General features: G+C 36.8%; 9 protein-coding genes and 1 pseudogene across 13 annotated transcripts; 5 read left to right on the top strand and 5 right to left on the bottom strand.

Moving 5' to 3' along the window:
- The first annotated feature begins 37,899 nt into the window (after nt 1-37,899).
- On the top strand, nt 37,900-44,965 carry exoc3l1 (exocyst complex component 3-like 1). Of its 3 annotated transcripts, none has more exons than XM_059536313.1 (13): nt 37,900-38,026; nt 39,584-39,744; nt 39,853-40,068; nt 40,498-40,910; nt 41,044-41,333; nt 41,411-41,528; nt 41,636-41,761; nt 41,845-41,945; nt 42,033-42,137; nt 42,278-42,548; nt 42,674-42,829; nt 44,090-44,223; nt 44,323-44,965. In XM_059536313.1, the coding sequence occupies exons 2-13, from the start codon at nt 39,642-39,644 to the stop codon at nt 44,507-44,509; spliced, it is 2,220 nt and encodes a 739-aa protein (XP_059392296.1). In that variant the 5' UTR covers nt 37,900-38,026; nt 39,584-39,641; the 3' UTR covers nt 44,510-44,965. The 3 variants fall into 3 exon arrangements, with proteins under 3 accessions (XP_059392296.1, XP_059392295.1, XP_059392294.1); XM_059536312.1 differs by having other exon boundaries at nt 39,849-40,068; XM_059536311.1 differs by lacking the exon at nt 37,900-38,026 and having other exon boundaries at nt 39,411-39,744.
- Nucleotides 44,966-45,821: 856 nt separating this feature from the next.
- Nucleotides 45,822-53,229, top strand: LOC132125244 (protein arginine N-methyltransferase 7-like; annotated as a pseudogene).
- Nucleotides 53,123-55,930, bottom strand: ciapin1 (cytokine induced apoptosis inhibitor 1). Of its 3 annotated transcripts, none has more exons than XM_059536548.1 (9): nt 55,799-55,930; nt 55,379-55,538; nt 55,135-55,278; nt 54,962-55,041; nt 54,390-54,558; nt 54,042-54,115; nt 53,838-53,956; nt 53,687-53,768; nt 53,123-53,589 (listed from the first exon to the last, which is right to left on the bottom strand). In XM_059536548.1, exons 2-9 carry the CDS (start codon nt 55,533-55,535, stop codon nt 53,479-53,481), a joined length of 936 nt encoding a protein of 311 aa, XP_059392531.1. In that variant the 5' UTR covers nt 55,536-55,538; nt 55,799-55,930; the 3' UTR covers nt 53,123-53,478. The 3 variants fall into 3 exon arrangements, with proteins under 3 accessions (XP_059392531.1, XP_059392529.1, XP_059392530.1); XM_059536546.1 differs by having other exon boundaries at nt 55,379-55,541; nt 55,799-55,924; XM_059536547.1 differs by lacking the exon at nt 55,799-55,930 and adding an exon at nt 55,619-55,749 and having other exon boundaries at nt 55,379-55,541.
- A 308-nt stretch (nt 55,931-56,238) lies between these two features.
- On the top strand, nt 56,239-62,776 carry coq9 (coenzyme Q9 homolog (S. cerevisiae)). Its single transcript, XM_059536545.1, has 9 exons — nt 56,239-56,485; nt 57,398-57,599; nt 58,274-58,409; nt 58,483-58,625; nt 61,427-61,511; nt 61,630-61,734; nt 61,821-61,976; nt 62,084-62,137; nt 62,383-62,776. Exons 1-9 carry the CDS (start codon nt 56,428-56,430, stop codon nt 62,416-62,418), a joined length of 975 nt encoding a protein of 324 aa, XP_059392528.1. The 5' UTR covers nt 56,239-56,427; the 3' UTR covers nt 62,419-62,776.
- Nucleotides 62,777-63,054: 278 nt separating this feature from the next.
- polr2c (RNA polymerase II subunit C) lies at nt 63,055-66,501 on the top strand. The gene is made up of 9 exons (XM_059536549.1): nt 63,055-63,285; nt 64,293-64,342; nt 64,417-64,485; nt 64,570-64,622; nt 64,732-64,860; nt 64,934-64,985; nt 65,063-65,231; nt 65,724-65,798; nt 66,230-66,501. The coding sequence occupies exons 1-9, from the start codon at nt 63,200-63,202 to the stop codon at nt 66,372-66,374; spliced, it is 828 nt and encodes a 275-aa protein (XP_059392532.1). The 5' UTR covers nt 63,055-63,199; the 3' UTR covers nt 66,375-66,501.
- A 2,800-nt stretch (nt 66,502-69,301) lies between these two features.
- Nucleotides 69,302-144,764, bottom strand: shank2b (SH3 and multiple ankyrin repeat domains 2b). The gene is made up of 23 exons (XM_059535677.1): nt 144,564-144,764; nt 141,960-142,163; nt 140,854-140,925; nt 138,241-138,349; nt 137,172-137,323; nt 135,581-135,748; nt 134,985-135,101; nt 131,999-132,076; nt 128,065-128,131; nt 117,811-118,162; nt 105,997-106,154; nt 105,418-105,531; nt 99,784-99,865; nt 94,551-94,633; nt 93,214-93,338; nt 80,168-80,303; nt 79,746-79,835; nt 78,703-78,723; nt 77,030-77,089; nt 76,632-76,756; nt 76,180-76,291; nt 73,552-75,904; nt 69,302-70,760 (listed from the first exon to the last, which is right to left on the bottom strand). Exons 1-23 carry the CDS (start codon nt 144,747-144,749, stop codon nt 70,223-70,225), a joined length of 5,502 nt encoding a protein of 1,833 aa, XP_059391660.1. The 5' UTR covers nt 144,750-144,764; the 3' UTR covers nt 69,302-70,222.
- A 17,197-nt stretch (nt 144,765-161,961) lies between these two features.
- acte1 (actin, epsilon 1) lies at nt 161,962-169,656 on the bottom strand. Its single transcript, XM_059535606.1, has 9 exons — nt 169,548-169,656; nt 168,777-168,919; nt 168,377-168,505; nt 166,715-166,825; nt 166,542-166,626; nt 166,297-166,458; nt 165,534-165,725; nt 163,736-163,917; nt 161,962-162,274 (listed from the first exon to the last, which is right to left on the bottom strand). Exons 2-9 carry the CDS (start codon nt 168,903-168,905, stop codon nt 162,131-162,133), a joined length of 1,134 nt encoding a protein of 377 aa, XP_059391589.1. The 5' UTR covers nt 168,906-168,919; nt 169,548-169,656; the 3' UTR covers nt 161,962-162,130.
- An 8,740-nt stretch (nt 169,657-178,396) lies between these two features.
- Nucleotides 178,397-180,675, bottom strand: LOC132125042 (guanylyl cyclase-activating protein 2-like). The gene is made up of 4 exons (XM_059536256.1): nt 180,406-180,675; nt 180,078-180,227; nt 179,911-180,001; nt 178,397-179,091 (listed from the first exon to the last, which is right to left on the bottom strand). The coding sequence occupies exons 1-4, from the start codon at nt 180,601-180,603 to the stop codon at nt 178,970-178,972; spliced, it is 561 nt and encodes a 186-aa protein (XP_059392239.1). The 5' UTR covers nt 180,604-180,675; the 3' UTR covers nt 178,397-178,969.
- Nucleotides 180,676-182,435: 1,760 nt separating this feature from the next.
- On the top strand, nt 182,436-210,950 carry zgc:101566 (Transmembrane protein 263-B-like). The gene is made up of 3 exons (XM_059536273.1): nt 182,436-182,643; nt 183,731-183,824; nt 209,560-210,950. Exons 1-3 carry the CDS (start codon nt 182,638-182,640, stop codon nt 209,838-209,840), a joined length of 381 nt encoding a protein of 126 aa, XP_059392256.1. The 5' UTR covers nt 182,436-182,637; the 3' UTR covers nt 209,841-210,950.
- A 5,375-nt stretch (nt 210,951-216,325) lies between these two features.
- LOC132125197 (carbohydrate sulfotransferase 1) lies at nt 216,326-219,569 on the bottom strand. Its single transcript, XM_059536481.1, has 2 exons — nt 218,883-219,569; nt 216,326-218,054 (listed from the first exon to the last, which is right to left on the bottom strand). The coding sequence occupies exon 2, from the start codon at nt 217,993-217,995 to the stop codon at nt 216,733-216,735; it is 1,263 nt and encodes a 420-aa protein (XP_059392464.1). The 5' UTR covers nt 217,996-218,054; nt 218,883-219,569; the 3' UTR covers nt 216,326-216,732.
- Between the last annotated feature and the right edge of the window lie 40,257 nt (nt 219,570-259,826).

Here is a 259,826-nt window from a genome sequence, read left to right as displayed (position 1 = left end):
TGAAACATAATAAATTAAAGTAAAACCAGTCTCTAAAAATAACCAATATAATGAAAAGGGCTGGTAAAATCATTTTAACTGCAAACTTAGAAGTAAAATAGTGCTGGGTTACAACCTGTAAGTTAATTACTAACGTTATTCAACCGCTTTAATTTCAATTATCCGAAAAAATCGTGTAGTAATGACAAAAAGGTTACAGATAAAGACATTTTATTTTACGGCTATATTGTCCATTGTTTGTAAAATAAATAAATTAAAATGCTAAAGCACGAAAGCTGGAAAATATTTTTTCGAAGTTTAAATAAAACAACGAATGTTGGACTACTTTATACAAGAAAATACTTCTAAATACTTTTTTTTCAGTGTAGTAGTTGCCAGCTTCTCTTTTCTGCATAGATAGATAGATAGATAGATAGATAGATAGATAGATAGATAGATAGATAGATAGATAGATAGATAGATAGATAGATAGATAGATAGATAGATAGATAGATATAGATAGATACAATGATCCGAAATAACAATTCTAGACAACATTTCTTTCCTCCATGGTTGACTGAATTGGGCTACACAGGTCACACACATTTTCTTCCATTGAGTTACAGAGAGTAAAAAAGAGGAATTTCATTGTGTGAGGAGCTGGGTCAGAGAACATGCTGCGCCACACGTGGATAAGGTTTAATGTGCTATGGCAAAGCACAACCTTTCAAGTTTTGCTGCTAAACCGCAGGGGGAAAATGACCAACGCCTACTGATAAAATATAATATAAAACGAGAAAAAGCGCGAACAAAAGGATTTCTCCTTGGAGGCTTTTATTGGGACAGACGCTCTATTCTGTCAGATGCACCAAAAGAGGTGAATCCCTAAGCCTGTGGGCTAAGACCTGTGACTAATGGCGTTTGACCGCCGCTCTGTCAGGATTTGTCCAACTATCCATTCATTTTCTTGCAGCTACCTTCACATTTATCTCCGCGGAGTCAACTCGTGCGCTTTGATTTGGACAGAAAAAAGACGAGGGGAAGACAGTCCGCGTGAGCCCTGAGCGATGACACGGCGAGTAAATCTCCATGAAATTATGCGCCAGGCGTTGCTCTTTCGCAGTGATACTGGCTCTTTAAACAATATTTCAGAAGTTTTTAAAAAAGGGATCAGCTCGACACCCGTATTAGTGCATCTTAAGAATTCTTAGCAACCATCTTAGTAAAAGCAGAAAAATCTTTGTTGGGGGCCTGCGCGCACGTAATTTCTGGACAGCTGTAATTCCCTCATCGCGGCCCAGTAGCTATCCCTAGCTTTTTTACTTTGGCCAACAAAACCAGAACTTAAAATAGTAGATGTAGCTTTATTATGAATGTAGTAATCAATCTATCTCAAATTTGTGATCATTTCTTCACTGAATGCAACATTTTTGTTGACAGCTTTTGCTGCAGCTTAAACAAGTATTAAAATCTATCAACACGCCAAAAACAGAACCGTAAGTGATTAGCATGTAGTTATTCCAATTGTTACCAAATAATACGACCGTTAGATTTGCATCAGTTGTTTTTAGCACCGCCCGGGGCAGCTGTATTAAGACACCTCATCACCTTCAGAAAACCCAAGAGGACTTCTGCACGTTCAAAGCACTTTATTCTTTCTCTTGCACTTGAAAATCCCTCTATTGTACCTATCAAGCAGATGGTTTGCAGGAAATATAGCTTAGCCTCGGTGACCGAAACTAATTTCTGCTTGCTTTTCAAGCCATGGCACGATTGTTTTCTCTTTACCAATTAGAGGGAGTGCAGCTGGTCGGGCGCTGAATTAAACCCATTAAAGACACATTTCTAAGATATTATATCCATATAAATGTGCCTTCCCTCCTCCGGACACACATTAACGCCCGCGCTTTTGCCTTACAGGTTGTGCTGAGGCCATTCTCCTTGGTAAGCTCAGCGGTATAAACCGATAATGATTTGGCTTCATTTTTTAATCCACATTCTGTAGTTTTGGTTTCTGTAAACAACTTAAGTGAAATGACAATGCAATGATTAAAGCACTTTAAAAAACATAGTAATTTTATCAGAAAACGAAAAACTTGGCAGTAAAACTTTTATAATAGGCCTGATATTGAAAATTATGGTATTATTATTATTATTATTTTTACACCAAGTACTCATAATGCATGGGGGAAGATAAAAAAAAATATAAAGTTCAAATATGTTGGTAGGCTATAATAATATTATATAACTAAATGACAGAGACAGGAACAGAAACATACTAAGCCAATGAAATGTAATAATGCCTGTATTGTAATTTATTTATTTTGCTAATTAATTTATTTCTGTAACATTTTACAGAGTAATAATAACCCAATGCAAATTATGATTAGATCTTTTAAATTTAATTAATATATTTAAGTAACATTTTAACACTGCATTTGAGTCATTGGATATGCATTAAACTGATATTAACTCTGCATTACACATAACGCCGGAGCAAACATAAGTCTGCAGAACAAAGCGTTTTGATTTGCGTCAGACAAAACACCTGTTCTTTTCAGACAGCTTTTGCGCGACACATCTCTGCAGCTTCACAAATCACCAAATACAGAAACATCTGACCGGTAACTTGAAGACCAGTATTAAGTTGTAATTTGGCTTTGAAGCGTGTTTTGGTGAAATGACTATTAATTGCATATTTTAATTACACTATAGCGATCAGAAACGATTAATGTTACAGAGGTAAAAAGGTGACAGAAAAAGAACTCTCGAAAACAGTTGTGAAAATTAGACTTGATCTATAGATAAGACAACCTATCGAAAGGCGGGCTTCCCCTTTTTACTCGTTAAACATAATTATGGCGTGTAGTCTGACTAATGTGTACAGGAAAAATATTATAAAAGGACAAAAACGGTTTCCCAACACAAAAAGTGATAGCAATAAAGAAAACAAAGGAACACATCAAAAATTAATGAATACATTTAGCTTTTGTAGGTTTGTGATATATACGTTTGGCTTTTAACATCCCATGATTAACCATTGTAAATTGAACAATTTTCATATGCACAATACATGATGTGTAGGCCTATTTAAAATTTAAATGTAATTTTTTTTTTCTATTTCCTTAAATTAAATCTTACATTTTAGAACATATCATAGTAGTCATTAAATGCTTTGATAGAAACACAAGCATGATTAAAATGTTTTTCAGTTTTTGTTGAGATTGTTAGATAATTAGGATTGCAAAATTTAAATCAATTTCCCATGGATAATATATTTCTCATCATCCTCTGTTCTTTTAAAGATAAGACTTCATTTAAATGCATTACAATACAATACAATACCCATCAATAGCTAATTCACCATACGCATTTAAAAGAAAACAACAAGCTTTTGAGATTTAAAAAAAATCTCACAGAATCTGTTCTTTGATTAGATTTGAATTGGTCATGGGAGCTCAGGCCACATAAATGTGGAAAATGAATTTTCTTCTCATTTTAATCTCATAAATGTTCACAGTTACGGCAAATCTCTTCAGACTCCTCAGCACCTGTCAGGTTGTTTTGAAATAAAGCTTGTAAATGGCTCTAGTTAAATTGTGTTTCTGGGGAAGCCCAAGCGTTGCTACGCAGCCTGAAAAAAGGAACAATCCTCGTGGTTGTCAAGACCACTTTAAATTAAGGGCTTGTTGCTAACAAGCAATCACTGCTGCAAACAAAATGACCCTTGGTCATGCTAACCTGTGCCATTTTTCTTGCTGACGCTCATAATAGAAAAAGCCACTCAATGAGCTTAAAATGTGACACAAACAACAAAAAAATTCAGTGCTTGGAGGGAGGACACCCTATTTAAAGCTAAATGCTTGCATGGGGCTGTAGGGTGGTGTTGAGAGTTTGAGCCCATCAGCACAATCTTTAGCTTTGTTTTAGACCTGAACTCGGAGAGCAGGGGAGAGAACCTTGTCGAAAGGCTCCTATTGAGTATGCCTGATAAGTTGAACATGGGGCAAAGCAGACGTAGCTGAGGCGCTTGTGTACTGAGGAGGAGCCGGGGTTGTTCACTGGCCACTTGAATGGGGGACGCTAGCACCCGTTGGCTGGCTGGTATTGATGTGGTTTAGCCGAGTAATCGGATTGAAAGTGAGCCACGGTATTTGTGTCAGTTCACATTTCGTCAAATGCATAATATGCATGGCCTTGGCGTGGGGATTCTGTATTGAGACTTTGGCTTGCAATTCAGCGTTATGAAAAGGGAAAGCCTCATTTAATTCAAATATAACTCTCACTCGACCATTTACAGATTGCTATATTTGCATAACGGCAAAGAACTTTTGCCTTTTCAAGGCCTGGCTGTGTGTGTGTGTGCGGGTCCTATTCCTGCACTTCTCCCTGGTCAGGCCTTAAAGGGGGAAAATATACGCAAATGTGCGAAATAAATGTGTACAATGTGAAGGAGTGGGTTTTCTCACAGGGATAAGCAAACGGGTAAGGGTGAGAAGACGTTAGACGCTGACATTTAGCTCTTTTTCCCACTACTGGAGCAATATGTTGAGTCGGACAACAAAGCTAAAGTGCTACGGTGGTGTAATTCTCCTTAAATGACGTGCACTCTCACACGGTGGTGGTTTTGAATGGGATTTTGTTGTGGACTCTGTTACGTTTCAGGTTTTTAATCTCTCTTTTGTTGAACGCTCATTTAAACTGTAAATATGTATTCTTTGGATTATAATTTACTTTGTGAAATGCAAAATTTTTATAATCATGGAAAAAAATTTCATGAACAACAAAAAAAAAGCTCCACTCTATTGCCAAAGGAGAACTAGTTCCACATAGACCACAAATGTTTTTCGGCTCTTGAAATAATCAATCTATAAAAATAATACTGTAACATTATTATAGTAAATAACAATTATTAAAGGATTACATCAAAAATTAATGAATACATTTAGCTTTTGTAGGTTTGTGATATATGTTTGGCTTTTAATATCCCATGATTAACCATTGTAAATTGAACAATTTTCATATGCACAATACATGATGTGTAGGCCTATTTAAAATTTAAATGTAATTTTTTTTTCCAATTTCCTTAAATTAAATCTTACATTTTAGAACATGCAAAAAAAAAAAAAAAGCTCCACTCTATTGCCAAAGGAGAACTAGTTCCACATAGACCACAAATGTTTTTAGGCTCTTGAAATAATCAATCTATAAAAATAATACTGTAACATTATTATAGTAAATAACAATTATAACCTCCGGAGTAACGGTGCTAGGATATGTTGAATAATATTAATTTGTTGCTTTGCCTGTTTTTGATGTGCACAATGCCTTCTGCTATTTAAAAGCAGTTTAGTAAAGTGAACTTTTGGTTAGTTCTCTTGTTTGAATTTGCAGAGTTCTACTGTAAGGTAAATGCTGCCTGGTTTAAACAATTGAAAATGAAAATGAAACAATTGAAAACATTTGTTAGAAATTTCGAAAAGTAATCAAAAATGTAATCAGTTACATTACTTTAATAAAATAATTGAAATAGTTACACTACTTATTAAATTTTGAATTGGGTAACGTATAATTTGTGATCTTGGCATACAGCCAACTCGGGAACTCTATACAAACATGCAGAAAATATTTATTCAAGAAGCTTTATTCTGTGTAGTACCTACGCATATCACAAAAAGAAAAAGACTCCTTATAAAAAGTGGCTGGCCAAGGACTAATGTAAATAAAAACTGATGTTTCAATCCTCAAACATGTTTCAAAATGAAACATCTCAGAGGAGATTGACCCAAAGAATCTCTTTTTGTCACCTGTTCGAGTAAGAAAACTTTTATTATATTCATATAATCTTAAATAAAAAAAGATGACAGCTAGAAGACATGCAGCCCTATATTAAAAAACCTTCAATTATATTAAAAACAACCTTAAACTTAAAAAATGCCAATATAATAACCTCCCCCGAATGACAATACATTTTTTATACAAGATGGTTATATATTTTTTATTTTAAAAGTGAACCAGAAAAATTGGATGTATTCTTCCTCAGTTCAGTTGAGCATTTTAATAAAAGGAGACCTGGATCCTTGTTGATGCATAACCTGGAGCTGCTCCTGCTGAAAGCAAAAAAACACATACATAATCAATATATAGAGTACCATTGAAGAAGACATTCATGGTACTGGATCACAGCACCTTAAAAACCAACTCAAGAGTTTTCACTATGAACTAGACACCACTTTGGCTGGAGTAAGAATGATTTCCCATCCTCATTCCTGGAAAAGGCCTTTGAACATGTCTCCATGTCTCCATTTTCTAGGACATGGCATAATCCATGTCCTAGACTTTCATGTGTTCACCACCTCAACTTCCAAAAACAGACGCGACAGTACCGTTTCTTCCGGTGGAGAGTGAAGGGTGGGAGAGGTGGTGTTAATATCAGCATGTCGGACCTGAGATTAATCCTAATCTCCTCTCTGTGTGCTGTAGGCCGTGGGGTTGAAAGGCATGGGGAAGTACCAGTGGGGGTGCTCTGGCCTGGGATCTCCTGCCCGGAGAGGATAATGCCAGCGGCAGAGCCTGCTGGTCCTGTGGAATCCAGCTGGAATCCCCACTGCTCCGTGCTTTCAGCGCACACTTCCTGAAGAGGTGTGTGATATTGGCCTCCCACCTCTCGGACCCAAAGAAAGCCTTGGCTAACAAGCTGTTTCTGTACCCCAAAAGCCGTGTGTCTGGCGCACATCAAAGTTACTTCTTCAGAAAGTGCAGAGATGTGTGCAGAACAGATGAATGTTAATCTCCACAAGAAATAATTCCTTATGGAGAGAGAATGTGTGCAGCAACAGGTGCATACTTGACTCGAATCACTCCCGTCACTGACATCCTAGTAGGTATACAAGAGGAAATCATATTACAGACACTACAGAGAACTGGTCTGTTATCAACAATCACTGTAAGATTACAGTAATTTGAGACAATAATTTACCTTCAATCTTTAAAGGAGCATGTTATAAATTGTGCATATTCTCAACTTTACTTTAATCTCTCCCTTCCAAATGTGGTTAATGTCAAAGTCTAGTTCTGCCTTAAAGAAAAAAGGTTTATTTCTAATAATTGTTACTTTGTATCCCACAACTTGAACTATGAAGTATGTTTAATTTAACGTGTTACCTTACATGTTTTGTTTGGTAATTTAAATTTACTAGCAATTTTTGAGTAAAACTTTTTTTTTTCAGTGCAGTTGTAATTTTATAACTAAAATTTTTCTTCATCTTTATATTGTATAAAATCTTTATATTCATCTTTATATTTTTTCTTATAACTGCAACTTCTTATTTCAAAATATGACTTTATATTTAGCAATTGCGATCTAATTTCTTTTGTCACTATATCTCCCAATTTTGACTTTTTATTTCCCAATAACAGTTTCTCATAAAATTAGCAATTTATCTTTTAATCTCCCAATTGTGACTTTATTTCTTGCGATTTATTGTAATTTTGACTATATTACACAACTTGACTTTAGTTCTTATTTTAAAATTTATCTCACAATTACCTTTTGTAACTGAGGCAGAAACATGTTTCCATAGGTGAAAGAAGACAGAAGCCAACAGGACACAATGCTTTAAAAGTTGAGGTATAGAGAAAGAAAAGAACAGGGAAAAAGGCCAAATAGGGACTTCAATTCTTCTTTTCTGAGGAGACTTCATAAAGTGAACAGCTACTCTAGCCTCAGTGTTATTTTCTGCTGTCCACTGATGGTCAAGACTGATGGCAGTAAGGATCTATACATTCCTGCGAGACCTTTGACCCCCTCTACATTCTAAAGACCCTCTTTTAAGACTGGCACGTATTCAATCCCCTGGCAGTGCATTTCCGAAAATGCAGATCAGATCAGCCCAGAAGCTCACAAAACTATCCAGGAAAAGCATAAAACTGTATATTGGCCACAGTGTAATGCTACATGGACGAACTGAGCAGTAGCAATGCTCACAAGATACATTTATTGTCTTTCTTTTCCTTAAAGAAGGAGCACTGGAGGCCTCTCCCAACGCTTCGCACAAAAACCCATCCATGAGTAAAGAGGCCGGCTGAACACTTGGCCTGCCCAGCTGCCTTGAAGTGAATGGGGTTTCTTTTTGAGGCCATTCAATGCTTTCTGTCTCTCTGCATACAATGTAGGTGTTACTGCTTAGAGAGAGAGTGAGAGAGAGAGTCAGGAAAATAGTCACTTGAGAACTGAGGCTGTTCTTCATTCTCAGTCAGTCATGAAATCATTCCTTCTTCAGATGAGGAGGGGTCCCACTCACAAAGGGCCAGGGGACTCTCAATAGCCATCCTAACATTTTTATGGGACCCTTTCTTATCCAGATAATAAATCTGATTTTGAATAAAACATGGATCCTCCTATATATTTTTATATGCTGAGGACAGCCATTAAGCCAATAACTTGTAATTTAGGAAATGTGTATTCATTAGCAAACTCATTGAAGCTGATAATCATACAGACCCTTTTTTGTGCCATCATATTTAAGGATATGTCATTTTGGCTTTAATTTTGGATTTTACTGACAATTTTTTTTTGCCTTTTTCCTTATTCTCAAAGCTAGGGACAAAAGGGACTCTTTCAGCAGTCTATAACCCTCACTAGGTCAAAGCAAAATCTAAAGACTATTAGGGCCACAGTGAGAACAAAAGGATCAGTGGGGGAGTTGTGAAAATGGAAGGCCACCATTCTCCCGCACTTAAACGGGATGCGGTTATCGAAAGTTTAGTTTCAGATTTTGCTGTTTTCATGGAGGTCGAGGGCTTGAATGGAAGTCCGCTGGACATCTACTGCTGCGCAGGGGACTTTTATTCTCTGCAGCATTTTGGGCTGCACTTTGACTTGCACTCAAAAGGGTGGCATGTTGGAGACCTCAACTGGAGGTGGCGAATGGTGCAAGCACGCGAGCGCGTCCTCTGGCAGGGGGTTACTTATCAACAGTTGGGTTGACTGTCGGGACCGACTTCAAGAGGCTGCCTCTAAGAGGCCAGAAAGTCTCTTCCCCTCCCCACTGTTGTTTTGAGTCAGTATGAAGAGACTTTTGGTGCAGCTGTCTGTGATGCTGGGCGCAGGCCTTTAGTAGAGACATTTTGTAACTTCAAAAGTGTTTGATTGTACAGTAATTTTTTATTTTTTTAATAGCATTATACTGTAGATATATTGACATGCTTTTTGTCATTACATTTCCAATGTCATTGTTGCCTTTAATAGGGAAAAAGGGGGTATTTAGACAATAGAGTCATAATTTGTTGTCTTAAATATGTTAAGACATTAAACATAAAACATTGGTTGAGCCATTCCACCTTATTTTTATACTATTATATTGAACAACAAATAAATTCTCAACAAAATAGCAATAACTGTAGATCAATGAGTAGTATTCATTTTTAAAACCTTTTGATTATTCTTGAATGTCCTATTCTTTCATGCGCCATGAAAAAATAAATAAAATAAAATAATATAAAATCTGGACGTTGAAAGTATGTTCAAAAAGCGATATACCTTTTTGATCACAGGTGTGGCATATCAAGATGCTGATTAGACAGCGTGATTATTGCAAAGGTGTGCCTTAGGCTAGCCACAATAAAACGCCACTCTAAAATTTGCAGTTTTACTGTATTGGGTGGTCCGGGGAGGTCCAAAAACCAGTCAGGTGTGACCACCCTTTGCCTCAGGCAGTGCAACACATCTCCTTCGCATAGAGTTGATCAGGTTGTTGATTGTGGCCTGTGGAATGTTGGTCCACTCCTCTTCAATGGCTGTGCAAAGTTGCTGGATATTGGCAGGAACTGGAACACGCTATCGTATACGCCGATCCAGAGCATTCCAAACATGCTCAATGGGTGACATGTCCGGTGAGTATGCTGACCATGCAAGAACTGGGATGTTTTTAGCTTCCAGGAATTGTCTACAGATCCTTGCAACATGGGGCCGTGCATTATCATGCTGCAACATGAGGAGATGGTCGTGGATGAATGGCACATCAATGGGCCTCAGGATTTCGTCACAGTATCTCTGTGCATTTAAAATGCCATCAATAAAATGCAGTTGTGTTCGTTGTCCATAACATACGCCTGGCCATACCATAACCCCAACGCCACCATTGGCCACTCGATCCACAACATTGACATCAGCAAACCGCTCACCCACACGACACCATACATGCGGTCTGCCATCTGCCCTGTACAATGAAAACTGGGATTCATCCGTCGGTTACGGCGACAAACTGCAGTCAGGTCGCGACCCCGATGATGATGATGAGCATGCAGATGAGCTCCCTTGAGATGGTTTCTGACAGTTTGTGCAGAAATTCTTTGGTTATGCAAACTTATTGTTGCAGCAGCTGTCTGGGTGGCTGGTCTCAGATGATCTTGGAGGTGAAGATGCTGGATGTGGAGGTCCTGGTCTGGTGTGGCTACATGTGGTCTGCAGTTGTGAGGCCAGTTGGATGTACGGCCAAATTTTCTAAAACGCCTTTGGAAGCAGCTTATAGTGGAGCAATGACCATTCAATTCATGGGCAACAGCTCTGGAGACATTCCTGCAGTCAGCATGCCAATTGCACACTCCCTCAAAACTTGTGACATCTGTGTCATTGTGCTGTGTGATAAAACTGCACATTTTAGAGTGGACTTTTATTGTGGCCAGTCTAATCAGCATCTTGTTATGCCACACGTGTGAGGTGGATGGACTATCTCGGCAAAGGAGAAGTGCTCACTAACACAGATTTAGACAGATTTGTGAACAATATTTGAGATAAATAGTCCTTTTGTGTACATATAAAAAGTCTTAGATCTCTAAATTCAGCTCATGAAAAATAAGGGCAAAAACTAAAGTGTTGGGTTTATAATTTTGTTCTGTGTATATTAGTGCTGTCAAACAATTAATCACCATTAATCGTATCCAAAATAAAAGTTTTTGTATACATAATATATGTGTGTATACGGTGTACACTTACTATGCATATATAAATACAAACGCATGCATACAATGCCATTAAAAGGTTTTTGCCCCTTCCTGTTTTTATTTTTTGCATATTTGTTACACTTAAAAGGTTCAGATCATTAAACAAATTTTAATATTACACAAAGATAACCCAAGTAAAAAGAAAATGCCGTTATGAAATAATGATTTCATTTATTAAGGTAAAAAAGCTGTCCAAACCTGACTGGCCCTAAGTGAAAATGTAATTGCCGCCTAAATCTAATAACTGGTTGTGTTCCCCTTGGCAGCAACAACTACAATCAAGCGTTTGCGATAACTGGCAATGAGTCTTTCACGTCACTGTGGATGAATTTTGGCCCACTCTTCTTTGCAGAATTGTTTTAATTCAGCCACGTTGGAGGGGTTTTTCGAGCATGAATGGACTGTTTAAGGTCATGCCTCAGCATCTCAATCAGATTTATGTCTGGACTTTTACTTTGTCCACTCCAAAACCTTAATTTTGTTTTCTTGAGCAATTTAGAGGTGGACTTGCTGGTGTGTTTGGGATCACTAACCCAATTGGGCTTGAACAAACTGACAGCACGGAAGGCCGGCCATATGGAAAGGTTTACCACTGTTTCTCCATTTGTTGATAATGGCTCTGACCGTGGTTTGCTGGCATCCCAATGCGTTAGAAATGCCTTTATAACCCTTTCCAGACTGATACATGTCAACAATTTTGTTTCTAATCTGTTCTTGAATTTCTTTAGATTGCGGCATAATATGTTGCTCTTTAAGCATGCTTCACTTTGTCATACAGGTTCTATTCTGATCTTTTATTCAACAGGTTTGGGTGTGGCTAGTGAAATTCAATTGCAGTTGTTAGTGAAAATTAATATTAAATTAAATATTGATGTTGTAATTAGGGTTGGGTATCGATTCGGTTTTATTCGATACCGGTGCCATTTCGATACTTTTAAAACGGTACTGGTGCCTAAACGGTGACTGAACCGATACTTCTATAAAAATAAATAAATAAAATTAAAAAAGCCTTAAAAAGGATAACATTAAAGATCATTAAAAAGATTTCAAATAAATCCATAGCATTCACACTCTCCTTGGATACTCTCATTTCCCAAGCTTCCCTCTCCACTCTAAGGCTAATAAATGTTTTTCATGATTTGGGTCATTATTTAATACAAAACCACACATAATGTTTTTACTGTATCTTAGTCAATCACTCTGATATTTATTTAAAATGAGTTCTGTCTGTCAATGTCCTTAATCAGTTCTGTGAATTACTGTATGCTCATTCTTTATAAAGTAGCAACAATGTCATTTGTAAAGTAGCCTACAGTCTTAGGCACAGTGGCGGTTCCAGACAATTTTGATTGGGGGGGGCAATGGGGGGTCCTGGTCATTTCAAGGGGGGTCTCATGAAAGCCAACAAAAAAACAGTGGACACGGCTGATAACTGTATATTACTGCTACTAAACAACAAAAACAACACAGCATATCAACTACTTTGTTTTTAATTAATCAATTGCAGTTTGCAAACATTATGATCAAACTTTAAAGGGTTGGTTCACCCAAAATTTTAAATTATGTAATTAATAACTCACCCTCATGTTGTTCCAAACCAGTAAGACCTCCGTTCATCTTCGGAACACAGTTTAAGATATTTTAGATTTAGTCCGAGAGCTCTCAGTCCCTCCATTGAAACTGTGTGTACGGTATACTGTCCATGTCCAGAAAGGTAAGAAAAACATCATCAAAATAGTCCATGTGACATCAGAGGGTCTTTTTTGAAGCATCGAAAATACATTTTGGTCCAAAAATACCAAAAACTACGACTTTATTCAGCATTGTCTTCTCTTCCGTGTCTGTTGTGTGAGATTTCAAAACACTGCAGTTTAGTGATATCCGGTTCGCGAACTAATCATTCGATGTAACCGGATCTTCTTGAACCAGTTCACCAAATCGAACTAAATCGTTTGAAACAGTTCGCGTCTCCATAAGCATTAATCCACAAATTACTTAAGCGGTTAACTTTTTTAACGTGGCTGACAGTCCCTCTGAGCAGGGCCGTGCAGAGACCTTTGGAGTGGCAGGTGCTCAAAGTATAAAAGGGGCACATGGAACAAGGCTTTAAATCGCGCTGTTCAAAATATCAATACAGCAATATATTGTGATGCATTCCTTGCTGATTCGCGTATCGATATGGATAATTATGTATTGATACAGCAGCAAATGCTTTGATGCGGTTTTGAAAAAGAAACAATAGAGAAGACAATTTTAAGTTTAAAATAATAATAGCTCTGGGATTAGAAACTGAAATGTCTTAAATTGTCCCAACCTGATGGCTTTTTCTTCTCTGTTCTACAGAATAATTAAGAACAGCGGTTATAGTAAAAACTATAGAAAACACTTGTGCCTCTACACTTTCCTCTTTCTCACCAGCCTCTGTCTCCTGGCTTGCTGTTCTCTGCTCTCTTTCTGTCGCTCGTGTCCCTCTTTTTCTTCCTCTATCTCCATCTCCTCATTTGATCTATTACTTTCCACTCTCTGTCCATCTAGGAACAAGGCTCAATTTACTATTTCAGCATTAATCTATTATTTTAACCATCAATACTACTCTTGCACCTAATCAATAAGTCCACCTTAAATATTGATACAAAACATTAAAAAACTGATACACTGGAATATAGTGATTAATATTATTATTACTGTTGTAGTTGTCTAAAATTGAACACCTTTGCAATGTAAACAAATGACAGGCTACATTTGTTAATCATATTCTTCACACTGCACTTTGATTTCAGGTATATTATTCCGTTTTTATTGACATTGATATTTTTACATTTATTTCCAGAGAGATACTATTGAGTTTACAGGCTAAAGTGGTCTTGCTGTTGTAAACACTGTTGCTATTGTAGAAAAAAAATATTTGTGTCACATTTAAAATATAATTATATTTAAATTCATTTCATGGATAATTCAGAGAATGAGAAAATCTGAATAAGCCTTACCAGTGTTGTGATAATTATTTTTAAGGCACTCTACGTGTTAAAAAATAAATAAGTACTGTAATATAATAAAAGTTTAGTCAAATAACATAAAAAAGACCAGACCCCTCGATGCCTGTGAAACTTTTCTCCCTCAAACAGCACGCTAGTGTTACTTCTACACTACAGGCTACACACAGCAATATAAACAACATATCTGAATGTTCTCACATCACATCGTTCTTGTAAAATAATAAGTAAATAAACATCAAAATCACTTCGCTGAGAATGAAACACCACTTACCAGCTGCCACGGTATCGAAAATATCCTCTAGCAATTAAAAAATGCGCAAGCGGTGTGAGGAATCGTTCCGGTCGGATGAGGTCGTTGTCGTCAGGTGAAAAGTCATCATGTTGGTCATTTTATTTACGGCTAAATTATTATTAATAAATTGTACTAATATTATGATTGGGCGTGGGCAGGCATTCACAAAAGGGAATGTTATTACAAAAAATATTCGAGGAAATTTTGCTTTGACAAAAGGGCACTTAAGGGTCAAAGGAGCATGTGCTCAAGTGAACCGGTTCTTTCGGACAGTTCGATCAAATAAACCAGTTGAAAAAATAACGGTTCACCGGTTCTCTTGCACTCGATTTAATGTCATTGGCGATGCCTGCTCTTCATTCAAGCCTTCGGTTTACCTGCGCTCATAAAATTAGCACAGAATCAGTTCAGAATCAATCACCATAAGAATCAGTTCGGTTCAGACGCTCTGTGTGTCAGTCTGCTTCACGCTGAATCACACATGCGCAGTATTATCAGCTCCTCGGTTCTCGAATCGGATGCGTCTGACAGAAACTGTTCTTGGTTCAGTGTACGAATAAATGTCAAAATAATTATTATTTATTATTGTTCTGCTAGTTTGAAGAGAAACATTTTTTTATCTTTAACCAGGATATATATATATTTTTTATAACATTTTATACATTTCGGAGAACCAAGACAAATATTTCAATTGATCGCTCAGGCATTTAACCACATCAACTCCGGGGACCCACCGGTGGGTCCAATATTGCATATGCCTAATTCTCAAAAAATCAAAATAACAGCTGAAGTGGTTAAGAGGCGCCGAAACGAGGCACCGAAATCTGCGTGCTGATCCGGTTCGGTGCATACCGGTTCCATAGGTAACCCTACAATGTGATCAAACAGTTAAAAATAGCTGGGCTTAGCTATATATATTAAATTTATGACTGCAGAAATATGTTAATTCAGTACTCACCTTATTACAGAGCGCCGCACAAAATATTAATCGTGTGCACGTTTTAGTACATTGAGTGAACGAATTAGTAAATCGTGACCACAATTTATTTATTTTTCTCCTGCATGTCATGTGCGGGGCTCTGTACCTTACTCCACCAACCATAAAACACAATTATTCACACACTTTCCCAAAAAATAATTACTGATTATTTCAGAGTTACTAATGACACGCCATTTGGATATTGTCATGTCTGGGAAAAATTTGAGATTAAACAGGTAAATATATCTTATCTTATCTTATATATATATATATATATATATATATATAGAGAGAGAGAGAGAGAGAGAGAGAGAGAGAAAACAAAATAGAGAAATACAAACAACAACAAAAAATATTATATATAATTTATATTCAATATCATTAAACCATTAAGACTGTATCAAATTCATTAAAAAAATTTTTTTTATATATATGACATATTCAATAAATAAGGACTTTTATGTCAAAACTAAAAGAAAACTTTTACACAAAGAAATATTTGAATAATTATGATACAAAAATGTATGGAAATTGTAAAGACAAAAAGTATTTTCAAAATGTTTCTGAAAATAATGATTGCATAAATGTATTTAAAGTGTAGTTTTTTTTTTAAAGTTTTTAGTTTTTTATAATTGTTTAGTTTTTTTTTTTATAATTATATCATTAATAAGATTAAATTTCAAAGATTATTTTTTTTTTTTTTAGTTTCATCATCTTGGGCAGCTGTATTTTGTGCTTGATATGTATTCAAAACTTTCCAAGCAACAAATCTGAGACAAATACAGTCCTCTTCAGAAAGCAAACACATGCATATTTTGCTCTCAGTTTGAGAGCCGTGTCATGTTCACCGTACCTTCTCTAAGATTATAACACACGCTCAACCTGCCTTCCTTTCAGTCAGGGCCCCAAATCAGATTTCTCAAGGGTTGTCGTCACACACACACCCACACTCACAGAGATAAAAAGCAAAGAGGAACTTGTGGCTTTTCCCAAGCAACGCCTGCTCTCCGCATATTAGCCCCTGTTGAAAAGGGGTCTCTGCAAATGAATGCGTTCACCGGTCATTCATCTCCCATTGGCTGCAACTGGTTTGCCAAAATGTGCCATATCTGTAACACTTGAAGAAGTCCAAAGGTTAGGCGAGAGTGAAAGCCGGCACTTGATGCGCTCAGTGTCTTGGTGGTTATGGTGTTTGCTCCCTCTTTGTGGTTTCCCAGCAGGACGCCTGTTGTCCGGTCAAATTCACGTGCCGTCGCCACACACTGGAGACCTTCACCTGTTAGAAAGCCACCACCAGACTTTTAACACCAGAATATCTGCCTTTGTGCTTCGCTTGCTCTGGCCTTTTCACCCGAACAGACTGTAATTTCATCCATTTCTCATGGCTTTAGTTCCCGTGAATGCCTTACATTTCCATGTCTAAACATCAACAATGAGGGAATTTCATGGACCATACGGATGAGATACCACTGCTTGCAGCTTTTAACACTTTGAAAAGTCAGATTTCATCAAATATGAACACAGTTTTTTGGTCTAAATGCAAACAGTGGTTATTATAAGTGTGAATACAAGTTAAACTCAGTCAAAAACATCTGTGGCGTAATGTTGACTACAACAAAGCTCTCATTTTCTTAAAAAAAACCCAAAACAAACAAAAAAACAAATCTGGGTTATTGTGAAGCATTTAAAAAAAAAAAAAAAGTAAGTCAATCCGTGAACACAAAAGATCTCTTTTTACATACTTTTACTGGCTCTGCACCCATTTACCTAAATTTGTTACTTCAGACTTATGTGCCCTCTAGAAGCTTGCGTTCTACAAGTGAACGTCGCTTGATTGTGCCATCCCAAAGAAGCACAAAGTCACTTTTACGGACCTTTAAATTAAATGTTCCCTCCTGGTGGAATGACCTCCCCAACTCAATCCGGACAGCTGAGTCCTTAGTCATCTTCAAGAATCGGCTTAAAACACATCTCTTCCATCTTTATTTGACCCTCTAACTTTAACACTCACTATTCTAATTCTATTCTTTAAAAAATCTAACTACCTTTTTAATCTTTTTGTATTCTACTTTCTTTTCATTTATTATGCAATTGTATGTGTGTGTGTGTGTGTGTGTGTGAAAGATCTCTAACACTAGCTTGCTCTATTCTTTTTTATTCTATCTGTTTTCTTTTTATTTATTATATTATTTAAAATCACATGCTACGTGTACTGTGTTAACCTAACTGAGACTTGTTATTGCACTTATATATCATTGCTCTTTTTGTTGTTTTTGATTGCTTCCACTGTCTTCATCTGTAAGTCGCTTTGGATAAAAGCGTCTGCTAAATGAATAAATGTAAATGTAATGTAAATGTACATAGTATAGCCACAAGACCTGAACAATATGCATTTTAACATGATGTGTGATAAAATCACATATTAACCCTTTCTTTGTAAAGTTATATCCAATAATGGTGATTTAAACTTCTTTACAGTTTAGAAAAAAATAATGTAGGTGCTTTTGTAAAACTGCAAGATTCATATTTCTGCTTCTAAATCTCCCATAAATTGGCCCCATTTTTTCCATTGTAACTGCATTACTGTACCCTTTATTTTTGTATTTTCTATTTAGGAAATCAGGGGGAGGAAAATTGGATTGTGGATAGTGCTAACTTTCATTATGCCACAAATGCAGGCAATCGAGCTTGTTGAAGCATGTTGAACATATATGTGGGAAGTCGTGGCCTAGTGGTTAGCGAATCATACTCACAATCGAAGGGTTGTGAGTTCGAGTCTCGGGTCGGCAGGAATTGTGGGTGGGGGGAGTGCATGTACAGTTCTCTCTCCACCCTCAATACCACGACTTAGGTGCCCTTGAGCAAGGCATCGAACCCCCAACTGCTCCCCGGGCGCCGCAGCATAAATGGCTGCCCACTGCTCTGGGTGTGTGTTCACAGTGTGTGTGTTCACTGCTCTGTGTGTGTGCACTTGGGATGGGTTAAATGCAGAGTACAAATTCTGAGTATGGGTCACCATACTTGGCTGAATGTCACGTCACTTTCATATATATATATATATATATACATATATAACCAGCAAAAACACACCATCTTCTTAATGTCGTTCCCACTCCAAATCAAACTGTTCCATGTCATGCATTCAACTTTTCGGATTACTTTGAAGAAAAAAAAATATGCTGTCTGTTTTAGTTTTCAGAAGGCTTCAGTCAAGCAGTACTTTTATCAGCTTCAAGATAATTACTTTTATCCTAAAGAGGCTGTCCGTCTTTGTTAACTACTTCTTCTCTGAGAGCAGATCGGGGCATCAAGTGGCCGAATCTGTTGGATGGGATGCCCTTCACAAAAGTGTATCGAGCGGTACAGACAGACGGCATTACCCCCTCCTAACGGTTTGCTTTTGCATTTGAATGCATCCGCGAGCTCCTTCTCTAGCAGAGGGCCGCGCCACTAACATCTCTAATCCTTAAAATATTGTCAGAGCCCATGAATGCTGGCAGTCCGGGCATATGTGTAATTATTCTGTAATTCCCCCACAAATGTGATTTCTCTTGCGTTCGTTACCCCCCACTCTTTTGTCATCCAAATAATTGTTTCTCTTTTTTGGGGGGGATAAATCTGGGAATGGAAAGAGTGGCTCAATGAGCAAGTCTCATATGAGCATGCAATTTACATACTGATGGTTTCTCTTGATTTGAACAAAAGGGGCAGTTTGAAAAGATGAGTGAAAATGAGGATGAATTCAGAGCCGTCTTCTCAAAGAGAACAGTATTCTTAACAGACATGGAGCCAAATCACGTCCGAAGTCTTGGCTACAAGAATATTGGACTGCTTCTAGACTGTTGTTTTGAGAGAAACTGTAAAATCTTAAAGTAGCAAGTAAGATTAAACAGGAGTCTGGTTGAAATTAGATCATCTAACAATGATTTAATATGCACTCTAATTAAAATGTATATACATTTTAAAGAGTTATAAATAATTATTATTGTTTAGAATGTATAAATATTTGAAAACCTCTCCAAGTCATATGTATTTAGACCTTATACTGGCAGCAGCAAACAAGCTGAACTTAAAGTGCAACTTCACACTTCTCTCCAGCTTCTTTCTTGCAGCGAGCAAGATTAAACAAGATTCTCGTTGAAATTTGTGGTTGTGAAATTATCTAAAAATTGCTATTTAATATGAACTATTTAATATGCACTATAATAAGAAAATATATATTATACAAATTATTAATGAATTAAAAATATTTGTATTTATAAAGTAAGTCATTTGAAGTGCTTCAACTAAAGTAGTTGTACAATGATATTAAAAATACAAAATAAACTTGCGCATGGTGTTTAAGATCTTTACAGCATGAAAGTCCCTCATAATATTAAATACAAATAGTTTCATCATAACATAAAATACCATTTTGCTTAGGTCTTTCAAGATTTTCTCTTGAGAAAAAGACCCTAGTCATTTCACATCCAGAGTTTTAGTACAGATCTCCAAGATCTGATTCACCGAGATATCAAACCCTAAACTACTCAAAAATTTCAATAATTTCTCATCAAGCTCTTTCAAGATTTCCAAATCATCTCCGCCATGCTATCTACAATAATTCTATAACAAAAATGATATTTTTTTGTCTCTTAATTTCTCCTAATGAGAATACATACTTAAATAAAACATAAGTGATGACTTCAAATCTCGTGAGATATGAAAGAGCAACCGAAGACCAAGAAGATTCTCTCCTAAGCTCATTCAGAGACAAAGTTGTCTGTCTTCCTGGGCTCTGCTCATTAATTCTGCAACAATCGACAAATTTCCAAAAATCCTGGAAAGCTTCCTTGAGAAATGAAGCAGAATTTAATTCACAGCGATTGAATTGAGGCTCAGACACCCAAAACCTTCCCCCTCGTCTGTCCACGACAAACTAAGACGATACCTATCCACACTGTTAATTACCAACAAGGGTTATTTGAAGGGGGACTTTGAAGATGCTGCATTCTTCTCCCTTTCAGGTCTTCATATTGGAAATAATGAGAGTGAATAGCATGGGCCGTGGAGGGGTCTTGCCAGTTTTAATTTGAAAACCTCTCCAAGTCATTGTATCTATTAAGACCTTGCACTGGCAGCGGCAAACAAGCTGAACTTAAAGTGCAACTTCACACTTCTCTCTGGCTTCTTTCGGCATGCAAGAAAGGAATCCCAAATAAGCTGAGCCTGCTTGCGATTCTCTGCCTTAATTAAGACACTTGTGCCCGAATAGGGCTTTCTTTCCCATAGTGCTGCTCACGAGTGTGTGTGTAAAACGAGCATGAAAGGAGAGATAAACCACAGAAGAAGTGTTTAGAGAGAAAAACATAGAGATTAATTAATGGACAACTTCACTTGAATGGGATGGGTTTCGGGAGGGTGTATGTGTGTTGGGGTTGGGGTGGGGGGCTCTGCTATCCAGTAAGCATTGCTCTAGATGGGACAGTAAAGAATCCCTTAAGAAACTTCTATTTTTTGCATTAAGGATTTACTTTCAGCATCAACAGAATAACATTTCTGTCAAAATTGAATCAGTGTCTCTTCTCACTTAAACAGGTTCCTGTATTAAAGGTAACAGCTTGCACTACATAAATCCCATTCCCAGAGGCCTACTGATTTTATGAATACATTTACTTCTTATTCCTTCTCTCTCCCTTTAATGTTTTCCTTGATCTAAGCTTATAGTTTCTCTCGACTGGGAAGACACATGGGGTCAAGGCCAGCAACAAAAGGCAAGAAAAGCTGCTCTCTCATATTTCTTTGAGCTTTTTTCTAATCTTCTGCGTCAACCCTGAGTGACTCAGTGTTAAGTCAGATTATAAACAGTGGCTTTAAAGCACACAGGTCCTGTGATCTCGAGGGGATTTGACCATTGCTTGGGGTGTCCAAGTTTATGATGTCACACTTCAGGCTGTCAGTCATTGTACACGGTGGGCTGGTGTGGCTATCAGTGTCATTTAGTTATGGATTGGGTTAGAAGTGCTTTCACAAGCAGATTTTGCATGCTGTGATGGAGCTATTTCATTAAGGTGTGAGTGTGCATGTGTCCAATTAAGGCAAATGTGTACAATTTAAGGCTATTATGATTATTATTACCATTATTATTATATTTATTTGTAAAGTACTGCTACTATGCACGAAGAAGAAAAAATGGTTGCAGGAGACAATAGACGTTTTTACAGTACACTAGTGATTATTTAAAGTGACTGACTGCACAATGTCATAAATGACCAAGTACAGTTATTAAACGTCTAGATAAGCTACGTCACTAGATATACCCTGTATGTTATGCTGCGTTCCAGGCAGGTTTTTGAGCCCGTAAGTCACGATTTCAAACCACGACTCACGACTTTATAGCGTTCCAGGCAAGTCACGCCAAACTTCCTGAGCGCAAGCAATTGTAGCTAGATTATTAATTTTATTGCAATGTTATATTGTCCTAAAATCGTTTTTTTTTTACGTGCACCACTTGCGTAAACACTGCATCCATAGGCAATATTATCCGTAGAGGCTGCCATTGTTGTTTCGCAGGCTATGTGACGTCAGAGTTCGTAACTCGGAGTACATCTATCTAGTACGAGTTCACGGGTGGGAAGTCACGGGTTTGACTGCTGTTCCAGTGCAGTTTCACGGGTAGAAGGTTGGAAAAAGGTTGGTTACGGGTTGCCTGGAACGCGGCATTATATAAAGTCAGTTCAGTTGATGTGTTAACAAATCTATTTTAATTTAGCATCATGCATTTTGTGTTAAACTTTGGCTCTGAGTGTATCCTGCATGAGAAAGAAGCTAGTGACCAAATAATGGCCAGATTAGCCTGAACAGATGGAGAGGTCACAGTCCAACAACTAAACACAGAGCACAAAAAGACAATGTTTAAGCAGAGTCTATTCCCTCCCAAAGAAAAATGTCAATCAAATCCACCTAAAATGTCTGATGGACATCTTTACAACTTTCCTTAAACAGGTGGAGAACATGCAAGCGTCACAAAGTGACACATCCTCCGTGGAGACATTAAAACTGTTCAAAAACATTAATTGTCATTTTATAAGTGATAAAAAATACTGCTTTTCAGTCTCTCAAACATCCAACATTCATTCTGGGACAAAGCTGCCATCAAAGCTCAATAACGATGGAAGTGCCAAGTCTAAATGCCAATAAGTTCTTTATTAAAAAAATAGAGGATTATTTTTTGTTTAATTATTATTCAATTTTTCAAGGGCCCAAAACTGCTATTATGCAAGTGCTGCTCTTTTTACACAAGATTTGATGTGATTTCTTTGTCTAACTCTTTGGCCTGACATGACTCGATCCTTTCATGTGATCTGTAAAAGCGCGTTTGTCGGCATCCGCATTGTTTTGTTAGCTTAAAACCCTTTGACGTTGGAGGTAATAGTTAACATGTCTTTAAAGTAGTCAAAGATCTGGTACCAAAGCCCAGCATGTTCCACTGTCAGTCTCTTCACATCAACAAGAGAAGAACAATCCACAGGAAGGAGACAAGACAGTCAAGACGGACTGATTTCAACCAACAATCCCTCATTGTACGGCTTCTTATATGTATAGGTCTATTCTGAGCTAATTGAATTTAAAATGAGATCTTCCCTCAAGGTTCATTCATTATCTGAGTCCCAACAGAAGCACAATGGTTAGCAAGAACCAATGGCAGCAATCCTGGAAGAAATGAGTCATGTTTAGAAACTTTTTCTTATGTCTACGAAAAAGTAATTTGGTTATGTGCTTTAACAGGCCGTACCTGCAGTGGTGCAAACAAGAAGTTTGCACTTCGGTGGGCAGGGTCTGATGCACCCTCGTCCTTTGTGTGTGTGCAGAGAGGGTGGACCCGATGGGCTTTGATTCTCAAACAGACTCCCTTTTCAGACGTTTCCCCTGAGCCAGGCCCTGAGCTTCTCTGCTCACATCCTCGGAAAATTCGGGAGGAGAAAAAGTTTATGGAAGCGAGCAGTAGTTTATTCACCAGGCCGCCAAGGCCTTTCAGAGCCTTGAGAGTGAGAATCTATAAGGAGGCAATCAAGCATGTGCTGGGAATAAGCTCAGTTGCCTTCCTACCTGTGATGGCCCCCCTCAAGTGCGGCTAAGAGACTCATTGAATGGAGGGGAAGAACAATGGGCGAGAGGAACAAACAATTCAGAGAAGTCTATCATTCTGTATGCTGTTATCTTAGGCACTGAATAAAAGCAGACTCCCCCCTTTTCGGCCCGACAGTCAGCACTATTTTCAGGGACCAGTAGCACTCCTCAGGTCCCTTTCAGAGGATCTCAACAGGCTCACGAGGGCAACTCACAAGGGCAACTGAGGTAGTAACTTCACTTGACTGGAGTCACGGAGAATCTGAAGTGAGCAGCAAGAGCTTTGTTTTGGATTTTTCCACATCAAACAAGCTGAAATGCTTGCTAGTATAAAATATTTCTATATAAAAAAATACATTTTTAAATTAAATTTAATTGCATTTATTATTATTTAAATAATTTACAAACTTTTTTGTTTTGTTTTGTAAAATTAAACACCATTGTGTTTTTGTGCTGCATGCTCTCTTCAATATATGGTAAATATATTGAAGGAACATGGGCTGTTTAGCTCCCAAAAAACAAAAAAGCACCATAAAAGCAGTTCATACAACTTGTGGACTATATTCCAAGTCTTATGAAGCTATACGATACCACTTGAATTTTTTTTTAAATCATTACTCACTGAAAATCTGGCTTGATGGCCTTTGCCACTGTTCAATTTTATTGCATTGAAAAGAGCTTTTGTTAAACTTTTAAATAACTCAGAAAATGATGATTTTCAAATTTGAATGAACTATGCCTTTAGGTAAAGGAATATTATAGGAATTACTACAATTCTCCTTTTTCAAAATTGAAAAAATGTAAAGAAAATCACATCTCAATCAATTTCCTTTACATCCTCATTTCTCTTGCTTTCTTCACCTTACTTAGGCAAAAACCCTCTCATGCCTAAGTAATGCCATCCAAGACCGTAAGCTCTTCTGTAAAGTCGTAAAGCAGAGTTTCCTGGCCACCAGTGCTTTTCCTCACAGATGCACTGGCCCCTGCCTGTGGGAAACGGGAAACCATGACTTATCTGAACATATGGTTTCCCAATTCAAGTCAAAATGTCTGAGCTCTGTTGCATCTGGTGCCATTTTAGTTGGTTAAAAATGCCACACAGGACTGTGACGAAAGGAGAAGAAATGGAGGAAAATACAGTTATTACACACCCATGGGCTCATTTTTTCAGCTCATTAGCCACTGGCCTCCGTGACCAATTAGGCTTTGTCACCATTGCCGGGGTCATTATGCTCACATCTTCTTGCATGCTCATTCAGCTGTCTTTAGGGAGAAAATAAAAGACAGAGAAAGAGAGCTCATTGACAGAGGCAGGAAAAGGCAAACCCTTATAAATTGATTGAAAATTAAAGAGAAAGTCACAATGAGATCATTTAGCGGCGGACGCTTGTGTCTTCATGAGCAGGAATGTGTGAGATTTACAGATGATGCCTTAATGACTCCTAGATGATGCTCGCCACAGTTGTTTGAGACATTTAAACTAGTGGAAACTTTTATCTAATACACTCGATCTTAAATTTTAAATGTTCCATTTTTATGCCCGTTTCGCTAATCCCGCAAACTGGCTGTGTAATTATGAGAAAATAATAAACATCTCACCTGAAGTCATAAATTAATCTCTTCTTAAAAACTCAGCAAGCGACCGAAGGCAAAAGCCAGTTGAGAGTTCAGTAAATGCGTTACCTCCCCTGTGCAGGTCAGTTACTGGCCAGTATGTGTAAATGGGGTCCATGGGGAGAGGGTAGAACCGATGTCAATCACAAAGTTAGCTCATACAAAAGACCATAATTGGCGTGGGTCCACCTCATCCCTGCATCCGAGAGCACTGTTGGCCCCGTGGGGCCTCATGAACCCCCCCCCCCAGACTGACCACAGTCCATTTATCAGAGATGGGGGGCAGCTTGGCAGGCCCTACACACACTCCCCTGCATTAGCATTGCACACACTCTCACACAAACACACACACACACGCAAACCAAACAAATATGCTGCGGGGACCGTGGCAGATACACCATGTAACAACAAATTTACAACAGGCGCACCATGGAAATGGCTGGGTCAATATGATGACTAATGGTGTAACACTGTGTGGATAACAGACGAGTGTGAAAGAACTAGAATACATGTTTATCTTTACTGATCAGAGAATCTAATATATAGAAATTTATATCACACAAGCACAATGATAGATAGATAATAGATAGATAGATAGATAGATAGATAGATAGATAGATAGATAGATAGATAGATAGATAGATAGATAAAACCAGTCGTAAGGTTCAATTTTGTTTCGAAATCTGCAATCTGATGGTACAAAAAAAATCTTAATATTGAGAAAACCACTTTTAAAGTTGTCCAAATTAATTAATTAGCAATGCATATTACTAATCAAAAATTAAGTTTTGATATATTTACAGCAGGAAATTTACAAATTATCTCATGGAACATGATCTTTACTTAAAGGGACAGTTCCCCCAAAAATATGATGTTCACCTGCTTATCCCCAGGACATCCAAGATGTAGGAGATCATTTCATGAACCATTCAGTGTATTGTTGGCCATTATAGCCGTACTACTTATGACTGCTTTTGTGGTACAGGGTGACACACACACACATATTATACTGTATGTAATGTAGGGCTGGGCAACTTTACGTGTTATTATTGTGTTAACGCATTAACTGATTAACGCCTGACAATTATCTTATCGTGCATCAACGCAGCTTTTTAATATTATGAAAGTCTGTTGCTTACTGGCTCTGAATACACATACAGACAAACCATTTGTCACAGGAGGGGTGGGATGTTGATCAGTACTAGCTTGGGATGGGCGTCATCACGTGTCTCAACCAATGAGAGCATTTGGGGAGGGGCTAAGACTGCAGCAGCGCTCAGGAATGAGCTCCCGATAAAATTAATTAGGCTAAGCATCAACATTCACAAACCACTGTCCACTGTTATTTTTAAACCGAGAAGAATGCAATGTGCTCATAATCATGACTTTGTTTGTGGGAAACAGTACGTTTCTGATAGCACGTGTAGACAGCAGAGAAGCGCTCTGGCCCACCTCTTCCAACCAAGCGAGGGAAGGCTAAAGAACCACCACCCAGGCACGGCACGGAGCAATCACACTAGTCAAATGATCCAGGATTTAGGGGTCAAACGCACTCATGAACGGTTAAGATTTCCTAGTGTGTGTGAGTACACCCTAACTATTCTCCCACATCCCGCAAACACGAGTCTCTACAGTCAATCACCCAATATATTTTGTACTCTTTTTGGTGATATTCCATTTTTTGTCCAATGCCAGCACTTCCCAGCAGGCCATATGTTCACTCTCTCTTTAAGTGAATAGGAAACCAGGCTGCTAACAGCAGGCTGAACAGTAGGCTAATTCCCTGTGTTTAATACAAAAGAAGCAATTATATGCTAATCAGCACATCAGCACTGCTTCGCATCCCCATCCTTCACCAACAGCACAAGATAACAGTTAGTCATGCTTCCTTTAAGAGCCGCTGACTTCTCCTCCAACAGGCTTACTATAGGCTAATCTGTCAGTTGAAGTCTGCTATAGAGGTGTCAAAAGAATGCATTGAGACTATGGTGCAAATTAGCAAAAATATTCAACATAAACGTTGGGTTTAAAAGTAGCATGAAGTGGCCCTGAAAGTATTTGTACATTTAAGTCACACCTAAAAAATATAGGCATGTCATTGGTTAACCAAAATGATAAACCAATATATTGCATTGTGAAAACAAAATACTAAAATGTATTTGAAATACATTTACAAAGTGTACTACCAATACATTTATGTACTTAATAAAAATACTCTGCTATTGTACTTTTAGTATACTAAACTGTTATACATAAAGTTTGCTAAATTGGAGCATCTAATTTTGTACTTAATGCACTTTAATTGTGCTAAAGTAGTGCTGACATCCAACTAAAGATATACTGAAGTATATTTGATTGTGCTAAAGTGCAACTCTTGCGAGTATACTTCAGGTACACTTGAAATATCTTGCATGCAAAGACTGCATATTATACAGACATCAAAAAATTCTTATTAATAGTGATATTAAAACACATTTTATGCTTAATATTAGGAAACATGCATTGTGCTATAAATACTCCACAAAAATTCATATCAGTAAGTCTTAAGAGATATGACAATATTTTATTGGATTTGAAGTATACTTAGCATGGAATAGGTATATTTTAAAACAAATTATGGCATTTATGTAATTAATTATTGTAATTGATGTCAGTATCATATTCTATGTATTTATTTGACCTATTTTTTATGATTAATATTGGTACAAACTCTGTTAATCTTTGCTTTGTGTCACTGATTATACTCTTTGTGTGTTTGAAAAAAAAAAGAACCTGGGAGGAAAAATAAATAAATTATAGCATAGTTTTTTTTTTTAACTAAGGTTTATTGCTCAAATATAAGACAATAAGTATTTGTACTTTTTTGGTTGCCAGATATAAGTGTAACATTTCCATAGATGTGATGAAGTACACCTGTGTTTACAGAACACCTGTAATGTATACATCCACAAACCCAATATCAGCTTGAGACCAGCTGCTGAAGTATTACAGATTATTTTATTTTTTTAAAAAGGACAAAATTATTGACATTTTGTTATCTAATGCTTAAAATTCTGAATTTTTTAAGTGTGATTTAAATGCCTTTTTTTGTCTTTTTTTACTAACCACAAAGAATTGTCTAAAAATTCAAATGCTAAACAAATTAAATGAATAAATAACAACCACATCTTTAAACCTCACATTCTTTCACATTTCACGACTCAAAACCAGCATCAGCACCAGAAAAGAGCTAAAAGGAAGTGAGTTGACCACGTCTTGGCGAATCATTAGCAGCGTTTTGTCTTTTCGCTAAATCAAACAGCATGCCTTACACTCTTTCATCAGCCCGGTTCAGTCAGCACCAATTGTTTTAATATGAACTTCCTCAAGTGTTTTCATTAAGTGGAGACTAGCCCCCTGCTATCCAAGCAGCCTCACCCCCTCAGAATATCTCCACCCCAAAGACCCGAAGAGTCTTTCTTAATCAAATGTACATTTACTAGTCGCTTGACTTGAGACATCTGCCCCAAGCAACCAGTCAATATTGTGGCCCCAGTTCAAAGCAGTCAGTTCATTAGCTGTGTCAGCTTTACAACCAGAAGGTAATGGGTTTGAAAGTGAGCAACGACAATGCGCCGCAATGCAGGCCTCATTTAATAGTGATTTATCACCAGCCAAAAGCCCTGTTTAACCTTTGGCCAGTGCAGACCTCCCTTCCTCCCTTCTCAAAGGATCTATTGTCAGCTCCCCAGGGTGTCTTACTGTGTGAATAAGGAAAAGATGATCTAGTTAAAAGTCACATCACTAGTCATATCATTAAAAGTGCAGCAGAACACTTAGTTGTGCAAATAGCATTTCAAATGATTCACTTTCTGTTATGTAACGGATAATATTTCAGCATAAGTGAAGAGATAAATGTCTGATCTATTCATTTGATATCATATTTTACATTTTGCTTGCTGGTACAACAATATTGATACAAAAACACTCTCTTCTATAACTATTCTACAATTAATTTTAAGAAAAAAGAAAAAAAAAACTATTTATCAAAATCCATTCCATAAACTACTATTAAAGAGATAGATTAAAAAGCTTCTGGGTGCTATTATGGCATTTTAGCGACAGAAGCATCAGGTTGAGAATGTGCTGTAATTTTCTAGTGATCTAATGCAGTTAGGGCCTGTTAAGTAGCTTAATGACAGGAGGACAATACAGATGCTTGGTGTGGTCCATATGGACCGCATAGGACTTTGACGGCACCCTCTGTACTTTATTAACCACATGTCTTACCAGCGCTTAATAAACTGTTTTGTTAACAAAGCTCTGGCAGGAAGAATAAAAAAGGGGGTCGGCGTTGAAAATGTGAACAGTTGGTGCGATGTAAAGACACTGTTTTCTGCAGAGAGCCTGATAGCGCCCCCCTCCCCATCCCCTGCCTTCACAGTCTATGCCACTCCGCCCCATCCTTACAAGCCATGGCTTAGTCACACCAGCTGCCTGCACTATTCTTCACTGGTTGAGCTGCTCCCTGTCAGGACCAGAAGCCCCAGTACTCCATCCCTATATCTAAAGAGAAAGAAGCAGACGGGATAAGTGGGTTTCGAGACGAAGTGAACAAAACAATGCACATATTGGGAGCATAAATCACAGAGAGCAGTACCAAAGCTCTCTCAAGATCAGTTTTGTTCATATTTTACGTTGTGGCTAACTCATATGAATTTGTACAGGTTTGGGGGCAGTATTAGGGGTGGCACTTTGAACGAATTTGCCACCTTGTAAAATACAGACTTTTCTTTTTACAAATTCGTATGACCACATTCAATAAGCCACCTCTAAAAATTTGTACGAATTGCTGTGAGATCAGGACTAGTTAGGAAGACTAGTTAACAGCTGCTTTTGGTTGTGAGCTATTCAACCTGATGACATTTGGAGAAATATTATGGAAAAGGCAAATTTAGACAAGATAAGCACCATGTTTTTACATTTTACAGTTTTTATGTATAAAACACTTTCACATTAGAACATTTAATGTATAATTACATATTATAGCTATATATTTTGTTATAATATTAAATTATTACATTCAGTTAGATTCAACATAAGCTAATACAATAAAATTAATATTAGATATAATTTCAGCACATACATATTTTAATATAAACACAAAATAAATATGTTTAATTTTTATTTAAATAATATATAATTTACTATGTATGTATGTACCTGTGCATGTTTATATATATATATATATATATATATATATATATTGGGGCTGTCAGTCGATTAATTTTTTTTAATCTAATTAATTACAAGGTGCTGCACTTAATTAATCTACGTAATCGCAAACTAAATATGGCTGTGTAAATACTCCCAAAAATACAATTTAAAGCTATTATTGTTTTAATTGTTTAGGCTACAATGGCCTAACATTAAGTATGGAACATAAAGAAGATAATTTGAAAAACATCTCAGTATTTTTGTTCATGCAATGAAAGTCACTAGTGACCCAAACAGCTTAGTTACCAACAGTATTCAAAATACCTTCTTTTATGTTGTGCAAAAGAAAGTAATTCATTCAGGTTTGAAACAACATGATGGCGAGTAAATGATGACTGAATTTATTTATCTATTTTTGGTGAACTATCCCTTTAATGTTTTTATTTATTTCTTTATAAATACAATGATACTCAAAGAAGAAACTAAAACTTCCAGCAGGTGTGGTAAATGTCTATATGAGTCGATTCGTTCAAACAGCTGGTTCATTCAGGAATGAAGTAAATGTCTCTCTTTATTAATGGGCTGCTGAATCATTGATTCACTTGATTCAATCAAACTATTTCCGTTGGCAAAATTGAACAAAAACACACAATAGTGTTTCAAATATAGCACAATCTTAACTTATTATTTACTGAAATGTTGTATAAAATCACATTTGCACTCGCAAGTTCTTCTTAACATAAACAACACTCCTGTGATATTGCTTTAGTTGCTGGTAAGATATGCTTATCCTATCATATAAATATGAGACAAAAACTAATACAGGGGCTTTTTAAATTAATTAATTGATTTAGGGAATAACTACATTTATAGATTTGTTGCCCTGCATTATATTTGTTAACAGTCATCTGCATGAAATGTAAGATGAGATACATGTTTGGGGGCGGGGTGTTATTTTTCATAAATAATTAATTACGTTAACGAGTTAAACTGACTGCCCTTGTATATACAGTACAGACCAAAAGTTTGGACACACCTTCTCATTCAAAGAGTTTTCTTTATGTTCATGACTATGAAAATTGTAGAGTCACACTGAAGGCATCAAGGGCTATTTGACCAAGAAGGAGAGTGATGGGGTGCTGCGCCAGATGACCTGGCCTCCACAGTCACCGGACCTGAACCCAATCGAGATGGTTTAGGGGTGAGCTGGACCGCAGACTGAAGGCAAAAGGGCCAACAAGTGCTAAGCATCTCTCGGGGAACTCCTTCAAGACTGTTGGAAGACCATTTCAGGTGACTACCTCTTGAAGCTCCTCAAGAGAATGCCAAGAGTGTGCAAAGCAGTAATCAAAGCAAAAGGTGGCTACTTTGAAGAACCTAGAATATGACATATTTTCAGTTGTTTAACACTTTTTTGTTATGTATATAATTCCATATATAATTCCACATGTGTTAATTCATAGTTTTGATGCCTTCAGTGTGAATCTACAATTTTCATAGTCATGAAAATAAAGAAAACTCTTTGAATGAGAAGGTGTGTCCAAACTTTTGGTCTGTTCTGTATATGTATTATTTCTCTGTCTAATTTAAATATGACTATTTAAATATGAATAAATAAAAATATATTTAGATAGGATACATTTTTTATATTTTGGATTGTTTGATAAATATATGTTAACACAATACAAAATATTAATTTATAAATATTTCATATATATTAAACATTTTACAAGTTTTGCTTTTAGAGTAAACATTATATAATATATAAACATTATATGAAATATAATACAACTATTTAAGATATTTTAATTGATTAATAAATTGTATTATATTATAATCACATTGCAATGTTAATCAGAATAATCACATTAGATCTAATCTGTGCTTATGCTGATCCGTGCTGATCGGAATTTCAGTAAAGATGTTCAGTCAGCAGTTTAAGAAAACTAACCGGCCAAAGCAAAAAGAAAGAATGAAAAAACACAATGCAGGCAAAATGAACTCCATTTAGAGCCTTACAATAATCAATTCCAGCCCTGACAGAATTAGTTACATTTCAATTTACTTTGAAGTAGTTTTCGGCAAATTTGATGGCGATCTTCGAAAGCACAGCATTATTGGCGCAAGAATGGGGCTTTTCAAGGTGTTTATGGATTTGAAAGATCCCTCTCTCTTGTAGAGCACAGATTGTGTGGTCTGATTGGGTCATTTTCAAGAGTCACTTGAAAAATCCACAGTATTTGGTCTAACTCCCGATACTATGTGCTAAGACTTCAAGGCATTTGCTTTGTAGCGGAATCTGCTTAGGTTTAGTAAGCATAAAGAAGTCCTCGTGCACACGTATGCAGCACCCTTTCCACAAAAACGTTCCCGAGTGGTAAAATTGAGGAACGGAGCGACCCATCCACTGAGCAAACAGAATGAACTAATGGATCAGCCATCTTCTCCTCCCATTCCAATTATCCAGAGCCATGTTAAGAATATGGCCACGCTGGTAAACGCTGATGCTAATACAGATAATCCCTTACATATACATATCACATTCAGACCGGTCACTTAGCCACCGAACCACCCAAGCAGTCAGAGTGCAGGAGTTGAGACCGCCAACAGAGAGAAAGTGCATCCTTCAGGTTTGAACAAGCTAATGGGGAATATGTAAATGACGTGGGGGCTTATGAGATTACCACTTGTTTGATAGTTATTACAGGTGTTAGTAAATCAGAATTAGGAGTCTATTTAATACTGGTCCATTCAGACTCTGATTGATCCCTTAATACATGCATTTGTGGTCATGTTTGCTTCCTTGAATCGTGCTGTGTTGGGTCCACACTGTTTACTCAATACTCAAAGTTTCACTTATTTTCGGACTTTACTTTCCATTTCTCTGGCCTCTAATCACAATGACACAACATACCTGGAAACCTTAAACGCAGTTGCATATATGTCATGTTTTTACATCTACAAGTCTGGATTCTACCTGATAAGAATAGTTTCTCTTTGAAAGTATCGGTCTTTAATTTCCCTGATTTCTTTCACTTTGGAAGCTGCGCTCGCAAGTTAAAGAAGTCATTAAGCTTATCTAGATGCCACAAAAGAAAGATTTTGCAACGGCAAACAGGAGTGTCAAATCAAACAGAGATTTGCCAAAGAGGCTTTGGCGAGTTGGTGAGGTCCATACCAATTTGGAGATTTCAATGCTCTCTTTTTACTCCTGGGAAAATCACTGGACTTGTTTGAAGAGGACAAAAGCACTAAATATGAAGAGAACAACTCGAGAATGTTATGTAAGATTCGGCAAAACATTCCACAGAGTGACACAAAGTGGAATGTTGAAACTTTTTGAAAACAGTTTTTAGCAAACCTCACTACAGAATTATGTGCCATTGTGAAGGCAGCCAGGTTTGCAAAAGAAAATCTTAACGAAACAAGTCTATCTAGAACTATTTGGCCAGAAAAAAAGGGAAACTAAACTGATTTATCATTTACACTTATAAAAAAAAAACATTAAAAAAAAACAAAAAAACAAAAACATTTTTTCATATGTCTGAATCCCCCAACCACATTCAAATGTCTCTGTCTGGATCTGCAATTGTCAGGACCAGCTGACTGTGAATATCCTGTGAGCTAGTCAGTTTAAGGCAATAAAACTCAAGTAAAATCACATTGCTAACTGCAATTTCATTCACCTGGACAGAACCATGATCCAACATATGTTTAAAAAGTTAAGGCAAATTACTGAGCAGATCGCCAACCAGATCACATCTTTCTTTAAGAGTATCTAAAATATCACTCTTAATTGTACCATAATAGATCATTACAAGCTAGGAAAGAACAAAAAACACATTTAATGTAGATGTGTGAGAATGAATTATTTATTATTCAGATCCATGTGATCGTAATTACTGTGAAAATGCATTGTGAATTCATGGGAAACCCATTTGAATAGTCTTAGAATAGATGGCTTAAGAATTATGAATTCAAAAGACTTTCTCTGCGGGATCCGCGGTGACATCGCCCTCTGCTGGAGACCAAACGACACTTGATATCATTCTAGACGTACCCTGGCTGCGCACGTTTTCATAGTAGCACTAAATAACTACAAGTAGAGTGGTATTATTTTAAGATTTGATGGGAATGGGAATTTTTCCACTCCTTGCAGGCTTATTTAGGGGGGAAACACTTTCGGTGGGATAACAATAATTTATAATTGGGTTTAATTGTTTATTTGTAATGTTCAGATAAGTTCAAATAGTTGCAAAAAAAGTGCAAAAAAACGTCAAGGAAAATGAGAAAAAGAGACAATTTAGTTCAGGTTAGACGTCATATATGCTAATCCTGATAAAAGTTCTTCATATTCATGATTAAATGTTTGTTGTTTAAAATAGACAGAGACAAACATGAATATAAAGCGAACATTTGTAGAAACTTGGTAGACATGCTTTAATTAGATCATAAATATTAAGATTTAAATTGCGTGGAGGCGCTATTTAGAGTGCTTGTAAGCGAATAATCTCTCTCGCGCGGCCAAAACAAAACTGTTCCCTTGAGAAAACTGCACCGTTTTAAAACCGATGGTGTTCCGCAACCTGAGGCGAATTAACGCTATGCGTTTAAACGTTTACAATGGTATGTCGGTTTCTTGTGTTCCTCTTGTTCCAATGTGGCCAACAACACAAGACTGGTCATTGTAACAAGGCGCTATTCCTTCCTAGAAAAGACCAGGAACGCTGGGAATTTAAGAAACGAGTATTATTTCGGAGGTGCCACCTATTTGCTGCTAATAAAAACAATATTTAGGTTGTGCTTGAGCGTTACCTCGCTGAATAGGCCCTATTCATGTGGGGTTAAGAGTGTAGCGTGGGTCCTGTGAGGAGGTAGCGTGGGTCCCTGTGTTTTGGGGAGGAGCTGTCAGGGCTTCGGAGGAGCGGGAGAATAGGGACCCGCCAGAGTCTCTTGCTTGGGTTCGAGCTCCGGTGATTTAACTGCATAATCGGATTGAAAGTGAGCTGCGGAATTTATGTCAGTTCACATTTCATCAAACGGCGAGTGTGAATTGAAGTCGACAGAACAGAGGGTTAATCCAGAACTAAAGCCAAAATAATTAGGGGCCCCCATCTAATCTCCTGCTCATTCTAACACCCTTGAATGACATTAAAATATGGCAATGCTTGCTGTTGGCAGTCGAATGAGTCCCCCAATTTTAAATGGGCCAATCAAAGCCCAGGATTTACTTGTTTACTGCAGATAAAAGCAGATGTTTGCTCATAGGAAACCTACATAGTTTTGGGTGTCAACCACAGGAGTGAATAATTCAAACAAGCTTATGTCATCTATGACAATCTAGAATAGTAAATGAAATATGTTTTAAGAATTATTCTGCTTTTATAGGCTTAGCCAACTAGATTTCCTTCTAAAATTAGTTAAATGCAAGCTCATCTTTTACATAACCCCAAACCCCAGTGTCCCGATATCTAATAGCACTTATCAAAAAATGTAATAAGATCTATTGCTTTTTACTTTAATGTAGATGTCTGCAAGTGTAAATAAGTACTTAGGATCATTAAAAAAAGTGTACTCCACATCAAGAACCAACTGTGTTAGGTCAAAAGCGGTGTTTAAGAAAATCTTTTACTTACACAATCTTTTATTCAGAGGGTAGCCAGATGGAGTAACTCTACAACATTTTGTCACTTGTTTGGAGTACTTTTCTTGGCCTATATATCAAAGATTTTCCCCTCAACATAATCTTATCTCTTCCATCCTTTTATTTGATTGCTTTTGAGTTGAGTTTTGAGTGCACATATGTGGATGGATTACAAGATGCAAACAAGTACTTGATGCAAACAAGTTTTATATCTTTAAAATGTTTTACCATATATTGAAACTTAAAAAAAAAACATTGTAAAAGGAAGAGCATAACAAAGTTTGTAATGCATTTTTAAGATTCACTTTTTTTCATAACATCTATACTATAATGGATAGATTAAGCCTTTGTTTGCCAAATCTTTAGACAAAATGTCATTACATCTGGAATATTCTAAAATGCTCCCCAAAAACTACTGTAACCTCATCTTTAGACAAAATCCTAACCATGGCCACCACCCAAACCCTGACCACAGCACAAATTTTAAAAAGCTGGAATGTGAAGCATTTGCTTGGAAGCACTTGGAATTGCATTGGACATTGTGAATTGTTCTTTAAAGATATGTTTTCACATGCACGAGATCCCTCATCAAGTTTAAAATATCTTAAACTTCCTTTCGACTTCGAAACAATTACATTTTATCCTTAATTAAACTCACAAAATGTCATTAAGTGTACATTTGTCCGTCCATGTCTGGGAGAGCTGAGGAGAAGCAGGAAGTCAGCCCAGGTCAGGAATGTCAGACAGGAAGTCCTCCTTGTGTTTGGATGACTACTTCTGAAATAGACTTCCTGTTCCCTTCGATCGGTTGGGTGGTGTTTCATTTAAGGTGGTGACAGGGAGGGTGGCCAAAAAACACTGTTGCATATCCCTCAAGTGATAAAACATCAATAAATAAAGGGGGTGGAAAAGTTATAGAGAAATTGGCGGAGATCACCCTTTTGTATTTCCTATATACATTTGCTCTGTAGTTATAAAGGATGCACATCCACCCTTCAACGAGAAAGCTACATCAACCAACATTTCAGTCCATAGGGAACTATTAGCCTAAGTGGAAAAGCACTGTTAGTCTGTCACGATCCTCTGGTTATTATGGTGCTCTGCAAAGAAAACAAAGTCTAGTCACAAGCTATTTTTAGCATATACTGCTGCTAAGGAAAAACACTAAAAGACAAAGCCTTCAAATTTTGCCATAGAAGTTTTGCAAACTGTAAATAACCACAGAAGCATCTGAATCAGCTAGATGAAAATTAAAGTAATGCATAATGTATAGTCAGCTTGTCATCATTGCAAAATAAACAATAAATATCTTTCTTCTTAAGGGGATTGTTTAGCAATATTGACCAACTAATTGTATGTTATTTACCAAATAAATGAATAAATGGACACTGAATATTTATCTGAATTACAATAAAAGAGAACGAGATGAAGGAGTGAAATGTGAGACATGATAAATGTGGGCTACTGCAACAGACCAATGAGAATAAAGCATTCCAGAGAGCTGAATGATAATAGTCTATTTATGTATAAACTTACATCAGAATCCATTTCAACACACAGTTGTGTGTACTACAAATTAATTTAGTCATGTTTGTAAGAGCATGTTTGGCAGAGACCAGAGACAGATGTAAACAGTCATGGGGTAGGTCACATGCCACGACACTTATACAAATAAACACATTCATTAAGGGGCCTCTGAACTTAGGTTCAGCTGTGAGCGATCACAGGACATTAGTAAGAACTTTTCTAGAACTTTTCTTTGACTCTGTCAAAGCCGCATAAAATCTTTGTTCGATTATCCCAAGCACTTCCTCTTAAACACTGAATTATAACTACCTCAGACACAGAGAGGCACTGTTGCACATGAAGGCCACCCCCACACTCACCGCTCACCATCTGGATCATTTAGAGGGCGGAGTGCCCGCTTTCCCTCCGTCCCTCTTGTGCTCTCTCCCTTCCTCCCTTCCCTTCCTGCCGGCCTCTGAGCAGAGGATGTGTCTGGGAGTGTGAGAGAGGAAGGCTGGCGGTGAAGTGGGTATGTACCCTCTCTCTTCGTCTCCCTCGTTACTCTCTCTGTCTCTGCTGATTGCTCTATCTGGCAACACTGAGCAGGCCCTCTGGGCAGGGCAGTCTCTTAGTGGCGGAACGGTGGACGGTGAAACAACAAGCCTAAATGTCAGACGGAGATAAGAATGGCCAAGACAATCATGAAGGTACACATCCTTTTTTGTTTGTTTTCAATGAGGAGAGGCATCTGGGAAACGTTTGTTTATAATTTCATAATATTGCACCGGTAGAGAAATCTATGTATATTTACGTAAGCTAAAAAGAATAGGCATTAAAGTTTCTGCCAGGGGATTGCTACATAAATGACCCCCTTCACCCATCTTGTGTATATATATATATATATATAACTACTACGGGTGGAAGGATTTTAAATTTGGTCAAACGCATGCATTTCAGCATGACAGGAAATTAACAGCAAGGCCTTGTTGTAATTGCATATGTATGTAACATATACAAAATCCAACACAGTGCTGTGCAAAAATGCCATCCAATAAGGGAATTATCCCAAACACAGGGTATCAAGAAGCTAATATCATGCAAAATTATATAAAAAGATATATACATTAGCAAGATCTGTAGGTACTGTAGGTACTGTAGGTAAGATCTAAAATACTTTAATTTATAAAACTTTTAGGACATACCTACAACAAGCAGTCTTTATTTGATGGTATATGGTTCTTCTGCAAGCCATAAATCGTTGTGGTTTTGGCTGGATGTAGTGAAGTACTACACTACCCACAATCCTGAAGAAAGAACCACCAATTAGAGAAATCACTGTTACTGTGGCAAATTTAATGACAGCACAGCAACACATCTTAATGACATAATTGAATCAGTCTCACAACAATGTTCATCAACTTTTGAGTCCCTCATTTTCGCAGATGCTAAGAATATTTTCTTTATATTAACGCTTGTAAAAATTTTTTTTATAAAAATCAAATATCATTTTTATATTTAGTCAATACTGCATCACCATGGATGATTAAATGACAATTTGAAGCACTTTATGGGTTGTTCATAAAAAAAAAAAAAACAATAAGTACAAAGTCCAATGTCCTATTTATCTTTAATTTTCGAAAACCTTTAAAATCACACTGTAATGTTGTGAATAAAAGATATTCAGGCAAGCACTTACACTTGGTTCTCTGCATTATGAACTCTGGGACTGTTTTGCATGATGCTCTCATTTATCAAGGAGGGGGTAAAACCATGCAGTTTCTGCCCTTAAGCTGTTTTCTGAGTAATTGTATTCTTACATACTTTCCCGTGGGTGTTTCAGTTCTTGAGCACCCAAGGGATTGGGGAATATGAAATGGAAATTTTGAAACTTCAGACTTCAGTACGGCCAGGACATCACTGAGTCATTATTTGGAGAAGAGATCAGTCTGCTGAGTTTAAGACTTTACTACTGTCAAACTTTTAAGAATTTGGCTTTTGCTGGTTTAAATAATCTCTGTCTCAGGAACACCAGGAAAAGTGAAGACTTTCACTGTTAAAGTCATTCATTGTGCAAGTCAGAGAAAACTCTCTCATTCTCAAAAAAGGAGGCATTATTTAACACATTCAGCAATAACTTAATTTAACATTGCCACTGAACAGTTGCACAATTCATTGGATTTTTCTATGCTGTTGGCTTATCTCATTTTGCTCAGTAGCATATGGGCTACATATTTTTTCTGCATTTTGACTGACAGATGTCCCAGTCGAGGTGTGGCCAGAACTGGAGAGAGCCGAGTGTTTGGCTCGGGGTGCTGCGCTGAAATGGGCCTCAGGTGTCTTTTGTCGTCCAGAGCATCTGGAGAGACTTGGACAATACAGGAAAAGGGAGAGTCAACGAACTGCATCGATTCATTCAAGGTTAAAGGTAAGTAGAGGTCATTATTTCACTTCAATTAAAATGTCTCTAAAAAGTATTTGCCCAGCAATGTCTGCAAGAAAAGTCATCTGCTCACTTGTATATTTCTTAAGTCAGTTGTACAGTCCTACCTGGAAGGTGTCGACTGGGGTCTTGGCCAATTGCGAGAGGCACGAGCTGAGCTGAGAGAAGTGTCTCATGACTTGCACAAGGCTGACTTGGAGTCCAGGAAAAATTCTGAAGAAGTAACTACACTGGAGACTCTTCGGGAGATTTCTGTCTCTCACCGCCAGCTCCTTGCTGCAGTTAGTAACCTACCACGTCTCTATAAAGGTTAGTGATTCCCTGTCCTTTTCAGTGCACATGGGTGTCCAGTCCTTGTCTTGGAGCCCAACATCCTTAGAAGTTTAGCTCCAACTTTAGTCTCAACATACATGCCTGAACATTTCTAGTTTTCCTGAAGACCTTGATTACCTTGAATCAGTTGTTTTTTTTAATTGATGATAGAGCTAAATTCTGTTGGACAGATATCTTGGACTCCAATTACATTATTTTCTTTTAAGTCTACTTGCAAGGCAGAGCAAGAACCTTGCTGAGTAACAAAAATTGCTATTAAGGTGGACATGTTTACAGCTAGCTAGCTAAACTGTTACACAGATCTATCAAACACTTATGTACTGAGGTTAGCCAAAGTGATGCAAGATTACACTCTATGTATGTACATTGGGGCTATCATTTGCTATGTCATCTCTTTCATGTCAGTGCGGAGTATGGTGCTAGAGACCGAGAGACTAGTGGAGTCTCGGAGACTATTGGAAGCTCATGCTCGACTAATGGAACTAGAACACTGGCAGGATGAGGTACTGCTACAGCTTCAGGGACCCAGGGGATCGCCTGGAACGGGGTTAAACTCTGACGATGAGGAGTTAGTGCGGAATTATTTCTCAGGCGTTGGACGCTTGGTGGATGCCCTTGGCAAGGAGCTCTGGGCAGTGGTGGGGAGTGGGTTGTCACTTGCCTGTCAGAACCCCACGCTTTTTGTGTCAGCTGTACGGATAGTGGAGCGTGAAGAAGCACTAGATCAGATGTTTCTGGAGGAGCGGAGGTCAACATCGGGACAGAACACACCCATGCCCCCTGGGAGACCACGTTGCTGGAGGGACCGCTTCTTCAAGGTTTGATGATAAGCAAGTTTCCTGTTGGTAGAAGTACTGGGAAAAAATTTTGTAAGATGACAAAACTACATTTTAAGTGTCAAAAGTCTTTTTTAAATTCACTTAATATGTACCTGTTCTACTATTTGGTCAGGTGATGGAGGAGGCAGTGTCAGCACGTTTCCGTAGTGTGTCGTACTTGCACACACGAGGACCAGGGCTTGCAAGTCACTTGTCTGCTCTACAGCACTGCATTAAGGGAGACCTTTCAACAGTGCGGAATTTTCTCGAACAATGTGTTCCATCTCACTACCGTCTAACAAGAACTTATCTGCGATTCTGCCACCAGTTCTTGCAGAACCATCTTGGACTGGTTAGTGGATGGGAGCTAGAGGGTGGGGAAATCTTCGCTGTTCTAAACTGGGTTCTGCACATATACAACAGGTAAGTAAAGATTATGCTTAAATTGAATTTGGTTTGTGGGTAATCAGAAAATCCTACACAAGAACTTGTTCTTTAAGCTCAGAGATGATGGGTGAGCCAGCCCTTGTAGCTGAGCTAGACATTGAGGACATGGGACCTCTCATATCTCAGGAAGGTCTCGAGCAGCTGCAGAACAAATATGTCCAAAAAGTTCGGGTAAGACCCAAGGAGGAGTTTTAGTAACATTTTTGTAACATTTACATTATCTTGTCAGAATTAACAGGCCACAAGTTCTTGAGTAATTTTACTGTGATTGTTTGTAGAAGAGTGTCTCAGAGTGGATGCACAAGGCTCTAGAGGTGGAGCTGACAGACTGGCAGAGGGATCAGGAACCAGACATTGATCATGAAGGCTGCTATCACACCAGCCTTCCCACCATCATTGCTCAGGTAATAAAGCAATGGCTAAACTACAATAAGCAAAGTTTTGGTGCTGATATACATATGAACTGCTCTGGTGTCTGTATTGTTAGATGCTAGAAGAAAATGCACGGGTGGCTTTGATGATAAGTGAAGCTCTGCGGGACCAGACAATCCAAATGGGGCTTTATGAGATGGAGAACCTCCTCAGCCGGTGTGTATGTTTAGCAATACCAGGAAATCAAAACTCTTATTGATTATATCCAACATTTTATACTTTCCTCTCACTACATCTAAACAGATTTCGAGATGCAATCATAGTATTTGGGAAGGAGCATCGCATAAACAGTAACAAGTTCTACCTACATTATCTCCTGGCCTGCATCAACAACTGCATCATCCTCAAGTGAGATGGTGTACACGTATCTTTTTACAGTATGTCTGTATTTATGTGATGTTTGTTTGAAAATGTGTGTGTTTTAAATTGTTTTGTGTGCATTGGAGGTACATCTAAGCAGTAATTCTCTGATTTAAATGGCCATCTAGAACCTCCACAGAAAGCCTGCAGCAGCAGTTGTGCTCCTTCCCTTCAAACCGGTATTCTCGCATTTCACTTGGACCTCTGGCTGCCCTGGACCGTGCTGTGAGAAAAGCATGTCGCTTAGTCATGGACCATCTCTTGTTTGAGTTGCAACCTCATCTACAGGAGCTCCTGTCTCGTACCTGGCTGGACCAGGGAGAAGTAACCCAAAATATGTGTGGGGTTTTAGAACGTCACTGTGAATTTTACAACAAGGTGCGGCAACCTTGTCGCCAGGTTAGTGTTTACACCAGGAATTAGAAATGATATAGACCAAACAATAAAATGAATTAATATATTTGCCAACAATGAAAAATTATACCCAAAATGCTTTTGCATCATGTGATCTCCATTATCTACAGAGGCTAAAGGAGGAATGTCAGTGGCTAACTGTTGTTGAGTATGTCCGTACACTGATGCAGAAGAGATTGGTTTGCAGAAATAGTGATGAGCGAAACCAATTGGCCCAGCGAATGACACAGGATACTCAGCAGCTGAGGGACCACCTTCAAAGCATGGTGAAAACACATTTTCTATAAAGGGGTATTTTGTGTATTTGGTGTAATGAAATGTGTTTATGTGGTTTAAGTTTCAAAAAACACATTATTTTCCACATGCTTTACATTATTGTTTCTCCTCTATGGCCTACCTTTCTGAAATGTGTCGTTTTTTTTTACAAAGCTCATCATCCTGAAAAGTGAGATGTGCTTTGATTGGGCAGCTTACATTGTGATTGGCTGAATACGTCAAGTGTGTGACGGAATTGTTATGCATGAACTGTTCTGGAACAGTGTTGTCAATACAACTTAACCACTGATTTCTAGTTGTGTCCTCTTTTGGAAATTCAAACAAAGTATTTTTGCTTTCACAATGAAAAAGCGTCTCCACAACATGGTGCCGTTGGCAACAGTGAGATTCAACATAACGCCTTCTTTCTTTGCGTATGCATTTGGGCGGCATTATGCAAATCTTCCCACATTGTGACGTAGACATGTGGGCATGTTTAACCGAGGCATTTTAGGTAGGCATGGAGGAGTCTTAACTTTTATAAAGAATATCTCTTTGTGTTTGAGACTTTAGTCTTTGCACCTCTGGGGATCTTATCTATTCGCGAACAGCTTGTAACATTCCAATGAGTAAGGAAAACTTGAAATCGTATCATACGACCCCTTTAATTTTGGGGAGATTTTTATGTGGTTAAGGAGCAAGTCTTCTGGCAACTACACCCAGATAGACAGATTCAGCTTTGACTAAATAAACAAATGCTTAGAATGAGTTAAATTAAAAACATTAACAAATAATAATAAAATTATTCATTAATTTCAAACCTGAACTAAAGTTATTCATGAGAAAGTGACTTGCACAAAAGCAGCATTTAATTGTATCTCCCAATCTCAATCTCAACCCAATCTCAATTGGAGTCTTAACTCATTTTCAAAAAACATCTAAAAACCTTGTCTATCATATTCTTATGTAAAAAAAAACCTGGCTATGTGTTCTGTACTAGACTAACTGAGACTTGTCATGACACTTGTATACTGTTGTTGTTCTCTTGTTGATCTGATTGCTTCTATTGTTCTTATTTGTAAGCCGCTTTGGATAAAAGCGTCCGCTAAATGATTAAATATAAATGTTAATGTAATGTATCTTATAAGGCTTGGGTCAGGACGTCAGGTAGCAAACCTCTAGGAACAACAAAAGAACAAGTCTATATACATTTGTGGAAATGAAATTACTCTCAGAATTTCACTCATGTAATGCCATTTTTACATTTAAAGGAGACTGATGGGACCATAGATGAGGTGAATCCCACAGCTTTGATAACTGCACTGGCTGACATAATCAATTTGAAAGACCCAAACATGCTAATACTGGAGATTTCTGTATTAGTAAACAAGTACCCTGATATAAGGTGAGATTTCAAACCAAGTATACACTGAATATCTTCAAAATGCATTAGTAATACAGAGTTTAATATATGTCAAGAGACTTATAAAGTGTGTCTTTTCAGTGAGGAGCATGTCTCTGTCCTGATGGATGTAAGAGGAGATGTACCCAAAGACGTGCGGAAGTCAGTACTAGATTTTCTGGAGCAGAGCACCCCACCTTTACCACAAGGATACCGCCCTATATTCACAGAAATCCTTGTGCCCTCTTCCCGCATACAATTTTGTCTGCCTACTGCAAAATGCACTTGAGAAGCACTCAGAGAAATAACCATACTGAATTGTATCCGGCCTAATAAACGGGAAATTCATTATTAATTCATCAGTATTCAATAAGACTAGTCTACTTGTTATCTGATCTGTCTTGTCTGAAATTATACTCTGCCCAAATAATATTTACATTTACGATTCTTTCTTACAAATGAAAGTGCATAAACAAAATGTACATTCAAGAAAAAAAAAAAATCTTGTTAGTTCTCCAACACGTAAGGTAGAAACAAGAGAAAGCAGTGCACATTTTGGCTCATTGTATTTTTAAATATTTGTGGGTGATCATTTTTTCAATGTAAATGTATAGAAAAGTTCATGTTACCAAACGTAGCATTCTCAAAGCCATTCAATCAATTGCTTTAAAACTTGTATATTGTGGTTCACTATGTATATTATGGTTGACTATTGGTCAATAAAGCAATGCATATTAAGAAAAAATATCTAAAACTGATTCATCAATTGATACAAGGGTATACCACTAACAAACAATAATGTAAATACATGTACATAAAACTGTACATTAATATACCATTGTACATCCACTGTACCATGACACATTATTTGACATATTATTTCAGCCATAGTAGTTTTATTAAGGCTAATATTGGACCTGTATACCTGTACATTGAATAAAACAGACTATAAAAATGAGGAATATTTAAAAAAGGTATTAATATAATAATATCAAGGTATTATTCTCTATGTTTAGAGGTATTCACCAATTTGGTTTCACTCAATCAATAGGCCATCAACAGCATCAACTAAAAAAATAATGAATCAAATATTCAGGCTATTATAAATAGGCTACATGTGATAAAAGGTACAATGAAATTTAATATACAAACAATTGCTCCACAATTTATAAAGAACAACTATGATCTGTTTTCCAATCTTTTCACAAGTCCACGAGGAGGGAACCACACATTATAATGTGAGAGCTAAATAATGTTCAACAACACAAACTATTGCCCAGCTACCTTCTAAAGTGGCCCAACATTTCAAAGACAAGTCAAGCACTTACCTTGGATTAACAGCGTAACTTGGATTTGTATGTGATCTGTTTTTGTGTTATTAACACAACGCATAACACGCATATGTGAAAAAGGTATTGTGTACAGTAGTATGTTATTTTGGCAACGGCTTCAGTGGTCACGTGATCTTAGGGGCGTGACTTCACGAAAAACATGGCCGCGCCCGTCGAAATTATGTTGGATAAATCTATTTGTGAACGATCTAGGCATTATTCTACAAAATACATTAATAAATAAGTGTATTCACGTATAACTATAAGTGACAATGAAACATTTTGCGGTCGTGCAAATCCAACAACCGGAGCGCTGGATTGGGTTGAAGAAAGCGAGGAGTATGATTACCATCAGGAGATTGCGAGGTATGTAAACCAGCTCATGTAACATCGCCATGCGTCGTCAACAGCTGATTTTTGCCAGTGTCTGTAGAAGGGATTAAATATATTGTTTAAAAAAAAAGAAACGTATCAAAAAGACGTGATGAACATACTTGACAGTGACTTGTTTGTTCCTAAACGTGGAAAGTGTGTTGTGGTAAAAGTGCTAGATAATCAATTACACTTACTCGAATTGTAGTCATGCGATATCCTATTACATTAAGTGGGTGAATTATCTGGACCTGTCCTGATAATAGTTGCTGTGTCTCTTTCCCAGGTCCTGCTATGCAGATATGCTCCATGATAGAGACAGAGTGAGTTTTGTTGTCATGTAATATGGTATAGACATACTGTAAACCAAAATTGTTCCAAAACAAGTCTAGCTTCTCTGATAAAATGGGAAACAGAAAATCAGAATGACATAACGGTGAATAAATGAGAGGACTGTCCCTTTATGATTAGCTTAATTTGTCATATTTTCCAAAGCAAGCATATAGACATAGAAAAGCTGAAATGTTGCTACTGATTTTTCTGCTTTGTGAACTTAAGAATGAGAAATACTACGAAGGCATTCGAGCAGCGGTGAGCAGAGTAAAGGCACGTGGTGAACGGGCGGTGGTCCTGGACATCGGCACTGGGACGGGTTTGCTCTCCATGATGGCTGTGACGGCTGGAGCCGATTACTGCTATGCTATAGAGGTGCTCTACTAATGCTCATGTATTGAATGTTGAGAAATAAGATGGAATTTGAATGAAGAGAAATATATGAATCCCATACAGGTGTTTAAACCCATTGCACAGGCTGCCACTTGCATCGTGGAGAGGAATGGCTTCTTGGGTAAAATCAAGGTCATCAACAAACACTACAGAGGTTACAGGTGGACCAGGTTAGACAACCATCAATATGCTTTTAATGCACGTAGATCAAATAGGTTCAGTGCATTGGTTTTATATAGTAGTAGTAATTATCCAACTGATAATTACAGTCCCAAATGTTGATTGATCATTACAACTTTCAAGCCATATTAAAATATATGATAATCTGAGAAATATGAGAAAATCAACTTGAATTTGTGTCATATAAATTATGTAATAAACATCTGGGATAAATCATCTATATCACCTTGCATTGCATTCTTGCAACTATAAATGTATTTGTATCTGTAGATGGAGACATGCAAGAAAGAGCTAACATCCTTGTCACAGAGCTGTTTGATACAGAGCTGATCGGTGAAGGAGCGTTGCCCAGCTATGAACATGCACACATGCACCTCGTCCAGGTAAATACAGTTGTAAATTGCAGTTTAACTTTTTGCTGCATCTTTGAAGTGGTTAATGGAGCTGCTCTCACCGGCACAGGCAGGTTGTGAAGCTGTGCCGCATCGTGCAACAATCTATGCCCAGCTGATGGAGTCGGACATGCTGTGGAAATGGTCACAGCTCCAACCCATAGAGGTGGATGGGAACAAACTGCTGCCCCCTCCTGCTGTGGTGAAGTGTGCAGGAGCGCCCTCTGTCTGTGACATCCAGCTTAGCCAGGTGCCACCAGAGTCTTTCACTCCCCTCGGGCCCATCTGCACCATGTTCAGGTACAAGTCTGGGTGTGATTTAGCTCTCTAGATTAAAACGGATTTTTCTTCTGTGTGACTCATCTTTCTTCCACTCTAGTGTGGATTTCAGCAAACCGGTTAGCAGCACTGCTCAATCCTACATGGCACAGTTCAAAGCCCAGACTAACGGGAGAGCACAGGTGGTCTTATCCTGGTGGGACATCGACATGGACCCTGATGGCAACATTGTGTGCACTATGGCCCCCGGCTGGAACTACTCAGATCCTCGTACTTACCCTGTAAGTACTGGTGCTTAGCCACTAATATTGATGCGTGAATATCAAAAATATGTCCAGGTAATTTTTCACCTGAAGATGAAAAAATTAAGAAATTATATTTTGTATAGAGAAGAAGCTTATACTTCCTCCCGTTATTTATTTTATTTTCATGGAAATAGACCTGGTAATTTTGTTTTTGAATTGTTTTGAAGTTTGATTGTAATTCCCATTATTGTCATTAATAATTCTTATGAGATCCATTACGGAAATGCACAAAGTTCTCTATGGTTTTCTCTGCATATGTAAAGAATAATGTTGAGATGTATAAATAATTGTAATATATTTTTGCATTACAATATTAAACATATTTTTGTATATTAATATATATATATATATATATATATATATATACAGAATAAATATTATTGTTTTTTCTTGACATTAGTTTTTTTTTTAAATTCTAGAAAAGGATCTAATTTTATGAATTCTAATGATTTATACAGTGACAATATTAAACAGTAATTAAAAAAATCTTGGGGTGAATGTCTTTGCTACAGGTCCCACTAATAGTAACTTTGTATGACTAAACTATCTTTGTCTTGGTATATTTTATTATTTTTCATCATGTGATGTGCAGTGGAGGGATCACTGGATGCAGAGTGTCTACTTCCTTCCTGCACAGGAGAATGTGTCAGAAGGAGAAGAGCTTAATTTAGTTGTCTCCCATGATGACTACAGTCTCTGGTACTTACGCAGAGGTAAGGTGGTTCTGAGCAGTGTTTGTTTAGGCATGATAACAAGATCTCAGCTTTAACTAAGGCGGGCATAAGCAGTTTCTGAGGAAGACTTATATTTTACTATATATTTTCTGTTTTATAGTGAACTAAAGGATGTCAAAGTGGCAATGTTTCGACCATGCTGCACCTGTCAGGCCCACTTGGTCTGGACAAGGCCTCATTTCGGGGAACTGAACGACAAGCAGAGGACAGAGAGTTACGTGAACGCATTACGTAGTGTAAGCTATCTAATGATTTACATGTGAGCTTGAAGTGCCTCTTTCTGTTGACTGGAAATGGCTCAAAATGTAGTGTGTTTCATGTATGCTTGCAGATTCTGAAACCAGACAGTGTGTGTTTGTCTGTCAGTGATGGGAGCCTGTTACCTATTTTTGCTCATCTGCTTGGATCTAAAAAGGTGAGTAGGTCTTTTTTTTTTTCTTTTTGCATGAGTCAGAAGGTTCTCAAATTTGCGAGCATCCTTTTAAGGTAGCATCCTAAGCTTTGTGGGAACTTTAAGTAAGTTATATGCAAGTTTATGCTCTCGATGACTGATTTCAGTTGCGTTTGATGATAGCATGTTGCTAAGCTAATAATGCAGTTTTGAGTAGATTAAATAATCTGTTTTGAGCTAAACTGAACTATTTTTTATTGAGTAAATTAGTCATTTTAAGTTAATTATAAGCCACTATGCACCACACAACTTTCATTTGACATAAGTAGAGTTTGAGGTTAGCATGTTGCTAAGCTAACAATGCAGTGTTGGGTTTTATAAGCAACCTGTGCACTACTTGAAATTGATTTCAATAGAATTTGATGTTCTCATATTACTGAACTAATATTGCTATATCGGGTAAATAATCAGTTTTGAATTAAACTAAACCATTTATATCAGTACTTCTAAGTATTGAATGAATGATTTACATTTTTATTGCCTCATCCATTGCCTTTTCTGTGAAGGATAAATGCTGTGTTACCTTAAAATTGAGCCAAAATTAGTTATGCTAGGAAGCAATACAATTAAGTAAAAAACTGTCTAGGTAGGCCGCTCACTAGGTTTTAGAAGAGAACATACTGTATGTCTTTCTGTCTCTGTCTTTTCAGGTGTTCAGCTTGGAAAACTCTGGAATGGCGAGGCAAGTGATCGAACAGGTGAGATTTTGAATCTAAACAAATATTAACCTAAATGAGTTCAGACAGGATTGATTGGTAATGAATGTTATTTCCTGCTCACAGGTGCTGCATGCTAACTCACTGAAGCATGGAGTACAGCTGCTGGGAATACGACTTGAGCAGCTGTCATTAGCTGACTTAGAAGGAAATCAGGTGCAAACTAAACCGAATGTGTATTGACTGTGATGCCATCTATATATGTACTCTAAAGAATTTGTAGAGTTTCAGAGACATTGCAGATTCAGAATTTATCACTACAACAAATACACTACCATTTTTATATGTAATATATGTGTGTGTACGGTGTATTTTTATGTATACATAAATAATTTTGAAAATATTTACACGTATATGTTTATATAATTTTTATTATTTAATATACCAATATAACATATTTTTCTTAAATATATACATGCATGTCTATTTATATATACATAATAAATGTTTTGTTTTATTCAGCAAAGGATTCATTAAGATGTTAAAAAGTATTTCTATTTCAAATAAATGCTGTTTCTTATAATCAAATCATTCTCAAAAATGTATCACAGTTTCCACAAGAATAATAAGCAGCACAACTGTTTTCAACGTTGATAATTAGAAATGTTATCAATAAGAAATGCAACTATTGAAAATTGTAAGTGTGATTGAGTATACCTTGTATTTTTCACTCTTCAGATTTCAGTGTTGATGGGAGAGCCATACTTCAGCACCAGTCTTCTGCCGTGGCACTCTCTGTTTTTCTGGTACTGCCGCACTGCCGTGGCACAGCTGCTCCATCCCATTGCCACCATCCTGCCCCGTGCTGCCACTCTTTACATAGTCGCTGTTGAATTTCAGGTTAATCTTTTTGTTTTTGTTACTTGTTGGATATACATTTTGTAGTATACAATTATAGACTGACTGTTAAATAGGGCTGGGTTTTGACACAAATTTCACATTTCAATTCTCATTCACGAGCTTTCAATTCGATTCAATATCGATTATTTTGGATTTATATCAGGTACAGTACTTACAAAAGATTTTCAAGGAAAAAATAATCTCTCAACTAATGCTGTAAAATATACATAGTCATTAGGTACTACATTACTTTATACTGAAGGTTAAAATTTACTGATTTGTAAGCTACAGCCTACAACTGCTTGAATTACACTTAAATTTTTTAAATAATAGTTACAATCACATAATATTTCTTCAGTTAGTTTTTTAATATAAATATTTAAATGGTGGTTGTCGTAAAACAAAATTGATGGATTTATTAAAATCATTTATATGAATTTAATTTTCTAAATTAAACAGTAAATATTTTAATGAATACGTTATATGGTGCATATATTTAGCAAAATTACAGTTATTTTTCTGGCTGACTAAGGAGTTTATGATCAACGAATATGTGCGATCTGTCACTCCACTTTAAACAACGCCAAAACAGCATTTATTGTTTTAATACTTAAATACAATGGGCATAAATTGAAATCAGAGACTTTTTTTTGTTTCATATTAAAGCACCAAAGCACAATGCTTATTGCGATTTATCGGATAGGAAATGCCCTTCAGCGTTTCATCCATTAACTTAAAACAGGCTACACTAATACACGATTCTTGGGATTTAAGTTCCGTGAAAAAAAAAGAGAATCGATTAATATCGAGATATTGATATTTTTTCCCCAGCCCTAGTATTAAACATGTATGAATTCTGAATCAGGATCTGTGGCGAATCCGTGCTCCTTGTGGTACTTGTGAAGGCTTTGATGTCAGTCCTATGGATGAAATGATTCAGGTAGGTACCGGTAACAGGTTTGGGTCTGAACACATGGTTTGAATAAGAAAACTGCGTGAAATTTGAATGCAGTTGATTAATATGCTTTTGTGATGAACTCCACCCACAGCAATCTTTGGATTATCGTGAATCCTGGGAGGCAGAGCCACATCCACTGTGGGAATACCCATGCTCTGACCAAACCACGGCCAGTTTTGACCTTTGACTTTACGCAGTGTGTTCCTGACCAACCAGTTAACAGTGATGGAACTGTGCCATTCACCGGGTAATATGAACATATTACAGTTAGCATATAGCATAAAACATTATCAAATTATTATATTCAATTGGAAAATTATTATAATTGTATGTATAATAGAACTATTATTTTATTACAACTATGTATGTATTAATTTATAACAGATCTCAAATTAATTTGTGTTTTAGCATGGTTTTTAAAATAGAATAGAAATAATATTCTATAGAATAGAATAAAATAGAAATTCATAATTTTAAATAACAAATATATTGGTATTAAAACAAACGTTCAAAAGTTTGGGGTCTCTTAGGCTCACCAGTACTGATATTATTTGATCAGTAAAAGCAGTAATATTTTGGATTTTTTTTATATTATGATGATCTCAAATATAACTGTTTTCTATTTTAATGGGTTTTTTTTCTGTGACATCAAAACTGACTTCAGAAATCATTCTAATATGCTAATTTGCTGCTCATGAAAAACTATTTTTTTTATATATAGTGTTATCAATATTGAAAACAGTGAAATTCAGACACATTTCTTTTAAGATCTTGTTATAAACAGCATTTATTTGAAATGGAAATCTTTTGTAAAATAAATGTCTTTTACTTTTACCTTTGCTCAAATTTTATGTCCTTGCTGAACAAAAATGAATTTCTTTCCAAAAAATCTTACCCAACCCCAAATATTTGTGTTATAAAAATACACACCTAATAGATATTATGTAGAGGATGCTAGGTTGCTCTTGAATGTACTCCTGAGGGCTGATGATATTTCAGGAGGGGACGCTGTCATGGTGTGGCTCTCTGGATGGAGTATCAGCTGACTGAGGACATCACTGTAAGCAGCGGCCTAACCAAACCAGTCAGTGAAGAGGTATTTGCCAAAATAACAAACAATATCTGCATTCAGATGAAACGTCAGGCTTCATAAATCTTCCTCAATGAAGCTGAAATTGAAATTCAGATTAGATTATAATAATCGTGTCCCTCTCTTGACCTCTTCACTTTAATTGCTTTTCTCATTTCACAGGGAGCTTGTGAATGGAACCCACACCGGAAACAAGGAGTGTTCTTCTTCAGATCCACAAGGGAAACTTCTGGGGATGGAAGGGAAGATCTTACCTACAATTTAACCTTTCAACCTCATACTGGTGACATTAAAATGGACTTCTCCATCACAGATCCTTGACAGCTGACCAAGACTCAAACTTTCTCTGAACGGTCAGATGAATTCTAACGCATTTAGCTATGAGCTATAACTTTGTGTTGTGTGCAGTGGTTCACTGTGATTACATACTATGAAAGATCCAACTGTATGGTGCTACACAATTCTCATGATGCTGTTTTAAGTAATGATATGAAATCTTGTAGTATAAAAATGAGGCGAAAGTCTATGTATTATTTAACAAATTTTATTAAGCATTTGATTTTAGCTTAAAATATCGCCTTATTCTATACATGAGCAGCTGCTTTGGATTTTCAAATAAAACAAATTACACTCAACGTGGATATTTCTTTCTTGTATATGACGATGAGAAAATATAATGCAGAGATGTATTCATATTTTTACCATTTTCGGTTTGAAAAGAGACAACCAAACAGAAATTTTCTGTTTTTTTCATGTATGGGTAACTTGAGTGCATTCCATTGTCAAGTGACGCACTGTGAACTGCATCCCTGCTGTTTACACAGATCTGGGCCTCAATGTTGCAGAATGGTAACGGAATGTAACAATATCTCAAAAGCGAGTGTTTATGCATCAGCTATATCAGTGTTGGCCAGCAGAACCTTCTCTCCAGGTTTGAAGGCAGGCATGCCCAAATATGGACAACTGGCACATCGGAAGGCATCGCCCAGATAACACTACAGAGGAAAGAATTGTTAGGTGTCAATTTATACAAAAATTCTAAGTCATAATTTGTACAAAGAAAGTAATAGATTTAATTCTAAAAATATGTACACTTCCGCAGGCTGATTTGGGCTGGATGGCTTTTTGAGTTGCTTTACTCTCCTCTTCCAATTCTTCAGCAAGACCACAAGTGCTACAGACCAAGAAGAGTCATATTAGTTCAATGGATACACTTTAATGTTTTTTGATTTAAGGTAATCACCAATTTTTGCAGGCTTTCTTTTTCTTTTTGGAGTCATCTCCACAGGAAGCCTTGAGAGAGGATGGGTCAGGCTTTTTCAGATCATCAGGATCCAAAAGTGCATCTGAATCTACCAAATCCTAAAGAATGAAGGAGTAGAACAATGTGGTGGGTGATGCACAAAAGGCACAAGATTGACAGATACCAAAACCGATCTTTACATACCACATCATCGTCATCCATATCATTGGCTGACAGGGTCCACTTTTGTGCGATGCTTGGATCAAGAGCTGGTTTCTCTGCAGAAAGCAAGTGTTGTGGATTTATTAAGTTGTACATTTTAAATTGATGTGAGCTTGTTTTTGCCACAAAATAAAAAAAAAACTTCTCACAATTAGAACTTTTTTGTAACTGGAAGTTATAAACTCACAACAGCATTTTTTAAAAGAGGAAAAGATTGAATTGTGTTGCAACTGAATAAATTTAGTTCTTTAGATATGTGAGGGAAAAGTTCAGAACTGGGAGATGTATTCTCATGAACATTTAAAATGTCAGTGCTTAAAACCCACAGACCTGCTGTAGTGGGTTTCTTGCCAAAGGAAAGTTTCAGTTGCGTTGAGGATCCGACCTCAAAGTTAGGTTTGGTTGCCGACATGCGCACCCTCAAAAGTGTGCTTCCCTGGAACTCGGTGCGTTCTTTCAGAGCAGTGGCTGCTTCTGGGCTCAGCGGCTCTGTCTTTACCTGGGAAAGATATTTGTGTCATCAGTCAAGTGTTCATGCGAGGTCTTTTGAAATCAGCAATATTGTTACAATTGTTAAATTTTTATTATTAAAAAAAAATTATATTATTATTATCGTTATTAGTTACCATTATAATATTTTATTGAAATCAACTAAACTATAATTATTCTATTTTATTATAAATACTACATTAATAATAATAATAATAATAATGTGGAATAATGATGACATTTTAAAAAAGAATTAAAATGATCAGTATTATTAACTGTTCTTACAATAATAAATAAACAATAAATATTAATAATAATAATTTCATAAGGCTAACAGAAATAAGTATATTTTTTTATCTATATAACCCAGTCCTACACTGAATCAACTTAAAAAAAAAAAACTGAATACTGACCTCAGTGACAGATACTAATCCAGACAGTTTAAGAGCTGACATCAGTTTCCCGGCGGTTCTCACACTATTGTCCTCAGAACCTAAGAAAAAAAAAATGTTATGAGGTGAACCACTAGCATTGATTCATTTCACTTGAAAATGTTGTACTGACTGCGCCGTTCTGAATCAGATACCTGTTACCGGCTCTTCTAGCACAAGTTTGCCACCAGGTTTCATTACTCTGGCCATCTCAGCCAACATTTCTGAACTGTGGATTGGTGAGCTGTCGGTCAGCACCCCTGAGAGAACCCAGTCATAACTAGAAGCTGTGTGAAAGGCTAAAACAGACAGATTTTGTGGGTGACCGATTCCTTAAATTCTTTAACTTAGATTAAGACTTGAAAGTAATAAACGTGTCGCATATGCCTTCGTACTTACAAAGTTGTAGTCTCTCCATGTTCTCCAAAGACACCAGGCTCTGGTTACCAACAGCAGAGCCAATGCTCTCAGCAAACTCCTTCAGTGCAGTGGGGGATGATGGCTGAGTCCATATCAGCAGCACCCTGTCCCCTTCCTTCAGTCCAAGGTCTGCCATCACCTACTAATATAAGTGTATATTAATATTAGTGGCTCAAATACGTGTTTTGAGCCTTGTCTACACTAAACATTACAAATAACCATTCAAGGTAATATCTGCTGCATCATAATGACGGTGCAGTTACAACACAACGTAAACACACACCAGTGCGTTTCAGAGATAGATATCAATAACAATGTAACAAAAAAGCTCTAAACACGCCACTCAGTTTAACAAAATACCATAAACATACTCAAATAAACAATACACAGCTGTCCAACTTGTTAAAGATTGTTTTTCCAACACCGGTCACAATGGACGTAGCAGTCACAATGTCGTCACGCAGAAATGACGACATTTGCTATTTCTAGAATAAAAGCATAGAACAGCCATCAACATTTTGCCGCGGAAGCTTTCTCTAATTGGTTAGTACATTGGAAAACTGAATGTTATAATTACAAATCGGTGTTCATATTTAAACACTTTCATGTGTATTATAAATTTAATAAAAAAATATTGTAATAATAATTCGTAGTGGCATTATGCAGCTGTCAATTGTTACTCGTGGCTGAGGCGTTGTCACGTTGTACGTGTTACTTTTCTCTGCGCTGTTACAGTGGGCCAATCACAACCGCTTGTGGTTACCTAACAAGGCGTTTTATGTAATACATTTATCAAAGACTGCTGAGTTGGATATCTATTTCATATCAGAATCTAAAGCATTTAAATAAATACATTTAAGTTATGGTGCTTTACATTATAGAAATGACGACAGCGCGAAATAAACGTAGTGAGATTTAAATGCAGCTCAACGAGCGCCTCCTAGAGTAACAATGTTTTTAAGCAACAGTTATCAGCTGACAACGCTTGCTCTGCTGTGTATCGCGACGCTAGCCCGCTGTGGTTGGATATGGCGGCGCTGATTAGAGGACTGAGAGCTGGAAGGGCCTTGCGGGGTCTCGGCGGCGGTAAGCGAGGAACGTGAGAGGCGTCTGGTGCTAGCTTTTCAGTCTTTGTTTTTTTTAAAAGTTCAGTAGTCACACGTGGCAGCTGCTGAGGGCTTTTGTATCTTGTAAATAGTTCTGCCAGCTTCCAAGTGTGGCCAAATGTAAGTCAGCTTGGCGACTAGAGAAGGTTACCATGAAGGGCAGGATTGCGCTTGCAAACAGAAAGTGCATATGACAGTCCATAACATTTGAATACTGTGTGATTCAGCCTGACTGTAAATGCATATTGAAATAATGGTTAACTTGATACGAGCTGGTTGAGTTGCTCTGCATAAAGTTCAGTTTAGTGCTTAAAGCAGATTCTATCCTTTGTAAAATAAGGAGTATAAATATATGCTACATTTCCTGATAACTCTTGTTTGATTGTTTCACTCCATTGAGTCTGACCCTTTATATGTGACCCTGGATGATTCACAAAACAATCATTAGGATAAATTTTTCGCTTTCCATTGATGTATGGTTTGTTAGGATCGGATAACATTCAGCCGAGGTATAACTATTTGAAAATCTGGAATCTGAGGGTGCAAAAAAAAATCAAAATATTAGGAAAATTGCCTTTAAAGTTTTCCAAATGACGTTCTTAGCAATGCATATTACTAATGAAAGATTAAGTTTTAATTAATATCCTAATGATTGTGGGCATAAAAGAAAAATCATTCATTTTGACCCATACAATGTATTGTTGGCTGTTGCTACAAATATACGTTAGCGACTTTAGACTGGGTTTGTGCTACAGGAGTAGAAAACTGAAGGCTCATTGTGCAAACTTTTAATTGTTACATTGCAATGCTTGTATTAATATAGAACAACATGCTCTATGATATAATTGTAGAGAAATTTGTTGCATGGTAATTGTTTAATGCACCTTTACAGTTGCAGTTCAAGGCACACTCAGTCTCCAGTGCAGCAATGTGAGACGTGGATTCCATCGTGCTGCTCTGTTACGATTGGCCAGTGACTCAAAAAGTGACACAACTGTGCCACCTCCATCCTACCATGAGGTTCACACAGCCGGAGAAAGCTCATCCTCTTCAGCACAGGGAGAATCTTCAGAAGACGCCCCGCCAAACACCAGGTTCAAGCCCCAATGAAATACAAGAGTTAAAGAGAGAGTTCACCCAAAAATGAAAAATACCCCTTGATTTAATAACCCTCAAGTTATCCTAAATGTATATGACTTTCTTCTTTCAGGCGAATGCAATTGTTATAATACATTTTTTAAATAAATTAATTAATAAAAGCTCTGCCTGTGAGAATATGCTAGTCTCGCAAGAACCAAGTTTTGTTTACAGCAAAGGAAAAGTAAACTTCTCTTGGCTTATCAAAAACTTTCAAGATTTTCTTCTACAAATCCTTGTTTTGCACTCTCGTTTGTGCTTCCGCATTCATCACTTCCCACCAGAGCTTATGTCATCTGCTGGAACACCACTCTCTTGTGAATGCTAGTACGACAGTAAGCGAAAGCTACATATTAAATATATTTTTAAATTAATCTTTTTATGATGCATAGATGCACTTTTTTGTGCTTCAAAATCTCAACAGCCATTGACAGCCATTATAAAGCATGGAAGAGCCAGAACCATTTTGAATACAACTTCCACTGTATTTGTCTGAAAGATGAAAGTCATATACTAGGATGGCTTGAGGGTGACCATTCATGGGGTAATTCTCATTTTTGGGTGAACTATCCCTTTAAATTAGTCAAACTTGCAGTCATTTAATCTAACTTTGTCCATTTTGCATATCAAGTTTTCAAGATCAGAGTGGAGAACACGGTGAAGACTATGAGACAGAAGAGCAGCTCCAAGCTCGCATCCTGACTGCGGCTCTAGAGTTCGTTCCGCAGCACAGCTGGACTGTGGAGGCCATCGCAGCTGGAGCAGAGGTTTGTTTCTTAAAGCTGTTATGTAAATATTGTATTAGACAATATAATTGTAATAATATGCTCTGTGATTTAGACTCTTGGCCTGTCATCAGCTTCAGCTGGGATGTTCAACAATGGAGCCGGAGACTTGGTCCTGCATTTCGTTGCGCAGTGTAACGCTCAACTTGCTGAGACACTTGCAGAGCAAAATAACCAGGTCCAGCTTGGCCAGGCAGAGTGAGTTTAATATTATTAATTATTTAACATACTAATTTACTTGAGAAACAAGTGCTAACGGTGGACCCTTTGTTAAAATTACATTATATATACATACAGTTGTGCTCAAAATTATTCATACCCTTGGTAAATATGATTAAAGGCAGCCGTGAAAATAAATCTTTATCATTAATCCCTTTGATCTTTTATTAAAAAAAATAAATGAACTTTTCATTGGTGAATAAGAATTCAAAATGGGAGAGAAATCTCATTATGATTTTTTTTCTTTAATACACATTGGCCACAATTAATCATACCATTTTATTCAATACTTTTTGCAACCTCCTTTTGCCAATAGTCTATTGTCTTTACCTATAATGCCTGATAAGTTTGGAGAACAACTGACAAGAGATCAGAGACCATTCCTTCATCCAGAATCTCTTCAGACCCTTCAAATTTCCAGGTGCATGTTGGTGCTTCTCCTCTTCAGTTCACACTCCACACTCATTTTCTGCAGGGTTCAGCTCAGGGAACTGGGTTAGCCATGGCAGAAGCTTGGTTTTGTTCTCAGTGACCCATTTTTGTTTTGGTTCTGATGTTTGTTTTTGGATCATTGTCCTGTTGGAAGATCCAACTACAGCCCATTATAAGATTTCTAGCATGGACAGTCCGTTTTGAAATTTTTTATATGTTGATACTTAATTGAATCCATGATTCCATGTATATAAATAAGGTGTCCAGGACATCCAGCAGAAAAATAGACCCACAACATTAAAGATCCAGCAGTGCATTTCATTGAACACATGGGATACTTTTTATCCGTTTGCACCAAACCCATCTTGAGTGCTTGCTGCTAAAAAGCTCCTTCTTTAGTTTCATCTCACCATAGAAGCCAGTCCTTTTTGAAGTTCCAGTCGTGTCTGATAACTGAATATGCTGGGGTTTGTTTTTGGATGAGCGAACCTTTGAGAGAACCTTTGGCCACTCAAACTCTCCTCCTCATGGTGCATTAGGACGATATACTGTAGACACATGTCATCTTCCAGGCAGATTTGTAACATCTTTAGTTGACTGGATGGTGGAAATGGGGATGTTTAATGTTTTAGCATTTTTCTTAGTCACTTTCTAAATTTGTGAAGTTCAACAATCTTTTACTGCAAATCAGATATATATTCTCTGATTTTACTCCTTGTGATCAGTGATTAAAGGGGTGGTTCGGGATTTTTGACATCGGACCTCATTTTTAAGTCAGCCTGGTTGTTATTCATCAGCGGAGACATTTTTTTTAATAAATTATCCAGTCTTTATATTTGGATAGATAGCCGATGCTAGGCAAGCGCGAGTCAATGGGTATATGTTAGCCAGCCATTAAAAACCGTTTTACCTGCTCCACAGTGCACCAAACGCAAATCAATTATAACACTAGACTATCGATGCAAATGTCCGTTGATAGAATAATGTTAGAAATCAAACTTACCTTTCATCTCAATGATCCTAAAGGAACTAGTTTCTCAGCCGCTGCGGAATTTTACTTTGCTCTGCTTATCTGATGTTAGTGATAATCAGTGTGCCAGCGGCAGGTAAATACACTTGCGTCATGTGTGGACCGGCTCACTCGGTTGCCTAGGTAATCAATATCACTCCGCTGCTGATGTCGACAAGGCTTATGATTACAGGGAACAAATTATAACTAATGTGATGAAAGGTAAGTTTGATTTCTAACATTATTCTATCAACGGACATTTGCATCGATAGTCTAGTGTTATAATTGATTTGCGTTTGGTGCACTGTGGAGCGGGTAAAATGGTTTTTAATGGCTGGCTAACATATACCCATTGACTCGCGCTAGCCTAGCATCGGCTATCTATCCAAATATAAAGACTGGATATTTTTTTTTTTTTAAATGTCTCCACTGATGAATAACAACCAGGCTGACTTAAAAATGAGGTCCGATGTCAAAAATCCCGAACCACCCCTTTAAGGGAATTTGGCCTTTGTGTTCCTCATATTTATATATATATATATATATATATGGATGTGAGATTTCATTGTGCAGCCGATACGACTCAGCGATGACTCTAAAATTGAAAACCTTGTGTTGATGTTTTTACAGCCATATTCATGTAAAAATTTTACAATTGTGTATTTATCTATCTTTTCATGTAAAATTGTCTCACATAATATAATAATATACAGACTTATGATTATTTTGAACAGATGACAGTATCACGTGTTTAAAACTAAGTTCACTTGTTTTGTTGTAATTAAAATTTATTTTAATTTATTATTATTATGATTATTATTGCTTGGATTAATATTATTATAATTGTATATACTATTATTATTGTGGATTTGTTTATTTATGTTTATTTTGAATACATGACAGTATCACTGGTTTGAAAACCCAGTTCAGTTTAACAAAAAAAAAAAAAAAAATATATATATATATATATATATAAAAATATATATATATATATATATATATATATATATATATATATATATATATATATATATATATATATATATATATATATATATATATATAAAAAAATATATATATATATATATATAAAATTTTTTTTTCTGTTATTGTATTTTTTTCTTGTGGATTATGACTATTTTGGATAAATGATAATATCACTGGTTTAAAAACTGAGTTCACTTGTTTTGTTGTTGTAATTAACATTAAAGGGATTAATATTGCTTATTTTATTATTTATTATAGTATATTATTGGGCAATGATGATAATGCATTAATATATTACCTTTTTTTGTTGTTGCTCTATTTAAAACCTACATTAATTTTTCTTATGTATTAGAGCAAAGAAAACAGCCGAGTTTCTGAAAGACGCTGTGGAGACGAGACTGCGAATGTTGATTCCTTATATTGACACATGGCCCCAGGTATCCTCTGCCTCATGCAAACTCCTCTCTCAGAACTCCAGATATTTCATTTTTAAAAAGCAATCATTTCTAAGAACTGATGGATGCCCTCAGTGTTATGTCTCTTCTGGCTTTGCAGGCCATGAGCATCCTACTACTGCCCCACAACATCCCCGACAGCCTGAAGCACCTGTCCACGATGGTGGATGACATCTGGTACTACGCAGGCGATCGCTCGACGGACGTGAGTGGCTTCTTTGATCCCACTCGCTACCTTCTTCCTTGCTTTGGTTTGCTCATCCACCGGTATTTCTTCTGCGTTTCTCTTAGGTCAACTGGTACACACGGCGGGCGGCACTGACAGGGATCTATAACACCACAGAGCTCGTGATGGTGCAGGACTCCTCTCCTGACTTTGAAGAGACATGGGCCTTCCTCGACAATCGCATAAAGGACGTAGTTAACATGGCAAACACGGCTAAACAGGTTAATGCAGTCTTGCTTTCCATAGCTATTTTTTTTTTCTTTTTTTTTGCTACTGGTATACATGCTCTTATAAATATTACTAATATACTGGATAATGTTTGTTGTAGGTGCAAGCCACAGGAGAAGCTGTGGTTCAAGGACTTATGGGAGCCGCAATTACGGTAACCAGTTTCCAGAAATAAATATATATAAATATGTTTAAGTCTAGCAAATGCTTTTTTTTTTCATTGCAAATATTAATAATTATAAATTAGCTATATTATAAAATATGAATGCAATTTATTAATGATACATATTTTTATTACTTTTCTATTTTAATAATTTATTCAGTGTTTATTACTTTAAATAAATAAAAAATGTTATTTCATTTGATTTAATTGTAAAATTAAGCTTTCCTTTCACTCAGCTGAAGAACCTAACGGGGATGAACCAGAGACGATGAGTTTCTTCTGATGCGCCTGCCTTCGTTTTGTCCTCGATTACGCAGCACAAATGTCTGATACTTCACTCACCCGCTCTAAACCCACTAAACGATTTCAAATGATTGCAAGGAAAGTGTTTATGATACAGGGTGGATTTTCACACCCTGAGCACTTTCAAATTGGTCAGCTGTGCCATACCTGTATCTCAACCTGAGCACAATGAGGAGGCCGTTTTCTTTTCAGACATTTTTCTGTATTTGTAAAAAGAAAAAAGGAAGAATATAAATGTAAATTGTATTTGAGAATCTTGTGTTCATACTGTTTTGGAAAACTCACTGGCGAATCCCTCATTAAAAGAAATAAAGGGTAACCTATTTACCCGAAAAGTGTCTTGATCTGTTATTTTTGTTGTTGCAGATTTAATTCTTCCAAAATGTTAAAAATGATTAATTTCCCGTATTAATAAATACTATGGTTTACAGTTGTAACCGTAACTGTAGTGAAGATGATATTTTGAGATAATATCATAATGGTTTGGTTAGTGAGCGGTTTTAATAGCGCAGTACACAAAAGACAGTTAACTTCTACGCGGCAAGATTTACGAGGACCTTTATTATGTTTAACCGGAAATGGTACTGTAGTGACCCGGATGCTAACGGAATGAGGGCAGCTAGTGACCAATGAGCTGCTGTCGTTTGTTTTTGTGCTGAAGGGGCGCTCGGTGCTGGAGCGACCGAACAACGGGACCGCGTATATCACTATTTTAATTATTGACGTCTTAATCTTGAGCCTAATTTCGCTATGCCGTATGCCAACCAGCCCACAGTGAAAATCACAGAGCTGACGGACGAGAATGTGAAGTTTGTGATCGAGAACACGGATCTCGCGTGAGTCAAAATGATCATTTAGCGTTTAATTAAAGCACGCGTGTTATATTAATAACATTGAAATGCGTGTTAATTGTGTTATCACTATCAAAAAAACAACTTTTGTTGGAGTAACGTGTAAATACTATTGTAACGTATGCGTCTGGGAAGAACCATGCTGCGTATGGTACTGTGGTATTAATACCATCATTTAACCATGGTATTGCCATAGTATTTTTTGGTTTTACTTTTTAACAAAAGTACAACAAATGTGTGTGTGTATATATATATATATATATTACACACACACACATGTATATGGGCCATTCTACCGTATCGGTGAAAACTGCTGTTCCACAACCAAAACACATAAAAACATTTCTTTATTAAAATCTTAGATGTTTACTAAGAACCTTCACAATAAAATATAAAATATAAGTAAGCTTAATATATATATATATAAAATCATCATTTATTGGGTACTTATAATTGGGAGGTGGCTGTCCCGAACCCTTACCCCTAAATTTCAACAAATAGAAATATTAAAATAATTATCGTAGTTTTTTTAATTGTTGTTTTAAAAGTGTCTTTTTAATTCTTAAAAAAAATGGAGTTCAACATTTTTTATATTTTCTTTGTAAATTCGGAAACTTTATGTGAAAAAAAAACTCCCATGTGTCCCATATTTTTCATGTCACTACTGAAACAGGCTGAGACACTTTGCTACACCCCTAATAAATTTATGATCGGGAAATATTCCTGTGTCCCCCTCTTTCATAGCTACAGGGTGTGAGTTGACGAGGTAAATTGAAGGAATGTCACTACCAAAAATTTGCAGTAACTACTGAAACATGAGATGTTATGTCAGAAATAAAGTATACGGAATTATCTAATAAAAAGTTATGATAGTTTTTGGTTCAGTGTATATTCAGACTAATGAATCCTTGACGTTGTGCATATTTTATATATATATATATATATATATATATATTATTTCCAAATAAAACTTGCACTATTATTTGTTTCAGCGTGGCAAACTCAATTCGACGTGTATTCATGTCAGAAGTCCCAACCATTGGTAAGAATCAATGATTTAATGATCCACTTTGTCTTATAAATCAGTTAATTTGATCTAATGTGCTTTATTGCCAGCTATTGATTGGGTTCAAATTGATGCCAACTCCTCTGTGCTCCATGATGAGTTTATTGCACACAGAGTGGGTACGTATGTGCAAAATCTTTCCAAATCTTTCATATCACTCTTCTTCTAGTGCTAAGTGCAGTTATCATGCTCCTCTTTCATAGGGCTAATTCCACTCACAAGTGATGACATTGTTGACAAGATGCAGTACTCACGAGTAAGTGTGTTAAACACGCCGCCAGCATTTCTGTTTTTATGAATGTGACTCGTCTCATTGAATGTAGAGAAGTAATATATGACATTTTGCTTTTTTGGTTTCCTTTTAGGACTGCACATGTGATGATTTCTGTCCGGAGTGTTCGGTTGAGCTCACACTGGATGTGAGATGCACAGAAGACCAGACGCGGCACGTGACCTCACGGGACCTCCTGTCCAATAACCCCCGAGTCATACCCGTATGTGGATTCTGCTCACAAACTCACATATAGACACTTTGCTTTTTCTCACGTGATGTATCTTGCTCTTCAGGTAACATCCAGAAGCCGAGACAACGATCCCAATGACTATGTGGAGCAGGATGGTGGGTCAGATTCCTTTCCAGTTGTCTGTATAATCACTCCGATGTAGTAGTATTGATCATTTGGGGATTTTGCACAGACATCCTGTTGGTGAAGCTGCGGAAGGGTCAGGAGCTGCGTCTCAGAGCATACGCTAAAAAGGGTTTCGGCAAGGAGCATGCCAAATGGAATCCCACTGCAGGGGTGTCGTTTGAGTATGACCCAGACAATGCGCTGAGACACACGGTGTACCCAATTCCACAGGAATGGTATGGTTCTTATGGCATGGTTTGATCGCATTAAATGAGGATTAGTTGTAATCAGGTACACAGAAGTATTGGTTTTAGATTTACTTTGAAACAAATTTCACAAAGAAATTCCTAGTAAATTTTATGAAGAAATTGACATTTTTAAGACTGAATTAGTATTGTCTTGTGAAGCGTACTCCATTAATGCAGTGTAATGTTTTTTTGTTTTTTTTACAGTGTACATGAACACCTGGTTCTCAGATTGCTATATATATATATATATATATATTTATTTCCTGTTTAATCAAAATTTATTGTATACTAACAAATTTACCATCCTTAAATCTGATTTTTTTTCCCCCCATTGTTTTAATTAATTATTAATTAATGTTTATATATGATTATTTTTTTCTTTAATGTATTTAGATAATCTTCATATATTTCGTTTTGCTTTTTACTTGTCAAAAGATTTAATGTATAATTATGTGCCTTTGCTCACCTTTTGCTTGTCAGGCCTAAAAGTGAATATTCAGAAATCGAAGAGGATGGAATTGAAGCTCCATATGATCCTAATGGCAAGCCAGAAAGGTAAGGAAATTGAAAACTATTCATACATAAGTATATTTGCTTGCGGAATTGTCTTAAATTACCCTCTGTTGTGCTTTTATTGAAAGTGTTAAATAATTGAATAATGTATAATACAAATAACAAAAATTCTAAACTACAAACACTTAACAGTGATATTCTGTGTTATTGTATTATGAGAAATTCGGTTGCTGAATTATGAGAAGCTTAATCACAACCACAATATTGCTTCTAGGCAACACTGACATTTAAGCAATTTCTCATAATATATGAACAATTTCTCTTTAAAAGGACTGCTTCAAAATGCATTTTATTTATTAAAAACTTATTTTTTATGGATAAAAAAAAAAACATTTCTGAAGGCATGCCTCAGTGGAGGGTTAATACAAAAACAAACAAAAAAACATCTAGGCTACATGTTTTTTTTCATCCAGATTCTATTACAACGTGGAGTCCTGCGGTTCACTTCGGCCAGAGACCATCGTCATGTCGGCTTTCGCTGTACTTAAGAAGAAACTGAGTGATCTGCAGACACAGCTCAGCCATGAAATTCAAAGCGATGTGCTCACCATTAACTGATGTTGAAATACTGCTTTTTTTGGATCACGCTTTTGGGAATATATTTTTTCAGCTGTTATGTTGCTTTGCATGAGACCATGTTATGGTGGATGAATAATAAACACATTAAAATCTAGTTGTTTCATTACAGTAGTTGCACAGTGTGTGAGGGGGGGGGGGGGGGGGTGCACTATGAACACCAGAGGGCAGGGTTAGTGAGAAAAATATATGATGAGGCCATTCTGTTGATTAATACTTGAGTGAAACATGAGATGTATGGTCATGACAGAGCATTGAACAGCATGCTGATAATGGGAACATTTTATTTCAAGCAAAATAAGTCCTGAATTAAATAGAACACATTTACAGAAAACCGCCCGAGACAAACTATGAAAACAGAACACATGGAAGGAACAAGAGCTACGTGAGTTCGACAGATTGTGCAATCATATTTATTTGTCCTGTAAATTGAGACTTAGGTCTCTGCAGAGCAAAAGTGGGCGTTTATCACCCTGTGGGTGTTTTCAAACTGCTGGGTTTTTCTAAATCATGCAATCTAAATGATCCCCCTTACCCAACCCCACCCCTAAATCTAACGTCACTATGACGTCAACCAATCGGGTATCATGGTGTAAAAACCCTGATCTGGTAACTCCTGCAGCGACGCGTTTCAAATACATTAGTATCGAGGGGTCTGGACTCAGTCTGGAGGAAAGTGGAGTTTCAAAAACTTCTCTCTCTGATTTTAATCATGAATTCTAGTCTAGCACAAAACTATAGCAACATAGATTAGGAAGTGTGTGTGAGAGAGACAACTATGAAGAAAAAAACAGAATTCGTAGTCCAACTCTAACCATACAAGGACCTAACTTACTGGAAACATCTGCGTGTCTTCATATAAAATGGGTTTTAAAACCCCGAAATCTGCGTAAACAACAATTCAGTGTACATTTGTCAGGAGTATAAAGTGTCATTTGCAGATATCGTGTAAAAGTGCGACCACATTAGCGAAATTGCGTATGCAAAAAAAAAAAAAAAAAAAACACTGTCAATTATCTAAAACACCTGCTCACAAGTCACTGAATGTTCACGCAGTAACAGAATAATGTTGACAGTACTGTGCTTTTATTCTTTTTTTTTAGTAACGTAGTTAATACGATTGAGTTCTCACACATTCTGGTAATTTCGAACATTTTCTGGTAATTGTCGTTCAACTGTCGTTGAAGCCCTGTGCTAACGACGTTCTTGACTTAATAGTTGTCTGTCCCGTCTTACAGTCCCAGAGATCATGTTTTCATGTTTGATTTCGGTAATTTACAGAGACGCAGATATGAGCTGTGTGTCATCCAATCATTGTCTTTCATCATTGCAGCTCCCGCCATTTATATATATATTTTTTTGGTATGCGCGCCAACTTCAAGTGATCCACTCTACTGAGGTAAAAACAATAATAAAAATGGCTGTCGTCGGTTAGCTGCCATTTTTACTGATAAAAAAAACTGAACTTTTTTCTTTTGTGTCAAATGTGATAAGACTTAGCCGGTCTGTACGTTGCCATCTTGTATATTAACTTAACAAATATTCACTTAAGTTAAACGTTCCTTGTAAGCTGATGTGTAATCGGAAAATATTTCGTGACTGTGAGTGCCTGACAGATGTTGAAATGATTGCATTTCGTCCTTGAAATTTGACGAGGCAAATGTGACCGCATCGTAAGTGACCTAAAATATGTGCTCGTTTTTTATAGTCAATTATACACACCACACAACTCTACATTTTAACTTCTCTTTAATTACATAGTCTAAAAGAAGCAGGTGACAGCCATTATCTCATTATTTTTCATATCTTCTAATTCACTGAGACCTATGTAAATTTAATTTCATAATATTATATACTGTAGTGTGGAATACTGGCAAAGAAAGACCAAACAGTGTTCTTTAAATTGGTGTATTGCTTCTTAACTGATACCACACAGATTTTTGGCACACCACATATTAGAGTTAAATGTCGTAAAAATTTCATAAATATTTCTATAAATCTTTAAAATACTGTGCTGTTTCCTAAAATAAGATATATAGACATGATAACTCTAACTCCTCTAAGGTCGAGAGATAAGCAAACATATATAATTTATTTCTGAATCTCTTCACTGCATATACTTTAAACGGTCATAACTTCATTTCATTCACAGCCATTCTCTAACTCATCTATTGCCTTTCCCTCAGTTCTGGCGTTACCCACAGTGCATGGAACTTAATACTAAAGGTGAAATGTATAATGCTGGCTGTTCTTTCGTGTCTCTGTGATGTTTTAATCACAAATTTTAATATTATCTGTAGTCCAATTCCATACCTGTGGGATTTTATGTCATTTACAGTCTGATGAAATTCATAAATCTCTGAGAGACGAGTGTCTTACAACGAGAACTAAATTTCAGATGACCTAAAGATGTTGTGGTGTGTCAAATTTTGACAAGGGTAGGCACACATTGCAGTTTAAATTAATAACGTAGTAACACAGCAAAATCATAACTTTTTCCAATTGAACATAAAATGAAAAGGACAAGTAAAAGCACAGATTTTCGATTAAACAGGAAAATGAAAGTTCACACCTTTTGATCTTTTGATCTGATTTTGCAGGTTTAGTTGCAAAAAAAAAAAAGTTAAATAATCCAAATAAAATTTAAATCAAAACAATTAAATACTTAACAATTTACAGATATAAACTCCTGTATCAGTTACAATTGACGACATTGATATGTATAAATTAAGGTTTCCTGTAGTTTTCTGGATGTTCCTTTTTACCACCCAACAATGGAATGATTAAGCGAACTATAATTACAGAAAATAAATACAGTACATAAAAATAAACTATTAAATGAAAAATTCATCAAATTTTTAAAGCAAAAGACAGGCAAATACTGGCCCTTTCAGAGAGATTGTTACTTCAATTCAATTATTTTCCATTCACCCATGAAACTAAACCTCAGTATTTCAGATCTTATGTGTTCCTGTGAAAACCCATAATTCCAAATCAAACCCGCTGGAAATTAATATTGACTAGCAACAATGCAGACTAGTATCGACTAAAGTTACAAATTAAAATGTTGGTGGGAATGCCGTAGACCTCCTTACCATATGGAAGACACCTAATAGTAAACCACAATTCAAAGACCCAAGAGAATTGTTGATCATTCAGACAAACATCCAAAGTTAGTGTATTACAAGACTCGAAGATTCAAGATGGTGGAGAGACCTGTTGCTTGCTACGGTTACGTTTGTTGGCATGTAGGGACATTTGACCTCTGTGTTTTCAAGTGACCATGGCCCTTCTAGGACTGTCAGCGAATGAACTGAGGGACATCAAATGCCCACGGATCACATCTTCTACATTCGTGTACCTCTTGGTCAAAGGTGTAGGAGGGGAAAAAAGCAAGATATTTATTTCATAGGCAGCTGATACATAGACAAAGGTTCCCTTTTTTCCTGAAGAAATATTCTCTGTAGAATTGTCTTAGCAAATATAGAAAATTGATCCCCAGCTCTGCTGGTTTCAGTGCATTCAAAGGAGGCCAAAGTCCTTAAAAGCCAAAGGACAGTCAGCTCATGTTTGTAGTTTCCATACAGTGTGTTGGCTTCAATGTCCTCTCTGGTGCCAGAGCTCTTGGAACAGAAACGCAGGGAACCGCTTGTGCTTATGCGGATATTTTGAATGCTTGAGTTTCTTCAGGATGTGAGAGTTCCTCAATTCCACCGAAAGCATGATAGGACAACAAACTGTTCAAATTAGTGAACTGAAATAAGGGAAGAGGGAAAAAGGAGCTTATGAACAAGATGCGCGGAGTCCTGGTTGAGGACGTCTGCCCAGTCTCATCTGTCCAAGAGGACTTTTAGCGCCCGCTCGATGTTCATTCTGTGACCCACACGAGTCACACCCAAGTCGATCAGATCCTCCTTTTGCAGGTTGGGCAAATGGCTGCCCTCGATATCATTGTCCATAAAGGCATCCCTGTGCTCACCCAGGTTCAGGCTCTCGAGCCAGTCAGCCACGTCCTGCTTGCTCCACATGAGGACGGGTTTGGTGGCAAAGGGCTTGTTTGATGTGGCCTGGATAAGGGTGAGCGGGGAAGGGGAACGGCTACGCCCCGTGCCCAGGCTGAGAGGCGGTGTGGGCAGACCAAATACGTCCGTCATGGTGGGGGAAGTAACCGAGGTCGGAAGAGAAGAGGCACAGCTTAGGCCAGAGTCCGGCGGGGACATGATGGGGCTTTGGGTGTGGTGGTGGGGAGGCAGGCTCTCGGCCTGTCGGCACGGTGACGGGGCAGGCACGTTCGGGCCAGGCTGGGCAGTGAAGGTAACGGTGTTGTTCTGCTGTGTACCTGAGATGAGGGATACACCATCCTGATTTCTACAAAGACAGAAAGATAAAAGTGAGGAATATGTATTAATGAGACTAAAGGGATAACGCAAAACTATATTCCTGCAAAAGATGCTAGGGTGTTATAAGAGTTTGGCAGAGCATTGCTATGTGGTTGCTAGGGTGTTTCGGATGCTTACTCGTCCAAGTTAAAGTCTGTACGATATGGCTGCAGGTCCTTCATTGATGTTTTGTGCTCTTTATTGTCCACAAGGTAAAAATCACAAGTGCAATGCTCTCCTCAACAAACTGCATTATATAACTAGAGTGATGATTTGAGTGATACATCTAAGTAATGAAGCCTGAAAAAAGCCTGCATAATTCATAATAACTGAACACCATTTTATTCTATAACCTTTAAAAGAATTTTTGTTTTTTTTTACACTTGCGCTGTCCTATTTTTCAAATTCTTATAGCTCAAGTGGGACTAAATCAATTCAATTCTTGACCTCCTCTGGAAAGGTGCCTTTAAGGATAGGAGAGTTGAGACCAGGTAATAAGAAAGAAATCCGAACAGAAGACATACCCACACAGCTCTTTATGGTGAATCTCTCAACCCATTTCTCACCCATAATATAGTATCTGAACATTATGAAAGTGTTTGTTGTAATTCATTTTATTTATGCTGATTTTATTGTATTGTACTGTATTACAGTAATGAGAAAACAGAATTAGAGTAAAATTTGTTTTAATTATCATTGAAGTAAAAACTAAGTCTAAAAAAAAAAAATATTGTTTCTGTTATTTTAGGGTAAAATATGATTTACATTTCTTTGTGAGATTGACCCTCACTTGTCATGTACACAATTTCTATTTATGTAAAGATCAAAGAGCATTGAAAGTATGAGTGTACTTTAGGTGGTTTAGCTTTAAGGAGGCTGTAAATGTGAGGCTCTTTAGAAATGCAATGTCCTTGCCCCAGGTTTGTCTTTATACCCAAGGTGTATTGGCCTAGATTTGTTAAAATAAACTTTTACATTTTCATCTGATGTAGTACATGTAAATAAAACCAATAATAGACTCATGTAAACAGTACTCAAACTATTCTTAATTGATCCAAAAAAACATAAAACATCAATAACAATATATAACACATAAGTTACATGCCCAGCCGTGGTATTAAGATAAAAAAATAGCACAGTATAATGATTCAAATAAGAAACATGGTAAACTTCCACACAAAAAATCTATTCATATTCATAGTGAAAAGAAAATACATCTTTGCTCAGTTTTGACTCTGCCTAGGCTACAAGTGCATTTTAGGGTCAGTTCTGTGGTCTGTAAATAACATCATTCAATAATGAATGAGACTTTGGACTCCATGTCAATGGCAAACCATTGCCTTTGCAATGTGGCAGCCATCAGCATACACAGCCCATGTTTTGCAAAAATAAATGACATGTATTATTTAATTCCTAATGAGCTTTCTCTGTAGGAATTATCAGTGAAAAAAAGGTTAGGAGGGGGACGACATGAAATATATAACAATTAAAAATACTCTGTATACAAGTATTGATGATAATACTTAAAGGGGTCCTATTATGCTTTTTCACTTTTTCAACTTTAGTTAGTCTGTAGTGTTGCTGTTTGAGAATAAAACAGATCTGCAAAGTTACAAAGCTCAAAGTCCAATTCAAATGGAGATATTTTATTTAACAGAAATAACTTTTCAAAAACTACAATGAACGACTCGTTTAGACTACAACGCATCTTTTCCAGGATTTGTGATATTACAAATATTGATGAATGGGACAAGACCTGGTTGAGCTGCACTAGAGAAGGCAATGAGTGTTATTACTATGTAACAGACATGCTAGTTTTCCAAAGGCAGACGAACTTGGAGTGGTTATAATCATCCAGGTTTAAATCACGCTCAAATTTATTTGATTTTTACGCAATATTTACACTGAAGCTCACATGCAACTATGGTAAGGGGCGTGACATTTCCCGACCAGGAGCTGAGTGGTGCCAATCACAACACACACTGGGTCAGCTAACCAATCACAGCACGTTTCGTATTTCAGAAGGCGGGACTTGATGCAGGAACTATTCGAGCCGTTCATGCCAGACTGGGGAGAGAGGTGTTGTAATAATGTGAAATATGTTAACAATAATGTGTTTTTTGAACAACCTAGTATGAGAGCCTGTTTTAGTATACCCCCAATACAAAATCAGGACTTTGTAAATGAGCATGTTAAAACAACATTGGAAGGTATTGATAAAAATCTTAAAAAAGGGGCAATTTTACCAAAAACTTTGGGATGCGAAGTATTTATGTGTGTGTGTGTTTATTAATGCTGTTGTTCTGTATTGAAATCAGTCAATTCTGTGCAACTATGCATAGCATTCCAAATCAGTTACTTATGAGGTTCCATCTGAGTTAAGATGCAGCCATAAAAAAGCTGCCGATGTTGGCAGAAGGCAGTATAGCAGCTCAATAAGTTTTCTGAAAATTGGAACTCCTTATAACCTTAAATGTTTTGTCAAAATGAAATATAAAATCCCTTTAAGATATTGCTTACAATAATCTAGGGATGTCTTGTGGGAGCAGTTTGGGTGATGTGACAACTAAGTAACAAATGTTGTAACAACACGCGCACACACACCTCCCCCCTCTGTGGTAGGGTCTGTGTTCATCATCACACTGACGTTGCTCATCTCGTCCTCAAGGCTGTTCTCATTATTGGGTTGCTAGGCAACTCTCTCGTTCTCCAGCAGAGCACACACACTAATCTGAGAGCCTAAATGTAAGCCTGTGATACAGGCAGGAAAGGGGGCATACCTCGTTCCGAAGTGAGTCCTGGATCCGGTTGGAGAGTCTAATGCTTCCCCTGGCTTTGGTGCTTTGTCCTTGTTCACATGCTGCAGAACTGAATTGGCTTCAGGGCCATGGGGTCCTTTCATCTCCGGAGGGTCCCCCCACAGCTTTGAGGTTCGTTGCGTTGGGGTTTTCAATGGTTCTGGTGGAATTGATACAGGGGGCAGAGGTGGGACAGAGGAGGGCATTCTGAAAGAGCTCACGTTCTCCTCAGGCAAAGCATCCTTGTAAAGTGCATTGCTCTTGATGGCAGGTTTGGGTTTTGGTTTGGAAAGGATCTGAGACCTGTCCACCAGAAAGGCTTGTCCATCTGCATAGACGGTGCATGTGTCCAGAGTCTCGCCTCCTTCAGAAGACAAGGTGGAGATGCTGGACACAGTAGAGATGGTGCTGGTAGTCTCCAGTTGGGGGTCACCACTGCTTCGGCTGTCTACCTCAATGCCAGAGTCAGTGATCTGTTCATAGGGCTCTAGGGGCCCTGGAGGGAAGCTGGGGGGTGTGCAGTTTGTGAGGACGGTTGGTCTCTTGATTTCGGAATTCCCACCACCTAACAGGGGAAAATAGGGAGCAAGAGAAGGCCCTTTTGTACCATTTGTTTTCTGTTTAAGTAGTTCAGCTAAAGTCCCTGCCTGGTCTTCAGGAATGTCAAAACTGTTGGCAAACTCCAGTGGGGGTGGTAGGGGTTCAGCAAACACAAACTCTTCATCGATGTCGATAGAAGCCAAGGGCGGCGGAGGGATACCGAAGGGCAACTTGACGGGCTCATCCACTGAGCTAACAGTTATGATGGTCTTGCCATGTGGAGCAGCTGATAGCGCCTTGGGAGCTGGGGGGTTGGTGGAAGCTGGCTGGTTGGGGTCGCGAAGCTCCCCAGGGGTGCTGTCGGGACTCACTGCCTCGTCCTTGTCGCCCTCTGACAAGCTGTTATCTTCCGATTTTGCCCCATCTGTGGTGTGTACCATCAGCAGACCAGCTGACTTCTGCTGAGAAGTGTCCACAATGTCAATCAGCATGTTCTTCTTCTCCTCAGGCCTCTTCTCAGGCTTGCCCAGATCGAGCTGATACTTGGATTCAGTCTCATATTTGGATTCCGTCATCTGCCTCCGCAGGCCCCCCCGGGGACGACCCATTGTAGCGGTACTTGAGAAGCCAACCTCCACATTTGGTCTAAGCTTGGTGTCGATAAAAAGCGGTTTATTGAGATCAAGTTTGGATGGGTCACTCTTTAGAGGAAGAGGCTGTGATTGCTCCCTCATGGCTCGGTCTCTGGCAGCTAATGCTAAAGCTAAGGGTGAATTCGGGTCTAGTGGCTTGCCTGTTACTGGGTGAACGTAATTCCCACTTCCTGAGCTGTAGGTCTTATGAGCAGGCAGACTGATCGGGCTGTGTCCTGTACGGGTGTTCAACAGTTCCCTTACCATGGTGGGCTCAGGGCTGTTGAAGTCCGTCACATTACCACCACCTCTAGGGATGCTAAGTAGTGATGAGGGAGGTGCCATGAGCCTACGCAGCCGCTCATCGCTGCTAAACATGCCCTCATCAATAGACTTGGAGTGTCGGAGACGTGGGGCTGGTCTAGGCACCACATCCTCATCACCTGCATCTGTTGACTTAAAAGATGGGGAGTTGCGATGAGCATCAAGCCTCTTCTCCCTGTCTCTAACTGCACCGGCAATGGCAGCTGCAAAGGGACTGCCTGAATTTAAGCCATCTTCAGGGCGTAGTTGTCCTGGGTGATCCGGTGTGTTCGTCTCAATTTCCATGCTGCTCCCTTGACTGCTCTTACCGCTGCTGCTGGTGGAGGGCTCTTTAATTATTATGGTCGGAATCGGGATGGAGCAGGTTTTCTCAGGACTGTCTTCTACGTTGGGCTGCTTGACAAGCATTCCCTTCCTTCTGGCAGGCTTGTTGGGCACAAACAGTCCAGCTTGACCCATCTTGCCCACATCCGAGTAAGGGTTTTCAGGAATTTGGGCACGGCGCATATGAAGACTCTGTTGGGCCGTTGGGCTGTGATTGTACCCCTCTGAATCGTGCTGTTCGGGATTGTCTCTGTAATACATGCCCTGATCTCTCCACCCAGTACCTTCACCTCTGTCTGGGGCTGTACTGTTTGCATTAGGACTCTGTGAAGTAAAGCCTGGTCTGATGGTGCCATATCCTCGACCAGCTGGGACAGGAGCATTATTATGAGGTGGAGATGGAGGGGAGATGGCTGGTGGTGGTGGAATATCCTCTGATGTGTCAGGCATTGAAAGGCTTCTTGTAAATTTTAACATTGGAGGAGTAAGGAACTGCTTCTCTTCTTCGGTTACTCCTTTAAAGGAATGATAAAAGAGAAATAAACAAATTAGCAAGCCTGGGGGTACAATCACCATTCGGAAACAATAAATATGACGCCACAAAGCAAATTATATATCTTGAAAATACGTCACATCAGTGAAAAAGCCTCCAGCTAGAGTGGGCTGACCACTGAGTGTAAGTAAGCCAAGTATTTGTATAATTTTACAAAGAGCTGAAATACTTTTGTGTGCAGTTCGTCAAAAAAAGGACTGTGTGAAGATGACAAAACAATATGAAACAACCACGCACCTATAGATGTTTGTCGCCTTATGGTTCCCTTTGGTAAACCCAGGAAGGGGCCTCTAGGACTCCCTGGCTGCTGTGGTGAGTCTACTGCTGTATCCTGACTATTGCAGAGAGACTGCGAAAGACAGAATAAGGCTTACATGATAATAAGAACAAGCAGAATGCAGCACTTTTGCAGAGCATCCATTCAAGGCAGGCGTCACATAATATGTTGAAATGATTTCATAAAAAGAGACTGAGATGAAGAAATAAAAATAATCTCAAGCAGTAAAGCATACTCACAAGCCTCTGCATAACTTTACTCTAATTTAAGCATCAAAAACCAATATAGCATGCATGGGCAATGGTTGTACCAGACTTGCGAAAAGCGATTATTGCAGTTAGGCTATAACACAATTTTCTACAATGCCACAGGAGACTAGAACTCTAGAGGGCAAGAGACAAGGCATGCTTACATTCATTTCAGGGCTGACAGCAAAACACTTGCTATTCGGACGTGGTTTGACTGCTGCCACCCTCACATCTGCATTTGAGTTGTCCCACATGGGTTTCTGGGGGGGCATGACCTCATCCACTTTATCTGTAAGACAACAGCATCTCAAATTAGAAAGCAGGAAGCTACATTTTAAATAAGCTCACTATCAAATATTGCTAATTTCCTCTAATAGTATCCTCAGAGCAAGGAACCAAACCGAGCAAGAGAGGCGACAGAAATAGGAACAACGACAATTGTCAAGTTCAAAGCCGTGCAAGCGCTTCCTGGTTCCATTGGAAAAATCTTAGCACTTCTTTCAACGGCCACTGCGCAACATGCTAGCATTTTTTAGACAGCTCCCATGCATGGGATGATTACTTAGTGTGACTTGAAATACAATCCTCTTCTTCAGACCCTCATTATCTGAAAGCTGATCATCTATACAGAAATGGAGGAAAGGGAAATTCAGAGTCTGATTTTCCTAGCATAAAAGTCATCAAGACTAAATCTGATAAGTCACACACACACAAACACACACACACACACACACACACATACACACAAAAAAACCCATCCATCTGGCATTAAAATGTGCTTCATGTCTTGATATTCTTCAGGTGGACTTAATTTATACTTTATTGTTCTTTGCGATCACACTTTCCTTACTTTCAAAAAATGTTCACAATATAATATGTTAATAGGGTTTAAAAGAGAAAATAAAGTTTAAAACTCATTAAATTGAGTGACCAAGTGCACAATCAGTATTTGTTGTGTTGAATAAGGATTGTAGTACTACCTTAGTTATGCATTTTTATGTAGACGCTCAAATTTGCTCTTTCATACCAAAAGTGGTCAGAATTTGTCTCTGGCCACCTTAGTACATGGTTTCAGTGATCAGATCACAATACGTTTAAGTAGTCAAGTACTAATCATCCGAATGTGATCTGGAAATGCATTATTAATGTCAGGACTAAAGGGGGCCACAGTTACACCTACATACATTCAGGCTTTAAATATAAAATCCCATCATACCCCTGAGGCAAAACTGAATATAAAAAGAAAATATACTGCCAAAATTGACCATTCAGGAGTCTAGATTATATTCAGAACTGAAAGCCTGTCTAAGACTGCAGAAGGAGTATGCATCTGTTTTATAATCTGGGTCTCCTTTATAATACCTAAATATGGATTTAAAATGACTCTCTTTAATGAACACATTAAAGAGATGTACAACGCTGTTTTAAGGATACAGCAGGAGTACTATGCAGCCAGCCACATTATGTAAACAAAACTAATGCTTACAATGGTTCAGAAAATATCTCCTTCAAGAAGACAAAAGGAGTCCATTCAGCAATCTAAAGATGTCGTATCATATCTGTGCAACAGTCACACGTCATCATATTCCTGTTCAATGCTAACAGCGGCAATAGCTTTACACTGAAAATATGGCATTACATTTTGCAGGTGGAATGTTTCTATATTAAACATGCAGCATTATTTACAAGGCAACACCTTGTTTCAGAGTGATTCAAAGCTGGAATGGTCCCTCGTATGATAATAGTTAAAACGTAGTTCTTTAAAGGGAGAAATTATCATTAAATGTCCAGCTTTAGGATTTTATCTGCTCTCTGAGGAGTGAAATGGTGGCTGGATGTATTATATCAGTAAGAATAAGGAGTATCTGAAGCCAGGTTTTTAGCATGGGAAATTCATGACTCTTGTTTTCTCAAGCATATCCTTTTTATAATAGAGGGCAGGCTGTTGAATAATATATTCTTACATTGCACTTTTGAAGATCTAGGGAGTCAATAAGTGAACCTAAAGGCTTATGGAGCATTTTGCAGTGTAAACACATTTGGTCTGTTTTCACAGTAGGCACTAGGCAGTCTTTCATTCAACTGGTAAATTTTGATTATCGGAGAGAATACAAATTATTTGCACATTTGTTTTACTGAATCATATCAAAAAAGTTAAATAGTGTGAGACAAATAATCATTACTGTTGCTAAGCTGAGGTGACAAATATTTAAAGAGTGCTTAGGGAAAACTCACCCTTCTTTTTCCTCAAAGTGGCTTTAACATAAAAGAACAATTCAGCTTTATTTAAGTATTCAAATTCAAAGATAAATTCCAGAAAACACGACGAGGAGAACCAACGTTTGGAATACGCTGTATTCCTCCACATGGCATTGACCTGTGCATAATGTAATGCCATTTTAGACGGAAAGCAACAACAAATTCATGCAGTTAACTTTCCAACACTACACAAGACAAGTAGGTTAGTATCCAATATAACAAAAAAGACAGTTAATTTCTTATTACACATTATAAACTAGAATTTGATACGCGTTTAATACGGCTTACCCTTTGTGCCATTGTTTAATTAGTAATAATTAAATCAGCATGAACCATCAAACCCTAGATTTAGCTGTGGTCACCACAATAAATCTTTCACAATCCCACAAGATGAAGAAGGTGAACTGAGTCATGCTTTAATAGTGAATGTGAAGGTAGTACTTTTGGATTTTTTTAGTGGAGACTACACAAAAACTGAGACACAAGAAAGGCCATATAATCACAAATCTCCATCTAAAAATAAATAAATATATGTATATATATATATATAACAAAGTCACATTCATGCCAGGGGAAACACAACATTACAATTTGTACATACATTTCATAAAATAATTTAGTAAATAACTGTATCGTACCTTTATCCACTTTTAGGTCAGCATGCAGGAAAACAAAACAACATCAAAGTTCATTTCATAATGAACGGTGGCTGTAGAATAACAACAAAAAGTGTCACAGGTTAAAAATGCATTTTTAGGGGCCGTTCACACAAGACATGTTTTTGCATTTAGAAATAAGTTGACACAGTTGAACGCGATGGATTTGTAAATTTTGTTTCATCTTGATGTCTCGAAAAAATGCAGCTCTCATGGCGCGAGACACCAAAAACCCACCAAAATACAAAGCAATTACTGCGAAGACAAAATGCAAGAACACAACCTATGTGAACTGTCCTTTATCTTGTAAAAATGTATTAAATAACACCAGACACTGGATGAGATGTTTCTGCTTGCCATGACTGTGCTTACCTAGGTCTTCAAGCTCTGAGGTCATAGATTTTGAACGCATGGACAAGGCTGTGGAGGGAGCCCTCCGTGGTGGTGGTGGCGCTATAGCAAAAAAAAAAAAACACACACAGCAGGTACAGTAGATGCTTAGCCATAGGCTGTAGCATCCCCATGGGGAGGCATTGTATACAACATTAACTCATGCCGAGGTTTGCCCATTCTCATTTTAAATAATAAATGAGAGAGGAGGACTTAAAAAAACTAAATGAGTAGTGTTAGTAATATAAAAAAAACTAGTACTATTAGCATTATGGGAAAGCAATGGTTAGAATAACATGAAAGGAGTTTTGTTTGCATAATTTTCAATCATACGATTAACATGTTCCATTATAGCCCAGATGGTCAAGAAATCCTGAATAAATCAAGACTTTTACCTTTCTTTCGAGCCGTGTCATCAGGATCTAGATTTCGACTGACCGTCACCACTTTGATAATTAAGTGGTTGCCACCGTGACGGATCATGTTGACCACTTGTTTGTGGCCCACTTTGACGACATTGTCCTGGTTCACCTATAGAAAAAGAGGAACAATTTAGCTTGTTTCAGGCATGCTCAGATGTTCACAAAGTAATAATTGGTCAAATGCACTTTGCACAAAATGGTACTGATGTGCATAAATAATTTCCTGCTTTTCGCTGTTTAAAAACACAATGAAACTGTTTGACGTACATTTTTTTGTGTGTTGATATGGCTGGACATTTAATTTGCTCAATTAAAAAAAGCCTTTTGTTTGTCACATAGCCAAACTACAGCTACTGTATGTTCAGAACTGTGAGCTCAATGCATTAACTTCTTTAACTTCTGTATACTACATCATAGTGGAGTAAAGAGATTTTGAGCATTTAGCTACAAAAGAGCTACCAAAGTTACAATAACCCCACTATGTTTGTTGAAGCCCAGCTATCACTACCTCATTCATTTCCCTACTTAAACTAACACAAAATCATTATTTTATCCACAGTATGTTTTAAATAACCTTTTGCCTATATATTTTCTTTATATACACTTAAATGGTCACAATCATTTTGACAGCTGTCATTGTAAAGCCATCAGACGGCAGTTAATCAAAATGGGCTATAAATGTTTAAGCGGGACATTCAATCTGCAACTGAGCCGTTACTGGTGAGCTAAATCGAATTCAGCTACAGCAGAAACAATTTTCAAGTGGTGATAACCATGGATATATATGTGCGACATTCATCACCAGCTATTTTTTCATCATCTTTTTTCAACAAAGGTGTAAAGTCTAATGACTCCAACCAGATTAAAAACATACTCTTGAGGAAGAAACAATCGGCATTCAACATTTTTTACTTGATGCATGAAAGTGGAAAACATACTCCCACAACTATTTGAAGAGGTTTTAAAAATGATTCTTGACACGAGTTACCAGCTCACAACTCACAAATGTTTGAAACAATATTGTATTTTTTAAAAGTGCCCCTATTATGGATTTTTGAAAATTACCTTTCTGCAGTGTGTAACACAGCCCTAAGTGAATTAAAACATGATGCAAAGTTTTAAATCTGAAATTGCACCGGGTATAAAGTAATTGTCTCTCAAAAGAAAGACTCGACTCAGAATCATTGAAATGAGTCGTTTTTTATAGCAAATCCCAAGCAGATTTACAATGATGTCAGCATGAAACATTAGCATATTGCCCACCCACTTGTTGGTCTTGTCACATTGGTGCACATTCACTAGATGCTGTTTTTGGAGTGGTAAAAATAGTGGTTTCCCCGGTAACGCTATACACAAAGCAGCAGTGCACTCACAAACACTGCTTTATCAGGCATTACATGCATGATGAAATAGAAATGAGACCAATCGGACCAATCACTGCAGATTAGCATCACGCAAAGGGGGTGTTTAGAAAAATTAATCATTGAGCGAATTATTTGGGAGTGTTGAGCAAGTAAGATAAAAATAAATGCATATTATAAGACAATTAAGTGTTTTTTTGACCTTGCATGCATGTCATCCTGTGTTGGGGACACCCAAAACCGAAATATAAACCAGTGCTGTCAAATGATTAATCGATTTGTGATTAATCGAATCCAAAATAAAAAGTTTTTGTTCACGTAATATATGTGTGTGTATATTTAATATGTATATATAAATGCAAACAAATGCATGTATATATTTAAGATTTGTTTTTAAATATAATACATATATTTATATATAATATAAATTATATGAATATAAATATATACAAGTAAATATTTTCAATATATATACTGTACATGTGTGCTTTCATATATACATAATAAATATACACAGTTTAGACACATACATTATGTAAACTAAAATTTTTACTATGGATGCAATTAATCACGGTTAATCGTGTTAAAGCACTAATATGAACCTTTCATTACCCATAATAGGGGCACTTTAATTGTCAGAAGAAAACCGAGCAGCACTTGTTGTGGGTGGATGCACAGTCATTGGTATGGTGTTCAGAATGGTTGCTAGGGTGTTTTGGGTGGTTGCTAGGTGGTAGATTACTGACCCAAGTCAAAAATCAGCTGAATGCATAGAAAAGTAGTATAACACCTAACAATAAAATGCCACACGATTTGACACTCACAATTGTCATTACCTATCAAACTTGTCCTAAATTATAAGAAACAGTAATAGTAATAGTTGCCTTAGCAAGCAGCGCTAATGACTACTATAAGATGTTGATATTCTTTGACACAAATCATCAAATAAAAGGCACTGCAGGCAAATTAGAGAGACACCCCTGCTCCAGTGGCATTTCTCAAGCAAAACGATAAACACAGGCACTACGAAACAGATCAGCAGAGAGAAAATGAGAGGGACAGGTTTGGAGAGATTTTAGAGTATGCCTTTTACCGAAGAAAAGGTTACGTGAATAAGCTTGGGTAACCTAGGAAACAGCCGAGGAGCCAAAGTCGTCTTCATGACGAAGAGAGCTGAGCTGCTCCTTTTATTCCTTCGTGTATGTTTGTGTGATTCATAAATGCTGGGAGTGTGATGGGAGCAAGGGACTACGTATGTGATTGGATGAGAGAGAGATTGCCATTCGTTTTAAATAAATAAAATTAACTGAAGTTAGAAAGCAAGCCGTTATCAATGTGGGACCGGGAGTGAAAGCCTCACATGGAAAGCCAGGTCAGTTGAAAAAAGTAACAGCCTTTAACATCAATTACCGTTACCTTTTCTACATCTCTCTCTATTGAGGATTTTCAAAGTGCGCATTCCAGAAGACAAAATAACTCTGCATTACATCTTCGAGCTTGACCTTATGACAGATGATGTAAATTTAGAGGGATTGAGAAGGAGAGAGAGAGAGAAAGCTCTGTGAATCATGAGCTGTAATCGCAACTCTTTGCAGTGCAGATTTTCGCAGCGCTCTAGTTTCTGGTGAGTGCTGGAGGAAGGGGTGGGCACAAATTTCCCAGAATTCTCACTGACCTCCAGTCTCTCGGCATGTCACACACTGGTAATGAGATTTGGGCTCATTTAGGAAGTGCTGGGACCAGATGTAGATAAAGCTCACAAAACAGCACAATCTCAACATGGCCACTTCATCTTGATAATCTCATTATGCTGGAACCAAGCCAAAGCCAACCAAACTGAGCCGTCAGCACAGGAACCCGATTTTGTGTTGTTTTAGATATCAGGACATGGAATAATCAGTCATTCATTACTCACCCTCACATTGTTTCCAAAAATATATGCTCATTTTTGCTTAAGATACAATAGGATAATTTCGAAGAAAAATCTTGTAGGTTTGTTAGCAGTGACCTGACCACAGACTAACAAAAAGGAGTCTATGATTTTTTTCTATGATACTTTAATGATTTTATAGCGTTTTTTGTCTTTGATAGCCTGTGGTCACTATGAGTTATCATTGCAGTTATACAGGTTGAGAGCAACATGAAGGTGAATAAATAATGCAAATTCTGTTATCATTTACTCCCCCTCATGTACACTGTTAAAATTAAGGTTCCAAAAGGAATGCTATAGAAGATCCATTTTAGGTTCCTCAAATAACTTTTGATGAAAAGAACCACTTTTTCAAAGTGAAATACATTATAATATTCTACAGAATGTTTTTCACTTTAAAGAACCTTTTGTGATTTTAGAATGTTTCCATGAATGTTAAATGTTTTCAGGGACTATAGATGCCAATCAAGAAAATGGTTCAACTGAACAGGAGAAGAAAGCTGAGCTACCTTAAAAAAAGAAAAAAAAAGATTTTTTTTTTTTTTTTTACTTGAGATGCATATATACTGTATAATGATTTGTTTTTAAACCATATGATTAAAGTGACAAATCAAAGTGGAACAAACAGAGGAACACAATTTGTACAAAAACACTTAACATGAAAAATTTATAAAGGATTAATGAATCATTATCAGCTGTAACCTTTCAGATCAATTTGGTTAAGTATCATAAGCATGCTTATGGATAACACAACAGGTGGAGTGAGATAAATATACATAAAACTGGAAAATTAGTAACAGATGGATAAAAACTTTGAAATGTCCAAATTGCTGAAGGAACTGAGTGAACTCATTGTCGCCAATTAAAGGAGCAGAGATATAGTAGACATTCATTTCTAAACTTAATTGTTTAAATTAGTCATAGTTACATGTATAAACATATTTATTCTATATATGCTTTTGAATGTGTATGAATGAACCTACGTGTGCATATTCTTTAAAATATATTTTTGCATTACATGGGGAGTCTCTGTGTGTCACAAAACCGAAATCAGGTTAAAGACAACTTTGGATGCAAAACTGGATTTTAGGAGGTTGTTTTTTTGTTTTGTTTTTTATACATACACATCTAAACACACCAAACAGCGATTTGCAATTGTAAAATTAGCATCGATTATAACCGTTTGTGATTTCACAGCACATAAATACACAACACACACACACAGATCTTGACTGATGGATGTGTGTGACATGTGGTGAGCAGCCCACACTTGATTAAAATCTGATGAAATTAGCAGGCGGTTATCCTCTGCACAGGAAATAAACCATAAAACGATAAGCCTTCCATTTGGCTAATCATATCAGTTCTGCTCAGGGTCGTTCTGGTCACACTGTCTTAATGCACACGCATGAAAAAAAAAAAGATAAAAAAAACTCATAAACCAAATAAATTTCATTGCTGTTCTGCAGTCCCCAGATGCATCACACAATTTATACTTGCTGTTCTATTTAAGGACCTTAGAGATTCTCTCTCTCTCTCTGTCTGTGTGTGTTTATATGTATGTCTGTGTGTGTGTGTGTGTGTGTGTGTGTGTGTGTGTGTGTGTGTGTGTGTTCACGTGCTGTTCATCCAACTTGAGAGTGTGTTTCTGTGTGACAGAGAATCTACAGGGACCTTCATATTTCATAAAGGATGATTTTGTGTCACATCTGGTCACTTCCAGAAGAATAAAGATGTGTACTGCACACACACACACACACACACACACACTCATATATATACTTGCTCACTAAGCGATTATGTAACAGTCTATCCATGTTCACCCTTGTGGTTACATAATGCCACTCTGTGAACTAAGAGACCCCCTCCAGGTATCTCCACATAGACTTAAGACTAACTAGTAGTAACAGAACAGTGAGGATGCATGGACAAGGGAAGACTTTTACTATTTTATTTAGATCATAAAAACAGGACCACTTACAGACCAGCGCAAAAACATTCAAACTAACGTTATATATTATACAAGCCTGGTGAACATTATTTATGAGGTTTTATGAAGTAAGCTTCAAAACTAAAGCAATTCGGCCAAACGTTAGCCTAAAGTGACCTGGGTTTGAGCTTGGCATATGTTTTGTCCCAATCCAAAACCTGTTTTGTCTACTTTCCTGTCTGCTGTATAAAAAGGCAAAAAAAAAAGAAAGAAAAAAGGGGGTGAAAACATGTACATATCATCCAGCTCTGGCAAGGTTTATTTATGTGTCTAATATCACCCCTTAATAATCCAGAAACATCAGCATATTTGAGACCCCTTGTGTCTTATGAGTGGAAAATTACATACATTTTTTTAATTAAAACATGCACTAATATATATAACATGCATATAAACAAAAGCAGAATAAAAAAAAGATTAGATATCTACATGATCATCTCTGATATATATATATATATATATATATATATATATATATATATATATATATATATATATAGACAATTTTTAATTAAATTAAAAAAATTATGTTATATGCTTCCAATAAAAAAAAGGCATCAGATCAGGCATCTGTACAGCTGAAAAATATGCATAAACATTTAATTATTTTGCAAGCTGCCATAAAAATAAATAAATAAATATAGGCCTATTGTTTGGATTGAACAAAAAAAAAACCTGGCATTATGTGCTCCAAAAATCGGCCCTACCAGGCTCATGCTGATAATAAATAAAGAAAAAAAAGGTCATACATTTTTTTTTTAAAAACCCATAAAACTCAATGAATTCACATGGCTCCCATCTCTTAATCCCCAAGTCAAATCCACTATCATTACCAAACATGACCCAACGTCAACATCACACTCTTTAATGCGGCCTAGAGAGCCTGCAATCACAGCACCTCTGGCCTGATTTAGAGATTTACAGAAGGTTGTCAGAGGGCAATCATCCAGCCCAGATAAAACTCTATCCCTTCAAATGAAATCTCCCTCTTCCTGATACTTTCCGGAAAGGAGGGTGCTCTTTTGTCTTGAGTGGGGATAATTATGAAGAGTACAGGGGATCTGTCCTCTTCACACTCACTCACACACGCACACACACTTAAGCCTCATCCATTTTCCCGTCTGCATTGCTCTACGATAGTAGCACAGCTATCGGCTTGGCCTGGCCTGTACTTAAAAAAGGTTATATGATAAGACCTCTGTGGTCAAGTCCTCTATAGAGGAGATTAAACACAAGATAGCGTGAAAGACTCACTGAGACTATAGAATTTCCATTAAAGATAAAGTGGATATCTAAACAGCATTTCTGGACACTGGCTATGTCCGGACACAGATGTCCGGACTTGTATTAAGTTGCATAACATAATTACTTAAAATGTAAAACTCCTGCAAATAACTGAGGGATATATAACTGAGTTATACTCCATAGAACTTTTCCACACAGGAAGTAGATGGATGCCTGCCTGATGTATTTAAGCATTTTTAATATCCCTACTGCAAGCCCTACAAAACAAATGCCAATTTTACCAGATACCATATTTATGGACACCATAATGATGTTAATGCCACACAGTATTTCTTAAATCAAATAATACAAATCATATTAAAATTCTTATTAAGGTTAGTTTGACTGTAGACACATTTGGCCACATTTGCTTTCACTAGTTCATTTTTACTGTTAAAAATGACAAATGGTCAGTGGCAGCATGCCGACATGAAGCATTGTTGAATCTCAGCTAAAGGACCTTTCCCGATCCCGGCCACTCTCTCTCCCCCACTTAATTTCCTGTCTCATCTACACTGTCCTTTAACAATAAAGGCAAAAAACAGACAAATTAAATCTTTAAAAAAAGACAAATGAATATTAAAAGTACAATCATTTACATAATTTATTAATTAATATGATATCATAACACCTGCATTCATAACCATTTTACAAGAATGAGATTTTTCATGTTTTTGAAAGAGGTTTCTTATGATCAACAATGTTGCATTTATATTATCAACTTTTTGATCAAACTCAATGATCAACTCAATTTTTTTTCATTGATCAATACAAGGTTAAAAAAACAGAATGTATTTTAGAAAATAATATTGTAATTACCTTGCTGTCACTACTGATTAACTTAATGCATCCTTGCTGAATAACAGTATTGATTTCTTAAAAGAAAAGGAACAATAGTGTAAAAGCACCATGGTATTACCATCCCATCGCAAAACTGAAACTGCCACATTCTTCAGGAACAACTGCATTGTCATTAGAAATCAGTCCTGTGAGCACACCACACCAAAAGATCATCTCACAGTGTAGAAACCCCTAAACCAGGCTTAGAGAGCCGGAATGGAGGAAGCCAGCCTCTCAGGAGGAAACCATCATATAGCATATTGCAGTTACATGCATGTCTAAACAACCATAAGAGCTAATTTCTACCATGTAATAGAGTCATTCACCCCTGAAATCCAAGCACTCAGGTATTGAAATCCATTATGGAGGTGTATTTTTATATCAATACAAACAGGAAAAGAAATGTTTACATGCGGCCCAGTGTTGCACTCCAATGAAGAAAAAAAAACAACCTCAAAACGCTACCTCACTTTCATCACTGCGCTCAGACACAATGCTGGTGCCGTTGCTAGGCGACCGTTGCTCTGTGTTACAACATGAGACCTGGACCATCACATAAACGCAAGAGGAAGGTCAGTATCATCACTGGATTCCGTTATTATGGAAATATTAAAAATAGGAAGATCTATTCTGTGATGCTTAAAAATGAAAATTGCCCAACGTTCCAGCCAGTAACTTTTTCATTTAGTGTGACAGAGCAAACGCTATGTTCTGCGCTATACTTGGTTCGCAGTGCGTGAGGAGCAGGTTTTGGTGACAGGTTGTATGGTTATAAGGCCATGAGGATGCTCGCAGGCATCTCCTACAGTCCACAGACTTCCTCCCTGCTGGTTCTCTCTGTGCACACAGAACATTCTAGAGAGAAAGCATTACAGGCGAGGAAAGATGTCCAGCCATCAACAAACACATCAACCAGCCATCACATTTAACGTTAGCAATTTTTTGAGCTACATAAACACAATTACATATTTCATGACTTTCGTAACGGTGCCAGATATTTACAAGAATCAAAAATACTTCAGTGCTGCTGCTTGTTTAAACCACTAAAATAGTTTTAAAGCAGCAGATGCTTTTTGTGTCAGCTAAGATGTTATGCAATGCACCTCCTAAATTCATGAAATAGCCTTATATATTTATGAAAAATGTACACTTAAAACATTTTACAATTATATTTTCGAACAGCATGCATAACTTTTTTTTTTTTCGATAAAAAAGTTTGATAAATATTCAATATAATGTTTATGGGCCAAAAGCAGAGCGAAACCGCACTACTCATTTGAACTGTGCCACATGGACTGTTAAACCACTCGGCTGAAAGTTCGAATGGCAGTGCAGCGTGAGCTCACTAGAGCAGATACGTTTACTTGCTGATGAGCGACACTAAACAGCGCTGTAAGATCCACTGTAAAGGGTTTGAATTTAGCGAAGAACTTTAAATAGTTTAAAGCTGGATGAAACAGCGCTGACAAACAGGAGAAACAATGTGCGCAATGATACAGTCAGAAGGTATTTCAATATACAAATCACATTATTTACCATGTATTTACTAACTGCACCATGCTATTGTGGCAGAAATTTGGGATATTCATATAGAATTGTATTATATTATTTATATAGTCATGTATTAAATGACTAATAGAATATAGCGTTTGTGCATTTATACTAAATGTATTCAGACAATTGTATTAAGACTCAAGCTACTACTACTGTTAACTCAAACTACTGTCAAATGTGCCTTTCTAAGAGACATAAAAATTAATATTATTAATATTGCAGCCTGCATTGCAAACTGTGCTGAATATTGAAACAATATCACTCATCAGAACATGCAGAAAAAAAGTGTAAGTGACTGGGAAAGCGTAAAGAACAAATGTGAAGTGTTTGTCACGTTCTGACCATAAAGAGTAGTTTAAAACTACAATTAACAGTCTGGTTTCTACAACGTTCACTTAGGAGCAAAAATCTGCCCTTAAACATGAAATAAATAAAAATGTGAAATTGATCATGATAATTATCAATATCGACTGATATGAAAACATTTTATCAAGATGGTAACATTTTTCATATCACCCAGCACTACTATTACCTCTTGTATACAGAAAAGGAAGGTAAGTAAGATGCAGGGAATGCGATCAGATGAGAGTAAAGAGAAAGAGAGATACTCGTGCCCACACACCAAGGGCAAGTGGGTGTAGATGTATTTTCAGTAAATACATCATTCTATTTTGTAGCTTCCTGGTTGATCACTAACACCCTTCATAAGCTGCACCATTTCTTAGAGTTTCTTATAGGCAATAAGATTAATTCATTGACTCTCAAAAGCTCCAGGAAATGTAGAAGTGGGAATCTGCAATTCAACCTCTGGTGCAGTTCACAGAATGCAAAACAAATATGCTTTTTAAAAAAGATAAATATTTACATCCCTACCAAATTTACTGCAAGCTTTCGTCATTAACGTAAAGCAAAACCAGGTCAAGTTCTCTGTGAGAGCTTCGCCTTGCTCTGTCCAGAAGGCTAGATTGTCCCTGGGACCTGACACATCCATACACCAAAGTGTGAGAGAGCAAAACGCCAGCGGCTCAACCTGATGTGTGTAGTGAAGCTTGCTCGGCTCCTGAGGGACTGACGGTCAATATCATCGACTGGACAATTAGAACGTGTTTATTGTTTCCGCGGTATTCTGGGAGAAGAGATGATGAATGAATTTATATACACAATTTATATACACGTTTTTATATATACAAATACATTGTGCCAGACTAATTGAAGTCACTTCTAAGAGTGTTTAGAGTTCAGTATTGCATTTTATATTTTATAAATTACCACATTGAGCGAAGCTTATAAAATTTTTAAATAAAGAATCTAGGTTAAAACTTACATAAGATTTCTATATTTTTATATTCATATTTTAGGTGCTGTAACTATTAAATACTATTTCTTTCTTTTTTTCTAAAATCACACTTTCTCCTTTACTAATTAGTTTTAAATTATATGGCACTGTGAAAAAAATAATTTATCTTAAATATAAATATTTCACATAGTACCTCAATTAATATCGCAATAAACTAAAAAAATAGCAAAATTGCATTGAAAATAGTTTTAACGTGTCGCACTGCAGTACGTCAGCAACCTATTAGATATGAAAACTGTCTTAGCATCTTAAAAATGTACATTACACTTCCTGCTAAATAACATAATCAAAATGCAGCTCCTGCTGCTCTATCATAAAAACATTTTGGCTTAGCTACATTTAGACTCTTGGATTACCGTAAGGAGCTAATAATTCATGAAATCTTCGCCACTCATGAGAGCCAATCATTTTCTTCTCTTCTCTACCTTTCCATGCGGTGCTGAGATCTTAGATCTGCTCTCTGTGCCTTAACACAAAGTGAGGGTTCTCTTGAATTTTGCATGCAAATGAACTTATTTTGCTGATGCAGAAAGGAGGACAACGTTCCCAATGCTTTTCGTGTCTCATGGTCAGTCATCGCTGAAGTGTCAGTTCAGCCAGAACTGAGGGGCCAAGACAGGAGTTTTGCAGATAAACTTCCATCATCATTATATATTTATAATAGGGATGAGCAAGAGGGTTTACTTAAGACATCTTTGTTAAGACATCTTACAAATCATGTTTCTCTATGAAAAAATGCATCATGGTTTTAACAAATAAGAAATAGTTCACCCAAAAATTAAAATTTGCTGTAAATTTACTCACCCTTAGACCATTCAACATGAAGATGAGACATTTTTTCCAAATCCTTCAGTGAAGAAACAATCAGACTGTTTCTTTTTGGAGAAATTTAACATTACATCACTTGCTCTCGAATGGATCCTCTGCAGTGAATGGTTGCCGTGAGAATGAAGTCTAAACAGCTGATAAAAACATCACAATAATACACAAGTTATCCACACCACTCCAGTCCATCAATTAATGTCTTAAAGTAAAAACCTGCATGTTGGTAAGAAACAGATTCACCAATACAGTTGTTTTAACTATAAATTGTCACTTCTGTTCAAAGATATGACTCCGTAATTCATATTAATGCTTCCTCCAGTGAAAATATCCATCCCCTGTTGTCCTCTCACATCAAAATTCACCAATATATTTGTGTAAAGCTGCTCTAGACTGTTTAAGCTTATAAATCTGTGCATGTTTCTTTCCTGTTTCTAGCTTTTTCTCTAAAGAAAGCAGTATTAAGGATAGGAGACTTGTATTCTAGCAGGAAACAACAATGTAAAGTTAAAAACGTCTTGATGAATTTGTTTCTTACAAACACGCAGCTTTTCACTTCATAAGCTGATAACTGATAGGCTAGAGTTGTGTGGAGTACTTTTCTAGATTTTTAACAGCTGTTGGGACTCTCATTCTGCAGCACCCATCCACTGCAGAAGATCCAAGTGAGTGAGTAATGTAATGATACATTTCTCCAAATCTGTTCCGATGAAGAAACAAACTATTCTACATCTTGGATGGCCTGAGAGTAAGTACATTTTCTGTTTCATTTTGGCTGAACGCAGCACCACTTTTTTTAACATTGATGATAAGAAATGTATTTTGAGCAGCAAATGAATGCTGAAATGCTGAAACTTCAGATTTGCATTACCTGACTATATAATCACATCAAGCCATCAAACAGCACTTTTGCAACAATTTCACTGCATTCAACAACACACATTTCTAGAAAATGACTATGAAGGATTTGTCCACACCACAAGACATTTTTTCACACTTCAGTCTTTCTATTTGTGATCACAAGAACATGTTCTGAGAATAAACCTAACCTGATTGATGTCTTGTGCTTGCTTATGACCAACAAGCCAACTGTTCAGATGAACTAAAGACAAGTCGATTCTGAAAATAGGTAGTCTTTAACCAAATCACTGCTTTAACCAAAATGGAATGTATAATCTAGTAATAAACACAAGGAGGTTAAAAACTGAAATGGTCAGAATGAGCCTTTATTATACTTCTTCGCTGTCTTTGCTTCTTTTTTGGACTTGACAGGTTACAGATTCAAAGTACCTCAGAGGCATTAAAAATTTATAACCTCCAATAAATGCAAGATCACTCTCAGACAACTATCAAATTCAATGCCCAACTTCTACAAAGAGTTATGATGGGTGATTACCGGCCTGACATTTTCAACTTTCAAATGAATTCAGAGTGTCGAGATTACACCCTCATTCATTAAAAGTGAGAATTAAAAAAAGATAAGCTAAATTGCCTATGCAAAGGTTAACCGTTTAAATGCAACCCAGACCAAAAAGCTCCAGAGACATCAGAAAACTGAGTTTCTGCACAAGGACGGACCTCTGTGCGTTCACAGCTTCTTCCAGGAGTGCTCGTCTCCTGCGTCTCTAAGCTCCTCTGTCTCATTAAAGATTTAACCATGACCTTTCCTCATATTCACAAGCTCAGACTGTGCATAAACATTCTCCTGATTGCACTAACGTGTGAATGATTCAGCAGCAACCTCAAGATGAAGACCCCTGCATGGGTCGGACACCAATCTTTCCAGCTGAGCAAGGACCTTTCCATCCCTTCAGCAAGCAATGGCTTCTGAGGCTTTCCAAAACAAACCGTAAACTTATGGAAACCCAATCGTGTTCTTACCTCAATGAGGAAATCTCCAGTCCTCAAGCCAGCTTTCCATGCCACCCCTCCCTCATCCACAGACTCCAGATACTGCAAAGCAGGGAACGCCGGGGTCGGAGTGAACTCCTCAATGGGAGTATCCGCTAAAATCCAGCCCGTGCCAGACAACACAGAACCAAAGGAAAGATATCGTAAAGATCAAGACAGTATGATAGTTTTATGGGCCCAGATTAAACATAATTCTGGCATACAAAGTATTAAATATATATATATATATATATATATATATATATATATATATATATATATACACACACACACCTATAAATAAATATATATATATATATATATATATATATATATATATATATATATATATATATATGTACTATTTAAATTAGATATTTATAATTCTATCTAGTTTATGTTTAAGCTTGCTATTACTCAAAAACATGCTGAAAATAACATGCTTTTACATGTATGGTATGAAAAATACAATTCCTATGAAAACGAGTGCCTGGTAGCACAATGGATAATGAGTGTGGCTAAACAAGAGCATCTGGTCTGGTGATACATGATGCAAGCTGCAATGCATCCATCCAACCAAATCAAAAATGAATGCAGGAGTTGGGATGTTTATATAACCAGAGAAAATGCATGCATGGATGTCACTGCTGACAGTGTGAGGAGAACTGGTCTGGAGCCTGACAGAACGAGGGGCATCACAAGAGCTGATGCAAAAAGCAGCCATAGTGCACCATCGCAACTTCATGGATCTGTAGTGCACTAAAAGCATTGCAGTTGTTGATGAGAAGGAGACTTTTAGGGTCTAGCTTAAGTGGCTAATACATTGCATTGTTAAAGGTTTGTTGACGATTTGTGAGTGAATTAAACGCTTCAGCCACAGAAAGAAACAGCTGGACTGTCAGACTCAGGAAGCCCTCGAGACAAAGTGCCAGCAGAGCCCTAATGCAGTCAAACACAAGACAAGCACATGGAGCAGGGAGTGGGTGGGGGTCTGTGTTTACACTTCACAGATTTGACAAGCCCACTCAAATGCATCGCAGTCAATTGATGGACACGCTGACACCAAGAGATGCATTAATTCAGAAGTTCTTGACATGGATGCAATTCATGCAGCTCAAGCCACGCAGACACATCAAATCAAGTGCGCGCGCGATGACGCGCTTTGAAATCAGCAGAAATGACGTTAAGTGAGGGGGTACAAAAAAGGGATAGGAAACAGTGTGAAATGAAGGAGCAACACGGTTTGATTCTCGAGGGTGTAAAGCATGAAGTGAGGTACAGTCATGATGAGGCGGCGGACACGACGAGGGGTCCGGCTTTTCCCCTACCTTTCGCCCCTCTCAACACGAACCCGAATCCCTCGTTATCCTTCTTCTGCAGCACGACCGTCTTTTCGTTGATAACGCAGTCGCTGTGGAGAAAATTCCGCGCAAAACGACCGTTATTACAGCCTATCATCCTCATCATCGCCACCGCCGCGCGTGCGGAGTGATGCTTCATCCTGACAGGCGTCGGCTGAGCGGAATTAATCATTTTTGCGACGAAGAGCGCGACGAGAGTTGCAGCCGTTGAAAAAAAGCTCACCGCCGGCTTTATCTGTCATAGAAGCTGTGACACCGGTTAAGAAAAGCAGGGCCCGGTCGCCGGCGAGATAGCGTGTCGTAAACTAGAGACATAACCCCCAGATGAAGGATGAAAATCACCAGAGGAAAACATGAGTGGTAATCTTGGAGAAATGGGTATGAGATAGAGATAGAGATAGAGAGAGGGAGAGGGAGGGAGAGAGAGAGAGAGAGAGAGAGAGAGAGAGAGAGAGAGAGAGTGATACAGAGAAAGCGAGAGAGAGACGGTTTACAGTGCCACTGAGTAAGAGCGAGCGCGCGAAAGAGAGAACAGAATGTATGCGTGTGTGCGCGCGACTAAAAATAATGTTGTGTGTCCATTACAGATTGGAATAGTAAAGATTTTAAAGATTATGAACGATTTAGGTTGCTTGCATTAACGATCATTTTAATACTTTGAGTAATTGAGTAATAATTATCTGGAAAAAAGAAATTAATCGCATTAAAGCCCCCTGCAATCTGTTACTAAATTATGTCAAATTCAACAGAACGGATACACATAAACAAATAATGAGAAATTATCAATTGTAATTACTTCAAAAAGTGTTTACACTGACTTCTTAATGACTTTAAATAGACTTTTTATGGGAAAGAAATGGCCCAACTATAATAGGAAAATATATATAGCCCTATTTTTAATTAATTCATTGACATTTATGCTTTTAGGTGAACTATTACTTTAACACTAGTCAAAACTAATTTTTGAGTCAAAGAAATTCAATCAAAAAGTTTTCAGAATGCAATATAGCTTATTAATTAAAAATTCTGTTAGAAGAGACACTATTTCTAGTATAGTTACACTATAGTCCTGAATGACACCGAGTGTGACACTGAGTGTTACTTCCTGCTTAGCACCATCAAAATCCTTCCCCAAAACATACACGCAAGCAAGCAGATCAATTACTGAAGGTGTTCAACCATAGAAGACACCGGAGATATCCAGAGATATGCTGTTTGAATATGATAGCACTGTCTCTCTTTCCCTGAAGGACAAGAGGGCTTACCATCTTTTAGATGGAGTATTAAATCCAGTCCTGGAAATCAAGCCAAGGTACTGAAATTGTAGAGAATTGCTCAAACTGCAGCTCTCACAAAGAGCTGGAGTCTCATTTGCACCCGGAACATTAACTTCATTCAGAAAATGGGATTGTGGCCTGTGCCATTTCATTTTAGTGGACTTTCTGTCCTTAGAATGAATCAGGCCTTAACATAATCACTGAAGGTCAAGAACTGCAGCTCTAGATTGATTAATTTAACGGCCTAAAATGCACCCGAAAAGATCTTGAAGTGTTTATAATCCCATAAAAACTTTAGCTGGCATATTGACAAAATAGGCTTAACCTGTGATTGTAAGACCTTACAGTCTTAACTATAAGATAAAGTCTTATTGAAAAATTGAAAGAGCTCTGAGGTCCAAAGGTATAGAGTGCTGACTCCTGAGGAATGATGCATGGTTGTCATGGCATCATAATCTGCTTTGAAGAGGACACTGTGACGATGGCACAGAGCAACAAGGTCATTAATATACCGGACTGAAATATTATTTGCTCATAATGCATTTATACCTCTGTGTGATCTCATTTCAAACAATGTTACTGCTGTCAATCACAGAGCGATGTTTATATATTGTTAGCTATTTAATACAAACTAAATAATGCATCTTAAATCCAGTAAAAATCCATTTGTATCTATCCTACAAAAAAGTTTACAGTGGAATCTGGTATAAATTTATTAATCATAATATACAGAGCATGTCTGCAAAAGATTGACATAACTAGCAGGTATCTTGCGTATATCTGTGACAAGTTCACCTAAAAGCACCCATGTCCTTCTGTACGGCTGTCACTCAAGCTCCCTGCAGCAGGAAGTAGCCTGCACTGCATTGCCTTGGATTCTCTGTCTCCATGACAACCAGCTCGGAGCGAGGGGTGTGTCAGCTGGGTAGAAGTATGGTAGCCGGATGCGAGAGGATCTTTCTCTTTTTTGGCTTTTAAACACCCTGTGACAAATGTGAAAAAAGTTCATAGTACAACAAAAACTACATTTCTAAGAACTAATATTACCCTTAAAGGGACAGTTCACCCCAAAATAAAAATTCTGTCATTAATTGCTCACCCTCATGTTGTTCCAAACCCATACTTCGTTTTTCTTCGGGACACAAATTAAGATATTTTTGATGAAATCCAAGAGCTTTCTGACCCTCCATAAACAGCAATGCAACTGACATGTTTAAGGCTCAGAAACATAGCAAGGGCATCATTAAAAAAAGTCAGACATGTTCACAAGTCTCTGAGGTCCAAGTCCAAGTCACATCTCAAGTCTTTGTTCTATTTATTAGCAACAGTTCTTTTAGCTAGTTATTGAGGCTAAATTGGTTTTCAAATACTGATTTCACAATATGATTTTCTCAACAAAAAAAAAAAAATTTAAGAAAATGTACAAATGGAAAGGTATTATTTTATTAATTTATTAATTAAACCCCAATCAATCCAATTAATAAAACAAATTAAATAAATCTCATATAAACAAACTAAGGCTTTGTCTGTGTTCTCATTCGATTTAAAATTAGAGGCAATCAAAGTATTTTAATCACAACACAATCCTAACAATCCATACATGCAGCATTAGTAGGCTTTAATCTACACTGGAGTGTATAATTTCGAAATCTGAAGCAAAGGCAAAATGGTCTGACTTTAGTTTTGTGAAAATATTCTACATAAAACATCTGCACATCTGCAAATAAAGCAGAGCTGCGGTTGGGAACACAGCTTTATATTCATTATACAGAGGCATGATAAAAAGAAAATACCACCTAAACGTTTCTAAAGTTTAGAAAGTTCCCCTCAGAGATACATTTATCAAAACTTTTTGCAGGTTTTTTTTTTTTTGACTTGGACTCGAGTTGCACTTAAGTCGCATAAATAAAGACTTATGCAACTTAAGTGCAACTCGAGTCCAAGTCACAGACTCGAGTTTCCATCTCTGAAAATAGTCCATGTGACATAAGTGGTTTAATTGTAACTTTCTATGCAGTGTCAGAAAGCTCTCGGATTTCATCAAAAATGTAAAATAATTTGTGTACTGAAGATGATAAAAGGTTTGTAGCAATATGAGGGTGAGCAATTAATGGCAAATTTATTTTTAGGAGAACTATCTCTTTAAATAACAGGGCTATTATAATTCAGTAGCTACAAATAATGTTATTGTTTAAAATAAGATTCCCAGACTGCATAGAAAACCAGTGATTTGTAGCTGAAATCACACTGCCAATTTATATCAAATTTGCAGACTGACAGCCACATATTATGACATCATAATGTCAAAGAGCTGATTGTTTTTTTTGTTTTTTATGCCATCAAAGTGTCTGCATCACGCAGTGACGACCCCAAGCTCGAGCATTGCTTACACAACCGGCCATTTAAAGACTTTTCACACTCTTCAAACCTTTTTTCCCCTGTGAATAACAATGTGCTTGTGCAGTGTTTTGTGTTAAATCATATTGGGGTGGCAAAGTTTTGGAAAATGATGGTTTGTATAAAAGGATGCGCAGGTAAATGTAAAATTTGTTCCGTACTTTGACACACTCTCAAGAATAGTTATTAATAATAGTAATTGATTAATCAATCGTTTCAATTTTTTGTTCTTTTCTTACACTTTATTAACCTAAGGACTTTTGTCTTTGGGGATAAATCAAATGCATATAAAATATAAATTTTTAGGATTTTAAAAACAACCTGGCCATTTTTACAGCTGAGGTAAATCAATCAATCTTTTAAACTACACTGTACATTTTTTTTAAAAGACGTAAATAAAACTAAGATCATTGAAGTACATTTTACAAGAAAGTATGGTAACGCTTTACTTAAAGCTTATATGTATAATGCATTATAAAGGGTTATTAAAGGGTATAATGCATTATAATTATTCATAATGTACGTTGTAATACATTATCTCCCGGTTTCACAGACAAGGCTTAAGGCTAGTCCCAGACTAAAATGTAAATCTGAGCCATGTCAACTGAAAGAAACTTGCGCTGACTTATCCTAAAAAATATCAGTGCCTTTGTTTAGGCTCAAGATGCACACCATTTATGTGTTTTCTAAGGCATGTATATGAAAAATTTATTAAATGTCCTAATTGAACTATGGCCTAATCTTGGCTAAATCTAAGCCATGTCTGTGAAATCAGGCCCATATCTTTTCATAAATAATTATAACTGAATTTAAAATGCAAAGTTTAACAATGAATTGAAAAGTGTTATCATTTATTAACTGTGGTTGCAAATATTCATGAGATTGTACAATGCATTACAAGGCATAATTCATGCATTGAAACTACTTTTAAAATGCATTATACATAAAGGCTTTAAGTAAAGTGTTACTGAAAATACATTTTCAGTCTTTCTACTTTGCTTGCTGTTTCTGTGTGATTATTTGTGAAATTTACTCTATTTTTAAATATTACTAAAAATTTCTTTCAGTGTATTAAAATGATCTCTAGGCCCAGACAGAATCTTTGTGATGATTTTGGTGAAAGATCTGGAAAATTCTATGAAATATGAAAAATTTGCTAAATGGGGAAGTAATTACAAATGATTTAATAAACAACTTTTTTACTTTGTGAGTGACATTCCTGTGGAATTCCGCAGGCGCAGATTCCGTGTAGACCTGATGATGACATTTGAGCTGTTATTCTGGTCCGTTTCTTGCCTTTCACCGTCATAGCTGACCTTGTTGAGGCAAAACATACTAAAATCTGAAACCGCAATGTCGTTTACAGAAAAACTCTGATTAAAAAAAATTTATAAAAAATATCTGTAACCTTTTTTGACCTGTAAATATGTACGCAAGAGAGAACCCATTTCAAACTACCATCATGTAGTGAACCCGACACACTTTAAAAAACACGGTCAGAAGGAAAGTAAAATATTTGCTCATACCTTGATGCATCAAAACTGTCATAAGATCCCACAGTGTAGTGTCGAAAGAGCTTCCTTCTCTCCGATCGGTCTGCCCGGGCATCTGTGAAGAAACATTCGCAGACATTTACTTTAGATCACCCCAATTATGTAATATTTCAACCTTGCATAGTGCTCAGAAAGTGTCATAAAATTATTTTTATTCATTATTTTCACACATAAACAAAAGTTACTTTCTACACTCTGATGTGTGTTCAAGCACTAACCCAGCAAACTTTGAACGCTTCAACATCATTATCATCACTTTCACACCGAATATAAAATGTGCAAAAAGACTAAAAATACTCCCCAGAATTTTTGAGAGGTACAGCAGATGTGATGAGGTGAGAATGTTGTAAAAGTTTGGTTGTTACATAATTGCATAAAAAAGCTGTCTAGTCACAATTTGGTCTTACTGTGTGCCATATGTCACAGTCTCAGGTGCCATTTTTTAAACATATTAAATCATTTAGCCAACTGTGCTCTAGAATTTTTTTTATATATGTTAAATAACAAAAGATGCTTACAGTTTCACCAAACAGTACCTTGACATGCAGATTGTCACTGACAATCAATACCAGCATGACACACACACAATCATATATATATATATATATATATATATATAAAAGAAATGAAATAAAATAAAATCACATTTCTTGAACACACGCCATGAGCTTAACTTAAATCCCCAATTTATAACAGTGAATTCAAAATCAGCACTAAACCAACTATACCACCTTTCACATTTAACTGCAACCAATAAAAAGCTCTTTGGAAGACAGGGACCATTTGGTCCATAATGGAGCCAAACTAGACTACTCCTCTGAGAGAGCTCAGGAAGGCCAAATATTGACTGCATTTTATGGAAGGAACCAGGATAAGAGCCAACAAAGCTAATAAAGAGACTTTTTTATGTTGCAGAGATTAATCGTCTACACGGCTCTGATTTCGCTCTTCCGAACTTCTCCGAGGGGAACATTTGTTCTAGGCCGCTCCTACGCCATGATGTTTGTAGAACAACAAACCAACTGTCCACAGAGGACTTGGACAAATGGATAAAACACTGGATTAATATCTGAATTTAATCGAATCACTTTAATGTTAAGCACATCCCCCAAAGCGTACTTATATAAGGAAGCACATTTTGTCTACGGAGGAAGGACAACCATTAACGGAAACACAACTGGTGATAATAAAGATCCTGAGCAACCGTGTACATATATTTATCCATTAATAAGATTCTTGAGGAGTTTGTTCTGCAGGCTGCAGCTTCTGAAAACTGCACCATTTGTATTGTCCTCTGTGGTTATGTTGATACACGATGATATCGGTAGTCAGGAGGCTGCGTGGGATTCAACACTTTCCCCTTCCAACCTACTCACTGGTTAGCTGTTAAAGTTACAGACGCGCAATTCTTTGTTGAGCTGAAACGTTTTGATGTTCAAACAAAAGGAGGTTTAGATTCAGTGCAATTCTACAGTGACATCTGTTCTATTCTGTGACTGTTAATGTAAGATGTCCTCCACATCTGTCAGTTGTTTCAAATACATAAAAGGCGGTTTAATGAATATTTTGGTTAATTAAACTGTTTTAGCAAAAGGTGGCAATCCATAGAGGTTCAAATTCAAAAACAGCATTCAAATCAGCTTTAAAATGTGAATCATGAGATTATCTGAAAAGTAAATCTTATATGGCTTATTTTTTGCCATTTATATGGAAACAAATCAAATAATATTGAGGTCAAACTGGACCTGTTATGATGCATCTCATCAACTGAATAAATCAAAACTGAATCGTTTGAGTGTGCAAGTGAATCATCCCACTCTGAGTCTTGACATTACCATTTATAGATGTGTTTTGGCATGTTGTGCATTATCCAGTTTTGAGCAATACCTGATTTCACTTGCATTAATCTGAACAGAGGAATTTAATATCAAGAGATATGGATGTTATAATTAATTGGATGAATAAAATGGCCACCACATCTCTTTTTAGTTCTCTTTCTCACATCTTAATGGAACACCCTCTCAGTTTTCTGTAGCAGCTATGTCGTCTTTCCAACAAAAAGTGTTCTGGCATGTACACACAGAGCCACACGTACTTGACACAAACGTTGTTCCTCTGTGGACAGTGTGAGGAAAAAAAGGCTATTTGACATGAGGGCGAGCAGCGATGACAGTTGCTACAACACCGAATTTCAAACCACTAGGGGTAACTAGCTGTGAAGCTCACTTGATAAAATTCATAAAGATAGTAAACGTGCAGCAAGCTCGAATTGAAGGATGCAAAACTTTCAAGGCAGAGTCAGAGCGCACCACTGGAAAAAAAGTAATAGCTATAATATTCTGACAGTCAAAAAAGTTTTACAACTCTACGACTGCAGTTTCTCACTCGATATAATATAACATTATCTGATTTGTCATCTTTGACAAAGCTTAAACATGACGGAGAACTGAATTAGATCGAAAAATGACCCCGAGACGATTTGGATATTTTACTACAATTTGTTTGCAACCACTGTTCAAGGTCTCTGAAACGGAAACAAAAAGTCATCAAGATGCACAAATACCTCAAACCCCAAGTGAAAAGACAACAACAACACATTTTTACTGCAAAAACTGCAACTGAAATTTTATCGACAATAGACTCCAACTCATCGTTCATATATTCTGTAACTGTCCACATCATAAAAAAGTGCACAGAGCAAAACATGCAATTATTGGTGGCACAAATCCGTAATTCATCACAAAACTCCTCAGTTTGCAGCTTCCTCAAATCAACATACCTCCAAAATGAACCTTCTTCCTAGATCTGCTAATCTCGTCCATTGGTCCCCTCTAGTTCACCCCCGAGTCAATCCGAGAAACACTCCTTGCCTGAGGGGCGATTGCCACTTTTCTCGGTCGCTCAGGCCCTGACGCCTAACTTCCCATCTCCTAAAACTCTTGTGTCTCCTCGAGCGCTCAGGTGAGAGCTGACCATCAGCACCACACACATGGAAAAGAGAACTGTGGCATTGCAAAAGATGATATGTAAGCTCTGTTCTCAGTACCGTGAGAGGGAGAGAGAGTGTGTGAGAGAGGAAAAAAAAAGATGCCACAAAAAGAGGAAAAAAATCTTACCAAGGCCCACTCCATAGCAACAGGGTTTGTACAGTGTAGAGTATGTTTCCATGGAAATATATCAATCAGGATTGTGCATGAGTGTTGCTCGGAAAGGTTCAAGAGACTTCAGCAGATTACTTGTGCTGTTGCTAACCAGCCGATGCTGGATTTAACTGTAGCTGATTTTGAACACTGTACTGGATCGTCAACTTTTAAGGCAGCAGCATATGTGATGTATCTTGGCTAGTTGTTGGATTAACTGCAAAATAAGACAGATTTGGACAACAATCTTCTAAAAAAAAATGTGATTAAAATAACCATGAAAGCATCACCCTGGGAACCAAATAACTATTTCATAAATCAATGAAAGAAATCAGCTGTCCTTGCAACTCTTCAAAAGTGCTTCGCTCGTAGAGTGCATTGTAGTAGCCATGGATTTCAAGGCTGCCAATGGCTCCCATCTCAACATAGCATTTCTCACCTTTTCACACTGCCGCCCTGCTTCTTTTGCAACACTAGCAAACATGGATGACATGGACACTTATACCAAACATAGCAAGCATTTTCACCTCAGATTACTGATAAAATGATTGATCAAATGTGTTGCGACAACTCAATTACTGGCCATAACATGACGAATAAAATAGTATAAGCAAAAGATCCAGTTTCAATAACGTATGTGGGTCAATGGTGTAACATGCATTTTATGTCCTGATTTATTCATTAATTCAAATATCTATTAAAAGTGCCATTTACACATTTGTATTTATTTAAAATGTTAAATTGTTAAAATAATTATCATAGTGAATTTCACTTCATGGATAATACCACATGAATTATTTTTTGATTGGAAATGTTATAAAAGTAAATAAATACTAAAAATCTTGACACATTACTTAAAACTAGATATAGAAGACACTGTTATTTTCTCAAAAACTATGCAAGAAGATGCAACATTTTATAATGTTAACTTAAAATACTTTCTCATTTAACAAAGAAAACTATGCAATGATTAACCAGAAAAGTATAAACACTCTGGTGCTTTCAAAACACTGCAATGTTTATTTGAGAATTCCAGCTTAGCATAGCAACACTGGCTTAACCAATAAACTAAGTTTGGGGCAGGGCTAGTTTTTTATCCAACCAATAGCAGGCAGGAAACCTGTTTGAAAACAATTTGTTTTTTTACAATTCAGCTCTGAAATTACACACTTCACCTTTAATAACAGCATTTAGGTTAGCCGTACAGATGCAAAAGCAATTACTGTGCTTCTGCAGCAAGACCTTAAGGCAAATGTCATGTTCCATCACATGACGGGTGAACTTAGATCTTACAGTCGGAGAGCTGAGTCAGCCAGATTCTCTCCCTAAGTCACATGGGCCAAAGCCTCTCGGCCAATGACAGCTGTCGTTCACCACACCTCCATTCTGCTCGCCACATGCTGTCGTGAACAGCTCTCCATTTGTTTCGTATAGCTGCCAATAGCTGTCTTACTGTACATGGGCATAAGCAACAATCTGGACCACAAGAGAGAATTGTGTTGGAAATTTTAGACTAAAGCATGATTCTAGATGAGCAATTACATTATGTCAAGTGTGTTGCAATGCAAAGCTTTTTACGGTTACTGTTATAAAGGTTCGGATGTGTTTCAATGTAGAAAAAATCTAAACGCCTCTATGACACCACACACACATACAGGGCTGAAAAACACACAGTAGCTGCACTGATGTGGAAGGCATTCATTTGGCCCAAAATAACAACTCTCAACAGAATGTTGCCCCTGGCCCCTTCTGCCAATTTGCACAGTGAACGTTGAGTGCACACACCAAAGCTACACAACAGCCAATGATTGTACTTATAACTAAAAAAAATAAATCAACACACATTTGGACTAGAGTAGAGCTATGATTGCCGTTAATGGCATTCCTGTGCTCTGTCCAATTTGGATATAATGCGCAAATCAAATTCTCAGGTGCTGATTCACACCAATGGTTGATGGATGAATGCGAGCATTTGATCTGAGAGGTGGACGCATGTACTTTGTGGCCTAGTTGCAAATGAACACTAACTGAATTAACAGCCTGTTATCGCCACAAGGCTCCTCACATATTCTGTGGGTTATCAGAGCACTGGAGAAGAATAGAGTGAGAGAACACATAATAAGAGGAGCGGGAAAAGTGTTTCTTCCCCTCACCTTGTAATATGTCGAACAATTGTGCAATCTGAAGTGCATTTAAGATTTATAAATTTACGGTCGAACCATTGATGTCACATGGACTATTTTAACAATGTCCTTACTACCTTTCTGGGCCTTGAATGTGTACGTTGCTGTCAGAAAGCTCTCAGATTTCATCAAATCAATAAAAAAATTGCGTATTTATGATAAACAAAGGTCTGGCAGGTTTGGAATGTCAGGAGGCTGAATAATTAATGACAGAATTGTCATTTTTGGTGCACTATACCTTTAAATTGGCATGACAGCATGTGTGTTTGTGTGTAGACACTCACAGGGCCTGTCCTCGTTGGGTTTGCTTGGGATCTCTTCCACGCATTCTGCTGGGAACCAGCCTACATTCCCTCGGGCACTGCCTTCCCAGAATCCTCCTTCTCCAATACTGAGAACTACGTATGAAAAAGACAGCAAAAATATAAATATTAAACATTCTTCTCATTATTTACATACTGCATGTGCAATACTATATATGACAATAGGAAAAATGCCCATTACACATACAGCTCTTTTAAGATCACTTTGGCATTAATAGGCATTCTGACCACTTCACTATGGATGTGTATACACTTACACATGACAATATAATATATCAGGCCTATGCTGATTTTATCCAATGAAGTCTTCATTCTACTGAAACCTCTCTTTCTGTTGTGAAGTGTTGCTAGCTCTGGCCAGGCTAATGCCGAAGGGCAGAAACAGTGAATTCTTGCTCTCCATATGGCAGGAGAAGCTGCACTGCCTGCTACAAACCAGCTTGTCCCTGCATTTGGTGCACATACTCTTAAAAATGTCCATATTTACTACCAATAACATATGGTGTAATTAAGGTAAGTAAAAGTGACACTTAGATGTACCTTTGACCCTGTCATTCTTATACAAAGCGATTTCTCCCTCGCCCTGCGGTTGGTAAGACTTGACCACCACATAGTGTCGTCCTGGCACAGCACTGTAAAGCTTGCGTTTGGACCCTGGAGTGTCCATGCCAGAGTACGCATCCCTGTTGGCACGGGGACTAGTGGGAATACATGAAGAAGAAAATGTTAATGAAATGATAAACAGAATTATAATATAATACAAGATGGTAATAAAATAAGGCAAGAACTCAGAGTTAAACTGTCAGAAAAACTGTTTATCTTGATAAGGTCAGATAACTTTGATAGAAAGGTACGTAATGGATTACAATCAAACAAATATTATTTGGCTGTTAAATTTAGGTACACAATTAGATAATTCCAATTTAGGTCAATCAATTACCAAGAAATGCTTAATTTAGTTCAGTCTGTGGTGTACAAGGGTCGCATTAGCAATAAAAAATTAAATAAAAAAATTAAAAACACTGAAGCAAAACATGGTCAGAAAGTGGCTGAATATTTTTTGATCCCAGATTTTACTGGTAGTCCACTGTTTAAAGAATTTTGTCACAGTTCACTTTATTTTGCTATCCTCATTCACATTAATGAACTACATTTATGAACTACTACTACGTTTGTTTTTGTGAAAAGTGGGGACATCCCACAGGCGTAATGGTTTTTATACTATACAAACTGTATATTCTATCGCCCTACTACACCAACCCTACACCTAAGCCTAACCCTCACAGGAAACTTTGTGCATTTTTACTTTCTCAAAAAAAACTCTGTATGGTTTATAAGCTTATGTCCTCATAAGTCACTCTCTCCTTGTAATACCTGTGTCATACCCATGTCATTATACAGAGTTGTGTTCTGATATGTCACAAAAACAAGCACACACACACATATAAAGCTAACAATGCTTATTAAGGTGAGGGTTCAGACAGAAATACTCAGATGCTTGTATGAAGAGAGTTCACTAACGTCTAAACTTATTTTTAAAGAGATGAAGGCTAAGGGAGGTTAAGGCCTGCTAAAATAGAGTCTAGCAATGTCTATGGTAAGCACTGAGACACACTAGTACTGTATACTAGACCACATCTATTACAAGTATAAGGGCTCCCTCTGCTGGATAGACACCATAAATATACATTAAAGCCAGATGTGCTCCTGGAGTTGTCTTACAAGCTGAAATTTTGAGTCTAGCTCAGGGCCAGGCTGAATCATTAATTTATCCAGTGACGGCTCACAGGAAACATCGCCTCTGAAAAGCAGCTGAGCCCTGTCCTGAAGTAACTCCGAATGTAACTTCAGCCACTCGGTGGGAGCAGACGGCTCACAACCCCCCACCACCCCCCCAAAAAAACTTCTCCAGAAAAATGCTGACAATAAAGACTCAACAAAAGAACAGTCCCGACGATGTTGTTAATGAAGGTGTTAATGAGGGCGCAATGGACCCAAAAATAACATCGAAACTTCAAAAGAACATCCAGTTTTCAGATGACATGCATAATCTCAGAGGCACATATCCTTATTTTCCCTGCTTTCAGTTTGACCTTTAAATGCAAGACTTGCTTCAAAAGGGGGCCAGGAGGATGGCCAAATGCAAAGCAATTTCAGATGGCTTTAAAAAATGTAAAGAAAAAAAATCCTTAGATTTTATATATATACACACACATATATATATATATATATATATATATATATATATATACACACACATATATATATATATATATATATATATATATATATATATATATATATATATATACACACACACACCCCCAAACCTGAATTCTGCAATTATGAAACACAGCTCTCCATGCTGTCAGTATAAACATTGTACAGCATCATATAAGTGACTTCCTGTTCATACTGTACATGACATGCCCTACCTCACCACCTCTCAAGGTCCTGTGGCATCTGGTGACTTCAGCCTATAGGAGCAGATGAAATTGGGACAAAGTACCTATATATGCCCTCTACGTGCCTCCAGCTTTTTTAAGCCTCCACTGAGAACCTCTCAATGTCATCATCCAAAGTCAACACACACAGATCAGCCTTCTTTAGTAATAAAGTTTGACGAAACGATACAGATGTGATGTGTTTTTTTGGAGTCAGAAAAGTGTTTATGCGCTAAATAGTCCTAAACAGATACACCTGGTTTATTACTTTAAAATCAAAAATGTGTGGAAATTGTGATGATGAATGGAGAATACCAAAAAAGTGGTAACAAAACCTCCAACAGCTGTGAGAAAATAATAGCACCGCTAAATTAACTCTCAGCTGCAAACTGGAAATCACAAAAAATGCCACAACACTATTTTAAGCATAAAAATACCATAATATCACTTACTCGCCACCTACTGTAGTTAAATGAATAAGCACAAAACAAAAACAATATCCTAATTTGCTTATATTGCTTGACGATATTTAATAATCGACTTTCAAATGGTCTCATGTACAGAATCTACACCAGCTGGAAGAAAAACAAACATATTTCAGCAAACCATAAATGAGTGGCTTACTCATTTAGAGCACCGCCTATGGCAGCCAACCGGTCTGCCAACGTAACTAGCTGTCAAAACCGAGCAGCGAAGCTTTCTTATCCAGCTTCATCCAAAGAAAATTACATAAACTGCGCTTCGCATCTTATTTTTGGTGAAAAAAAAATAAAAAAAGAGTTAATGTGGGCTGAGGTATTTATGCAAAACAGGGAGGAAGAAAACAAGGCCAGTAAGTGTTAGATATTGGTTCGAGTGCTGCATGTAAAGTCACATCCACAGGTCTATTTTTAATTAAGCTTGAAGGAAATAAGGTCTCAACATCTAGAAGATTTTGATGCAGCAATTAAAATATGACCACTGTGGCAGATTAGCTGCTACAGCAAACACTTGTCTAGCACGTAGCTGTACATTCATACAGTCATATTATGCTTATACTGACAACTATAGAGTTAAACTTAGCTCAATCTAAATCGGGCTTCATTTAACGCTGTAGGAGTTCACTAAACACTGGTCATTTTACCGGGGTCTGACTGTGCGTATTGTTTATTTGATTAGCATTTTTGAACCGCATTTTTACAGTTAAACTCCGCGCACGTGGAACAGCTGCGGGATCTCGGTCTGCTACGGAGGCCTTCATCATCACCGACCCCCACTACTGCATCTTGCCCACAGCGGAGGCGCCACAAGCGGTGTGAGAGGAAGCAGAAGAGGGGTAAGCGCGGAGGTATCTGGGCTAGGCTAACGGCTAACCCACACAAGCCATCTATCCCCACCATCATACTGGCTAACGTACGTTCGTTGGACAATAAACTGGACTACATTCGATTAGTACGCTCAACTTAGAGGACTGTAAGAGACTGTTGTGTTTTTGTGTTCACGGAAACAGACCACATCACTGTCATGCTAATGCCTGCATACAGTGCATACCACTTATTAAAGCCGCCAAACCAGTTTACAAACAGATTAAAGTGTGGCCAGAAGGATCATCAGAGGTTCTTCAGGACTGCTTCAACACAACTGACTGGGACATGTTTAAGCAGGCTGCCACATGCAATAACACCACTGACCTCCAGGAGTACTCAGAGACTGTCACTGCCTACAACAACAAGTGTATTGATGATGTAACGGTCACAAAAACCATCACTGTACGGGCCAACCAGAAGCCATGGATGACAGGGGAGGTCTACAGACTCCTGAAGATGCGGAACGCTGCCTTCAGAGCTGGAGATGAGGTGGGCCTGAGAACAGCTAGGGCCAACCTGTCCCGTGGCATTAGAGAGGCTAAGAGACATCACTCCAGGAGGATAGCTCATCAACTCAGCGACAGCAGAGACACTAGGAGCCTGTGGCAGGGGATACAGACCATTACGGACTACAAGCCCCGACCACGGACCTGTGACAACAACATCTCTCTGCTGAACGAGCTGATCACCTTCTTTGCTCGCTTTGAGCAACAAAACAGCACTACTGCACAGAACACTCCACCTCCTCCCGGCGACCAGGTGTTGACGCTGACCTCAGACAGCGTGAGGAGATCCTTCAGCAGGATCAATGCACGCAAAGCTCCGGGTCCTGACAACATCCCTGGGCTTGTACTGAAAGACTGTGCAGCAGAACTCACTGATGTCTTCACAGACATTTTCAACATCTCACTGAGTCAGGCTGTTGTTACCACATGTTTCAAAACTACCACCATCATTCCAGTTCCGAAGAAGCCATCTCCATCCTACTTCAATGACTACCGTCCTGTTGCACTTACCCCCATCCTCATGAAGTGCTTTGAACGGCTAGTCATGCACCACATCAAGTCTGCCCTCCCCCCCTACCTGGACCCCTTCCAGTTTGCATATCGGTCCAACAGGTCGACCGATGATGCCATCGCCACTACCGCCACTACCCTACACTCAGCACTCACACATCTGGACAAAAAGGACTCATATGTCAGAATGCTGTTCATAGACTTCAGTTCAGTATTCAACACAATCATCCCTCAACAGCTCATTTATAAACTGATTCAGCTGGGGCTCAACACTTCGTTGTACAACTGGCTGTTGGACTTTCTGACTGGAAGTCCTCAGGCAGTACGGGTCGGCAGCAACACATCCAGCACCATCACACTGAACACTGGGGCCCCCCAAGGATGTGTGTTCTGAGCCCCCTCCTCTTCACTCTGCTGACCCATGACTGCACACCATCACACAACTCCAACCTCTTTATTAAGTTTGCAGATGACACGACTGTGGTGGGTCTCATTAGCAACAAAGATGAGACAAACTACAGGAGTGAGGTGAGCCGCCTGGCCAAGTGGTGCTGTGACAACAATCTCTCTCTGAACGTGGAGAAGACAAAGGAGATTGTTGTAGACTTCAGGAGAGCACACACTCAGCAAGTTCCTCTGACCATCAATGGTGCGACTGTGGAGAGAGTGAGCAGCACCAAGTTCCTGGGTGTGCACATCACAGAGGACCTCTCCTGGACTGAAAACATCGCAGCACTGGCCAAGAAATCACAACAGTGTCTCTACTTCCTCCGCAAACTGAGGAGAGCCAGAGCCCCGGCCCCCATCATCTACACCTTCTACAGAGGCACCATCGAGAGCATCCTGACGAGCTGCATCACTGTGTGGTATGGCGCCTGCAACGCGTCCTGCCAAAAGACTCTGCAACGCATAGTGAGAGCAGCTGAGAAGATCATTGGTGTCTCTCTTCCCTCCCTCCAGGACATTTATGGAACACATCTCACCCGCAAAGCCCTCTGCATCACAGGTGATCCCACTCACCCATCACACAGCTTCTTCAGTCTGCTGCCATAAGGGAGGAGACTGCGGCGTCTCTAAGCCAGGACCAGCAGACTGAAGGACAGCTTCATCCACCAGGCTGTCAGGAAGCTGAACTCCCTCCCGAACTTGCCCCCCCTACCCTCTTCTTCCCCAGGCACCACTGAACTATGAACCCCCCCCACACACACTAATTATATGATGGCATGCACTAGTCACTTTGTGCAGCATTGGTCTGCTCACTTCCTCATTCAGCATGGAACTGATGTCATTCCACTACCTCATCAGTCAGTTAAATAAAATAACTGCTCTTGAGCCCTTTGTCACTTGTCACTTGTCACTTTAACCAGACTTAATAAGATATTTTTAATAAGGGATTTTTTTTGCACTAAAAATCTTTTATCTGCACTGTTGTTCACTTCATTGATTTGGACTATATCTGTCATTTGCCTTGCGCTGCTTTATTTAACTTTATTTTTAATTTTATTATATGCCTTTTTTTTACATTCCCTTATTGGATAGTTGTATCTACATTTTATATTTGATCTAGATTTTTTAGGCTTTAATGTTAATGTTATCTGTATGCACCGGGGTCTGAGAGTAACGCAATTTCGAGTCTCTGTATGTATGTACTGTACATGTGGAAATTGACAATAAAGCAGACTTGAACTTGAACTTGAGCATGCTGCAAGCTATAGGCTACTGTAGTGTTCAAGCTACAGGATGTATATCTAACTGCTTTTCAACTTATCCGAAGCATTACACTAAGATTTTATGAACAGAGTTTGTTTGTTTTAAATGACGAGGAAGTAAAATGAATAACTTCAAGAACAACTGTGAAATCCATAGTACTAATAATAATAATAATTCATTACATTTATATAGCGCTTTTCTAGGCACTCAAAGCGCTTTACATAGTCTGGGGGTATCTCCTCATCCACCACCAGTGTGCAGCATCCACCTGGATGATGCGACGGCAGCCATAGTGCGCCAGAAAGCCCACCACACACCAGCTTACTGGTGGAGAGGAGACAGAGTGATGAAGCCAATCAGCAGATATGGGGATTGTTAGGAGGCCAACAATTGGTCAGAGGCCAATGGGCGAATTTAGCCAGGATGCCGAGGTCACACCTCTACTCTTTTCGAAAGACATCCTGGGATTTTTAATGACCACAAAGAGTCAGGACCTCGGTTTAACGTCTCATCCGAAGGACGGTGCTTGTTGACAGTATAGTGTCCCCATCACTACACTGGGGCGCTAGGACCCACACAGACCACAGGGTGAGCACCCCCTGCTGGCCTCACTAGCACCTCTTCCAGCAGCAACCTAGTTTTCTCAGGAGATCTCCCATCCAGGTACTGACCAGGCTCAGCCCTGCTTAGCTTCAGTGGGAAACCGGTCTTGGGCTCCAGGGTGATATGGCTGCCGGCTTTAAGAAAGTACTAATTAAGAAAGTCAGTAAATATGGTGTCAGTGTGGTATAAATGTAGAAGGTGTTCTTCAAAGTATTCTTTATGAAAAGAAAGTAAAAAAATAAATAAAAAAAAAACTCTTTAATCCAAGGTTTTTGGCTGGGTTATTTTAACAACTTAACATAGCAGGTATAGGCTATATATAAAATATTAATATAGTAATATATATATATATATATATATATATATATATATATATATATATATATATATATATATATATATATATATATATATATATATATATATTAGTGGTGGGCATAGATTAATTTTTTTAATCTAGATTAAACCCATTCAGAATATACACACATTCAGAATATGTGTGTTACCCAAATAAAATTGACAAACAGTAAGTCTTTGAGAAGGGGTTTATCAAACTAGGTGGTGCATTAGAAAATGGGCTCATCTCTTGCTTGAAAGTGATTGAAAAAGCTGTAAACTAATTCCACATTGCACAAGGTGCAAACAACCTTACGCCTGTTTCACACATACTCCGTCTGCAGTGCGTATGCGTTGCATATTTTTTTATGCACCCATGTTAACGGATTCCAGTTGCGTTCCAGGAGCGTTGCGTCTGCAGCAGTGCAGCAAACGTTTACGTACCAAGTAGCGGACTGCAAACGCGTCCTGTGTGAAAGCACATCGAGTCCGTGCTGCACCACATACGTAAGGCACACGGACTGCATACGCACTGTAGATGGAGTATGTGTGAAACAGGCGTGAGCAGGGCTGTAGCTGGGGTCAGCGGGGACCCGGTGAAGGTTGTACCAGTGGGCCCTTTTTGAAATTGTTTAATTTGTATGTTCGTTTATTTTCATTTATTTGTGCTATTTACCAAATGTTTAAGTTTTTTTCAAGTTTGTAGGTGTCCAGGTACAGAAACCAAATAATTAAATGTAAAATAGCACTGGATAGTCTTCAATGTAAAAATGAAATATACAGTCAAACCTACATTTATTAAGACACCTTCAACATTTCTCACATTATTACAGTTTTGCTATATATATCAAACATTACATCTGGTGTCTGAATAATTTTTGGTTTGACTGTTAAAACTACAAAGTAATTCAGTCAAGAGCAGTGAGTGATTTTCATTTTCATTTTCTTGGATTAACATTACAGCAGCCAGTAGCTAAATTAGTTCAAGTGTTTTGAGACGACTTTCTCTGCGTGAGCCCTGAACACCAGAACACAGCGAGTACTGAATTGGGCTCTTTCACATCTTTTTGTTTGTTCAAACTGTGATTTGTATTTGTTCGTTCAGGTGCAGGAGGGACTTCGAGGAGAACTTCGCAGAAGAGAGCTCGGTTCAGTGTTACTGTCCGTGATACGTGTATACAGCGCGCGAGTAACCAGCTATTCTGTTCAGCTTTTCCGCGTCTTGTTTTTGGATGCTTTAATGTTTAAATCGACAAGCGGTAAAGCTTAAAAACACGTGAAAAAGATAAGCTTTCGTGATGATGCGCAGCAGTGGCCCGTCAACTGTCCTGAGCATCTTTTTAGGCTGGCCTCAGCCAGTCGGTTATATAAAATATCAAGGTGAAAGTCATCATAGCTTGCTTAGTATAGAGCCAGCTCCCAACCCAACTTTGAGAATAGATTAACGGCGATATTTTTTTATCGCCCAATAAGAGTCTCCCGTTAACACAGCATAACGTTAACGTAACTAATATTAATAATAAATAATAAACCACACACATGTTTGTTTTTCCCTATATAAAAATGTGTGATAAAATTTGAACATTATTTATTTGTATGTGTATATTATATATTATATACGTACAAACATACACACACATTCACAAATGTATATATTATTATTATTATTATTATTATTATTGTTGTTGTTGTTGTTGTTATAAATTATGTTATTGTCATAAATTTAAATGGACAGTTTTTTTCATATTCCCCTGCCTTCATTAGTCAAATCCTGCATGTTTTTCTTAATTTTTACATTAAAAGCACCACAAATTCCCATGGACAAAATACTGTGATACATTTTCTAGACCCTATTTATTGCAGTACTATAGTATTTTTAGGAAAAACCTTGAAAAACCTAAATGTAAATACCATAGCACTTGTTTTCATGGGGGTAGATCTTCAAAACAACTCTGAACAAGCGGCATGGTGTTTCTACAACATGACCTTTACTGGCACGAGGCGGAGCGTCTCGTATTTCCCTTGCTTATAGCGGTTGACAAATAGCAATATGATGCTACAACTGACTACATCTGCTTCGCTTCCATTCTGAGCCTCTGAAGAGCAGCCACATTATCTAATACACCACGGAGTAGAAGCCACATAGAAGACACATAGACATCGACTGAAAGTGACACACTCATACATGTACACACACCATACGGACACAGCCATAGCAACTGCTGCTGTAACTAAGGAATAGCGTTCCATTTGAGCCGCATATGCAGGCACGGAAGCCAATGATATTTGCATGGGTTCATCACTGGCACTAGCTGGAATCGAAGACCCTGCTTTTGGAGCCAAAAGACCAGATGTGTAGTCTTTGTTTTCATTTATTGTCCGTTTTTGTTTAGGCTGGCCCGCATCGGCAGCTGAAATGCCATCGTAAAACATGTCTAGAACAACAAACTAATCTAAATAGGCTGCAGCGTGAGAAATGAGAGGAGAACAGGGTCAAATACCAGAGGAGTTAATTCTTCCTTTTTAAAATGACATCTAATTAGAGTTTTTTGCAATGGAAGTGAGTAATTGGCCTGGCCCACTTACTGTACTGAGCCTGCTCTCGCGCTGGAACCCCTGTTGAGTGACAAGATTCGCACACCCACCGATACACATGCATGCGCGCAGACGCACACAAGCGCACACACTCATGCACACATGCACGCTGAACTTTCACTACATGACAAGCACCCACGCATGCATTCACTCACTGGGAAATATATATATGCATGGCCACACACAACAAGCTCTCCATCTTTCTGAGCAGATTCTTACCTCTCGCTGTGGCCTATTTGTGTGCCAAATCTCCATATCGCACATTTGTATTTTGCGCTTCTGCAGCCAAAGTCACAAAGCTCAAAAAACAACAGCCCAAACCCATGTCTGTCCAAACCCATCCTGGATCAGGTGCATGTCACATTGCAAATGCAACCAAACCCTGGCTGCTCAGTTTTTTTTTACAGACAGATGTCCAAATATTTGTCGCTGTTTCTTTTCAATGCAATAAGCAAACCGCATGGGTTTTATAGGTACCATTCAATGCTGAAGTCACATAGTTGTCTATATGCTGTATTAGAAATTCATCTATTCACCCTCATGTAGTTCCAAATCAGTATGACTGATTTCTTTTGTAAACCATTTTGACCAATGTCCTAACTGCTCTTTCATTATAATAACATTGAATGGGCATTGAGGGTTTTTTAGCATCAAAAAGGAAGCCAAGGCACTATAAAAGTAACATGACTATCCCATACCAAGTGTTTTAAGGCCATAAAATAGAGTTGTGTAAAAATGAAATATTCGGAATGACATGAGGGCGAGAAAACAAGAAGAGACTTTTCATTTTTGGATGATCTATTCCTTTACTTTTATAAAAACTTACTGGTGCATGGTAATCATTTCAATGTGTATTATTTCTAAAAATTACCCTTACAAGTCATACTTGCATAAAAGATGCTATAGGAGGATTCAAAATATTCTACAATGCACTTTAAAAATTAATAGTTTATTCATTATTCAGCAAGTCACCAAGGGAAGGACTGTTGAAACACTGAACAATGTTTACATATTAAATATTCACTCAATAGGACATTTTTTTCTTGCAATTACAGTGTCATCTGCCTCTTCAAATGCTCACGCTGTTTTTAAAGTTAGGTGGATTCTGATTTGCCGTCACTGTTTTCAAGCATTCATCAACTAGAAAAAAATATTCTGAAAGTGATTCAACTGATACTGTTCCTCTGTTTCGTTATCATTATAGTTGTGGTTTAAATAATTTTTACAATTTCATTAGAATGGTTATAGTGTGAACAGGCCTTAAAGGATTAGTTTCTTGATAATTTACTCACCCCCATGTCATCCAAGATGTTCATGTCTATTTTTCTTTAACTGCAAAGAAGTTAAGTTTTTTGAGGAAAACATTCCAGGATTTTGCCCCATATAGTGGACTTCAGTAGTTTCCAATAGGTTGAAGGTCCAAATTAGAGTTTCAGTGCAACTTCAAAGGGCTCTACATGATCCCAGCCAATGAATAAGTGTCTTATCTAACTAAACGAATTATCATTTTCTAAAAAAAAATCGAATATTTTTTTAACACAAATGTTTGTCTTGCACTAGCTCTACAATGCGCATGTGCGACTTCGAGCATTGCATAATCACATTGGAAAGGTCACACACGGTTAGTTCTTTGTCTTTGTACTTCAGTTCAAAAAGGAAGGTTACAGCAAAAAACTTGATCTCATTTTCTCCTCCGACTTCAAAATTGTCTGACATCGTTGTTTTATCTTATTTTTGTAAAGGCAGTTTAAGTGTCTTTGCACGTTCACTTTGAAAACACTGGGTCATTATTTCTGCCTATGTCACACGTGACCTCTCTAACATGACTACATAATGGACGCAGAGCAAGTGCAAGACGAGTGGTCATTTGTGGTTAAAAAGTATATATATTTTTTTTTTTTAGAAAATGACCAATCATTTCACTAGATAAGACCCTTATTCCTTGGCTGGGATTGTGTAGAGCCCTTGGAAGCTGCACTGAAACTGTAATTTGGACATTCAACCCATTGACCCCACTGAAGTCCACTATATGGAGTAACATTTTGGAAAAGCCATGCATCTCTGCAGTCTAGTCCTATTTGCATCCACACAAGACCTTTTAAAAATAACACAGATTTTCCATAAATACTGTAGGGCCTCTGGTGGCAATAGATAAAAACATCTTTGTCTTCAAAGAAAAGGGACACATTCCAGCCTGGACATGAGGGACCAGACAAAACTGGACGAAACTGGACACACGGTCAGACATGGACACAGAGGCAGTTGTCCCAAGTCCCATTGCTCCCTCCTGGGACAGCCACTGACCTGCTGTGGCGCTGAGGGGTCTGTCTCCGGGTTTCTCCCTCCCCCAGTCGGCCCAGGGAAGGGGAACGGCTTCGGGCGGAGCGTCCCCCCAGGGCCATGGTCTTCACCGTGCCATTGGGGCTGTTCTGCATCTGCTGGGGGTGGCGGGGCGAGAGGCTGCGCAGGGGGGAGGCGGTAGGAGAGGGCGAGCGAGAACGGTCCAGCGGTAGCTTGTTGACGTTCAGGTTGTTGTCGCTGTTGGAGCGGAGCAGCATGCGTGGGGCGGCAAGAGTGTTCCTACCCTGGTGCTGCGGCGGCGTTTGCTGCAGCAGCCTGCTCCGACCCGTGCCTGTCGGTGCCTCCCGAAAAGGCACTGCGAGAGTTACAGAAACAAAGAGAGTGGTTACAGAAAAAGAATAGGTAAGACTTTTAATTACTCAGTTTGCATCAAAGCAGTTCAGTTTTTTAGGTGTCCTTCGTTCCATTGAAAGTTGCAATAATTAGAGCACTATAACGTGTTTTCACATACAAGCTGCTAGACTGTGCTTCAGCTTCCTACAACACACAAAGAACTTTGTCAAAGTAAAGGACCGAACAGTTAAATAAGCTAAATAATTAGCTAAAATTTTACAATTATGCTTTAAATACTTTAAAATTAGTTCAATAGCTAATATGGATTTACAATTACATTGCGTTATTGGATTACATTATTTGATGTATTAAGAAAGAGAATGACTTTAAAAAAGCATAAATTGATATTCACCTAGATTAATAAATGCTGTACAAATTGGAAGCTTATGTGTTACCATTCATTTCAACTCGTCCAACACACACACAAAATAGGTATTCGCAAACTGAAAGCATTTAGGAACAGGATTCTATGAATTTCTAGGTCAATGGACTTTATCATTTACTAATGTAATTCCTCTGGGTAAAGTCTGATTTATATAAACAGAAGCTTAGTGGATAAATCACTTTGTGGTATCACACAAAAAGTTACCAGACTTACTAAATGTGTTGTGAAATAGTTTGCCTTTTTTTAATGTTAAATACACTACAGTTTAAACGTTTGAGGTTGTAAGTTTTTTTTTTAAGTCTCTTATGCTCACCATGGCTGCATTGATTTAATCATAAATACTGACATTTGGTGATTTCATATTGTCATACACTATTACAAACTGTTTTTTTTATATATATATTTAAAAATTACATTTAGTTATTCCTGTGTAGTCTTCAGTGTCACGTGATCCTTCAGAATTCATTTTAATATGCTGATTTGCTTCTCAAGAAACATTTCTTATTATTATCAATGATGAAAACACATGTGCTGCTTAATATTTTTATAGAAAGAAGTCATACTTCTGGATTTTTTGCATCATCTGGACTGATGAACAGAAAGTTAAGAAGAAATCTTGATAAATGTATTTTGTCACTTTTGATACATTTAACACGCCCTAGGGTGAATAACATCCTTAATTTCTACATAAGAACAACTCTTACAAACTCCAAGCTTTTGAACAATTGTGTACTGTCTTCTATCCCAGCGCAATAGATAACAGTATTTGTAAGTTGTTAACATTGTGTGTCTGTGGTGCTTTCAAAATACTGCTCTGTGTATTTTTTTTGTTTCTTATTCCAAACTAGAACAAGCAACACTGCCTCAGCCAAATGGGGTTTGGGGCGGGGCTATTTGTTTTGGCTGACCAATGGCAGACTGTTTGGAACACCTGTCTGAAAACAGACAGTTTGGTGTTACTAGTAGTGCTAAAAAAAAAAAAAAAAAAAAAAGGAAACCTTTTTTTATCTTTTAGATTTTTAGATTTATCTTTTACTTCAATGCCCAATAGACTTTGTAAAACTTTTTTTTTTTTTTTTTTTTTTTTCAAACTGAGAGATGAGTCAAATGCATTTCTTGCGGAAATCAACAAAGTTACATCTTAATACTCCTATAATACCGCAAACAAAGTTTTTTTTTTTTTCTTAAACAGCAAGACTATGCTGATCATTCTGGTCTCCAGAGACATACACCCACAGCAGCCAACTTCTGTGGTTCCTAGGTAATATGCACACATTTCAGGGCCAGATGAAGCCTATATCTCCACAACACCCCCCTTATTGGGCCTAGGGAAATCCCTGGAGTTCAATGTTCGCACTGTATATGCATGATGAGTGCCTATTATTATTTAACCACTGCCAAATTAAAGGTGGTTCAGGAAGATGTTTATCCAAAAGAGCTTGTTTCTCAGAAACACCAGGCCCACTTTTCACGCATGAACTAGATATCACTTGCTGGGTGAGACAAACGCTATAAATATATTCTGAAAAAAACCCAGGAGAAGCATAGAGGAGAATTACATTGCTAAACAAAGACCAGTCTCCACTGTTCATTAATGTGCTGACGTAATGGCAACCTGGAGCAGTTAGATCATCTTCAGTGTCACGGAAGGTTTTCATTGGATGACGGTTATTATGATAGTCTCAGAGGTACATATGCTCCTGTTCATTATTTAAAAGGCTACTGTAGAGTGATCATTACAGCAATAATGTACAAACCCAACCCCCACAAGCCGTGAAGAAATCCACCCATCCCCAAAGATGTGGCATGAAACCTGCCAATTAAAAGAAGCCGACATTGATAATGTCACAGTGGTGGGGGGGTGATCTACATGGTTCATGCAGCCCCATAAAGCACAACAAACAGGGTTTTTCTGTCACCAACTGAAGACGATGACATCACAAGCACATAGGCTGCCGGAACACGTTGGTTTAGGAACGCTGATGAACAGTCATTTCCTTCAAACAAGTGAAATCAAAGTGGCAACATTCCAACAGCAACATTCTTAACATAAAATGCACCAATTCCAATAAACGAAACTGTAAGAAAGGTAGAACACATATGTTGAGAAACTTACATATGTGTAAGTTTTAAAGGTTAAAAATTCACAGCATGAAGTTGATTGAATTCCTTGCAGACAGAAATGACTCTCTCAAAGTGATGTTCTCTCCGCCTCAGACTAATTCGCTCTTCACATTCAACTTTTGTTACAATCTGTCATAATTACATGATAGAACTCAAAGACTTTTCCACACCTAAGAAAGGTCAGAACACCCGTTAGCTCTAAGGCTGGAGTTCTGAGCACTAATCCTATGGAACAGAAGTCACCAAAGGTCAGGAGACCCCTGCTCTAGACCCTCAAAAACCCAAAAGATCACCTCTTACCTTCTTTCTTGAAGGCATTCAGTAAAGACTTCATATCTCCTCTGAGTTTACTGATCAATAACTCCCTTGGAATGTCCGTTTCGCCTTGAGGAACTTGGAAAGAGAAGGTCAGGTTCTTCTGGACTGAGGTTCCTCGGTCAGTGAAGCACAACGGAGAGGGTGACGGAGAAGGGAAGCACTGTGGTGACAGTGCCCGCTCCACATGATGCCGTCTGTGACTGCGAGAGGAAACGGCAGAGTGCATAAGCCTTGCATGTTTCTTCGCTCGCTCTCTCTCTCTTGATGACACACTTACGTACACACTAACTCTCTCGCTCAGTCTCAGTTTCTTTCAATTTCGCCCCGCCCCCTTTCCTCTCTCTATCTCTCTTCCTCTACATCACTCTCTCCCAGCCACCAAATCATTCACTGTACTATCAGTTCAAGCCTCCCCCTGCTTGGATTCCTCTAGGTAGACTGATTGGAGTGTGTTGTTGAATCAGCTGGGTGACAAGGCCATGCTGGGATAATTTGATTCAAAACACCACCATTATGACACAAAGTACTGAGATAAAAGCAGTTGCCCCAAAATTCTTCAAGTTCAGCCCATTAGTGGCTCGAGATGTTTTTAAAAATCGCTGATGACCGCCCACCGAACATGCAATCAAGATGCTCGAGTTAACTCGTGACAATGAGAAGGTGCTATTGATTAGTGATTCGAACCCTTGTTGGCTCACAGAAACAGCTGTATGGGAACCAAGCCCCCGAGTGTTGCTAAGCAACCCAGGGATGAATGCCTAAATTAGTCAGTGCAAGTTGCCGGGTTGTGAATTCTCCCGTTACCCATGTTTGTGGGCTGTCCTTTCACACTCGCAATTCACAATTGCCTCTCAAGCTCTCTTTCCATCTCTCTCTCTTTATCCCCTCCTCCCATTTTCTGGCATGAGATGAAAAAAATATATATTTGAAGAAACAAGGAGGAAGGAATTCTTGCATATTAAAATCTGTGTCAGGGTATGATGTCGTCAGCATATATATGGATACGGAGTTGATAAATACACAGAGGGTTCCCAAAGTCTGAGACCACTAGCACAAAAACCTCACATTTTGCTTCGTATTAAAAAATAATAATAATAATAAAAAAAATAAAAATAAAAAATTGTACCATAAAATGAGTTAAAAGTTGAATTCAAAAATGAACATGAACTTGAGAATTTGGTTTGTCCTTCTTTTGCTATTAAGCTAACAACTTAACAAGTTTCTGCAAACTGGTTGTCCATGGAAATTCATAAAAAAAAAAATTACAAAAAATCAGAAATCTATTTGCTAATACAATACTTGTAATTTGTTTAGATTTGTTTACAATTTTTTATATGTTTGCCAGCAGTGTTGTTATGGTTAGCTAAAACCAAAACTATTAAAGTAATTTTTGTTAATGAGAAATAAATCTGAAATTAAATGAAATAAAATATAAATATGGTACTAATATTAAAAAGCATGGTCAAAATGTACATTTGCATTTAGCAGATGTTTATATCCAAAAATCTAAATCAACAAAAGAGCAATAACATGTAAGTACTGTGACAAGCCTTGGTTAGTCAAACGCAATACATGTAACAAGGTTTTTAGTTAGTTTGTTTTATTATAAATAAAAATAAAAGTAGATAGAACAGAAAAGGAATAGAGAACACTAGTGTTAAAGGATCCTTTTTTTAAATGAAAAGAAAACAAGGAGCAGACTAGAAATAAAATAGATCATGAATTAATTTAATTTAATTAATTGTAATATTTAAAATGATAACTGAAAATATAAAAATAAAAGCTAATTCAAAATATTTATAAATACTATAATAGCACATAAATAATTCTAAAATAACACGGTTTGACAGATATATGTTACCAATATTCAAACTTATGTACAGTTCTTCATTGTTGGATGTGCTTGGATGTCATACAGTAAATTTCCAAGTAATATCACTGACACAAAAATTTCAGGGTTCACAGGAAAATAAATTTATTGTTTGCAAAAAAAAAAGAAATGAATAAAAAACAAATTAATAATTTAAATGATATGTATCACTATTATTGCATCAAAAAGTAATAAAATAAAATAAAACAATCATTCAATTAAATATGGTCTCATGGTTTTTGGAACCTACTGTAGGCCTCTCGATGCACACTGCTTATTTAACGTCTTTTACACAGCAGGAATGAACAGAGTGCAACAGTAAATCCAACATAAGTTGTGCATCATTAGAAATCTCAAATCCATCTCCGTGGTCTAATGAGCCAGCAAAATAACAAACCTGACGGCTTCTCACATCTAACTCAACTCACACACAAGCAATAACACCATAAGCGGCAAAATTGTTTGAAACTGGTTCCCAGTGGGAGCTGTGAATGTGTTTTCAGGGAGCGGTTATGATATGACCACGTTTCAAAATAAAACGAGCTTCACTTTAAAATAACCCAACACAAACCCTGTGAGTTAACTCTCTACGGATGGCCTCCTCTTCCCTTTTGCTTTCTTCTCGTTCTTTCTCTTCTCTCACGCCATTAACAACCCAACCTTACAGAAAAGTTCCTTGCATGGGTTGCTTTGATTAATCTTTCCTGATAAAGAAAACATCCTTTCATATGTGTCAGCAATTTCTAAATCCTTCGCCCATCCAGAGCGGAGCTGAAGATGAACAGACATTTTCACCCAATTAAGGACTCTTTTTACGTAACAAACAATTCCGCCGGGCCTCTGGAGAGCCGGCCACCGCAGCTGGTATCCACAGTCTCATTAAATCAATACTCATTAAATTGCACTTGAAACCGTATCTCGAACCAAAGAGCTCAACCTATTCGATCGAAGCTGGCGTAGGTTTGAACTTGGGTGGTGAGCTGAAATCCATCACTCTGTCATGCTTTAAATTTGGTCTAGTTTATAAACCATGATTAAAACTCAAGATGGTGTATTATATTTCCCAGCGGACCCAATATCTAATGTAGACTGGCGGAATGCAATATGAGCCTGCGTGTGAGTGTGCATTTGTGCACGCATACATGCATATCTTCCCATAACTCACACAATATTTTAGTGGTCTTTGAAATCGGCGCCATTTCATATGCTTTAACAAGTAAGTCGATAATAAGCCAGGCTCTGAGACCTCCGCTTCTCAACCGCGACAAGTGCACATAAGGCAAACTCACATCCCTTAAGCCAATTATTGTGTGGATCCAGAAACCATGGCAACCTCCGGGTGGCATTAAATGGGACGTCCACTGACATGCATAACTCCAGTGTTTGTTTTAAACATATAGGCATGCAGTACATAAGCAAAAAACCCCCGATGGAATTCGTTGGGAGTTTAAAAACGCAAACCATTGGAATTTGTGAAGAGCAAAGCTCTGACACTGTGCCCTCTGCTGTGGTCTAACACATAATTACCAGATCCCCTGCTACTAGTTAAGCTTTAAATGCTACAGTGCAGCTATTGAAGATTGTTCAATCAAAACCTTATGAAAACAATATCGGCGCACAGCTGGCCAACCGGATCGTTCCGTCAAAGGTTCCTTTCCCTGAGATTGAAACATCCGGAAGCCTGCTGATTCCCATATTCCGCTGATGGAATCTCATGATGTTTATGTCAGAGCTGTTACCCAGAGGTATAAGGAAAACCTGACAGCTGTAGCAAAGAAGATGCGTAATGCTAGGTCTTACATCTACACTTCAGGTCAGCTCTATTCTCCAGCTACACTATTAAAAATAAAGGTTCCAAAATTAGGTTTTTGCAGAAATGCCACAGAAGATGCATTTGAGGTTCCCCAAAGAACCTTGGAAGAGGACTTTTTTTAGTGTCAAGTACATTTTAATAATCTGGAGAATCAGGGTTCCTGCAGGTTTTGTTAAAGAAATTTTTTTTATGACCAAGTAAAGAAACAAAAAAGGAATAAATTGAATGGATCACAGTAAGCCAATATTGTCTCTAAATGTAAAGGTCAACTCTTAAAAGTTTGAAAATCCAACTTCCAACAGATCCCAATTACTTTTTAATTCATTGTACAAAATAACTGCCAATAACTTTTACTACCTTCTGATCCTGCTGCAGAAAAAGTAATGTTCATCCTCTGTATTTTTGTCTCTTTTCTTTCCAGTGCAAATGTTCATAGATTTTTAAATCCACCAATTACTTGAGAAGTAAAATATCATAAGTCTTGTTTTTATGAGATGCTGATCAAAATTAAGTGAGTTTGTGGTTAAAACAAGACAAATCTGCCAGTGGGCATCTACTTAATTCAATGAGAAAACAAGCTAACACCCCACTGACAGAAATTTGTTCTTGTTTTAAGCATACCCTACAGTTAAAATACATTTTTTCATACTAAGTATAGTTCAAATCTATTAACATATATACATAATTTACTTGACAGATTACTTGAGAATTAAACTTTATTTGGAGTACTACTTGTGCACAATGCAAATGTATTCATATTAAGCCTAAAATGTGTTTTAATGCCACTATTGATGAGGATTGTATGATTTTTGTATTTTTTACTCAAGTCTTTAAATGTAAAATGTATGCTTGCAATAATTCCAATTTAGCACAATCATACACTTCCGTATATCTTTAGTTGGACTTCAGCACAATTAAAGTGCATTAGATACAAAATTAGTTGTTCCAATTTAGCAGACTTTAAGTATAGCAGTTTAGTATACTAAAAAGTACAACTGCAGGGTATTTTTATTAAGTGCATAAATATGTAAATGTATCTGTAGTATACAAACAAATACATTTATTTATTTTTAAATCCATTTCTCAGAAAACAAGACTTCATAAGTTCAGTTTACATCTCAAGTAAATGCATCTTGATTTAAGGATGTTTAGATATTTGAATTTAAAAAATAAAATGACTTTTATCCTGCTTTAAAAAATAAAATGACTTTAAATCCTGCTCCGATTTGAGACCCTTTAAGGCCTTAATTTATGGGAAAAAAAAACAATATAAAAAAAAAAAGTTTTTTGTAAAGACCTTTTTTAAGACCTGCAGACACCCTTTTTCCACTGTAAAGAAACTTTCGTGCAATAGAAAGATTCCATGGATGTTAAAGGTTAAAGGCAACCACTGATGCCAAAAAAGAACCTTTATTTTAAAGCGCATAGTCCTGAAAACGTTACCTCACATTTCAATTTTACATTAATATAGAGGGAAAATAAACATACAAAGCGATTAAGGGCGCTCATTGTCATCCAATAAGCAGTAAGAATTCTGTTGTGGTTGCTGCTCTTCCTGTAAGGTCTGTAGCTTATGTAGGTCAGCTCCACTGAGTAACGCTCTCTCTAGATGCACACTTGGGTTCCACGCATGAAATCATCTGTAGGGTGCAACGACAATCAGCAACGCCTGTGCACATAACCTTCAGGGGCAAACAAATACCACTAATATCATCATTTAATAAAGAATAACGCACATCAATCACGTTATCCGCAGAACGCTGTAAAAATGTACATGTGAAATGGCTGTTATGAATAATTAATATGTAAATGAGTTATTTATGTCATGTTATCTTCACTCTACATTATATACGGACACATCCGTGGCATGTGAAGTCCTTCAAAGTCTTATTTACACAGAACAGACTTAATTTCATCCTGATCCTTTGGTTTAATGATGTCGAATGATTAATTAAATCTGTTGTGCCTTTCCTAGCTTTAATGAGGCAGATGATTATGCGGTCCGTTAATTGAAACGAGCGCATTCAATCACTGGATTCCTCAGAGTGTGGCTGAGAGTGTCAGAAAAATGAATACATTTTACTTTTGGTAAATCAATACTGACATCTGCTACACGTTTTAGAGCTGTGGGAGTAGAGAGTGTCGTGCAAGGCTAAAAAAACAAATCATTTGTCATCTGTTTATGGCCAAAATATTTTGCAGAATACGCATAAGATACAGTAAGACCTCACGAAGATATATAAGAACATATACATGCACACACACAAATTATTTAAATATGAAAACTAAATTTGTTCCTATGCAAAATATCTTAAATAGCTTAAAAATTACCCCAAAAACAGTAAACAGACCTGGTATAAGGTTCAAATGCACAATTATAAGTTAAAGTGAACCACTTCAGGAGCCCTAGAGGCACAAATTGCTGAGGCCCAGTATTATAACACTGCATAATTATGGGAACTGCTGGAGGTGACGACTGTTGTGTCACTAGCAACAATAGAGGAAGCCCATTTTAGCTTATGTTAGCCTTTAGCACACAGTGCAACTTTTGCACCTGCAGCATCAGCTCCCTGCCTGATAATTGGATCATATCATACACCTTAACAAACATGATCCTCTTTCAGGAATTATACAGAGGAAAAGCATTTTAAATGATTCGGTCATGCTTATTTTCAGTATAATCAAGACTTCAGAGGTGTTCTTAACATTGTGGCCTAACCAGGCGGGACGCATTGCGACAAGTTTCTAGCAAATCACAGCTAATCAGAACAAAGCAATATTGAAACTCCTCCAAAACAATTCCCCAACAATTAATTCAGCATGAACCATAAAATGACTTGATTAAAATCTTGTTCTGTAGATAATTACAGTTGTCTAGAGTCTATTTTTGTTCCACTGATAGTTAAGCATTCAAAACACCCAAAAGTGATATCATTGTAATGTGTGTATACTAAATTCCAGTTAGCATCGGTTTTAATATCTATTTGTGTACTGAATAGTGTTTGGATTGGCTTTCCTGCATATATTTAACCATTTATATCTTGCAAATTTACATTGCACTGCAACGTTGTGTCAATTCCTATGTGCAGCAGCTAAAAAAAAATTGGACCAATACAATTTCACTGTGGGCACTGTGGGCGGGGCAACCCAGCAACTAAATATTATTTTGTTAATTACAAATGCGACTGGCTATGACAGAAACTCACAATCTCAGACTCTATGAAAAAAGATTTCATTACTCGTCCCTTTTACTTTGCAAGTACATCTAACTTTGGAACATTTCTGAAATCCATCAAATATTATGTTATAAGGTTGTTATACAAACATGAAAGAAGTTGAGTTTATCCAACTTACCAATATCAGATTCTTTGTGATTCTTTATGAATTCTGCAAGCTCAAAATTTCCAGCAATTATTGCCACCTTTAAAAAACAAACAAACATATATAGCATATTAGATTCATTCACTCACTTTCACACAAAGCATTCAACCATTTTAAATGTTTTATTTATTGCTATTTTATTGGTTGAGCACGCATTAAAATAAAATAAAATAAAATAAAATAAAACAAATAATAAACACCATTGATTGCATAGATGCAACTTTTATTGTTTAATCAGTTTAACTTTTTCAAAAAGAAAAAGGTATTACATAAGTTACCATTCAAAATTTGGAGTCAGTAAGACTTTAAAAAAAATTTCTGAAATAAGTGTCTTATGCTTACCCAGGTGCATTTATTTGAAATTAAATATATAAATACTGCAATATTGTGAAATATTTTTAACATGTAAAATACCTAATAAATTTAAAATACCTATTTTAAAATTTTAATTGATACCTGTGATGCAATGTTGAATTTTCAGTAGACATTATTCCAGTCTTTAGTATATTATAATTATAATAAGCTGATCTGCTGTTATTATCAATCTTGAAAACAGTTGTGCTGCTTTTGTGTCAAAACCATGACAACCCCCCACCCCCCCCCCCCCCCCCCTCGCCCAGGATTCTATGATGAATCAGAATTTAAAAGAAAGCATTTTTTTGGAATAGAAAATCTTCTGCAAAATTATAAAAGTCTTTACTGCTACTTCTGATCAATTTAATGTGTGTACCAAAAACATTTTTTTAAACAAAAAAACAACAACAGGAGGGTGAATAAATAACAGAATCGTCATTTTTAGGTGAACCACCCCCTGCAAAGCTTAATGTATCCCCAAAAGGTCCTTCACAGTAATAAAAAAAAACACATTCCCAAAAGCATGACTAGACATTAAGCAGAGGTTCATTTCTATTTAATGGCTTTAATTTTACCACCCTTTAAAAAGTAAGCTATGCAGTCTATTATAAGATCTGTAATTTAAACATAAGTCTGGTCACCAAGTCTGGTCGTGAGATCAAATCTGGGTTTTAAATGGTGCACAAAGGCACAGTAACCCATTACGCTTTTGGGTTTTGGAGTAGTGTATTCCTAAGAGTGATAAAACACAGACTTAATTCACATTACACTAAATTAGTTGCTAAGATTTATGTAATGAGCTTGAGAAGAACTGCATTCCTTTTCTAATGAAACACGGTGCCTGGCTGCAGCTTAGAATCAATGCTAGATGAATTAAATAGAAAAAAACAACAGCACAAAAGTAAGTCAATCGACGCAATAAAGGCTGAATTTCGAAAAAATTAGGTCAAGAAATTTGTTGAACTGTTAAATAAAATGGTCTGATGTATGAAAGCACATACTGCTGTGTATGAACCAGAACCTTTCGGTTTGCCGTTGACCCGGTTTCATCGTAAAAGCATGGTAATGGTAAATATGGTAATAAAATTCGATTTTGCCGGAAATCATCCCTGTTTAACCAGGCGGATCGGAGCGTTCCTGCCGAGAGCATGAAGTTTCATGAGCTGCTTAAATGAGTTGTAATCGAGCGATCGCCGAGGCGTGAAATATGATTTTAGCAGCATGAGATGAATAATACAGCACATTAAACAACGCATCAGGAGAGCGCTGATATGTACATTACATAAACACTTCACTCCTACGTCAGGTTTGGAGTGAGTAGGGTCAGTTCAAAGTTTTAGAGGTTATAAACCAAGCAACTCGCACAAAGAGGCCAGCCATGAACATTAAATGTAGCGGCAAGTGTTGCTAATGTTTGACTGGATGCGTTTGACTCTAGAGCCGACTGCAAAACTAATAATATCAGCTCTGTTTGAATGTTTTTGGAGGTTTGCCATTGGATTACTGTTGCGATATGTGCCATCTTGCTAATAAAAGCCACAGTTTTCCTGGAGGAACAAACAACAACATATATTTTATCACTGTAAAGGCATAGAGCCAAACCAAGTATTTTTCCACTCTACTGCACTGAAAACAGAAAAAAGGTGTTTAAACTTTTAAGTATAAACTAAAAACATGCCAGGCTTTTCCTGGATGAACAGGTCTGTGCACTGTGAAATCAAGCTATGAATAAACACGCAATGTGATAGATGCGAAGAGCAAAAATGATACGGATATTTCTGTCAAGGAGGATGCATTTCAAAGGATTACGCTTTTTAGTACAGTACTGATGTTTGCCGTGAATTAAGGGGTTTACTGTACGTGTTGTTTTCTATCAGCATTTGCTTTGAAGCTTTAATAATTCACTTCATTATGATAGCGATATGAGGATTATGTCATTTTAATCGCAATTGAACTCAAAATAATCACTTAAAAGATTGGATTTTAAAATATTCCTATTGTAATACAGTATATTGCAATGTTAAATCAATCATGTAAATGAAATATTATAAGCTCCTGTATCATAACTGTTCCTGTATCCTGTAAAGGTGTATTTATGTCATTTGTTCAATACTTTTGAGCAAGTACATCATTTGTAGTTTGCTGTGTTAATTGTTCATAAGGAATGTTGGTAAACTAACAGAAATTCTGCTTAATGCATAAATGTGTCAAATTGAACAAAAAATCTTTATACTCCTGTTCTGCACAAAAATTATTCCGTTTTAAATATATTTCTAACAATAAGCATTAATAACTACATTAATAACTACACTGTTATGTTCTCACTATAATAAAGCAGTCGTAATTTAGCAATGTTTCAAGTTAGAAATCTATATGTTAAGAACTCAAAATTTATTTACTGTAAATCTGTCTCAGATTAATCTGATTGGCAGATAATAACATAATGCACAAATGGTAGGTAGATATTAAAATATGTACACTCTTTTCTTAAGGATAGTTCATCTGAGTTTCTTTCTTCTGTTGAGCACAAAAGAAGATATTATGCAACCAAACAGCAGACAGTAGCCATTGACTTCCATAGTATTTTCATTAGTTAATTAATTTTTACTATGGAAGTCAATGGCTGCTGTCAACGGTTTGTTTACCAACATTCTTCAGAATGTCTTCTTTTGCGCTCAACAGAAGAAAGAAACTCAAACAGGTTTGGTTTGGAAGAAATTGAGGGCAAGACAGAATTTTCATTTTTTCTGGTAAACTATCCCTTTAAATCTTTTAGACGTTTTTTGAGTTAATACGTTTCTGTCAGAACATTGTTTAATTTCTGATCAAACCTTGCCAATGTTTGTGACAACATGCTCTAATGGCTATCGACATAAAATGACTTCAGTTTTAACTATATTTCTAATAATAATCACTAATGGCTAGTGGCATTGCAGTCACAGTCATTATAGAAAGCCACTGAACAGTAAACGCAACACTCTCATCAGCCCATGGCCACAGACTTGGATCATGTCCATTGCTGTCAGACAAGCTACTGAATGTCACAATCTGACATTTGAGAAAGAAACTCTTCAAGTAAACAAACAAAAAAAAAAAAACAGAGATTTTTTTCTTGAAAGCAACCGAAGCATTTAAGAAAACAACAAAAGCTGATTTGACGTTAATTATTTCCCCTCTCTAAAAACGAACTCCTAATTATCTTAAGATACCAAAACCCATGCAAACAAACCAAATAAAATGATTCATTACCCTCACGCTCACTCATTGTTCTCTGAGTGCTTTCTTACATAATGCCTGTGCTTTAGTGTGACATTCTGTCTAATTAATTAAGAACTCTGCGCGTCAGAACAACACACACACACACACACACACACACACACACACACACACACACACACACACACACACACACACACAAGTTCATTAAGCGCTCATGGTTTGGTAATATTGTTTTTCTTTTTTTAACGCTAAACCAACAAAATATACTAAAAATCAAAAGCAATTAGTTTTTAGGTCATTAAAAAGTAGCCAAGCAAAAACCTGGTTGTTGTACCTGAAAAGGCGTTTGTCCTCGGTAGTTTTTGACGTCTTTGCTGGCTCCTCGAACCAGAAGAACCCTGGCACACTTTTCCTTCGGAAAGAAAAGCAGATGACAGAGAAATGAATTCAACGTGATCCAACTCAAGAAAACGTTCTACTATTTGATTCTCAACAATCTACGAGCAAAATTAGACACGTCACAAGGTATCCCGCCTCACCCAGATCCAAAAGTGACAGACTTCGCCCTCAGCTTTGTGAAGTCCAATTCAAGTGTGATGCTACAGCAAAGTCTACACCCAAAGAAAAAGGAGAGGGGGTCTCTGCAGCAATGCCTATATGTATGTGTGAACGTGAATGTGAGAACCAAAAGCAGAAAGACACAGAGAGAGAGAGAGAGATAGCTCTCCAGCCCACTATATCCAGCTGGATTCAACAGCCCACCCACGGAATGCCTCACCAGTAAACCGACACACACACAATCGCACACATACACACACCTCCATTGCCTTCTCCTCCTACCTTCCTTCTAATACTAGTTTCAGAGCTGCTGCCAGCCCTTGTATATGAGACATAATCACATGTGAGGATGCGGCTTCTATTTCCCGCACATGAAAATATCCCTGGCCTGCGTTTGGCACTGGTTCCAGGTTCCTTGTTGAATGGTGACAGATCGGCACAAACAATCGAGACTCGAGAACCTGCCCTTGACTGCGGCCAAACTGACCAATGAGACAAATTAAGCATCTTTCACCAAAGGCTAGCCGAGCGTCAACTTTAATAACAGCTCACTGTGGCCGATCATTACAGATGTGTGCTTCAAATAACAACCCATTGGTCAGCTCAGGGTGAACACAGCATCATATGTGACCAGCAGTGAACTCAAGAGCCTCCACAAATCAATAAATGACACTTGTCATCGGAAGAGCCATTTTCACACCTTAAAATCAACTTTATTCTGTAGTCAGAAGGACAATTGCAATTTGTTTCAAGTGTATTTAAAGACATCAGTAATTCAGAATCACAGAAAAGCAATAAAAGAAGTTTTCATGGTCAATGCCACAATTTTTTTATTTGATTAATCCTAGAAATAAAAATAAGAATCCTAAAATCCTAAAAACAACAACAACAAAAAAAAAAAACAATCCATATTTAAAGTTAATCTTTTTTCTTGTCTTTTTTTTTTTTTTTTTGAGTGAGGACCTGGAACCCTAAAATTCTGTTTGTTTTCAGGTTCATTTTTTCAATATAAATAAATAATAAAAATTATATCAATATAAATATGAATACAAATTAAATGTAATAATTTAATTTGACAGTTTTTATAAAATAAATATATACAAAAACTTCCTATTTAAAAATATTTTGATATAAACTTAGAAATACAAACTTAAAATCATATCAAAAACTTATATGTATTAAATCTTCTTAAAAAAAAAAATTACAAGCTTTCCAGTTCTCTAGGTGATACCTAGAATATATAACTCTATATTATAACTCTATACATCTGTCAGCAACAGATGTACAGGTCAATTTTAAAGTTAGACTTTAAGACAGTACAACAAATTGAACTTTACATTTATTTCTCACTTTTTCAGATCTCATATATAAGACTTTACTAGGAGGATACAAAAGAACAATAAAAAAAGTGGGATACACTTTGGATGTGGGATCAATATGGCCTAGGACACAGCAGGAATATGATGTTATATACGGAGTGACAGTGAATACTGCTAGCGCTAGCAGTTTCCAGCAGACAATGGCACCCATGCTGTGACCCCAAGCCGACGGAGCAGACTAGATCTCCCACAGAGGAAACATAAGGTGATTATCTGCCTGGCTGCTTAGTGTCGTGAACGTAATGGGCCGTTGTCCATTCATAAACACTGAATGCTGGTGCTAATAGTCATGAGTGTTCCAGCTGATTCCTGTTCAGCTTGAGCTTTATCATGGATAGAATGGGAGACAATGGTGAATACTGACCAGTGTAATTAGTGGCAGTCGATCTTCGGCATTTATACAAATGAACATGGCATCCTTTCAGCTCCGTGAGACAAAGATATATACAGCATGTATTTTTAATAAAACATTTATGATATTTATAAATAATATTATTATAATATTTATTACTTGTTTTGTTTTTATTAGCGGCCTCAAAATAGTGCAGAATCCTAAAATTCAGTTTGTTTTCAGATTAAATTTTTTTTTTAATAATGTAATATTTTAAATGACTTTTAATAAATATTACATTTGATAAAGATACAAATAAATAAATACTAGAACATCCCACTTATATACAAACTTTTATACTAATATATGTATGTACAGTATTTAGACAACATACATATATATATATTTATATACAGTACAGGCCAAAAGTTTGGACACACCTTCTCATTCAAATAATTTTCTTTATTTTCATGACTATGAAAATTGTAGAGTCACACTGAAGGCATCAAGGGCTATTTGACCAAGAAGGAGAGTGATGGGGTGCTGCGCCAGATGTCCTGGCCTCCACAGTCACCGGACCTGAACCCAATCGAGATGGTTTAGGGGTGAGCTGGACCGCAGACTGAAGGCAAAAGGGCCAACAAGTGCTAAGCATCTCTCGGGGAACTCCTTCAAGACTGTTGGAAGACCATTTCAGGTGACTACCTCTTGAAGCTCATCAAGAGAATGCCAAGAGTGTGCAAAGCAGTAATCAAAGCAAAAGGTGGCTACTTTGAAGAACCTAGAATATGACATATTTTCAGTTGTTTCACACTTTTTTGTTATGTATATAATTCCATATATAATTCCATTCCATCATTAGTTCTATCATGCATTAAAACATGTTTTGTTTTGATTTCATTTTAAAGAAAATAATTTGTATTGTTTAATCCTGAAGATTCTCCCAGAAAGTTTCCCTGCTGCACTCAATCTCAGCTCTGTTCTATGACACTAATAACCTCTGTTTATTGACTGTTTAAAAGGAGTTGACTTTGGAAAGTGTGAGAACACACCTGTTTGTACAGAGCGCAGATATGGAGAGCCGTATTCCCCGATGCATTTTCCACATGCATGTCAGCTCCGTAGAACAAGAGATGCTCCAGGTGCTGGATGTGGCCATATCGACAAGCCTGACGAATACAACAGGAACAACAAGTTTCACACAGCATATCATTTTACTGAAACTTTTATAACTGCTTTCTGCTCAAGGAAAAGCTTTTGTAAGCCTTAAAAATTCATGCGGAAGTCTTTTGAAACATTATTAAGCCTTCAGTACGCTGTCATCTCATATTTTTCAAAGGGTCTAAAAGTAAACCATACATGCTGCTTTTCTGTTTTCCCAGTAGAGTGCGATCAAAAACACCACGGAAACATGTTGCTTGGCATCCTGCAGTCCACCTGTCACAGCACTAGATGTCAGTACTCCGTCGCAACAGACGGACTGGATGATGCGTTCAACTAGTTTGATCTCATCATCTGCTCGTTAATTGAACAAAGCTGCTGTCTTATAAAACAGCAGCTGTATTATGCATATATTAACCCACGCTCAACATTTGTAGCCAACAGAAAGCTTTTTCCCTGACTGTCACCATGTGAAAGACAGTGGCACCTGGTGGATCTCGTGCCAGCCGTTCTCATCGTGGCATCCCACGCTGGCATGGGCTCGCAGAAGGACCTCGCAGCAGCTCGGGTCTCCCCCTACAGTCACTGTGTGGTAGAGTGGAGTCAAACCCTGCCGGTCCTTATAGTCTGGAGACGCTCCCAAATCCAATATAGTCTGCAGAGAGAAAAAGAGGATTACAGCAGGTTTCCTTCAGAGAGGAAAATACACCAAATATGATATTAGGATTATGTTTTAGCAGAGCCTTGTTTTTTGGAAGGGTCTTAAAGGATGAAAGGACAGTTTTTTTTGTTAGTGCTGTTACTTTTTCAGCTTTTTTGATGTCCATGTGTGACAAGACAAATGAAGAATAAAGGCTTCTTTTACACTACTGTTTAAAAGTTTGAGGCTGCTCAACAAGGCTGCATTTATCTGGTAAAAAAAAACCCTAAAAAGTTATATTTTCTATTTTAATATATCTCAAAATAGAATTTATTCCTATGATGGCCATGCTGAATTTTCAGAATAATTATTCCTATTTTTAGTGTCACATGATCCTTCAGAAATCATACTAATATGCTGATATGCTGCTTAACTTTTTTTTTTCCTTATGGAAACCAGGATACATTTTCAGAATTATTTAATAAATAGAACATTCAAAACAACAACATTTATTATAAATGGAAATCTTTTGTAAAATTAACAATTGTATTTACTGCCGCTGTAGATTAATTAAATGCATCCTTGCTGAACTGCATTCTTTATAAATAAAATAAAATAAAATAAAATAAAATCTTACTGACCCCAAACTTTTGAACAGCACTGTATATAAGAAAAAAGTGTCTTGAATTATAACCAATCATTAAACATTCACTTAACATTTTGGATTTCAAACACAACAAATATTATAAAACTTATGAAATGTGTGAGGAAAAATGTCTAATGTAAACATTTATGTAAAACAATACATATAAACGAATGTTCTTGATTTATTTTTCTTTTTTTTTCTTTTTAGAGAATGCCTTTGGGATTTCTTATTCACTTTTACACAGCCAAGCAGTTTCATAAGTACATTTTTGTTTCGTAACTAAACGAACTACAAGTGCTTTTTCCTTCTAAAATTACGAAACCCAGCCACTCGGTAATGAAAATAGAAAATCTATGGCTCTAGCACTTCGAACTGTCATAAACCAGGATTCTTCATGAAGCCTTCTTAAATAAACGGCCAACAAGCAATATACTGCAAGAGCAGCGATAGACAGGAAATTGTGTTTTACAATATTCAGGGCACAAAACAGTGGTACATCAGCAGTGTTATTTCCATTTGTGGAAGGGAAGGAAGCAACAAAGAAATAATGAAAAAAAAAAAAACTTTTAAGTGAGAAATTACTAATTCATTTTAAATAAACGAAAAGAGTGTGCTTTGAATAAAAGCACAATCTGTCAAAGTAATAAATGTACTGTAAACTGTAAGATGTCACTGTACTGTGTTAGATCAGCAGCAATCATTCTTACAAAAACAACAAGACAGTCAAAGAAGAGGATCACTCTAACACAGCCATAACCTCAATCCATCCTTCAAGATGAGGTCATTTATTACCTTAAGAGCTATCTGGTTTTTCGCCCTGGCTGCTTTGTGCAGGGCAGTCATCCCATCCCGAGAGCGGAAATCTAAATGAGCGCCGCCGCTTTTCAATGTAACTATAATCTCCACCATATTGTCCAGGTGGGCCGCAAGGGTCAGTGGTGTCTCTGCAGACCAGAAGCACAAGAGCAAGTTCATTCAAATGTATTAGGTAAATCTCTCTTAATAAGTGTAAGATATTAGTCAAGGGATGTGTGTTTTATCAAAACAATAATTAGATTTAAATTACAATGTAAATATAAAGATAAAAGTATAAATATAAATACCTTGTAAAAGTTTAGGGGTCAGTAACATCTGAGCACAACTGTTTTTAACATTAATAATAATAAGAAATCTTTCTTAAGCATCAAATCAGAATCATAGAATGATTTCTAAAGGAGCATGTGACATTTTGAGGACTGGAATAATGTATGCTAAAAATTAAGCTTTGCAATCACAGGAATATATTCCATTTTAAAATATATTCAAAGAGAAAACTAATTTTTTTTTTTTTCAAAATTTTTCACATTTCATATTCATCACATTTATCTTTTACTTTGTGAATGTGAGACTTCTTTCAAAAACATTGAGAATCTTACTGACCCCAATTTTTTTTTAATAATAGTACTCAATAGTAATAATAATACTCTTTAGCAGCACAGTATATAGATTATACAGATTAGAATATATAGATATAGAGTTAGAGTATACTTTTAGTATTGTACAGATTTATAATCTCTGCCATCATATTCATTAACTGGCAAAAAAAAAAAAAAAGAAGAGAATTGTCACTAACAGTATTGGTGTATTCCAAATAATACATGCAAATGCAGCACAGGCTATGACCATGAGATTAAATCAGTGAGTAAATATGTTAAATATAAACTGCTGAAATGCAATGTAATGTTCCGACTACACCATATTGATTAAAAAGGAAACAATATAATGATGCAGTAAAGTAATCAATCTGGAACTAGCTGGGGAACAAGGCCTGTATAGTCAGTTATGTGCAATTTTGGAGTTTATCTAATATGGCATCCCATACCACCAGTTTCAGGGTCATGATAGTTGGGGTCCAACCCTCTTTCCAACATCTTGGAGACTTTGTCCACCTGATGATGCTGGATATACTCCATAAGTTTCCTCAGGTTGACCTTAAAGGAGGTTTGAAAGAGAACAAGAGTGCAGGTGAGGTTAAACGAGAGACACTGACAGCTAATGATTGAGGAGGAAGTTAGGAAACAGGAGCGAGTGATGGGAATGAATGGCTGACAAGAGTGTGAAGGGTCTCTGCTCACTTCCTCTCTCATGTTGAGATCTCTGGGACACACATGCCGCGATACAAGGCTGGATAAAAATAGATAGGAGAGCAGCTCCCAGTACAGAGACATCAGAGAGAGAGAGAGAGCGCGAGAGAGAGAGAGAGAGAGGGGTGAAGCACAGCTGATTTGGCAAGGCAAAGAGTTAAAGACCACTTGGCAAACTACGGCATGCTACAAACACACGTCAACTCTTACGCACAACCCAGTACACACACGAAGACCTCCAACACAATAGAGTAAGTGCCATATTCGCACAAAACATTGGAGTTTGCATTATTTAACTTCTGGATCCCATCTTACCAACACAAGCTTTAAAAAATTCTCGATGCTTGCTAACAACTTTAAACCCATTAGGCTAACTACAATGTAGAGATGTCACGTTGAATAATGACAACATTCATCCTCTTACACTGTAAAAAGTATTTTGTTAGTGTTAGCTTAGAAAAATCACCTAAAGCTTGTTTATTCATTCAGAAATATTATAATAAATAATTAATAATTGAGCCTGAAAATGTTTGCGATTAAAGTTTCAGTGGTTAGCATAGTTAGCATGGTTAGCCTCTGCTGGGACATGCCTTACGTACACTTTTTTTATGGTGAAAAAAGCATTCTCCGTTGATAGTCATTTGAAAGTAGCCATATATTATGATCAAATACAATTTCTGCATCATAAAATTCGCAAATATTTCATAAAATCACTTTTCACGTCAGCTACCTTTGTCGTCTAGCTCAGGACAGTTGCTAATAATTGGCTTGTCCACGTTCTTGTGGTGTCATTTGCCAGGTAATGTTGTCATGATGTTATTTTCATGCAGTTTCAGAATGAGTCACAATACATTTACAGTTCAGGGGACTGGATCCCAAAATAAAAAATTAAAATAATAATAACCGGGAACAATGGTGCATTCATGGTAAGTTTGCAGTGACAAGTTAAGAAGTCATAATTATGACATCAGGTGATTTCAGATCACTTTGGTAGAACATGATGGTGACCTCTTCTAACAAAAACAAAAACTACTTCTGAAAAAATGCTTAATAATGAATGTGCATCAGTTGTGTTTATTTATTTTTTATTCAACTTATGAAGGCACTATATAATTTAGTCCTTATAAATTTGTCATAATTTACAAAAATACTGCATTTGTACAGTACATGTGACTTAGCTAGTTTTATTGTAAATTAAAAGTAATGTCAGACATTTCAACAATCTACTGCAAACACTTCATCCATTGCATTCGCCATGTTTTCTCATTGACACACCAGAAAAATTCTGGCCTCAAAGAAAATAATTGAGTTTCCCACCTAATTAAAACACTGTGGTGGCGTCCATGTGCATTACACTCTTAAATAAACTCTTTCAAAAATAAGCAAAGATGGCAGAATTCATTTATGCACCAGCCAAGCAACTACCATTGAGTTCAAACAGCTGGCTTTCTTCAGTTATTGCAGTTTTCCTTAGGTAACAACAATAAAAAATATTTTTAAGAGTCTGATCAGGTAGAAATATCTCCTTACGGTAACAACTACACCTTTTCATTTTTTATAATGCAGGCAGCTTTTAAAAGCAAACCCCTCTAAGCGTTTGCTTTTATTACATGTATAATGCACTGACATTTGGTATGATCTGAGGTGAATATCTGCTCCTCTGAAACAAGGACATACACAAAACTGTTCCTACGTCATCCTTCACAAACCCTGCCGGCTTACGGAGCTGTAATATAATAACTAAAGAGAGCTTGAAAGCTCAGAGCAATGAGAGGGTGAGTTTTAAATGCTGAGGAAAGCAATGTGGGGACGAGAGATAAATAGGCTGAGCAATAAAGAGATCGAGCACAGCACAGGACATACAGTGCAGGAAGAAGCTGGCAATTAAAACTTGGTTTGGAGCTTCGGGGCTGCTTTTGGGGGAGAAGCGTGGAATAACCTCCTCCGGTGATTGCAAAAACGCTCATAACCACAGAAGAAAAACTGGCCGAAACACTAAAACGTCAACATCAATGACCATCTCCACACCGAAAACGTATGCAAATGCTCTGGTCTGCTGCATTATTTAGCAGCAGACTCTAAAATGAATGTACTGTATGTAAGATATTCAATCCTAGCGACAGAAAACTAGATTTTCAAACATTTCTTTCCTGTTTTAACAGCCGTATCCCAAGACACCACCTCTCCTGCTTGCAATTAAGCAAATAGCTGCATTTGATATGTAAAAGAATGAATTATCATAATCACCACCTGCGCATCAAAAATAGATACATTTTTGACAAATATGCATAGTAGGCTAATCTAATCTATCTAACTTTTTTACCCCTCCAAAAAAAAAATATATATCTTACCTGTGTGTGGAGTTTTTCAATTTGCTTTTCGTTGACGTTTGGCTGCTGGTACACTCTGCTCTTGTAGCGGAACTGCAAAATTAAATCAGAGAAAATACAGGCCGTTTATATGCTAGATTGGTTTTAATTTAGAAATGAATATCTATTCAGTCTAACAAAATAAACAATTTGACGTACAATACACATATAATAACCTAGAGATAATACAGTTTTAAGTAAAGTACCAAAGTTTAAAGCACCATGGTGAAAAAAAATAATTACAAATATAATGGTACTTTAATAAGAACCCTATTTTATATCAGAGCACTAAAGTATTATGGTAGTATTATAATTTTTTTGTAATCAAAGAGGGCATACAAAATAGTTCTATAATTTTTAGCTCAAACAAATGATTAAATTAAAATATGTTTCATTATACTCCATTAGCAGCTCTTTTTGGTGGTCGCCGCCTTGATAGTGATATGATTATATCAGGCCCTGGGGCTTGAATGAACATTCAGGAGAACTACAAAACGTTCCTGTTACACCAGCCTGACATCAGCCTTTTTCTCAGAGAGAGCTGAGAGTGCTCCTGTACAGAAGGCACATCTTAAAGAAGAACGCCAGTCTCATATCCCTACATTGGTAACAATTTATAGCAGTTATCATCACTGTCAAAACTATTGTGTCATTGAGATCATCCTTGACAGAAAGAATAAATATAAATGGGCATTTTTGCTCTCAAATAAATTATTTGGATAATTATAATTATAAAACAATGCTAAAAGTTGTTTTTATATTACTGCACTGTCAATGGAGGTCTAGGGGGCAAGTATACTGGGTTTAAAAGCAGAAATACAATGTTTACATATTTGGCAAAGCACTTTAATTGATTATTTCATACAAAAATGTGTGCTATTTGAGCTTTAAAGTTCAGTGATGGTACTACTGTTCTAGGCAGATGAACTTCTAGCATATTTCCTATGGATGTTTGTGGAAGTGCTTTGCAGATAGTGACGTCTCATGTCCCTTTCTGGTATCCGTGCACATATTGTGTCAAAGTTACATCATGGATCAAGCTTAAGTTGACTCCGCAACATTCAAGCAGCAAACTAGTGGCTCATTACTTCAAGGGTTGGAACGCCTTTATTGCTGGATAGCGGATAGTCTCGCAGGGGCCGTTCTTCCTCCAGGAAACCACTCTCCCTCCCGTCCACCGCTGGCTGGAAGAGCCCATAGTTGAGCACATCCCTCAGACTCTGTGTGAGTGTACACAGGATCTGCTGCTTAGCAACCCATACTGTGGCATCAGGACTGAACCTCATGGATTTCTGGCAAAGCCACAGAGAGAGAGAGAGAGAGAGAGAGAGAGGAGAAGAGAGAGACAGAGAAACGCTCTATCAGGCCATAGCAGGTGTACAGATTAACTAGGAGAAAACAATTGTGAGCTAAAATGTTCAAAAGGGAGAAAACAACAGGAGAAAACAAATTGTGTTATTTGGTGTTGGTTAACTGACGGAATGACATTTTATGATCATACATTTTTTTTTTCATTTTTGTTGGTCCCTGAGGTCATTATTTCATTTCTCGTGAACATTTCAATTCTTTTTTTTTAACCTTACAAATGAACCAGTAATAAGTGTTTAGGTGCAGTCACATTATTGAAATGTCAGCGAGCAGAAAAGATTGATTGTCTATTGTGAATAGTGTAGTGATGTATGAAACAGCTCACACAGAAGTCACTTTCAAACTAAGTCGTTTGCGGTTGATTAGCTTGAACCCTTGTTGCTGTTTCATACACATTCTTCCATTTAAAACATGACAATGTCATTTTCTACTTTACGTGCATGAAATCTTCTGCAGTGAATTTGTGCCGTCAGAATGAACGTCCAAACAGCTGATAAAAACATCACAATAATTCGCAAGTAATCCACACAACTCAAATCCATGAATTAACATCTTATGAAGTGAAAAGTTGCATGTTTGTAAGAAACAAATCCATCATTAAGACGTTTTCAGCTTTAAATCATTACTTCATGCTAAAAAAAGTAGTGTTAGTAGTTGTAGTGTTCTTGTAGCTCAAGTAGTAGAGCATTGTGTTTAGCAAGAGCAAGGTTGGGGTTCAAATCCAAGTGAACACATGTTAGGAGAAAATTGTTAGCTTGAATGCAATGTAAGTCGCTTTGGATAAAAGTGTCTGCTAAATGCATAAATTAAAAAAAAATACAAGTCCTCTATCTATATAATATGGCTTTCACCAGTTAAAATTTCATATCTGAATCAGGGGAGAAATATGTAAAGATCAAGCTCCATTTATAATTGAAAACTTTTACACTGGAGAAAGAGCCATTATGGATTATGGACTCTATTTTGGCCACAAGTGATGGTTCAGATTTAAACGCCCTAATGATGGATTTGTTTCCTACAAACATTCAGCTTTTCACTTTACAAGATTTTAAGGAATGGAATAGGGTCGTCTAGATTAGTTGTGGATTATTGTGATGTTTTTATCAGCTGTTTGGTCTCTCACTCTTATGGCACCGATTCACTGAAACCATTGGTAGACAAGTGATGTAACGCTAATTATCTCCAACTCTGTTCTGATGGAGAAACAAACTGATCTCAGAAAATGTTTAACTCATAATGTTTTAGCAATTTTTAATACTTGGGGGAACTATTCCATTTACTGTACCTTAAAGGCATATAAAATTAAGTTTTGTGTCTTTTAGTCCATGGAGGCTTTGAAATCATTGATATATGCTGGTATTGTAAACTCCTAAATACTAAAGGCATTCAAAATGTATACTCTTTCACTTCGAATAAAACAAACTATAAATATTAAAGACTCAACCTGCAATGCACAGATTTCTGTCCAATCAAATGCTCTCCCAGAATGTCTTTCCCACTAATGCTATCGGCAAATAACTAGTATATTTAGCATATATTGACTAAATTGAGGTGCCCTTCGATACGACCCACCTGAATGTCTTGTTTCTTGGGATACTTTAAAGAATACTCTTACTGTATCAGAATAACAGCATTTTTGTGTTTAGAGCTAATAAAATCTATCCTTCCTCCTCCTTATTCCCTCACTCTGTCGGTATTGTTGACATGTAAATGGACAATATGGAAAGCTAAGACAATTGTAACGCTCAATAAATGTGACACTGGCAATAACTTGCACAATATACTAACCATAACCACATCAACATTGTGCAAACAAAATTCAATCCTCTGCTTCCTCCCAAAATAACAGTTTCAGTAAGGATAGACACAGATATTTTTAAAGATCCTGTTTCGAGAGAGAGCAATAAAAATGGCGTTCCTTGGTGATTTTCAGTTTTAATTTTATTTACAAATAAATTACATTCTAGATTATTTTTGTTCTGACTTGGTTTTAACTGTATCTGGCATTGATTGAGTGTAAAACTATTACCTTCACATGTGGAAACCACCTGTGTTAAATGACTCTACATGACATTGCTTTTCTGAACCTTCTTTATTTAAAACAAGACAATTTTCTACTTTACGTGCATTAAATAGGTCATAAATATTTGTTGCCTATCCCACTTGCATACGATCCATTCTTTAGTCTACTTAAACCCAAACAGCTCTCCAGAGAAGGCTGAAACTGTAAGAGGGAAGCAATTTACTATAATAATATAATTTAGAAAGATCCACATGGCCCAGCAGCCTGGGGTGTGTGTGTGTGTGTGTGTGTGTGAACGCACAGACTGCTGCAGGTCAGGGATGACCACACAGATGAGCATTGTGTCTCGCAGGCTGTCGTCCAGTCGGCCGCTGGTAGGTCGATCCAGCCTGGGAGGCTCATCTCGGGAGCTGTCTGATTCCGAACTGACCGAGTCCGAGAAACTCTGAGCCATTTCCTCCTCGCTAGACATGGGGCTCCGTGGCATGATCAACACTGCGGCGAGAGAGCAAATTTTACATTTAATGGCATACACAATGCCTAAATTTATTTATAAAAAAAAAAAAGAAGTATTAAACTAAATATTAACTATTTTAAATAAATTGTCAATATGGTGGAACATAAAATAAAATTAATAAGATATTATTGGCTTGTATTTCAAAGCAGCATTGCAATCTAACAAAACAATGTAACCTTGTAAAGGTGAAATGCAGATAAAATCAACAACTATTTATAATGTAAAGTTTAACATGAACTGTAAGCGCATAAATGAATACAATTCGAAATACCAAAACACATAAAAAAAACTGTATTGTCACTAACTGTCTAAATGGCATTGAAAATCAAATCTAAAGTATGAACTTTAGAATTACTGACTGTAATATAAATTGAAATATTAAACAATATGCTGGAAAATAAATTATATATAATAACTGTAATAAAATAAATTATTGCATAATAATTGAATAAAATAAAATAAAATAAAATCTCAGCTCAAGACCTCTAAGCAATTAAAAAGGGTTCTTTGATGGACCAGCCTATTGTCAAGTCAAGTCAAGTCAAGTCACCTTTATTTATATAGCGTTTTAAACAAAATACATTGTGTCAAAGCAACTGAACAACATTCGTTAGGAAAACAGTGTGTCAATAAAGCAAAATGATAGTTAAAGGCAGTTCATCATTGAATTCAGTGATGTCATCTCTGTTCAGTTAAATAGTGTCTGTGCATTTATTTGCAATCAAGTAAACGATATCGCTGTAGATGAAGTGACCCCAACTAAGCAAGCCAGAGGCGACTGCGGCAAGGAACCGAAACTCCATCGGTGACAGAATGGAGAAAAAAACCTTGGGAGAAACCAGGCTCAGTTGGGGGGCCAGTTCTCCTCTGACCAGACGAAACCAGCAGTTCAATTCCAGGCTGCAGCAAAGTCAGATTGTGCAGAAGAATCATCTGTTTCCTGTGGTCTTGTCCTGGTGGTCATCTGTGACAAGCTCTTTACAGGGGATCTGTATCTGGGCCTCTAGTTGTCCTGGTCTCCGCTCTCTTTCAGGGCAATAGAGGTCTTTTTTAGGTGCTGATCCACCATCTGGTCTGGATACGTACTGGATCCGGGTGACTGCAGTGACCCTCTGATCTGGATACAGACTGGAACTGGTGGCTACGGTGACCTCAGAATAAGAGAGAAACAGACAAATATTAGCATTGATGGCATTCTTCTAATGATGTAGCAAGTACATAGGGTGTTATGGGAAGTGTTCCCGGTTCCGGTTTACCTAATTTATGCAGCCTAAAAATCCTTTAACGGATTAAGCCAGGTTAAAGAGATGGGTCTTTAATCTAGATTTAAACTGCAAGAGTGTGTCTGCCTTCCGAACAATGTTAGGTAGGTTATTCCAGAGTTTAGGCGCCAAATAGGAAAAGGATCTGCCGCCCGCAGTTGATTTTGATATTCTAGGTATTATCAAATTGCCTGAGTTTTGAGAACGTAGCGGACGTAGAGGATTATAATGTAAAAAGAGCTCATTCAAATACTGAGGTGCTAAACCATTCAGGGCTTTATAAGTAATAAGCAATATTTTAAAATCTATAAGATGTTTGATAGGGAGCCAGTGCAGTGTTGACAGGACCAGACTAATATGGTCATACTTCCTGGTTCTAGTAAGAACTCTTGCTGCTGCATTTTGGACTAGCTGTAGTTTGTTTACTAAGCGTGCAGAACAACCACCCAATAAAACATTACAATAATCTAACCTTGAGGTCATAAATGCATTGATTAACATTTCTGCATTTGACATTGAGAGCATAGGCCGTAATTTAGATATATTTTTGAGATGGAAAAATGCAATTTTACAAATGCTAGAAACGTGGCTTTCTAAGGAAAGATTGCGATCAAATAGCACACCTAGGTTCCTAACTGATGACGAAGAATTGACAGAGAAACCATCAAGTCTTAGACAGTGTTCTAGGTTATTACAAGCAGAGTTTTTAGGTCCTATAATTAACACCTCTGTTTTTTCAGAATTTAGTAGTAAGAAATTACTCGTCATCCAGTTTTTTACATCAACTATGCATTCCATTCGTTTTTCAAATTGGTGTGTTTCCCCGGGCCGTGAAGAAATATAGAGCTGAGTATCATCAGCATAACAGTGAAAGCTAACACCATGTTTCCTGATGATATCTCCCAAGGGTAACATATAAAGCGTGAAGAGTAGCGTCCCTAGTACTGAGCCTTGAGGTACTCCATACTGCACTTGTGATCGATATGATACATCTTCATTCACTGCTACGAACTGATGGCGGTCATATAAGTACAATTTAAACCATGCTAATGCACTTCCATTAATGCCAACAAAGTGTTCAAGTCTATGCAAAAGAATGTTGTGGTCAATTGTGTCAAACGCAGCACTAAGATCAAATAAAACTAATAGAGAGATACACCCACGATCAGATGATAAGAGCAGATCATTTGTAACTCTAAGGAGAGCAGTCTCAGTACTATGATACGGTCTAAATCCTGACTGGAAATCCTCACATATACCATTTTTCTCTAAGAAGGAATATAATTGTGAGGATACCACCTTTTCTAGTTTCTTTTGGACAGAAAAGGGAGATTCGGGATTGGTCTATAATTAACTAGTTCTTTGGGGTCAAGTTGTGGTTTTTTGATGAGAGGCTTAATAACAGCCAGTTTGAAGGTTTTGGGGACATATCCTAATGACAATGAGGAATTAATAATAGTCAGAATTGGATCTATGACTTCTGGAAGCACCTATTTTAGGAGATTAGATGGTATAGGGTCTAACATACATGTTGTTGGGTTAGATGATTTAACAAGTTTATACAATTCTTCCTCTCCTATAGTAGAGAATGAGTGGAACTGTTCCTCAGGGGGTCTATAGTGCACTGTCTGATGCGATACTGTAGCTGACGGCTGAATGGTTGCAATTTTATCTCTAATAGTATCGATTTTAGAAGTAAAGTAGTTCATAAAGTCATTACTGCTGTGGTGTTATGTTTGTTTTCTTCTAAAAGAGAAGAAAAGTAATCGGATCTAGCAGTTTTTAATGCTTTTCTGTAGGATAGGTTACTCCATTTTTCGGGCTGCTCTCTTTAGGGTGCGAGTATGCTCATTATACCATGGTGTCAAACTGTTTTTCTTAACCTTCCTTAAGCGTAAAGGAGCAACTGTATTTAAAGTGATAGGAAAGAGAGAGTCCATAGTTTCTGTTAAATCATCAAGTTGTTCTGAGGTTTTGGACATGCTAAGGAATTTGGATACATCAGGAAGATAACTTAAAAAGCTGTCTTTTGTGGTAGAAGTGATGGTTCTTCCATACTTGTAACAAGAAGTAGAATTTACAATTTTGGCTATATGAAGTTTGCACAAAACTAAATAATGATCTGAGATATCATCACTTGGCTGCATAATTTCAACACTATCAACATCAATTCCATGTGACAGTATTAAATCTAGAGTATGATTTCGACAATGAGTAGGTCCTGAAACGTGTTGCCTAACCCCAATAGAGTTCAGAATGTCTATAAATGCTGATCCCAATGCATCTTTTTCATTATCAACATGGATATTAAAATCACCAACTATTAAAACTTTATCTGCAGCCAGAACTAACCCGGATGTAAAATCACCAAACTCTTTAATAAAGTCTGTATGGTGCCCTGGTGGCCTGTATACAGTAGCCAGTACAAACATAACAGGGGATTTATCATTAACATTTGTTTCTCTGGATAATGTAATATGAAGCACCATTACTTCAAGTAATGGTAATTCGAGTTATACTTGAAGCCTGCCCTCTGAGAAATCCTGAAAACGTTGTTATAAATTGAAGCAACACCTCCCCCTTTGCCTTTTATACGCGGCTCATGTTTATAACAGTAATCTTCGGGGGTGGACTCATTTAAATAATGTAATCATCAGGTTTTAGCCAGGTTTCTGTCAAACAGAGCACATCTATATTATGATCAGTGATCATATTATTTACAAAAAGTGTTTTCGTAGAAAGGGATCTGATATTCAATAAGCCAAGCTTTATCATTTGTTTATCCATATTGCATCTGTTTTTTATTTGTTGAACCTCAATTAAATTGTTAATCTTAACTTGGTTTGGACGTTTTTTGTATTTTCTAGTTCGGGGAACAGACACAGTCTCTATAGTGTGATATCTAGGGGAAAAAGTCTCTATGTGCTGAGAATTAGCTGACCTCTGTGACGTGAGGCAATCTGCTATGCATCTCATCACCACGGTAAGCAGGGAGGGGAACAGATTATATTACAGTGTCTGACATCATGCTTGCAAGTTCACACACCTCTTTAATGTTATTTTTAGTGATCTCCGACTGGCGAAGTCGAACATCATTAGCGCCGGCATGAATAACAATCTTACTGTATTTACGTTTAGCATTAGCCAGCACTTTTAAATTTGCCAAGATGTCAGGCGCTCTGGCTCCCGGTAAACATTTGACTATGGTGGCAGGTGTCTCTATATTCACGTTCCATACAATAGAATCACCAATAACTAGAGCACTTTCATCAGGTTTCTCAGTGGGTGCATCACTGAGTGGGGAGAACCTGTTTAATGTTTTGATCGGAACAGAAGAGCGGTGTTTTGACCCACGACTATGCTGCCTCACTGTCACCCAGTTGCCCTGCTTCAGGGGCTCTGTTGCCGGAACCGAACAATGTACAGGAATCCCTGAGCTAGACGCATCCAAAGCCGTATCTAGAGCCCTAACATTCTTACTGTCCTCAATTAAAGTTTTGATGCGTGTCTCTAATTTTGAAATCTTCTCTGTCAGCCTAACTAATTCCCTGCATGTATCACATGTGAATCCCTCATCTGCGACAGAGATAGATAAACTGTACATGTGGCAAGAGGTACAAATAACAATAGCAGGAGAAGCCATTACTCACCGTGCTTGATGAAATATTCTTACTGCGGTTGTTTGATGAACTTGTGAAAAACTGGAGCGAGAGAGAGGAGAGGAGAGGAGAAAACAGCGATAGGTTCGAATGAAAACGCTAATGACAAGCTAACCTTGTCCAACCTAGACGATGTCAGCTGAAAAGGAAAGTCATTTCAGATGGTGGAGCAAGTTATTATATCTTGATGAAAGATTAGCCAGACAAACTTTTCATTACTTCAGGACAATATGAACAATGAATCATGCACAATAAAGACCAAAAACATATTAATAAATTAAAGAGGGCCAATTTTGATAAGTGCTTATTATTCCCATGCATCATAATTTAGTATTACTGTCTGGTCATTTAGCTTCACATGTTTATCTCTCTGTGGCCTTTTGTGTATTCACTGGGTTCACCAAATTCATCTAAACAGGCCCTTTCTGCCCAGACTGAGCGCCTTTATATTTAGTCTGCGGATGACTTCAGGAGCTCAGTGGTACACTGAAATGTCAGACTGTATATCAAATCATTTTAATATTTGTATTCCATCTTCTGGGTCTTTGCTACTTGGTTAACTTGGTTAAATCAGCCATATTAACTTAAAATATACTTTGTTTACTTGTTTAAGTACCGCAGATCAAAGAAACATTAGTGTATCGTAACAATGCAGCATTTGCATGCAGATAAAATCAAACAACGTTTTTGGGGGTTTGCATCGAATGTTCTTTGAATTTTATGCATAATTAATTTGTTATATGAATAAAGATTGATCTGTTGAAAACAGTTAGATGCCAAATGCTCTCCTCCTATTCAAATTTGACATTGACGGGGTGATAACATATTTGCCCACTTTTGTGCATAATTAATTTGTTTATGAATAAATATTGATCTGTTGAAAACGGTTATTTTGAGTTAAAGTTATTATAATAAAATTATTTAGTGAAATATCAAATAAAAGATAAACAATAAAACCTTAAAATCAACCTTGAGTGTCCCATTGTTTTTATAAAATGAATGAGTGAAACAAAACAAAACAAAAACTGGAAATTAAAACACACACAAAAAAAAATAGCTTAGGTATAAATGGTAAAATAAATTAATAAATATTTTGTAAAATAAAATTAAATAAATAATGTATCCTAAAACTTTGTTTATTTTTAGCTAGATTTTAAAACCCACTTTAATGGGCTCACAGACTTTTGGACCCCATTGTATATTTCATTGCCTGTTTTTATAACATCAGACTAAAGGTTTCCAAAAGGGACAGATGGAGCTTTTTCTGTGTCTTGGGTTGGCACACGCCATATTTCTGAAGTGTACACAAGCGTTAGACATCACAACAGGATTTCTGAATGGCACACAAAATGTCTGGGTGTTTGGGGGGAAGACAGCAAGCAATATCAGATAGTGACAGAGACCGAGAGGGAATAAGAGAGAGAGAGCAAAGAGGTCAGATGAAATATCTGACTAACGGCTCCTCGCTAAAGCCTAAGTCACTGCATACACAAACGAGACGAAGGGAGACAGCTGGAGATTAATTAGCAGCTCTCACAACTTTCCCTGTGCATTTTTGTCCACTGAAAGGTTTGCAAATAATAAAATTGACCTTTCCATGCTTACGCATCTTGATAATGCTAAACTACTGTGTGTAAGTAGTATAATAACTGTTATTGCATAAAAACACCACTATGTGATGATTAAGGGGGCTTTGTGTAAGAACGTTACACAACCCAGAAACTGACAATCAGCTTATGTAATGTGTTAAGATAACAATCATAGAATATACTATGATTGCGGCCGTGCTTGTCAGCAAAACAGAGCCCAGGGTTTCATAGGCTAAATGTCGCATGAAATGACGCGCTGATGAAAATCAGCCGTTCTGGTGTCTCTCTCCCCAGTGGCTCAGTAAAGCGGCCCTGTCATTCATCAGGGCTGTCAGTGTAGGTCTTCTCGCTCGACCTTTACAATCATCCGCCACCAAGACAGGATTCAAGAGGCAGGAAGCATTTGTCGACTATCGCTTGAAGGGTACCACCAATTAAAACCTTACAGCGTGGAGAGGAAATTGCACCCACATGCACTGTAGTGCTAAGAAGCTGCCAGCAGATGTAACACATAACTCCAGTGTTGACAGATAAACACACCGACATTCACTGAAGTCCTTTCACAGCCGTGCAGTTTTGCACTGGGTGATATATTGGTTTCCTGTGAAGTGAATATTATCCAGTTGTGAGCATTTAAATAAATTACACAGTACAGGCTTTCATCTTGCGGCATTAATTAGATATTATTTGCTTGTAAGTACTTCAAAGCAACATTACATGCTTAAGGTAACCTTGCAGAGGTTACATGCAGATACAATCAACAAATTATACAATTTATTATGTAGAGATTAGCATGCACTTTAAAATTAGAGGTCAATTTTTTTTAAAGGCACAACAAAACCAAACTAAAACTAAACTAAAAACATGGTCTAATCAAAGCAAAGAAAGGCAAAACCACTGCAAAACAAAAAACAACAACAAAAGAAACGAAACTAAACTAAAAACATGGCCTAATCAAAGCAAAGAAAGGCAAAACCACTGCAAAACAAAAAAACAACAACAAAAGAAACGAAACTAAACTAAAAACATGGCCTAATCAAAGCAAAGAAAGGCAAAACCACAGCAAAACAAAAAAACAACAACAAAAGAAACAAAACTAAACTAAAAACATGGCCTAATCAAAGCAAATAATGGCAAAACCACTGCAAAACACAAAAAAACTAAACAAAACTAAAAAAGAATCAAAACTAAACTAAAAACAAAGCATAAGCAAAGCAAGACAAAACGACTACAAAATAAAAAACAAATGAAACTAAATTAAAATAAATTATATACAAAGCAAAGAAAGGCAAAACATCTACAAAAAACTAAACTTAAGCAAAGAGGCTAAGCAAAAACAGAACAAGAATAAAAGACTGAAAAAAAAACTAAACATAAGCAAAGGAAGTCGAAGCAATAACAAAACAAAACAAATTGATAAATAAAAAACTGGAAAATAACTGGACTATAAAATAATATGATATTTAACAATATGATAATAATGACTTAAAACTGCATGAAATAAAATATGAACTAATATGCTGGGAAAACAAAGAAAAGCAATGTATATTGTTAGCCGCATTTTAAGCCATATTTTACTGTCGATAAATGCATTTCTTAACCATATTTTCTATAGAAACACCAATACTAACATAGAAAATATGGTAACAGGTACAGTATGCATTTATCGACAATTAATGGCTTCAAACACAGCTAATGTATACATTATATTTCACATTTGGACACTTGATACATGCAGAACCAAATACTAGATTACAAAATCTTACATTGGTTTTTCAGACTTCATTATTAGTTCAGAGACACTTTTGTCTATTTTGGGTAATTATTTATTCCACTTAGTTATGCAAGTTCCTAATATATGGCAGCAATTCTCAAGAAGAAGAAAAAACCTAGCACATACTGACCTAGAAGCATAATTTTAATTTAATAAGTTTTTGCATTTTCCCTGTTAACTTAAAAAAACACAAAGCCCAATGCCCTTTCATTAAAGCAATTATTTATTAAAGGTGAAGCCAAATATTCACTCTGAATGTCTTCCACTGTTGCCACGACAACTATAATCACATTTGCATTGTTACCGTTAATGGAAGTGATGCATTAAGCATGTTAGAAATGGCAGGTTTGCTATAAACTGTTTGAGGCTTAAAAACACGTGTCTTGCTCTCTTAACTTAATATCCCACGCTCATCAAAGAAGAGGAACACAATAAGGATTCAGGAGGGAATTAAGCCCACCTTAATATCCTGAAAAACAACATAAGATTTTTCTTCCTGAGATTTGTCGAGGAACATCTCATATGAAGCTTAGTTCACTTCCACATAGTCACTGTATCATTTTACAGCAGCAGTAGCAGTGAACACTGGGTTGCTCTCTTCCAAAAGCCTGCCTGAGGGCAGTCAAACTTGCTGTTTCAGAAACATGGACAGTACCAGGTACTGACAACTCTCTGAGAGCTTAACCTTCCCATGAACAGTGTTTGTTTTCATAAGAGAGGCATCTAATATTGTACCATTCTTAAAGCCATGCACAACCATTAATATCCAATAATCAAATTTTAGTGCTTGCGCATGCAAAACTCACCATTATAATGCAAGGACAGTTGCCAAGATGGTTTCTACAGCACTGTTAGGATGTTACAGGTGATTTCTGATCAAAAGAGTCCATGCTCAAGTCTGTATTAAAATAACATATTAAGCTGTTTTTATATATATATTATTTTATATATGTTATTTTTGAGCACCAAATCAGTATTAGAATTATTTTTGAAGAATAATGTGACACTTAAGGCTGGAGTAATGATGCTGAAAATTCAGCTTCGCCATAACAGAAATAAATTATGTCTGAAAACAGTAACATAGAAATTGGTTATTTAAAATGATTGAAATATTTCACAATATAGGGCTGAATGACAATGGTTAAACTGAGAATCGCAATTATTTTGCTCAAAAATGATGATTATCGTCAGTTGGGAAATTTCTTTTTACATTTTGCCAGAATTATTGCACTTTCACGTAAACACAAATCAAGAGAACATCAACTCATATGCATGTTTTATTTTACCACCTCATCTAATTTCCAGATTAAGTATATTTCTCATATAATTAACAGCAACAAACTCTATGAAAAACAGTGAAATTCCTTACATTAATTCCCAAAACTTTTTTTTATTATTATTAACATGAAAGCTTCTGAAGGTTAACAACAACAACAACAAAAAATATATATAATATATATATATATATATATATATATATATATATATAAAAGAAAGAAAGCCTTGTTGAGCATTAGAAACTTCTTTGAGAAACATCAAAATAATCATACCAACCCCAAACTTCTGAACAGTAGTGTAAATAAGTGTAAATTAAAGTCAAAGTATATTTATTATTACTGAATCACTCTAAATACACTAAGTTCAACAACAAAACTAAAAGGATTATTTCACATATAAATAGCTCCTTAACAAATTTTTAAGTATTTAAAATACTGGTATGCAAATATGGTTCGGCTTCCTCCTTCAAAGGGATTTCTTGCCCATTTTATCATCCGCCAGGCGACAGTCCTAAGTCCAATCGCTTAGAAAAGAAATAGGACAGCTCTCCTCAATAAACCGAATGGTGTGCGATATCATTCCTATCCACAGCCATTAGATGCCATATTTGAAAGAGCAATAGAAGTGGCACTTGCTTCTGTGAGCTGTCTGGAAGGAGAAGGGTAACTAAAGTGTGGGTTTCATCTGGGCCAATGAGTAAACCGCAGAGAAGACAGGAGAGAAACAGAGCTGTGGGACTCAGAGGAGCAAGAGAGTACAAGAGCGAGCGAGTGAGACGGAGGGAGAGACAGAGAGGGAAAGTGGCATACAGAGGCGAAAAGAGAGGGAGGGCAAAAGGGGGACAGGCTGGCCTGGATCTGTGTCCGCTTGCCTTTCCCCTGGTGACTTCACGGCTTCACCACACAGCTGTAAAGTAGGGTAAGACTGGGGCTCATATATATACATTGGTGCGAGACTAGTAGAATCACAGCAAAGCAGTTCTGGAGCTGTCTGAACACCAGCGTTATGAACAAGCGAGGTGAAGCTGATGAAAAATAAATGAGAACCAAGGCCATGTTCTATCACAACATGTCATCTAACCCCTCCCATGGGCTACAGTCAGTCTGAGCTCATCAAAGAATCCGCAAGTCAATACGGAGAACAATTATTGGCCCCTGGAGGACCGCCGCTGCTTTACACCATATCAGTAGAGTACAAACAATGGCCGTATATTGTTCCTCAGAGAGGTTCTCATCTTTTTATTCATCCGTCCATTCAGCCGCTCACTCTCCAGGGAAAATTAAATCAATTTAAGGGCTCCATTTATTGATTCCTTCAATCCACGTGTTGTCAAGTACATGACGGTCCTTAACTGAAGAGCATATAATATAATAATGAAGCCATCAGATCTTAATGAAATGCACTTATGTCCATTCATTTGGTAAACGGCTACTCAGCTGTAGTTTGCCATGCTCCAATCTAATTGTCCTCTGAAGCAGATAAACACAAAAATAGCACTAAACTTACTTAAATTCTCTGATCTGTTAAATAGTGCTATGTAATGTTATGCTCTGCATTTGACTATTATTGTACTAAATACACACAAAATGTTTTATAAATAAAACTATGACCATTAATGATTTAATAAGAGGCATTTAGATGGCATAAAACAATGAGGGGTTCACAGTAAATTAAGGTATAGTGTTCAATTGGATGAGGTACATTTATATAAATAAAACCTAAACACTCTATTTAGCTTTGTTTTCCTATTGACGTACTCTCTACAGTCTTCCTACTTTATATGTACAGTAAGTATTGCTTATTTGCTTTGATTGTTCTGTGTACCTCCGAAGTGACATCCCCTGATATCTTAAAACTGTAAAAACTGACTCGTTATAAACTTACAATCTCTCTTCAGCATTACATACTTTAACCAATATAAACATTTACGCATGACTGGAGTGCCCGCTGATCTGTAATGGAGAACTTTTATTATCATTATATATACAGTAGATCAATGGAAGAGCCCCATTCTAATGTCTACTCACCTATGTGCAAGCGCTCTCAATTATCCCCTTCTTCATTATGGCAAATGTAGGCTAAGTGCCCCGTTTCTGATCCTTCGTTCATTTGTTTAATTGATATTTTGCCAAACTTTGAGGTTTCTTTGCACCTGTGAGTTTGATGACACACTAATGCGATAATAAAAGCTAACTTACAACTAGTAACTTTAGTAACCACCTTAGTAGCACTGATATCTAAATATCTAATAATAAATAAATAAAAAATTTGTTTTGCGGTAAGAAACTTCCAAAATATTGTCATGGAACACGATCTTTACTTATATTTTTGCCATAAAAGAAAAATATATCATTTTGACCCATTCAATGTATTGTTGGCTATTGCTACAAATATACCCGTGCTACTTATGTCTGGTTTTGTGCTCCTGGGTCACATTTGTGAAAAGGACCATTTAGGACGAACTGCTTTACTATAATGAATCAAACTTTCAAAATCCACAGAGAAAGAGCTGGAGAAGAGACCATTTAAAATGACTGATTCACTAGAATAAATTGGACTTCCAAATGCTGCACACAGTGTGAGATAGTGAGGGAGAAAGAACTGTTTGGGAGGGTATATTTGATAATTCCCACAGCACAGACGCAGAAAGAGTAGCTTGTGCTTGAACACTTATATGTCTGCTACTTTTAGTTAGTTACTCTCCAACACTGCAGCTGCTATAAACCAGACAAACCATCACAGACGGAGCCCTGGAATTATTCGGCCTGCTTGTATACGTAAATCGCTTAGAAGCCTGAAGTGGACAGTGTGTGGCTGCAAATCCAGTCTGCTAAAATCCTCCTCTCTGCTTCTTATCTCAGTGGGACACAGGATAACAGAGAGCTTCCAACCCCATCCCCATAATGGATAGATCACCACAGCCGCACAGCCTCACAGCTGCACAGCTGCAGTTCCTATTTGTTATAAGCAGAACCCTTGACCGGCATGCTGAAGATGCCTTACAATACTGATAATGTTGTTTGTCTTCTTATTACCGTTTTCTGGAGGCAATCTGCCTGGAGTCTTTTATGCCCAATCACAACAGCAATCAAACTCATTGTGTTTTGAATATTGCACATTGGTCAAAAGCCCCCACTGAATGCCACAGAAATGAAAAGAGAGCTTTGATGTATTTATTAGGGCTCTTGAGAGGATCTTGACATGTTGCTGAAGTACGGTAGTTTGAGATGGCAGCATAGCAAAGGCAGAATTTGCTGAACGGAGCAGTCAGAGTACATCAACTTGAAAGCTGAGGTGGATTTCCTGTCTTCTGACATCTCCTGTAGTCCTAAACTTAGCCTTTGCTATACAGCTTCTGAAGATAACCAAAGAGAAATTTTCAGCATGAGATTCGGTTTCATATAAAAACATCGCAAATTTAGGAAACATCTTGAAACCGGAACAATCGCTGAATGTACTGATAAAGCATTGGAAGCTGAGTGGTTGAGTTAGGGGAAGATGTCCTTTAAAGTCTCCTGATACTTATCAGGGAAGATACAATGGAATGTGGCTCTGGTGGCCCTGAGAAGTGTCACTAGTGGAATCGGTCTTTTTTTCCGTTGCTATGGAGCCGCAGGTTGGAAAGCCCAAGAGACCAGCAGTACCCAAGCAGTGGATGGGAGAAAACCTGAATCTGCGCATAATGTGGCGTGTCTGAATAATGCTGACCTAAAAACTCTTTTAAGAGGCACATCAATTATTGTCAAATCTCCTGGAGGATTTTAAGTTCCCAAGGGATGATGGAGACACTTAAGCTTTGAATTTTACAAACACCATTTTTGGGGGGGTTTGTTTTCTTTTATAAACAGGGTGTTTCCAAGTACAGAAAAATAACCACTATAGTCTACTGCTTTCCATTTTGCATCACTAGTCTTCCTGCGTATGTGTTTATTATCTCCATTAGTTAAAGACCAGTCCATTGGATTTTGATATCACTTTGCACCACTATTCTTCCTCAAAATGTGTTTATCTGTGTTAGTTAAAGACTGATCTAATGGCTAAACTGATAAATCAGCTAAAGCTTGGCCACTTTGCCAATATCTACATGTAAATTTGATAATTTAAAAAAAAAATACTTTGTTAATTTTTGAGGAAAATGTATTTCAGTGTACTAAAGCTCAGTTGCTATAATTCAGTTGGCTCTTTGGAAGAATTGATTCTTGGTGGTTCAGTCCTCTTATATTTCCCAATAATGACCGTTGCCAATGGCAACCCTGTATATCTGACCTTATCTTATGTTTCATAGCTGCCCGTCTTTTTTTCCAAAAAAGCAAAACAAAAAAGCAAATCATTTTTTAATCTATTTCATATTAATATCAATTCAGTGTTTCATATTTATTTAGTAGCCATATTTTAAGAGATAATGTACGGTCAGATGGTCAATGTTGCAAAATGAACCTCTTCATAATTATCCATGACTTTACATTTTAGCTATCACATAGGCTAAATATGGGCCTCTATAGTGAAATCAACTGAAATGTTTTCCGGTTGACCAATCTGCATCTTAGCCTTCGTCATAGCACTAAAAACTTTGTTACATGTTAAATGATAAGATGTTATCAAATGAATCTTTCTCAACAAATGTTACTGATTAGATAGGCTTCACATCACCCATGTTTTTGTCAATAGGTTTCCTCCTCTCTCCTTTTTGTGTATAATGTAAATAAAGGTCTCTCAACTTTGGGGATCATTTGTGCTTCCCCATAATGCAGAGATAATTAAACCAACCTTTTAATGCTCGATCTCACAGAAGAAAATCATTGATTTTTTTTAAGTGCAAATGAATATTTAAGTCTAAACATCTTTTCAGATTCTATACACCCCATGCGTTGACTATTGAAGCAGCACAGCATGACAAATGCATTGGATCCGTCAATACTGTCTGAGATACAGAAGTTGCCATAAGATTGTCCGTCACCAGCCTCACATCTCCAGCATCACAGCTCGTCAAATGTGGATTCTATCCAACACTACAAACTTAGAAGTTCCGCATCTTTACCTCTAAAGTTAATAAACCTATAATGAAAACTGCATTCGTTAATGAGAAAACTGCAGGGACAAGCGGACGCGTCGTGGAGAGAAAACAAAGGTGCGTACTTACAGCATTCAGCGCACTTTTCCCTTTCTTTGGTTCTTTATCCTTTTTCCAGGGGAATATAAATCTCCGTAGAATCGTTGGAGTTTGTCGAGTAGTCCGAACAGAGATGGGAGTGAGTCCTTTAGCACTTCTTCGGGGGAAGAGGACTGTGTATTCCGCATGTGGACAGTGTTAAATGCGCAACATCGACCCGAGCGCGCAGCACACGCAAGGGGAGGCAGAGAATGTTAGCGCTGGATTCAGAGGCTCTTCTGACCGGCGGATCCAGCACTAGAGGGGTTTACTAATGCAGGCGGGGCCACAGTCCCTGAGCGCACCTGGGATGGGACAACGTTTCAACTGGGGCTTTTGTAGCATTTACGAGTTTAAAAAAATACATTTTAATAAATTAGACGTTTGTTTTAAAATTATTATTTCAGGATCGTTCATATAAATATTTTAGTAATGTACCTAAAATAGACCATAGATTATCGTTTTACATATCCCTTCTGACACCATTGCAGTCCCCAACTCTGTTAAAGTCATTTTTGCACACTCCCTCTCCTGAAGGATGACTCTGATAAACTTAAAAGTAGATGATAAATAGACAGACAACAGAGAGACAGACAGATAGATAGATAGACAGACAGACAGAGAGAGAGACATACAGACAGACAGACAGACAGAGAGATAGATAGATAGATAGATAGATAGATAGATAGATAGATAGATAGATAGATAGACAGACAGACAGACAGACAGACAGACAGACAGATAGACAGATAGATAGATAGATAGATAGATAGATAGATAGATAGATAGATAGATAGATAGTACAACACATAATAGATAGCTATAATGTATACTGCAAGAAGTGTATCATTTGTAGGAGCTGAAAATCTAAAGTGGCAGGACTGATATCTGCCTCCTCTCAGCATGACAGATCCACTGCTGTGTAGGAAGGGATTAATTACCAAACACTTGCATTTAATCAATACATACAATCAGAAAGTTTGGTCTGTATCAGTAATCACACACGGTGGGCTATTGAGCAGCACTTCCGAACCTGAGCCAAACACTAGAAGATTGCAATGTTCTTCACCAGTAATGAATGCGCTGCATTGTGTGCGAAATAAAGGAGCAGCGAAATAAGATTCTAATAAGCATTTCATAATGGATCTGAGCCTACTTTCTGTTTCTTCCCCCCTCCCCTTCTCTCTATTTCTCTCTCTTTCTCTTGTTGTCTAGATGCATTAATCACTGTAACCTCCTAGATGTCTCCACCTTCATTTGTCTTTGATTTCTCCATCAGTCAGAAGTGGGGCAGTGATAAGTCAGGCTTCTTAACCCTCTCCTACTGTACAACACACATCGTCCAGAACCCACAAAACTGGGTCTACTTGTTATAATTAGAAACTGGAGTTGATACAGTACATAGATGGGAGCCATTCACTCTCCCCATGTCATTCCAAACATGGATGAATTTCTTTTTTCTGCTGAGAAGAAGATATTTTGAAGAACATTGGGGTCTAGCCTTATTTTGGCCTTATTATACATTAACTTTTATTTTATGGACAAAAACATATATTAAAAATCTTATTTAAAAAAAATATTTTCTTTTGTGTTCAGCAGAACAAAGTCAAAGAGTCCAAATCTTTTTGGATGGACTATCCCTTTAGAGAAACAGATCCTCTACAGCGAATGGGTGCCTTCAGAATGAGAGTCCAAATTTTGGCCAGAAGTAACAGTTTTAAAGTTTAACACCCTAATAATGGATCTGTTTCTTACAAACATGCAGCTTTTTACTTCACAAGATCAAGACATCAAGACATTTTCATCAGATTTTCATTTAAGGGTAAACTATTCCTTTAAGGAGCCATAGTTTCAAACATTTTATGGTTCATTTCAGTCAGGACTACAGATGAATAATATGTAATAGGATGCTTCTAGAGGGATTTGAAGAGCATTTAAACAAAGTTTTAAAACAAACTGTTTTCACACAGATTCAATACTATATGCTATACTGCAATAGCATTTTTTACCTTCAATATTTTTGCCCTAGATTGGTAGGTTTCAGCTGTGAGACACAGTGTACTATTCTGTTGCTCAGAAAGAAAGTATCAGCTGCGCATTTGGCCTACATTAAACTGACCTGTTTTCTTATCGTCATCATATATTTAGGGCTATTGATGATCACAGTAAAACCCTTAAAGGGCAGGATCAAATCTGCATTATTGTCAGATTAAATGGGCATTTAGGTTCAGAGGATCAAATGACATTTTAATATGGTTATAAGCAGGTTTGACGCTTATTTACTTCAGGTTTGAAGTTATTTAGCATAAATTGTTAATCAAGTTAGTACCCTGATCTCAAGAGTGTTTCATGGTAATATCACAGCAGCAGTCTGCCATCCGGTGGCCTTGATGAAGAATGATCTCAAACTTGAAAGCTGAAGAACATACTGTCAATTTGTCTAAGAAAGTGCTTATAAATGCAAAGAGAAATTTATTGAAAATATGTAAATGTCTTTATTGAACAATTCATTGTGGCTGTAGATGTGAATCCTTGTACAGGGGAACTTGAAACAAACATCCGCAGTACAAACACAAGACTTGACATGGTGCAAAGGCTAGAAGGAGAGTCCAGGACAGAGGAGAATGAAAGAGGAGGGATTTAGAAGCACTTCCTGTGGACAATGGAGGGTCCGGCCTCCTCGTACTCATCTTTACTGATCCACATCTGCTGGAAAGTCGACAGGGATGCCAAGATGGAGCCGCCGATCCAGACAGAGTATTTACGCTCAGGAGGGGCAATCATCTGTAATGGAAAAAGGAAAATTGAATGATTTTTAGTCGTCACCATAACCATTATCGATAACAATAATTATCATCATTATCATTATCATGATCATCATCATTATTATTATTATTATTATTATTATCAACAACAAACTGTTACAAATTACAAAAAAATAAAACAATATTTTTTAAACATTTTAATAATATTAAAACACAGCAGCAAGATTAATTTTTAATGAGCCGAAAAGAATGCACGTCACACCTCTGTTTATCAATTTGCACTGGCTCCAAATAGCTGCTCGCATAAAATTCAAGGCATTAATGCAATAATTGCCTACAAAATCACCACTGGCCCTGCACACCTTTATTAAAGTCATTACTTCAGACTTATGTGCCTCTACAAGCTTGAATTCTGCAAGTGAACGTCGCTTTATTGTGCATCTCAAAGAGGCACAAAACCACTTTCATGGAATTTTACATTAACTGTTCCCTCCTGGTGGAATGACCTGCACAGCTCAATCCGAGTCCTTGTCATCTTCAAGAAATGGCTAAAAACACATCTCTTCCATCTTTATTTGACCCTCTAACACTTGCACTCTCTATTCTAATTCTATTCTTTAAAAAACTTGCCCCTTTTATACTTGCCCTCTATTCATTTACTAACTGCTTGTTTTCTATAAACAACAAACTCTATTGCTCTATTCTTTTTCTATTCTATCTGTTTTCTTTCTTTTTATTTATTATATTATTTAAAAGCCCTTGCTACATGTTCTGCGTTAAGTTAACTGAGACTTGTCACAGCACTTGCATATCATTGATCTTTTGTTGATTTTGATTGCTTCCATTGTCCTCAGTTGTAAGTCGCTTTGGATAAAAGAATCTGCTAAATGACTAAATGTAAAAATATAATAATAGTAATAAATATATGGCATTATTATTTGAGATTTGTAATAATAATTATAAAAATATTAATAATCCATAATTACAATAATAAAATATACATTATGAATATCTATAAATTTTTGTTATTATTATTTTGTTAATATATCAATAATCCATAATTACAATAATACATTATGCATATTTAATTATAACTACTACTACTATTTCAACTAATAATAATAATAATAATACATTGTTATTAAAATATTAATAATGCACTTTGTATTATTGATTTGTGATTATTAGTATTAAAATTATTATTCTTTTTAATATCCATAATGAATATAGTATTATAGTTTTGTTTAATTGTTCTGTTTTGTTTAATTCTGATTATTACTAATTTACTATTGTGTCTAGAAATGTAACAATAATTTAACATCAGTTCTGCATATTAGTTATTGGAGATTTAAACATAGAATATGAAACATAAACAAAGAATACATTGGCTTTGCCTATTCATTTTGTAGATTTAAACATAAAGTTAATTATACATAAAATAAAATGTTAATGTAAAAGAAAAAAAAAAAGAAAACTGTACCTTGATCTTCATGGTGCTGGGAGCCAGAGCTGTGATTTCTTTCTGCATCCTGTCACCGATACCAGGGTACATGGTGGTACCGCCAGACAATACATTGTTGGCATACAGATCCTTACGAATGTCAATGTCGCACTTCATAATGCCGTTGTAAGTGGTCTCATGAATACCAGCAGACTCCATACCTACAGACAATGCAATTTAAATGACGAATGAAACACACTACCATTTAAATGCATTACATATGCAGTATCATGCTAATTCAAGATTACATAATCACTCTGATTTCATTAAGGGAAGAATTCTGGTTAGCCACTGTCCTATCAACTCCACTGGATAAGGAAACAGTGATTGATGTACAATTCCAAGATTAAGAACCATGTACACCATAAATAGCCCCTCAGCCTTTGGCCATATACTGAAACACTCCTAATTAGTTCCTGACAAAAGGTGATCTGTCACCATGTCACCTCACCTAAAAGTGCACTGTAATGTATGAAAAAGCTCTAAAAATGCAGTTGGTTGAATTTTTCTCAGTGGGAAGCTTGACCGCTTCGCTGTGCCCATTGGAAGGTGGGTTTAATTCTGCTGCTATGCATAGACTGATGAGCAAATGATTGAGAATTATTAATAACATGAATTTTTCATCAATGGCAATGTAAGCTTGGCAATGGCTCAAACGGGAGAATATATTTTGAGTGTGGGCTTAGTGGTTCAGTGTAGGCCTCGTTTCAAAATTGCTAGAAACTTGCATGAATAATTGATAAAAAAAAATAATGTAGGGATATTCAAAGCTTGTCTATCATTAAGAAGAAGCCTACAGGAATGTGAACATGTTTTCTTGCTATCTCCACATGACAAATGTTGCCTTCTCAAGAGCTACATGATTATGCCAATTAATTAATTTGTGGTTGACCATCAAAATAATGAGTGATTTTTGTTTCTTGTGAGAAAACAAAACAGACATAAATAATTATTGGGTTATTTTAAACATATCTCATATTTTAGATTTAATCCTACTCTAATAATAATAATAATAATAATAATAATAATAATAATCTAATATGTATATATATACATATTACCTGCTGGAATAATAGAGGAAGTAAAATTGTTACTCTTAAATTATTTGTATTTAAAATCATTATTTTATATTAAATAACTTAGATCTAATTATAAAAGGATAATGGAAAATAAAATAATTATATAAAATAATAATTAAAAGAAAAAAATAATGGCTACTCTTTATTAAGTTATTTAAAATTAATTTATTATTTTATACATATTTCTTGTATTTTTATAGGGAGGTATATTCATCCTAATCAAATATAATGAGAATCATCTAAAAAAATAAAAATAAAAAAATCAAATAATCAAATCAAATAAGAATCATGTAAAAAATAAAAAAGTAAAATAAAATAACTATTTTCTCCTGAAATTTTTTTTTGAATTATGATTTATTTTTACCCTCTTTAGTTTGATATCACATAGATGTATAGGCAGCTGAAACTACAGGAGTTTTACAATCATGTATCTCTACATTCTGATCGATGTACAGTACTGCAGGGATATTTGATCCTTTATGAAACATCCCCAGAGAATTATATTCTAAAATATTTTAGCCTAAATTATGCTACACAGGCCATTTTAATCCTATACAGAAGTTCCCATGGGAAATCATTCTAAATGTGATATCTTCCAATAATATTTTGTATTAGGGAAATAAATCAGAACCAAGGAGTACAAGGAGGGGGTCGATGAATAATGTGCATATATTGAAATGAACAAATGAGAAACTGACCAATGAAAGAGGGCTGGAAGAGGGTCTCGGGGCAGCGGAACCTTTCGTTACCGATGGTGATGACCTGACCGTCGGGCAACTCGTAGGACTTTTCCAGGGATGAGGAGGAGGCTGCGGTGGCCATTTCATTCTCGAAGTCAAGAGCCACGTAGCACAACTTCTCCTTAATGTCACGAACAATCTCCCTCTCGGCTGTAATAGCGAGTTAGAAAGCTATTAAATGCTTTTTAATTATTAAAAAGCAGCTGGTTCAATTCACTTTTAACCGCTGATACTAGCGTTGACCATAAGGTGGTGCTGTTTAGCTAATGGACATTTCATTACAGACGGTGAAACTTGAACACTTACGAGACTATCCACCTTTTCCTTCAACGCGTAAATAAGCATATGGGCAAGACTTCCGGTTCATTAAATAACGAGAAGAATAACAACGTGTAGTAAACGGTAAAACTGTTTGCATTATAAGCCAGTGTGTTCATAATTAAAAATGCATTTGAATAATATGGTAAGACACCAATTTTCAATATCGAGCAACAAAACAAACTGTTTTGTACAGCTAAAAAAGCTGGCGGTGGATGAGACCGGAAGTCAGACTCATAGAAATTATGAATGGCCCATTTTTACAGGAAGAAAAAGGTGAATAAAATAGTCCAAATTAATCAATATTTTACATTTAACACAAAGTTTACTATCTATTAAGTGAGTGCATTAAAATATAACCAGTATAATTTAAGTGAAAACTGCAGAGAGTGAGGTAAATTACCAGTTGTGACGAACGAGTAGCCTCTCTCAGTCAGGATTTTCATCAGGTAGTCAGTCAGGTCTCTGCCAGCCAAATCCAGTCTCATGATGGCATGTGGAAGGGCGTAGCCCTCATATACAGGAACATTGTGGGTCACACCATCACCAGCGTCCAACACAATACCTGGAGCATATCATAAAAGCATGAAAAAACAAATAGACACAGTTTTGAGCAACTACTGTATGGTCAATGACATAGACACTAACCTGTTGTACGGCCAGAGGCGTACAGTGAGAGGACAGCCTGGATGGCAACGTACATAGCCGGAACATTGAAGGTCTCAAACATGATCTGAAATACAAATAGAAACCAACATATTTTAATATTATGGGCATAACACCATTAATGGCATGATTCTGAAGTCTTCAGAAGGACTTGCCTGGGTCATCTTTTCCCTGTTGGCCTTGGGATTCAGAGGAGCCTCAGTCAGGAGGACGGGATGTTCCTCAGGAGCCACACGGAGCTCATTGTAGAAGGTGTGGTGCCAGATCTGAGAAAACAGTATTGGATTTTTCATTATATATGGAGAAACACTGGTCCCACTTACCATTGTTTGGCAAACTTTCACGAGAAAAATGTATGGGATTGCATTTGTGTCAAAAGGTCTCCGGTCCATGTCTACATTCATTGCGTACTTGGTAAGATAAATTTAAATATGTTGATGTATATATTATATATATATATATTTTTTTTTAAGTTGTCTAGTTTTGTTATCCTCCATGTCATCTTGTTCTGTTGTGTAAAGGCTGTTTCCAAAAATTATAGCTTTCTGTTTGTGTCAAAAAATTGTTGACTCGAATGTCTACTGTTTCTGTTTGTTTTGGTTTAAATTTGTGTCGTCCTCCTTGTTAATGCTCTCAGTGAATGTTCTGCAACAGATTTTACAGATATCCAGGTTAACAAATAGAACATTTATATTTGTTTTCTCACCATCTTTCTCAGGCCCTGTTTACAATAGTGCATTCCCATTTTGAAACAGTATTTTAAAAACTGAAAATGATCCTCGTCTACACTGTCGTTTTCACTGCGTTTCAGAAACAATCTCCACCCACACTACACGTTCGAAAACGCATGTCACGACCATTCATGCAGGTACAACAATACATATATATGGGTAAATTCCCTATTATTTAGATGGCCTCTACGTGCTTGGAGCGGTCAAATGGTGAATCTGCCAATACATATCTATGGAGAATGTAGGCAGCCACGCCATCATTTTCAAAATTTTCAGTTTTGGTCCATTTTCACTGAAATGCAACCCCAGAGTTTTCAAACTAAAACAGGTTGTGCAGCATATTCAAAAGTTGTTTTTCGAGTATCAAAATGCCAGAGTAGTGGAACTGATAGGCATAACCGTAGCAAAAGTTATGCTTTTTTAAATGAAAATGCACTAGTGTAGACATAGCCTCAAACTCTGACTATTTTGACAAAAAACAAAGATAAAACCTGAGGATTATAGATATATTCAAGTTTATAGATCAGAAATATAAATTAATCTTAAGGTTTAAGAAAACTCATTATTGAAAAAAATATATACATTCATTTTACCTGAATATCTGTTTTTTTTTTTTCAATAATGAGTTTTCTCACCATCTTTCTAAAATGCAGAATATTGTACAATATAGATTCATTCACATTCATAAAACAAAAACATAAATGCATATAAAGATTTTAGAAAACTCATTATTGAAAAAATCCTAACATTCTATTTGTTTATCTGGATGTTGCAGAACGTTTATCTAGTTATGACTTGCAAAGCATAAAACTGAGCTTTTGGCACAATTGTAACTCCATAGAAATCCATTCATTTTAACTGGAATCAAAGTGATTGGGAATTTTGTGTGAAGGTGAAAGGCTTCAACAGATTTTGCAATGGGTTCAAGTTGTTCATGTGAATTTGCCTCATTGACCAACGGAAAGTTATTTTGTTTGACTTCAGTGTGAGATGTGCTCCAAAGATCCCTACACTACTGACAATAGACAATGCAATTTTGTGACCACACATTGTAAATAAATTAAAGTAAATAATTGTATGGTCTACCTTCTCCATATCATCCCAGTTGGTGATGATGCCATGCTCAATGGGGTATTTGAGGGTGAGGATGCCTCTCTTGCTCTGGGCCTCGTCTCCTACGTAGCTGTCTTTCTGACCCATACCGACCATGACACCCTAAAGAACCATAATGCAAGCTTTCAGTCACAATCTACACATTTAGGGTGACTTTCGATTCTGCATTTGCATCTGATTTACATACTGTAACACTCCTTTTCTAGAATTAATGTTTGTTTATTAACATTTGAAGCAAGGATTGATGATAGCAGAGTATTACCTTTACATGTCAAAGTTCAAAGCTAAAGTACTGTGACTTAAGAGGTGCTTTACTGACTGGATCAAAATAAGACTAAGCACCAGTTGACGTGAATAAACGTTGTCATCTCACCTGATGGCGGGGTCGGCCCACAATGGAGGGAAACACAGCCCTGGGAGCATCATCCCCGGCAAAGCCGGCCTTCACCAGGCCTGAGCCATTGTCGCACACCAGAGCGGTGGTCTCTTCCTCATCGCACATGTTTGCTTAGACAGCTGGTGTTTGAACACAAATGGCATGAGTGCAAACACATGACATGTCCATTTAAAAGCAGAAGGATTTTCTCATGCTTATTAAATACTTGTCTTTGCTTGTTGAATTCACGTAGCACTTGAAGCTAAATATAAATGATTCATCTTCTGTGCTTAAAAAAAGCTTTTCTGAAATCTTCAATTAGGATCTACCCTCCCTACGGCAGACTTGCTGTCTGCCGTAAATAATACATATTTTATTATTTATTTGATATCTTGAGTTGAGCATAAATAGCTTTAATTTGTAATATTTTTATAGCGCTACTTCTGTATTTTAAGTTGTTTTCAAAATGTAAAATATAAGCATTTCATTTGTTCCACTGTGTACTGTATGTAACAAATAATTCATTAAGTAATACAATTATTAATAGGATAGTTCACTCAAAAATGGAAATTCTGGCAACACCCTCATATTGTTTCCAAACTTGTATGACTTTATTTCTTCTAGGGAATATGATCAAAATTTTTGTTCCACCAAGTCATACAGGTTTGGATCAGAATTTTCTAATTTCAAAAGTCAAGCTTCTCTATACACTACCTGCTGTAGTCTAACAACCGGTTTAAAATAAACCATCCATTAAAGTAGACTCACCCAGGAGAGCTTGCACAAGAGGCCTGGAAAACTTGCTCCCTCGAGCGGTAGAAAATAAGAGAGTGAGCGGCCAGTTCACCTGTCCTGTATTTATATAGGAGCCTTGTCACCAGGGCTTCAGAACATCAAGCCTTTTTAGGACACATTATAACCCTGCATCACTCAAAGGTGGGCGTCCCATGTGAAGATGGAGTATTGGAACGGGTATCACAATGCAGACGGTCCACTGACAGATGCATTTAATATTAGAAGATAATTTATGGCTCTCGAGGACAGTGTGGACTATTGTTGGAAAGAGAGGTGGCCAGTTTACTGGGAGAGAATGGCATCCCTGGGGCCGTTATAAATAAGACGCCGAGCATTGGTCATAATGGACGAATGACCATTTGTCTGTTATCTGTCAGTTGTGAGGAACTTCTAGCTGGCCTTCAAAGGAAATACACATTGCCACCCCATATGAGTGTGGACTTTACAACCAAAGCCTACCAAAAGAGGAATGATTTTAGGCATCTCTTCCTAAAAGAAAATCACGACCTCTAGGAAATTGACAATGTGCCACACATTGTGATGTTTGTAGGGCAGTTGTATGTGTGAGTGGTCTAATAATTACATGGACATAAATGCTACTTGACTGCATTGTGTCAAGAGAACGGCATTGTGCTGCTAACAATGACAAGTGGCACATTGTACAAGTACGTTCAATGACTTTTTATCTCCACAAATCCCATCTTTTACATTGTGAGAACTCTCAGACAAGTTTGATACTTATCTAACATACAATTTCTGTAGCATAAAAAATAACTAGTTTTAACAACATCTAATAGTGATGTCTTGACCTTCTCAGCTGTTTCTAACAATTCCTAGCATGCAAAAACATAATTGAAGTTTTAATTAATGGTAAATGTCCTTTAGTTACTTATTTCAATGACCAATAATATATTAGATGAAATAAGCTAAATATATTACATTTAACAGATTTTATGCAATGTTACGCGTTACCCAGTGTTGTTATTTTATTTTAAATAATAGTTTTGATAACTATTATAACTATTATTAGTTTTAATAATTAAAATACCAAAATAAAATAAAATATTAGATTAAAAGCTTAAACTTGAATTATAAACAAGAAATGAAATAAGTAAATGAAATAAGTGGAAGTACTAAAATTATTAAAACAATTACTTAATTTAAAATGTATTAAGAAACAAACTAAAGAAAATGTCAAAAGCAAATAACATAATTACTAAAATTAACTGAAAACAAAAATATATGCTAATTCAAAATATGAAAAAATATTATAATAGTATTTATAATAGTTAGAAAATAACACTGCTGTGTTAAAATTGTGACTCCCAAGAACTAACATTATTTGGTGGGAAGACAAATAAATACTGTAATTTCATACCTTTCCATTTCAAATTTCTTTTGACTAGCCTTCAAACCCTGTTACCTTCAATATATGTCTATTGTAAATTATAAACCAACATTTGGTCTTCTATTGATTAACAGCAAATTTAGGTTACATTTTATATAAAGCTAAAAATATTTTAGCATAGCTTTCCCTTTTTCAAGCATATATTTGGTATGTGTGTATGTAAGTATGTCTACTTACAATACATACATACTGTATACAAAAACATATTTTTTGAAAAGTTTCAGGCCCTGTTTTGTAACCTAGTATACGATAGGGCTACATAGTAAATATCTTTCATATGCCAAAATAGCTTTTACTCGAGGTTATAACAATAACGCAGTAACTTAATTACTTGGATTGAGTCTTAAGGTCAAATGCTAGTCAGAGTTTACATTTTTCAAGGGCAGCTGGCCATTTGCATTCACACAGAACTCAGCTCACACAGAGATAATCCAAAATCTCCCTCGTTTGACTCTCCGGAGGCCTACATTTTGGCAATGTGTCTGTTGGAGCCTACCCAGTAATGTACAATAGCGACGGCCTGCCACCTGGCCTTACATTCTGTTAATGACACATTGACAGACCCACCAGCATTGACTGTAGATGGTAAAAGAGCTACTCTCTCTCTCTCGCGTACACACACACACACACACACACACACACACACACACATTTGCTCATGTTGTTTTTATCACTGATACCATTTTCTCTTATTTCAGGTTAAACAGTTATGCTGTGTTAATATGGAAGCATATGGGTAGCAATACTCAATTTGGAATGTAATATGCAAAATGACAATGCAATATGTAAAATGGCAATGCATTTCTGTATTTACATTTACATTTTCCAATACATTTGTGCAACGTATGGTGCAAAATGAAAATTAAATTACATAATTTCCATTTGCCATTTCACACACTAGTTTTAATATGTAAAATGAATACTAATTTTAACGCTTTATAAGTTGCAAAATTAAAATGAAAATGTATTACAGAAATGATTAGAAATGTATAATGTTCAAGCAAAAACTGTGGCAAAATTATCATTCAAATGCTATTTTTCTTAATTGCATTAACACTCACAGTCAAGACACTTATGATTGCATTTTCATTCAATGTCCCGCAATGAATGTAGCAAAATTCAATGTGCACATTGAAAATGCATTCCGAGCCAATCACTGCATGAACAAGGCGGGGCTTGCAGAAGGTCAAGAGACTCAATACTCAAGAAGAGGATTCAAGTGAGAGAACATGGACAAGACAGTTGGTCCCTGTATGTTTTGATCATTTCGGTTTATGGCTTCAATATTTCATTCGCACTTGTGGGCAGAGCTGAAACGCTGCTTTCATCTGATTGGCCGAATCGCTTCACCTTCAGCTCGGTCTTTTCATTCTTTCAGACATAATAAGAGTCAGTGCGAGTGAAGCACTGTAATGTCTGAAACTACCACTCACTGTTAATTAGCATAATATTTGAATCAGATGTAGCTGGGCACATAATTCGTGCTGCTGAGACCTGCAAATTATTTCTAGGTTATAGTATTGTATAAATATTGTCCCACTGATAAAAACAGTGCAAATAGTTCTGTCTCCTTGGATAACAGTGAAGTGGAAATAAAGATAGTTACATTTATGGAATAAAATTAAATAGTATTTTTTGGGAAGGTAAGTCTGGCCAGTTATACGAGTCTGAAGATCTGAGCTGAATTTGGTGAAACATTAAAGTTTTAGTCTGTGTCAATTACTCTCATAATAAATAATAATAATAATGTTACCAGTATTTTTCGGACTATAAGTCCCCCCTAAGTATATGTTGCATCAGTCCAAAAATACGTCATGACGAGGAAAAAAACATATTTAAGTCGCACTGGACTAAGCCGCATTAATTCAGAAGCAAGAGGAAACATTACCGTCTACAGCCGCTGTAGATCTTGGTTCATGTCAAATTAATTTTGATAAATAAGTCGCACCTGACTGTAAGTCGCAGGACCAGCCAACTTAGAAAAGAAGTGCACCTTATAGTCCGGAAAATACGGTAAATATATGTTGTCTTTCTCAAGCCCAACAAAGAATACTAAAAAGAGAAACATCATTCAATTTAGTATGCAATAAAACGAATATTACTAATTTATTTAAGAAAATTTAACTATATTAATTTTCACAATTATTTATTAAATGTCACACACACATACCTAGTGCCTTATGACTTAAAAGATGAGAATGGTAAATGTTACAGACATGGAACTGTTCAGCCTATTATTGATTTTAATTTCCATTTCACCTTTATCCAAAGAGACAGAACTATTTGCACTGTATTTATCAGTGGGACAATATTTATCCAATACTACAACCTAGAAATAATTTGCAGGTCTCAGCAGCACTAATTATGTGCCCAGCTACATCTGATTCAAATATTATGCTAATTAACAATGAGTGTAGTGTCAGACATTACAGTGCTTCACTCGCACTGAGTCTTATTCTGTCTGAAAGAATGAAAAGAGCGAGCTGAAGGTGAAGCGATTCGGCCAATCAGATGAAAGCAGCGTTTCAGCTCCGCCCACAATTGCGAATTAAATATTGAAGCCATAAACTGAAATGATCAAAACGTACACGGACCAACTGTCTTGTCCATGTTCTCTCACTTGAATCCTCTTCTTGAGTCTTGAGTCACTTGACCTTCTGCAAGCCTCGCCATGTTCATGCAGTGATTGACATGGCAGGAGGGGGCGGAGACGTGATCGGCTCGGAATGCATTCTCAATGTGCACATTACATTGAAACATTGAATGAAAATGCAATTGTAAGTGTCTTGACTGTGAGTGTTAATGCAATTAAGAAAAATAGCATTTGAATGATAATTTTGCCACAGTTTTTGCTTGAAAATGTTATACATATCTAATCATTTCTGTAATACATTGTCATTTTAATTTTGATACTTATAAAGCGTTAAAATTAGTATTCGTTTTACATATTAAAACTAGTGTGTGAAATGGCAAATGAAAATTATGTAATTTAATTTTCATTTTCATTTTGCACCAAACGTTGCACAAATGTATTGGAAAATGTAAATGTAAATACAGAAATGCATTGCCATTTTACATATTGCATTGTCATTTTGCATATTACATTCCAAATTTAATATTGCTAACCATTTGCTTCCATAGTGCCAATGGCATCAATGGCATGTCATTGAAATCACAGAAGCTCCCAATGCTTGCCTCGTAGACTTCCACTGTAAGTACACTACAGTAAATGTATTTTCTGTTTGTTTTACACACTGCACATAGTACCACATACTACATACTACATATATACAACCCGAATTCCGGAAAAGTTGGGACGTTTTTTAAATTTTAATAAAATGAAAACTAAAAGACTTTCAAATCACATGAGCCAATATTTTATTCACAATAGAACATAGATAACATAGCAAATGTTTAAACTGAGAAAGTTTACAATTTTATGCACAAAATGAGCTCATTTCAATTTTGATTTCTGCTACAGGTCTCAAAATAGTTGGGACGGGGCATGTTTACCATGGTGTAGCATCTCCTTTTCTTTTCAAAACTGTTTGAAGACGTCTGGGCATTGAGGCTATGAGTTGCTGGAGTTTTGCTGTTGGAATTTGGTCCCATTCTTTCCTTATATAGATTTCCAGCTGCTGAAGAGTTCGTGGTCGTCTTTGACGTATTTTTCGTTTAATGATGCGCCAAATGTTCTCTATAGGTGAAAGATCTGGACTGCAGGCAGGCCAGGTTAGCACCCGGACTCTTCTACTACGAAGCCATGCTGTTGTTATAGCTGCAGTATGTGGTTTTGCATTGTCCTGCTGAAATAAACAAGGCCTTCCCTGAAATAGACGTTGTTTGGAGGGAAGCATATGTTGCTCTAAAACCTTTATATACCTTTCAGCATTCACAGAGCCTTCCAAAACATGCAAGCTGCCCATACCATATGCACTTATGCACCCCCATACCATCAGAGATGCTGGCTTTTGAACTGAACGCTGATAACATGCTGGAAGGTCTCCCTCCTCTTTAGCCCCTGAGGACACGGCGTCCGTGATTTCCAACAAGAATGTCAAATTTGGACTCGTCTGACCATAAAACACTATTCCACTTTGAAATAGTCCATTTTAAATGAGCCTTGGCCCACAGGACACGACGGCGCTTCTGGACCATGTTCACATATGGCTTCCTTTTTGCATGATAGAGCTTTAGTTGACATCTGGTGATGGCACGGCGGATTGTGTTTACCGACAGTGGTTTCTGAAAATATTCCTGGGCCCATTTAGTAATGTCATTGACACAATCATGCCGATGAGTGATGCAGTGTCGTCTGAGAGCCCGAAGACCACGGGCATCCAATAAAGGTCTCCGGTCTTGTCCCTTACGCACAGAGATTTCTCCAGTTTCTCTGAATCTTTTGATGATGTTATGCACTGTAGATGATGAGATTTGCAAAGCCTTTGCAATTTGACGTTGAGGAACATTGTTTTTAAAGTTTTCCACAATTTTTTTATGCAGTCTTTCACAGATTGGAGAGCCTCTGCCCATCTTTACTTCTGAGAGACTCTGCTTCTCTAAGACAAAGCTTTTATAGCTAATCATGTTACAGACCTGATATCAATTAACTTAATTAATCACTAGATGTTCTCCCAGCTGAATCTTTTCAAAACTGCTTGCTTTTTTAGCCATTTGTTGCCCCCGTGCCAACTTTTTTGAGACCTGTAGCAGGATTTAAATTTTAAATGAGCTAATTAAGTGGATAAAAGTGTAAAATTTCTCAGTTTAAACATTTGCTATGTTATCTATGTTCTATTGTGAATAAAATATTGGCTCATGTGATTTGAAATTCCTTTAGTTTTCATTTTATTAAAATTTAAAAAACGTCCCAACTTTTCCGGAATTCGGGTTGTAGTAAGAAAAGCAGTATGCTACTCTACACATAGTAACTGTGTACGTAAGCTCTGGCCGTTATGTAGTTCTTGTTTCCCATAGTCCAAATGGCCCTGAAAGGACAACAGTAGACTGCAAGAATGTTTGTACACGCTTGTAGCCAAACAAATGCACAAGCATAAACAACAAGATAAATATAAAGACTCTCGCTGCAGGGTTTCATGCCATATGTAACAGTAAAAAAAAAAAAATGTGACTGCTGCTGATAAAACCGCTGTGTGTTCCCAAATGATTGACACTTTACATTAGAGCCGTCATACTGTCCTGTCATCACATTAGAGCTTCAGCCTCCCCAGCAACAGTGACACATACTGTACACACTCACATACACTGATATATGGTTACAAAAAAAAGGTTTTGTCAATCCTAGCTAACTCTTGAGAGCAAATTTGACCCCAAAGTAAAGCCACACACTTGTGTTCATGCATGCAGGACCAGTTCTTGCCAGGGTTTCTCTAGTGAACAAAAACAAACATTGTTTTATAGTGGTTCCACATTGAAGCGCTTCTTTTGTTAATGGTGGATCATGTGACCTCTGTCCCCTGCTCTTCTGCTGCCACTGCTTTTGTTTCATAGCTGAAATTCCTCCTCACTAAACATAGATGCATCCATTCTCAATGCCACAATGGTGCCTTTTGGGATACAGATCAGAGCGAGTTCCACAATGTTGTCTTCAAAAAATACTGAATTGCTCATAAGTCGCTGTTCACAGCTTGTCAGACAATCGCTGACCTACTGTGAGACATTAGAGCAATCTGGAAGAAAAATCTCTGACGTTTGATTGCGCGAATCAAACTAATATAAAGTACAGATACTGTTGAATGTGAATTAATCTATGCAAAATACAAATTAGATACATAATATTTTTTTATGTATTAACATATAAACCTGATGACCTGGTATGTAAATATAAAAAATACAAATAAAAATAAATATTACACATATATCAAATAAATACAAATTAAACAGTGTATTTTGTGAAACGTATATTTTTCATGCACTTGCTGGTTATTTTGTTGAATATTAAGAGTGTCTGTACTCCATGTCTCTGCACAGCGTTTATTTTTATTGTATTTAATGTATTTATTTTTTCAGTGTGTTTTATTGGTGCACAGTGTTTTCCTGGTGACTGGGAGAACTATGTCATGGAGAATTTTAATGCACTTATTATGAAGCCACATTAATTTTGAATAAACTGCCAGGAACAGCTTCAGAAGGCTGTTAAAAAGATGTGTTACAACAGATCTGTTTCAAACTCTTTGATGCAACAGAAATGATTTTGAAATTAGATTAAAATTCATTTAATCCTTCAGGGCTACCAAACCCCTGTGAGTTCACAGAAAATGAGATACGACAAGCTACAGTTGTTTTGAAGTGATGAGTCTAAATTTAGTTACATGCAAAATTGCGGAAGTGAAAACTGGAAAAAACAGGACAAAACACAGCCAGACCACTGCGGTATTGAGGCATGTTTGAGGCAAAAGTTCACCATCATTAAAATTGATTTCTTTTAGAAACAGCAACAAATCAACTCTGAAATGAAAAAAAGAAAGAAAAAAAATTCCTGTTGTAGATATTAATTAAGAGTAACTCTGTAATACTGTATGTATATATATATATGAAAAAATAGATGGAGTAAATCTATCTTCCAATTCAGGTCAATAAATCATAGAAAAATATGTTTATTACTGTACATAAATGATGCATGCACATGCATGAGTGGCCTGTGTGTCACATGTCCTGTAAACTTGGCATATGTGAACTCATACAGACATGAATTATAAATGTGCTCCTGGCTCCAGGCAGGGTTTCCTGTGGAATCGTTTGATTACAGCTCTTATTCATGCACATAGATTCTAAAACAACACTGTATAATAAGCTGTGGCATTCAAGTATTTAGTTCCACTCAAACGGATGAGCATTATTGTGAAATGTTGAGCCACTCAAAATACACACAAGACTTGTGCACATCGAATAAGCATGCAGTTTATGACACCTGATGAAAGAACAGTTTAAGGCATCTACATGAGCTTACATACTGTCGGGAATAATCGGTGTAAGATCCTGCATTTAAAAGTGCTTATTGTTTAAAATATCACAGAATTGGACAACACTTTTTTGCATATTGTTTATACGCTGCACACTGAGATGTACAATTGGAACAGGAGAAAACATTTTACATTGAAAAACACAGCACCTTTACAGTATAATAAATATTTAACAAAACAAATCACAAAAAAAGGAAGATTCTTCCATAGGCATTAAAAGTTATTACAAACAAAGTACACACATTGTATATGAAATGTTCGCCACTGTAATAATTGTATATAATCATTCATTTAATAATATTAATATTTATACTGTATTATGTTATAAACTTTTACTTAATTCTACATTATTATGATAATAAAAGTATTATAATAAATATGAATATATGAATATAATCTGATTATAGCATAATTGTGGGGGGAAAAAAACATGTTCATGTTTTTACATAAAAATGAATTAGTTTAAATACTAAAATTACAGATGTATGAACATAAATAAATAATATAGACACACTGTTTATGTTATGGTATAAAATAATCACCACTTGTAATAATACTGTAAAAACAAATAAATATTCATTTTGATAATTATATGAATTTACGTAATATAATATCACAGGGCCTGCACAGACCTAAATAGTCTGATAATAACATAATTGTGAAATATATAATAATAATAAAAAATTCTTCTTACATAGAAAAGGATATAAATGGGTTAAATAGTAAAGCTGACTGCAGATCATAATTGAAGTTCCCTCTATAAACATATGATCCATGCTTTTGATGTCATTCTTGGGTAATGACGTATCAGCATCAGCACCACACCAAGAAGAAAATGTCAGCCGCTTTTACATGTGCAGACTGGTGTTTATGATGAGGCACGTACAGAAGGCAAATATTTTCTGACCTCCATACCAGGTCTCTCCCATTCACAGCCCCCAACATTTGAAGGATTATAAAGGTCACGCAGGTTTTGCCCCATGGGGGTTGACCTTATTGAAAACTCATGTTTTTTTCCCCCAGTTTTCCCTGAACCAGCCCCGTGCATTAGTGTCCAGTTTTAAGAGGTCCATAATCCAGTCATCTTTCTGTGCCCCTTCCATGAACTCTGACAGAGATATTTGACCTGTAAATGAAGAGGAAGATTCTTTAATGAATTCCTTCATCAACCCGACCCAACCCCTCTCTCTCTCTCTCTCTTTCTGACCACCAACGGGCTTAATTTAGCAACAGTCTAAGCCTACACATATTTAGGCTGCCACACATGGGATTATTATATAAGGCTGTTTACTTATTGGCGTGGTCCTGTGGAATTTTAGAAAGTAAATATCCTTTTGACACACCCATACGTTTATTTACTTTGTCTATCAGAGTCCAAAAGAGTAGCTAATATTATACCCATTAAAATACGTATACCCATAGTTGAAGATAACATGGTTAAAGGTCATTTGATTGAAATACAACAATCTAAATGGTCAATCCATCTTCCGCGCTTTGCTGTTGGATACATTATATGACCAAAAGCCCTTTAGTTGAAGTAACGACCAATCTTCATGTATACAATGACACTAAGAAAGGTAAGAAATATACTGAGTTTGCTGTGGAAGACCTTGAATAGCTTTCACTAAGCCCGGACCAGAATCCCACTAAACAGCTTTGGGATGAACTGAAGGGCTGTCTGTAAGCCAGACCCCATCAACCAACATTAGCCCTTGACCTCACTGTTGCCCTCCAACAGAAGCAAATCCCTATATAGACAGGCAACATCTAGTGGAATGCCTTCCTAGAAAAGTGAAAGCCCTTGGGTCGAAATGAAATTTTGAGCTGTTATGAATGTGTTGTTTAATGTCTACCTACATTTGGCATAATGATAGCTGTTTACCCCAAGATATCACCTGTTTTAGTCTTTAACGGTTTATTTGAGAAAGGGAAAAGAAGCACTTACCATCATTGTTTTCATCCAAAAGTTCGAATATCCTGTCGCAAATGTCGCTGGGCGTCATGTGGATGTGGTTTTTCTTAAGTTGGCAAATTACCTAGAAGCAAAAAGCGAGAAACCCATTAGAGGAGGAAATAAAAAAAGATGAGAACGAGACTCCAGACCACTCTTACCTTTATAACACGTTTGACTTCTTGTCTGTCCAATTTTCCACTGTCATCTCTGTCGTAGACTTTAAAAGACCATTTCAGTCTGTCCTCCAGTTTTCCTCTCAGAACCAGGTGGACTGCTGCTACAAATTCCATAAAGTCTATAACATTATCCTGCAAATAGACACAAATGATTTCCAACTGATCTCATGTGCAAATGATCACAGATTATGCATAGAAATTGCTACTTTGCAATCAGCACTCAATTTTGAAGGAAATGAGAAACTTCCATTTAAAATTTTTACAAATTAGTTATGTAAAAATAGTTAACCTTTTCAGCTCTCACACTTACCCTGTTTGTGTCAAAAGATTTGAAGAGGGTTTCCATGTACAAAGCCTCATCTTCTGATGTGCTCTGAACTCCGAAGATCTTGCGGAATTCATGAAGATGCAGGGCTCCGCTTGGGCACACTGTCATGAATTTGGTATAAAGAGGCTGGATGTCTGCTAGTTCCACTTCCTCATCTTCATCGCTTTGAATTTGACCCATCTTTGTCTAAAACTCACAGTGTCGATTGTATGAAAATGGCCACGATAACTGAGGCGAAAGTGCTGTGCTGCATTCTCCTCGCAAGTAAACAGATGTAATCTACTTACAACTAGAAACGGCTTGTCTTACTATGAACGCACTGGTATTTTTAGAAGGTCTAAATCTCATTTGCTCTTTGATCTGACATGCAGAATCTTCACGGTGAAACTTCATGATCTAATAGTGATAACTGATAACTCTAATATGAACTTAACTGTTAGAGAACCATGAGTGTCATGTCTCAAACTATTTTTATTTATTAGACCACATTATAGTGAGATGAGGTCTTGTTAAAATAATATATGAATAAATAATATATACATAATGTATGTACATGTATATGTTTTAAATAAATAAATAAATAATTGTTTATATATATATATATATATATATATATATATATATATATATATAATAAATTAGCATAAGTTAAAATACAACAAATACTATCATGGTATAAAAATACTTTTTTTTATATTGTATATAATATGTAATTTATTGTGTAAAGGTGAAATATTAGCCCGACAATAAATAAATAAATAAGAAAAAAGTAAAACAGATACTCAAAATCATACTATATTATATTATATCAATACTATCTCTTGAATAATTACTTACGTCACCTATTATTTTAGACACATAGATTTTGGCGTGAGATATGATATGACCCATACTTGTTTTACCATCCTTTGTGAGATTCGCCCATTTATATCTAGATGGCGTCACAAAAAAAAAAAAAAAAAAAAAAAATTCAAGCTAATACCTCTCAGCCACTTGTCTTAGTCTCTCTAAATGATTCCTTAATTATTTTTAATTTTTGATTATTCATGAGTCATAGTTGGATCAGCGGGCAAACATTCTCAATTACACTAGTGTCAGAAAATGTCTTGCGTGACTAGTTGCAGTAAGTTAAGCCCTGACCTCCTATCACTGCACTCTTCTAGATTGTATTTCTGTAAAACATATGGTTTCACTCGGGCCAAACCATTCTCACCAGTCCTACCTTTCCTATACAGCATCTCAGGCAGTTGTCCTAACAAGACCTTTTAACTAGCATGGCCTATAATTACCCTTCCACAAGTTAAGCTGAGTATCTCAGTTCATAGCTGCAGTTAGACAAGACAAAAGATATTATGAAGTCACGTTGACTTCCCTTTTGACATCATGAATAAATTATTAGGATAAGGATATTTTAAATACTTGACCTGCAAAGAATATACATACTTGTGTAAGTAAATAAATAAATAAATAAATATTTGAAATATTGAAATAAATAATCAGCATAATTACATTAGGGGGGGGGGGGCTTCTAATCAATAGAGAAAGAGAGAGAAATTTGTGCTTTACATTAAATTTAAATTAAATAAAAAATTTAATTTATGCATTTAGCATACGCTTTTATCCAAAGCGACTTACAGTGCATTCAGGCTCTCAATTTTTACCTATCATGTGTTCCCGGGGAATCAAACCCCCAACATTGACTTTACTGCTGTCATGAATAGATTAATAAATTATTAGGATACTTAAAAAAATATTTGACTTACATATGATATGAATATGCATACTTAATAATAAAATAATAAAATAAATAAATAATCTGCATAACCACAAGAATGGGGGAAAGGATCTATGAGCTATTATTAGGAATAGGATGCCAATGCATTCTTGCCAATAAATAACTAAATTTATTGGGCAAACAAACAAACAATAAATACATAAATACCTTATGCTATATAGTAATAGTAGCATTATAGTTTAGTAGTTGAGTGAGTAGAATTAACTCGCCGCTGCCCTCTATCGACCAACAGCTCAACAGCCTCCCCAAATTCCGTAAACATCCCGACGTCACTTCCGCTTACATACGCATGAAAAACAAAGCAAACGTTGAATTTTATTTCGTATAAAGCGCTCTTTCCATTCTATATTCTTGTGCTCATCAGTATTGAAGTGCAGAGAGGCGCTTTCTAAAGCACGGCTGTATTAATATCCTCAGTAATGAAGGTGAGTAGATTTGGTTTGTTTTGCGTGACAGTATGAAGCCAAACCTGTTCTTACCTGATTCTGCACGGGCACAAGCTGTTGAATATTTATATTGATATTTACATACGGACCTTTTTGATACTGTGCCATTACATGCGGTTACATCGGATGGATGTTGTGTTATCTAGCTCTGATACACAGATGGGCTGTAATAAAACCCTTAACGGGGCAGCTGACATTAAGTCGATGCCTAGATATAATATAATATAATATTACATCAGCATGGTGCAAGATACACTGTAGAAGCTATGCGTTTTTAATTGCATTTATTTTGCAGCCGTTTATGATTCTAGATGTATCAGAGGCTGTAAAAGGGAAGAGGTGATGATGGTGATTGTAGGTCATTGCTGCTATGCAGTATCTTTTGCTCTCTATAACTTGCAGAAAGAAGTAAGTTTTGTTTGCAGGATGCATTCATGTGAATTTGCATAGCAGACTTTCATAAATGTGTCATGGTGAAACCCAAACATCTTAACTTAATAAATTACAGCTTGATTTGACAAGAATGCCCGACAAGATGGAAATAAAATCAGTTGTTTAGTAAGGGATTGACATATTAAATTACATGAGGGTGTCAACTTTAAATTAATTTTGATATTTGAGACATGATGGGATGTTTTAGAGTGGAAACATCCAACGGATACTACAAAACATTACTGAAATATCTAACCCATTGCTACTTACTCATGCTTATGCTGCTGGTTTCCCACCAAAATGATGTCACTTCCTGTGAGATCATTACGTTATCCTCCTTTATCAACATTAGTTCAGATGGAGGTATGATTGGGTGTAATTTATGTTGTAGAACTAGTTTGTCTACTAAAAATAACTAATATGATAATGTTAAAATAACAAATTTAAATAAAAATAATAATTATTCAAACAAATATAAGTTTTAAAAAATTAGAGTTTAACATTTTATCTGATTAATGTTAAGACTCGATGGGAACATGAAAATGTACTGCATAGCAGTAATCACTGTTATTGTTTGCATTGTGTGTGTATTTATGTATTGACCATGTGAAAGATATAATTATGTTAATTGAAGGACCCGAGTGCAGAGACTGAGGTGATGGAGGAAGCACCTGCTGACCCTAACAATGAAGAACTTCCACCTTACCTGCGTGAAGAGCCACCTGAGGGTATGTTTAGCCTTATTGATGCTTTCAGAGTATTTTGTTCTTAAATATTAATTCAGATATGTTATCGAATGGTTTCTGTTGTTGTAATGTGTGCATGAATGTGTAATGTGTGCACTGACAATTAACAAACAAGGCTTTGGTAAATTAATGAATAAAGGAAAATGTATAAGTATAAAAATGTTTTTAAGTAACTTTTTTTGCCCTCATTGGTTTATTTTTGAAGGTTCCATGGTGTAAAAAATAGCTTTTCAAATGTATAAATGTCTAGATAATTTGTACAATTTCTAAAGGAATATGTATTTGCAACAAAGAGGCTGCATTTAAAAAACAAAAACAAAATAAGTGTTCAGTAAAAACAATAATATTGTTAAAAATTAACTTATTACAAATTAAAATGATTGTTTTCTGTTTTAGTTTATTTTCAGTGTTACATGATCGTTCAGTAATCACTTAATACACATTGCTTAATATTTTAACGTTTTAATTATTTTTTTAGTATTTAATATCTATATTGGAAGTTGTGCTGCTTAATATTTTATTTTCAGGTTTTTTTGATGAATAGAAAGCATTTATATGAAATAGAACAGTTTTTTTCCTCACTATAAATATTTTTACTGTCACTTTTAATGCATCCTTGGTTGAAAAAAAAATATTAATGTCCTAAAAATATTTTACTGACCACAAACTTTTGAACAACAGCCTATTTATGCTTTTGGAAAGCTTGGCAAAAAGGTATTCTAATCACAGATTTTTGTCCAACTTATTAACATAGATTTTAAAATGCACAGAAAACCTAAAGGAAATCTGGTCAATTTTTTTTTTTTTTTTGTCAAAGAATACCCCATTTTCTATTACTTTTTAATGTTGTAGTAAAGTATAGTGATCTGCAGAGGGCCACACTGACCAACATAAGACAAATAAAGATTACTATAGTGAAAAATCGTTCTAATATTTGGAGTGCCAAAATGTACAAAGGTTTAAGTAAGTTTAATTCCCAAATCCATTCATCTTTCCAAACTGCTTCCCAGAAAGCCCTGCAGGTGCCTTCTGATACACAGAGTCCTGCATCTGTAGTTAATAACGGGCAAGTAGGCTCTAATAATGCCTTTCATTAAGAGCTAAAGATCTTTCAGTAACAGAACATGTTTAAGTTAAAGTGGGCTTTTGTGCCCAAACCGTGATCAATGTCCTCTCTTTCTTCTCTGTGCTATTTGATCTTTACGTCCAGGGACGGCACAAAGAAACAAAGCTCTCTTATCTAGTCTCTTTATGAAAAGTCTATTCGAGGAGAAGGCTCTGATGCTGCTGCGTTGCCAGAAACAATCTCTTTAGTTTAAATGGCTGCATTATGTAGCTATAAATTGCTTTGGGATCCTTGGTGCCTGCTGCCCACCAGTGCATCACAGGTGATTGCATAACAGCAAACGCCTGCCCTCTGGCTTTTTGGCTGCTGCCTCGGTGTGGATCCTGAAATAGTTTATTATATCGCTGAGATTCTGTCCATCTTTGTTGCTGGGAACAAGAATCTCTCGGATCTGGGCCGTGTATATTGAGTTGTTTGTTCTGATTCAGGGTGTTGTGATCCGTAGATGCATACAAAGCTATTTCGGATGAATCAAACTGTCTATTTTGGTGAAATTGCCATCATGATGACTGGCGTTTTATGAGAAATGAGTTTTGAGCTTGAGCACACCAAGTGCAGTGGGCTTGTTCACAAGAAGGGGAATTGTTTGGATCAGGCCTAATATCACTGAACAAATAGCAAAAGGGATTGAAGTACAAGCAGAATGATCCTAGTTCAATATCTCACCAACCTCACCTACATCTGCTTTGGGTTTCAAAGCCCAGAACGCCTTTTTCTCTTATGGTTCGGACTGGCATCAGTAGTGTATCACTAAACAACTTCAACTAACAATGGAATATGAAACATAATAATATTTGACATGTTAAATGTGTGTGTTTATGTATTTAAATTATTCCATCACTAATGATTGTTTTGTTAATTGATTGATCTATTGATTGTCTTTTTTTTATTTAAATAAAAAAACACACATTTATGCAATAATAGTAGTTGTAATAGTAACAAATAGTTTGTGAAGTTACATGTCTGCATTTACTGTGAAGTGTTTAATCAGTTATATTATAATCAATAATTCATTTGATTGTTGTTTTCATTGACAGTTTGAATGATCATTTATTGCATCTCTTAGTGAAAGCTAGGATAGCTTTGTTGACTGATCTGTCCGATTCAAACAGCGATTCAGTATTCATTTTGAATGAATCATTAAAAGAATCTGTTCTTAAAGGGATTGCTCACCCAAAAATGAAAATTACCCCATGGTTTACTCACCCTCAAGCCATTTGACTTTCTTCTTTAAAACGAATATAATCTGAGTTATATTAAAAAATATGGCTCTTTCAAGCCTTATAATGGCAGTGAATGGTTGTGATTTTGAATCCCCAAAAAGCGCATCCATTCATCATAAATGGCTCCGGAGGGTTTGTGTGAGAAAATCATCAATATTTAAAACTTTATAAACCATCATCTGTAGTCTTCATTAACCCCCTGGGGCCATATGGAGCACTTTTTATGATGGATGGATGCACTTTTTGGGCTTCAAAATTGTCATTATAAAACTTAAAAGAGCCAGGCCTTTTTGTTAATATAGCTATGAATGTATTCATCTGACAGAAGCAAGTCATATACACCTAGAATGGCTTGAGGGTGAGTGAATTGAACTGTAAAAATAATATATTAAAGAATAAGACTATAATGCTTCCATTGGATGTTTTTCATTCACTAAAAGAACTTTGTGATTCATTGGTTGTGCATTGTAATTTAAGCTTATGCTTGCCAGTTAACTGCTCTGTGTATTAGCTAAGCATAGGTGGACTGAATTATGACATCAGTGGTTGGAATAAACACAATCCATACTAAATTGCAAAGTGTACCGATACTAATTACATAAAATGTGCATCTTTCCACGCTCCTGGTCACACTTATTATAGTGTGACCGCTTTCCATATCTCTGAATTAAATTGGCTTGGGAGAGCGGTTCACATTCTCTGCAACACTTGCAGGTGCTGTTGTGTCTGTAAAGTTGTGGCTAGACCAGTGTGAATAAAACATGAATAAAACAGTGAAGCTAGAATATTCTCGTCTTGAGATGTTACCTAGTTATAGTGGTAAACAACCGCAGATATAAGTGTGATACTCTTCGACCCAAGTTTTATTTCCTGAAGTGTCGCTAATGTTGTAGATGTACAGAATGAGTCCCTTTAGGGCGTATGTGGTCTGAGGTCAGACACAGTCACAGAGGATTTGGAGCAGAACCAGACAGCTAGTCCACATGCTAATACTCATGTGGAAAATACAGCCAAAATGGAGCGGTCCTCCCTGAGGCATTCACGCTGCTGCAGACAGTGTACGGTTTACAGACCGTTTCTTCTGTTGATGCAACATTTGCACATGATTTTTCTTCTCAAGCTTGTACTGTTGCCTGTAAATGTCAAATGTGAGGACAGAATGAAAGGCAGGGCGGTAATCTTTTGCAAATTACAGGTGGCGAACATAGTTGTTTCACAATCATGCCCTTTGTGTGTTTTAGTGTGAGCGAGCGGCAGCGAAATTCAATCAAGGTTAGATTGTCAAGCCCTGTCGGTGTGATTGCACATTTTCTGAGTGAACAGTCTAGAACTGATGTAAACCTGAGAAATACAACGCCATAGATTCAGTCTGTCAGCTCATTTGAGCTTCTGGTATTACTGTTTATCTGAAGCACTACTCGTTGAGGCGTTCATTTAGACATCAGTACCCTGTCTAAGTGTTTTTATGTATGTCATTGGTTCTGTTGATCCAAATGCATGAAATATCAGCTTACTGACACTTTTCACACATTAATTACAGTACTGCCCCGACTTTTATAGTCTGTTTTTAGCATATGATTGGTTACATTCACCCAGTCCGTGTTGGGGATCGACAGCTGTATTTATTAGTAGGTGTGAGTCTTGGATTGTCTTGTAATAGCTGTAACTATAGCAACCAGTAACTGTAGGAAATGTCTCAAAGCGCTTTGAATTGCATTTTCAAGGATTTAATTTGTATTTCATCCTCGCATGTAATAGGCCAAAAACTTGGGTTTGGTTCAGTTCTGTCTTTTGTTTTATTTTGTCTCACACTGCGACTGCACAATACCCCCTTTTACTGACAGTTTTCATTACCTCGTTGAGGTTGACCATGTCAATTTTGTGGTCAAATAGTTAAAAACTCTAACAAACAAGTATTTTAATATAAAAAGTAAGTTAAAATAATGGTTTGATGTTGAAGCCGATAACCTCAAGGGAAGCGCACCGACATTTAACGCTGTTGGGCTTTTAGGTGCCCAAGTTCAAGTCCTGGCTCACGGTCCTTTCCCAATCAGCCCCTCCCCCTGTCTCTATCTCTACCCTAATAAAAGGTCAAAATGACAAAAATGGACCCTTTTCACAAGACTGTGATGATTCAATGGTTATTTGCATCTTAAATCCTCAGAAGTTTTTAATGCTAAAACTAGTTAACGCTAATGTGAGGGTGTTTCTAATATGGGAGCGATGGTAAAATTGACATCGTTCTCTCTTCTGACCGCCGTTTTCAGTCTCTCTCTCAGTTTTTTTACTTTTCTGAAACTCGTGAAAACACTATTTTGTAGTTTTTCTTCTCATAATTTAGCAAATGGAAATGCAAAAAATGTTTTTGTGGTACTTTTCCATTTACTGCTCTCGAACTTAAACCAACTATGACTATTTCTGCTGCTGAGAAACCCGGAAATGTGAAAAAGGTCCATAAATCTTTATTATTATTATTATTATTATTATTACTATGATACTATTATATATTAGTTTTTATATTTTTTTTATATTTTCATTAATAATTTTTTTTATTTTTTTTATTTGTCTATTTAGTTTTCATACATTATTTTGGTTTTAATTTGAGGTATTTTAGTACATCAAGTGAAGTTGCATTGTGATACAAGTATAGTTTTTAGTATCATTTTTGAATAATTTTTTTTTTTAATTTTTGTTAATTATATATTTTTGTTTTTGTTATTTTCATTAGTATTATGATGTCTATATAGTTTTCATACATTTTTATTTCAGTTTTAATTTTAGTTATTTGAGCTAAAGGTTTTATTTTAATTCAGTTAAAGTTTATTTTATTTCAAATAGTAAAAAAGTCTTTAAGTAATTTTAAGTTATAGTTACATAATAACCGCATTTAGTTGTCTAAAAAGAGTGGTTTTATTTGTTTTTGAATCAGACTGCGCTGCTCACACTGTAGGTAAGTACATGCTGCCCCAAAAGACAACTCAATAAAGCAACTTTTATCGCCATTATTTTACATTATATGGTCTTTTTATCTAATCACAATTCATTGAGATAGCAAACTCTGTAGATTCATCAGCAGAAATGAGATTCAGTAGGAAAGTACATTAATTCAAGAACATTTTGTTGTTGCCTATGGCAAACAAAGGAAAAACTATTTGAGTTTGAATAGCATTTATACTAATCAACGGGTTGGTGTACATCTTATATTTATGATTGACAGTAAATAATAATGCATGTTCTGTGCTTATATGTTAAAGATGCAACTGACAGAAGCTATTTGACTGAAGTTCAGCACAAATCAACCCAGCTTGCTGACAAAATTAAAGTTTTAATTCCTCAAAATTGAAGCTTCTCTTTGGGCACAGAGTATAGTTGTCACTCTCTTTTATAACCAAACTGTCTATGAACATACCTGTATTTAACACTTCAAACAGGACCGGCAGCCTGTATTTTGCTGCTGTGTGTAGCCTAATGCTGTGCTTCTCATCTAACCTCACCCAAGCACAAACCCAGCAATCTTTCAAACCGCCCTGTGCAATTACAATTCAAGGTGTGTATTTGCCTACGAGAGCAGCTGAAATTAAATCAATCTCGCTTTTATGTTGAAAAGAAAGAAATCAAGTTATTAATAGCTAAAAATGATGTTTTATTGAGTTTATGCGCTTCTGTTCTGTTTGCTTGGAGCTGTGCGCCTGTTCCATCATCCTGACAGATCCAGTGCGCATGAGGGGCTCAATCTGATGTTGTGTAAAAGGATGATGGATGGACCATCAGCCACACGAGGCTCCCGGTGCATCGTCCACCTGCGGTTCTGCCTCACCGTTTTCATTAGGTCCCTATAGCCGAAAACACAGATCAACATATGCGCTGATCAAAGAGCCCTGAACAGGGTGATGGATCGGTTCGAGTGTGGAAAGAAGCCGCTGGTTTCAGGTTCAGTCCTGCGACTTGTTTTTCATCTTAAGTAATGCGTTTAATTAAAAATAGGCTAGAGGAGATGGATTACTTGAGCATTATCAGATGTTGTGGCGCAAAAGAAATGATGGGCACCCTGTAAAGGTAAATTCAATTCTAGGTAATTTGGTGTAGATTTTATAATGTCTAGTTAATGTTGAAACCGATTCTGTTGATGGTTATTTTTATTCTGCTTTCTGGCAGCTGCTATCCATCACAGACTTAAAGCTGGAGTGGGTTGTTTTGCACCACAAGCGTCGCCAAATTGCGAAAATAATGACTTTCCAAACAGGTTTCCTCTCTGGTTGGCCAATATATGGCTCCGCCCCCAAACGTATGCTATTGGTTGAGCTAGTGTTACATTTTTGGGCATCTAGTATTTTATCATATATCAACCTAACTAAAACTAAAACCATTAAAAATTTTACTAAATAAACCTAGAAAATATTTTATTTTAAGCTTGCTGTTCAGGCAACATTTCTTATTTTCATTTAGATTAACTTGATGTACTAAAATAACTACCAACTAAGACTAAAAATTAACAAAACTATATAGACATATAAAAAAAGTAAAAAAAAACAACACAAATTAAAAAAAAAAATTAGCTAAAATAACTAAACTATAATAGCATCTCAGTGTTACTATAATAACATTGGAACATGGTTATGATAGTTTAGATTTTTGTAAATTTTGTTTTTATTTCCATATTATTCTCATTTAGCTAATTTAATTCTAGTTAGTTTTCACTCAGTTTAAACTGTATCATTTAAACATGTTTTATGGTAAATGCCTTAGTGTGGGCAAAAATTCAGTTTTAAATAATAATAATAATATGTTTTATATTATACATATAAACTACATCACAAACTATATATATATATATATATATATATATATATATATATATATATATATATATATATATATATATATATATATATATATATTATATTTTGTTGTCATTTTAACATTATAACACCATATTTCAGCAATTTAATGAGTTTTAACCATTATAACACTGCATATTATTTGCTTGCTCAGTTGTTTTTGCGTATGAAAGGGATTGTACCCTAAAATAAAAATGGTCATCATTCTATAAACAGAACAAAGAAAATCATACAGGTTTGGAGTGACATGAGGTTGAAAAAATGATGACAGAACTGTCATTTTGGGGTGAATGATCTCTTTAAGCTTGAATAAAACAACATATTTTACTATTGGAAAAAAAAACACATCTTTTAAGTATATGTGGCCTTTTTTGTTGTTTTATTTTGCAGTTTTTTTTTTAGGCTTGGGTTGCTCTCTAAACTTTTGCCCCTCGAGCCTGTGCTTTAATGGCCAGAGATGAATGGAACCTGTCCAGTGTAACAAACCAGAAATGCATACCAACTAGGCACATAGGTACACACACAAATAGATATTGTCAATTTACTCTGGACAGTGGCTGTGGGCACCATCTGCGAACGACGGCTCTTGATGCTTGTCTGATCACAGGAAGACATTTGTCACTTGAATGCTTTGTCACAAACCGAAGGAAATGTGACATTTTCTAACCATTATATGCACACTCATGCTGGGCCGTCTCGTACACTCAAAACAGAAACTCAGAAGCCATCATGACTGATGCGCATCAGCTGGCTTCACAGGCCATCGCATTATCTGTCACAATACAGCCCAACCTGGAGCTTTCCTCACAACTTTTTGCTCTGTAGCATTGAAGGACTTATGACTGCTCCAGGGAGACATTTTTCTGTCTCTTTCTGCAAAGGCTGGACATAACAAAGAAAACAGGATTTTATTTCCACTTTTAAAATCAGAGTCTAGTATGTTAACATACTTCCACTGCCCAACCAGCACATTTATAGCAGCTAAGCCATAAAAACAAATCAATGATAAATTGTAGAACTGTCAAGTCTGGAAAAGTAATTTCCTGTTATGTACACGATACTACCATTCAAAAGGTTGAGGTTAAATAAAGGGATTATATTATGCTCATCAAGGATGCATCTGCATAATAAAAGATTAATATTGTGAAATATTATTAAAATGTTTTATTTTAAATGTATTTTTATCAATAATTTATTCGTCATGCAAAGCTGAATTTTCAGCATGTGACATGATCCTTCAGAAATCATGTTGATTTGCTGCTCAAGAAAAACTTCTCATTGTCATTGTTAAAATCACCTCTTCTGCTTAATATTTTTGTGCAAAACATGATGCACTACTATTCAAATGTTAAGTTATATTAATATGTTTAAACACATACATTTCATGAAACCAATAGTGACGGTAAAAACATTTATAATGTTACAAATATGTCTATTTCAAATAAATGCTTCTCTTTTGAACTTATGAATAAATAAATTCTGAAAAACAGTACAATGCACAAAAATATTAGGCAGAAAAAAACATGATTAATAATTAAACACCATTAATAATTGAGCAGCGAATCTGCATATTAGAATGATTTCTGAAGCAACATGTGACACTGAAAATTAGAGTAATGATGCTGAAAATTCAGCTTTGCATCACAGGAATAAATTGCACATTAAATTAGAAAATAGTCATTTTTTTTTGCATTTGATATATTTACATTTAGTCATTAAGCAGATGCTTTTATGCAAAGCTACTTACAAGTGAAGAGAAGGATTAGTTGTAGAGGTTTGATAGAACGTGCTGGAAGACCTGCCAAGAGAGCATCGCAATAGTCCAGCCCGGACAGAACAAGAGCTTGAACAAGGAGTTGTGCAGCATGTTCCAAAAGAAAGGACATAATCTTCCAAATGTTGTATAAATATTTTGTTTTTTATGACTTTAGGGTTGAGGACTCGTGTGGTAAAATTGTCCTTTGCTGCAAATTGTGGGTGAAAGGAATGGACCGTTTATGAAAATGATAATATAAACAATATTCGGGAAGAAATAATATGAATATCTAGCAATAGAGAAGGGATTGAAAAGGGAAAGGCAGAAATGTATCGCATTCAAACAGAATGGATTTAATTTAAGAAAGGCAAAGGCTGTCTCTGACCCGAATGTGACCATGCTTTTCACATCCAATTATTTCCTCTGCCATGATGAGCAGAAATCATTTTTTTTAGAAGGGGAACATAATGGTGGGTGAAATGACAGGTTGAGTGAATGCATCTCTCTCTCTGCGGCTGTTTTCAGTTGCTCTCCACCAGCTCTATGGCATAGAACAATGAAAGCGTAAGGAGCCGACTTGCCATCTGTAGTATGTCTGGTAAATTATGACACTTCATTACAGCTTCCTCTTCCTCTATCTCTCTTTCCTTCTCTAAATCTCTTTCTGGCTTTCTCTGTTCTTTTCCTCACTAACTACATCTCTGTCTTTCTGGTTTTACTCATTCTGTGTCTCACTGTCTCTGTCTCTCCCTGAAATCTGTCCTCAGCACTGTGTTGCTTGCTGTGGAAAAGTAATTTGGGACACCTCAAGACTCCAAGACAGATTTCCACACGGTCGTTAATATGTTTCGTACAGTTCAATGTCAGTTATTAGTTAGTTAGTTAGTTACTAGCCTAAATCATAAGAGTCCACCCACTAGTCTCTATGATACCCTGGTTCTGATCTTTCTTTTTGGGCCCAATGTAATCATCCACCGGGTCCAACAATTCTGTTCTTGCCATAGAAATTATATTTTTTTGTTTTGTTTTAATAATAATTTCGTTTTAGCATATTAAATTTACATTATTTTATACATGTTTTACATGTTTTGCATAATTGTTTAGAATATGGCTCAACAGTTCTATTCTTGCCATGAAAAATAATTAATTTTTGTTTTAATATTAATTTAGTTTTAGCATATTAAATATACATTATTTTATACATGTTTTTATATACAATGTATAATTGTTTATAATTCAGTCCAAGCATGATATTCTTGCCATAACATTTATTTATTTATTTTAGTTTTAATATGAATTAGTTTTTTACGTATTAAATTTACATACATTTTTATAAAAAAAAAAAAAAAAAATTTCATGTATTGTTTAATTGTTTAGAATTTGGTCCAACAGTTCTATTATTGCCATGAAAAAAATAATTTATTTTAGCCTTAATATATTTTTTTATATATACATGTTATAATGTATAAAACATTTAAAACATAAAAACATTTATCCATTTTTTAAATGTACAATTGTTTATAAATTTATTATTTTCACTATTTTTCATATAGTGTTTCATTTCTTGCTTAGAAAATATTTGTTTTTATATATTTAATATAATATATTTAAATTTTTACACTTAATATACATTATTTCAAATAATAATTAAATTGAAAATAAATTATACATAATTATTTATTATAAAAAGGTATATTCATGTCATTATTTTAAAATTAATTAATTCATATTATTTACATTTATAAATGTACAATGTAAATTACACTTATTATTTTATTATATATAGACTGAAATATTAATTCGGCAAAGGACGACTTGGATCAGTGTCAAAGCAATTCCTGCATTTACATGCAATCATGTTAGTGCTTCAGTCTAAGCTGCTTTTGATATTGAGACTCCTAGCATAAGCCAGAGAGAGAGAAAAATGCGGAGGAACATCTGTCCCCTCAAATATGAAAGAATAATAAAGTTATTTTGTGCACGTCTCGCCCCCGGTCAGCAGAATCTCTCATTGGCGTGTTGTTGCACACTGCTATCATTGCAAATCCCTGCTCAGCAAAACTAACAGTAAACAAAAAAATGTGGTGGGGGTGAACTGGGGGTTTGCCTGCACTGAATTATTTAAGGTCTTACCTTGACGATTCTGCACACCATCTGCTTGATGTATAATTCAAGAGACATGCTTAGGGTGGGACGTCTTAAATGAAGCACTCTGCATTGAAGGGTATCAGTGTTGTGGGTCCAAACATTAGGTAGCCTGAACCCTTTGATATGTGTGATATGAGAGATCTCCACTTTTAAAAGCTTCACTCTTTGATATATATTTCAGTATCTGTACCGCAAATTCCAGTTACACTTTCTGTTTCATCTACGGATGGGAAGGTCCAATGTACATGGCTTCTTTCGGCATGCTCAGAGACTTGACGTGTCTTTCTAAATCCCCAAAGCACTGAGTCTGACATGAAAAGCAGGCCAGGGCAGGAACAGCAAGCCAGGTTCTCCTCCAATAGGCTCAGCAGGAACAGGCAAGATTTTTTCCCCCTCCATCTGTAGCTACTGCAAGCGTGTGTCATCTGCCTTTCAATCACACACTGTATAGCAGCAAAATCCATCTGGGGAAAATAGAGACTGTTGGAATTATTAGTGGCAGATTGCTGAATCTAGATCAGTACTGTTTTGCTATCTTCTGACTATCATTTCTTATGATAAGCAGATGTCTGATCTGAGATCAGTGTCTAAATTAAAAATTCAGGCCTTGGTTCGAGAGTCATAGAATCACAGCTCATGGTGGCTAAAAGTAGAGCTTTTCCACCAGTTTTTGTCACATAACCAAGATCGAATGGTTATCTCTTTGAAGGAGTAAGATTGCATTTCATTTCGATCTGCTGTTGCGGTGGACTGTGAACTGAAACTACTCGGTGGGAAGCTGAAGTGAAGGTTGTTGTACTGTAAAACGATTCATTTGAAAGCTGTTTAAACGAATCGATTGATATTAAAAGTAGTAGAACCATTTTCAGTGGAATACTAGAGGAGATATTTGGTAGAATGTCAGAGATGCTGTTTACAATTAAAGTGGATGGGAAATTACACTAACATGCTTTAAAAAAAAAAAAAAAAAAACAGAAACTACTATATTTCAAGTGAAAAGTGAGGTTTGGCCAGCTATCCCGTGCTTTGTGAATGGCCAAATACCTCAAGCGTGTGACGGAAATGTTATGCCCCTGACCATACTGTGATGCATGCCCCAGTCAGAACAACAGACAAACGACCAGACAAAAAACAATAAAAACCATTACAAGCAAGCCATTTTTTTCATCCAGTGGGAACATAATTACTGATAATAATGACTTGTACTGTTTTTTTACATGTTGTGTTGCATTGTGTACTGCGCCATTTAAACATAAAACCATGTCTGCATTTTTGATCGGAGAAAAGACAAACAACAAACCCTACTCCACACTGCTCTAAACTCACATTTAATCATCAGTGGCAAATCCTTTACATATGTAAACATACTTACAGACTGTCAGTCAGAACAGCCAGCATTGTAGTCTACTCTTCCAGGATCAGGAAACAGTCCTGCACACATCTGAATATTTTAACAGCTTGTAACACTCCAAAGAGAAAGGAACCCTTGAAATCGCATCATATGGCCCCTTTAATAAATTATAATAGTCTATTATATAATGTAATGTTTCTATCTTTTGTTACTCACATCATAATAATAGCCCAGTACTGTAGCATACAGGATTTGTTCTCTGACGTGACTGATAGTGGTGCATTTAAACGTTTTGAGTTGAGAGTAATTGAGAGCTGAATGACTTACACAGTCTGTTTGGCAAAGAATAGCATTTGCTTTCTTTAGCTTCACTGAATTTGTGAATTAGCAGTAGCAGTAGTAGCTCATCCTTGAAGACAGTCCTTGCATTCCACTTGTCCTTTTTGGTGTGTGTGTTTGCGAATACATTTTCGCTTGTCTCATTTCTGCGTTTCTACTAAAGCTATTTAGTCTCAGTTACATCTTTTTAGGTTCAATTTTCATGGTGGCTGTAAAAGTGCATTGCTCCATACTCCCTATAGATCACTTGGAGAACTAGCACCATTAGGAATTCCCAAAAGTCGTAGTCGTGATTGACTTTGATGGAACGTGTTTACAAAACAGTCTCTCCTAGCTGAGTTGATGACTTGCATTCACAGAGATAAAGTGTTTTTACTGAATCCACAGCGAGTTGAGTAAGACATCTCACAGAAATGCTCATATTTTTACAAAACTGTATAATATCTAGTAAAAAATAGTTTGTTCTGTGTAGGGGTGTAACGGTACGCAAAAATCATGGTTCGGTACGTACCTCGGTTTTAAAGTCACGGTTCGGTTCATTTTCGGTACAGTAAGGTAAAGAAATGCAAACATTAAATTGCAGGTTGTTTATTACTATACACTTTAAAAAAAAATACTTTTTAATAAAATATATATATATATATATATATATATATATATATATATATATATATATATATATATATATATATATATAAAGAAATAAAATACTGCTGCAAAGTTCTCCACTAAATAAAATACTCTCAGTCTCAAACCAATATCATATAATAAAATATAATATGATGAAAAATATAAATAACTATGATTACAGTGCAGCATTACCAATCCCAGCTTGTAGGCCTGCTTCACCAGAACCGTGCCGTGCCTGCTGCTGTAGGTGACAGGGAGACCGCTGACAGACCAGGCTCTTGTCTTCATGACAACAATATCTATACTTCATGTTGAGCATAAATATAAAGCCTACTGATAAAGGACACCGTAAACAGTATTGACGGCAAAATAGACTATGTTTTGACAGGTGCAATATTTGAAAATCGATAATTATTAATTTATTTTTTAAATCACATTTGTATCTGAATTTATGCCAACCTATAGAAATTTCAAACATCAAAGTGTCATGAATTTATATGTATTTGTGTACAAAATGACATATAAACATATTTTCCTGTTCTATTTTGCCTGGAAACGCTTCCAACACGCTTGCGTGTCGCGTGAAAAATAGGCGTCGGTTCTATTTCTAGCATGCACGCGTCTCACGCAGGCAGTCTGCAAGCTCTAACCTGTTAACATGGGAGCCGAATTAAAAACGGAAACGCCATGCAGCTGAGACGCTTGCGCCACGCATCCAGTGTGTCGCCGGCCTTAGAATCAGCTGCAGGGCAGGATTTGCGCTGAACGCGGCGACTTCCGCCACTTAATATGTTCGTTTGTTATACACGAAAATTTACTTGCGTTCCACGCACAAAATATTGCATTCCGTCATTCGGTACACACGTGCACCGTACCGAAAGCCCTGTACCGAAATGGTCCGGTACGAATACACGTGCCGTTACACCCCTAGTTCTATGCTAATAAATGATTGAATAGTGTGAGTTATAGTCTAATACTGTAGGTTTATAGAGATGTTGTGAGCAGTGCAGGCTGGGTAGTAACTGATTACATGTAATCCGAATTATATAATCAGATTCCTTAAAATTAAGTACTTGTAATTAGATTATATTACATTTCAAAATACTTGTGATCAGACTATATCATTACATATCATTCACACAAGAAGCCTTGACGCACTTCATTAATAACAACAAATTAAATGTGTTTTCTTTCTCTTTGTATTTTCATATCAGTATGGTAGAAGATTATCCTATTTAAGTCAATGTGTGATACAAGTTGGGTCAAAAGTAATCTATAAGTAGTTTGATTATATTACCTAAAATGTAATGCAATGGATTACATTACTAACAAAATTTTTTGTCATGTAATCTGGAATCTGTAATGAATTATAATTTGTATGTAATCTACCCAACACTAGTTGTGAGCTGTGACGAGAGTTTATAATCTGTTGAAGATATTGCGAGCTATACTGTAGAATAATATAGAGCATGGCATGAGTGAGGCTTATATGCAAATGTAATGTGATGTAAGATACATCAGTGACTTAAGATGTAGGTTAATGAAAATAGCATGAGCTAAGCTAATTCCTTACAAAATGTAACCATGGTTTTACTATAAGAAAAGTGTAGTAACTATGTATTGATTACCATTTGTATAAACAGAGTTTTACTACAAATACCATGGTTAAACTATGGTTAGCAAAACCATGGTTATTTTCTTAAGGGATGAGTCAGTGAAGTGGCTGACTACATGCTAACAGACTAACGTCGATATCATGAGAGATTAATATGAACAAAGATTATAGCATGAGCTAGGCTAATGTGCGGATGAATCTGGTGCAAGCTATAAGCTAATAGGAGCTAATAAGATAAAAGTTAAGAAAAATATAAAAAGCCAGGCTAATGAGTTACTGAACATTTTGTAAGCTGTATTGTGAGCTAGATTTTATAGAACATATCATGAGCTAGGCTAATGAAATAATTAATACAGAGTAATATGATAAAAGGTTACAGATGTCAGGTTAATGACAATAGCATGAGTTAGGCTAATAATGAAGATAGTACGCTAAGCAATGAACTATGAGTCTTAGTCATGTTTTCATTAAAAACAGCTTTTGTTTTTCAAAAAAAAGGGCATGCTTGTGAATTTTTAATAGTTTTGTTTCGATTCTCAGTAAGCTTGTGCTAGTATGTGAAATCCCACAATTGTGATTGTATCTTGGGCAGCACAGAAATCACACAATAGAAATGTAAGGTATCAGCTAATAGCGAGCCAGTGAATATTGTAGGACGTGTCTAAACCATGTTTTCATAATAAAACAGCTTTTGTTTCTCCGAAAAGGGCATGCTTCTGCATCTTTTAACGACTTTGTCAAGATTTTCAAGGCGGTGTCCATGGACTTCCATTACAGGCTTGTGAAGCAGCTATGCTGACATTTGAAATCACACAAAAAACCCTGTCATCGATATAAATATTGAAGGTGAATGGCACGAGTGACTCATTTGCACGCATTATCAGATCCTGGCGCCATGGGATTGGCGGGAAAAGGTCTATCTCTGCTTATTGAAGTCAGCTAACCTACATTGGGAGGACTGGGATGAGTAAGCACAAAGGTTCAAGTGTCATATGTGTCTCTCCCGATAGGTCAGATGCGAGCAAGCTTGCGCACCCGGTGGAAACATTGACCTTTTCGATAAGTGGTTCACCGGTAGTTATTTATTTATTTAATGCAGCTGTATCAAGCCAGCGGGGGAAAAGGCCACATTCAGACTCCATTTCAGCCGAGTTCTTGTCAGTCCCATAATTGCCAAAGCTCGTCATCGAATGGAGCTTCTAAATATAGCAGTAGTAGGCTCTGGAAACTGGCTACCGTTGAGTTTTGCAAAAAACTCCTCCAGGCTTTTTAAGTAATTTTAAATGCACATTTGTGTCAAAACATCTAATGTTTGTACAATCTATTTTTACGTTTTTATTTTCTTCATGTATGCCCCCTTTTTTTTCCCAGCGCCTCTTGTACTAACACCATGTCCAGCAAGGTCCATCGGTAATTCAGTACATTCCCTTCCAGGCCGTTCTCTCAAAACCTCATTTTAACTTGACCCTTCATTGTGTTTTGCCCCAGGCAACTCAGGCACAGGGATTAAAAATAGAGACCTCAGCAGGGACGGAGTTGACACGGTTCTTGTTGGTGAGAGGAGTGGAGCGGCGGAGAACTGAATCCCGCTGGGGGTTTTTATCACTGGGGAAGGTCCGATTACCCCCTTCCTTCTCTCAATACTCTTTTTCTTATTTCTCTCTCTCTCTCTCTCTCTCTCTCTCTCGCTCTCTCTCTCTCGCTCGTTGTAAATCTCGGTGCCAAGTGAGGAGAACAATATTTTCCCCATTATTTCTCAGCACTACAGAGAGATGATGTGGGTATTGATATAGACTCATAAATTTACAGAGGCGACAGATTTACGCCGGAGGCTGGCAGCCCACCTCTCGTTCAGGAACATGTTCGGCTTTGATTGGTTGGGAATGGATTCTTGGCTATCCAATTCAGCTTAGGTCAGGGGGGTCTAAATCACAGGACTATATCACTGGTTTTTATAGAGATGGCAGTTTGGTAAATACAGTAAGCTCAATACTATAGACATCCTGCTGCATAATCCCTGCTTCAGTTTATTTATGCGTTTATTTATTCATGTTAATTTTTTTCTGTATTGCTTACTACCTTTTCTACTTTTTCTACTAAATTGTCTTTTTACTTTTTTTATGTATTTGTTTACATTTCCTTTTGTATTCATGTTGTTTTCGTATGATTGGGAAAGACTTTTATACTATTTTCAATAAAAGTTTCAGTTTAATGACTCGGAAATATCATGTGAGTGTCTTAATTATTATCTTAAAGGCATTTGACATGTATTTAAGAGTATGTTTTAACAAATAAGAAAAATTATTAATTGATAAATATAGTAAGTAATAGGAGTCCGGGTGTTTTTTAATTGTTATAAAATAAAATAAAAATACAAAATAATAGAAACTATTTTATTTTCAATAATTTTTCTTTTGTTTATGATATTAATACAATTGTCTTTCTCTGACATTTTACTTCATTCTCTGCCGATATGTATAATTTTTAAATCACAAATTAACATGCTAATGATAGAACAGTATCCAAGCAATTGTATGTATGAATTGCATTTTTTGAATTAATAGATGTGCATCACATTCAAGCACGGTGGCAGTGAGCATGCAACACATGCAACACTCAGAGTAATAATACAGAAATGCACTCTTTTGTTTTTGTACACCGAGCTATTAGAGGAGATCTGTTCCAGGAGATGTGGCCTTAGTGTTTCCTCTACAATTGGTTTACTTATTATTTATGCCCCCAAAGTAAGCATCCTTACTATAGGCCTATTTGTTCCTTTTCCTTTTACAAAATGTTCCCGTCTGAGTGGGTTCCTGGAGGAAAACGCATTGCATCTGTCTCTTCTGTTCTCTCTCAAACTTTATCTCCATTCTCTGTTTGTGAATGCAGCATTGTTGGTGTTATCTAAAGGTCTTACTTGTGGCTTTCCACGACAGGAACATATTATAGAGTTGAGGCCAGGGTTCAGGCACCAGCGAATCTTATGAGAATGTTCAAGTGTGCCCAGATAATTTTCTCTGCTCGCTCTGCGCACCAAGTAGACCACTTATCTCGCTTTAGGTGGGGCTTTTTGGATCCTGTCACCTCGTAAAACTTTATTTATCCAAGTTTGCTGCAGGCTTCTTGCACAAATTGATGTTTAGAGTGACTTGGGGAAAGGCATCCGAGCAATATGAGTCAATGAGTCCTTCAGTTCTACAACCTTCTCTACAAGATTTGATCGTCTTTATTCGGTTTTTGGTCAGAGAGTGGAACTCTGCGGCTCTTTTAAACATTTAAGTGCTCTGGACATGTGAAATGTTCAATTTCTGTTTCTTTTTGAATGTTTATTTAACTGTCGAGGTCAACACGGTAACCTTTGTATCGGGCTTGTTGAGTGGGTTTTTAGCTACTGATGCTCACCCTCCACAGAAATCGGCCCGTTTCTCGAAAGAGTAACATGCCTCAGAATATCTTAACCTTTCCATCTAAGCCTTCAAATGTCACTGTTCTCTTTCCTCCATCTGAAGACAAATTGACATTTTCTATTTGCTATAGAATTGGATTGATCCCAAAGGTTCCTGTCAAAAAGAATAAATTGGTCATTCTTCCAAAGAAAGCTGTTTGGCGTTTTGTAGTTAAGCATTATGCTTTGATGAATTTTGTGTGGTGAATTTTTTTTGTTGTTGTATAGATCAAACCTCGTTGTAGCCTATATATTATGCTCTTTTCATTTTTTATTTTTTTAGAAACCTTGCTCTTTTCTATTCTGTTTTAAACTGTGTTCTTGTATTCAAATTAAGCACAGTCCACTGCTGCACATGTGCCACAATATCAATACAGGGTAAGCTGAATCAATAACTGTACCTTTAAATCTCTGTGACAATGGTCGTATCGATGGATCGAACACAGCACTGGATTCTGTTGTAAGGGAACCAGGTCAATTTAGCTCAAAAGGGAATCATTTAAGATTTTAAAGGGAATTTGAACAGAACCACTGTTTTATGGCTGATCACTGAGATGGCCAGCGATTCATTGAATGAGCCGTTTAATATCAACTCTGCAATTGATATTAATATCCAAACTATAGTGAAAACACTATTAGCACAGTAACAAGATCGGCAGCTTAAGACATGAACTTGTAAGCACAAAACACAAGATACTTCTCTTTTCAATATGAATAAGGCTTTCTTAGATAAATCTAAGACATATAAACAAATTTAACACATAATCACACGCATTCACACATTCACACAAGTTGCAGTAAGATAGAAAGTTAGGAAAGAATGAGTTTAAGAGAATAAAAATGTAAAATCCCAAGTTTACAGCAATACGTGAAATTGCATAGACATGAACAGCCATCAATCACTTAATTAACCATCGCATGCAGTTCATCAATGAGGACGCTGGAACAGCGCTCAAAGAAATGAATAAAGAGCTGGCATGACTAAAAGCAAAAGCTAAAAAGCAAAAGCTAAAAAAAAAAAAATAATTATGGTGTCCTGGGTATTTAAACTGGCCTTTTGGCCACACCTCAAATGTTGTCTTGACCAATTAGATATTGTCTTTGCTCAGGGTGTTGTGATGTTTGTCCTACCCATTCATAAATCATATGTTATCTTATTAATCACATGGTCTGAATTTTCCTGCTCTTGCAGGGGTATAACTTTGGACATGATACCTATAATAAGAATATAATACATTTGACAAATAACTGATGGTCAGAAACATTTCAAGCAAGCAGATTCAAACACACACATACTAAACATGAATATGAATCCTTAAGCTATCCCATAGTTATTAAAAAGACATACACAATAAGTGATTAGAAACATGATAGTCAAATATGTGGGTTTCATTTATGATATGGAGTTAAGCAATAGACTGATATTCCTTTATTCCAAGTCTAACTTTTTGAGTTTTTGTGCCATTCTCTGACATAAGAACGTTCTTTGGAGACCAGAGGTTAAAAGGTCTCCTTAAAGGAATTTCTGTCTGGTTCTTGTCTTCTATGTGGGGGGAAGTCAATCCAAGGATCTTGTGATCATGATTACCATCATGGGTTTACATGTGATGGTCAGGCTGTGCATCTCTTTGAACATCAATCTGGATTACTTGCCCCAAATTTGAAAATCTCTTCTCCGAATTGAAATTGTCAACAACTGTTCTAGTGGTGTTAATGTTGAAAGCTGTTCTGTGAAAGAGTTGGTTGGTGAGCTTGCTTCAGACTGGCTGGCACATGGATTTAATTTACAACATCCTTTTGCCTTTCTGCGGAATTCGGCTCCTCATGTTTCAACCATGCTCCTGATCGAATCTTTAATTTGTCTGGTTCGGGTCTGAATTGCTACACTGTCAATAAATATTAGCTGAAGATGTTGAACCCCGGATCCTTATTAGCCCGGATCCTTTAATTATCTACCACAGTGATATGTTTAAATGGTAAACAAATATTCCTCCCAGCACCTTGTGCCTCAAGGATTCTGTCAATTAATATCAATTTAAGATGAATTATCCCGGATCCTTATTGTTTAATGATCTACAACAGTGATACGTTTAAACTGTAAAAATGATTCCTCCCAGCACAGCTCTGTGTGCTCTCTCTCTCTCTCCCTCTTCAGTCACGTCCCACCAGCTGTATTATCCCATTCTTTTAGGTCAGTAATCATTTAAGCCAGATTAGGACAAGGTCTTTCCTCTTTGTGCTCAACAGAAATCATTCATGATGTGCACAGCTTTGTTGTTGTCTGTGAGATTCATATGCAGCATATGTAATGTTCAACTAATGGAAGTTTGTGCCATGTATTGTTTGCATGTTGTTGGTGACTTATTATTGCACTATTATTTGGCTGCCATATTCTATTTTATTGTGTTGGAAATGTGTAGGATTGGCATCGCATACATCGCATTGTTGTCACACTATGCTATTGATGACTGTAATTTGCATGCAGTGTCCAAATTCTAGACTATTTATTTTTCATTCGTTACCCAAATACCCATTGGCACATAGGCAAGACTGTAATTATATTCTGTTATTTTAATGGGTCTTCCAATTCTTGACATGGTAGCAGAGTGTTTTTGACTGGTTATCAGCAGTGTTATTGTAATTCTTTGCCCTGAATTTAACTGAATTACAACTGTTGTCTTTTACGAAGATGTTCTTGAACCCTGTGTGAAGCTCACAATCAGTTACCTCATTCACGAAACCTGTACTGTTCTTAGGTAAATTGTTGCAGATTGTTACACGAGTTGTGCAGCAAGAACTTATTCATGAACAATTTACACCACAACTGACTGTCATATGAAAACAACAAGTCATGTTAAAATCAATTTATGAATTTACAGGGAATTGATTGTCGCATTTTAAGCTACAGTAGATTTACGAAAATTTACGAGTCACATTTTATGTTGACGTAAGAATGGATTTACAAACATTTGAAAATGTATCTTCATATTATGAGTTTACATTAGAATGCATTAATGAACATGCAAAAATTGTTTGCTGTATGAGTGTCACATTTTATGTTACAATGGTTTTATGAACTATTTACATGAAAATCGCTCGTTATATGAATGTCGGTTTACATACGAATGGATTTACAAACAATATACATGAAGATTTCTCATCATATGAATATGAGTTTATATTACAAGTATAAAATGTTTGCCATATGAATGTCACATTATATGGTAGAATGGCTTTATGAACAATTTACATGAAAATTGCTTGTTATATGTGTCAGTTTACTTAAGAATGGAATTAAGAATCATATACATGAAAATTTCTCATATGACTGCATTACAGTGTACTTAAATAATTTATATACATAGTTCGACATGAGTGTCACATTTTATATGAAAATGGCTTTACAAACAAAATTGCTTGTGATATGAATTCTACTGTTTATGTGACAATGGATTTGCAAAAAAGATACATGAAAATTGCTTATCATATAATTGTGTTTACATTATAATGTCATTTATATGAGAATTTATGTAAGAATTAATAATTTAAACAAATTTAATTTCATGAACGAGGTGCACAATGTGGATTCCATATAGGTCTACTTATTATGCTTAGAGAAGCATGAGCCATCTTCATTGGTTTACCCATCCTTCATTGGAAATAATGTATGAAAATGGAATTTCAGAAATAATCTCATTCCTTTTTTGAAACATGCCTCACTGATTTTGCTCACTCAGGCTTAATGTAAAAATGGAAGATAGCTTTCAGGTTTGGTAGCGTGGAATGCATAATTACATATCCTCAGGCCCAGATGGCAAGAGTTAGGTCTTAATTGCATGTGTAGAAACAGGACGAGCAAGTTTTTCTTACCCACCAACATCATCTATGATCAGCCATTTTACCACATTATCATTGACCTCCTCAACTGCTGCTTTATAATTTGGATGTTTTGCCAAAAAAAAAAAAACTGTTTTAAAAATTGGTTCTACATACCAGTTATCAGACATGATTGAAATTCGTCTTAACAACATAAGACAATTGCTACTCTAGTTGAAAGTGAGCAGCTTGCAGTAGAAGCAAGAGCTTTAGAGGCATGTTTCATACATAAGCTATTAATGAATTTTGACATTTTAGAGGCAGTTAAAAAGTGACGTGACGTGGCCATGTATGGTGACCCATTCTCAGTATTAGTGCTCTGCATTTATCCCATCCAGAGTGCACACACACACACACACACACACATTGTGAACACACACCCGAAGCAGTGGGCAGCCTTTTTTTGCTGCTGCACCTGGGGAGCAGTTGGGGATTCGTTGCCTTACTAAGGGGCACCTCAGTCGTGGTATTAAAGGTGGAGAGAGCGCTTTACATTCACTCCCCCCACCTAAATCCCTGCCGGTGTGAGACTCAAACCTGCAACCTTTTGGTTACGAGTCTGACTCTCTAACCATTATGACTTCCCTTTTAAAATAGGAGAGGAAAGCAAGCTTTAGTTAAATCTGTTCATCTCCTGTTTGGTTGCATCTCACAAATGTTTCAAATCAAGGCTGGTTCTGTCGATTTCAGTGCATGTCAGTTGTTGTTTATGGATGCATACGAACTACGTGTAGGGTGACCCACGGGACTCATCTGAACACGCGCTGCTTGTCATTCACACGGCTTCTCGGTGGCACATCGATTCACCGGAGAGCTCAACGTGCAACCCAGCCACGCGGTCCCTGACAGTATTGATTGAATATAAAAGATATAATTTCTGTTCACAGTCCGCAGAGTATTGTAGGGTTTGTAAATGCAAGTTATCTGTTGGTAGGAAAAGAGTATTTTTTTTTCTTGTATTCTGCCAAAGGAACAACAGAGCGGAAAGATAATGCCATTTGGACAGAGAGTGTGTGTGCTTCAGAACACATCTGCTCAGTGTATTACTCCGTGTCAGGCCTGTAGATGTGAGCTGATTTCAGAATGCTGCCCTCAAGCTTTAAGTCTCACATAACCAACACAGAGAGGAAAAAAAAACAATACTTACATAAAGACTATTATTTTTCGGTGAGTGTCCTGAAACACATGTTTCAAAATCATGGATATAGGAACCAAGCTCTCTTAACTGAAAAAATGTATCCAAGTGCTCTTAACTGAAATATTGCCATTTGCATTGAGATAATAATTGTTTTCTCTGGATTGATTCATAAAATGTGTTTTGTGGGCCAACGGAAGATTGTCAGCATGAGGCCATATTTGAATGTAATTTTTTTTTTAAATTTTAAACATATTGTTTGCTTAGTGGTTCGAGGTATTTGCTTATTGGTCCAAAAATAGGGAAAACAAGACATTTATTGTTTTTGTTAATTATAATAATAAATTATATAAATAATTATACAGGTGACCAGCGGTCATATAATTAGAATATCATCAAAAAGTTGATTTATTGTACTAATTCCATTCAAAAAGTGAAACTTGTATATTATATTTATTCCTTACACACAGACTGATATATTTCAAATGTTTATTTATTTTAATGATTTGATGAATTTTGATGATTATAACTGACAACTAAGGAAAATCCCAAATTCAGTATCTCACAAAATTTGAATATTGTGAAAAGGTTCAATATTGAAGACACCTGGTGCCACACTCTAATCAGCTAATTAACTCAAAACACTGCAAAGGCCTTTAAATGGCCTCTCAGTCTAGTTCTGTAGGCTACACAATCATGGGGAAGACTGCTGACTTGACAGTTGTCCAAAAGACGACCATTGACACCTTGCACAAGGATGGCAAGACACAAAATGTCATTGCAAAAGAGGCTGGCTGTTCACAGAGCTCTGTGTCCAAGCACATTAATAGTGAGGCGAAGAGAAGGAAAAGATGTGGTAGAAAAAAAGTGTACAAGCAATAAGGATAACCGCACCCTGGAGAGGATTGTGAAACAAAACCCATTCAAAAATGTGGGGGAGATTCACAAAGAGTGGACTGCAGCTGGAGTCAGTGCTTCAAGAACCACTACACACAGACGTATTCAAGACATGGGTTTCAGCTGTTGCATTCCTTGTCAAGCCACTCTTGAACAACAGACAGCGTCAGAAGCGTCTCGCTTCAAAAAGGACTGGACAGCAGCTGAGGGGTCCAAAGTTATGTTCTCTGGTGAAAGTAAATTTTGCATTTCCTTTGGAAATCAGGATCCCAGAGTCTGGAGGAAGAGAGGAGAGGCACACAATCCACGTTGCTTGAGGTCCAGTGTAAAGTTTCCACAGTCAGTGATGGTTTGGGGTGCCATGTCATCTGCTGGTGTTGGTCCACTGTGTTTTCTGATGTCCAAGGTCAACGCAGCCATATACCAGGAAGTTTTAGAGCACTTTGTGATTCCTGCTGCTGACCAACTTTATGGAGATGCAGATTTCATTTTCCAACAGGACTTGGCACCTGCACACAGTGCCAAAGCTACCAGTACCTGGTTTAAGGACCATGGTATCCCTGTTCTTAATCGGCCAGCAAACTCGCCTGACCTTAACACCATAGAAAATCTCTGGGGTATTGTGAAGAGGAAGATGCGATAGGCCAGACCCAAGAATGCAGAAGAGCTGAAGGCCACTAACAACACTGAGAGCAACCTGGGCTCTCATAACACCTGAGCAGTGCCACAGACTGATTGACTCCATGCCACGCCGCATTGCTGCAGTAATTTAGGCAAAGGGAGCCCCAACTAAGTATTGAGTGCTGTACATGCTCATACTTTTCATGTACATACTTTTCATTTGGCCAAGATTTCTAAAAATCCTTTCTTTGTATTGGTCTTAAGTAATATTCAAATTTTCTGAGATACTGAATTTGGGATTTTCCTTAGTTGTTAGTATAATCATCAAAATTAAAAGAAATAAACATTTGAAATATATCAGTCTGTGTGTAACGAATGAATATAATATACAAGTTTCACTTTTTGAATGGAATTAGTGAAATAAATCAACTTTTTTATGAATTATATGACCAGCACCTGTATATTTACTGTGGATATTATGTTTTATTGTTGTCTAATACTAATAATAATTAACTTATTGTGTCAAAAAAAAAAATGTCATATCAATTTTTAGATGCTTAAACAACAAAATAGTCTTCACTGGTCATAAAAAGACAAAAATTGGTCACTGTGGTCTAACTTAAAGGAATAGTTTCTTGTAATATTTACCATAATAACTGAAACGATTAAAAAACACTTTTAACACTCTGAATGATTGTTTGCACGACTCTTTTTCAGACTTGGAGAAAGAACACCCTAAGAATGAAGCAGGCGTGGTGTGGAGAGTGACAGGCGGGCTGTTCAACCTCACCAGAGGAGCGGTGGGTGCCACCCTTGGGGGAGTGGCCTGGGTAGGAAGCAAGAGCTTTGAGCTGACCAAGACGGCAGTGACAAGCGTTCCCGCAGCTGGAGTGGGATTGGTCAAAGGCGGCGTCTCCGTGGTAACGGGAGGGGTTGGGGCAGTGGGGTCTGCAGTAGCTGGTAAAGTTACACCAAAGAAAAAAGACAAGTCGGATTAGACTGCCTCACTCGCTTCCATCCTTTGTCCGATTCGGTGTGTCTTTCTGGATTGCTCTCACTTTCAAGAGGGTTGAAGCAGGTGGAAGCTTCATTCAGCCCATGGGAAGATTACTGTTTTGTGTTTACCAAATAAAACCATACTTTAAGTTAATGTAAAAAACAGCAACACGTTATATAAACACACTTTGACTGCTACTGCAGAGGTACATGAGATAATTGGGATCTTACGCCTTTTGTGTGCTTATATGTTTGTGTGTATTTTTGACTGTCGGCTGAATCTTATTAGTGCGGCGAAAACTAGCTTTGCGACAAAGACAGATCAAATGCTGATATCAGACATCTCTTTCATGAAATTGTCCACTTTTTACACAAGAAGTGTTGTATCAGCAGCTATTCTTAAAAGGAAAACTTGGTTTAATTTAATATTTCTTTAATATCAGTTCTCGTGCACACAAAATTTGCTCTAATTTCTGTATAAAACATCCATAAAGATTCAAGTATGTATGATTGTTCCTCGAATATGTTGATCTTGTTTCAAGCCCATCTTTGAACAAAATACTGTGAGGACTTGGAAATTAAGTTGAAGTATTATTATTTAATGAATTAATTTAATACACATGACACTAGAATACCTTCATCTTCTGATAATGTTAGGTTTAAACTACATATTCTCACATGTTCTTCGCTTTAGTGTTACCGACCACAATATGTTTTCACAGTTCGTTCTATTATTATCATCATCACGTTCTCACACGTCATTGGCATAGATTACATTAATGCAGAGTCTCCAGTGTAAACACTCCACTTTGTAAGACAATGTTTGAGCTGTTGAAATTGATTCTGTAGCCAGGAAACCAGTGGCCGGAGTTAAGAAAAGAATTGACTTGCATCTTAAAACGACACAGGGAAACCGAAACTACACATTTATTCCAGTCTAAAATACTTTTGAGCATCATTCACACTTCATTTTCTCCTTGCGAAGCATCGCTTGTAGTACAGTTGAGATGATGTTTTATTGGTGGTACATGTGCCTGAACGTCTTGCGAGTTTTAAAAGCTCACTGTGGATTGTTTAGTGTTTCAGAACAGTGCAAAGTAACCACCGATGTATTTCCTTTTTTCCTACCCCGTTTGTCTCCTTTTTTACTCTATTTATGCAAAATCAACATATGGCATATTATTATATTGTCGCAATGCATGCTTGAAGCTCTAGTTCTCTGTACAACATGCTGTTTAACTTACAACATGCTGTTAATTGTGAGTATGTATTTCATTTTTTCTTTCTGTTTTTGCTATCTGCATACTTTTTGATAGGTACCAATGTCTTGAAGATGCTGTTACTATAAACTGGAGTTTTAAGACCAAGTAGATTTTTGTCTATAATAGAACTATTTTTGCTAAATTGATGCTGTATTCTACAAATAAATCATACTGTATTTTAGAAATGCATGACTTCTTTGTATTTTTTATATATTTTGAGTAAAGAAGAATGCCATGCAATGATCCTGTTCTGAAATAGGTGGGATTTTATACCATTGAGTTATTATAAATTTTTTACTTTAATCATTTAGGTAACATTGAATGCACTAACAGACCAGATCTGGATTGCATAAGCCGTTTATAAAAGTAAGTGACCACATAATAGTAAAATCCACATTTCATTAATGCTGCATGACTCTTTGACAAAAGGTACACTTTTAAACTGCATCCACTTCTATTCATAAGGTGAAAAATAAATGGGTTACATTTTTATTTTAAATAGGAAAAAAAAATTGCTATTTCTTTCATATGTCAGGTGTCCGGTTTGGGCAAATCCAGGTGCACATAGACTTACTTGGTCTTTTCATGGCATACTGAATCAGCAGAAAAATTTATTGAGCCAGTCATGGGGTTTTATCTCCGAAAACAATTGCATGGCTCAACAACATCATTGTTCCACGATATTAACCAAGGACATTAGTGATTTTAGTATCAAGTATTAAATGCACCATAAAAGGGCAAGTTGTTTTGTGGCTTTTTAACCTCACACAGTGTCTTAACCAGGTGAAACACAAAAACTATCTCTTCTGTGAAGGCCGAAAATCATGAGTTTTTGTCTTTACCCACACAGCCAGTGCCATTTGGTTTTAGGGCCCCTTACTGTACTGTACTGTGAAGATGTGTGAGAAATAGAAGATTGATACTTTATGGTGTGACCTAAAGTGCAAACTTTAAATGTGAGGGTTGCAGTTAAGTGGACTAGATTAGATATTTCTTATATTTTGGAAAATATAACCCATTGAATTCTTAAAAAACACCATATTACCACCACAGTGCCCTAAATCATCTGAATCAGGTGTGTTAAATAAAGGTGACATGTATAAAATGTGCAATGATGTGGCTTGAAAACCACTGTCCTAACTGTAAAAGAACCGCCGGATCATTGAAATAAAATTCGATCTGTTCGATCGAAAGAATCAATTTATAGAAACAAGTCAGACTTCTCACTGAAAGCACAAAACGGCTAAGCAACATTGCATTTTACTAGATATTCTAGACACACCTAAAATGTAAATAAAAAAATAGGCCTTTTCCTGTGGGAGTAACATCCGTTTAACTGTAATTGTGCTACACAATAAACATTTTCCAAAAAAAAAAAAAAAGTGGGGGTGCAATGAGGTGACATCATTAAACTACCTTCAACTATTGAACATTTAAAGAAATTTTGTTTTATAAGCATTAACAAATTACCACAACAGACCATGAATAACCCCGACAGCTTGGTTATTTCCACAGGAATATTGACATGTTAAATATCACTGTAATAAATGTCTGTTATGTAGCATATTTGCCTTAATGAAAAATGTCATTAACATTAACATTGAGTGATACTATTTCAAAGTGATTTCCATCATTTTGACAGATAACTGATATTGCATTTACATGCTATTATTCATGATAGCCTATATAAATTGGCCTAAATTGGGAAAGCAGACCATAAATGTGCAGTATACTGTATGTTGTCTTTATTCATAGATACAGCACAATACAAAGCAAAAATGAAAATGCAGCTGACTGATTTTTTTAAATACCAAGCATTACCTTGGGCTACTCTCCAGGCATCTGAAAATAAATAAATAAATAAATAAATAAATCATGAAGGAAAATGTGTAGCTCATTCATTTAAGTTGATGGATTAGGGTTACCATTTGTTCCTCTGGCTTACGGTTGAAATAATTTGTTTCGGTCTTTTTGTATAAAATGTATACAAAAGTATAAAATGCAGGAAAAAATATTAAGAGCGTTTCATGACAATTACGCGGCACAATTGAGAGACTATCGTGATTTAGTTTATGGTCCAGCTAGCTTTTTTGTTGTTGTTGAAAACCTAGATTACAACACCGAGATTTTTCATGGTAAATAATTTTCCTTCAAACATATAAGGAATTTTTATGATCTTAAAAAGTCAGATTGTTTTGTAAATTACACAGGCTTTTAATTTGTCATTACTGTAAAGCCAAAGGAAATGAATAAAAACAAACAAAAAGATATTTCCAAACTGTATAATGTACTAAATACTGAAATCACGTAAAGGGTCCAAGTTACCCTCAGGAGATACAACAGTTTGTACAACAGCTAGCGAAAGCAGTGAGAGTGATTCAGTGCACAGTGTTCCAAAATATAGTTTGCATCCTAGAGTCTTAATCACAATAAGAGGCTTAAATAGTTTTCTTAACCACAATAAGTGGTTTAAATGAACAACATCTCTACTGAGAAGATCTCAAGCATTTTGAGATGGGCAGTGAGGACCATGATAAATTGTTATCCTCTGAAGAGTGCTTCAAGTTCAACAAAGCAAAACTCGGCATCTCCTATCGTTCATGTATATATAATCTCAGAATGCTAGAGTCGGCTCCTTGGCATTTGGGGATGAGAAACCTTTTTTTTGTTGTTGTTAAGGAAATAAGCTTCATCAGTATAATACAGTCCCTGTATGATGTGCAAACAAATTTAAGTGGGTAATTTACACAAAGAGTATCTGCTTTTAAGTAGCACTAACACCCTTGTTTTAAAACTTTGGCTTTAGCTAGCTTTTTTTTTTTTTTTGCTGATCTCCACTGTTGTAGCCATATTGTTGGTGTTTTTTGGCAAAGGATGGTGTGAGGTGACTTAAAGAGACAATTACGTGTGCACTTTAATGGAAACAAGTTCAAGTTAGCCAAAGAAATGGCTCAAATGTGAATAGAAATGTTTGATACCTGCCAAGAGATTATGTGTATGTGTGAGTGCCTTGAAAAATTAAGAACTTCTTCCAGTCCTCAGACTTTACTGAATTACAAATTATGTTTTTGGCCCTTTTGTCACTTTTATTGACACAGAGAGTCAATAAGTGATTGGAAATTATGGGGAAACCGGACTGGCAAATGACACAAACCAGACTGGAAGTCATATTGCCTGGATTAGCACCAAAGAATCAATGTGTCAGAGACCATGCACTGACCACGAGGTCATTGATTCAAGTTAATGTAATTACTATGGCTATATTTCTGGCATTAGTAGATATTATAAATTAGGTAGTAATAATTATCCAAACTAAACTGTGCAGCATATCTAAGTTTATGCACAGATTTTCCTTGACATTATTTAAAGGTTGCATAATTGATAATCTCTCTACTTTTCATTGGGTTCATTCTTTCAAATGCTTTGTAAACATTAATGCTGAACAACTAGCACTTCCACCATCTCAAGGTAAGATTTTAGTGCACTGAAGTTCCTGAAGTACCTCCATTTAAAGAAACAAGATTAGTACTTTGAACACAGAAGTGGAGTTATTATGTGTTTAAATGCACCTCAGTGTCTACTATCATGGTTATCATCTTAATTTTATATCCTGTATTGTCCTGCAATGTGCTGTGTTTCTTGTATTCACTGTCTTAATCAGTCTTATTCAGAAAAATGCCATTACAAATTAAAAGAGTACTATGACAATTCAACTCAATTACCAAAGAAGAGATGATTAGATATTTTCTTCACACCACAAGGGTGTGCCATTTCTCTTGGAAGTCCAAGAAAATCAAAGAAAAAAGAAAAGTATATACAATGGAACCTTAAATGACATTAAAACAGCAATGTCTATGGCACATGACTGTGACAAATGTATATCTGATGACAATCTCGTGGAATGAAAGAGAATTCATTTTCGCACCATCTTCATAGTTTCTAATGCTTCTGACACTAATCTAAAATTGAAGATGGAACCATTAATATTCTCCATTAAAACAGAATTTGGGTTAGCAATTGAGAGTTGAAAGACCTAAATGTGAATGCAGATTATCAAGATTATGTAAAATCCATGAAGGATTAAAACAATTTAAGGCCATTGTGACAAACCAAGCAAGAGTCATGTACACAATTGTCTGTTCATTTACATCTAAACATGAAAAAAGCGGTTTCGACAGTGATTAGATCTTATTTATGCTTCTCTACATTTATTCAGATTTCAAAAATAGCATATGTCTCTTTCACATACATCGAGCCAAACAATGTTCCATGGACACTAAATACAAATCTATATGCACTGAATCAATGAAAATTAGTGATATGATGATGAGGACAGCCACTAAAGAATGAATAATTTCATGCATTTCATATGAAAATCTGTAAACGTACATTAAATGACTAAATTGTCCACTCTAAAAAATTGATACAATGGACAAAAACTTATATCATTGTGATGTAACAGCAATTTTACAGCTTACTTGTAAATCATAACCACCCAAAGCAAGCAGAATGAAGTGCATGAGTTTAATGTAGCTTTTTTTTTACCTGGATACAGCACCAATGTATTATGCATTCTAAAAGCAAACCAAACACAAACCAAACCAAACACCTTAAACCCCAAAACCTCTACGGCAGACAAGACTTTACACTGAGGCTATATTTACACGACAACAATGTAGTCAAAAACTGAAAAGTTTTTCCTTTTCCCTTGCGTTTTTAAAAAGTTTCATGTATATATGACAATGTTTTTAAATGATTCATGGTTACACATAAACCAAAAATGACCAGAAATGCTGTATTACGTATGCCAGGCCAGTAATTGGCGCTGTCACCTTGTAAGTAAACAGTACCTGTAGGGAACTGACGGTTATATGTTTTATATGATGTGTCTCCACTGTTGGTTGTAATATTGAAGTAAATCCACACTGAAGAAGCATTAGCAAACTCTTGAGAAGCAACAACAGTACCATGTACTCCACCATTGTTGTGTGTTTGTTCGCGCTTGCCTTTAAAATCGACACATACTGCCATACATCTACATACCTAACATGTATTATGCATGCGCATGACGTCACTGTTTTCATGGCGTTTTCAAAAAGATGCTTTGTCAATCCCCAAAATGCAGATGTAATGTAAACGAACAGGCAAAATGCATACAAAGTGTCCCGTTTTTGGCTGAAAATGTTGTCGTGTAAATGGCCCCTGAGAAACAACCTGAGAAATAGTCTGTGACATTCACAATTTTATTGCACGGCTGTTATTATACATGACAGCATTTCAGTCCCACATTAAAGATTTCTTGAGAATAGTCTGGGATCTTTGACTGACAAAATATTCACATTCACTGTTGTCAAAGCAATGACCAGCATACAGAATTTCTTTGTCAATAGTGTGGTGCTTTGCTCTAATATATAAATAATGAACATTACTATCTCAATGCAATGGCTGCAATCAAGGTGAAGTTGAGATCTCTTTACAGCTAAGTGTTTTGGTTCTTGTGCTGCTCAGAAAATCATAGGGTGACTGCGAGGGAGTCTCCGAAGTAAAAAATGTTCATAGTGCAAATGTCAGTCACATTAAGGCAAGAATATAAATGTAGAAAAATAGTTGTGCGTGCGCATGATTACCTTTGTTACAAAAAAGGTATGAAGCTTTTGTCCTCAATGAGAGAGAGCGACATGTTTTTCAGCTCCTCGGGGGAGTTGACAGCTTTGTAGCCGAGCTCGTCTAAAATGTGCTGACAAACAGTTTGTGTGTAATCAACTATGTCATGAGACAATTTCAACCTCCAGCTCTCTGCATTGGCCGCTGAGTCTCTCAACGTGCCATACTTATGCTTTGCTGACACATCGTTATTGCCTCTTGTGTTGTTGTGTATCCAGTCCACCACACTTTTTTCCAAAGAAAGACCAAGGAATTCATAAACCTCCTTGGTTTTTTGGAGTGGATTCCTGGCCAGGTCCTCGTATCTCACCAGCATGTACCGTCCACGAAGCCACGGCGGTCGGCTCAAGCCGGTGGAAACCGAGTTCAGAAAGTCATCGCACACTGTCGTGAGCTGAGTCAAATCCAAGTTGTAAGGTTTACGGCCTGTGGCTCTCCAGATCCGCCATAGGCGGTATGTGTCCCGAAAGGTTTCAATCCTAGAAGATAATATCCCACGCGGGTCTCTAACCAGCTGGATAACTTTCAGATTAAGCCGAGGGTCCTCAATTAGTGCCTTGAGATCATTGACCTCTGGAATACGCACTGTTTTAATGGCTACGTGCCGTCTTTCCCGACAAGATTCGGTAGCGAGGGTCAAGTTAAGGGAGGCACACTTTCGAACACAATCCCCCTCTTCTATATTGCCATCACTGGAGCTGAAAGCATCACAGACAGGCATAGAGCAGAGGGCTTTGCTGGCTCCTCGTCGAAACAGTTTATCCGTGGTATGGTTTGCCGGTTGCGGCTTGATGTAACTCTCTAAGAAATACAAGTCGCAGTTGTACAAGCTTCTAAGAAGGTCACGACTGGCTCCTAGCATCACTCTGCGCTCAACAGCATATCTGCTGGGAGAAAGGTGAGGGATTAAGGTCGTTTGGACATGATAGAGCGGTTCAAAGAGATAGAACACATCTGAATGCTGGTTGAACAACTGTCCAACGAAAGAGGAGCCGCTACGGGTAGTCGCCAAGATGAGGATGTGAGTCTTCCTGGAGGAATTGTAATTAAAATATGGGTACTCATCACACATCCGATCGAAGGGCTCCACATCCTGTCCCAAGCCACAGTTCAAAGGGTTAGGAACAGGGCACATATGAAAAGGCTTAGCTGTGAAAGTCCTGATCGCTGTGTATTGGATCGCTATGGACACCAATGCAAGCAGAATCACAGCCTTCCAGGAACATTGCATGGCTGGGTAACTTCATTTAGAAGATGCAGTCCGATTTGATCCTATACACAAAGACACAGCTGGTAAAAAAAAGAGCTCACAGTGAGTTGAAAACCAAAATAAGACAAGGAAGAGATTTTAAAAATGTATAACATCTGATTACATTTTAAACAGGTCTGAAATAAAGAAACTGATCTATGAACTTTAAACAGTTAAAATAAAAAGTGCTTCATAATGCATCAATATCAAAAGCAAATAAAAAACTTTAACTCTAGGTGTGAAAGACTTAAGCTTAACTTTAATTTCTAGCAAAGGCATTGTGCCTTCAATATATATACTGCATATTATTGCATTCTGCACTATGGTTCACAATGCAAGTCTTAATCAGTCGTTTATTGCATGATATTGTGTCATATTGTATGACGCTTTGATAAAGTACTTAACGTTTTAATGCAACCAAACTCCTACAACTAAACTGCTTCCTATACAGGCTTTTACACAAGCCTGAGGTATTTTGTTTTTCCCATGAGGAAATCAGCAAAGGTTCAAGAAAACCAGCATCTAAAATGCAGACAAGGTTACAAAATCAGTTCTTTTCAGAAACTGGCACCGGTTCAGGCACCTGTAGAGAGATGCATTAATAACAGTCTTTCACAATAGGCTACCATATGCATGCTTATTATGATAGGTTTGAAAGGCAGCCGTCGACGACCGCGCGCATCGAGTTCTGATTTACCGCAGTGCAACACAACTCGGTATTCAATTGGAAATAAAAAAAAATAGCAGATCCGATCTGACTGTCGACTGTATGAAACGGTGACCAACTTATCCCTTATCCCTTATTCCGATCATGTCAGACATCCAATAGGCTCGAAAATGTCGTAAAATAAATACTACGATATACTTGCCTCATATAAAGCTGTAAGAGAACATGACGAACATTTAAACAAAAGAAAAAAATCAGCATATGCCGCGATGGCTTTGCGAAGTCGTCCCTTAACGCCCCTCATATACGTTTTATCGCTTTAATTCTTGTGTTCAGATGTCGAGGGCTTCATAGTTCCCTAAAAACCGATGAAAAGGTCGTATATCCTCAAGCAGCTCCATTCATGTTTCGGGTAAAACATTCAAAGACGGGCTCCTTGGAGAGACAACGGATGAATAAGGTATTGATGCGCATCCTCAGACATCTCTCTGTGACTAAACACCGGACGGATTTTTCGTTCGTACGTTCGTCGTGAAGAGAAGACTGAAGAGAGGTGTGCCAGTCGGTCCCAGATTAAGTAAAACGTAGACAGCACTACGAAACCTTTTGCGAAAATGCACCCCTTTCCCTCAAAACCACAGTTCACAAAGGCTGAGGAAGAAAAAAAAACAGAACGGGGGGAGGCAGATTTGGTTCACTAAAGCCTACGCGTCCTCGCTCAGAAAATATCTGTGCTCGATGCTAAAGCCTTTAGACATGGAGTTAGTTGGGATGAAGTGAACTGGCATCTAGAAATCTCAGCGTATTTTTCTCAGTCTCCCGTCGATATATTTTTGAGGAGAGCAGGATATATTTTAAGGAATATTCGATGACAGACATGGCCAGCTGGTGGATTTCCTTACTGACTGACTGAAATGCTTAAAAATAATTAAGTAATGGCACAGTATGTGTAGAAATATTGTGTTTTTCACATTAGGAGGTGTGTAACTTCTTCACATCACAGTTTATACACATAATTATGTATATCATCATATAGCCTACTGGTTTTAACTATTATTGCTATTGTTATTGAACAGGCCTTAAACATAGCTATACATTCATAGCGTACTACAGCAAAAAAAAAAAAATAATATATATATATATATATATATATATATATATATATATATATCACACTTACATTATTGCATTTCTGACGTTATACATTGGAAAACATAACAGAATTTTCGTATTGTTCTCGTCCCTATACTGAAAGTCAAGTTTTGCAAAAATTACAAAAAGGATCACAAACGTGCTGTAATTGTGGTCCATGTGACTCATTAGCTACATTATAAGTCTTCTAAAGCAACTAGCTTTGTGTGAGAAACAGACAAGAATTTAGGATATTACTTATAGGATATGAAACACTTGCTCCTGTCTTAGCTTTAAAATTTAATTTTGTGTTAATTGTAAATCTGGTGCAGTGCATCTTGTCACCTTGACATGCCATTTTAAAGCACTGTCGTAGCTTTAAAATGTAATTTTGTGTTAATTGTAAATCTGGTGCAGTGCATCTTGTCACCTTGACACGCCATATTTGAGTCTACGTGAACACAAATGAGATTTGAGAGCTACAAAGGAGAGAACAAATAATGACTCTAATCTCAGTCTGGTATTCACACAAAGCTGTTATATGATGTCCAGAGGTGGAGTGTCATTTGTCTCATGATCTGTTTCAATATCGGCTTCACAAATGAATATAATCTTGGTTCAATATAGCATCACTTAAAGTTGTGATATAACAGACAGATATTTCCCACTTTATTGTGTAACAAGTGAGTTTGAGGCTGTTTTGTGACTCTTTTTAGATGACTCGTTTAAAAGAAATGCTGCATAACAGTCATTTGTTTGCGCACAGGAAACACTGGGGTATAATGACATAATATCTGACTAATACCTTTGAGAAGCGGCAATATCTCTTGCATGGAAATATAATGGGACCGCTATCAGCTATCCATGTGTTGCTTTAAAACTTCCAAAAAAGCAAAAGTACTTCCTCCCAATATCAGTGTAGATGCATAATTCTCCATTTCTGTCTTTTTTGTCAGACATTTTAGTAGAAACGTGTTTGGTGAAGTCGGGCTACTGTTATACACAAGATGGATATTGCGGCCTCTGTTATATGGTCGAAAATAACGTTGATTAAAGCAACGATGGAATTTAACGATTAACAAATCATTTAATTTATGATCACGTGGACAGAAATTTGTATTATTTAGAACTGTGCTGCGAAATCGTCATCCTTTTCATTGAAATTGTGTATATTGTCCTCTCCCTGACTTTAATGGACATATTTGGAACTGGTGCAGGCTCTCTTTCATTGTATTGAGAATATTCATTTATTTTCATTTAAGGTGAACAATTCCTTTAAGCATTAAAGGCTTTGTGAAACACGATAAGTGTCACCATAATTGTCACTTTTCTGCATTTTTGTTTTGATTTAAGTTTTAGGACAATGTATAGCTAACAAAGTGTGATGGATGAAATTAATCTAAAAACATTGGACATGGAGGAACTTATTTGAAACTAGACATACATTTCGAGTTCATTTGGACCACCAAGCTGCACTCTTCCATTCTTCACCTCATCTGCTGTGTCATCTACTCTCTATCCTTTCACCTGAAGCCAGACTCTGGCATTTGAAATGGGGCTTTTCCCCCAGTTCAGCGTCTTGCAATCTCAGAAGCTGCCAAATGTGAGATTATGGCTGGCTTTTTGCGAAATCAGTTTTATCTTTGTGTGCTCAACGCAAGCCCAATTTCAATCAGTGTGTTTGCTCAAGCATTTGAAAACGTCAGCCTGCATATCGGCAAGGCATAAAGTGTGCAGTACTGGGTTGAAGATGGGTGTGTGTCCCCTTTTTCCACCCTGCTGAGAGCTGGTAATAAGCTTTCAAACGCAAATGATCCACCTCGCTCTGTCCAGCGAACACTGCAATGCATCACCGATTCGCCAGTTATTTTCTAGTGCTCAGAATTTACGGATCCTCTATGACAACCGTGTCCACAGAAATGAGGAAACCCAAAGCATGAAACATGATTTCAATATGCGATTGTACTGTGCAAGAGGCAGTTGAAGCTAAGCCATAAAAGACTTATGGCAAACTCTGAAAGACCTTGTATAGTCTGGACTGGTTTAATGAACTAGCAGGAATACCTACAATTAAATGTTTTATTTGTTCATAATTTCCCATCACATTTAAAGTATTCCAAAATACTTTGCTTTCTATGCAGCTAACATGACATTTTATTGACCAGTAAAAGCTTGTCAGGCTTACAGCCAAATTTCTCTGGCTTAATAACCCAAACTTCACCTACACGGACTTAATAAATATGAGAACTGTCTGAGCGTTGTCTCTGATGGTTCATGCATGAGTCAGGAACATTTGGGTCTCGGGTGGTCAAAGTTGTTCCTCTGCCGGATTTGGATCAGTGCCTCCAGACGAGACAGCTGACTTTATTTTCTGTAATTTAAAAGAGTTTGTGTGGGAGAGAAAGGGCTGGAAAACACAGGGCCGTCAAGTCCAACTCTAATTAAGACAGAAGCTGCCATGGTGCTTTCCATTTCACCAAACAGCTCCCTGGATCTGAGAACAGAAGCCGCATATAGCAGATTAGCTGACGTTAGAACAACCCCCAATGAGAAGAGACCACACTGACGATCTGTCAGTATTCCAAATAATAAGTGTCTTTTATTTATGTTTACATTTTCATTTTGTTTGCTCTAACAGACGGGTTTGATTTTATTGGACAGGTGCTGAAGTGAATATGACAGTTGTTGAAAATGTGTTGAAAGCACTGTGGGTAGTGTTGCATATAATTATGTTGTTCTCCAGCAGGATTTGCCACAGAGAGCTCTGTGCTCAAGCATATGAAAATGTCGACCTGTACATTATTGGAAAAACAAAAAAGTCGTGATTAGCTACTGTAATCACGACTTTTCCAGACCACAAGGGGGTGTTATTTCTCCTGAATGTCCGGAAAGGTTAAAAAATAGACATTCAAACCTTTTGCCAATCCAATGGTAGTTGGATAAACAAACATCTATGTGCAAATAATGTGAACTTTATCATTGCTTACTCTGTAATATTTATTCATAAACACATCTTGCTTGTCTTGTTCAAATGTTTCGTTATGGTGCTATATTTACTCTTGTTTGCATTGCATTTGTGCAGTTAATAAAAAGATGGCGAATGTGTGAAACTATTTAGAAATTGTAACTAAAAATGTGTTCTTTCATAAAAGACATTCACTGTTGTTGAAGAAATGACCAGCATATTGAATATCTTTATCATTAGTGTAGTGCTATGCTATGTTGAAGCTTTTGTCTTCACAATGGTTTTCAGCTCCTCGGGAGAGTTGACAGCTTTGTAGTCGAGCTTATCTAAAAATGGCTGACAAACAGTTTGTGTGTAATCAACTATGTCATGAGACAATTTCAACGTCCAGCTCTCTGCGTAGGCTGCTGAGTCGGTTGATGTGCTGTACTTATGCATATTTGGCAGAATCCCTCTCTTCCATATTTCCTTCGCAAAAACTGAAATTCTGTCCACTATCTCCGCCTCCAACCTCTGATGGAGCAGGTCCGGAGGGGATTGGCAGAAATGGACGGCCGAGGGTCTGTGTGGCCGTCAATCCAGATGGCATCTGTTTGCACGGAGCATGTCAAGTACATGCTCAGGTCTCGGGACAGGAATATCAACCCATTCCTCCTTGAAGAATTTGGACCCTGTTGGTGAGTTGGACATATTTAATGGCCTCTTGTAATATATTCTGCCTTCCTTCCAGCACTGTGTGTCATGGTTTTGGGGAGCACAAAGAGCATTTTAAACAGCCCAGGGCCTTGACGAGGAAGTAATTGCCTGAACGTGTTTTGATATGTATGTGTGGAGATTTTTGGCAGCAATAAATGACTGCACAATTTTGTAATAGGTCAGTGAAAAGTACAGGGTCAAGAGCGCGGTTATGAATAATTCAGAATCTCCTCTTCAAGATGAGGCCTGCTATTGTGATGCCTCCATGTAACATGGCAAATCCCATCGGAAATCCCATGCTAAATATGTCTGGATATGACATACATGCTTTTTGCAACTTCACATGCCTCTCAAAAGCATCTAAGTTAAAAGTATTTATTAAAGACGGTTTTAATTTTGAATCACAGATTATGAGATTGAATATTGAAAGGGATTGAATAGTCATTTGCATTTAATCACACATCCTAGATGACTGGTTGAAGGCTCACCCCTGTTGCTAATTAACCCCACACAGCCATCATGACTCTGAGATCTCATAAATTATTGCCATCGGAAATATTATTTTTGTTCAGATGTTCGCATTATTTCAATCTCTTTTCAATGGACCATTAATAATGATGTATGCTTACCAAATCACTTTTTCAGCCCGCTGCTCTTGTGCTTTGTTTAATTGAAAGAGAGACATTACAAAAGCCAAATCAACCCTAATGTTACAAGAAATGGTAAGGATTGAGTTTATACTGAAAGCATTAAGTAAACAATATGAGTTGTGACCCAAAACATAATGTTTTCCTTTGTTAAAGGAAATGAAGGCCTACTGTATGCGCATCCAAATACCTGTTCTGTCCAACACTCAGGGAAAAAGTAAATATGACAAATAAGCAATGAAATTGTTTTGATGAATTTCCTGGCTCATAAGTTTAGTAACTTTCAATAACTTTTCAAAAAATAAATGAGAAATTATGGTTTTATCATAAGTAGACTTTAATTTTCATGTCTGTTTTGAGAATGCATATATGTTTAATTGTAGTTAAAATGCAGTTTAATTAATTCAAGAAATCAATGTAAGTAACTCTGTAAGAGCCCATTTATATCAGTGAATTAAAGACTAATAATGTTACCAAATAACAAATAAATTCCATGTCAAACCTTTTCCCTGAAATGTACCTCATCTCCTCCACCTACTGATGGAACAGGTCTGAAGGCGAGCCTCGTGATTGGCAGAAATGAAGGGCCAAGGATTTGTGTGGGTGTTGATCCAGATGGCATTCTGTTGCTTAGTACGCAGAGCATGTCAAGTCCAGGTTACCTGGAGGACATGCTTAGGTCTTGGGACAGGAATATAATTCTGTTCCTACTCAAAGATTTTGGATATGTCCTCCTTAGTGTGCAAGAGAAAGGATGACCCGGACATATTTAATGGCCTCTTGTAATACATTCTGCACTTCTTCTAGCACAGTGTGTTTTTGGGGGAGCACAAAGAGCATTTTAAACAGCCCGAAGCCCTTGACGAGGGAGTAATTGCACAAATGTGTTTTGATATGTATGTGTGGAGATTTTTAGCTGCAATAAATGACTGCATGATGCTGTAATAGGTCAGTGAAAAGAACAGGGTCGAGAGCGTGGGTGTGAATATTTCAGAATGTCCTTATTCAAGATTCCTTGCTATTGTGATCCCTCCATGTAACATTGCAAATCTCATCAAAAATTTCAGGATGAATAAAATTTCCTGTGAACATGTCTGTATATGTTAATGCGTCTATAGGTTAAAAGTATTTATTTAAGATTACTTAATTTTGGTGATGCAGAATTACTGAATATGAGATTGAGGATTGAAAGGAGACTGAATAGTCCTCTGCACTTAAACGAGGGATTTAATTAAACATCCTGTGGTTTAAGGCTCATCCCTGTTGCTTATTAACCCTACACAACCATCATGACTCTGAGATCTCATAAATTATAGCCATCGGAAATATTATTTTTGTTCAGACGTGATTGTGATTTCAATCTGTATGACTTTTATAGACCACTAATAATGATGTATGCCAAGCAAATCGCTTTTAAGTGAGAGCAATCACTTTTTCAGCATGCTGCTCTTGTGCTTTGTTTAATTGAAAGAGAGTCATTACAAAAGCCATATCAGCCCTAATGCTACAAGAACAAGAACCGTAATGACTTCATGGCAGATAAGTGTACTGAATATAAGATGCGAGGGCGTTTAGTGACGTTTGATCCATGGGCGGTCAAGCTATTAATGGAGATTTTGTTTGTGTTTTAAAATGACTGAAATCGTTATGGTTGTAGGTCATAAAAGGTGAGCCCAAACAATGGCATCATGATTTTTCTCACAGTTATTAGAAAGTGACATTAACATAAGGGAAAGGTGTTAATGAAATTCTATTATTTTTTTATTCACAGTAGGCCTACCAATTTATACAAACATAGCACTACCTCAAAAGATTCTTTAATTAAAAAAATTCATATTTGAACTATAGCAATGACAAAGACACAGGAAAACTGTGCAACACAGTAATTTCTGTCTTTTTGCGAATGTCTCAGTGTTTATGAATTGATTGAGTAAATGATTCAATGACTCCTTGAAAAAAACAATTACTTTTAGTTATATTTTTGGGCTTTTTTATTAAAAATAAAATGTGCCGATTTCCTAAGCGGATAAAAATGCCTATAATGACTATAATGCATGGTGAAAGAGCACTTCACAGCACTTCGACCTCGGCGCAGTAATATCATCACTCCTGAAAACTCCCCCTCCCCTCTAACTTCCGTCAATACAACCAACGTGAGGAGTTTTCAGGAGTGATGATATTACTGCGCCGAGGTCAAAGTGCTGCGGATTGCTCTTCCGCCATATATTATAGTAAAAAAAAATGTATCCGCTTAAAAAATCGCCACGTTTTATTTTGAGTCTCTTCTGCTCACAAAGCCTGCAATTATTTGATCCAAAAACAGTAAAAAAATAAAAAATGTACTATTCATATTAACTATTTTCTTTTTGAATATCTTTTAATATGTTATTTATTCCTTTCATTTTCAAAGCTTATTTCTTTGCATTATTAGTCCAGGCTTCAGTGTCACATGATCTTTCAGAAATCATCCTAATATTCATATTTTCTGTTCAAGAAACATTAATTAGTGATATGTTGTATGAGGAATATAATTTTTTAGGTTTCTTTGATGAATAGAAAGTTATTAAGATTTGTAACATTATAAATGTCTTCAACTTCAGATCATTTTAAAACATCCTTGCTAAATAAAAGTATTAATTTCTAACCCCCCCCCCCCCCCCCCCCTCCCAAAAAAATAAATAAAATTTAACCGACTTCATCAAAACAAGGCTGGAGAGGAATACACACAAATGAGGACAGGAACAGGAATGACCAAATAAGGGCAAAGGAGGCACATGAGGAGCAAAACACACACACAAAACACAGACCAGAGTCTGACACTTACATTTTAAAATATATTCAAATAAAAAGCAATTAAACAGTAAAAATATTTTATAATATTACTGCTTTTACTGTATTTTGGATCAAATAAATGTAGGCTTGGTGAGCAGAAGAGAATTATTTTAAAAAAAAAATCTTACTGTTCAAAACTATTTGACTGGTAGTGTATATATAGTTTAATTGATCAGTGTAAATCTGAGATTTCTATTGCCAGTATTTTCTAAGCAATTGCATGCTCAATCATCACATTGCTGGTTTGGTGGTGGTTGTTATAGAATCTGAAATCTTAGCTAAGGTTAATTAACTTTCCATGAGACATTTGCAGTGTTCTTTTAGTGATGATATTATATTTTTCCGAAACATCAAAGCTCATAACACCATACGATAAATACTGTCCAAGGTTGTTTCATCATTCACTACATTTAGGCTTTTTAGTGACTAATGAGTGAGTAGTTCATTAAACTAATGGTTTAGCTATTGGCACATTACTTTAATTCATGGCCATCATCATCTGTTAAGTCATATTCATGGCTTTTTTCCTTCTCAGTGCAAAGCTAGATGTTTCCTTTCAATGAACTTTCTTAAAGATGAAACCAAAACCCAATTCAAGCACTATATAATATATATATATATATATATATATATATATATATATATATATATATATATATATATATATATATACATACATACATACTAAGGGACCAAGAAGGCAATGCCATGATGGTGTTTTGCACTCAATGATCTTCTCTCATTTGCAGTGCCCTAGCTGCTGTATCTTTGTCTCTTGCGAAGGACTCTTGCATTATTCTTTTCCTCTAAAAAGCTTAGCCTGCTTTACCTGCTGCTCCAAGCAGTTCAGCCCCATGACAAAAATAATGTTTAGAGCCACCTTAAACATTGAGGACATTTGGGTCTGAGCATGTTTCTTTACATAATGCATTCTGAAAAACCAACGGCTTTGTGTCTTTCCTGAGCTAACTTAATTCCAGCCTTGCATGCAGGATTTTGGGGTCTGACAAGAAACTACATTTTCTTCAGATGAGTCTGTGTGAACTGCTCTCTGAGACATTGTTCAAAGGCATAAGTATATAGTCTCATATAAAACACAGGTTTCAAATTCTATTATATCAGCGCAGTTAGGTCCACATAGCCATCATTCAATACGTTAAGCGTTATGGAAAAAATCACCATTTTCACCCAAAAACCTCACCACTCCCATTGCTTCACATTAGAAGGATCGTTTAGTGAAAATACATCACCCTCCTCTAATTACTTTGCCCTCTATTGGAATGAACTCTTTCCATCCATTTATTTCAGTTTACTTACAGTTTACTGGCATCCTTTTCTCTTCTCCTACTCTTCCTTTTTTCTTCCTCCCTCTTGTTCTCTAAATAGATGCATTTCTAGCTGTCAGCAGAGTTTGTGGGACAGACTGAATTATGGAATCATATGAGCTTTAGGTGCTTTAATGGTTTTTCTATGGAGAAGATTACAGAAACAACACAAAGAGCCTTGGATTAGAGCAGATATATTACATTGTGATGGATCGCAGAGCCAGGATTTGGCAGTCAAACGGAGCATAAAAGACGTCTATTTTTAGAAACATCCTATCAAACCCATCCCACCTGAGAACCATCAAATGTTCTTTTAATTGGAAATGTTTCATCCAGGCTGTAATGTGGGGTTTCTGACGTGGCTAGTGACGATGAATCCGTTTTAAAGGTTTTTTTTTTTACTCTGAAGACAATTTTTTTTTGTCTATACAATGAAAGTCAATGTGGATCACACTGTCTTTCAATTTATGGACAAAAGCAGTTCACATTCAGAGTTTTTTAGAAGGAAAGTCTAAGATTAATATATGATGACTCATTTTTGTGTGAACTATGCCTTAAAATCGACTATAATCATTCAAGTATGTGCAGTGTTTCATTCTTTTCTGCACAAACACACCTCCTTTATATGCAAATGAGGCTTAGAATGTGCCACAAAAAAAAAAATGGCTCTATTTCCCCGGCACAATTAACCTTGAGCTACAGTAAAGTAAATAAAATTATATTTAAAAAAAAAGCTCTTATATGTCACCCCAGTTGTGATCTTTTATCCAATACAGGCTGTAGACTACATAAATGCATCCTGTACAATGAATGAAATGTTCAAAGCTGACAATCACCTTTACTTCCCCCCCAGGAAAGGAAGTGGCGAGCTAAAGCACTGCTCAGGAGGCTGAGAAGGGCCTAAAACAGGATGATCCTGGCTCTTGAGTAAGATGCTAATGATGATAAATGGTGTATGTGTGGATTAATGAGAACAGAGGACCAGACGGGGGAACCGGGAGTTCCGGAAGAAAATCTTTGTGCCATCTCGCTCTAGACGCGAAAAGCTCAGTCGTCGGTGACGGTACTTCACTGTTTGCCCTTGAAAAGCAGGTCCAGTAATTATATCTCCCCTGTGCAGAAAAAGGGGAAGGGACAGACCTGCCTGGAAGCTTCCTCATAATTACATGCTGCCTCTCCAGTAGAATCAGATGAGATGATTTTACCTGTGAACCATCTGTGTTATACTCCACAGTTATTGGTAAGTGAGGATATCAAGCAGACTCTGGGTTTTTTAGCAACAGGAACAGTCTCGTGGGTGTTCAGCATTACCTCAAGGACAGGAAAGAAAAGAATGACTTATGAACAGAAGTATCATAGGTGTTTGTTGTATTCCATGATTTTTTCATGACTTTTCAATTTGTGCATGCCCAGGCCAGAGGGAATCTGCAAAGCTTTTCTGCACTGATTTTAGGACATAATCTGCAAAATATACATGTTAAACAGCACTACACACTTAGCTAAATGCATAAATACTATATATATATATAGGAATGGGCTAAAATTCAGAAGTTACAAGAAATGTTTAGCTGCAGTTATTAATGAAAAAAGGGGTCACATCAGATACTGAACGCAAAGATTCACATGCTTTTGCCCAAAACAGATTTTATCATTTTAAAAACATAAATTTATAGATATTTCTGTGGCAGTTTTCCATTTGTTTGTCAGGTAGCAATGATTTTTAAATTGAATTAGTGGCATTAATTGATTTAAACTGTTAAATGCATTCATCCAGTGTAAAACAACACACTGGTATAGTCAATGAATATCTTATTATTAAAATAATATTAATTAGTTCTAAACTGAACTTAATTTTAATAATGTAACTTTTCCATGACTTTTTCTTTCATTTGAATTATTTTGTTCATTTCTTTTTCCACTTTTGCAGGTTTTGTAATCATTTCCCTGGGTGAACACTGATACCAGTTTTGAAACAACAAGAGGTTTGTTACCTTCTGTGCTATAAATATATTTTTCTTGTGTCTGTGATTTTATTTCATTTTTGTGGGATTTAATTGTGGAAATGTTTCTTCAGTGTTCAAATGAAACCAACTGCACAGCTTACAGTTTAAAGATCTGACTCAACAAATCACACATTTGTATCTTTCTCATTTAAGACTGACAGGTCGGTTTAAATAAAGCACAAAATTAAAATTAATTGCAATCATACAGATGGACTTCACAAAACTTCAGACTGAAATTAAAAGAAGATTAAATAAAAAAAATAAAAAAACTATGCAAACAGATAATCCAAGCATGAGCAGCGCAGTCCAATTTCACTTCAATTAACACTTTGATAGGCCACATTAATGAACGAACTGCAACAATTCAGGCTGTATCTCTTCAGCGTGTCCCTAAACAAAACACTGCAAAATAGGGGAACAAATGAGCAGATAAAGCAAATTGGATTGGAAATTTAGTCCCCCAAATGACCACGTAAATTATTGCCCATGCAAAGCGTCCCACTGTCAAGCATCAAAAAAGAAAAAGGATATGCTTGCCAGCCACCTAGGATAATTAAGTTCCAGAATAGCCGGAGTCTATCAGAAAGGCAATGCGGCAAATGGACAATGCAGAGCTAGCGCACACATTACTTTAAAGACACAACAGGGACACACGGCCATGTATTGTTGTTGACGCATGCCTTCAGCCCGAATACTGCTTTTTGGTGTATGAACATGAAGTGAAATTCAGTAAAATCCCTCAGAGACCAGCCAAAAGCCAGTGCAGCACTCTCTTTGTTAAACATGGCCGCAGGAGAAATGAATGGAAATGTGTTCCGAAGGCGTTTTTGAATTTGCAGTGCTGAATAAGATATAAGCAAAGTGAAGTTGTAAGTATCTCAGGAGAGTCATCTTCTCAAGGCATTGAAATTGCATTCAACGTTTCTATAACCACCAGGAATCTCTTCTTTTCTCGACCATATAGCGGCCCCCAAATGTATTTAGGCTTTGGTTAGAGGCAGATGGGTTTTCTTTTCACTGGTCTAAATTATTATTGATTTAGAAGCCGAATCCTTTTCACTTGAAAGGTAAAAACATACAAGTGGGAATAATTTGAGCAATTTGCTGTGCAACAGTTGCACCACATACAAAAAAGAGAGATAACAGATAATTTCATTTTCCTGGTAAATGGCTTTGTTGAAAGCCTTTTCAAAAGATATGTACTTGATCATGCATTTTATGAAAATGACATGCAGTCATCAAATGCGCTTTTCTTCATTAAAATGAATCTAAAGAATCTAGATGCACTATTATAATATGGCTTGACATATTTCACATTTCATTTTCTGTGTTTCTTTGTGCACTATTTCCTCTAGCGATGCTAATTGCCACCGCTGAATCATTTTGAGAGAACTTTATGAAGTCGTTCTGATAAAAGGTGACATTTTTCCAATATTTTTCGTTTCTCAACTCTTTCTTTTATTCAGATCAATGGCTGCAAACCTCCCATTCCCTCGTTTTCACTGCCCCTGATGTTCAGAGTTGCTCTAGGCTCATTTAAATTTCAACAAGAAGCCAGTTGACGCTTATGTCAGTCTACACAGATTAATGGAGTGGAACTTTCCTCACAGTGTGCGGGCAAACACAAGGCCCTGAATGTGTAAACAAGCAGCACAGACTCAGTACATCAGCCCAGATAAAGGTCTTCCACATAGAGCGCCAGTGTACTAAGGGATACAATCCATGTGGCTGCTTCAGAAAATAATCATGAGGGTTGCATTTCAAGAAGCTAACTGGCTTGTCCTTGATTTCTCCTCTAGCCACATCAGAGCCCTTCTGGTTCACATTTGAGTTTTGCCTTACTCTTTCCAGGAAAGAAGAGACACAACTGCAATATTAACTAGTGCATCTAAAGGCCAGGCTTGCAGTGATCATAATTTTGCTTTGTGAGCGACCTTGTTGATTTAAAATCTCTTGCTCTTTGACATTGCAAAAATCTAAGAGGCTCTGATTTTTTAAATGTTCCAGATCAATGAACCGTTTAAGTTTTTGCTTCCTCTTATTCAATGGCTGTAGTTCAGATGGGAGGAACCTTTTTGCACCCTGTGGTTTTTCAAAGATCCAGTGTCATAGAATACTGTAATTTTAAAGGGAAGTCAATGTGAGCGGAGAATGCTAAGTGCCTCTGTAGCGATTCGCCATCTGTGGAATTAATTGTCTGTAAAAAGTTGAATGCTGGGGAAAGGAGGGGTTGAATTGATTCTCATTGATTTGCTCCAAGGCTTTGATCCATGAGAAAATGCCTTGTAATCATGCTTCAGGAGCCATAAACGAGACTAAGTGCTAAGTCATTAAAAGCAATGTTTTTTTTTAGAAATAGCATTCTATCAAAAAACCCCTTAGGCAGATAAAACACTAGCAAAGATGTAAGTTTAAGCACCGTAACCCTTTATAGGGCACTGTTTTCATAAGCCCTCAAACATATCAGCTGAATTCAGGAAACGGGGCAGAAAAAGAGAGACTGAAATGGTGCCTCATGGGAATTTGTAGTGATACCTTTCATAGTTCATTATTTACCTGTCATTTCAAATGCATTCCGTAATTAAATAAATGTTTGCTTTTACACAACAGTTCAGTAAACAGTTATAATCAATCAAAACATTTTAGACACAATATCGTCTATTACGTTAAACAAATTTAGTTCCAAACTTGAATGAATCGTTCAATCACTTGTCAAGACTGTCATATTTTTTGTACCGGAACAAATTTAGTGTATTTGAGCAAATCAACTGAGTGAATGATTCAATAACTCATTCATAAACACAGTCACTTGTTTCTTTCCTGAATAAATCACTGTTTTTGAATGAATCATGTGATCTGCATAAAGACTCACTGATCAATCCCCACCACAGCAAGCTTGATACAACATGTAGATGAGTAAACAACAATTTAAATTTTTGCATGATCTGTTCCTTAAGAAGCATCTTGACATAATAGTTAATATTCAGACTTGATGAAATATGAAATGATCTCCAATGATGTGTGTGCACATGTAGATGAGCAGAAGACGACAGATCCGACAGCTGGATTTGAGACACGCTGTTTATGTCTTGCTGCTTGACCTCATTCTCTAAACACTTTGCACTTGAGATTGATGCCAGCTCTAACACAGACTTCCAGATGTGAGGTCAGAGCTGGCGACGGGGTTGAAGAGGACATTGTTTATCCCAGTCGATTACGTGGAGGCGCCATTGTACACCTGCCTGTGAGGCACAGCTGTTTGTGTTTGCATTGGGCCATGTGTATGCATGGCTAAGACACCTAAACAGTCCTAGCGCTGCAGAGCTGTCACTGTTTGTCACGTTCACGTGGAGCAGGACTGTTTTTGAAAGGATGCCAGGCCAGAGGACATGAGCTGGAGCAGAGGTTAAAATAACCCACTGAAACTGATTAACAGAACAGGATGGCAGCCTGATGGTAATTGGCGGATTGCAGTAGCTTCCTCTGCTGCTCTTTTAATCGGGGGAAGTTGATCCACTTAATGTCGAAGCTTGATATCTGAACGTGCCACAGGACGCGTTACGAACGATTAGAGAGCGATTGGCAACTGAAATCCCTGCAGACTCTAAAACAACATGTCTTGATTTTGTAGCCTTGCGTTAATCGTATTTTACCCTCGCTTTTTGTTGTATAAAATGCTCACCCAAAAACGAGTGTTTTTTTCTTGATAGCAATTACATGTGCGGCCAGGGTCCAATCACACATGGTGGTGCATCAGGGCCAGCCAGTGGAAACAATTTGGTTGCATTATTTCCAGCCATTTTGTCGGCTCTGAAAGAAAAGAAGAGAGGCCACTTAAGACCATTTTCTAAGCCTAGCCATGTCGCTGTCGGATTAAAGTGATTTTCTGTCATTCTCAGTCTGGGCTGGATTATGGGTAAATCCCACGAGTGACCCAACACTGTTTTAACACAGACCCTCAACCAGTCTCTGTGTTTGATATTTATGTCAAAACACGCTGTCCAGTCCTTGAAATAGTGTACTCTTGAGGGTTTTATCCAGAGAATGGTTGGGACAATCGAATTGTCCCAGACGAGAACCCCTTTGAGAATGATGGCCTGGTTATGCCAAGATATTGTTGGAAAATGTATGCACACATACACAATATTGGGTGATATTGGAAGATATTGGGAAATGGGAGGAGGCTCGGTGAGACTGGGAAGTGGTCCAAGCTTTTGCATGTGTGACACCTGTTTATGTCTCCAGCCCTATGTGACATCTGGATGTGATGGTTCATGCGTAAATATTAGTAATTTTTGAATAAACATTGCCTTTGCCATCATCTAACACTAAATAACGGTTTAAACACTAATAATTTAATAACACAGTTTAATGTAATCTATAGCCAGTCTCAAAATGTTCATACTGTTCATTGTCTAAATTCACTGTTGCAATTGTTTTAGCAATTTACCAGAATTTTAACCGGTGTTTTGCTAAATATATATATATATATATATATATATATATATATATATATATATATATATATATATATATATAATTTTATGATTGTGAATCCACCTGAAATAGGCTCTAGAAATAAACATAGGTAACTATTTAAATGTGCAATCTTTTAAGTGCTAACACAGCACTACTAGGAAGTAGATTTATGTTTGAAAACTGCTGCTTGGGTCTTCAATGGCGTTAATCAGCGAGCATCTAGGAATCACAGTAGTTTAGGAATACTGTCAGTCAACTGAGCACATTAATTAGCAATTAGCAGAAAGACATTGTGACTCGTCACGGTTGACCCTTAAAAACTTCCTGATGCATAATAATAGTAAGAAATAGTTATCATATAGCAAGTAAAGTAAGCACCATTTTTAGATTGTTTTCTCTTATTTCTGCTTTTAACAAGGTTCATTAATCTCAGCGTATATTTTATGTTCCTCAACATGAAACAAGCCTGCAGAGATCATTTGATAGTTAATGAGTTGTTCTGTTCACTTCTCACGTACTGTGGTTGTTTAGATGGGCTTGGTTGGATTCTATCCGATCCTCTAACCTACATTTCTTTGTGATATGTTATCATTAACCCAGAAATGCTTGTGCATTTCTAGTTTATTCCATGGCTCTGCACTCTAAGCAGATGCTACATTTTAAATGATCTGCGAAGACTCATTTAGAAACTCAAATCTGTATTGTATTAGATTGTTTAAAAGAATTAATCTGTTTCTGTTCTGTCAGATGTTCTCCCATTTGGTCACCAAAATAGCACATTATCTTTAAAGACAAGGGATATGAATTCAAAATGTATGTCTATATATATCTGCAGACAATCCAGCAAAAAGCTCTGTGGGCTTTTAATTGTGTAAAACATCACTAAGAACAGCTAATCAAATCAAATACAGTTATTTATCATATGTAAGGACTTGTTTTTCAGCATTATTCATCATTTTGATTCAGAATGTTTTGATCATGGCAGAAACTGCTACTGATTCTTGTGAAGTGAAGAAAGATTTGAGCATTGAATAATGTGCTATTTAAATTTATATTATGTTACATGCAAATTCTCATCTTTGTAAAACAGCCTATGTGTGAGAATGAGACAAACTGGCTTAAAATCCAACTTTCTCAGCAATTTACAGTTCTGAAAATAGGTTTATACATTGAATGGCTGATATTTGGAGTTTGGGTATTAATAAGTCTGCTATATTTTCCTTTAAGGAAATCGGCTCACTAGGTATTACCACCATGTAGCTATTTTCTGTGTAGCTTTTATCTGTTTGAATTAGGAAACGCTCCAAAACAGTTTTTCATGATTACATTTTACATAAGATATGCCAAATCAAAATTAGAATCTCAAAACTGTATATTTTTTGGTGTTAAAAGTATATTCTGTCCTGAGACATTCCTCCCATTCATTTTTCTATGTATGGTCCTCCTCCTTTCTCCTGTATAGTGTGACACACCATTTAATAACATATAAAATATTTAGGTTGTTTCATAAAACAGAAAACGGTCCAGATGTCTCAGTAAGTTGGGGTCTATAATTTATTTATTCGATTAATTTTCTTTCTGCACTTCAGACTTATTGGACTGTAAAGTGTAAACTATAGCTTTAAGGCAAAATAAACCCACAGAAAAAACACGAATGTGACCGTCTGTGCTCTGGTATGACATCCAAATGATTTGATTTGTTGGTGACAAAAGAAAGTTCCAATTTGCATTTCAAGGTCTTGTTGTTATTCAAGTCATTTTTGACCTTATACGGTGCAATCCTAATGCAAAAAAATGTAAAGTATTCAATTAATTGTGGTTCCTTTCCTCCCTCACTTTCTCTCTGCTTCTCTTTTTACTCTCTATCTAGGTCATCAGCACTGCAGAGTCTCTGTAGCGGCAGCAGCTTATTCCGTCACTTCAAAAAACAGGTTTGTTTCGCCAGACACGCTTCATCAATTGGACGAAGATGAAGCCATTATCGAGAATAATAATTGAACCTTTAAAGATCCATAAAGGGCAATCATAGATGTCATCCGTCAGTTCGTCCGTCCCTTGATACAAGTCAACACGATTACAGTGAAACATCAGACAGCTCTAATTGTGAAAAAAAATCTAAATCTTTTGTTGATTGCTGAAACTTGTCCGACAGGTTGCCCACTGGGGTTTTAAAGAGGTATAACCAAATCTCCCACAAGTGTCGGCGTTAAAAAGCCCTCTCTGTGGGTTTTGCATGAATACAGTTGATTTTTCAGAGAGAGCCAATCCATGATTACAATCAGGTTTTATTACTGTGATCAACACGGTATGACATTCAATCAGGGGTTTTAATTAAGAGACTGAACAAATGATAGCAATCAGGTTGTTAGAGCCAAATAGTCTATTCTTGCCAGAAATCCACATGATATTTACCACAAGCCAAGAAATAAAATATGAAATAATCATGGTCTTTTTTGAAAGTATACATGTGGGAGCTTCATGTCCAAAAGTCGGATTCAATTAGTCAAAAGTTTAAATATATAATAATAATAATGACACCATCCTTACTGAGACCTAGAAATACAACGAAGCTAAACCACAAGTCTGATCTAAGAAAAAAAAAAAAAAACTTTTGGAGACCATATAATGTGATTGTTTTCTTAGAGGACAACCGAAACGGACAGTTGAAATCCATTCGCATACTCCCATTCACTCTATTGTCTGTCTGGCCCATTTACTGTATGTGTCTTTGTCTTATCCTGCAAACATTTTACAGCTCTGTGCTGTGGGACTCAATATTCCCTCAAGATTTATTATTTTGTATTTATTATTGACACTGACACCCCTCCCTCACTTGCACTTTTATCAAAAGTTTTTATATTAGAAAAAATATTTCTCTTGGCAAAATTTGTTAGCAGTTAAGGGCCAAGCTTTGCCTGAGCAGCTAAATAAACATGCCTGAAGAATAGTGAATCTAGAACTACGATTTTAGACCAAGCGGTTCATGACCTTATGACCAGCAGATTTTTGCAAATGCATTTTTCATGAGACAGCTTTGCCATGAGACAGTTTTCTTCATGGTCAGATTTGTTAAAAATCACATTTTCGGAATTCAAAATGGCAGACAGACTACAAAGTGGTATACTATTTTAAATTTCTAGACTAACACCAAACTGTTGCCAGTGATACGACTTCAAGTTTGGAGTCCATGTCTGGGAAGTCTAGTGTTAGAAATGTAACCAAATCTTAATTAAGATTGGTCTGAAGATCATCTGTGCCTGTGTAAAATTGGCAAAATTCAAGATGCCGGCTAATTTTGCCAGGCAGAAATCGAAACCACCAGGTGTGGTGAATGAGTCATAAAACAATAAAGCCCACGAATTTCATTTGTAGACCACATGGTTTGAAGGTTACGAGCAGAAACATAAGTGTAATTTTGAGCATGTGTCTCTGTAGTTCTCTGTTGATGCCTGGGGGTTGTGATGGCCTATAAAACTTCTATTCCCTGATTCGGGATTGGACGTCTCAAGACAAACAGAAGAGGACTACCTGGAGATACATACATTAAAGCCTTTCGGATTCCAGTTGCGTTGAAATCTGTTTTCAACCATTTGTTAATGCCAGTGGGTAGGTAAAAAATTCAGCAAGTGCCTGCAGAGCACCAAGACATACTTGAGAAAGAATTCATAAATTCACAAAGTACTAGGGTATATTCATTTTAAAAGTACTATATATATATATATATATATATATATATATATATATATAAATTTCAATTTAAAATGCTTCTTAATAAAATTGTTATATATCGTAATATATTTTAGAGTTGTGAGGAGTTAGTTGTCATGAAAGAACAGTGTTCTTTATTACTGTAAATTTTAATTAATGCATGATTAAAATGTATTTGCTGAATAAAAGTAATGATTAAACAGTGATGTTAATATATATATATATATATATATATATATATATATATATATATATATATATATATTGGCTGCATTTATCAAAATATGGTAAAATATATATATATATGTGTGTGTGTGTGTGTGTGTGTGTGTGTGTGTGTGTGTGTGTGTGTGTGTGTGTGTGTGGGTTTTTGTGATTTACGAGGACATTTTATATGAATACACGCCACACTACGAGGACATTTTGGATTATGAGGACAGTGTCAGTGTCCTCATAATTCAGACAACGTAGAAGTGCTTCTACATGTGGGAGGAGCTCAAATTCAAATTTTCTCCAAAAGTCCTTATAGTTCACAATCATCGGACTTTGTGTTAAGAGTGTGTATCGGAACTGCGCTCCTGCAGGTGGGTCTTGGTACTGCACCTCCTCATTAATATTCACACTTGTGAATGGAATCGCGGGTTTTGATTGGCTGAAAGGTGAGAAGTCCTTGTAAATTCGGGTTTTGTCTAACCACTGTGTTTTAGCCATTCACACAAAGGACAATAACGATAAAGATATGTTTGTAAAATAGATCTAAATATAAAGGAATAACAAAGTCCACACCACAACTATAAAAATAAAAACACAGAGAAGCAATATCATTGGAATCATTTTCCTACCCTCCCCCACCTCCGACCGAGTCTCTTCCGGCTGAGATAATCAGCAAGTCACCCTGAAGACACTTAAGGTAAGATTGATGATAAAACTCAATAAACAATAAAACAGTATATTATATTAGTTAACGTTATAAAACAGACAAACAGCTTTGGTCACGTTTGTAAGCTTTTATCTAGCGTTTCCTCACAAAATATAAGGAGTATAAGGATATATAAGGAATTAACTATTGACTTTCTAACGTTAGTCTGACAAATAAACAAGCAATAACTAAACCGCTTGTATTATGTATGTTTTGGGTTTAAAAGTTAATGGCTAATGGTTAAATAACTCATGATGCCAGATTGAGATCATATTTATTTTGCTATCTGGGCAGTTCAGTGTTGTGATAATGGGGTTAATCTATGAAAGGCCTAATGGACAAATATTGTAGTGTTTGATGTAGTAAATTGGAGTTTACTGCAGTATGTTAGTATAATAGTGATTACTACACTTTGTTAATGCACTTCAGTATCCTGTAATATTAGTGAATTGATAAACCATAGTATTATTTAATTTTTACTATGGTAAGTTTAAAAAAACCTATTGTATCTAGGATTATTACTCTAGTTTACTATAGTACAGAAGTCTACTACATGTATTTTTCATATGGGAATGGTGAACTTGAGGTTTTTCAGGGCACACAGCTGTTTAGTTGTAAACTATTTGTGTGTCTGATCAGATCCTTTTAATAGAGCTCCGGGGGCTGACGTCATGCAATCTAAACTCCGCCATTTTGGCAGTCAACCAGGAGAGCACCAGAGCGGCTTTTGCGTTATCGATAGCGGTCGGGTCGAATAATAATTCAAAACAATTACTATTTCAACATGGTGGACAGCTGCTGTGTGCCTGGATTCCAGAACAGGTGGAGGAAAGCATTTAAAAGCATTTTAAATGCTTATGGAAAGTGTATGAAATTATTTTTTTTTATGTTCAGTCACAATTGTGACCGGTGGGATAATGTGTAAACTAATATCAGTTTATATATATATATATATATATATATATATATATAATATATCAATCAGATACATTATCCCACCGGTTTATGATTGGACATAAACTCACATTTTCACACACTGTCCATAAACATAAAAAAAAAACAGGCTTTTGTAGGCCTTTAAAGAGTCTCCGGAATAGGCCGAGGAAAAGTTAATGAAGTAACGTTAGTTATATAACGTTATATCAGGATACTGCAGTTCAGGAAAGCTATAAGTTCCTTTATCAATACACATGAAAAGCACCCCGGGGGCATTATAGGGATCTGTTATGTTTAATCTATTAAGTTTTGCTATGTACAGGTCTATATCTTTTTAATTAAAGTGCGCAGTGAACTCTGTTGCCTTAAAACTCATGCTGCCGTCATCCGTTCACGCTCGTCTCGTACGGCCTCTTTACTGCCAAAATGGCGGTGTAAACAGAATAGGTCACGTGGCGTCCGGAGCTCTATTGTTTACAGTTCTTTGTGAAGGTTATTCCTGTAATAGTACAGTAAGGGTAATCGGTGTTGTTTTATCAGACCTGCTGTTAGTTTTAACCTTGCTGTAGGTGTCTGTAGAGGTTTCATATACTGTATACAGGTCATTCTCAAAAAATTAGCATATTGTGATAAAGTTCATTATTTTCCATAATGTAATGATAAAAATTACACTTTCATATATTTGATTTATTGCACACCAACTGAAATATTTCAGGTTTTTTATTGTTTTAATACTGATGATTTTGGCATACAGCTCATGAAAACCCAAAATTCCTATCTCAAAAAATTAGCATATTTCATCCGACCAATAAAAGAAAAGTGTTTTTAATAAAAAAAAAAAGTCAACCTTCAAATAATTATGTTCAGTTATGCACTCAATACTTGGTCGGGAATCCTTTTGCAGAAATGACTGCTTCAATGCGGCGTGGCATGGAGGCAATCAGCCTGTGGCACTGCTGAGGTGTTATGGAGGCCCAGGATGCTTCGATAGCGGCCTTAAGCTCATCCAGAGTGTTGGGTTTTGCGTCTCTCAACTTTCTCTTCACAATATCCCACAGATTCTCTATGGGGTTCAGGTCAGGAGAGTTGGCAGGCCAATTGAGCACAGTAATACCATGGTCAGTAAACCATTTACCAGTGGTTTTGGCACTGTGAGCAGGTGCCAGGTCGTGCTGAAAAACAAAATCTTCATCTCCATAAAGCTTTTCAGCAGATGGAAGCATGAAGTGCTCCAAAATCTCCTGATAGCTAGCTGCATTGACCCTGCCCTTGATAAAACACAGTGGACCAACACCAGCAGCTGACATAGCACCCCAGACCATCACTGACTCTGGGTACTTGACACTGGACTTCAGGCATTTTGGCATTTGCTTCTCCCCAGTCTTCCTCCAGACTCTGGCACCTTGATTTCCGAATGACATGCAAAATTTGAGCAACAGTCCAGTGCTGCTTCTCTGTAGCCCAGGTCAGGCGCTTCTGCCGCAGTTTCTGGTTCAAAAGTGGCTTGACCAGGGGAATGCGGCACCTGTAGCCCAGTTCCTGCACACGCCTGTGCACGGTGGCTCTGGATGTTTCTACTCCAGACTCAGTCCACTGCTTCCGCAGGTCCCCCAAGGTCTGGAATCGGTCCTTCTCCACAATCTTCCTCAGGGTCCGGTCACCTCTTCTCGTTGTGCAGCGTTTTTTGCCACACTTTTTCCTTCCCACAGACTTCCCACTGAGGTGCCTTGATACAGCACTCTGGGAACAGCCTGTTCGTTCAGAAATTTCTTTCTGTGTCTTACCCTCTTGCTTGAGGGTGTCAATGATGGCCTTCTGGAGAGCAGTCAGGTCGGCAGTCTTACCCATGATTGCGGTTTTGAGTAATGAACCAGGCTCAGAGTTTTTAAATGCCTCAGGAATCTTTTGCAGGTGTTTAGAGTTAATTAGTTGATTCAGATGATTAGGTTAATAGCTCGTTTAGAGAACCTTTTCATGAAATGCAAATTTTTTGAGATAGGAATTTTGGTTTTCATGAGCTGTATGCCAAAATCATCAGTATTAAAACAATAAAAGACCTGAAATATTTCAGTTGGTGTGCAATGAATCTAAAATATATGAAAGTTTAATTTTTATCATTACATTATGGAAAATAATGAACTTTATCACAATATGCTAATTTTTTGAGAAGGACCTGTAAAAGTCTGATAGCCATAATCATAATGTTTCTCTTTAGTGACAGTCACAGTGTAGTTGAGAAGGAGAAAAGCAGCATGTTTCAGATTGTTAAAAATACTAAACACATTTGTAAGGTCTAAGATGCTTTCCTGTTTCACTGACCTGCAAGTAGTACATAATGATCCCTATTGTTTATATTTAAGCCCTCTACAGCAAATAAAAGTATAAACTCATTGTTGATTAGGTCAGTGATGTCTAAAAAAAACATATAATTATTATAATTTCATCAAGTGACCAAATACATCATCTGGCTTTTGCAGGAAATGGCAGGAACAAGGTCCCGGAGGGCCAAACTAAAACCAAAGGATGAAGCTGCATATTTTTCATCCATGCTCAAAGATAAGGATGGATTTGAAATAAAATACATAAATTCATTTAAAGGTGAGTAACACAATTGTCTATGTTTTAAGTATTGTTTTAACTTCTACCCTGACTGATCTGCTCTTGGTTAGGTCGAGGAGTGTTCAGCTGTCGCCACTTTCAAAAGGGAGATTTCCTCATTGAATATCGAGGGGAAATCATATCTAAAAAAGAATATGAAAGAAGGCACAGAGTATACCATGCTGCACTTGAAGTTTTTTTATTTGAATTTCGTTGTGATGGAAAACAGTTGTGGTATGTATAAACTTTGCATTTCCTGATGCAGCAGTGGTAAACTAGAATTAACTTTTTATTATTATTATTATTATTCTGTGAAACTTTCCTATTGTATGATTCAGTCAATATTACACCGTGGAGATAGCACTATGTTCTTGCTGTTTCAGGGTTGATGCTGCCAGAGAAGATGCTTCTTTAGGGAGAATCGTCAATGATGATCATGTGAACCCCAACAGCAAAATGAAAACAATCAGAGTGGACGGAAAGCCCCATCTGTGCTTATTTGCAGTAAAGGACATAAGTCCTGGGGAAGAGATAACGTATAACTATGGAGATTCTGACTGGCCATGGAGAACAAAGGTATTAACAGATTGAAATAATCCTTTTACTTTAATTTAAAGACACAGTTTACAGTTACATGTGGAGAAGTGTTAGTATTTGATTTTGAACCCACACAGGTTTGTTCTGAGGTTGTACAAATTGATTTCTTTAAAATTTTCATAAAAAGTGTTTTATAACGTAGTATAGTTGACCTTTTGTCAATCTGATTACACAAATCTTTCATATTTCACAGGTTTGTTCTGAGACCGAACAACAGGTGCATGCTTTGGTCAGCTGTGCAGCAGGAGATGGGTCAAAGGAGGTAAGTGTGTGTTTCTAATGCTCAACAGGTAGTTAAATCTCCATTAACTTTGGTAAGATGATGCAAAATCCTTATAAACTATTGATTTCTTTAAAATTTCCATAAAAAGTGTTTTATAGCATAGTATAGTTGACCTTTTGTCAATCTGATTACACAAATCTTTCATATTTCACAGGTTTGTTCTGAGATTGAACAACAGGTGCATGCTTTGGTCAGCTGTGCAGCAAGAGATGGGTCAAAGGAGGTAAGTGTGTGTTTCTAATGCTCAACAGGTAGTTAAATCTCCATTAACTTTGGTAAGATGATGCAAAATCCTTATAAACTATTGATGTCTTTAAAATTTCCATAAAAAGTGTTTTATAACGTAGTATAGTTGACCTTTTGTCAATCTGATTACACAAATCTTTCATATTTCACAGGTTTGTTCTGAGATTGAACAACAGGTGCATGCTTTGGTCAGCTGTGCAGCAGGAGATGGGTCAAAGGAGGTAAGTGTGTGTTTCTAATGCTCAACAGGTAGTTAAATCTCCATTAACTTTGGTAAGATGATGCAAAATCCTTATAAACTATTGATTTCTTTAAAATTTCCATAAAAAGTGTTTTATAGCATAGTATAGTTGACCTTTTGTCAATCTGATTACACAAATCTTTCATATTTCACAGGTTTGTTCTGAGATTGAACAACAGGTGCATGCTTTGGTCAGCTGTGCAGCAAGAGATGGGTCAAAGGAGGTAAGTGTGTGTTTCTAATGCTCAACAGGTAGTTAAATCTCCATTAACTTTGGTAAGATGATGCAAAATCCTTATAAACTATTGATGTCTTTAAAATTTCCATAAAAAGTGTTTTATAACGTAGTATAGTTGACCTTTTGTCAATCTGATTACACAAATCTTTCATATTTCACAGGTTTGTTCTGAGATTGAACAACAGGTGCATGCTTTGGTCAGCTGTGCAGCAAGAGATGGGTCAAAGGAGGTAAGTGTGTGTTTCTAATGCTCAACAGGTAGTTAAATCTCCATTAACTTTGGTAAGATGATGCAAAATCCTTATAAACTATTGATTTCTTTAAAATTTCCATAAAAAGTGTTTTATAGCATAGTATAGTTGACCTTTTGTCAATCTGATTACACAAATCTTTCATATTTCACAGGTTTGTTCTGAGATTGAACAACAGGTGCATGCTTTGGTCAGCTGTGCAGCAAGAGATGGGTCAAAGGAGGTAAGTGTGTGTTTCTAATGCTCAACAGGTAGTTAAATCTCCATCAACTTTGGTAAGATGATGTAGAATCATTACCTTAGCATTACAGACGATTAGGACTGTGTGCTGCAATGAATTCTCACATGCCCTGATTGTTTGATCTAAGAATTCACTTGTATTATGTCATTTTCACATTAGTTGTTTTGGATACTCAAAGCATCACCATGTACTGCCGTGTTATCCAAATTTAATGTTCAGTACTCAAACCTTTTCAGATCTCAACAACGTCTGATTCTCAGCTGACATGTCATGACAACACTCAACAGGTAATGTACTTTCCATTAAAAATGAGCATTTAATAAGCATTTATTTCTTAAATGTTCTTTAGTTGGCAACAACAGTGATTTTTAATTACAAACTTAAAGAATTAAAAAAGATAGTGATAGGCTGATGATACACAGGACAACATTCTGAGCAATCTTGCCAGGCAACTTTTTTTGAACAATGTTGCTTGGGCACTTTCCCAACTGAGAATGGGTAAAAAAAAAATTTTTCAGACTTTAAATCAGTCATGGAACCTGTGTCTCTTCTGGTTGCCCACTGATGCCAACATTAACCCAAGTTGCCCCGCAACGTTGCTCATAAAGTTGCCCCATGTATCATCAGTCATAGGAATTGTTTAATTTACAATGGTATATGGATGATGGTTCATTCTAAACTAGCATGTGTATCATATGTTGTATGTCCCCATACTTACTGCTTTTGTCATTTTGTGGGGGATGGGTAGAAGTTCAGGGTGTGTTTTGTCAAACTGCACAATGGTTTGTGTGTCGTATGTCCCCCATACTTACTGCTTTTGTCATGTTGTGGGGGATGGGTATAAGTTCAGTGTGTGTTTTGTCAAACTGCACCATGGTTTGTGTATCGTAAGTCCCCCATACTTACTGCTTTTGTCATGTTGTGGGGGATGGGTAGAAGTTCAGGGTGTGTTTTGTCAAACTGCACAATGGTTTGTGTATCGTATGTCCCCCATACTTACTGCTTTTGTCGTATGTCCCCATACTTACTGCTTTTGTCATGTTGTGGGGGATGGGTAGAAGTTCAGGGTGTGTTTTGTCAAACTGCACAATGGTTTGTGTATCATATGTCCCCCATACTTACTGCTTTTGTCGTATGTCCCCATACTTACTGCTTTTGTCATGTTGTGGGGGATGGGTAGAAGTTCAGGGTGTGTTTTGTCAAACTGCACCATGGTTTGTGTATCGTATGTCCCCCATACTTACTGCTTTTGTCGTATGTCCCCATACTTACTGCTTTTGTCATGTTGTGGGGGATGGGTAGAAGTTCAGTGTGTGTTTTGTCAAACTGCACAATGGTTTGTGTATCGTATGTCCCCCATACTTACTGCTTTTGTCGTATGTCCCCATACTTACTGCTTTTGTCATGTTGTGGGGGATGGGTAGAAGTTCAGTGTGTGTTTTGTCAAACTGCACCATGGTTTGTGTATCGTATGTCCCCCATACTTACTGCTTTTGTCGTATGTCCCCATACTTACTGCTTTTGTCATGTTGTGGGGGATGGGTAGAAGTTCAGGGTGTGTTTTGTCAAACTGCACCATGGTTTGTGTATCGTATGTCCCCCATACTTACTGCTTTTGTCGTATGTCCCCATACTTACTGCTTTTGTCATGTTGTGGGGGATGGGTAGAAGTTCAGTGTGTGTTTTGTCAAACTGCACAATGGTTTGTGTATCGTATGTCCCCCATACTTACTGCTTTTGTCGTATGTCCCCATACTTACTGCTTTTGTCATGTTGTGGGGGATGGGTAGAAGTTCAGTGTGTGTTTTGTCAAACTGCACCATGGTTTGTGTATCGTATGTCCCCCATACTTACTGCTTTTGTCGTATGTCCCCATACTTACTGCTTTTGTCATGTTGTGGGGGATGGGTAGAAGTTCAGGGTGTGTTTTGTCAAACTGCACCATGGTTTGTGTATCGTATGTCCCCCATACTTACTGCTTTTGTCATGTTGTGGGGGATGGGTAGAAGTTCAGGGTGTGTTTTGTCAAACTGCACCATGGTTTGTGAATCGTATGTCCCCCATACTTACTGCTTTTGTCGTATGTCCCCATACTTACTGCTTTTGTCATGTTGTGGGGGATGGGTAGAAGTTCAGGGTGTGTTTTGTCAAACTGCACCATGGTTTGTGTATCGTATGTCCCCCATACTTACTGCTTTTGTCATGTTGTGGGGGATGGGTAGAAGTTCAGTGTGTGTTTTGTCAAACTGCACCATGGTTTGTGTATCGTATGTCCCCCATACTTACTGCTTTTGTCATGTTGTGGGGGATGGGTAGAAGTTCAGTGTGTGTTTTGTCAAACTGCACAATGGTTTGTGTATCGTAAGTCCCCCATACTTACTGCTTTTGTCATACTACAGTGCAGTACATTTGTGATATACATTTTGTTATTTGTGAAATTAAAATAACTTGTTCAAACCTTAGCCCTATGTCTTAAAGGTGCCATATAATGAAAAACCTTGAAATTTACCTTGGCATTGTTGAATAATATGGAAAGATAAAACTGTTTCTAAATCATTTTTGCCCTTACCTAAGCCACATACCTTCTGTATAGATATCAGAGACCAATTTAAATATTGTATTAATGCATTATATTGTGCCTTTAACACCTAACTATAGTAATACAGTATAATTTCCTCTAATCAATTATAACTTTTTTTTTTCAACAGAACTGTAAACATGTCATAATATCTACAGTACTATCAAGCTTGAATAAATGTGATTGCTGTAGTGGTCCTTATTCCGCTTTTAAGTGGGCTGGTGTGAGATGTAAGGGTAAGTATTTTGTTCAGACAATTTTAATACTTTTAAAAATGCTTTACCATTGAAACCCTAAAACTGTGTAATCTTGACGTTCTAAATGCATCTTTAAATTAGCTTGAAAAAGTTAACTTTTCATTCTTTCTTTCTGTCTTGCTCAGTCTGTCTGCCTGTGTAATTGTGTAATCGATTCATATTTATATTAGTCTTCTCCTTTCTCTGTTCTCTTCCATCTTATAGCCACACTTTCAAACACACTGATCATCTATCACTGCTTTATCTATCACTTTTTAAAGCATCTTTTCTTAAATCACCTTTTATTCAAATGAAACCAACCTTGTTTATTATATGCTCAATCTAGTTTGTTCCCGCTTCTGGCATAAAACTTGCTACGAGAAAAATGTGAAGCCCAAACCTGACCCCTCAACATCCGTAAGTATGATTTATTAAATAGTCAGATATGTTTTATTTTTCAGCAATTTTCTTCCTTAGAACTAAACTTTCTGAGTATGTACAAAAGATATGTTTACTATTTCAGGATTCCGAAGTAGAATTTTCCAGTGAGAACATGTCGGATGAGGACTATGTACCTAATTCTGTCTCAGAAGGTTCAGACGTAAGCATAGCGCCTCCAGAAAAACTCTTAAACATTAAAAATACTGAAGTGTTCTGCATCAAATCTACTGCAGAAATTCAAAATGGCAGACCATGCCAAGAAAGTGTCATAGGTTCACTCCCAAAAGTTCCAGTCTGCACAGCACAGCTTGAAATGCCTAGTAGGAAAGCCATACAAGTACAAATATCGAAAGTTCACAGCGATGGCAATACTGAAAGCACTGTTGAGGATATCACAGGCACAGGGGAAGATCCATCTTTACAATCTTCAAATATATCCTCTTCAGTAAGCAAGAAGAATTACTGCTACATTTGTGGAAAACCGCAGTCAAAATTTACACGCCACTTAAAAGTCCATGAGAATTCAAACGTCGATGTTGCTCGGGCTTTGGCTCTACCAAAACATTCCAAAGAGCGTCAAAAACTTCTGAACAAACTGCGGAACAAAGGAAACTATGAACACAATGCAGATGTTTTAGCGAATGGGACTGGATTGTTAAAACTCAGACGTAAGCCAAAGAAAAGATATGATTCAAAAGATTATGTGCACTGTATGTATTGCCATGCAATGTTTCTCCGAAGGGATCTCTGGAGACACGTTCGAAATTGTCTTTCCAAACCAGTGGAAGATCAGGCAGAGCCAGGAAGAACTAGGGTCTTGTCTTTGGCAACAATGTCTAATGCAGCCCTCTGCCAACAAATATCACAAGGTGTTTGGAAACTGCTAACTGTGATGAAAGACGATGACATCTCTGCTGCTGTGCGGAGTGACTTTTGCATTCTTCAGCTGGCCCAGTCATTTTACAATAAACATGGGCAAGATCCCACTAAATTTGACTATATTCGACAGAAGCTCCGGGAAGTTGGAAGACTTCTGCTGATTCTGAGAAAGGAATTTTCTGTACAGACTCTTGAAGATGCTGTGAGACCTGAAAATTTCAATGTGGTTATCCAGGCTGTCAAAAAGGTATCTGGGTTTGATGATGTAAAACACTCATTCCAGACTCCAAGCCTTGCCCTTAAGTTGGGCCACTCACTGAATAAGATATGTGACATTGTACATTGCCGAGCTCTAATGGCAGAAGATGGTGAGGGGATAAAGTCAACCCAAGCATTCAAAAAGCTGTATGATGCTAAATGGTCTGAACTCGTTTCCCACACAGCTTTGACCACCTTGAATGAGGGGCGCTTTAACAAGCCGTCTACCCTCCCTTTCACAGAGGATGTACAACTTCTTCACCAGCATCTTGAAAAGGTTGTTGATTTAGGTTCTGAGAACTTGAAACAGATGCCATCAGCACAAGTCTATGGCGACCTATGCAAAGCAACTCTTGCAAAAATAATTGTGTTCAACCGGCGACGTGGAGGAGAGGTTGCAAAAATGCAACTCAAAGGTTTTCTAGAGAGGGATACAGCTCCCCTACACAAAGATGTTGCTGTTGGGCTAACAAAGTTTGAACAAAAACTTTGTACACATTTTAGTCGGGTGGAACTTAGGGGTAAAAGAGGGCGAAAAGTGGCAGTTTTGCTGTCACCAGACATGGTTGATGCCTTAACCCTCCTCATAAGCAGAAGAAGGGAATGTGGAGTCCCTGAGGAAAACCAATTCCTGTTTGCTCGACCAAGCTGTTTGAGTTGTTATAGAGGACAAGACTGTCTGAGGATCTATGCACACGAGTGTGGTGCACAAAACCCGGAACTCCTCCGGTCGACCCAACTGCGCAAACATGTGGCAACTTTGTCGCAGGTGCTTAACCTGAAAAACCACGAGTTGGACCAAGTTGCGGACTTCTTGGGCCACGATATTCGTGTGCACAGAGAATATTATCGACTTCCGGAGGCTACAACCCAGCTGGCCAAGATTTCAAAGTTACTCCTCGCTATGGAGAAAGATTCTCTTTCAAATCTCCACGGCAAAACCCTAGAAGAAATTGAAATTGAAGGTAATGCTACTAAAGTTGTTACAAATGACATTTTGAAGTTAACTAAGTATATTCATATCCTAAAGATAATCCCTAACGTAGATCTTAATGTAATGTTCACCAGATATTAGAGTTATCACTATGTCTTCTATTTTTACTCTAACATTAGCAATGTTAAGCTTACTTGATACTCAATTTTTTTTTTAGACAAGTTAGACTTTTCTGATTCGGAACATAGTGAAGACAGTGATGCTGAGGAGGCGCATCCACAGACACAAACAGAAACAGGTAAAAGCACATAAACATACAAACATCAAATCAGTAAAGTCAGTGTAAGAAGTGCACCATATGATGCACCAAAACATTATACAGTAGTTCAGAGATGTCACAGAAGCATAATTCATATAGACCAAGCGCCGCTGCTGTTTGTTATAGCATTTTATTTTTCTATTCACAGATACTGATCCTGCCTTAGGAGGCCCATCTAAAGGTATGACAATACTAAAACTTTAACTTCAAACCCACATGTGTATATATACTTTTGAAACCAAAATGACTGTTAGAAATGTTTAAAATGCAGTTTAGGTTGCTTTTGATTGCTTAAATTATAACATTGTGTAAATGATGCAAGTTTTTGGGGAGCACTTTACAGTAGGGGTACATGAATTACCATGAATTAATGCATAAATTAATGAAGAATTATGAATTACTTCATCCATTAATATCTCAATTATCAGGAACTAGCATGAGTTCAAAATCTTTTATTCATGACCTCATAGATGAAAAACACCTTAAGACATTCACTAAGATGAGTACATCATCATGATTAATAGGTTATTATGCATGATCTTGATGTTTTCTTTTTCACAGAAAACAAGATTTTTAATATCCATTATGGATAAAGCTATGCTTTTGGTACATGTACTAAAACATTTGTTTTCTCAAATAAGATTACTTGAATTATTATAATAATATATACAAAAATCTGCATTGCCTCATGCATGCATACAGGTTAGAACAGTATATCAGTAACAGTAATTAATGTGAGAACTAATGTTTTTCATTAATTATGATGAGTTATCAAGCACGTATACAGTATGTCTTCTTCATAGCAGCCTGCATGTAAATGGACAGACCCCCAACACTGGCCAATCACAGCACAGAGTATGTGAATTCTGTTGACATCCAAATACAGTAGTCATCATTAACTAAGCATTAATTTCTTATGACCTCATCGTGTGTGAACCCTCAAGTAAAGTGGTAACTTGGTCTTCTGGAAATACTGATAAACAGTGTGTTATTAAAGCGATAGTTCACCCAGAAATGAAAATGTGAGGTTCAACTGCTAATCCCTAGGAGTCAGTGATGTAGATGACTTTGTTTCTTCAGTAGAACTCAAAGATTTTTAACTCAAACCGCTGCAGTCTTTCAGTCATATCCCTGATAGCGCACGTACATCTAGAAGATGTCTATTTGACGTCTGCATTTACATCTGCAAGATGTATTATTTAGGTTATTTGCTCATCTGCAATACGTCTATTGGATGTCTCTTTTTAGATGTCACATAGACGTCTGTTAGATGTCTTTAAGATGTTTATAATTTAGAATGTATGTAAAACTGACATCTGAAAGAAAGTTTTTAGACAGCGGATGTTTCCAGATCAAGAGATCTTTAACAGACATCTTGCAGACTTGCGTGTGTCATCTGGGATATAATGGCAGTCAATGGGTCCCAAACATGCACAGACTAAACCAAATACATGCTCTGGCATAGTAGTATTCTATCTTGTGTATAGGTCACTTATTTGTTTATACAGTGCAGAGTGATTGTGGTCACTACAGCTAATCAGAATGGTAATTACTTGTGCTTATCCTGATTGTTGCAACCGAATTTTGTTTAACCGTTGTATTCACAATCTCTGCACTGTGTAAACAATGAGTGACATATACAGTCTGTATTTGGATGTAAGACTACTGTATTTGGATTTACATTTACATTTAGTAATTTGAAAGGAAAAGTAGAGAGGTAGGTCTGTAGTTCTCTACAAGTGATGTGTTAAGTGTTGATTTTTTCAGCAGTTGAGTTACCAGAGCCTGCTTGAATGCAGTAGGAAAAGTGCCAGTATGGAGGGATGAGTTGATGATGTGTGTGAGAGCTGGTAGAAGTGTGTGAGATATGGCTTGTAGAAGGTGTGAGGGGATGGGGTCAAGAGGGCAGGTGGTAGGATGACTGGAGAGGAGAAGTGTAGATACTTTTTCCTCGGTTAGCGGAGAGAAGGAGGGGAGAGGGTGATTGGCTGTGAAAGGGGTCGGTCTGTGCTCCTGTGTGTGAGGAGCTGAGAACTGACTGCTGATAGTTGTTGTCTTGTTGGTGAAGAAGTTCGCAAAATCGTCAGCAGTTAAAGAGGAGGTGGGTGGTGGTGGTGGAGGAGGACAGAATAGAGAGTTGAATGTCTTGAAGAGTGATCGTGTGTTGGAGGAGCTGTTGATCTTGTTGTGGAAGTAGGAAGATTTTGCAGCATGAACATCAACGGAAAAGGAAGAGAGGAGAGATTGATACATACTCAGGTCAGATGTGTCTTTTGATTTGCGCCATTTCCTCTCCATTGCCCTGAGTTCGGTCCGGTGTTCACGAAGAACCTCAGACAACCAGGGGTTAGAGGGAGTAGCGTGTGCTGGCCTGGAGGAAAGAGGGCAGATATTGTCTAGAGAAGAGGTTAGAGTGGAGCATAAGGTGTCCGTTGCGGTATTCACATCCAGAGATGAGAATTGTGGGGGTGAGGGAAGAGAAAATGACACGGCAGATGAAAGATGGGCGAGAGAAAGTGAGCGCAGGTTTCGCCTGAAAGTGACTGGTGGTGGGGTTGGTGGTGCAGGGGCAGAGAGTTGTAGACTGAAAGTGATGAGGAAATGATCTGAAACATGGAGAGGTCTCACCAAGATGTTGTCTGTGATGCAGTTGCGTGTGTAAACCAGATCCAGTTGGTTGCCTGATTTGTGAGTGCCTGTGGTGATGAATTGTTTGAGATGTCAACAAATTTTGCACACTGTGCTGTGATTGGCCAGTGTTGCGCTCTGTCCATATTCCTACAGGCTACTATGAAGAAGACATGAACATGCTTGATACCTCATCTTTAATGAAAAACATGAGTTCTGACATTAATTGATATACTCTTCTAGCCTGTATGCATGCATGAGGTAATATTTATTATTTTTCTATATTCCTTTTAATAATTCAAGTAGTCTTACATGCACAAAATGTTTTTTTGTATTTTGAATCATGTGCCATGACTATAGGTTTATCTACAATGTATAGTAAATACCTTGTTTTTTGTGAACAATGAAAACATCATGATCATGCATAATAAACATAAATCATGATGATGTACTTGTCTTAATGTCTTAGGCTATGTTCACACTTAGTGTCTTTTTTGACAAGAAAAAGTTGACAATGCCGTTTTTTTAGCAAAAAAGAAAACGCTGGCAGCGTTCGGTTCTTTTGTTGCTATAACAACAGCTGCAACAGTAGCCTAGTGCTGTGTGATGCAAAAAATGTCGAGAAAGAGAAAGTTGGCTCTTGCGTTGGCTTTTGAAGTTACCGGGGAGGAGAATGTCGGTTCACAAAGACGTTTGTGGGTGCACGACATTATACGGGAAAGGAAACGCGAAAGGAAAAAGACGCCGGCGGTGGCGTCTAAAAAAGCGCTCAGGACTTTTTTGAAAAAACGGTTTACTCCATAGGGTTATAATGTAGAACAGACGCTGGTAGTTCGAAAAAAGACGCTAAGTGTGAACATAACCTTAAGGTGTTTTTCATCCATGAAGTCATGAATGAAAGACTTTGAGCTTGTGTTAGTTCCTGATAATTCATGAGATTCACACTTGCCATAAAGTGTTACCATGTTTTGAATATGTATTTATTTATTTATTTTTAAAGCTCATTGCATGAAGGACAAATATCACAGCAGGAGGGAGGAGCATGAACAACCTGGTAAAAGCACACAATCATATAAAGAAAGAACACTGTACTAGGGAATTCTCTAGATCAATCATTTTAGCTGGTTTTATAGTAAAGGAGGATTTTTTGCTAGAGATTTACAGTTTCCACTTAAATGTGTAGAATAATTTATGAAATGTTTGAGTATGTTCCATCAGAACCTTTATTCTGAGCCATTCTATTCATACCACAGGAATGAAGAAAGCTAGGCGGCCTGTTGTGAACCCTACAGGCACCTCAGATGGTATGAGCATCTACCTCACTCAGCCAGCATATCCATTAAGGTTTGATTCAATTCATGCAGACCAAGCAATACTACTGTTTGTTATAGTGTTTTATTTGTCTATTCACAGATATTGAGACTTCCTTTGGAGGCTCATCTCAAGGTATGATGAGAATACTACTAGTATAATGAGAACTACTTATCTATATTGGCCTGTCATGATAACTTTTTGTTGGTCGATATATTGCCCCTTAAAATAATTGTGATAAGTGATATTATTGTCATTTTAAGACCATTTTATGCCAGTGAATGTAAAATAATAATATAACAGCATAATAATGCAAGAAGGCCACACACTTTCAATTAATAAACAAACATTTAATTCATAAATGATTTAGATCATGAAAATTAAGTGTCCAAATATTAGATACCTTAAAAAACTTGAATAATAGTAAAAAAAATTAATAATAATAGTAAATCCACATTTTCTTACAAATAGAAAAAAGACAAATGGACGAAGAACTGTTATGGAGATTTTTCCATCTACAGATTTTTCCTTTTTTTATGTTTTATGTTATGTTTTATGTTATTGTGTTTTTTATGTAAATATAAATGGTGATGTATTGCATTGGCAAAAATTGAGATCATGTACATTTATTGTGCGATAAGTCGATATATTGATTATCGTGACAGGGTGGGATGCAGCGATTATAGATTTTGGCTGTACGATTATAGTCTGAGGAATAATCACGGTTTCACAGTTATCACAGTAATTATTATTCATTAATTCATTTCAAAACACTATTAGTTAAAACAAATAATAGTCCATTTCCAGTCCTGTAATAATTTTACACTGAAAATATATAACAGAATAATGAATAAATAAATAAAAATAAGAATAAAAAATAATAGTATTTGTCTATATAAAATCTTAGCTAAATATTAGCTAAGTATTTCCCTATTAAAGAGGACAAATGTAGTTAAATGCACTTTAAGTTGTGATCAACTATATTACAAAATTGTTTGGTATTTTCATTTTTTTTGGACCAGAGTAGAAACATTGAAAATAAAAAAGCTCTAACTGGCTTTTGACTTAACAATATAGCCTCCTTTTGAAAATGAATAATGCAGTACGGTGAAAATAAATAAAAAGAAACACATCTCTGGTATTGAATATTAGCAAGCTATACATATCCTTTTGGAACAAAACAAGGAGTCAAAAGCTGCAGGACCCACATACAACATGGCCCTCAAATTGCACACTTATCTTCAGTCCTTTCTGTTCATATTATAGTGCAGAAATGTAAGCATGTTCACATTCTCAGTGCTCAGTCTTGACCTCTGAACTTTAAGCTAGCGCACAGTTGGAAAAACTTTTAGTTGCAGCAGTTTTATTCCGTGCAGAAGAAACGCTGTGTTGAGAAGCCTTAACGATTAATTAACCGTGACGAATTAAAGCACGGTTAATAGTGAAATCAGTTTATCGTTGCATCCCTAGTGACAGGCCTAAATCTATATTAGGAAATAAGCAACCATGTAGTCAGGTCTTTAATTTTATTCTTTTATTTACAATTTGATATTTGATGTATGAGGAATGTAACATTGGGCCAACAGTTAAAACCAATTTTACTCTTACGGATTAGTGACCTATACAACAAGACTTGACTAAAGACAAGGGTTGGTAAGAGTGTGGCTGGTTGGGAGAAGAGGGAGAGGAGCTCTGGCCATCATAGTGTTCAACCCAGGGTTCAGGAACCTGTTTTCCTCTTTTGTAGGGAATCATGAAAATTCTGCTGAAAAAAATCTGGATGATGCTAAAAGGAAGCAGAAACAAGCCTGGTCTCCAACTGAAATTGCAGCAGTACAGAGGCATTTCCGCGACCACATAGCAAGGGGTAAACTCGCCACTAAAATTGAATGCCAGCAGTGCAAGAATGCTGAGCATCCAGCTTTGGCTACTCGCACGCTCCAAAACATTAGGGATTTTGTCAGGAATCGCGGCTTAACCCTAAAAAAGAAACAGTCTCATTAGGTGTTTTTGTTTTTTACTTTTTGTTTATATGTAAGCAGAATATTCTTCTGCTGTTAAAGTTTGTTCATGGATTCAGTATGCTTTCAGCAATGTTTAGTTTAGCTGTTATGCTTAGGAACAGTTAAAATATTTAAGTTGTTCTCTTTACACTTACAGTAAGAGCGTTTGTTTTTTCATTACACACAGTACACACAGGATGTTTCTTGATACACAAAATGATCTTGTGATGTAAAATATTAAGGGCAACTACAGTAATTTTGCTGTAAACAAGAACAAAATAAACTTTGCTCTTTGTTCACAGAATGTGCATACTGTTATGTCTGCACCGCTTGTTTGAATGTTGTTTCTTCGCTTAAATATGATCACCCACTCTCGGTTTTTCTGCAAACAACCGGCTAGATTTACATTATGTGTATAGATAGACAGACAGACAGACAGACAGACAGACAATCCCTTATGTCACTCCCAAATAGTACATCCTTGAATACACACTATAAAAGGTAAGGTAGCATATTTACAGCACTATACAAAAATATTTTACACACTTGCAAAATGCGTGCACCATGTTCTGAGTCTGATCATTGGTCCTCAAATATCAGGTATGTCCCTTTAATACACAGTATTTACTATTGTGTATGTGTTAAACCATTAGTCCTCATATATCAGGTATGTCCCTTTAATACACAGTCTTTACTATTGTGTATGTGTTAAGCCATTAGTCCTCATATATCAGGTATGTCCCTTTAATACACAGTCTTTACTATTGTGTATGTGTTAAGCCATTAGTCCTCATATATCAGGTATGTCCCTTTAATACACAGTCTTTACTATTGTGTATGTGTTAAGCCATTAGTCCTCATATATCAGGTATGTCCCTTTAATACACAGTCTTTACTATTGTGTATGTGTTAAACCATTAGTCCTCATATATCAGGTATGTCCCTTTAATACACAGTCTTTACTATTGTGTATGTGTTAAGCCATTAGTCCTCATATATCAGGTATGTCCCTTTAATACACAGTCTTTACTATTGTGTATGTGTTAAGCCATTAGTCCTCATATATCAGGTATGTCCCTTTAATACACAGTCTTTACTATTGTGTATGTGTTAAACCATTAGTCCTCATATATCAGGTATGTCCCTTTAATACACAGTCTTTACTATTGTGTATGTGTTAAGCCATTAGTCCTCATATATCAGGTATGTCCCTTTAATACACTCAAATGACACTTTTGTGTGTTGTATATCTAGTGTCCTCAGAAATCACTTTAGTCCTTATAATAACGTTTTGTGTCATAGGTGGGGCTTGTGTATCAAATTATAAATTGTCCTCATAATTGTGTATATTTTCAGGTTGTTACATTATAGATTGTGTTTTGTGTAAACAAACTTTAAAGTGAAATCTGTGTTGTATGGGTCAAAATAGATTTTTTGATCTTCACCACATCTCTGTACAGCAAGTGGAAAGGGGTGTCCCCCTAATACACCAACACACCTGTTTGGGCTGCAGTGTCCTGGTAATTCACAAAAACCAGTATGTGTGTGTGTGTGTGTGTGTGTGTGTGTGTGTGTGTGTTTTTATACTCTTCTATTTCATACTCTAAACTGATTTATAGCCAAGACCACCTCGGAAATATCACATTCACCTGTGTTTTTGATGCCAGCCTTGAAAACCCACGGGGTTGACATGGAAATGCACTAAAGTACTACGGTTTTAAGCTAATAATTAATACATATCCTGTGAAGGCCTCGATGATGATTGTTTCTGACATTCTTCATGGGCATTTCAAATTTGACAGCCCACCAAAAGCCCTCATGTTACCAGTTTTTTAACACTTGCATGACTAATCCACACACACACAGCACGCTATTCCGTCAATTTATTAATCACCCAACCAGTATATAAAGTCCCCAGTGCATTACACATGGATTAGTGGAACGTGTACAGTCAAAGTGTCTTCCACATCAACCTTCGACCAGATCTAACAGCAGCTCCATCCCACTCTGCTGGGCACTCGGGAGTCAGACTCACCTCACTCTGAGCAGTCCTGTTTTCATTTGCATCGTGTATTGTCTAAATTGCCGTTCTTGCAGGCCAGGTCACGCTTCCATTCACCAGAATAGGAGCGTGACCCGTGTGCGTGCCAGCTCAACCTGCTACTTTCTCAGCGTCCTGAAACTGCGTGCGGCAAAAAGAGAATGATGAATGGGCGTGGTGTAAGTGTGCGTTTGTGTGATGAGTCTGCAGCAGAGGACACGGTGTCCATTCCGCCACACACACACCAAACCAAACTAGACTCAGGGGTCAGTCGCTCGTCCCAGTGGTGCAATCTGTCCCCCCAAATTGGGTTTGATAACAGATCGACTATAGCGACAGAAGGCATAACAGCTTCCTCATGCCCGGCGCTATTACTTGTGCCTATCCACGGCCAGATGTCTGATAAAAGATGGTTTCTGTTTGCTCACGGCTGAGTCAAAAAGTAAATATAAAACACAATATTCTTTTGGTTATTGTAGGGTGACCACCTCGTTATTATTCTGTTGCAGTACAGCATATGCGATTTTGCGGGACATGTGAGAGAGAGAAAAATTCACTACATTTATCCACTTTTTTCCTAACAAGCCTAAATTATGGGAGATACTTCCGGTTTGCGGAAGCTCCACTCAGAAAGACTGAAACAAATCATTTCAAATCATAAAATTGCGCTACAAATTCATCAGTTTGACTGAATGAGCTGTAATTATCCTTCATGTTCTATTTTCAGATGAGAATAATGTAAAGCTTGGTATTTTAATGTGACACGGTATAACAAGAATATCTATGGAAGATCAGTTTTCAATTCGCTGTATTCTTTATTACTGATTATTTTTGTCATTTATATTCCGCAGCAATAGTATGAAAAAGACAACATGTACTGTGCATTTGTGATCTGCTCTCCCAGTTTAATTTATGATGTATCTCATGAATAATTCACTGGTATACACCAAAAATCTCAAAGTTTTCTCCCAATTGTCATGTCTCTTTCCAGGCTTGTTTTCACACAGATGCTTTAAAATGCAATGGTTACATTACGTATGTTACATAGTATAGACGTACAGTATATTACTACAAAATGTCTACGGATAGAATCAAGCTGTTCATAGTCTGTTGAAATTTGTTAATGCTTTTACATTAATTAAAACATCAATAGCTTTCTTAATTGTGACTGGCACTCAGTTT

The sequence above is a fragment of the Carassius carassius genome, chromosome 43 (assembly GCF_963082965.1).
Source record: "Carassius carassius chromosome 43, fCarCar2.1, whole genome shotgun sequence".
In the NCBI taxonomy this organism is placed as follows: domain Eukaryota; kingdom Metazoa; phylum Chordata; class Actinopteri; order Cypriniformes; family Cyprinidae; genus Carassius; species Carassius carassius.
This window is presented reverse-complemented; position numbering and strand designations above follow the sequence as displayed.

Excerpts from the sequence above, each read along its gene's own strand:
- exoc3l1 (XM_059536311.1), top strand. The coding sequence starts at position 39,504 with ATGCTGTTGGCTTATCTCATTTTGCTCAGTAGCATATGGGCTACATAT. Across the intron at positions 41,334-41,410 it reads GTTCTGCACATATACAACAG|CTCAGAGATGATGGGTGAGC; the intron begins GTAAGTAAAGAT and ends TTGTTCTTTAAG. Across the intron at positions 42,830-44,089 it reads GGGACCACCTTCAAAGCATG|GAGACTGATGGGACCATAGA; the intron begins GTGAAAACACAT and ends TTACATTTAAAG.
- ciapin1 (XM_059536548.1), bottom strand. The coding sequence starts at position 55,535 with ATGGCAGACCTTGGACTGAAGGAAGGGGACAGGGTGCTGCTGATATGG. Across the intron at positions 55,042-55,134 it reads GCTAGAAGAGCCGGTAACAG|GTTCTGAGGACAATAGTGTG; the intron begins GTATCTGATTCA and ends TTTTTTTCTTAG. Across the intron at positions 54,559-54,961 it reads GATTAGTATCTGTCACTGAG|GTAAAGACAGAGCCGCTGAG; the intron begins GTCAGTATTCAG and ends TATCTTTCCCAG.
- coq9 (XM_059536545.1), top strand. The coding sequence starts at position 56,428 with ATGGCGGCGCTGATTAGAGGACTGAGAGCTGGAAGGGCCTTGCGGGGT. Across the intron at positions 57,600-58,273 it reads GACGCCCCGCCAAACACCAG|TTTTCAAGATCAGAGTGGAG; the intron begins GTTCAAGCCCCA and ends TTGCATATCAAG. Across the intron at positions 62,138-62,382 it reads TTATGGGAGCCGCAATTACG|CTGAAGAACCTAACGGGGAT; the intron begins GTAACCAGTTTC and ends CCTTTCACTCAG.
- polr2c (XM_059536549.1), top strand. The coding sequence starts at position 63,200 with ATGCCGTATGCCAACCAGCCCACAGTGAAAATCACAGAGCTGACGGAC. Across the intron at positions 64,861-64,933 it reads ATAACCCCCGAGTCATACCC|GTAACATCCAGAAGCCGAGA; the intron begins GTATGTGGATTC and ends CTTGCTCTTCAG. Across the intron at positions 64,986-65,062 it reads TGACTATGTGGAGCAGGATG|ACATCCTGTTGGTGAAGCTG; the intron begins GTGGGTCAGATT and ends GATTTTGCACAG.
- shank2b (XM_059535677.1), bottom strand. The coding sequence starts at position 144,749 with ATGCCACGGAGCCCCATGTCTAGCGAGGAGGAAATGGCTCAGAGTTTC. Across the intron at positions 99,866-105,417 it reads ACCCAACGAGGACAGGCCCT|ATGCCCGGGCAGACCGATCG; the intron begins GTGAGTGTCTAC and ends GTTTCTTCACAG. Across the intron at positions 76,757-77,029 it reads TGTATTTCAAGTCACACTAA|ATAAAGTGGATGAGGTCATG; the intron begins GTAATCATCCCA and ends GTTGTCTTACAG.
- acte1 (XM_059535606.1), bottom strand. The coding sequence starts at position 168,905 with ATGTGCGATGAGGAAGAGACCACCGCTCTGGTGTGCGACAATGGCTCA. Across the intron at positions 166,627-166,714 it reads ACAGGGAAAAGATGACCCAG|ATCATGTTTGAGACCTTCAA; the intron begins GCAAGTCCTTCT and ends TTTGTATTTCAG. Across the intron at positions 165,726-166,296 it reads CTACTCGTTCGTCACAACTG|CCGAGAGGGAGATTGTTCGT; the intron begins GTAATTTACCTC and ends TCGCTATTACAG.
- LOC132125042 (XM_059536256.1), bottom strand. The coding sequence starts at position 180,603 with ATGGGTCAAATTCAAAGCGATGAAGATGAGGAAGTGGAACTAGCAGAC. Across the intron at positions 180,228-180,405 it reads AATCTTTTGACACAAACAGG|GATAATGTTATAGACTTTAT; the intron begins GTAAGTGTGAGA and ends GTCTATTTGCAG. Across the intron at positions 180,002-180,077 it reads AAGTCAAACGTGTTATAAAG|GTAATTTGCCAACTTAAGAA; the intron begins GTAAGAGTGGTC and ends TTTTGCTTCTAG.
- zgc:101566 (XM_059536273.1), top strand. Across the intron at positions 183,825-209,559 it reads GCGTGAAGAGCCACCTGAGG|ACTTGGAGAAAGAACACCCT; the intron begins GTATGTTTAGCC and ends ACTCTTTTTCAG.
- LOC132125197 (XM_059536481.1), bottom strand. The coding sequence starts at position 217,995 with ATGCAATGTTCCTGGAAGGCTGTGATTCTGCTTGCATTGGTGTCCATA.